This window comes from Carassius carassius, chromosome 41 (assembly GCF_963082965.1).
Source record: "Carassius carassius chromosome 41, fCarCar2.1, whole genome shotgun sequence".
In the NCBI taxonomy this organism is placed as follows: domain Eukaryota; kingdom Metazoa; phylum Chordata; class Actinopteri; order Cypriniformes; family Cyprinidae; genus Carassius; species Carassius carassius.
In genome coordinates this window covers 7347260-7582288 of record NC_081795.1, presented here as the reverse complement: position 1 = coordinate 7582288, position 235029 = coordinate 7347260, and the positions used below count along the sequence as shown (strand labels likewise).

General features: G+C 37.4%; 4 protein-coding genes and 2 pseudogenes across 13 annotated transcripts; 5 read left to right on the top strand and 1 right to left on the bottom strand.

The window, feature by feature from the left end:
- Positions 1-9116: 9116 nt before the first annotated feature.
- Positions 9117-21867, bottom strand: hsph1 (heat shock 105/110 protein 1). The gene is made up of 18 exons (XM_059534238.1): positions 21500-21867; positions 21174-21231; positions 20947-21087; positions 18127-18249; positions 17685-17784; positions 17466-17599; positions 17137-17381; positions 15757-15985; positions 13830-13936; positions 13551-13684; positions 13237-13436; positions 12280-12384; positions 11925-12062; positions 10876-11001; positions 10461-10568; positions 9988-10107; positions 9578-9739; positions 9117-9383 (listed from the first exon to the last, which is right to left on the bottom strand). Exons 1-18 carry the CDS (start codon positions 21604-21606, stop codon positions 9207-9209), a joined length of 2514 nt encoding a protein of 837 aa, XP_059390221.1. The 5' UTR covers positions 21607-21867; the 3' UTR covers positions 9117-9206.
- An 821-nt stretch (positions 21868-22688) lies between these two features.
- b3glcta (beta 3-glucosyltransferase a) lies at positions 22689-109673 on the top strand. 2 transcript variants are annotated; one of them, XM_059534236.1, is made up of 15 exons: positions 22692-22977; positions 36955-37001; positions 55717-55756; positions 73810-73919; positions 83652-83728; positions 84150-84261; positions 87506-87642; positions 87981-88044; positions 95018-95149; positions 101111-101180; positions 102477-102590; positions 105537-105636; positions 105778-105897; positions 107642-107786; positions 109168-109673. In XM_059534236.1, the coding sequence occupies exons 1-15, from the start codon at positions 22914-22916 to the stop codon at positions 109324-109326; spliced, it is 1491 nt and encodes a 496-aa protein (XP_059390219.1). In that variant the 5' UTR covers positions 22692-22913; the 3' UTR covers positions 109327-109673. The 2 variants fall into 2 exon arrangements, with proteins under 2 accessions (XP_059390220.1, XP_059390219.1); XM_059534237.1 differs by lacking the exon at positions 105778-105897 and having other exon boundaries at positions 22689-22977.
- A 1932-nt stretch (positions 109674-111605) lies between these two features.
- rxfp2b (relaxin family peptide receptor 2b) lies at positions 111606-127137 on the top strand. Of its 5 annotated transcripts, none has more exons than XM_059534231.1 (18): positions 111606-111831; positions 113531-113671; positions 114300-114377; positions 114736-114841; positions 115090-115161; positions 117329-117400; positions 119304-119375; positions 120061-120132; positions 120316-120390; positions 121408-121479; positions 122543-122611; positions 122724-122795; positions 122954-123025; positions 123387-123458; positions 123788-124017; positions 125227-125631; positions 126326-126544; positions 126637-127137. In XM_059534231.1, the coding sequence occupies exons 1-18, from the start codon at positions 111744-111746 to the stop codon at positions 126897-126899; spliced, it is 2250 nt and encodes a 749-aa protein (XP_059390214.1). In that variant the 5' UTR covers positions 111606-111743; the 3' UTR covers positions 126900-127137. The 5 variants fall into 5 exon arrangements, with proteins under 5 accessions (XP_059390214.1, XP_059390217.1, XP_059390213.1 ...); XM_059534234.1 differs by having other exon boundaries at positions 125221-125631; positions 126683-126823; XM_059534230.1 differs by having other exon boundaries at positions 111608-111831; positions 125221-125631.
- A 6537-nt stretch (positions 127138-133674) lies between these two features.
- On the top strand, positions 133675-190167 carry frya (furry homolog a (Drosophila)). 5 transcript variants are annotated; one of them, XM_059534225.1, is made up of 62 exons: positions 133675-133992; positions 146239-146429; positions 147954-148007; positions 149717-149856; positions 150470-150560; positions 150924-151003; positions 151115-151195; positions 151345-151513; positions 151725-151817; positions 152058-152156; positions 152244-152345; positions 152435-152538; positions 154166-154274; positions 154566-154652; positions 154735-154906; positions 155696-155828; positions 155988-156095; positions 157666-157921; positions 158139-158321; positions 158405-158491; positions 158854-159113; positions 161148-161337; positions 161437-161561; positions 162144-162201; positions 162495-162586; positions 162697-162869; positions 163450-163610; positions 164679-164789; positions 165266-165420; positions 165872-165971; positions 166082-166253; positions 166950-167206; positions 167300-167446; positions 167559-167727; positions 168100-168190; positions 168425-168507; positions 168960-169110; positions 170006-170109; positions 170637-170819; positions 171666-171867; positions 172917-173038; positions 173165-173352; positions 173429-173520; positions 173772-174373; positions 174504-174601; positions 174709-174879; positions 175023-175163; positions 176416-176595; positions 177438-177608; positions 177834-177908; positions 177988-178158; positions 179845-180048; positions 180195-180338; positions 183062-183225; positions 183379-183619; positions 186568-186717; positions 186862-186960; positions 187237-187320; positions 188217-188234; positions 188481-188591; positions 189186-189391; positions 189852-190167. In XM_059534225.1, the coding sequence occupies exons 1-62, from the start codon at positions 133827-133829 to the stop codon at positions 190108-190110; spliced, it is 9180 nt and encodes a 3059-aa protein (XP_059390208.1). In that variant the 5' UTR covers positions 133675-133826; the 3' UTR covers positions 190111-190167. The 5 variants fall into 5 exon arrangements, with proteins under 5 accessions (XP_059390208.1, XP_059390207.1, XP_059390211.1 ...); XM_059534224.1 differs by having other exon boundaries at positions 165848-165971; XM_059534226.1 differs by lacking the exon at positions 133675-133992 and adding an exon at positions 137387-137605.
- A 4853-nt stretch (positions 190168-195020) lies between these two features.
- LOC132123035 (uncharacterized) lies at positions 195021-196487 on the top strand (annotated as a pseudogene).
- Positions 196488-206570: 10083 nt separating this feature from the next.
- LOC132123034 (breast cancer type 2 susceptibility protein-like) lies at positions 206571-207437 on the top strand (annotated as a pseudogene).
- The last annotated feature ends 27592 nt before the right edge of the window (positions 207438-235029 follow it).

Sequence of the window (235029 nt, the reverse complement as noted above, 5' to 3'; positions counted from 1 at the left end):
TAATGTTATGACATAGACATTTTTACATATATGAACAATATTATTTCTTTTAAGAGGAATTGGCAGCCCACCTGCAATACCAGCGTGACCCACAGCCACTGTTATAGACAGTTTATCATGAAGCTATAATAAATATATCGACATTTGATAAAGATACACTACAGTTGAAAAGTTTGGGGTTTAATGGTTTTGAAAAAAGTCTCTCCTTCTCACAAAGCTGCATTTATTTGATCAAAAATACAGTATAAATAATAATATTTGTGAAATATTATTTAAATTTAAAGTAACTGTTTTCAATTAGAATATATTTTAAAAGGTAATTTATTCAGCAATCATAACTCCAGTTTTCAGTGTCGCATGATCTTTCAGAAATCATTTACCTTTTTTGATTTGGTGCTCAAGAAACATTTATTATTATTATCAATACTGAAATAGATTTAAGCAACAGTTGCTGCTTAGTATTTTTGAGGAAACTGTGATACATTTATTTTTTCAGTATTTTTTGATGAACATTTGTCCTTGCTGAATGAACATTTTATTATCTCTTTATAAAATCTTACTGCATTACAGACAGATAGATAGATAGATAGAGAGATAGATAGATAGATAGATAGATAGATAGATTTATTTTACTACTATTACATGTATTTATTTATTTATTTTAATTTCTGCAGGTTTGGTCCTCCATGGGCTAGGACAGAAACAGTCCCTCTTTTCTAAAAGTAGTGCTTTAACCACGGCTGCCTTAAGATGTGGATCTTCAACAATGGCCAGTGTGTGAAGATCCTCAGCAGAGGTCAATAATGCCTCATAGCTCTTAATGTGCATTTGATTGATTTTCTTTGCACTTGAGTATGACTGATTTTTCAGAGTACCGAAGATATTATCTCACTTTCCCTATAAAGCAGTTGTGAAGCAAAGCGCCTTGCATTATGTTTTCCCCAGATGCAAGATTTGCTGAGATTTGTGACTGCGCCTATATGACACTGCATAGGAATGCTTGAGTCTGTTCTGTCTGTGAGCGCCATAATCTTCATGGATATCATCCCCCTCATTTTTTGCCTAATTCCCTTTTTTATTTGTTTTGGCAGATTTGTAATTTTCTGTCGGTTGGGGCCGCAGGATTGAAATTTACTTGGTGAGTATAAAGTGACCAGCCTGCTCCTCTCGACCTTATCTTATATCAGCGTAATTCCCCAGATGGCTCTCATAAAATGGTTGACTGCCATGACCTGTTTCTTCCCCCGGTACTCTCGCCTTTATTGCTTCTCACTCCATTTCCATATTTCATTTACTTCAGTGTTCCTCCCTCCTCAAAATGCTGTTTGGTGTGGTTTATTTCTACATTCATTTCTGACAGTCCATTATTGGATATTTTACAAGAGCGTTTTTTCACTTTAGAAAAGAGAATCTGAGCTTTGTGGAAAAAGATACCCTAAATGCATAATTATGACACCACTGGAGAATACGTATCTAATTTTTATTCAGAATTACTCATCTCTTGTCAATTCTGTATAAAGTGTTCATGGTACCTTGATTTATTCCTTTTTTCAGTGGTAGAGGAAGATTTAATATAAAATATAAAACAGATCTCACTCTCTTCACTGTAGCTATATAAAATGTTACATTTAAGACTTATTCTACTAGTGAAAGGGCAAAGGTTTGTTTACAGCCTTCAGATAAGTACAAGGCAGTGTTTATATACAGTATATTTACGTGGATGCAAACTTCTACAAATAAAAAAATGAGATTAATAAAGTCAAGCGATGTGTGATTAGTTCTTTAGCATGTTGATCAGATGGCCCCTACATATGTGAAATGACCATTCTTGGACAGATTAAGATACAATATGCACCAAATTTAATCCCAGTTGTTTAATTGAATTCAAGAGGCTGTGAACCGAATAGTGTAGAATTGATTACTTTTAAAACTAAACACATGATGTTGATGATGACAAAAAAAGTAAAACTGCTCCACAACATACTGTACAAGACACTTGTGCCTGCATGCTTGTATTTTCATTCCTCTTCATATATTCAGTGGGACATTGGGTAATGTGTGGAATGTTTGACACAGAGAAATGGGCACAAAGAAGATGATGGGGAGATCACTGTTTGGAATGTGGTGTCTGGACACATACATTGTTGCTTCCAGACCCTTTGGTCTCAACAGATCAGCAGTACTCATGATACGCCAATATTTCTGTAAATTTTCAATGAATAATGATTACAGTTTTGCTAATTCTCAGTCATATCTATTGTATGAAAACTTGGAATATAGTGCATATGTAATATGGACATGTGAACCTACGTTTTTTACGTGAACTAACAATTTCAAGGAATACTTCACCCAAAAATGGAAATTTACTTGCCATTCAAGATGCAGATGATTTTGTTTCTTCATTAAAACAGATTAGGAACAGATTAGAAAAACAGATTAGCATCACTTGCACGGTGGGTCTTCTGCAGTGAATGGGTGCCGTCAGAATTAGAGTCCAAACAGCTGAAAAAAGCATCACAATAATCTATGAGTAATTAATACACCTCCAGTTAACGTCTTGTGAAGTCATTTTGTCTGAATCAGGAGATAAATATGCACAGATCAGACAACTGTTACAAGTGAAAACCATTGTAAACTGATGTGAGATGACAATAAGGGATGGACTTTTTTTACAGAAAGAAGTGTTATTATGATTTATGGATTCATATTTGAGCCAAAAACAATGGTTGAAAGTAAAAATACCTTTCTTACAAACAAGCAACTGTTCAATTCACAATATCTAAATTTATGGACAGTATTGCGTATTTCGGCACATAACCGTGCCTAGGTTTGAGTTTGACCCTTGAGTCATTGGGCCCAAACTCCAAGCATGACTGGCTCACCGAGAGCGCGTGCAAATCACCCACACGCTTCACAGAAGCGAGAGCCAACAAGAATACTGTCTTGAACGACAGATGCTGAAGGCTAACCGATTGGATAGGCTCAAAAGGGGGACCCTTCAAGGCCTCCAAAAACCGCCACGAGGTCCCACATAGGGACTGACGGAGGTCTGGGAGGATTCAGCCTCCTAGCTCCTCTGAGGAATTGGATGACTAAATCGTTCCTTCCTATTGACTGACCGGACGCCGTTTCAGAAAACGCCGTGAAGGCCGCCACATAAACTTTGAGCGTGGATGGGGCTCTGCCCTTATCCAACAGCTCCTGTAGGAAGGAGAGGACCTCCGTCACCTCACAACTAAGGGGTGAATAACCTCAAGCTGTGCACCAGCTGGAGAACACCGACCACTTCGAGGCATACAGACGTCGTGTCGACGGAGCTCTAGCCTGAGTGATGGTATTTAGCACTCCCACTGCGAGATCAGCGGGTAACCGTTGAGCGCCCACACATGGAGGGACCACAACTCCAGTTGAGGGTGCCAAATCGAGCCCCTGGCCTGCGAGAGGAGGTCCCTCCTCAACGGTACCGGCCACGGGGCGACATCTGCTAACTGCATCAAATCTGGGAACCATGGTTGGTTCTTCCAAAGAGGTGCTACAAGCAGTATTGAACATCTCGTTTCTCTCACCCGTTCTATCACCTGCGGAAGGAGGGAGACGGGAGGGAACGCATAAAGCGGGCAGCACGGCCATCTCCGTGACAGCGCGCTTTCGTTCTTGGAAAAGAACGCGGGGCAGTGAGCGTTTTCGTGGGACGCAAAGAGGTCCACCACCGCCATGCCAAATCTCTCCCACAACAGCCGGACTGTTTGCGGGTGTAGAGACCATTCGCCCGTAGGTACATTGCCTCTGGACAGCCTGTCTGGACCCAGATTCTGCACTCCAGGCACATGCACTGCTCTCAGCGAGCGCACGTTGCGCTGAGCCCAAACCAGGAGGCGTTCCGTCAGCCTGCACAGGTTGCAGGACCCGAGACCGCCCTGGCGATTTATGTAGGACACCACGGACATGTTGTCTGCACGGACTACGATGTGGTGATCCTTGATATGGGGACAAAAGCGTGTCAGCGCATTCTCCACTGCCAGCATTTCCAGGCAGTTGATATAATGGAGCTTTTCCCGTTCTGACCACAGGCCAAAGGACGGTCTGCCTTCGAGCAGCGCTCCCCATCCCGAAGTGGAGGCGTCCGTCGACACCATTTTCACACTCGGGGAAGTCCCCAGGCTTACACCTGATCGGTACCAGCCGTTCGCTGTCCAAGGTGCTAGAGCCGCAACACAGCTCTGATCGACCTTGAAATGCAGCCGGCCAGACGCCCACGCTCTGCGCGGCACCCGAGCCTTCAGCCAGAACTGCAGGGGGCGCATGCGGAGCAGCCCCAGCCGCAGAACCGGAGATGCTGAGGCCATGAGACCCAGCATCTTCTGACAGTGTTTGAGCGACACGGTCGCGCCGCAGCGGAAAGAACTCGCTGCGCGCTGAATGCCCATCGCGCGCTGTGGTGACAGCCGCGCCGTCATGGAACACGAGTTCAGGACTATACCCAGAAACAGGATCGTCTGACTGGGGTTCAGCGAACTCTTCGCCCAATTGACACTGAGGCCGAGCTTCTCGAGGTGATCGAGTAAAACGGCCCTGTGGTCCACGAGCTCCGCTCGTGATCGGGCCAGAACCAGCCAGTCGTCCAAATAATTCAGCACTCGTATGCCTCTGAGTCTGAGAGGAGTGAGCGCTGCATCCATGCACCTCGTAAACGTACGAGGAGCCACGGAGGACTGTAAACTGGTATGCCTGGCCCTCGAAGGTGAATCTCAAATATCGCCTGTGGTTTGACGCTATCTGTATTTGAAAATACGCGTCCCTCAGATCTATTGACATGAACCAGTCCCCTCTGCGAATCTGCGCGAGGAGTTTCCTGGTCGTAAGCATTTTGAAACTGCGTTTCATCAATGCCTTGTTCAGCTGTCTTAGATCCAGTATGGGCCTGAGACCCCCGTCTCTCTTCGGCACCAGAAAGTATCTGCTGTACAGCCCCCCCCTCGCTTTGAGCTTGAGACACAGGCTCTACAGCCCCTTTGCTCAACATTTTTGATATTTCGGCCCGAAGTATGTGTGCTACTTCTGTTTTGACCGTAGTAAACTGTAGCGAGTAGCCTCTCTTTATAATGCCTAGCACCCAATCCGAAACCCCTGGAAGCGCTGACCATGCATCTGCATGAATGGCTAAGGGCTGGATGCGAAGCGCGCTCTGTTGACCGGGCAACGGCGGCGCTCGGGTGTGCTGCGCTTTTGAGGCGGGGAGCGCGCTGATCACAGCGGGCAGATCGCTCCTCCTCGACCCCGTCCCAGGCGCTTAACCGACTGGGGGAAGGCTGAGCAGGTCCCGTGGGACTCGATATGTCTGCGAGTAACTGTGGGCTGCATATGTGCAGATTTACCACTTTCAACTTGCTGTCTGCCTGTGCAGAGCGTACTTTGCGGCGCGCTCGACCGATCTGTGTCGATCTTATGTGCGCGAGCCCTGTGTGCAGGAGATGTGGAGATGGGCACTGAGGAGTGGGCATCGTCACTGCATTTATAGCACCATCGGCCGTGGCCGGACGAGCGTGCACGGGTTTTTTTTTATTTTTCTTTACAGAAACCACATGTGTCCCGTGGCCGGGACACCAGAAATTACACCTTTTTCGGGAAATATCTGGGTAGCCGTGATAACGGTTTTCGTGTGCAGGCAAGCGGGCAACCGTACAGGCTTGCGCATTGCAAAAAACGCTGAAACAGTCACAATCTCTGGAACTGAAACAGCGGCGCGCTTAGGTGAGAGCCCAGCCACAGCAGAACTCGTACACCGGCGCTTCAATGAAGCAGGAATCGTGGTAGTGCCGACGCAGCGTCATGCAGCATGCATAGATGGCTTTCCTAGGATGGCTTTGGGGCTCCCGGCCTCACCGTAATCCTCTGCCGCGGTCCCCGCGGCGCGGGGCGACGGCCGGTAGAGCGAGAACGGGGGTCTTGAGCTGCGTTGCTGAAGCTGTTGTGATAACGGCTTTTGTGTGCAGGCAAGCAGGCAACTGTGCAGGCTTGCGCATTGCAGAAAACGCTGAGACAGTCACAATTCCTGGAACTGAAAACAGCGGCACGCTTGGGTGAGAGCTCACACAGCAGGATTTAGATGGCAACACCGCTTTTGCCGACGTCCAGCAGAGGGCAGACACAGGTGCGTCGCTATCGCCTGTTCCACCGGCGGAAGTGAGTGGTAGTTCCTGTTTTTAGCATCATCAGTGTGGAGAATGCTAGTGAGACAGACGAACGAGTTCGCGCTGAATATGGAGCGTTCCAAGCCTTCGCCACCTCTTCGTGAAGCTCAGGAAGAAATGAGGCGGGCTTTGAGAAGTACGCTCATCCGAAAGGGAAATACCATCCAGCTGGGAACGAGAGGGGGGGTGCTGGTGCAAACCACTCGCGGCCGAGACTCATCGCGGCCAACACGAGCATTCGCCCCGGCTCCTTCTCGATGTCAGCTCGTCTGCTGGGCTTCTGAGCAGAAGGCGCGAGATCCTCGGAGCTCGCCCAGCCCTCACTGCCCGAAGCTAGCAGAGAGCGCGTGTCCTCTTCCCCCTGAGATCGACTTCCTCGGACGACGCGCCGGCAAACACCGGGAGCTGCCCACCGGGAAGCGATGCAGGGGGGGCCGGTGAAGCAGGGCGAACCGGCGAGCTCGGTTGAGCTGAAGACGGTTCCGGAATCCGCTGGAAGCGATGCTTTTACGGCGCCTCAGCGCAGCGGAGAATGCAGGCTCAGAGAAAAAGGCCAGGCGAGTCCTCAGAGTCACCATGGCAACAGCTCGCAGTGGTAGCATCCGCCGTCAGCGAGCACGAGCGCTGCATGATCTTCACCCAGGCAGGAGACACAGATGACGTACCGGTCTCCCTCGCTGAGTGGGGCTCTGACGAGTCGCAGGAAGGCATCTTAAAAAAGACGCGAGCTCTTTTACGAGTGTGTGTCACAGGGCGAACACACACACACACACACATAAAGAACAGCTTGGATATAACAGAATTGAAAGGATATAGGCGCCGGATAGCGCAGCAGGAACGGCAGTGGAAGGCGGCGATGCCAGCAGCTTCAGAATGGCTCGTCCTGCTGATGTGCTTTCTCAGACAGCGCTTGCTTCCTCCGTGATCCAGCGATGCGTGAGCTTCGCTGAAGAGATGAAAATTCAGGTGAGTCAGCCTTTTCGAGCTCCTTTTATAGGTTGGGCCACACACGTTTCGGCGGGAAGTGGCAAGAAGGGCGCGAAGCGCCCTAATTGGTCTGATGTTGCATCAGCCCGCGCTCGATAGGCTGTGCAGTTAGCGCAGAACAAGCCAATGAGCGAACGAGCCGTCTCGCCTATGGCTGTGTACTGCTGCAAATGCGCTTTACAAAAATACAAAATTAAGGATAATTTTTTGCTTCAGTATTTCGTGAAAAGAGACTTTTCCCGTAGCGTCTTAGCTAAGACGCAGTACGAGAGAGCTCTCGTAAGAGAACATAAACAGTAAGGTAAATTTGGATGAAGCCTTCTGTGGTTGAACGATAAAGCTCTGTATGTCCCACTAATGGCTCAGGTGGTGTTTTCGAGATGAAAATCTGGCTTCTAAAACAGTCCCAATGTGCTCTAATAGCAGTTGGATGTCCACATTGATGAGATTGACCCTCCATGAATCCTCAATGATAAAGATGTCGAAGATGGAGTAAACGACTCCTGGTGTCTGTCTGAGCCTGGCAGGAGGTTATTATATAATTTAGTAAAAATTAAAAAACAGACTAAACACACAGCTAGATGTAGACGAGGTGTTCTAAATAAGAAATAACAAAATGGATATTCTCCATTCTTTTGGACTGCAGACAGCGCCATGCTATATTTAAACACGTTAACAGAACGGGTCTCAGAGTACAACACTTTGAAGGACTCGGATCTTATTGTTACCTCAGCAACATGTGAAAGACCAGATCTATACCTCAGAAAGACTGATTCATTCATATCCAACAATGCAGAAGAATATTCACTTCAAAGTAAATAAAGGGCGATAAGATGAGGACACTAGGACAAGGCCAAATAAATTCTATAGTAGTGATATCAAAGGAGTGGAGAGTTGTTTTTTTTCTTTAGATATGACCTCATGATTTAAAAACATGAACTTTAAATATTTTTTATTTTAAGGGTTTATTAAAAATTTTTATAGTTTACCCAAAAATGAAAATTGTTATTTACTTACCCTCATGTTAATAAAAAACTTGAAAATTGTCATTCTAATTTTGAAGAATGTTAAAACGGTTCATACAGTGGACATTGGTGGGGTCCAAAACATTTGATTTATCTTTTTTGTTCCACAGAAGATTGGAGTCTAAAGTCATAGAGGTTTAGAACAACATGAGAATGAGTAACTATCCTTTTTAGAGACTCTTTAAAAAGCGTGGCTTAGAAATTTGTAGAGATGTTTATTTTGTGATTTCAAACTTGCAGCAAAGGTTTTAGGCACAACACAAAGGAACAAACATCAATTCTGTGCATCAACAAATTTCACAAAGACAGCTGGAGCATCTCCAGCTGCACAGATATAGCTGTCAGTATGTGCTATAAATAAATTGTGAATTTAACATGACATATTCTATTGAATGCACAGCGAAAATAAAGCGGAACAGTCAAGGGTATAGCAGCAGCACTTGTACATCCCATTCTGATATTGCAAGCTTTCACTTTGTTTAAAGCCACAGTTTCAGTAGGAGTTTTCTTTTATTCAGTGCAGTAATACTAAGCAGTTCTCTCAGTATTGTTGACAGATATTACATCTACATCTATTAATTTCTTTATCTAAAACGGCTATTAAAGCATTTCATTTTATATATATATATATATATATATATATATTAATATATATATATATATATATATATATATATATATATATATATATATATATTAATTTCATGTTTTTTGACAACAGAACTGCGGTTCTATTTATTTTGACAGCTTTGAGACCAGACTGAAATTGTTGAGAAAAACAGTGTAGCTTTAAGTATTTAAAGATAGATGCTACATGAAGATGAACTAAAAGTGCACAAAAATTGTATCACTCTGAACATAAGAAACATTCTTTAAATGTGCCTCTTAACATCAAATACAAGAAACAAAATGCTTCATTTACTAATTTATATGACTGAATGATGCACCAGCAAACACATTAAATACAAATCCAGCCATATTGCATTACCAAAATGATAAGCTGCTAAATATTTATATGGCTGTTTTTGGCTTCATTTTGAACAAAATCTGTGTATTCCATTGTCACATCTTCTGGGCTTTTTTTGTTGTGTGGCTGCTCTGGTTGAATGTTGTCATCCATGGGAGAGTCAACTCTGGGCTTGGGTTTGGAAATTATCTCCTCACAAATGTGGTTGAGTACCTGGAGAAATATTGAAGAAAAATATGAAATACTATTGCAAATAAAGTTGAATTTATTATAAACTGGGTTTAATAAAATGCTCATTAGTTGAAGTTACTTTCAAAGTCCTGTTTTGTTATGACTTTTATATTAAATAAAAAAAAAGATATTTACATGTAATACAAATGTGATATTACTCTTTGGTCTTTCCTCACCTGTAATTTCTCCTTGATCTGAGTGCTGTGTATGGCAGGTTCCTGATCAGATGTGCGTTTATCCTGCAAATTCTTTGTGTTTGTCATCCACACTTTTGTATCTTCAACACACACTCTGACCTTGTCCATGTCCATGGCGTCAATATGACAGTAACTTACACTCTGAGAGACAAAGTTTGCAATATATTACAACACAATTAAAACACACATAGGGATAGTTCATTTTCAGTTGCTGGTCCCACCAGCAACTGAAGCTGAACCTTTAAACTGGTTTTAAAACTTACAGTATATTGAAGTGCATTACAAAAGTATACCATGGTTTTTTATAGGGATGTGCCTTGCCGAGCATTATTGGATTAAATAAGATGTGATATATGACAAAGAAAATGAGAGAGAAAACTAATTCTTACTCCATTCTTATACTCTTCCATAATAGTCATGTAGCTTTGTATTTTGGATGACAGCTCCTCAAACATTTTAGGTCTCCGTATAGACTCCTGGTATCGGTTTTGCACAGGCTTACCCAGTTTCTGTTGAATAAAACAAAAGGTTTTAATACATCACTGTTTGTTAGCATGACTGTATTTATGCAGTGCACAGCAACCAATTAGAGCTCTTCCTAAAGTGCAACAGAGGGCTTTTGAAAGCTACACAAACGACTCTTAGCCTTTAAGGGAAGCGCAGGCCATCCCAAATGCTGCAAGCTGTCAAGACAGCGCGAGTCAATTAAACCATAAAACTGTGGCCACACATCAAACGGAGCTTAATGTGAAACCTATCGCTGTGTACGAGTCCGGTTATCTCTTAGAGAACACAAAATCAATTTGTCGTGGCACACAAAGGCTAACCTATGATCAAATGGGTTTGAGAACGAATGACTCACATGTATTTCTTCCAGCTTGTTAATATACGTCTGCTTATCTTGGTCTGCTCCCTCTTCGTACAGCCAGTTCTCCGTGCCATTTAAAAGCTCGGAGAACGCCTGATGGTCCTGGAGAGAAGAAAATAAAGCATTTGTTTTATGCTGCATTTAGATATGTGGTCCATTCAGCTGCAGAGCTCATATGAACTACTAACTAATTTAAATGAATGAGAGTTAATTTCATTTATGCATGAACTGAAAATGGCCTTCAGAGATTCAGCAATCAGGACCAGGCTTCTGAAACATGAAAATATTAAAGAACGCTATGAATAAATTACTGTATGTGGATAACAGTCCCTGTGAGCTAAATAGATTACTTGTCACTCTACAGGTAATGCTGTGTTATCTGGAAAAAGCTGCATGGAAGATACATTACTTGAGCATTTATAAATGTCTGATAGGGGCCCTCCAGCTTGTGTTTGTAGTAATAAACATTCTCCTCAACTGCATTTTTAGCGTTGTTACGTTCTTTCTCCTGGCAGTCTTGCTGTATCATTTTGCTCTGTTAGGAAAGAAAAAGAGGAATTTAAGTGAGAATGACTGATGGCTTTTTTTTTAATAGCTTTGATATTCAAAAATCTACCAGAATGTCTTTATTCAGGTTTATGGCTTCATGTATTGTCAAGATACCAAAAATCACACTTCTAAGGCTAACAAAATATCTATCACAGCTTTTGAAACATTATTTGACATCAACATTTACAACAATCTCATACTAAAATAAAAATATTTATTTTGCTTTCATCAGTAAAACTGTTGTACATGTAGAGTGGGTTGTTAAAGTCTGAGACCACATCAAAAAGTGCTTAGATTGAGATTTTATTCAAATTTAATACAGCTTATTTAATTATGAATTTTATTATTGTCATAACAATGTGATAGTTGTTTAATTCATTAGAAATTTATAAAGGTTTTAGATTTTAGTCCTTTTTTTTAGTTTAAATACCTTTCAAAAGATTATTTATTTAAATTAGAAATCATATATTTTTTTACATTAAACAACAATTTGTATTTCAAATTGTATTTCAACTGTTCTTCAAACTTCCTGTTTATCAAAAAATCCTGAAATGCTGCAATTGTTAATAAAATCATTTTCTTTAGCATCAAATCCGAATATTAAAACGATTTATAAAGGATCATGTGATACTGAAGACTGGAGTAATGACTTGTATTCATATTAAGAACAGTTATTTTTAAAATAACTGTATTCTTTGGTCAAATAAATAGCCTAAAGGAGGGCATTAAGAGGCATATTTCATATATAAAAAACTCCTTTCACAAATTCGATTAGCAAGACATTTCTTTAATATTTCTTACTTTTTGTCCTGAAATTATTTAAGGTGTAATTTATATTTCAAATGCCAGATCTGTAGACTTTTTTTGATGCATACATATGATGTTAAGCATAAGTTTATTCAACAGTACCTCCTGCTCCATGTAATTGCTGAGGCGATCCTTTGGTAACTGCTGGATAAACGTCTCCTCAATGGGCAGAACAACATGCTTGACCTTCATCTTGGCTTTTTTAGCATCAGGGGGGTGATTGTTAACTTCTCCATTCATCTGTGAAGAACAGATGACATCTGTTAGGATAATGGTCTGGCAGTCAGACAAACTGACAAAAATACAGTACATTTTAAGATATTTCACAAGATGTGAAACAAATAACAATTTTTTTTACATAAACTAGATACACATCAACATGCCTATTTGATATGCACAGATAAAGCTAAATGTACTGAGAAAGCAGTAAGTGAGAGATGTACTATAGCTCACTTACATTTGCATCTGTTTGATTCTGCTCTTTTTCCATGGGGGGACACTGTGCTTTTGGCAGGTTTTCTTTGTCTACCGAGAGCTGAATATTTGCCTCCTGTATCTTGTCCTAGTAGAAATCACAGTCCCAGGGAGCTGATAGTTAGATTTCTACACAATTATATTAGTGCATTACAACAAGGAGCCAATCGCCCACTGTCACCCTCATAGAAACCCCGGTAGTCAATGTTATTTATCACATAAACCATAACGATGAAAAACGCATTTATTAGCCAAGCTATAGATTTTTTTTTATCCCCACCCTCATCACCTTTATTACTAAAAGCTTGAATATAGCTGTTCAGTAATGATGTCCATTTGTAGAGCACCCTGGAAAGCTAATTCACTTGCATTCCCTCTGGAATTTTTTTTTTTTATTCTGGTTTTTAGAATAACGGTTTTCGATTTTTAGGTAAATTAAAGTACGTGGCTGAATTACTTGAAGAGATTTTCCTGGTTCACAACATATGCAAATGCTCTTGTGTGTTACCATCCTTATATAGCAGTCCTTATTTTTTTATTATGTTTGAGGTATGGATGTGTGTTAAATTAAATGTGAACCTAAAGAAATCAACAAAAACAAAACCAGGGTTTTCAATAGGCAATATTACAGTCTTACCTAAAATTAATTTGAAACTGTTATGTGATAGTTATAGTCCCTGTGTAGCATTACTCAATGTTTGTGAATTTATTAATCTAAGCTCTATTGACAGTTTTTCTTGACATCTACATATACAACCATTTTACATTTAAAAAAAAAATCTATAGAATATATTATATTGCATCCCCTTGTTAATGACTGAATAACATCTGAGAAAGAAAATATCTAAAAAAAAAAAAGTTGACAAGATTTATGACACATTAATTAGCTTTTGCTGTTAGAACATTCACAATTATGAAACAAGCATAATGTGGTACTCACCTCTATGTTAATATCATCAGAGCCATCATGACTGTAAATCTCATTTATTTCTGTGGATTCAGATTCGTTTGCGCTGACCCTCAGAACCATAGTAGATGATCTCACGCTGAATATACCACTTGCGTTTACTTGAACTTTTACTTTCAACTTTGCTTTTTCTCCATTCTCCTGAGGTTGAATGTTCTGCACTTTATATTCAGCTGTGAAAGCATTTTACACAGAATTAATTAACATTCAAAATATGATATCAGTATCATCTGTATACCGCAATATAAATGCTTCTATAGCCTGAAGGAAAACCTCCTGATTCTCACCAATCTTCGCCTCAGGAAAGGGCAGAGATGTCAGATCCGAATAAAACGCTTCCAGAACAAAAGGCTTGCTCCTGTAAAACGTGATCATTTTGGCCGATGGACAGGGATGATTTCTGCCAAATATCTCATAACAGCTGGAAGGTGCAGACAAGTAAGAGGTGCATTAGTATAGTATGAGATGCAGAGTATAGCCTATGCAAGCAGATATGTGGTGTTAAACCAAAAAACATGTTTGCATGTGGTTGGTTCTGATATAAAGTAGCTAGCTGAGAGGCTTACGATATGCCTTCATCTGCTTCACTGGTCCAGGAAAGAGAAACAGGGAAAGGGATAGCATCGGTGATGGAGAAGTCTCGCACTCTGAATGCAGGAGAGAGCATGGCACACTATGGAAAAACCATTATACAACACATAAATTTTTCATGCAATCAACATTTTATTTTTGTATAGATTAACACCATTTTCACATTCTGCAATAGTATGCATATATAGTATGCAATGTGCCTCTGTAAGGATGAAAGAATCTGAGATACTTTGATCTCCTGAGAAATAGACAATACAAACAATCCCTTCACCCATTCTTCCTTCTACTCAGTCTGCTCAAAATGATTACATGAAAATGTCAATGCAAGTGAACTAACACTCATGTCTAGTATCATTGGAAATGTCTCAGTGCAACTGGTACAATGGTCTCAATCTTACAAAAGTAGATTAGAAGATAATACAGATCCGAAGAGTCAAGAGATATCTTGATTACTGTGATGGGAGTGCCCTTTCCTATTACCCCCTGTTCCCACTGAGTTGTAAAACCACCCCGGCTTGGGATCTGAGTTAATGCAAATTCCAATTGTTAGTTCGTGTCTCCATCTCGGGGGATGTTTGTCTTGGTCTGAGGTATTTAAATGATTGCAGCAAGAGGATCAGGGCGATTTCTGTAGCCAGAAAGCCCGTAGTGTGTTGTGTGTCTCTTCACTTCATACTATGTATTTTCTAAGGTCAGGTATGCATATTTTACTTTTAGATTCATCTTTGAGAATTTGATGTTTTGTATTGATATGATTTGATGCGTTTCAATTGGATATGTAATTGGCAGAATTCATATTTACCTGACTGATAATAAATTGTTACATTTGATTTTATTCTGTTTTACTCTGTAATTATTGACTCTAGTAGATTACGTTGAATCCTTGTTAGAGACATGAGCACCCGAATGAACAAGTTAATATAAACTAAAGAGTTTAACTAGAATAATCAAATTTCAGAAGAATAGGCCTACTAATTAGAAACAGACGTACAACCAATTTGCATTCCAAACTAAATTCGAGGTCATACTAAAATGGAGTCAGATTAGATAATAAAATGGAGTCAGATTTGAGTTTAACCTAAATTGAATAACTCTACGCGCTGAAAGACCGAACACGCAGGAAACCTTCATCCAGCACCGGATACCTTCCTTGGGCCGAGTGCCTGGACCTTACACCTCAAAACACACTACTATTCAGAAGTTTGGGGTCAGTTAGATTTTATTTTTCTTCAGCAAGAACATTAAATTGATCAAATGACAGAAAATTTTGAATTTACAAAAGATTTTATTTCAGATAAATATTGGTGTTGAAATTTCTATTCAAAGAATTCTGAAAAAACAAAAGGCAGCACAACTGTTTTCGACTGTGATAATATGTGTTTGACAAAAAATCTGCCTTTTTTTTTTTTACCAAATCTGCATTTTTAAATTATTTCTGAAGGATCATGTGACACTGAAGACTGGAGTAAATGCTACTAGTAACACAGCTTTACCATCAGAAGAATAAATTATATTTCAAATTATATTAAAATATTAAATCTTATTTCACAATCTTAATGTTTTACAGTTTTTTATCAATTATATATAACATTGATAAGTATAATCTTAAACTAAACCTTTTAAATGGAAGTGTACTGTACATATTATTACTCTTTATTGTTGCAGTTTTTCTAATTATATTCCTTATATTTCTCCTTCTTAAAGCTGAAGTGTGTAATTTCTATCTTACTATTATTACCAAATTATACATATACACATTTTATTTCTAATTTGTTTTTCTCATGTTACCCAGTCACACACCATCGGAAGAGTCAGTTTTGCTGTGTAGGGCTAGTTGGAATACTAAAACAATAAAAAAAAAATAATAATAATAAAAATATGCTGTTTGCTACATGCACTTACCTGTAATGCACAGCCTCTGGCCACTGCTTCATCGGCATTTAATGTAGTGCTCACATCCTTCTTGAAGAACTTACTGATCTGGGCCTTTACAGCAGGGATACGTGTGGCTCCCCCTACAATCTCCACAGCACTGATGTCCTGAAGTCGCACTTGAGCCTGTTCTACAGCCGTCATCAGAGGAACTATCACTCTCTCAATCAGGTCAGCACACAGCTCCTCAAATTTGGCCCTGTGTGGAAGAGGAAGCCATTAACTTATGACTTCTTAGTAGGGATGGGCGATATATTGCATGCGATTGTCACGCGCATTTCATCAGTAAAGCCGGTTCCCTGATTAGCAGTAAATCGCCATCACCTGCTTTCAAATGGAGCGGCATTTAATAGACAGAGCCGTAGATCACTGACAATCGCATGCGATGAATCGCCTATCCCTACTTCTTAGCTTGTTGATCAACTATGTTGAGTATCATAAATTAAGTAGCCCAATTGCAGTTCTGCAATGTCAACAATATAGACATGCATTTAGCTGCAAATAAATATGATAGGTGTAGACAGATATCCAATTAAGATGAGACATTAGGCATGTTACAAAACATAAGCAGGGGACTCTTAAATTTCATAATTTGTGGTTGGGAAAACCACAATGCCTGAAAAAAAAAAACCCATTAGAATACAAGCTTGTGTTTATGTGCATTACTTACGGTTTGTGGAAAAGGTGACTCCCAATATAAGATGAATATTACATTTATAAATATTTGATTATTTATAAAATAATAACAGCTTTATGAATGTACTATCAAAGTAGGGATGCACAGATACTATGAATTATACAAATAAGATGATAAATATTTTAATGTCTGGTAACCGATAAATAGCAGATATTAAAATTATATGCAGAAACTTTTCTCAAAATGTTACAAATTATTTTGAGCATGACAACATTATAATGTACAGTATGAACACAATGTTGTTCTTTGTGAAATTGCATTTACATCTAAAAATGAATTCTAATGATAAGCTTTAAGTTTTTTTTTTTTTTACAAATATTTAATTTAATATTTAAAATGATTCCTTTTCACACATGCATCTGCAAAAATTACAAAAAATGCAGTATTATTCATGCCGTCCTGGCATGCATAATACTGCATTTTTTGTCATTAGTAGTTGCTAATAGTTGCTAATGACACTTTGTAAAGTAACACTACATGTTTTCAAAGATTTGTATTTTCAGGCTCCTAAAATGCTGTTGTCGTGTAAATGAATGGCCAAAATTCTTAAGTTTTTGTTAAAAATGATCTTGACCAATAACTGATATGGTCGAGATAGATATATTGTGAATTAAAAATTCATAGCTCTAAATAACAGTCCAACACTTACATACCTGTTCATTTTCCCACATACATCTTTATCGTCCATAAAACACTCAATGTTGAGGAGAATGTCTGTGGAGTTGCTGCTCATCAGTTTCTTGAGTTTCTCACACTCTTGTGTCAGTCGCAACATGGCTCGAGCCTTGGACTTTACATCCATCTTATACTTGGACTTAAACTCAGCACAGAAGTATTCCACCAGCCTCTGATCAAAGTGTTTCCCTCCCAAATAAGGATCAAAGGCGGTTGACAGCACCTGAAAATTCAGAGCATTCACTGATGTGCGTGTAAATGCAAAGTTGGAGATCTACACAAGCATCTGACTTTGACTGAGACTCACCTTAAGTTTACCTTTGTTGAAAGCACAAACAGAGACCTGGAGAGCAGAGTGGCCCATGTCCACAAATGCCACAATCTTTGGATTCTCATCACAGCCTGGGAGACCTTCCTTGTATATGCCATAGTTTAACGCCACTGGAAATGATAAATGACACTGTCAACATTGCTTTGGATGTGGCAAAGGCACTGTTGTTGTGAGTTTGATTAATTAAAACGATACCTGCAGTGCTCTCATTCATTAGCTTCAGGCAGTTCAAGCCGGAAATCTTGGCAGCATCCAGCACAGACTTCCTTTCTGAATCAGTGAAGAATGAGGGGATCTATGCATGACAAAATCATTTGCATGGCCAAAGAAATGACAAACAAACAAACAAACCATCGGATTGGTGGCTTGTACATTTGTGATTTACGTGCAGATTAAAACAGCCCTGGTTAAAACAGATTGCTGTATGATAATGAAGCAAGGCCTTTTCTCTAAAATATCATCACGACAAGGCTAAAAATTACTATAATACATTATCATTACTATAAATAATTTTTGGGTAATTTCTAATGAACTAAAAGCCTCTATTTCTGGTACAGTACATGCCTCTGGTAACCATTAAATATCATGAAAATAAATGATTTCTTGTGATATTCACAGCTCGCGTGCAAAAACGTACAGAGATGACACACTCCACCACTTTCTTCTGCAGATTAGCTTCTGCAATGTCTTTCAGTTTGGTCAACAACATTGCTGTGACTTGCTCGATGCTGAAATGGTGCTCCTGGTCGAGGTACATGACCTAATCAAGAGATTGAAAAAGTCACAATTTTACTCCCAAAAATAACCACATGACACATATGTCCCAAATACTTATAAGTAGGCTTGCATGATTAATCGAAATGGAATAGAAATCGTGATTCGACAGAAGCTGTGATTGTCATGCATATCTTTCAGTGAATTATGGTTCTGTGATCAGCAGTAAATCTCCATCCAAAGACCAGAGGGTTACCAGAAGCTCTGTTCAACCAAATGAAACTCACAAATTTTGTCCAACAAGATAATCTTTTGATGAATTTTGAAGCCTAAATAAAATCGCCAGAGCTTAATTTAAACTTAGACTGTTACAGAACTACACCTCCATGGTCACTCGCCTTCTGAGTCACCAACACCACACTTTTCACAACTTTTTCAAATGTATTTTTAATGTGTTCAGTGAAAAGGATTTACTCTGTATACAAATTTTAATCTACCCTACATAAACCTTTTCATATAAACTGGAATAAATACAAAACTAGAGCCAAACTAAAACAGAAATGAGACATTGATAATAGTATAGTGAATAAATGAAATAATAATAACTAAAGTACATATGAAAGCACATATTTCCGTACATTTCGAAATAAGGTGCATTAAAAGTCAATAAATCCTTGTTATGAATATTTTAATGAAAAACGTGTCTCTTACTATTAAAATAAAATTCTAGGTCATTTAATCTATTAAATAACAGCAGAGTGAGCAAGATTTTGGATATGGTAAGATTACCGTAAACTTATTTTAGTAAATAAAGTACCACATTTCAGCTTTGTTAGGGTGGGTACACAATGTTATTTTATCATTGCTTCTAGGAAATCCTCATATGCTTTCTAACAGCTTCATGTGGCCAACTGTAAACATTAAAATTTAACGTGGCATTAAGCACTATGCATCGTTAAAGTTTCGCTTTAACCATGACTAAGCCGGTAAATGTAGGGTTTATGGAATAATCATAACAGTTTACCTTACGAACCCCGAGTCTCTGCATCAGTGATAAAACGAGTTTAAAATAAACTTTTGTTGGATTTCAGGGCATAACAAAAAACGAGTCATTATCTGGCTCGGCTCGGCGTTCATCTTCAGTTCTCTCTTCACAGCAGTTCAGTCAGTGTACTGTTTGAGTAAATGAATTACTCCAGGATATTGGTTTGTTTGAACTCAGAGGAAGCCACATTAAACAAGTTAACAGCTTAAGTCATTTGTGGATTAATGCGTATTGGAGACGTGAACCGTTTAAAACGATTCAGTTCGATTTGGTGAACTGGTTCAAAAGGATCCGGTTACATCGAATGATTCGTTCGCGAACTGGATATGACAAACTGCTTTGTTTTAAACTAACAACAAGACACGGAAGAGAAGACATTGCTGAATAAAGTCGTAGTTTTTGCTATTTTTGGACCAAAATGTGTTTTCGATGCTTCAAAAAATTATAACTGACCCTCTGATGTCACATGGACTACTTTGTTTGTCTTACCTTTATCTTACTGATGTTTTTCTTACCTTTCTGGACATGGACAGTATACCGTACACACAGCTTCAATGGAGGGACTGAGAGCTCTCGGACTAAATCTAAAATATCTTAAACTGTGTTCCGAAGATAAATGGAGGTCTTACCGGTTTGGAACGACATGAGGGTGAGATATTAATTACATAATTTTGATTTTTGGGTGAACTATCCCTTTAAGTAGTAATGTAGTACGACAGTGATCTTTAAAGGCCAAATTCAGTATATACCTTATTGATGATGCATAATCCGTACAGGCAAGCAGATGAACCCAGAATATAAATGCAATGCACAAAGTTTAATATTAACTGTTTTCCCATTTGAAACCATTATAAATAAGACACTCAACCATTTGTGTGCATATTCTTGGCTCATTTGCTTGCATGCATAAAGCACGAATCAGCAATAAGGTGTATGCTGAATTTGATCTTTTAATATGACCGTTTTAAAGGCACTTTAAATGTTTTCCCATTAAACATTTTAGAATGTCACGTTGTTTTTAGTGACTGAAATACTGCGGTGGGCGATTTATATGGATTGCTAATGGCCAGGCTTGCATTTTGTTCACATATCTATGTTTTAATCTTTTGAGAGATGATCTAAATATTTTTTGGACTGCAAACAGGCTTGTGCTGCAGTTCCATGGATGTTTTGATGGTCACATGACTGAAAACTATCAATTAATGCCTTATGAAATGAAAATCTGTGCGTTTGGAAGAAACAAATCCATTAAGGCATTTTAACTTTAAAACCTTTGCTTCTGAGTCCATCATTCACAATAATGCTTCCTCCAGTGAAAAAGTCCATCCCCTTGTTGTCCTCTTACATCAAAACCCACCATTTCAAACTGGTATTAGCGGTTTTCTTGATCTGTGCATATTTCTCTCCTGATTCAATCTGACATTTTCCCCTGGAGAAATCATCATTATGGAGCACTCATATATTTTGCTTAGTCATATTTGAAATCTTTTTACTTTACAAGATATTAATTGATGGACTGATGTAGTGTCAATTACTAGTGGATTATTGTAATATCTTTATCACCTGTTTGGACTCTCAATCTGACAACACCAATTCACTGCAGAGGAGATTTGTGAATCATGTAATGCTACAGTTCTCCAAATCGATGAAGAAACAAACCCATGATACATTAATGGAAATTATGAACACAGTGTTTACCTTGACTCCAACCTTCCCATCGTTTAGTGGTACCAGCTCATATGGTAAACTAGCCTTCTCTGCTTGCACAGAATGATCCTGAAACAATCTGCCATTTAGTCTCTTAAAATGAGAGACTGTGCTGGCAGTATTGATTATCATCTAGAACAGGTAAAAACATATGAATGGTAATATTGCACACTTTTGCTTCATTCATAATCATCACAGATGAGAATAGGAAAGCCTACCTGGTTTTTTGCAGCAATACCAATGGTCCTGTTCTTTGAATTAAATGATACAACAGCTCTAAAAGAAAATGTTCAGGCATATTAAGCTTCTGAGGGATTCGAATGACAGATTGTAGCTCACATGCACACGTTTCAGAATGACACTGGCAAGTGTATGAAAAGAGGAAACATGCAACTAGACTGTAATGATTCTTGTAACTTTACTTGACTTTCAGTTAAGATGTATTCACACGTAGAGTATCAATATATTCATCTGATACACTGAAGATACATTAAAATGAAAGCTTTATCTTTTTATTCAAATAGCAAACACATCATCCACTCACGGCGTGCATCTGTCCGTAAATTCATTGGACGCGGTCTCAATGCCTCCGCTTTTGACCACAGCAATACAGCAATTCTGATATCCCACATCAAAGCCCACGACGGCCATCCTGGACTCTCCTCCGGGCGCCGAGCGGTGCGTTCAGGTCCGGAAAACAAATAAACAAACCCGTCTGTCCGGTCACTGTCGGTTATCGAGAGCGCGCGCACAGTTTAGGTAACGTTAGGCTACTCGCGACCCATTTATATCTCTTTTCAGCGAATTTTCGAGAAACTTCCAACCGCAGCAGTGGCGGCCCTGCTCGGTCCAACCCGCGCGGTGTGATTGCGTAGACAGTTCCAGAGCTTTCGGCGCAGTTTACTCAGAGCTCGGAGCGTCGGGTGAAGTTGCTGTGGTAACCGTAACGTTACTAGATTACGCTATAAGGATTAAACTAAAAACACAAATGAATGATCTCCAGTAGTTTTTTAATGGCAGCTACAGAGCTGTATTATTTCGTCGCGACAAATGTTTACTTTTTTATTATTATTCTATAGCCTATATTTTCAAATTGACCACAGTTCAATTTCTTACGTTGAACGAATCTGATTTCGAGTCATTTTATCATTATCTAGACACGTTTATTAGTGGTGTGGTCATACAAATGTTTACTTTTTAAAATTCTACAGCACATTTGTTTTCAAATCGATCAGTTTAACATTTCAGTGTCAGTTCTCACAAATCTAACAACTGAATCGTTTCTTTGGCGAGAAGTTTAATGTAGTTCGGAGGGTCGAATGTTTACTTTTTTTCATCCTACATTATAACATTGTTCTTAGATGGACCAGTTACATATTTCCGTGTCAGGTCACATATTTCACGAGAAGAAAATACTTCATAAATGTAACGTTAGGCTAAAGGGTGATAGCCGCGACAGTTTGAAATGTAATTAATCTAAATATTATATAACAATATACCATTCAGTATTTCTATAAGATTGCGTTTTTTATGTAATATATTGGGCTTGTGATCGAGAGGGGGATTCAGGTTAACTTTTTAAAGTTTATTTCATGACTGAAGCCAAAGTATGATCGTTTACGCGTCCTGTAATTTTTGCCATATTTCATTTAAAGTGAATGCTGAAGCTGTCTGCTGTTACGTCTGACAGGATTATCATATTTTGTGAACTATCCCTAAAAAAACATTTTAATCACGCTTGTTTTGCAATAGCACAAAAGCACTGCCCCTTTTGTAGTAGTTAGCGATGTGGCCACTAGAGAGCGCAGCTGAGACTCGCTTTCAACAGGAAATGTCCTCGCAAAACAAAGCTGGGCAATGATCAGCTCGCACAGCAGTGTTGGATACAGCATCAGATTCAGTGCAAACCCTCTGCTACAGCAGTTACAGCGAGCTGGCAGCCCGCGCTTCTTCCTACTATGCTTTCCAAAAACTCTCAAAACGGATACAGTGTTGCCCGATATTTCTTGCTTTGGTCGCTCGGTGAGTATTTCTCTTAACAGTTAGTTCTCATTTACCAAAAGGAAGTTTTTCAGCTTAGGTTAATTTCTGTTGCTGTTTGTTTGATTGAGAAAAGCAGCGGTATGAAAAGGTTTTTACTTCTTTTACAGATGGAAAAGCACATGCTGAAAATAAACCGTTAGACTACTAGTGACAAGGGTATTGTCCTTTTTTAAATAAGCTGCCAAAAATGACACTTCCTTTTTTCTTGTAACCGCTTTGCTTTACTCCGTCAAGTTCTGCGGAGTGCTATTAAATGGGTGTTTACAACTTATTCTGACAGTTGCATGAATGAAATATCTAAATATGTGACGCATATTTAAACTTAATTGTCTAGTAGACAGGATGAATGGATTAACTTCCCACCTAGGCAAGATTTTGGGCATCATAGGTGATTGGTTGATTTTAAAAAAAGCTCCCTGTCTAGACAGCATTTTTGTGCATTGGAGGTTTGATTGATTATGTCTCGAAAACCTAGTGAGCTGCTTGTCTTGATGACAGTTTTTTGGGCATCATAAGTGTTTTACAGTGAATAAACTGCCACAGCCAGAGTTTATGGTCGTCACTGTAAATAATTAATTGAACTGAATGATGTGCAAGAGTGTGAATCTGGAGTAGATGTGTCAAAATCTGAAGTATTGTTGGAAGAATATGTAGCCCAGACAAATAAGATAGGTTACACATTTTATACAGAGCACCAGTGCAGATAGAACTGATATAATGTATTGATCAATGCTTATAGAGACAGTTTAATATGGACATTTGTTGATATTAAAGTCATTAATCAAACTTACAACCACCCGAATGTGTTGCATGAATTGTGTGTTTGCAGCTGATGTAATATTGTCTGTATGCCTTCATGCAAGTCACGCAAATGCAATTCAGGTTGTTGGACTGAGCACCTTATCTGTTTCTACAGTAAAAAGCCTGTGGATCCCACTAACCTAATGTGTCTAGCTAACACTTGAACCACAGGCAAATTGTGCTATGTGTCTGATAAGAAATATTATCAGTGGTCCTTATTTTGTCTCAGTGTCGCCACTGAGGCATTTGTTTAGATTTGCAGGGAAAAGGTGGATTCTTCCAAGTTCATGACATATTCTGAAGAATCTCAGACATAACTTTTCATGAAATTATTGATGTGCACAGAAAATGCACCTCGCTATTTTGAAGAGACGAATATTTTTTTTTTTTTAATTACTAATATCTTTGGGTACTGACCTAGTTTTAGTTGCACTAGCACCGGCAGAGTTCAACAGCAAGAAGAAACACGAGGGAGTTTCAGGTCCAAACCGCCCCCCTGCTCTATCGGGCCAGTTTTGCATTATTTTTACATCTTATATTTGTCAGTCTTGGCCATTTGTTTTTGTGCCTTGTTTTTGTGTGATGCATTGAACATTGTTGTTGTGAAATTGTCTAGCTGACTGACATGAGGTTTGGTTAAAATTGCAAAAAATTTTATTATAGTCTTCATTAAGAATTATCAGCCTAAGAATCTTATGGATAGTAAAAAAATACAATAAAAAGTATAAATATAGAATAATAATAATAAAATTAATTATTGCAAATTAAATTTATTTTTTGTAACAAAAATTTAACATTTAATAAAAAGAATTATCTCATTAAGATTCTTATAAAAATAAAAGAATACAAGAAAAATAATTTTATAAATAAAAATACAAGAAAAATAACTGATTGTTGCATATTAAGATCTAGTAATTTTTTCTGACAATGTAAACATATAATAAAAATAATAATTAATTTTTGCAGATTAAAACTAGTTCGTTTTTATGATGAAAATCTAAAATTTAATGAAAAATTGTTTTTGTAAGGTTTATATTAAAACATGATAAAAATCTACAAGAATGTTTTTTTAAACATTGTAGAATAAAAATAGAATAGAATAGATTGTCCTGCCAAATGAAAAAATCTGTTGAGCCAGGAGCCCTGATCATATCATTTAATTTTTTATATATATATAGTTTTGCCCCTGTAAGGAATTTCTTGTTTTAAGGCCTTATGAAGATGTAAATGGCAGGATATCAGCGCTGTCCTGCTATATTATTTATGAAATTTAGACAACATATATTTTGTGTGTACCTACATGTACAGGCAGAAGGAATGATCAGTCAAAGGCCACTGCAGTTTTGCTGCGAGGCACAGCTAAAAACATGGCCATTTAAAATGTGCATCAAATGATGAGATATACTGCAAAAGTTAAATAACCAGCAGGTGTTGTTAAAGGATTAGTTCACGTCCAGAATATGAATTTCTTGATAATTTACTCATCCGAGATTTTAATGTCTTTCTTTCTTTAGTTATAAACAAATTAAGGTTTTTGAAGAAAACATTCCATGATTTTTCTTCAAAGTGCTCTACACGATCCCATCCGAGGAATAAGGGTCTTATCTAGCAAACTGATTGGTAATATAAAAAAAAAAGAAAAATAAATAACAATTTATATACTTTTTAACCACAAATGCACGTCTTGCACTATGATGTACGTCATCCGCAAATTCACTTGCGATTATTACATAATCATGTTGGAAAGGTCACGTGCGTTTAGCTCTTCATCATTCTATTTTGGTTAAAAAAGGGTTAGCGAACCGATTGGTAATATTCGTAAAAAAAATTACAATTTATATTCTTTTTAACCACAAATGCATGTCTTGCACTAGCATTTTATCATGTCTATTTTGGTTAAAAAAGGGTAGGGCAAAAAAAAAATGTTCTCCTCCAACTTCAAAATAGTCATTTTTTGTAAAGGGCATTTGGCTTTTTTTTTTTTTTAAGAAAATTACTGATCATTTCGCTAGATAAGACCCTTGTTCCTCAGCTGGGATTGTGTAATCCCTTTGAAGCTGCATTGAAACTGCAATTTGGATTAAAAAATAAAGGTGACCGAGCTTTTTCAGTGGTGGCACCTAATTTGTGGAATAGTTTACCTGTACACATAAGAACTGCTCAGACTGTTGGAATTTTTAAGTCATTACTTAAGACACACCTGTATTCCTTGGCTTTTATTTCAAGCTGAGCTGAGACATTGTGATGTTTTTCCTGTACTGTACTGTTCTGGACAATGTGCCATATTAATAAATTGAACTGAACTGACCTTCAGCCTGTTAAGCACCATTGAAGTCCATTATATGGAGAAAAATCCAGAAATATATATGTAACGATATCAACCTTCATATTCATCCGGAAGAAGGAGGCGGGAACCGGCGGACAATCAAAAACATTTTAATAACAAAATAAACACAAAACAGCGCACCAGCCCCTCACGGACGACTGGTGCGCATAAAATAAAAACCAAAACACAACTAAAAGCCCAGGCCTGGTCCTCTCTCGTCCTTCACTGTCGTCGCTCCAGTTTTATATCCTTCCATCTCCTCCATGGGCCTCGAGACCGGTGGGACGAACAGGTGTAGTTCATCTCCAATCACTCCCCCGGCCTCGCTCCCATGTCCCTCGGCCCCGCCCCACTCGTCACATACCCCCATCGCCCCTCGCAGGCCGGGGGGTACTCCCGAGACTGCGCTCTACTCCCCCCCCCCCCTCCCTCCGGGGGGGCCGCTCCCGGGGACCTGCGGGAACCTGGGGGTAGGACAGGCGAGGCGAGAGAAAAGGAGATGGAAGGAGGAGCGACAGAGACGAGAGAGGGGAGAGAGGAAAAAAAAAAAAAAAAATTCCGGTTCCCAGACGCACCGCTGCTCGGCCCTCCACCAGCTGGGTGATCTCCTCCGCGGTGCCTGCCGGTGGCACTGGACGGCCCTCGGCGGACGGCACGACACTCCTCCGCCGCCCGGTGGACGGCGACGGCTCCTCCGGTTTTGGGCAGCCGGCAGGAGTCCCCCGTTCCCTGCTCCTCCCCGTTCCGGCGGATGGCAGCAGGCTCCGGCCACCTGGCGAACGGCGCCGACTCCTCCGCTCCCTCACGGACGGCAGCCGTCTCTCCACATCGTGGGCGGCCGGTAGCGAGCTCGCCCGTCCCCGGCAACTCGCTCCAGCCCACCGCCTCGAGCGTCCATGGCGGCACACTCCTCGCCAGCTCGTTGGCACCGCGGATTCACCACAGCGGCGAGGGATCTTCAGCAGCGCGTCCCTCCTTCTCCCGGGCTTCGGCACCACTGTAACGATATCAACCTTCATATTCATCCGGAAGAAGGAGGCGGGAACCGGCGGACAATCAAAAACATTTTAATAACAAAATAAACACAAACCACAACTAAAAGCCCAGGCCTGGTCCTCTCTCGTCCTTCACTGTCGTCGCTCCAGTTTTATATCCTTCCATCTCCTCCATGGGCCTCGAGACCGGTGGGACGAACAGGTGTAGTTCATCTCCAATCACTCCCCCGGCCTCGCTCCCATGTCCCTCGGCCCCGCCCCACTCGTCACAATATATATATAAAAAAAAAAAAAAAACTTAATTTCTTTGCAACTGAAAAAAGAAAGACATGAACAACTTGGATGTTGAGGGGTGAGTAAATTAGCAGGATTTTTTTATTCTAGAAGTAAACTAATCCTTTATGTCTTTCCCACAGATGTTGCTCTGTTCCCATAGAAGTTATTCCTTCGCTTGAGTCAGGAGACCGTTTAGGATAGCAGATTTGAAAGATAAAAGTTCTGTTTACACCTGACAGTTAAAAAGATAAACACACCAGTACTCACTGAAAAGTGATTGTCAAATGCATATCTAAAGTTATGCAGGGAGTGCAGGAATCCATGGATGGCAAGAAATCACCCTGGCGGTGTGAATGCTTGCGCTCTGTTCTGCTTATCAGTGAGAGGCAGTTTTAGGATTTGGCTTGGGATTGAAAGCCATGGGAGATGGAGACAAACTAGGCATTTATGATGAGCAAAGAAATGCCAATGCATGTTTTTCTCTCATTTTACTAACCTGCTCTAGAAAAAGTACAGTATAATCTACTTTAATACTTTGTTTTAAAGTTTTATGATTTGATATTTATTTAGCCTATTTCTTTTACTGGAGAAGCAGGAAAAAAATTTCACATAATCTGCACAGAAACCAAAATTAAGCAAAAATCAAATTTAGGCTAGCCCTCATGTTTTGTTTGGGGTCTGAGAGAACAAAGGTAATAATAATTTAATAGCTTTATAAATATATGTATGTAAGTTAATATTTAATGACTTTTCAAATAAAATAATTACTAAATTATGTAATTAATCAGATTAATAATTTACAGTTATGCTTTGATATAAATCAACCATGGTCCATGAAATGTAAAAAAAAAAAAAAATTGTTATCATTGATAATGAATATACTTAAAGGGATAGTTCACCCAAAAATGAAAATTTGATGTTTATCTGCTTATCCCCCTTGGTATCCAAGTTGTAGGTGACTTTGTTTCTTCAGTAGAACATAAACAAAGATTTTTTAACACAAACCGTTGCAATCTGTCAGTCTTATAATGGAGGTGAATGAGAATCACGGCTAAAACATACAATAAAACAAAAAACAATGTTTGAATAACACAGTTTTTGCAGTGCGTTCCACACCATCAGCACTAATTGGACCATGTTGACGGCTTTTTGCCAAATGTTCTAATTTTTGCCACTGTATACACAGTGTTGTCACTCACAAAAATCCAAATGCATTTTCCAAGATGTCACAAATTTAAATTCCCGAAGAAATGGGATAACTTGCACAGGTGAAAATGTGTTGTGTGTTTTTTTATGTATTAAATCAATATTACAGTTTTTTAAAACTATGGTAACTTTTTAAAGGGTTAGTTCAGCCAAAAATGAAAATGATGTCATTAATGACTCAACCTCATGTCGTTCCAAACCCGTAAGACCTCCGTTCATCTTCGGAACACAGTTTAAGATTTTAGATTTAGTCCGAGAGCTTTCTCTCCCTCCATTGAAAGTGTGTGTACAGTATACTGTCCATGTCCAAAAAAGGTAATAAAAACATCTTCAAAGTAGTCCATGTGACATCAGAGGGTCCGTTAGAATTTGTTGAAGCATCGAAAACACATTTTGGTCCAAAAATAACAAAAACGACGACTTTATTCAGCATTGTCTTCTCTTCCGGGTCTGTTGTGAGCACATTCACTGCAGTTTAGTGATATCCGGTTCGCGAACGAATCACTCGATGTAACCGGATCTTCTTGTACCAGTTCACCAAATCGAACTGAATCGTTTGAAATGGTTCGCGTCTCCAATAAGCATTAATCCACAAATGACCTAAGCTGTTAACTTTTTTAATGTGGCTGACACTTCCTCTGAGTTCAAACAAACCAATATCCCGGAGTAATTCATTTACTCAAACAGTACACTGACTGAACTGCTGTGAAGAGAGAACTGAAGATGACCGCCAAGCCAAGCCAGTGTAACGGATATGCAGTTCATCGATTCATTGGTTCTGAACTACTGAATCACGGTTTGTTGAATCTAAAACTATGCAAACCCAAAGCTTGTAGATTTTGAATTCAGGCATATAAACCCAACTCTCTCTAAACTAAATGCCTGGCCTGGCGCCAGCCTGGCTGGATTTAAATTATTTACGACACTCTGGACAAGAAATTCCACAGTCACGTGAGCAGCCTCAAAGGAGAAACGAAACACATTCCACAACACACACACACACACATAAGCACACACACACAATTTACGCTCTTTATGTAAGTCCTTAATAATATGTATTTTGAATAGGTTTGTGTGTTGCATAAAGTGGTTAATCCTGTTATGCGAGGATTATAAATTGCTGACTGTAAATTGGAAATGTTTCTCCTAATTTTAATGTTTTCAAATAGAATCATGAGTTGTAACCCTACCCCCCTGATCAGGTCGTAAAACTTTATGACCTAACAAACAGGACAGGAAAGCTAACTCTTAGAAAAGAGAATAGTAGTCACATGGACTACTTTGAAGATGTTTTTCTTACCTTTCTGGACATGGACAGTATACCATACACACACTTTCAATGGAGGGACAGAAAGCTCTCGGACTAAATCTAAAATATCTTAAATTGTTTTCCGAAGATGAAAGGAGGTCTCAGGGGTTTGGAACGACATGAGGGTGTCATTAATGGCATAATTTTAATTTTTGGTTGAACTAACCCTTTAATGTTGTGTAACACATATGTCTTGTTGTGTTAGTTTGCTAAAATCATCTGCTGAAGTCTATTGCAGATATTGATGTTCATACATAGATCTACGGCTGCAGACACACAGTCATCTTGCTGTCAAGTGCTTATGGAACAGCTCTGACCATTCCAATATGGCGGACAGCTTGCGTATAGTGGCGTGCCACTAATGAGGCATGTGTATTTATCTATGTTGCATTCAAGCTCAAATATTTAGCCCAAATGCAGAAGATGCGAGATGACTACAGTCAGCTTTGTTGCAGCTAGTTCTTTGTTGGCAGTTTGGTGTGTCACAGCTTTTGCGAGTTATGACATTTTGATTAAAAATGGGAAGTTCAATTTCATTTAAAGTAAAAAGTATGGAGGAAACAGTCACAATCAAATCCATAACATGCAATTGGAAATTATACATTTTCATTTCATTTTGACTTTTAATGGCATTTAGTTCAGTTCATTTCTGAAGGGTTCACAGCCTAAGCAGAGACATCTTCATGCTGTGTGATACCTTTTTCAATAATGAAATTCTAGGATGCTCACAACTTGTTGACTAGGAACTCCACTTTCATCCTGTTTCAATCTTTTGAGCGATCAATATTTTTCTATTTAGAGCACAGAAGACCTGTCATGCACATTTAACAACAAACTTTTGATATGATTATAAGGCCTGTCAGTCCATCTTGACAGCTACTTCTCTAAAGTTTACCTTTTTTCTTATATTGACAGGTCATCAAAAAAAAACTTTTCTTCATTTTAGCCACCCACTTCAAAAGTGAGATTGTGAAGTGATGTGAAAGATGAGCAGAGGTACTTTTATTTAAGAGATATGTCATGCTCCCTTCAGGTCATATTAACTTCATAGACCCATGAAATTTTGTGTGTTTTAAAAGCATACACTCATCCACTTCGAATTAAATGTCAAGAGAGTAGTATAGGCCTAATATCAGCTATAATTTAGCAGGCATCTGTGATTGACTTAAGTTTAAGATTACATTTTATGTAGTGTCCCTACTGTTTGTGGTCCTAATCATAAACACAACAGTGTCTATACTCAGCAAGAGGGAATTAATACACGCTGACTGAATGCAGAAGCAGCAACTAGTCTATAGCATTGATTTTTTTTTTCCTTTAAAGGGGTCATATGATGTGATTTCAATTTTTCCTTTATCTTTGGAGAGTTACAAGCTCTTAGTGCATAAAGAAGATCTGTAAAGTTGCAAAGACTAAAGTCTCAAATCCAAATTTAAAGGAGCATTGCGTAGATTCAGAAATTTCTAACCGTTACTGACACCAGTGGCCGTTAGAGGAACTGCAGCCAGTCTCATGCTCGTTCTCAGTGCGCACGCTCTTTTTTTTTTTTTTTTTACTTACGAGGAGTGTCCATGGGTGTCTGAACTGTGCTGGAGGCTGGTCGCTTCTTTCCATTCGCATTGTCCATTTGAAAACACTATTGCCGCTGCTTACTATAATGGCTGGCGTGCCGTACGGTTGTAAGCCCAAGTAGACGAGAACGTGCATGACGTCACATTTTGTGAATTTTCGCGCCAATTCGGGCCCGACTCCCCCACACACAATTGAGTCTACAGGCTGATAGAGGCAACCGTGGTGGACATTCGAGGTGTCATTCTTTTTTTTACATCATGGTTGGCTCATACATGTACAAATGAAAACTCTATCTTAAAGATTTTTTTTAAGTAAAAACCTCCACATAGCTCCTTTAAGATCAAGTGGGGCAAAAACAACTTTGCAAGGAGAGTCTGGTGTTCTGACTCACAGCCTGTAAGTATGTTTACATATTTAAAGAATTTGCCACTCACAATTCAAACGCCAGTTTTGAGGAGTGTAGAGTAGTGCTTGTTGTTTTTCATTTCTCCGATTACAAATGCAGACGTGGTTTTATGTTTATGCAGTGCGATACGCAACGCAACACATAAAAAGACAGTATAAGTCATTATAATCAGTAATTATGTCCCCACTGGATGCAGCAATCGCCGTTTATAATGAGTGCCCCGGGAACACAGCATCACGGTATGGTAAGGGGCGTAACATTTCCGTCACATGCTTGAGGTATTCTACCGGTCACAAGGCACTGAATAGCTAGCCAATCAGAGCACACCTCGCTTTTCAGAACGATGAGCTTTGTAAAAATCACTGTGTTTTAGAAAGGTGGGGCATAAAGGAGACAATAATGTACATTATATGGAAAATAATGTGTTTTTTGAATCTTAAACCACATAAACACATTGCATTACACAAAAAAACAAAATAATGTTCTGTTTAGCAACATCATATGACCCCTTTAATGTCAGGAACACCATTCAAGTGGCAGTGGTTTGCAAGTCTCTCCTAACTAATGCATGTAATTAATATAATTCTCTCAGAACCGCTTTGAGGGCTCCTCTGTAGGGATGGGACGATAACCGGTTTTATTGATAACCGTGATAAAATGTGCTGAAGGTTAGTAATATCGTTTAAAAATGAATTATCATTAAAACCGTGTTTGATTATCGCGGTTTTAATAACTCACTATTAAATCATGTCCAGCCAGCAACAGTCTGACGCAAGCGCAGCGCACAATGTTTTTTTTGTTTTTTTTCGAGAAGGAATGGCGAAAGTCAGTGACTTTTCTATGCTTTTCTATGCTTCTACACTTTTCATTGTAAGGAAGGAAATGCCACAGAATTTAATCTTTCTTTAAATTAAGTGCATAGAGTTGCTTGTTTTATTAGTTGTTTGTTGATTATTAAATATAAAACTTGCTGAAATGTTTTCAGTGTGAGCATCAACTATTTTTGAACACTTTCATCTCGTTTCAACAAAACCGTGATAATATTGATAATCGTGATAATTTTAGTCACTATAATCGTGATATTAAATTTTCATACCGTCCCATCCCTACTCCTCTGAATGCCTATTTGATAAATATCAGTGTGCATTTGTAATTTATGGAAGGAGTAATGACTAATAACTTGCTTTGTTTGCTTCACACTTGTGAATTGCTGACTCTCTTTATGCATTGCCTCTTTTGATTAACAGTTGTAGGGTCATTATCAGGTTGCAGAGTATATGGAGTACAACAAATGACTTCTTGTAATCTCTGAATGTGTAATAAATGAAACAAATATTAGTAATAATATCATGTAATTTGCACAGATCGCTATTTACTGAGGCAAAAAGCATGATGTGCTGGAAATGTTGTGAAGACCTGGCAACGAAAATACCAGTTCAGGCAGAAAACGACACGCATGCATGGGCAATAAATTTGGTTTCCAGAAGCAAACCAAAGTGACTTCTCTCATTGTGGCTCTGAGACTTCGGAATCCCATTTCCTCTATTTCCAAGCCAATACTCCAGACAATAGTTAGTTCAGTTTTAATTAAGTGCCAGTTACAATTCTGATTCAGGCAAACAGTTGCTGATTGTGAAATTGGAAATGTCTGGAGGAGTGGTTGAGGAAAGAAAGCTAATACATGCATTTATTGATAATTCAAGCATCCTTTCTGCCTTCCACAACTAAGTAATACAAATTCCTGTACTTTCAAAGTATGCATTGAGTTTGAAGAAGAACTTTCTTCTTGACTGTTGTATCATTTACATTTACATTTATTTTACATTGCTTCACTTAAAATTCACTTAAAATGTAGTTATTCTTTTAAAACACTGATAATTTAGTAATACTGTTAAATTTAGCAAAAATATATCCATTTGTCATACTGTACATTATAATGTTGTGCTGCCTAAATTCACTTTTAATTTTCATGTTTTATTTTGTTTTATTCTTAATTTATTTAAACACAGTATATAGAATTTTAAAATCTGTCCTTTATTATTAATGATGTATTATTAATACTATTATTACTAATACTGCTGCTCTTATTTATTTATTTATAATAAATAATTAAAAACTTTATAATAAATAAGTGTTTTTATAATTATCTTCAGAATCACAATGATGCAGCAATCCTTTAGTAATTTTTTGCTTTTTATGATGAACATTTAGGCATCCTTTTGATTTGACATGCTACTTTTTAGATATGTACCAAAGAAATGTGCATATTTGTTCACAGAAACAGTGCATCCATTCGTCCTAACAGACTTTGGAAACCCTTTCAGCCAAAGCTTCTAATTTTCCTCATTTTTCTTTTTCAGTTCAGGCAAATTATTTTCTCACTGCATTTTATCAGTGATGCAGTCTTAGGGGCCACATGTAAGTAGCACTTGGAGAGCTGGTATATGGCCCTCATGTGTGTCTCTCTCACCCTAACATCCTCAGGGGACCAGCATGAAAAGATTGAAAGTCTGCGACAGACATCAGAGAGTGAGGAGTAAACTTGGATGTGTTCCTGAAGGAAGCCAAATGTTGCATATTTAATCCACTCTGCCAGACTCAGAGTCCATGTGTGAATATAGCATGTCTTGCTGCTGAAAGAACCAATTTTTCTTTGTTGAAACCTTTTTTCTCACTCTAAAGTTTCTCTTATTTATGTGGAATTATTTATTTAGAATTCAAGATGAATCTGCCTAATGGATGTTTTTCTCTTTTAAGATGTTGGCTGAATGAAACGGAATGCTGGTGAATGTGCTCAGCTTTTTATATAAAACATATTTCTTGCATTTTACAATCGTCTTAATGGTACGCTTGGGGAGATGTAGTATTATGAGTGTCCCATATTGCTTTTCTTTCGTGATCCTGTCGGAGCACTAATACAGAATATTAGATTTGAGGTGAAATTGTGATCTAGCTTCTGCCGCTGTGAGGGCAGAGCACATTAGGGAAGCAGTCCTGATGATAGTCAGTACCAATGTGCATTCATCAGCTGTAAACAGCCTTGTGCTTGGGTGGAACTGTTGGGGGAATTATCTGACAGCAACAGCAGACCTATATATCGTCCCTGGCCTCGACTCATCCTGCCCACTGATATGCTGAAAATGCCATGGCCCTTTATGATTCAGCCACAGTGGAAAAAGAGCAGCAGTAATGTTCAGGGCAAAGCGAATTCATCCACCCATGGGTTATTTATTATTAATGGCTTACATTTTGTAAGAAAGAGAGAAAATGACTGCTTTAAGGGTTCTGGGAGATTTTAAATTCATTTAAAAACTTCTGGAAATGTGTCTTGGGAGTTTAACATATGAATGCAGTTGTGTGACAGTGGTGTTAAATCCACTCACCTGTACTTGAATCTTAGGTAGTTTAATAGACAGATAGATATATATCTTTATATGTATGCAACTATTCAAACGTTAGAGGTCGGATTTGAAGTCTCTTATGTTCACCAAGGCTGCATTCATTTGATCAGAAAATACAGTAATATTGTTACATATTATACCAATTTAAAATAACTGTATTTCATTTTTAATATTATATATAAGATGCAGAAATGGATCGATAGAGTTCTGAACATTAAAAAATGAGACCTAAAATGGTGCACAGGGACAATATTTTCATGCACTGTTCATGCACTTTAAGCATCCAAACAGACTGATTAACGAAATAAATTTGGCCTTTGCAATTAATAGTCTGTGAAAAGAAGAAAAGTTTAGGTGAGCATATTGGATTATTCCCTGAACTCGCTTGCCGGTAATGCTGTGTTCAAACAGTGTGACATTAATAATAAAAATATGCACCTATACATTGTTATTAATATCATTTGTTCAGCAACATTATTTTCAAGCCCACATGACTAATTAGATCCTCAGAGCCACACGTGCTCTTTAGGTCTAACAAGCTTACATAATAATCATGTTACATTTACACATGACCTTTTGATTCCCCTCGTTTTTGATATTGATCATGTTTCCTCATTTCAAAGTTAACTTGAAATTTTAATGCTGCCAAGTCTAGATTTCTTTCCACTTTTCTCTATGGCTATGTTTACCAGTCATCTTCTTTTAACAAGTGTTAGATATTAGTTGTCATCACTGTCCACATTAATGAATTTAAAGATGTTTTCGCTACATCTAGCAGACATTTTCAGCACGGAGCCATTCATTTATGCATATTAATTGTATTCTGCATAACACCAAGCCAAGAAACATTACTTTTTGCCTATTACTTTTGGATTTCGGCACCATTCGTATGTTTATATGAAAAACTCCTAATTCACAGTGCTGGAATTTTTCTACGGGCTTCTCTAGAGCTTTTTTTTTTTTTTTTTGGGCATCTACAGTGAACTGGACTCCATACATAATTTAGTTACACGCATACAGGGTCATGGGTAAAGAAGCAATATAAAATTCAAACCAACTATTGGCTCAGAAGTGTAAACCTCAGACTCAAAGAGTTATATAAAAGAAGATTACTTAGGTTGCAAATGGACTTGTGAAGTAGCGAGAAGCAAATGCCTTTTAACCTTCATAGGAGTTAATCTGGATATTTAATGCACACCTAGCTCTGCTCTGATAATGTCACCTGAGGAACGGATAAGTAAAAGGAGCAATTACAAACTGATCCAAGGACAGCCTAATGGCATTTATATTCTGATCAACAAAAGCTCACTCCCAATGATTTCACTGGTACCAAAAGTCATCTCTGCAACTGCACGTTTTGACGCTCGATATCGATTTCGAGGCTCCTTGCAAAACAGCTCTCTTTTCGGGATCAATGGAAATGTAATTTGAAAGAAGCTTCTTCTGCTCTAATGAAAAACTTTGCGAAATACATGTGGTGCAGACAGAAGTCCCTAATGGCTGGTACAGATTAAAGGAGAAGAGATTCTCCTCTAATCAGCTGTCTTTTAACTCCCACTACTTAAAGGAGCATGTAACATTTACATTAGGAAATCATGGGCTTGTCATCGTGTTATTGGAGCCCTTGTTGTGATCTGATGTTTTCTGTTTGATTTCTTCTCCAGTGCCCCTCATCACTGCAAAGGGAAATGACATGGAGAGTCCAACAAAGGTAAGATTTGACGTTTACTGTTGTGTATCTGAGTAAGACAGCAGTTCGATTTTAAATTGTAGATCTGTAACTGTTCTGTGTATCCTTCGCATGCATGCCTAAAGACCTATCATCCCTTGTTCAAGTTTAGTTTATGCAGCACTATAAATGCAAGCTTACCAATACACCCCAAATATAAATAGTGTGTGTGTGTGTGTGTGCATGTTTTTGTGACATATCAGGACACAACTCTGTATAATGACATGTGTATGACACAGGTATTACAAGGAGAGGGTGACTTATGAGTAGGGATGGGAACCGAAAACCTGTTCTTATTCAGAACCAGTTTGGTTCCGAAAATGGTTCTGGTGCAACACGTGACCAAGTGCTGTGAGCAGCCTTGCGCTGATGTTCTGAATATTCGGCGTTTCCCGTAAAGCAGCGGTTCTCAATTGCAGTCCTCGCGCCGCACTGCTCTGCACATTTTGAACGTTTCTCTTGGCGCTTCAGACATTTGTTCTATTCGAACATAAGTGCCCTGCGAAGTGGACATCACAGGATATTCAGCCATGATTCCAGTTCGAATCGAACGTAGCTATATGTTCCAATCAAAGTGCATTGAAGTGTGCAAGACATGAATTTAAATTGTATTGATTTACAGAGGTATATGATGTCACAGTTGTCCATGTTTAAAGACGCTGCACTGCACAAATCAGTGAATGAATGTTTCGATGTGAGGTAAACTTCAACAGATTTCCCCTGCTCAGGGAGTAGGGAGCAATGAACAATTGGAACACAGTTCATGCACGGAGTTCATTTCTAACGAGCTGATTATCTGAATCAGGTGTGTTGACAAAGAGAAACGTGCAAAATATGCAGAGCAGTGGGGAGCGAGGACTGGAATTGAGAACCGCTGCCGTAAAGGATGTCACGAACCGAATAACAGACACACCTCCCTGCCTCTTTAATTACTGAGCACATTGATTCCAATGACGCGCATCCACAGACTCGTTGCGTTGTCCCGTCTTTAATTGCCGAACACATTGTTTCTCACGACTGTATGTGCACTCGCGCCTTTGATAACTGTACACATCATTTTGTCTGACTGTAGCCTACATCTAACAGCAGCGCGCTGCACCTGCCGCCACTAAATGACATTGTATTTGTCCCATATTGTCATTAATATACAGACTGGCTTCAACTTGGACCACTAAATAAATACACTGCTATTGTTATTCAAGTATGAGGGTTAGATTATTTAGTGGGTCATTTCAAGAGTGATAAGCAAAGTGATAGAAAATATTTATTTTAATGCATTTTAAATGTTTAAAAATGTGGAAACCAATCATTGCATCACACCATCTCCTGACTGCATTATTATTTGTAAAATAGGGACTTTATGGAGAGTGTGTATATGTTTAACCGTTTCTATTTCATTAATTAAGGGAAATTAACAAGTGTCTCAGCCCTCAAGGGACTATTTGGCCAACAAGCTTATTCCTGCTTGAAAAGCAAAACGTTATTGATAGTGTAAAAAACATCAACTTTGAAACACATGCTGATTGATGGACTAGCATTACTCAACATTACTTACTACCTTCCAGCAACGCTACATTCAGTGAAGGTAAAATAGTAAAAAACATAGTTCATTTAAATGAAACCAGAAGCCGAACCAGAAAATTTCAAAAAGTACCCCACCCTACTTTTGAAGATCTGTACACTGTAATATATGTTGCATTTTGACATTGCCAACCTTTAAATTAAGTTGACAGTAAGTAATAAACAGTATTGAGCATTGAGTAGTTGAGTATTGTGCATTTTTTCCTTACCACTATATGGAAGCAAAATAATGACTTATGTCTTTGAAACAAAAAAGCATGCTGAATAGCACTAACTGAAAAATAATGCATTGAATTAACAGTACTTGCATTTTAATGCCTTGAATTTCCAGGGCTTGCATTGTTAGGTCCTGAAATTTTATATAGTTGTTCATTTAAGCTGTGAATATTTCAATTAAAAATATTTCACACACCTTTTCATAATTAAAAAATCAATAATTCATATTCACGTTCCAGAATTCACTTCCAAAATATTAAATCGGTTAAAAATACGATGTATAATATTCAACAGGCAAATTTCGGTCCATTTTATTTCACTTTCCAAATTCGCTTCCACAAATTCAGTGGTTAAAATTCGGAAGATAATTCGCCCTTTCACATCCGGGAGCTGCAGGAATAGCAGTAGAGCACAGAGGCATAATCTCCAACTGCTGTCAGTTGCTCACCAGCAGGTGGTGCAAGCAGCTGTTAAATAAGGCCAAAGCAACAGGTGGATTAAGTAATACAGTTACAAAAACTGATCTGCAGAAATTAAGCAAGCGCTAAGTAGAAGTTTTGATTATCGGGGCATGTGGAAAAGCTGATTGTGCGTATGTTTATTTCAACCTCTTTTCTGTTACCAAGTAAGCAGCATTCAAAGGAGATTATTATGGTGTTTTACCCAACGCTGAATTACAGAACTAACATTACATCTAAGGAAGACATATATTGCTTTCGGTTGTTTAGTTTGCCTAACTTTGTGTCATGGCTTGTGCGTCGCTGTGCTGTAATACTGGGGATCCCCTCACGTCACACTCCAGGACTCCCCAATGACGAGTAATGCGTCTCAGTCAAATAATACTGTGATATAAGACCTCAGATCTCAGAATAGATTTTATTGAGGATTATGCAAACTATATACAGGCAAGCAAATGGGATCAAAAAGAATCCAATGCGCTACATTTTCTTTATAATTGATTTCCATTACCACTGGTCTATAAAGTCGACAGTCACACAAAGATATCAATACCATGATTAGTTTTAACAATATGCAACCAATTTATATTAACATAAAAAAATGAGTTAAAAACAATCTAGGTATATTCTGAAAATGTAAACTGAAGAAATTATTGACGTGCTACCGCACCCAAGGGACCGTCTGACAATTCCACTGACTGGGTTAAAAGGTCCAATGTGTTTTAATTAAAATTTTAAATAACACAGTCAAATTCTTAATCTTGTATTTCTCATAGTGATTTTCTACAGGTGAGATTTTGCCAATACCTCCCTTCATATATTTACAGTATACAATCATTTACATATTAAAGATCCCTGGAAAGGGTTTTCATGTTCCAACAGTTGTAGTACATTGCTAGATACAAGACTGACTTACTAGGGATGGGCGTTTTCCACAAATATCACATTCGACTATTTGAGCTCACAAAAAAAAGAATATTCGAATATTCGTTTATTTAAATTAAGTTTAATGAGTCAGACATTTTTCAGCAACATTTGTTTTCGTCATTTTGAACAAGCTTACACACAATAAGCTTGAACATTACACATCGTGTTTTGTAGCTGAAAACCTTTTACAAATGCGTGCAAACAAATAAAAGTACAGATTAAAAGCAAAAAAATAATAATAAGTGAACAAAGAAAAAACGTAAAGCAGCCTGCAGCAATTAGGCTATTGTACACTTAACTTTTAAACTGTCAGCAAATCTTTTTTGCATTTTTTCTATTCTTTCAAATGTTCTTGTTAAGAAATACGGGCATGTAAACATGATTGGGGGAAAGTCGGCTCCTTAGTCTGTTAACAATAAGGCCAGCCGCGGAGAAAACGCGCTCTGACAGCACAGACGTTGTCGGGACTCACAAATAACGGTGTGCTAAGCGAATAAGTTTTGTGAATCGCTTCGTGTTTTCGTTTCACCACTGAATGGGATCCTCATCTGGAGGAATACATGGAATACATGGCTCCAGCAAGAACTGTTCCCACTCGTCTCGGCTGGACTCTCTGTAATCATCGCTGAAGTAGCCTACTGGCTCAGCCTTTTCCAGCCTTTTCCTACGAGTTGTTATTGCATCCTCTTCATCGTTGGTGACGGCGGCTGCATCCGCACCACTTGCATCAAGGAAAATGTTCTGATAAGGTTCAAATAAAGTTTTTTTTCTTAATTCTCTCATGTTTTCATCGAGAAACCTGAGATGTTTGTGCCGAGGGTCTAGGGCAGACGCGAGAAGAGGAGTTTCCACTGTATTCTCCAAGTTAGCTGTGTTTATTCGTTGCATGAGAGATGCTGCAACAATGTTCTTGAATTCGGTCACTTTCTGTGATTCTCCACGGCATATTTGAAGTACTGTAGAAGACCGCAGTTCTTAGGGGGCGTTCACTTATCGCGTCTTTTGCGCGCTCAAGTTCGTTATTTCCAATGTAGGCGCGCGGTATGCGCGCTCATAATGGAAGCGACGCGGTCGCGATGCGCACGCGATGCGCACGCGATGCGCACGCGGTGCGACGCGCCCGTTTTTTCCAGGCGCGTCCGAACAGCATCGAGTTAAAAAACATCTCAACTTTCAGAATGCCGCAAGCGCACCGCGGGTCATGTGACAAGAAGTAAACATTCAGCTTCATCCTTTCCCGTAACAACGTTGAAAGCTCAGCCAAGATGAAGGAACTGCTGATCGTAGCTGTATATGGATTGCCATTTTTAAATAAATTTAGTAGCAGAGCTACTGAAAGCGATTTTTTTTTGTGCTGCAAATCCATTTATCCTTTGCTGAAATTTCTGCGTCTTCATGGAGAGAGCGCGTCATTGTTGCTTAGCCTCAGGAGCGCTTCTGCCCGAGCACTTTGGAAAAAAGGAGAAAGCGGCGCACATAGCCTTTTCCACGCGTTATTAGGCGCGATATGTGAATGGCCCCTTATTCATTCATTAATTATTTTTAAAATAAATTATTTTATATATATATAACATGCACTTTTCCTTATTCCGTAACTTGCGTTCATATCCACATCTGTCTGTATATAGTTTGCATCATCAGTAAGATGTGAGTTTGTCTTTAAATCGCTGTCACTGTTGCGCTGAGCCACGTGTGTTCTTTTCTTTAACAGATTTCTGAGGGAAACCGCGTGAAACCTTGAGCGTTCGTTCATATTTTACATCTGCTTAACTGTCTATAGGCTATAGTTTGCATAATCATCAATAAAATGTATTCTGAGATCTGAGGTCTTATATCACAGTATTATTTGACTGAGACGCATTACTCGTCATTGGGGAGTCCTGGAGTGTGACGTGAGGGGATCCCCAGTATTACAGCACAGCGACTCACAAGCCATGACACAAAGTTAGGCAAACTAAACAACCGAAAGCAATATATGTCTTCCTTAGATGTAATGTTAGTTCTGTAATTCAGCGTTGGGTAAAACACCATAATAATCTCCTTTGAATGCTGCTTACTTGGTAACAGAAAAGAGGTTGAAATGAACATACGCACAATCAGCTTTTCCACATGCCCCGATAATCAAAACTTCTACTTAGCGCTTGCTTAATTTCTGCAGATCAGTTTTTGTAACTGTATTACTTAATCCACCTGTTGCTTTGGCCTTATTTAACAGCTGCTTGCACCACCTGCTGGGGAGCGACTGACAGCAGTTGGAGATTATGCCTCTGTGCTCTACTGCTATTCCTGCAGCTCCCGGATGTGAAAGGGCGAATTATCTGCCGAATTTTAACCACTGAATTTGTGGAAGCGAATTTGGAAAGTGAAATAAAATGGACCGAAATTTGCCTGTTGAATATTATACATCGTATTTTTTAACCGATTTAATATTTTGGAAGTAAATTCTGGAACGTGAATATGAATTATTGATTTTTTAATTATGTAAAAGTGTGTGAAATATTTTTAATTGAAATATTCACAGCTTAAACGAACAACTATATTACATTTCAGGACCTAAAGATGCAAGCCCTGGAAATACAAGGCATTAAAATGCAAGTACTGTTAATTCAATGCATTATTTTTTCAGATAGTGCTATTCGGCATGCTTTTTTGTTTCAAAGACATAAGTCATTATTTTACTTCCATACCACTATTTCTTAATAATTGTTTAATGATTTTAATGGAACCGGAATCAGAACCGGAACCGTTAGGTGGAACCGGAACCGGAATTGGAACCGGAAAATTTCTAACGATTCCCAACCCTACTTATGAGGACATAACCCATGTCCCCATTTTTCAAAACGCTTATAAACCATACAGAATGAGTTTTTTTTTGAGAAAGTAAAAATGCACAAAGTTTTCTGTGAGGGTTAGGGTTAGGTGTAGGGTTGGTGTAGGGCCATAGAATATACAGTTTGTACTAGAGAACGACCAATATAGGTTTTTCTATCACCAATGCCGATGTTTAGAGGTCAGGGTCAGCCGATGGCCGATATGTGCTGCTGATTTTTAGGGCTGATATCTCTAAGTTTTCCCCTTCATTTGCATGCTAAAATGTCACACTAATAATAAGTGGATGCACAATTTTTCTAAACTTATCATCTTTTATTGAGCACTGACTTGAACCATCTCTCAAATCTTAATTTTGTGCACTGCACGGTATTAAAATAAAAAAATTTATCCAAAGTTAACCAAACAAATCAATAAACTGACCAAGTATTAAATATATAAAACAGGTAATATATATATTGTATATATGTCATATACATATATATGTCAATCATTAACATAAAAGTTTTAAAGCATATATTAAGCAGAATTTTTCAAGTTTGTTGGAACATAAATGTAAATTAAATATACATTTAAATAAAATAAATACAGTTTTATAAATAAAAATCATTTAAACTGAAAAATATAAAAATATATAAAAATAAATAGTAGTGTTGCAAACACACTAGCAACCAGCAACATTTGTGTTTGGTATAAATGACACCAAACATCTAAAGTGCATTCTAATTTCAAACTTACATCGCAGTCTGTTCATTATTAAAATAAAGTCAACCATACATTTAAAAGGTTACACTGGTCAGTTTAAATAGACCATAGTATACCGGTCCACTCTGCTGTTATGCCAAGGACGTTTTTGCTCATGTGAAGAGGATGATCTTTTCAGTCTAGTTTACATAAAATATTATAGTTTAACAATCAGATACATTGCGAATATGGAAACATTTGGATATGTGCAGAACGAGACGTGACGTAAATACCTGATTTTTTTAAAAAACAAATAGTCCTATCGGAACGCAAAAATTCAAAATCTAATATTTTGCAGAACAGGATCAAACAAAAAAGTACTGGTCATAATACTTGTATAAAATGTTTGATGTGAAAAAAAGCGGTTCACTGACTGCACAGAACTGCCACAAAGCGCCACAGTTACGTTTGGGATAATTTTATTTTTAATACTAGTGTCATTTGAAAACATTGTGTTTTAAAATACAACAACGAGCACCACAAAACCATTTAAAGAGGCGCATTCAGCAGTCTCCTTGACTGGAAACAGTCAAAGTAAAATTATCTCAAATGTATGGCGCGCTCTCTTAATTTTATCAAATGATAATAATCACATCTATAAATTTTACAGTCCTGCTACTAGGCTTTTATTCAGACTAAAACCCCTTTAATTCGAGTGAGAAAGCTTTTTTTCCAAGTGGCTTTTGCACATAATAATAATACCGCTACATACGCATTTTGCAGCATTAAGGTTATTAATTGATCGTTGATTTAAACGACGATCGATCATGGAAATGATCTTGACATCCCTAAATGCAAATGAGTTGGATGGAAACCTGGCTATTATCTGCATCAAACCATGCTTCCGAACAAATGTCATTCACCATTCTGGGCAGCTCCAGGACAGCTGTCTCTCCGAGCACGGTGCTGTCTGTGAGCGGGGCGGAGAAACATAGCCCTCAATCACGCTGCAGCGTTTGTGAGAGCTGCCAACTTCTCCACCCCATTTACAGAGTGAAATTCTCTGACTACCTTTATCTCCCAGGACTGCTGTTGAATCTTCCAAAAGTTTTGGCTTGGGGTTCTTCACATGCGGCAGCAGCACTTTCCACCATACCAATAACATGGGGCTGCCTGTCGACGTGCCTGACTTTATATCAGCGCTACTAAACATGGATATCAGCCGATGCCGATATATAAAAAAAAAAAAGACAAATATCTGCCCGATATCGTCCGACCAATATATCGGTCGACCTTTAGTTTGTACAGTATAAAAACCATTACGCCTATGTGATGTCCCCACTTTTCACAAAAACAAACGTGTGTGTGTGTGTGTTTATTTATGTATGTATGTATTAGTGGTGTATTGATATATGTATGTATGTATACCTGTAATTCATGCTTCTATTTCCATTTTGCAAAAAGGATCGTCCTGATAGAAAGCAAGTCACAGACTTTACTGAAGGAGGGGTGGCATGCAAAATGCTATTTTTATTTGACGACAATAATTCTGAATAAAATATACAGGAATATATTTCATAAACTACTTTTATTTAATGCATTATATTATGTCCAGATTCTAGAGTTGAACCGGTTGCAAACTTCAGAAGGCAACCATTTAATTTATTATCAGTTATCATTAGTTGCCAATAAGTGCATCCCTAAATTAATTTAATCTCTGCATTTTAATCAATACTTATTTAATCAAATCTTATTTGGTAGATCATCCATCTCCAAATTGCCAGGCTGTGTCATTGTCCTGCAGTAGGCATTGCATTGAGTTTGTCTAACTATAAGGGATTTTGAAAGGGGCCTTCACAGCTGAAAGCAGAGAGAATGATCCTCGCCGCAAGTAATGTTCGTCTCTTTTATTGTGTCAGCCGTTTCTGCTTTCCCCGATAGGTTTCATGGATAATACATTCATTTTGTGGAGTAGCTTTTGTTGAGTTTTAAGCAGAAATGCCACTGACATTCTGGGTTAGGAGAGGGAATGAGGGACAGAGAGGAGGATAAAGAGAAGGTGAGTGCATTAGAATTAGTGGAAAGGAAGATGTGATATATTTGTGTTTAGACCTTGACCCCAGCTCAGACGTGTTTGTATGTCTTAAGTTTTTAGTGCTTTTTTTAATTCCTTTTCTTTTTTGATATTTCTTCTCTTTCCTTCAAGCAAGTGAAATTAAAAGGGAAAATAGTTTGTTACCCTGGTTCACACATTCATTTAGAAATAAAGGAACAACTCCTATACTTCGTATTAATACCAAGGTAGACATTTTAATGAAGAGTTCCCACTAGGTCCTTTCAAAAAGACGGAGACGAGGAGAAATAGACATGAAATGTTTGAGAAGCTTCTCTTGATTTGCACAGCAGTGGGATGACAGGATGGACAATTGTTCAGGCTCTCCTACTGTTAAATCAATGTTCTTCAAAGACACACATCCTCGAGCTCATGGGGTGAGAGGATTGACTGGTGGCAATCAAGGATCCAAATGAATGCTGCTACTGCTGCTGCTTTCGTTGAAGTTTCCCTTTTTCTGCCTTTCGCAGTGTGTGTTTAGTAGGGTTTAGTTTGAACATAAATGACATGATGTTGGAATTAATTAAATCACAATTTAATTCATGTATCAATATTTGCTTAGAAATAATTCAGTGACATAGAAAGAGAGACTTTAAAAAAAAGTATATTGCGATTTATTTCGGTTTAAAATAAGCCTATCATGAATGTTAGTTGAGCATTTGTTCTGTAGCATCTTAGCAAATATGTAGAATTTTTATGACTTTGTGTGAAGTTTAAAGTCGTTCATCTTTGTCGATTCTGTTTTATTCCATTGCAGACCTTCTGCTTGTTTCTGAATGCAAGAGACTGTTTTGTTTGTAACCGGCTCTGTCATCTCATTCTGTGATACCTGATCTCATTCAGGAGATCTGATTATATGGAGTAGTTAGTTTGAACACTTACTGTATAATATGACATACAAATAAAAAATTATTATTTGTGCTAAATTAACCTTAAATGGACAGCCCTAGTGTTTTTATATTTATAATTATTTAATTTTTTTTATGTTTGTAACGTTTGCCAAAACGAGCAACTTTTAGTACAATAAAGTATTAATTTATATATTGTTAAAATAATGAATATAATAAACATATGATTCATGCATATTTATTTTATTCCTCTTTTTTAACTACATAGTAGTTTTTTAGGCAGTATTTCTTGAAACAGAAAGTTGCATCTCTAGGTTTGTTGGAGTTCCTTCTTTATCTAATGACTTTCCCTGATGAATGATTGATGTGATCGCATTAGAGCAGTCTGAGATATTTTTAGGTTTGGCGTGTCATCACAGTGACACTGTTGCAAAGTTAATGTGTTAGAAAAGAAGTCAGGCTAAAAGTGAAATTGCTTTCTTATACAGATTCTTACGACTTACTTTCTTGTCTTAGGAGTCACTGCTATGTTAAAAAAAGAAGAGTTTAAAAAAATAGATATACTAGTGTTGGGTTATAGGTAAAGTGCATTTTTACTTTATAAAAAGATTTCTTTTGATGTTTTCTCTATAATACCTGCAGTTCATGTGACACCGTGTCTGTACAGGACCGTGGTTGCATGCAAATAAATTTGGGGGGTCGTACCCTTGTCCTTGCTCTTGGATGCAGGTCAGGGATTACAATTTGGTAGAAATATGGAGAAAAACCAACAACCTGCAAGTAATGTGATTTACAACACAACCAACCGCTCATAAAAGATATACCAAGGTGCAGTTTTCATTTTTACTTTTCAATCTTGCATGACCTTTGCTGTCAACCTTTTTCTCAATAACCGGCCGCATTGGTCATGCAGCTCGAGGAACGGCGCTGGACTCGGAATCTCAATGGCTCAGGGAACAGAGGGCAAATAAGACTCGACAGGCCACTGGTGTGTGCTGGAAATACTCTCCCATATATCACAAGAACCGAGAGAGCGAACCAACCTTGGCCTGCGTATGAAAAAAATGTAAGGTGGGTCCAATCAAGGATGTTTCAGAAGACTCTCTTGATTGAATTGCTCTTGGAAGGCGAGCACACATATTAAACCCTGACTCCTATTAAGCTTGGCCCTGTAATTTCAAGCAGCCTTGTCTATGTGAAACGAATGGTGATTCATTTATACCTCTTCAAACAGGTTCAGTCCTGTCAGTGCTGGTTTAGCTGAAGGATATCGAGAGCCAGCTGGCAAATGTCACTCAAGCTACTTGCTACTGCTTGCAATCTCAGCATGCACTGGAAGTTCTGGGCTTAGCCATCTGTGCCAAACTGCTATTTCTGTGGATCTCACAAAATCCTGCATGTTTTTAAAGTACTTGGAAGCAATGGGAATAGTAAAGGAATGATGATTTTCCAGTCGTACATAGTTCCTTTCCTGTAGAAGGATGATAAATGGCCATCATTAGGGATTAGCTTGAGACACACTCAGATCAGGCATCCATGGAAAGAAACTGGCTCCTCTGATGTGCTTTGTGACAACAAAAGTTAATTCTGATTCTGCTATTGGCCATTGAATAGTAGTTGGTTCATTGACGGCTGTATCAGCAGCAAAACCGGCTCCTGGTAGCCCTGAGATGCCACAGTTTGTTGAATTTATGATTTCCTTGTATGACCTTGTAAAGCAAGTTAAATGGTTTTATGAGTCCCACATGTGTCTTGTGCTTTTTATTTGATATTCTTAGAACTGCCCACATGCAGCTGTTCTCTTCTGGGTGCATTGTTTTTGTCCCTGGTATCCCACCAACATGGTATCACATGTTGGTGGGTAGAGTTTTTCCTTCATTTCCTTTAGATTATGTTTGTGGACTATAATTTTCTTTATTTTGTTTTTGGAGGTTTCCCCTGAAGAGTACAATTAAAAAAAAAACTAAATAATGTGGTTTTGTTCTGCTTCACTGTTATTTTAGCAATTTATGCAAAATATATGCTTATACGAACTACTATAGCATTTTATATACACATATTTCAATTGAATTTTAATTAACTTTCATTGTATTTCAGCTTTATTTCAGTTAACATAAAAAATATATTTTTAATAGTTTAATTTTACATAAGGTATAGCGTAGTAGTTCATATGTTTGTGATTTAAAAAAATAAAAAATAAATTAAAAGAAAAAACTTTGTATGAGGATGATAGTGGAATTTGGAGTTTTACCATTTTCCATCTCTGAACTAGCTTTGGGATAGAATAACATTCTGTTATACTGTGGTAAACTGAAAGCTGCTGTTGTTGGGTTTTAAAGATTGAGGTCGACAAACAGGTTGCGTAATTGCAAGGTTTTTTTTTTTTTTGCTGTAGACTATAGAACGTCAGGGTTGTGCAATCCACAAAGTAGCATGATCTCCACTCTGTTGTATGTAATCTGTTAATCATTAATATAATTAAAAACATCAGTGCACAATTTTCCACACCACAATCAGTCAAGCTCATATCACCAGCAAACATACACTCATTTACATCCTTCTCTTCACTCTCTGAGGCAGAAATCTCCAAGCTCATCCTTTTTAATCATCCTACTACTTGTCCGCTTGATCCTATTCCATCTCATCTTCTTCAAGACTACTTAAGAAACCCACCCTCAACCCATCTCTTTTAGAGAACTACAGACCAGTTTTTTTTCTTCCTTTCATTGCAAACACACTTGAACAAGCTGTGTTCAACCAAGTCTCTGAATTTCTCACATAGAACAACCTCCTTGACGGCAACCAATCTGGCTTCAGAAGTGGACATTCAACTGAGACTGCCTTGCTCTCAGTTGCTGAAGCCCTAAGACTGGCAAGAGCGGAATCCAAATCTTCAGTATTAATCCTGCTTGATCTGTACACTGCTTTTGACATGGTTAACCACCAGATCCTCCTATCAACCCTACTGGCAAAGGGCATCTCAGGAACCACACTTCAGTGGTTTTAGTCTTACCTGTCAGATAGGTCCTTCAAAGTATCTTGAAGAGGTGAGGTGTCCAAGTCACAACATCTAACTACTGAAATATATTTCAGATATGCTCACTGGATATAAGCCTAACAGACCACTCAGATCATTAGGATCGAGTCAGTTAGAAATACCAAGGGTTCACACAAAACAAGGGGAGTCCGCCTTTAGTTACTATGCTGCCCGCAGTTGGAATCAACTTCCAGAAGAGATCAGATGTGCTAAAACACTAGTCACATTTAAATCTAGACTTAAAACTCATCTGTTTAGCTGTGCATTTATTGAATGAGCACTGTGCAATGTCCGAACTGATTGCACTATATTTTCACAGTTTTTTTATTTTATTTTATGTAAAATCATTTTCTGTTTTAAATTCATTTTAAATAAGTACATTTTTTAATAATTTTAAAAGTTTTAAAATTGCTTGTTTTATTCTTATTATTTTTCTTCATTATTATTTTACTTTCTTTTATGTAAAGCACTTTGAATTACCATTGTGTACGAAATGTGCTATAAACTTGCCTTGCCTTGCCTTACTGGGGTGCCTCAGGGCTCATTTCTTGGACCACTTCTCTTCTCTGTCTACATGGCATCATTAGGTTCTGTCATTCAGAAACATGGCTTTTCATACCACTGCTATGCTGATGACACTCAACTCTACCTCTCATTCCATCCTGATGATCCGACGGTAGCTACTCGCATCTCAGCTTGTCTAACAAACATTTCTTGCTGGATAATGGACCATCACCTTCAACTCAACCTTGCCAAGACAGAACTGCTTGAGGTCCAGCAAACCCATTGTTTCATCACAGTTTCACCATCAAGTTCATTAACCATAACTCCTTCAAAAACAGCCAGAAGACTTGGAGTTATGATTGATGATCAGCTGACTTTCTCAGACCACATCGATCCTGCAGATTTGCTTTATTCAACATCAAGAAGATCAGGCCCTTTCTTTCGGAACATGCTGCACAACTCCTTGTTCAAGCTCTTGTTCTGTTCAGGCTGGACTATTGCAATGCCCTCTTGGCAGGTCTTCCAGCCAGCTCTATCAAACCTTTACAATTAATCCAGAATGCGGCAGCAAGATTAATTTTTAATGAACCAAAAAGAATACACGTCACACCTCTTAGCACTGGCTACCAATAGCTGCTCGCATAAAATTCAAGGCATTGATGTTTGCCTACAAAACTACCACTGGCTCTGCACCCATTTACCTAAATTTATTACTTCAGACTTATGTGCCCTCTAGAAGCTTGCATTCTGCAAGTGAACGTCGCTTGATTCTGCCATCCCAAAGAAGCACAAAGTCACTTTTACGGACTTTTAAATTAAATGTTCCCTCCTGGTGGAATCCCCAACTCAATCCAAGCAGCTGATTCCTTAGCCATCTTCAAGAATCGGCTTAAAACCCATCTCTTTCATCTTTATTTGACCTTCTAACTGTAGCACTCACTATTTTAATTCTATTAATAGAATTTTTATTCTATTCTTAAAAAAATCTAACTACCTTTCTAATCTTTTTGTATTCCATTTTCTTTTCATTTATTATGAAATTATGTATATATATTTATGTATATACACACACACACACAGTATATAAGACCTCTAACACTAGCTTGCTCTAAAAGCATCTGCTAAATGAATAAATGTAAATGTAATAGACGACAGCTGTTGCAACGGCCCATTTTCTTCTGTTTAGTCCGCTTCAGAAAGTTTGAGCAGAGATGAAGAGGTGAAACCCTTGAGCCTGACTTAAACTAATTAAGTCAGTGCCTTTTACCCACCCCTGGCACTGAATTAAATCAGTTCTGATGTGGTCCTTTCTGCCCATGCATAAATTTTCCTCTCATTGCAATCAGATCAAAAATCTGACAGCACAAGTAGTCCGTGAAGACGTTTTGCCTGGCATCCTGTTATCCACTTTCTTCAAACTGATTTATATTGCTCCCCTGTTGATTATATGAGGAAAATGAGTCCGCGAAAGAAAACATGCATATAAGTGAGAAATTTCTGTGCAGATGGGAGCTGTGTGGTACAGTGTTAGGTGATCTATGACATGGTTGGAGGGAGAAGATGTACACAGTTTGATCAGTGGTGACATGCCTCATTTCAAAAGAATATACAAAATAGAGAAAATGTATTTGAACCTAATTTTTTTTTTAGTGGCAGTTCACTACAGCGGTTGAATTTAGACACGCAACCTCTCATACTGTAAAGGCTTTTAACATGCCGACAGTCAATTAACCCTTTCTAAGAAGTTGCATGACTACATTCAGACCCATTAAAACAGTCATCAAAGCAGCGCTTTTGTAACAAATCCACTGGCCTCTCCAGTACATTTCAAGACAATTACTGTTGGATTACAAATCATTATTATGCATGGTCTGTTGCTAGTTTTTGTAAGGACTATGGTAGTTTTGTGCAATTAAAGGTTATGGTTGGTATTTTGCCTACTTATTTGTTCAATATCTGTCAGTTAACCTATTGAAAGTGTGCACTTAGTATCTATTTATCCACAGAAGCACATTTGATGGTCTTTGGTGGACATAAATCAGCCTAATTATAAAGGGCTTTTTGATGGAATAGTCTTTCAGACAGCCCACTGACTAGCTGATTTTGAAAAGATGTAATTTTAAAAGTCCTTTGTGTGGAAGGAAGCAGGTTTTTTTTTTTTGGCAAGAACCCACATAAAGAAAAAAACAAAGTCTCATTGGCATTTAAAGCTACAGTTTGTTTAGTTTTTATTTGTTGTTTAAGAACAGGTTTATGTTAAATAGATTAAACCTGCATGATTAATTCATTAAATAATGCTTCATTCTCTGCAATCAGTTTTAGACCAAAAAAAAGCATTAAAATGTGTTTAGACTTTGTGATCCGAATTTCTAGCCATTTATAAGTGATAATTACTGATCCACTTGCTAATTTGGTATGGTACTGTATAAACTATGAATATCTGTTACTAATCTATACCCACTAATATTCCACTGATTATTTTATCCAAAAAAGTGTTTGTTTCAGCTGGGTACCATTCTCAGGTTTGGAGTACAAAAATATTTGATATAATTGTATTATTGTGAAACATTATTTGTAATGTAATTTATTCCTGTGATGCACAGCTGAATTTTCATCATCCATTTCTGCAGTCTTCAGTGTCACATGATCCTTCAGAAATCATGATTTGCTGCTCAAGACACATTTCTAATTATAACCAATGTTGAGAACAATTATGCTGCTTAATATTTTAATATTTACATAATGTGTTTGTACGTATATAAAAAGACACACATAAATATAAGAATTTCATATTTATATATTTGTTATATATAATAATAAATATTCCATGTTTCTTAAATATATACATATGTATATATATATATATATGTATGTTTATGTGTGTATTTATATTTACATATATACACTACACGCGCACACATAAAGTATGTAAACACAAACGTTTATTTTGGATGTAATTAATCTTAATTAATAGTAATTAATTGATTTGACATATTAAATCTTATATTATTAAATGGTTTAGAGTTTGTCGAATCAAGGAAGTAGGGTCCAATTTGGACTGTAACCAGACTACACCACTTCTTTTAGCTACACACCTCCATTAGGAGCAAGGACGGTGATGGGAAACCTGGGGTGATGAGGATATGAGTGGAGGCGGCTCTTCCATCACAGTGAGCCTCTGTCTTTGCTTTTCCTTGTCCTTTGGGGCTTCAGAATCAATGGTTTTCTCCTCTTAAGGTTGCCGTGGATTGAACCCCTAACCATGCCATGATTCACAACGTCACCTTGATGATTCAGCCTCTCCCTCTCACTGTAATGATGTGCTACGCTTTGCCCTGTGTAAAGATATATGACTTGTTTAAACTGTGCTCTCCAAGGGCTGCTTGGAGCTCAGGACTAGAGTAATTGTTAGCAGAGTGGTAGCAATAAATCAAAAGCCATCTCCTTTTTTTTTCCTTGTTATCCTCTAATATACCACAGTATGACTAGGGAGAACATGGAATATTGCTAGAATTTGCTTGCTTCTATCCTTGTGTCCCTAAGGATGTGAACTTTGAGTTGAGTGGGGAAAGCTCGTTTCAAAGTTTGCAATAGGAAGTGTGATCGATTCGCTCTTTCCTCCACAGTCGGCTGGCAGCGCTGACAGCTCTGGTGGCAGAATGAGCCTGCTAATGTCCTAATTGAGCTGAGTGCTCAGGGTTAGAATAGCATCAGCTCCGGGCACCAAAACCACACAATTCACAGGAACTAATGACGTGGTGAATCATGATTTATTAGTTCAAGTAACCCAGAGGATCCTCTACACATTTTGTTTTTCTTTTAGAAATATAATTGAATGACAAATTTATGCATATGGGAGACTTGTGTCACAATGATCGTTTTTACGAAATAAGCTCAAAAGAACGACACCACAATGTCGTAATTACCATTGGGGAAACTTGAGATATTCTTTGATCTGTGGTTGATGGTACTTAATAAGTTGGCACTGGGTAAAGCAAGAATTACTATTGCTCATAGTGTTATTGATTTGATCTATGCATGCATTGTGTGTGTGTGTGTGTTTCTCCTTCATAATTGTATATGTATATATAATATATACGGTACATATTTATTCTTTTGTCAACCTGAATTAATTTTGAAATAATTATATGATTAAAGATTGTTTTATTTTTTATAATATAATTTAGTATTATATGATATTATGTAATAAACAGAAATAAGCAGAATATAAAAACAAAACTCTCTTTATCATATAAATTCAGAATTAATAAAAAAAATTTATGTTATTTGTTATATGTTATTTACATAATTACATATATTTTTCTTTTTTGACAGATTTCTGTTTTTATACTTTATAAAATAGAATAACAATATATAGTATACAAACACAATGGATTATATAAACCTGTAAGACCTTTGCTCATCTTCGGAACACAAATTAACATATTTTGATCAAATTTGAGAGCTTTTTGACCCTGCATAGAGACAAAAACCTACAAAGCCCAGAAATAGGAAAAATAGTCAATGCTAAAGCTCTTAGATATCATCAAAAATATCTTAATTTGTGTTCAGAAGATGAACGATAGAACAACATGAGGGTGAGTAAATAATGACGTAATTTTCATTTTTGGGTGAACTATCCATTTAAATTTGCCCGAGAAATAAATTTTTATTACTAAAATCCGAGCGGCAACCTCCAGCTCTCTCTCGTGAAGCCAACAAGCAAGTGACTAAAACTGTAATTCATTGACTGGCCACTTGAGGCTGGCTGCTGGCTGAAAAATGTTAAAATGGCCAACTTTACAGCAGAAAAAAAACATGTTTACAGACTGGTGCAAAAAATTATTTTTGTATATATAGCTAATTTTACCCTTCATGACAACTGTGAGGGGGATGAATTTTTTTATAACTCATTCGTTTGAATTATATTAAGACTTAAAGTTCTGTATAATTAAGGCCGTGGCCACTTGAGTGACAGGTGGTTTGCCGCTTCTGACACTGCAGTCGCGCTAGGTGGGTGTGGCTTCAGCAGCTAGCTCCCGCCTTTTTGCCCATTTTCGATTGTGGTGTCACGTGGTGACACGCTGCCAAGATGGCGACGGCCTGCTCTACACACTTTGAGCTTCAAAAACTCTCTTCAGGAGACTACGGGTGATGTTACGGACACTATCTGCATGTTTTTATACAGTCTATGCTAAAATCACTTAAATGAACATTAGATCTGATCTTGGCAGTAAGAACAGTAAGAACAATTGAATTGTCTGAGTGGGTGTGACCATAGACTGTATAAAAACATGGATGTAGTGTCCGTGACATCACCTGTAGTCTGCCGAATAGCGTGTTTGAAGCCTAAAGTTGGCTTTAATAGTCATGGATTGTCTTGTCAAAAGGAAAGATGTATTGAGTGCCTCCAGGCTGGACTATTATTTACTTCCTGGTCCATTTGTAAACACTCCTTCTACACCTCTAATGTCGTCTTTCTCTCAACTTCTCTCCTCAGATCCATAACCCTGACAAACCTCCCTCTGAGACTCAACTCGGTGAGTATCCAAGCGGCTTCTGTTTCCTTTCACATCCTGCAAAAGTCAACAGGACTGTGAGGAGCTTTCGAAAGGTACCAAAATCCCACTGAATTTTTTTTTTTTTTTTTTTTTTTTTATTTATTTTTTTTTTTTTGATAGGGACAATGCTCATTGATCAACAGACAAGTTACTTGCTGTAAACAAGCCAGAGTTAGCTACAAGTGCTAGTTTCCATCTGTTGTCCCTAGCCAGATCTTAACAGGCACCCTAAAATACAAAAGTCAATAAAGATACACTAAAATACAGTAGCAATGTAATAAATACAGCAGAAATTTTAAAACAATATGGGCATACTCTCAAACAGACAATATGTTGTTCACATCATCAACCCTCAACTTAATTACAGTATAAAGTAGATACAGTATATGAACAAATAATAAAAAAAAAAATATATATATATACATACATACATACATACATACATACACATATACACACACATATATATATACATATATATACATACACATACACATACATATATATATACACATACACACATACATATATGTTCATAAACTTAAACATTTGGTGTATGGTTACAATTATAATTATCCCTAATCCAAGATTTAAGCTGGTTTTTAAAAGAGGAGAGACTATTACACTCCCTTAACTCATTGGGTAGGCTATTCCAAAAAATTGTAGCTCTGACAGAAAAGGCTGTATTTCCAATCCTACTTTTTCTATATTGAACTATGCAGTCCCCTCTGGTGGTTGCTCTGGTTACTCTATTGACCCTATCTTTCTGTTTTATAAACTGGCACAGTGGTGGTGGAGCAAGCCCACGGAGTACCTTAAAGACAAGACATGCGTCAGCAAAGTGTCTGAAGTTTTCAAAGCTAAACATATTGTGTTTTTTGATTATGTGACAATGATGATAGCTATTAGCCTTACAGTCCAATGTCTTTAATGCCTGTTTATAGAGTGACTCCAATGGTTGCAATGTTGTTTTATTGGCTTGCGACCAGCTTGTTAAACAATAAGAAAAATGTGATAAGATCATCGCATGCAAGAAAAGCTTTGCAGCCTTCAATGGTAGATATGATCTTATATGCTTAAAATTTGCAAGATTAAATTTAACAATATTGGCAACCTTTTTTGTATGCTTTTTAAAGGAGAGTTGTGAGTCTAGGATGATTCCCAGATATTTAAAGTCAGATACCACTCTAACCTTATCTTGGTTAACAAATACCTCAGGGTCATAAGTCACAGTAGTTTGTTTTGTCAAATACATACATACTGTTTTACTTATGTTCAGATGTAAGCATGAATTAGTTAGCCATATGGATACCTTGCTCATGGCCTCAGTCAGTTGGTGTGCAGCTTGTTGTTTATTTTTAGCATGCACGTAGAGGACTGTGTCATCTGCATACATTTGTAAATGTACAGATGGACAAACAGTGGGCAGGTCATTTATATAGAGACTGAACAAAAGGGGGCCCAGTATAGATCCTTGAGGGACACCTATTCTAGAGTTTAGATATGTGGATTGAGTGTTGTTAATGCGTGTGCTTTGTTTTCTGTCAGTTAAATATGATTTCATCCATTTAATTGCATTCCCACAGAAATTAAAGTAGGATAATTTTGACAAAAGAACGTCATGATCGACGGTGTCAAATGCTTTTTTGAAATCTAAAAATATTGCACCCACCACGCCTCCTTTATCTAGATTCATTTTGATGTTCTCGATAAAAAAGCAGTTGGCTGTTTCCGTGGAGTGATTACTTCGAAAGCCAAACTGCATTGGGTGCAGTGGTGTATGGCCTTTACTAAGATGAGCAGTCAGCTGTTTCGCCACCCATTTCTCTACTACCTTGGATATTACAGGTAGTATACTGATGGGCCTATAGTTCTCTACTAGTGTTTTATCACCGGCCTTGAAAATGGGGGTTACCACGGCTGTTTTCCAGGAACTTGGGAAAATACCTTGTTTAATTGATAAATTAATTAAATGTGTAAGAGGTATAATTAAAGACTGTTTATGAGTTTTAAAAAATACAGAATCAAGACCAAAAGCATCTTTAGCTTTTGAGTTCCTTAGTGAATTTATGGTATTCTCTACCTCAAGTTCACTAATTTCCTCAATTCTAAAAACTGGTTTGTCATTATCAATAGGAATGCTCACTATATTACTAGTAATGCACTTCTGTGCCAGTTCCTCAACTGATTGGATAAAAAATTTGTTAAAAGTGCTTGCTATAATATCTTCTTCTCTGGTTATGATTCCATTTAATTTCAGTTCAAGTGCCGGTGCGCAGTGCTGAGTATCTTTACCAATTAATTTATTAAGATTGTTCCAGATTAATTTCCCATCTCCCTTTGCATCATCAATTACTTTTATATAGAAATCTGCTTTGGCTTTCCTTATGTTCCTTACTACTCTATTTCTGAGGGATGTATAGCTATACCAGTCACTTCTGAGTCCTGACTTAAGTGCAATCTTTAGTGAGGAGTCTCTGTCCCTCATCTGTTTCCAGAGAGCCTCATTGAGCCAAGGTTGAGAATTTTTCTGTCTTGGTCTGTGTGACATTCTTCTGTTATATAAGGATATTATAGTATTAATAGTGCTTGAAAACATATTGCAACTGTTCTCTATATCTTCAATAACCAGAAGATCAGTCCAGTCGATATCATTTAAGGCAGATTTGAATTTGTCCATATCATTTTTAGGAATACTCAATTGATGTTGTTTCACTATGATTGTTTTCTTAAAACGTTTTTTGGTGAGTTTAGTACCTGTCAGAGACTTTGTCTTATTTTAGTACCATTCCAGTCATGTAAGTCTGTGTTCTCATCATATTTCATTTTATGTTTCTTCTCGACCAACTGTAAATATCACTGATGCCTCATCTAAAGAGAAAATGATGAGGTTTATTTTAGATGGCTTTAGCCGGCGCCACTCTCCATGCAGCAGGATTAGATTTTAGGGCACAGCTAATTGATTTGGGTCAACGTTTGCAGTGCGCTGTACGTGTGTTTGATATTTCAGTGTAGCGAGGCGAATGAGGGCAATCCGGTATGATGTAGTCACGAATGAACAGATTGTAGGGGTTTATTACAATACTCATAATTCTGCCTAAAGTTGCTAAAGGTGCGAAACAATTTGAATGAAACGAATGACCTCTTTATCCCTAGTAACCATTACAGCTAAATTGATTCTGGTGTTTTGCTTTTCTTTTGTCTTTAACTGGACTAAGTGCTCTCAGCATACTAATTAATCTAAAGTGTGTAAAGGTCAATTATAATTTGCTGTCGCTGCATAACAAAGGAAATCTCATTGGATGAGGCGGGAGATGGAAGAGAGAAATGATCAGGACGTGTTAAAGATGAAAGTAGATCAACAGTTTGAGTATAAACTGATGCACAGATTTGATTTTATGATTTATAAAAAGCAGAATAGAGTTAAACTGTCTGTTTAAAATGATCCGTTGTTTGACTCAAAACCAGGCAAGTATGACAATCAGTCAAGTTCATGAAGTGGATTTGGAGTCTGTCAAAAAGTAATGACTTCTATACATCAGACATTTGAAGGAGGTCTGAAGTGCAAAGATGGTTTTATAATTTCACTGAAGTCTCATTTTCAAAAAGGTACTTTTTGAAAATCTTATGTCTCAGCCCGTAGTATGTTTAAGAAAACTCTGAGCTTCTTCTTGCACCAAGCATGTGACACAAAACAATAACCTTTATGGTTTTGAAGTTCTTTTCTTTTTCTCATTTGTCTCCCAGAAGTGGTTAGTTGCTTGAAGCGCTTTAGGCGTATATGTCAGGGAGGCATTCGTTTGAGCTTTGTGTTCTCATGTAATGCGCTCTACAAATATAGCGAAAAGTCAAGAGCACTAGCATAATCTGTAAAATTATTTCTGGATATTGTCTGCGCAGCTAAAAATATTGTAGACCAGAGTCAGCCTCATATCGGAATATTGAAAAGTAGCTTGAAATGCATCATTCCTCCAAGAAGAAGCTCATGTGGAATATTTGAGTGTGCTTGATCTCAGCTATTGTTTTTGAGAAGGGTTTGAAGGCCTGCATGAACTCACTCGCCATCGAAACGAGACCCAGCAAAGCAAGCCAATCATGCTTCCCGAGTCACCCAGCACTCCAGAGCTGTAGTGCCCAATGCCTCTTCATCCCTGTGCATAACAGTCACTTCACACAGTTACGGTTGCCATGGCAGTGACTTCATATCGGCCCTGTCTTATCTTTTAGAAAGTCAAGAGCCCTTTTTTAAATCTAATGAAGCGTGAAGAAGAGTTGGATGGAGTGGTTTGGAAATTATGGGTTATTTGAACATGTGGAAAGGGATAAAAGCATACTTTTTTTTTTTTTTTTTAGTAAAAGAACTGTAAAATTGAAAAGTGATGTTCTGAGGTGTCCTTGAGAATGTTTATGTATCTGATAGAATTTAAATTTTTGGTGAACACTTTTTTTTTTTCACACCATTGAAAGTCTTCTCAAAACTCTCATATGGTGCCTCGGGAAGGGTAAGATAACAGTTCCTCCGGGTTTTATTTTCAAAACGGAGATTTTTCAGGGGGGTTTTGAAATAAGGCTTTAATGATGTCGGTTTGACTGCAGTCCCTCTGAATCTGAAAAAAGAAAAGAATGTTCTCAAAATGACAGACCTATATCTAATGATGGATTAAAGGAATAGTCTACCCAGTCATGAATTATTTTTGTCATTATTTGCTCGCATTGCTTTATCTAAAACCTGTATGATATTATTTATTATATAGAATGGAAAACAATGTTTTCCAGAATGTCCAAGCTCAAAAAAATAAATAAAAAAAGATAAAAATCACCAGAAGATACAATTAAATAGTTTCCGCTTCCTTTCTTGCTTTGCCTTTTAACATTCAAAACCAACACAGCTTTAGCTTTCTAACATCTCTTTGGATCAAGATGGTGCAGCAGGGTGAGGATGCAGCAGGATGACCGAATTGTTTTTTGTGAACTATTCCTCTAATAAATTATTGGTTGACAAACACCAAGTTATGTTTCAAGTCTAGAATTAAATACTGTACCTAGGAGATTTTCAAAGGCCTTTGCAAACCTTTGCTCTTACTATCAGTGGCTCATTTTTCAATATTATTATATCAGATGTGTCTGATGTCTCTCTTCATCATGGTACCTCTCTGGAACATCTTCTGTTGGATGAATTGCATGAAAAATAGCTTTTGTAGATAAAGGCCAAACTGTAATGCTGAATTACCCCAGCTTTACTTATGCTTTATACAGTTTTGATGGCACTTTAGATGGTTTCATAACACAACACCGTGTTTGGGTTGGCATTTGTGATTTCTAATGTGATTAAGTCTATAATTATATTTAAGACCCGAGTCTTGTTCATACTACAGGGATCAGGGATGTCAGATTTATAACTTGCCTGTGTGCCAAATTATTAGGAGTCTTTGCAATTTGTGCCTTGGTTATGACCGATATTATGCTGTCTGAAGGCATGCAGAGCACTGCAAATTCTTTAGTTCAGTTGAATAATTGGTTTGCTATGATGTATGGGGAGATTGGGGTAAGATGTGTCAGTGGATGAGCTGTGTCGCCACTTTAATCTAGCAAAGTGCAGTTGTCCGTCTGTCCGTCCTTATCTCTCTCAATCTATCTTTCTCCAACTCTCTTTCTCTTACTGTCTTTCTCAAACTGTCTACCCATTCATCAGAGCTGCACAATTAATCATTAAGAGATCACAATCTTGATTCAAATCTAAAGGACAGCAATTCGTCTGTGTCTATTAAACCTTTGACAAAGTCATACCATAACATTCAAGTCTGGTTCGCACTGCCGCTGACACAGAGAGAGCAACTATCATGTTTAGCTGTGAAACAGTCTTTTCAACTACACAGTCTTACAATCATTTATATTATCACAGAAGTACTGCGATAAAGGTTTATAGTTTGGATATGAACACTGATGTCTATAGTAGTAATCAAAGTAGAGCAAGTCACGTTTTGAAAGTAATTGGCTTTTCAAATAACATTTCAGTGTCAGTTGCATTGTGACAGATTCATCCAGTAATGAAAAAATGACGTATTTATGAGTGAGTCATTCATTTAAATTAATTCAGCATTTTTAAATGGAGTGCAGAAATTAATATTTTGTCACTATAGCTTCTAGTAAATTACATTATTTTGTTTAGTTCAGAATCATGATCTCTATTTGAAACAAAACAAAGAAAACATAAAACATCTCAACCCTCTCTCTAAGTAACTCCCTCTTTCTCTTTCTAATTAACTATCTCTCTTTCTAACTAATTAACTGTCCCTCTCTCTATACTAATTAACTAACTTAATTAACTAATTAACTAACTATCTTACTAACTCTCTTAAATAATCACCAACTCTTACTTTATCTAACCCACTCTCAAATTATTACTAACTCAATTATCACTGAATAACTAACCAGATAACTCTAATCATCTAACTATATCTTGAAAATAGGGATGTGCACGGATAGTCGAACATTCGAATATTCGTTCTGCTCTAATTATTCGATAAATAAAAATTATATTCGAATTTCGCAAAAAAAAAAAAAAAAAAAAGTTCACAATAAAACCTAATTTGGTCAGTTTCTGTGATTCTCCACGGCATATTTGAAGGTGTATGCAAGCAAAAAATAATTAATGAATGATTAAGGGGCCATTCACATATCGCGCCTAATAAGGCGTGGAAAAGGCTATGCGCGCCACTTTCTCCTTCTTTCCAAAGCTCTCGGGCAGAAGCGCTCCTGACTCGTTCTCTCCATGAAGACGCGGAAATTTCAGCAAAGGATAAATGGATTTGCAGCACAAAAAAATCGCTTTCAGTAGCTCTGCTACTAAATTTATTTCAAAATGGCAATCCATATACAGCTATGATCAGCTGTTCCTTCATCTTGGCTGAGCTTTCAACGTTGTTACAGGAAAGGATGAAGCTGAATGTTTAGTTCTTGTCACATGACCTGCGGTGCGCTTGCGGCATTCAGAAAAGTAGAGATGTTTTTAACTCGATGCTGTGCGGACGCGCCTGGAAAAAACGGGACCGCGTCGCACCGCGTGCGCATCGCGACCGCGTCGCTTCCATTATGAGCGCGCATACCGCGCGCCTACATTGGAAATAACGAACTTGAGCATGCAAAAGACGCGATATGTGAACGCCCCCTAAAAGAACTGCGGTCTTCTACAGTACTTCAAATATGCCGTGGAGAATCACAGAAAGTGATCCAAGAACATTGTTGCAGCATCTCTCAAGCAACGAATAAACACCGCTAACTTGGAGAATGCAGTGAAAACTCCTCTTCTCGCGTCTGCCCTAGACCCTCGGCACAAACATCTCAGGTTTCTCGATGAAAACATGAGAGAAGTAAGAAAAAAAAAAGAACATTTTCCTTGATGCGAGTGGTGCGGATGCAGTCGCCACGATGAAGCGGATGCAATGCCCACTCGTCGGAAAAGGCTGAGCCAGTTCTCCAGCGATGATTACAGAGAGTCCAGCCGAGACGAGTGGGAACAGTTCTTGCTGGAGCCATGTATTCCACCAGATGAGGATCCCATTCAGTGGTGAAACGAAAACACGAAGCGCTTCACAAAACGTATTCGCTTAGCACACCGTTATTTGTGAGTCCCGCCAACGTCTGTGCCATCAGAGCGCGTTTTCTCCGCGGCCGGCCTTATTGTTAACAGACTAAGGAGCCGACTTTCCCCCAATCATGTTTACATGCCCGTATTTCTTAACAAGAACATTTGAAACAATAGAAAAAAAGCAAAAAAGATTGCTGACAGTTTAAAAGTTAAGTGTAAGCTACATTCTGTACAATAGCCTAATTGCTGCAGGCTGCTTTACGTTTTTTCTTTGTTCACCTTTTTTTTTTTTTTTTTTTTTGCTTTTAATCTCTACTTTTGCTTGTTTGCACGCATTGTTAAAGGTTTTCAGCTACAAAACACGATGTGTAATGTTCAAGCTTATTGTAAGCTTGTTCAAAATCACGAAAACAAATGTTTCTGAAAAATAACGTCTGACTCATTAAACTTAATTTAAATAAACGAATATTCGAATATTTGTTTTTTTTTAGCTCAAATATTCGAATGTGATATTTGTGGAAAACGCCCATCCCTACTTGAAAAATTATCTCTCTATGTCACTCTATAATTCTATAATTTTTCAAATTATCTCTTTCTCTCTCTGTAACTGTTGCATGTCACAGATTTAATCGTTCTGGTGACATCATGAGACAGAAAAAGAAGCTCAGCCACTTCACGTCTCCCTTCCTCCTCATCACACAGTTTTTCTTATGTCTCTCTGAACTCAAGTGACCTGCTTTCTTTTCTGGGATCTGTTCAGAAAAGCTGATGGTGTTGCCTCTCCTGAACAGCTCTCATCACTGCTTGTCGCCTAGTTATGCGAAAACTCAGATACGTTCTGAGCAATTAAAGTGCTTTTTAAAAAGTGGCGGAGATCATGTTTACTCAATCCACTTCCTTGGAGCGGTGCATAGTTTAAGACCTGATAATGAGGCTCACGGATTTGGAATCTTTTACAGTGGAGCTGCCTTCAGGCGCTGAATTATTGATGCAAAGTAGGAGGTTTAAAACTGCCTTCAACGTTCATTAGTCTTTGGATGAGATGTGTACAGGGGACGGAGGCTGCAGCTTTATAATGAGCATGATTAAACCAGCTCGAGCTCCCTTGCCTAAGTTCAGGTGTTTGAGTCCAGGAGGTTTTGTGATGTCCAACCCTTGCTGAGAATCATAATGAGTGTTATTCTTTTTCCTGTTCTGCCAAAAAAGTCTGCCTCTCTCTGCTTCCCACACACACACTTTTTGTCTCATTTTATAACTAACACGTTTCCTCGCTCTTTATAAAAAAGAAAAAAGGTTTTGTACATCACTAACCTTTCCATCAGTGAGTTAAAAATATATTGACCCATTGAAAAATGGAGAATTAAATAAAAAATTATTAGACCAATATATATATATATATATATATATATTATTATTTTTTTATTTTTTTTTATTTTTATTATTATTATTATTATTATTATTTTATTTATTTATTTATTTTTTTTGAATATATTATAAATACAAATATCAGTATTATATAGGAGTATTAATATAACATCATATAAACCGTCCTAGTAATCTCAAGACTCCTCTGTTTCCTGTATATAAGTGCACCTTTTATGTAAATGCATCAGATGGGCTCAGATGAACACATTTGGCTTAATTTTACAGTGCTTTCTTAAGATTGATTAGTTAAATAGTCGTTCAGGTAACCCACTGACCATTTGTTTTAAATTCGTATTTAATCATAATTCATATAATTCCACTGGAAAGCTTTTCATCTTAAATCTAAGATTGGTGTATATTCCGTTTTTGCATTGATGTCCTCCTGTAGCACCCGAGGGGGCCTTAAACCTGAAGGGTTATTTTATGCTCCAGCTGATATAGCTGGGCTTTTTTTGGAGTGAATACTCAAGTTAGCTTTTCTTAGCTTCCTCTTTCATTCCACCTCTCCCGTCTTATCTCTCTTTTTTAATCTTTTTCTTCCCTATCATCCTTTGATAGCTTTCATTCACTCCCTTTCCCTCTCTAGCTTTGACTCTTTTTCTTTGAACAACATATTACCCCGGTGAGTCGAAAGGGATTGGGCAGCTTTGCATACAAACTTGGATCACTCCAAATCATTCCATCTACAGCAGCACAATGATCTGAGTCACTGGAGCACAGCCAGTTCTACACTGAAACAATCAGCTCTGGGCCAGGATGCGGAACGCCACTGCTCGTGGAAATGAGCCATCGACAGCCTTTCTTGTCTCTCATCACCTGCCACTGAGCGGGCAAAATCCACTCTTGACATTCTCATTGTTCCTCTATACGGCTTAATGGCCTCTCTTGTGTGGCTCTGTCATTTAGAAAGATGATGTCTGTTATTGTTAAAGCAACACTGAAGTCAGGAGTAGGCGAAAAATTGTGCCATTATTCTTCACATTGTTTTTTTGCTTTCCATCTGGTAATCATTGTCATTCGTGATTGACTTGTTTGACGGAACAAACTCTCACTTCGGTTTTTTATTCTTTTGGGCTTTTTGCCCCCAGTTATTCCAGTTATCATTGTTGGTAGACTGCTGCTTATTTGTACATTTGCCAAGTCTCAGAGGAATAGTTCATTGAATGAACATTTTGGCATTACTCACCCTCATGTTGTTCCAAATCTACATGACTTTCTTTCTTCTGTGGAGGAAAAGAAATTAAAAAGACTCGCTGCTGGTTGCTCTTTTACATTTAATGACAAGACAGTTACAGAAAAGCTTCACAAAAATATGCAAATGCACTATAAATGTATAATACATTTAGTCGATATGACACATGCTATTCCAATTCTTCTGAAACCATGCATTAATTTAGTTAATTAAACTAAGTTAATTTAAGTTTTAATTTTACTGATAAAGGTTGTAGTTATATACAAATCTTTCTGAATGATTCAACTGAATAATTGAAATCTGACTTAAAAGAATGATTCATTCACAAACAGAACATTACTGCGACAAAGAGAACTAGGGAAGATGTCAAGATTTAAAATGAATAACGTTTAGGACTTTTGGAACACACATCTATTCAGTGGCTTCAACCCATTTTAATACTAATTTGGTGTGTTTTTATCCTTACCGAAGCGTAAAAGCTTCAGTATCCGTTCATTGTAAATACTTATAAAGAGTGACCGGCATATTTTCCTATTTCTTTTCCCCACAAAAGTCTGTCATACAGGTTTGGAACATCATGAGGTTGAGTAAATAATATGAGAATTTTTCTTTTTTGCTTGAACTATTTCTTTAAGGGTACTGGATCGGGTTTTCTGCACCCATTCTGCTGACGTTCAGAGATTTGACAAACCTCCAGCGGGGGCACAAGGTGACTGTCCTTTACGCTTCCAACCACCACCTCAGGCAGTGCAAACTGTCAGCAGGAGTTTGTGCCAGGTGGATGAAGAATTCCACCACACACACACACACACACACACACACACACCCTGAACGCACACATCAGTTTCTTTGCTTTCGATCAGGCATGAGCAGTGCTATGCTTTTATTGTTTAAATCTGTCTCCATAACCTTCTGACTGATTTAGGACTCATTGGGTCTGCATGACTCCAATTGATGTCATAAATGTTTTGTCTCTGGAGTGAAGTCCAGAAAGGAAGAGATAAACTTGAAATGGTGGCTACTGCCACTGGCTACAAGTTGCATGTTGTGCTCCCTACTGTTGCACCCTGAAACATCACCTCTAATTACTGTACTTCAGTGCTGAACATCTGCGGTGGACACTCTGATAGAACTTGTGAGCACACTTGGCACTGGAAAATGTATTATTTTTTATTTTTTTTCACTCTTCAGTGCCTGCCATATGTCTGATCTGTCCAGTCTTCCAGAATTTTGCTCTTCAGTTTGAGACTGTATGAATGCACAATAAAGATTTTAGCTTTTTTAGCTGATCCAAGTGTAGCAGGGTACCACCTGAGGGTACCCCACCTGACCACTTGCCACACAAGCACAGTGTGTGGTGTAAATATAAATTAAAAAAAATGACTTACATTTTTTACGTAGTTGCATTTTGTCAATCTGTTTTCAGTCTCACATTTTATTCACCGACTTGTGCTACCTGATTCACCAGCCTCTGGGGATAAATGTGCTATTTTCTCTTCAACTTTTTGTCTCATTCCCTTCTTCCTTTTCTGTCACCTCTATTTCCCTCTTTCTATTATAATACATAAGCAAACAAGATCATGTCTGACTTTGTTCTGGTTTGCTGTAGAAATAATTAGACTTTCTGCTGTCATGTGGTTCAATCTTGTTGTGTCGCTGGGGGAAAGAATCTGATTGGTTCCTGAGTGGATGCAATACCATCTATGGTGGTTCATTTTTAGTGGGCTGCCACACTCGCATTTATCAGAAGCCTCCACCTAGTTTTAAAATCTTGGCTTTTTGTTCATTAGCATACTGGAAAAGGTAAATCCTGTTGTGTTAGATAAATAGGTAAATAAATAAATAAAGATTGGCAGCTGTGGTTGTCAAATCCTTGCTGTAAAAACATGGTGACAGTATTTCCAGCAGGGTTTTTTTTTTGTATCCACAGTATATCAGTAAACCAAATATACAAACCTTTCTTGAACTACTCGCATCTATTTGCTTTAGTATTATTTATATAATATTGTATTATAATAATAATTATTATTATTAGTTTTTATTATTTATTATGTTTTCTTTTTTCTTTTAATCAGAGTTTTAGTAATTTTATGTGCTTTTAAAGTATTTATATTTTACTTTTAGTTTTAGTCATTTTAGTATTTCAACAAATTTATTTTCAGTTAGTTGCCAAGGCAACATTTCTAATTTTCGTTTATCAAGTTAAGAACTTTCATCTAATATTTTGTTCTGTTAAATATAATTTTCTGTGCATGTGGTGAGGTTGCTAGTTGTAGCATTTTTAATTATGATTTTTTATTAGTACCTTCTTATTAGGTACTTCTGTTTGTGTAAATTGAGACCCCCTGAAAGTGAACGGTGGCCCCTGGAGAATGTGATGGGGGGAAAAGAAAGCCAGTAGAGCGCACAGTTCTGAAGGTGATACTTTATATGGGAAAACAATTCAGGTGACTAAAGCTCAATTCTCCAGCGTCTCATTCATTACATCTCCCTTATCCAGAAGATTCAGTCCCTTTATCTTTGGAGTCACTCTTCCAGTAGAATACAGACTGAACAGTGAGAGAGAGAAACATGATGAAGGACATGCTTCGAAGCTCTGTAATCAAACAATACCTCACCAAATAAATCATTAAAACTAACGAAGTCCCCTACTAGATTTCCTTCACACCAGCCACATCTGTCTCCTCTCCAAGTCATAGTTTGATTGGCCTTCACATCCGAAAAGTATGCTTCACAAAGACTTCAAAGAACAATCTTTTGCATTTCCACCATCTGCGGTGAAAAAAAAAAGTGCAATAATTCAATACAATTCCTAATTACTTAATTCGCTCCACGGCACATTGTCCTCATCCACAAATTTGGTATGTGCAAAGTTGAATGTCCGAGCTTAGAGAGAGCAAGGCTGATGTAAGGTCAGAATGAAAGACAAAATGTCAAGACTTCTCCTTTTTCCGTCCCTCTGCAGTTCCGTTGTTTAATGATTAATCGAAACCCCATTAGTGTGGAGGCCTCACCAGTTAAATTCAGCTTTAATTAGTTTCTTTTTTTACACACTGCTCTGTGCTTTCATTCTGACATAACACAGGCATAGAGACACAATGGGAGATTGGCAAGTGCCTTATCATTGATGCTCGCCGGCACTGGATAACCGTTATTATTGGGCACCCCATAATGCCAGGAGAGGAAGATTGTGAAAATGTTCCTCTGGCTTTTAATACACTTGTGCAATGCCTGTCAGAAACATAGATTTGACACACATAATAACTCTGTTCCAAAACTTTGCAAGCTGCCTACCTTTTTGACCCCAGACCCTTTATTTTACCTGTCAGTCTTAAGTAATTATTTATTCACAAATATCATGTGCTTTGATTGATTTTTGACCATCATGTTATGAATGAAACCATGTGATCTCTTTTTGTTTTAAGTTGACTCTTGTACCTGACATTGTAATTAGGCAATTAATAGAGGGTCGGTTTGCCGTTCAGAAAAATGTGTTTTTTGTCCCGCATTTGCTTTTTTGTTGCTTGTTTTCACCCTAGTTGCCTATTTGGCGTATTGTGGCTTAAACACCTAGATGATTTGGAGGGGTTTTATAAGGCATGGTGAATTTTTGTGATTTTCAGTAACCGATATAACTTTTTTTATGTATTTCAATATTCTCTAGTGCTTACAGATGGCCTTTTTGGTCAAAATAAGTCAGTATTCAAAGTGAAGTGTATAATTAATTGCAACAAGATCAGTCAAAATTATTTTAGAGAAATATAAAATTTTAAATATATATTTTTGATTCCTTCAATTTTTATTTTAAAATACTTCTAAATAAAAAAAATGCAGTTTTACACTGTTTTTGCACGCCCAGTGTTTTTGTGTGTGTGTGTATGTTGGAGAATTGTATTGTTAGCATAGCAACATGCTAACAGTAAACTTTTACCAAAAAAAGCTGTGAATCGTGTGGAGATTTAGTTTTGTATAGAACATATGTAGAATGTTAAATTACTAATCATTTTTATACTAACGAGGTTCCATGACTGCATTCTGCCTCAAGGTGTCGTCACATGGGGAAGTCGTGGCCTAATGGTTAGAGAGTTGGACTGACAATCGAAAGGTTGTGAGTTCGAGTGTCTAGGCGGCAGGAATTGTGGGTGGGGGGAGTGCATGTACAGTGCTCTCTCCACCTTCAATACCACGACTTAGGTACCCTTGAGCAAGGCATCGAACCCCCAACTGCTCCCCGGGCTCCGCAGCATAAATGGCTGCCCACTGCTCCGGGTGTGTGCTCACAGTGTGTGTGTGTGTTCACTGCTCTGTGTGTGTGGGTTAAATGCAGAGCATAAATTCTGAGTATGGGTCACCATACTTGGCTGAATGTCACGTCACTTTCACATTAGCAACATTTTTGTGACAGTTTACTGGTAAGAGATAACAAAATTTTCAGTAGTGTATATCTACCTATTAAGCACTGCTCACAACGTTCACGGCTTCCAAATCAACCAGCTTTCTGTTTGTCAGCACATTGAGTCAATGTGACCTATTAAAAAGATATTGTGGATATTGGCAGAACAGTGATAAAATGTACTGCAAGGTCATACGATTTCTCTAACGTATGACCTTAGCGGCATATTACATACACTTTTGTTACTATTTGGATAAATCCAGTACACTAAAATGCACACATATATGTATGTTATAAATAAATCTCTGTAAAAGATCTAATCACACATCTGTATGCAGCCACAGACATGTACATAGATATAAACTTTAAAGCAGACTTAGCACTAAGGCTTTTAAAATGGGATTGTGCCGCTTAGCACTGAAGGATTCGAACAGGTAGCTTGAAGAGAGCTGGCAGATCAATAGCAGCTTTGAGGTGGTGAGGGACAGCAGAGATGGCAGGCAGCAACACTAAATTAAAGCAGCATGACATTACATAACAGATCCTGCCCGTTGCACTTGGCCATGTATATATATATATATATATATATATATATATATATATATATATATATATATATATATATATATATAAAACTATATATAGTTTACATTTCATTATATACAACCGTTCTAACCTTTTTTATTATTTATTAATAATTCTGAAATGTTCCGAACACACACACACACTGCACACATTATTTTATCAAAAATATAATTAACAGTTTTTTGATAAATAAAATAATTTAAATAAGTAAATTATTTGCATTAGTAATTAATAAATTAAATATGCTACATTTTAAATAAAAAAACATTATACGCTATATTTCTAGAGAGCAAACATTTCTGTACACTGGAACGTTTCAAGGACAATGGGAGAGCCCTAGAATCGGCTGACTCTGAAGACTGCTCACCACTTAACTAGCGAGCAGATTGAGGCACACAGATTGTTTGCTCACGTCAGCTGTTTTCCACATTCTCACTCTTGTAGGAAGATTACGCAGCTATCGCTTTCTTCATACACCTCGTCTTGTTTGTGTTGACAAATGAGCCTCATTTCTCAGAGCAGCTTAAGAAAATGTCATGAAGAAGAATATTTGATGTCTAATAACCATAATTCATGATGTGCAATATTCGCTGTATGGTCACATTTTTGTGCAAATGTTTTAAAGAAATCGAATGAATAGATCCAGAAAGCCGTGGCTGGCAGAAAGCCTTTTGAATGAGCTTGAGGTGATGAAGCGACTGCATGACTTATTTAAGAAGTGACACTTCTCATTGCCGAAAGAGTTTTATTACATGCCAGAGCTTTCCCACTTGGGAGAACGTATGAAAGCAAAGTTAATTCTCTTACGCAGCCTGCAGATTTAGAGTCTGTTTTCAGTGTGTGGGTGTTGTAGTGTAATGAAGTGGAATATGAGTGCATCATTTAAAAAAAAAAAAAACACCTGCATTTTGCTGATTCAACACACCTGCATCAAGTATTTTTAATACCTCCTATTATGTGTTTTAATGCTATAGGGTTTTATTTGATTAATGTATGTAAAGAGATGCCAAATCTCTTGTAACTATGCTTCTTAAAGGAATGTTTTATAACAAAAAAAGTAGAAATTGTGCAGAATGTTCATGTTTTTCCATACAATGAAAGATAGATAAAATGATATCTATCTATCTAAATGATTATTTATTTTTATTTAGTTGTAGTCCTAATTATTGTATTTATTTTTTATTTTTGTAATGTTTAGACATTCTGTGCTCAAATACAGTGGCGGCTCGTGTATTAAAGGGGTCATATGACAATGCTAAAAAAGAACATTATTTAGTGTGTTTTGTGTAATGTAATGCATTACATTATCAGAGCAACGCAAGACATTCAAGCTAATAGCACGTAGTTTATGTCTCTATGATGATTGGTTGATATATGAGGTTTCTTTTCTCAACACTCAGCGCTGAAAGTGAACACTTGATGGTGATTGGCTAATTTTTTTATTTTTTAACCAACGGAGGCACTCCCCCGTCCTCCCCCTCCCATTCTCTATCACTTAATAGTTGTAATTACATCAGCAGATTCGGCACATTTGCGATAGAAAAATGACGCTTCCCAACCTCAGTAATGTTGTGGTATTACAGCTGTGAAATTACAAACAGAAAATACACATTCTGAGACATAAATGAATTGTGAATTTTATTAACATTAAATCGCCCTCCTTTATTTTCACCTCAAAATTTTGGGGAAGCTGCTACCTCCCCTGAAGAGCCACTGCTCAAATATTAAGATGATGTTGCCTGGCTGGTTTGGTGGTAAATATGAAGTTCATGTAAAGGTTACAGTGACTGTGGTGACATTAGATAAATGTCACAGATTGTACTCAGTTACATCAACATCTCAGCATGTTAAATCAGTGTCTTAATTACAGCACTCAGAGGTCTTCAATCGAGTCATTTCCTTCGAATCCACCCTCATGACTCAATGGCTCTTTTGACACGTATCTTTGAGGTGGTTAGAGTTCATTCTCTGTTTTTAGAGCTCATTATAAATGGAGCTTTTGTGTATTATTCAAGAAAGCATGCTGTGTGGTTTTGAGTGTTTCATTGTGATATTGTAAGCAGCTATTGTAGATCAAAAAACGTACTTCATCTCAAATCCATTCATAACTGTTTGGTAACCATGGTGATTTCAGTTCCCATTTGGAGCATTGAACTTGAAAGATCTTAACATGGGACTTATGATAGGAAGTTTCTATAATCCGGCCTCAGAAGCAACTGTACTGACTTGACCTTGAGCCTAGAGAGTTCTGCTTTTTTGAAAACTCGATTTTTAGATTGACATCTTGTAATGTATTTGTAAAGGCACCACACTAAGCCCTTTCTCTTCCCAGGTCCAAAACCCTCCAAATGTTATCCGTTCAGATAAAAGGATGATTATCTTTAGGGCTTTTTGATTTATTAAAGAGAGATTGCAGATAGAGACAGGAAAACATTGGAGAGAGAGAGCAGGAATCAGAACATGTTGCAGATTGGACTCAGTTGGCACCAATGCTCAGTGTGCCTTAACCAAGAAACCACAATGCCTGTTTTTATTTCCTCTTGAAATATTGTGCCTTTGATTTCTTTACCTAATATTAAAAATCCTTTTTGCATTGCTAAACCATTTCATTTGGTGAATTTTGTGCACAAACATCTGAAATTTGTATTCATTAGATGAAAGGATTGCATGTCATTCCTGTTCTTAGATTTTAGAATGAGAACTTCCCGTAGATACACTTGCCATGCAACAAAATCATTCTGACCCAGTGTTACTGTCATGGTTCTCAATGGGAAAACATGTGTGCCCTTCAGTGAGCAAATTAATGGGATGACATGGTGAGTATGTGTTTTGCTCTGTGTTTGTTGTAGACTTGAGAGAAGTGGTGTTTGTCATCCAGAGCCAGAGGAACTCTTTCCATGTGCAGCAGGCGGAGAAACTCAGAAAAGACCTTCTGCTGCAGGCACAAGCTCTTCAAGAGGTATCAAATATATATATAATTTTTTTTCTTTTCTTTTCAGTTTTCACACTTTTTTTTCATGACCTTTTGACCATATATCTGGCATGAGTTCCAATAATTAAATCACTTCAACTCGAAAGAAAAATTATTTTCTGCAATTATGCTAAAATTTTGTACATGACTTTCTGGACCATTACAGCCATCTGTCATGAACCCTATGCCAAGCCAGATGTACATTACCAGTCCAGACTTTGAATACATCTACTTATGCTTTAATATTGCTAATTTACACATTTTAGATTTATAGTGTGGCAGGGATGTCACTAGGATTGGAAGACAGAGGGGGCTTAGCCCCCAGGGTATGTGTAACTTGCATTTGCAAAATCTTTGCACTCACATACAAGCATGTGTGTGTGTTTATATATATAAAATAATTATACACAGTGAGAGTACACATACATTTATTATGTAAATACAAACTTGGATGCGATTAATCACGATTATAATCATCTCAGCCCTAGTTAGAATATAGCTAGCATATATAATAAATATAATGAAATAATTTAGTTTAGGCTATGCATAGTGCCTAGAGCTGCCAACAAATGCTTATTGTTAGAAGAAAATAAAACAATCCTTAGACATAGACCATTACTGACCTAAGTCACACCGACTTCCTCTGAATCAACTGGCCTGCCAATCTCCTGCGGCTACTTCTCTTTCTCTCTGCTAAAATATCTTTGAATATCCATCTCATCTGCTCAATGAATTGAAGGATAAAACGCTAATAGTATTAACAGGGAACCTATGGCATTTAGTTTTCAGTGACAACAACATTCTATGGGGATTGATATTGTTTTAGAATATGCCTATTATAGAGAGAGGTTATATTATTGGCAAAGAATAAAGAGTTGTGTTTAGCTTGCTAAGTTAACCATTTTTTTTTAATTTTGCTTGTTCACTCTAGCTAGACTACAGTTTTCCATAGCAAACCAAAATATCTCCTTTCCTTTACCTCAAGAAAACGTAGCTAAAGGTAAGCAGGTAATAAAAAACAACGTACATTTTCACTCTGTATCACGACACTTTCCAATCTTTCTTTCACCATTAGCGTGTGTATCGGTGTGTGTGTGGGCGGGAGGGTGCATAGCGAGTTCAGACCAAACTAGAGTAACGACGAGATGAGATGAATCCTCCAGTTACTTGCAGCGCTCTGGTCTGCAACGCTCTGAAAGCTGCCAGTTCACACCAATTCAACGAGACAGTGCGGTGCATCATCTTGATAGCACAAAGACTCTTTGTACTTCTGTCCAACTTCCGACTTTTTGGCAATTCTTTGTCACTGTCGCTTTGTCATTTGTTGCGTCTAAATATTAATGAGGATACGGTTGTTGATAAATTGAACTGTTATTGTTGTTCTTATTATCATTTAGGGGGTCTTAGGAACATTTTGGGGTAGCTTCAGTCCCCCCAAAATAGGCCTTACGACGTCCCTGTAGTGTGGTCCTTAAACTATGAAATAAGATAAAAGGAAATATGAAAAATGAAGACATAAAAACAATTTATATTTTATTTCAGCAATGCCACCTTTCCTCACTCATAAGTTGAAGTTTATTTTTGTTTTTATATACTGAAATTATATATATGTGTGTGTGTGTATACCAGATTATATATATAAAAATATAATATATGTATGTGTGTGTGTGTGTGTGTGTGTGTGTATGTGTGTATACCAGATTATATATATAAAAATAGAATGAATAATATAATTTTTATAGCATTTTTGTTTTATACTTTGATTCATTCTGTTAAAAATGATGTACGTAATCTTACATTTGCATGGATAGGTTTGACTTTCATGAAAGCATTCTCTCAGTTAATCTGGCAGCATTTTCATAGCACGCTCTTATTGAATATTCTCATTTTAGAAAAGCCAAGGGCAGATGATAAAGTGACATTTTCAGAAAGTGTAGTAGTAGGATTGACATTCACATGTTAAAAGCTTTATTTCAATGAGGGAAACTGTTCGGTTCATCCTTAATATTTCACACTTGATAGTGCTGTGTTCCATTTATTTCCCAGCATGGAGACTATCATCGGATAGTGAAAAGGTAATGCAATCTTTTTTTTTCACCACCAACAACCCCACCTGGTAGTTTACCATTTTCGTAGACAAACTCTTTCAGACTGCTTGTTTTGAAAAGAGTGCCAAACCTAAATAACCTCAAAGCTCTGCACCAGTTCACTGAGCTGTCACCCTACGATCCAAACAAAGCCAGATTAAGAAGCCGCTCCACTATATCCTTTCTACTGCCTTTCTTTCATTCTCAGACTTCTTTTCCCCTGAACGTCTTAGCCTAATTTTTCAAAGGATGTATATTGGATTTCTATGGTTTCCTCATCAATTATGACCGAGTTGTATTGCAACAAACAAGCTGTTTTGATTTCTTTCATCTTTCCCATCCTTTTATCAGATTAAATGATTTTATCAACACTTTGTGAGTACAAATGAAGTGGAAAAAATACACTGTCATTTTCTTTCTTAGAATTTCTGTTGTTGTGACAGTTGAATTTTTAAAATCACTTGAAATCACAAGAAAACGGCAAATCCATGGATTATTTTAGAAGTCAAGTCAGATGTGGTGCTTGAATGCAATGTCCATCAGTGATGGTTCAGTTATACAAAACATTCACTGAAACACACTGCATTGTCTGTGGTTGAGGACACAAAACAATAATTAGTGATGTAACCAAATTCCAATTTAACTTTGAAGATCACATAAATAATGTACTTGGCCGCGCAAATGCTTTGATACGTTTGAGTCAGTTTTAGGGGAACAATAAAATTTTGTTTAAATCATATATCTTTTTATCTTAACCCACCAGTTCTCCTTCAGTGTTTATTTTAATTAAGTTAATGTAATGTCGTTTTCTAATAATAAGTAATAAAATCTATATATGTAATTATATTTATATTTTATGCTTTTATTTTAAATAAGAATACATTCAATTATTTATATCTTAACTCTACCAGTTCCTCTTTAGTGTATTATTTGTTTTATTAAATAACTAATTTGTAATTATAGTTGAATATATAACATTGTATATATACACACACACACACACACACACACACACACATATATATATATATATATATATATATATATATATATAGTAAACAGTACATATTTATATAATTACATATATAGTTATTATTATATGCTATACTTTATTTTAATGTCCATAGATTGAGCCTTTTTTATATATCTAGTTTTGTGTTCCAAAGAAACTCAACAAAAGCAGAATTGTCATTAAGCTGTTCTTTTAAATCATACACTATAGCTTCTATAGATGATTTTGGATGATATTAAATAATGTATAGAACTTCACTGTTCTTCAGGATAAAACTGAGGAACACAAATACAGTCTTGTATCTTCAGACCTTTGTAGGAAATGAAGGAACCATCTTCAAAACATGAACTCAACTTTCATGCCACAAGATGTCAGCACTAGTCTGAGACATAAGACAGTTTATTTGTAGAGCTGAGACATGATTCTAGTTTCAGTAGAGCAATTTGTATCTCTTTAGTTGGACTCATGATGCATAACATTTATTTGTTAAAGAGAAATGCTCATGCATCATGTTCTCTGTGGATGTGCACATCAGTTCTCTCCCTCTCTGAATCTTGACAGTTGCAGTGTTGTCAGTATGAATTAGACTTGAGCTTTATCACTCTTTCCCTGTGTGGCTGTACAGTGCTGCTGAACATTCCCTTACTTACTCATATTCACACCACAGTGTGCAGACAGCAGTGACTTTTATCTTTTAAAGATTGTAGGATGTTTGTTTCACCACTGGGGGGCCGAAGAAGCAGAACAGTGGGAATACATGCAGAACTGAACAAATTCAATAAGACCGACAGTGTAAACACTGAGATATTCATCTTTAAAGCCCTAAGAGGCACAGAAGTCTGTAGACTTAGCATGGCAGCAGCTGGTATGACTTAGACTGTTTCCTTCTGTTAATGTCAGTGTTGAGCGGGAAACATTCCCTGTGGACTTGTCTTCTTCATGATGTTTGTCATCTTTTTTTTTTGTCCTTGTTGTCAAACTTTCAACCTTTGTTTTATAGATTCCGCCTTAGTTTAGCCTTGTGCTGTATTGCATTTGTTATAATTTTTAAGAAATGCAAGATTATGACATTAAAAATTATGACATTGTTATACCAGAAAAAAAGTGTATTATATTATATAAATAATGTATTATATTAAATCAAGTTCAAGTTCAAGTTCATTTATTTATATAGCACATTTAAACAGCCGCTAGACAGACCAAAGTGCTTTACAGAACAAGCATATAAAAATAAAAGCAGCAAAACACACATAAGCACATAGAGAACAACTAAGCTAAGATTAATTATAAAATCAAGAAGCAAATGTAAAATAATAAGTACAGTCTAAGATAAGTAATCAGTATGCTGACGAGAATAGATAAGTTTTGACCAGAGACTTAAAAACAGAGAGGTTGGGAGCCGTTCTGATCTCTAGAGGCATGGTGTTCCACAGACGAGGCCCTGCCACCGCAAAAGCACGCTCCCCTCTACGCTTAAGTCTGACACGAGGGACTACCAGCAGCGCCTGGTCGTGGGATCTGAGACTTCTGGACTGGATGTACGGATGAATAAGTTCAGAGAGATAAACCGGTGCTAGGTTGTGTAAAGATTTGAAGACAAAGAGAAGAATTTTGAAATCTATTCTCTGCGGACTGGTAACCAATGTAAAGATCTGAGGATGGGAGAGATATGATCATATTTGCGACAATAATATACTATAACTAGTACCTACTATATATATATACATATATATATATATATATATATATATATATACATATATATATATATATATATATATATGTATATAATATATATGTGTGTGTGTGTGTGTGTATTATATGTATATGAAATATTGTAAAAGGTTTTTAAAAATACATTATATGTACTGTACCATATTAGTTGTGGCCAAAAGTTTTGAGAATTACATAAATATTGGAAATTGGAAAAGTTGCTGCTTAAGTTTTTATAATAGCAATTTGCATATACTCCAGAATGTTATGAAGAGTGATCAGATGAATTGCATAGTCCTTCTTTGCCATGAAAATGAACTTAATCCCCCAAAAAACCTTTCCACTGCATTTCATTGCTGTCATTAAAGGACCTGCTGAGATCATTTCAGTAATCGTCTTGTTAAGTCAGGTGAGAATGTTGACGAGCACAAGGCTGGAGATCATTATGTCAGGCTGATTGGGTTAGAATGGCAGACTTGACATGTTAAAAGGAGGGTGATGCTTGAAATCATTGTTCTTCCATTGTTAACCTGCAATGAAACGCGTGCAGCCATCATTGCGTTGCATAAAAATGGCTTCACAGGCAAGGATATTGTGGCTACTAAGATTGCACCTAAAACAACAATTTATAGGATCATCAAGAACTTCAAGGAAAGAGGTTCAATTCTTGTAAAGAAGGCTTCAGGGCATCCAAGAAAGTCCAGCAAGCGCCAGGATCGTCTCCTAAAGAGGATTCAGCTGCGGGATCGGAGTGCCACCAGTGCAGAGCTTGCTCAGGAATGGCAGCAGGCAGGTGTGAGCGCATCTGCACGCACAGTGAGGCGAAGACTTTTGGAAGATGGCCTGGTGTCAAGAAGGGCATCAAAGAAGCCACTTCTCTCCAAAAAAAAAAACATCAGGGACAGATTGATCTTCTGCAGAAAGTATAGTGAATGGACTGCTGAGGACTGGGGCAAAGTCATATTCTCCGATGAAGCCCCTTTCCGATTGTTTGGGGCATCTGGAAAAAGGCTTGTCCAGAGAAGAAAAGGGGAGCGCTACCATCAGTCTTGTGCATGCCAACAGTAAAGCATCCTGACACCATTCATGTGTGGGGTTGCTTCTCATCCAAGGGAGTGGGCTCACTCACAATTCTGCCCAAAAACACAGCCATGAATAAAGAATGGTACCAAAACACCCTCCAACAGCAACTTCTTCCAACAATCCAACAACAGTTTGGTGTAGAACAATGCATTTTCCAGCACGATGGAGCACCGTGCCATAAGGCAAAAGTGATAACTAAGTGGCTCGGGGACCAGAATGTTGAAATTTTGGGTCCATGGCCTGGAAACTCCCCAGATCTTAATCCCATTGAGAACTTGTGGTCAATCCTCAAGAGGCGGGTGGACAAACAAAAACCCACTAATTCTGACAAACTCCTGATACTCCTGATATAAGCACTGATATTTCTAGAAAATGCAGACATAAAGTTGAATTTTAGACCCTGGACGACAAAACCAGTCTTAAGTTAAATTTTGTATGATTTATATAAGCTTTCCATTGATGTATTGTTTATTAGGATCTGACAATATTTGGCAGAGATACAACTATTTGAAAATCTGGAATCTGAGAGTGCAAAAGAAATCTGAGAAATTTACAAAATACCTTTACTTAATATCCTAATGATTTTTGGCATAAAAGAAAAATGGATGATTTTGACCCATACAAGGTGTTTTTTTTTTTTTGGCTATTGCAAAAAATATACCCCAGTGACTTAAGATTGGTTTTGTGGTCCAGGGTTACATATAATGCTTTCTGGTTCATGTAATAAGTTGTGGAAGGAGTTCAGTAATTGCAAATGACTTGGAAAAGTCAACTGGGTAATTCATTGCAGATGATGAGGAGGCTGTAATTAGTTTCATCCATTAGCTCAAATTTGCCCTAATTATTTACTCCGATGCACAGACATGATTAAACCAAGCACCCGTTAGCAGGGCAGTGCAATGTGTTATGTTTGTCCCAGTCTCTCTGGTAATCAGACCGATGGGCATAGAACATTGGCTAAGTCAGTCTGACCTCACAACTGAAATGCATCCTTATAATGATTTGTATTGGTTTGACTTGACATTAGCCCTTTTAAAATGCTGCTGGCTTTGTGTTTTTTTATGACATTATACAATCATAAAATATTAGCTTAATGGTTATATTGACTATTCTCTGCTGTTAATTAGTTGTTGCTGGTCAAAAGCATGTTACCTAAAGCATGTTTGTACCCATTTTAGGTTAAAAGCATTTTCACAAAAAAAAAAAAAAACGTCAGCCTGAGAATAGCACAAAGGTTAATTACTGAACAGATAACTGAAAATAAATTTTGATGGTAGAACTATTTATTTTCCAATGAAGTTAACCTGATAGGACAAACTAGGTTCAGTGAACTTGCTATACGCAAGCTTATGTCTGTTTTTACACTTTCTCTTCCCATGACAGACAGATCAGTCACATCTAAGACTAGAGTGTTAATTTCGCGCCGTTCCGGTCTCTGGCCGCCATGTGACTGAACCAAGGCAACCATCTGAGGTAACATAAGGTAGCAAGGTTACACCGACCCCTATCTTCGTTGCCGCCTTGAGTCACAGCGTAATCAAAATCCCTTTTTGCTCTGTTCACATGCTGATGAGCTGAATGAAGACACAGTGGATGTCACAAAGTCCTCCGATCTATATTAAGTCATTCATGTGTCTCTTTAGAGATAAGAATAAAGTTTTGAGGGCACATTTGTAATATACTGTGGGTATAGAAAATAACCACCCCACCCCCACCCCACACACACTTAAAATAATCACATCTTTTTGCTTTGCAACCTGAAATGAAGACTGACACAGTTTCCTTTTATCTAGCTGTATTTAGCTGATATAACACCAACATGTCAGAAGAATAAAAAGAAATACAATGAAGAAACAGAATCACTGAGTTAGAAAAAGGGTCACCCCTCTCCTAAAAATGACTTGTAACCTCAATCAGGTGTAGCTAATCACCTTCTCAGTGGCACACAGAGCCATTTGACTTTCAGCTGTGGTCATTTTGATTAGCTCAGCATGAAAATAGCTTTTGCTGGAGCATTTCAGTCATTGGCAATGCAACTGAAGCAAACAATCAATTATGGGTGGCAAGGCACTGTCAAAAGATCTCCAGGATAAAGCTGCGGACAGGCACAAGTCGGGAGATGGATACAAAAAAATGCAAAGGCTTTATCATGGCCTAGAAGCACAGTGAAGGTGAGGGTATTTGGAACAACACATACCCTCCGTGATTGGGACATCGCTTCAAACTGGATAAAAGAGCCAGGAGGAAACTGATCAGAGAGGTGACCAAGAGGCCTACAGCAACTCTGAAACAGCTGCAGGAATTTATGACAAAGAGTGGTCATTGTATGCAACAATATCACAAATTCTCCACAAATGTGGCTTGTATGGGAGGGATGCAAGAGAAAAGCCAATTCCTCAAGAAAAGTCACATGCAGTCACCACTGAGCTTTGCCAAAATGCAATTTGAAGATTATGAGGCAGATGAGACTAAAATTTAATTATTTGGCCTCAACACCAGACAATAGGTCTTGAGGAAATCCAATACAGCTCACCATCCAAATAACAGCACGGTAAAGCATGTAGGTGGTAATATCATGTTCTGGGGGTGTTTCTCTGCAGCAGGGAATGGTGCACTTGTCAGGATAGAAATAAAAATGAATGTGGCAAAATACTGTAAAATTCCTGAGAAAAAACTGCTGTCCTCTGCCAGAAATTTATCAAATGGAAGAAGGTTAACCTTTGACATGGTGACATGGTTAACCTTTGACATAACCTTTAACATGACAACGAACCAAAGCACACAGCAAATCTGAGCACACATTGGTTGAAGGAGAAATGCTGAATGTCGTTGCATGACCTAGTCAGAGATGAGGACCTAGTCTGTGGAATGACTTGAAGACTGCAGTCCACAAATGGTCACCATCAAATTAAACTGAACTTGAGCAGATCAAAAAAAAAAAGAGTGAGCAAATATTGCCAAGTCTAGATGTGCAAAACTATTAGGGACATTTCCCAACAGACTAAAGGCTGTAATTAAAGCAAAACGTGGTTCAACAAAATACTGACACAAAGGTGATCCTTTTTCAAACTCCGCGATTCTGGATTTGTATGTTTGGTTTTTAAGGGTTTTTTTCTTGTATGTGTTTTTGTTTTTCGTAATGTTGGTGTTATATTGTTCACTTGGATGTTCAGAGTTACACTGAGTAAATACAGCTGGACAAAACAAAAGGGGGCTAATTCTTTTCTGTATCCGCTGTATTAAGAAGGAAGTTTTGAACATGAACACTCTCTCATCTGATTCATTATCACTCCTATTCAAATCACAGATGTAAATAGCCCTATGCTGAAAATGTTAGTGCTGAAGGGATTTTGAAATGCATCTTAAGAGTAAAAATGTCTCAAGTTGTAAGTTTGTAACTTTTATTTAGAAAACATGTCTTATTTTAATCAAAAGTGGCAGTAAACATTACAAAAAAGAGAGAAAGGTTATTTTAAATTATTTAAATTGTAAAAAATAAATACATTTCATATTACTGTTTTTCATGTATTTTTGATCAAATAAATGCAGCTTTGATGAACATAAGAGATATCTTTAAAAAAAAAAAAATACGAAAATAAGAAATAAAATAAAGAAATAATTCTTACCAAACCCAAAATTTAACATTATAGTAGTCCTTATTGGTGTGAATGGACTTTTGGATGACAAAAAGGGTCTTTCACTGGCTGTTACCCTGCGAGTAAACTACTGTCTCAAATCAAACAAACTGTCTTGATGTATGTTCTCACAGTATCTTCCCATTTTTCTTTATCTGCCAGTAGCTGTAATAGGGTTTGTCTCTTTCAGAGTCCCCCTGTCATCCTGCTTCTGCACACACTGACAGACAATGAGGGAGACTGGAGCATTCTCCCACTACTGCCTCAGTAAGTGCTGCACATATTGATATTACCAACATTCAGCTTGGTAAAATCTCAGTGTAAAAGTTTTAGTTTGTTTCATTTCGTATTACTGTTGTGTAGAACTCTTGTTCAAGATTCCTATGTTGTTGATGTTTTTGGAGTTTGAGTGAACGATTCAATGACTCATTTATAAAACAGACACATGTTTCCCTACTGAATGAATCAAGTGTTTATAAACAAATCATTTGAACAGTTTGGTGACTCATTTAGTAATCTCTTTTCATCACCTGCCGGTGTAAAAATGTAACTTGCAGCAATAATTTATTTAAAAAGAAATCCCACCACTAATGCACAGAGTAATTATGAATGATTATAGTCTGTTGGTATGTTTGTCTAAACTGGTATAAAGTTTCTTAATAATGCAGAATGTTTTTTTATCCTCTAGTTTATCATCACTGTTTGGCAAGAACTCGTCTTGGATCATGTTTCTAGAGGAGGACACCAGAGTGAATCTTCATAAACTCCATGAAGTCCTCCAAAAATTTGACTGCAGAAAAGTAAGAACTTTTCATATCGTGCCAAATAAATCATATTTCTTCATATTTAGCAAGATTAGAAATAGTATGTTACAGTGTTTTATTATACATGTTCCATCATGGTGTTCATGAACCTTTCTGTTCACCAATAATTTTTAGCTAAAGTGAGGTTATTAAAATGGGTTCCACACATTTCTAGTCATTAAAACACTATATGCACTAACAATCCCTTAAAATCTGACCAGTCTGCTACCTGTAGAATTACCATAGTCTTTAACAGATTTAGAATTGTGCTCCTCCTAGCTCCATTATCAATGAGATCCCAATGTGTTTTAGTATTTTTAGTATTATTATTAAATGATGACGGCATGAGTTATTTTCAATGTCATACCCAAGGGTGTAAGCATTTCATGCTGAAAGCTGTTCTGAGAAATGTATTTGCAGTCTGACATTGATCTTGTCATAGAAAAGTGAAAAGATGAATTATGTTTGCACTAAATGGCTCTATATAATGCTGCTTTATCACTGTTAAAACCCTCCTCTAACAGCAATTGCGACATAGCAAAGAAGTGATAACCTTTTAATTTGCAGTTGTTATTCTCTTAAAATTGATGGTAATTGATATCAAAAATACAACACAAAGCCCACAAACTCAACTAGTTCATCCTATTTGTTTTATTTAAATGTGTGAGCATAATAAATGTGATGAATTCCCTGACCGAATCTTTTTCACCTGAACATTTGACTGGTGACATTTGTCATAGGATGCACCTGCACATAGGATCTGTTTAAAATGTGTCACTTTCTCAGGTTTTAATTTACTGTATTTCTCATCGCAGTTTTGTTGTTGTCCTCATAATGGCATTTAAAACTGAATAAGTAATCCAGATTCACACACACATAAATTCTGATCATTACTTAGACTGTCCTTTAAAATTTCAGCTGTCTTTGCTGTCAACATATTAATGCAATTTGACAATGGAAAGCCATTTTCAGCTGCCTGTCATGTCAAATGTACTGTGCAAGTGACTCATCACAGATTTCCACTTGATTAAAATCAGTTTACCCTAGCCTTTTTTTTTTTTAAGTAGTACAATAATGGGAACTACATTATGATGTGTCAGATGCACAGTGCATTCAACACGACAGTAAGCTGTTTAGCACAGCACACAAGAATTTTTCTATGAATAAAATTAAGTTAACCCCCTGTGGAAGCTTATTTCCACCACAGAAAAAAAGGAAAATAATTTTAAATTTTTATCTCACAATTTATCCTTTCTTCTTGTTATTCTCAGAACTGTAAAATATAAACTCACAAAAAGAAGTGTTAAAAAGTCGCAATTACAGTACCTTTTTTATTTTTTTATTCTGTTACTGATGTAACCTTGCAGTTATGAGCCTATAACTTCAAATTGTGAGTTACAAAATAATTCTGAGGACAATAGTCAGAATTGTGAGATAACAATTTACAATTAATTTTATAATAATTATATTTTGTGTTGGAGATGCTTCCATAGCCGCTAAATTTGATTGCTGTTTTGACTGTGTTGTGGAAATAACCTCAAGAATTTTGTAAACAGAATAAAAAGCTAGTTAAAGGGTTAGTTCGCCCAATTTGCAAATTATGTCATTAATAACTCACCCTCATGTTGATCCAAACCCGTAAGACCTCCTTTTATTTTTGGAACAGAGTTTAAGATATTTTAGATTTAGTCCGAGAGCTCTCAGTCCCTCCATTGAAACTGTGTGTACGGTATACTGTCCATGTCCAGAAAGGTAAGAAAAACATCATCAAAGTAGTCCATGTGTCATCAGAGGGTCAGTTATAATTTTTTGAAGCATCGAAAATACATTTTGGTCCAAAAATAGCAAAAATACGACTTTATTCAGCATTGTCTTCTCTTCCGTGTCTGTTGTGAGAGAGTTCAAAACAAAGCAGTTTGTCATATCATATCATATGAATCATTCGATGTAACCGGATCTTTTTGAACCAGTTCACCAAATCGAACTGAATCGTTTTAAACGGTTCGCATCTCCAATACGCATTAATCCACAAATGACTTAAGCTGTTAATTTGTTTAATGTGGCTGACACTCCCTGAGTTAAAACAAACCAATATCCCGGAGTAATTCATTTACTCAAACAAACTGAACTGCTTTGAAGAGAGAGATGAACATCGAGCCAAGCTAGATAATGACTCGTTCACGAGTCTAGAACCATTTCTGTCAGACGTGTCCGATTCGAGAAACGAGGAGCTGATGATACTGCGCATGTGTGATTCAGCGTGAAGCAAACCGACACACAGAGCGTCTGAACCGAACTGATTCTTTTAGTGATTGATTCTGAACTGATTCTGTGCTAATGTTATGAGCGTGGGTAAACCGAAGGCTTGCAATCATCGGCAACGACACCTTTACGTCGAGCGCAAAAGAACTGGTGAACCGTTTTCTTCAACCGGTTTATTGAATCGAACTATCAGAAAGAACTACTGGTGATCCGAAAACCGATGCAACCGGTTCTTGACTCATGAACGAGTCATTATCTGGCTCGGCTCGGTGTTCATCTTCACTTCTCTCTTCACAGCAGTTCAGTCAATGTACTGTTTGAGTAAATGAATTACTCCGGGATATTGGTTTGTTTTAACTCAGAGGGAGTGTCAGCCACATTAAACAAATTAACAGCTTAAGTCATTTGTGGATTAATGCGTATTGGAGACGCGAACCGTTTCAAACGATTCAGTTCGATTTGGTGAACTGGTTCAAAAAGATCCGGTTACATCGAATGATTCATTCGCGAACCGGATATGACAAACTGCTTTGTTTTGAACTGTCTTACAACAGACACGGAAGAGAAGCTAGTTTTGGACCAAAATGTATTTTCGCTGCTTCAAAAAATTATAACTGACCCTCTGATGTCACATGGACTACTTTGATGATGTTTTTCTTACCTTTCTGGACATGGACAGTATACCGTACACACAGTTTCAATGGAGGGACTGAGAGCTCTCGGACTAAATCTAAAATATCTTAAACTCTGTTCCAAAAATAAACGGAGGTCTTACGGGTTTGGATTAACATGAGGGTGAGTTATTAATGACATAATTTTGCAAATTGGGTGAACTAACCCTTTAAAATCAAGCTGTAATATATTCATGTCTGAATGAATAGTCTGAGACCACCAGACCTGAATGAGTGGCAGCTGCTACGCTGTGATTTAGCCTGAGATGACCATCGCAGTCTGATTGATCTTCACATTTGTTTCTCAGGAGTGGTTTCTTGGCAAGCCTCTGCATGATCAAGAGTCCACCATCATCCATCATTATGCTTTCTCTGAAAACCCTGCGGCTTTCGAGTACCCAGACTTCTCTGCAGGATGGGCTCTTAGCATCTCTCTGATCAACAGGTTAGAAAGATGGCCTCAGTTGAACTAGTGGGTTCCTGAGTTCAGAATAACATGTTTTTATAGATACGTATTAATACTATTTCATTTTGTTACTCGTACAAGTTTTCTGAACAGTTTTTCAAAGCTGGAATCTTTGCATTGTGAAAGTGATTATATCTGATGCCATGGTAGTTTGATATACAGTATACCATGGTACTGAAAAATGGTGTTCACGTGGTATTTCATGTTTTTTTTTTACCTACAAATTCCTATGTATAAACAGGTCCTGTGTTTTTCATTTATTAAATATGTTGGATCTTCCCTTGTAGTACACTAATTTTAGTTATTGCACATTTTAGTTTGACAAGCAAAATAGAAGAGGAGCCATTAAAATCGGACTTCACCATAGATCTGAAACATGAGGTGAGAATCTTTAAGGTATATATTTTGGAATGATGATTGACTGACTGTATATTGTTATTTGAAATTAGTTTCATGATCTTTTAACTGTAGATCAAAGTGTCCACTAGTGGTCGACCGATATATCGCCAAGGCCGATATTTGGCATTTTTCAAATATCGGCATCGGCCGATATGTTTTTCTGCTTGGTCGATGTGTTCGAATCGATAACATAACATTACAAACACTGAAATACACAAAAATATTACAATATTAATTTATAGAGAACATTATGCATAGACTATACTGCTCTAAAGTTTTGGGTTTATATGTTTTAAAAGAAGTGTCTTATGCTCACCTAGGCTGCATTTATGTAATCAAAAATATAATGAAACCTTGATAAAGTGAAATATTATGAAGTCAGCATAACTGTTTTATCTTTTAATATATTTAGGGGCCAAGCAACAAAGATTTTTAGGCACATGTTGTATCTGCTAGTCGTCTTCTTCTTCTTCTTCTACTACTACTACTACTTCTTCTACTACTACTACTACTACTTCTCCTCCTTCTTCTGCTTCTTCTGCTGCTGCTTATGAAATTTTGAAGTTATGAAATTTAGCACACTGATAGAGGACAGTCACAATATAAGCCAGAGCAAATTTGCATTCTTTATTTCAAACTCTTAGGCACCCCCAATAGGCCAAATTTGCACTCTTGTTTCTGCTAATAACTTTTGAAAATTATTTTTCTTCTGATTCCCTGGCTCATGCCGAGTTGAATACATACTAAAATGTAAATTTCTTTGAATTTGGTGAAAAATAAAAAAAAATCCAAGCTCGTCCTAGACAATATTCACCAAAATTGTCTCAGAGCATCTTCATACAATGCTGGCAACAAGTTATCAAAAGCTTTAACAAACCATTTTTGTCAAGCACTGTAACAAATTTGACGAAGTTTGTGCAAAAATGGACCTGAGGCTACAGTATGTCTCCGCAAAGCTTCAGTGGTTTCTGACCAAACTTGGTATGTGTTTTAACAAGCATGACCTGAGGGCACAAGAGTAGTTTCGGCACAACTTATAACATTTCTGCTTTTAAGTTCTAAGCAGGTTGTCCAAAAAACACAGGATTGCTCTCGTTAGATTCGGTATGGCATACCAAATCAAACAACACCTAATTTTCCTATGTCTGCCTTTTTGGGAATCAGCCATTTTTAGTTTTGTAATAAAATACTCCAAAATATCAACAAATGTCTTTAACATGGGTTTAACACCCTGCTCCTGTAGAGCTAACATACTGCAGAGTTCAGCTGCAACCCTAATTAAGCACAACTGAACCAGCTAATCAAGGTGTTCAGGGCTATTCGGTTGTTAAGTGATGACGTAAGAAGCGCTGTTTCCGGGTCCAAGCCTCAACTCGCTTCACTTGAGAATACGACCTCAGCAGCCGTTTATGAGCACTGTTTATTTATATTAATACTTTAAGCTAAACGCTTTCAAACTTACGGTATACACTACAGTCTCTGTGCTCACAGCATCCCAAACACAAATAATTTTTATATATTTTTTTTATATTTATATTTTCATTGTCTGGCTATCTGAAACTTCTGTATGGAGTTAAAGGTTAAGATTATAACTTTTTCGCTAGTATTCTATCACATTGTGAGTTTATATTAGCACCTTTTGTTGTTTTCCCGTGGTAACTGATAGAGCGTTTGGACTTGAAAGCGCTGCTACGCGACGTCAGACTTAACAGTCCCATTTAATTACAGACAGGAGCAGGTTTGGAGAACCCTGAGCCCATATTCATGGAAATTATAAGTAGATTCTAAGAGTTGCTCCTAGTGACAAAATTCTAAGGAAATTCTTAGAAATGTGGGCATTTCCTCTTAAAATTAATGAAAAGTAGGGCTGCAACTAACGATTATTTTGATAATCGATTAATCTGTCGATTATTTTTACGATTAATCGATTAATCTGTTTATGTACTTATATTTTAGTTTTGCCCATTTTTCCCCCAAGTAAATTATTAATAAAGGGTCTTTATCATTCAGCATAGATTTTTAAGAGATTTTAACCATTTTGCATTGTCATATCCTCATCAAAAATATACCTGGAGTTGTTTTATTATGTGTTAGTGATCCCTTGTCGAACTCTTCTGCAATCAAAACACTGACCCATACTCTAGTAAATTTCACAAGGAATTTCAAATAATGTTTTCACCATGGCAGTCCTTAGAGCTCCTAAAGTAGTTTAACATCCCAAACAAAGCTTAAGGAATCTTTCAGAACATATTTTCACGAAGAAGAAGGATGAAACAGAATAAAATTGCAGTACATTGCATTTTATTATTTACTGGGAAACAGCTTTATAGCTTATGCTGTGAAATTCTATACAATCCTTCGAATAAAGTGCCAATGGCATGAAACCTGAATGGAACTCACAATTTAAAGTAAAATCCATCAGAAGGTTGTCCAGATAAAAAAAATTGGACACACAAAAAACTGCTGTGTGAAAAAGAGAAGTGCATTTCAAATATCTTTAAACATTTACCCCTCTCATTCAGTCATAATTAGGCTGCAAGACTGAATTATGAACTGGTAAACGACAAACTGATCACAGAACGTGTTTGTAAAGCTTCAAATGTTAACTGTTAAAATGACGACTCGTTTGTTACGACTAAACATTTGCAAACAACATTGTACTGGAGAATCTGCACAAATAAAAGTCTTAGGGGCCGTTCACATATCGCGCCTAAAAACGCGTGGAAAACGCTAGGCGCACCGCTTTCTCCTTCTTTCCAAAGCGCTCGGGCAGAAGCGCATCTGCCTTTGCTAAGCAACCATGACGTGCTCTCTCCATGAAGAGGCAGTCTTTTCAGCAAAGGATAAGCTCTAAAAATCGCACCTGCGTTGCGCTTGCGGCTCTCTGAAAAGTTGAGATGTTTTTAACTCGATGCAGTGCGGACGCGCCTGGAAAAACGGTCGCTTCCATTATGAGCGTGCATATCGCGCGCCTACATTGGAAATAACGAACTTGAGCATGAAAAAGACGCGATATGTGAACGGCCCCTTAAACAGTTCAGTAGTGCAGAGTTTACAGGTTAATGCTCTTTTTTGATGGCTCAAAGTAAAGTACTTCCTCAACCCGCTGAACTTTGACTGTCTATTCTCGAGGTCGGACATCTGGGACTTTTACTCCCATAATGCACTGCACGCGCATAGCAACCGCGGCGAAGGGTAAAACAAACAAGCGCTCGCCATTAAGCAACACGAAGCGGAAGACAAACGAGCGCAGAGCTGTCGAGAAAACTGCCGAGAATTATGCCTAAAAACTGTTGTGTTGTTAGTTGCACAAACAACAGCGTAAAGAGGAGTGACCTCTCATTTTATATGATACCTAGCAAGGCAACTGAGCCAGAAAGGAGAGAGAAATGGCTCCAGCTGTGCCACTGACAGACTGAGCTCATTACAGCCATTGTGTAACACAGTGCTTTTGAATAAACATCTTTCTTTTTTCTAAATGAACATAGTTAATGTAATCGATGCTTGATGGGTATTTAAACATGACTGCAAGTGTAGGACACATGGTGTTCATACCAGGGGATTTGATGAGGTAATTGTATATGTCTGGATACTTGAGCCTGGGCCATGCCTTTGGGTTGTTCTCCCAGGACTCAGCTGGATGTCGATAGGGACAAGATTGTAACGTTAAACCTACAAGCGACAGCTTTCTGTGGTACCTGGTCAATGCAGGCGCAAGTAGACTTTCTATATATTGAAAAGACATTCTGTAATAGAAGAAAGAAGATCTGTATTTGTATAGCTGCTAGCGCCTTTCACATACATGTAACGTTAGCTAACGTTAGTCACAAAGCGCTTTACATGAGTGTTTTATTACATTCACTTCTCTTCTCACCACCGACATACATTCGCATACACAGATATCATTCATCATTAATACAAAGTAGTCCGTTAGTATCCATAACTGACATAATCCACAACAAAACTTATGTGAATAGATACCTTTTTGATTTTCCTCGGGCTTTGCCTTGATTGCCTTCGGTTTGTTTTACCCTTCAAACACGGCGGCGGCTTGTTGCTATGCAGGTCACATGATTTGTGACGTAACGCCGACTAAGAGAATGGCAGAGACGCTGTTCGGGAAGCACGTGACATAAAACGAGGCCAGCTATTGGCTATTCGCTACTTCTCCTGCTGTACTGGCTGAGTAAAACCTCCGGTGGCTCATTACTGCCACACTTTGGTCACCGCAGATTTGAAATATGCACGAAATGAGCCGCTTACGGCAAATAAAAGTTATTTAGCAACTAATCGATGACTAAATTAGTTGACAACTATTTTAATAATCGATTTTAATCGATTAAATCGATTAGTTGTTTCAGCTCTAATGAAAAGATCCTAGTAATGAAAAAAAGTCATTCAGAAAGCATATTAACCCTTAAAAGGGTTAAAAATTGTTACAAGTACCGATGAGGACTTTTAATAGGCTTAAGAGTTTCTTTAGCATAAATGGGCGCCACAGCATAAATGGCAACCCACTGCTCCGAGTGTGTGTTCACAGTGTGTTCACTGCTGTGTGTGTGTGCACTTTGGATGGGTTAAATGCAGAGCACGTATTGTGAGTATGGGTCACCATACTTTGCTGTATGTCATGTCGCTTTCACTTTCACTTTTCTGCATTTCGCGCATGACGCTGCATTTGAGTCACGCACAGAAAACAAAACTGAAGGAAACCTCTTCAGTAGAAAACTGACTGGATCAAAGCCTACAGATGACGCACTGCTCATTTATCCAGCGCTGTAACTTTGAAAGCCAGTTTGAAAGCACACATTAGCAGCTCTCTCGCAGTGTACTACAACTAGTTGTCCAGTTCCTACAGCACATGTTTTCTGAGAATGCGGTTGTGAGTCCTGAAAATAGATGGTCAAGTCTAAAGACTGTGCCATAGGTACAAACGAGTCAGCCATGACTCCTCACTAAGATGAAAGTTTTAGTTTTTTCTTTGCTTTAGTTGCTCTCAGATTGGAGCTAAATTGCTCTTTAGCTAAGACTCCTACATATACATTTTTAAGCCTTATTAGCAGCTCTCTGAGAGGATTCTTTAAGAATACAGGCCCTGGTTTTTACTGAGTAATTAAAGACAGCTCCTTAGCTCTTCACCTATGTTGACCTATGTTGTGCTTGGCTCCTTTTATTAAAATATAATTTACTCCTGTGATGACAAAGCTGAATTTTCTTCAGCCTTTAATCCAGTCTTCAGTGTCACATGATCCTTCAGAAATCATTCTAATATGCTTTTTAACATGCTATTTGGTGCTCAAAAATAATTTCTTATGTTGAAAACAGTTGTGCTGCTAAATAATTGTGTATAAAAATACATTTCAGCATTCTTTGATGAATAGAAAGATCAAAAGAACAGCATATATTTGAAATATATATTTTTTGGAGCATTACACATTTCTTTACTTTCTCTTTTGGTTAATTAAATGCATCTTTGCTGCATGAAAACATTAATTTCAAAAAAAAAAAAAAAACACCTTCTTACTGACCTCAAACTTTTCAACATCAACATGACCGTTCATTGGCACAGTTGACTGGTTAAATACAAGTGTTCCAGAAAGCTGACATATTTGAAATGTCATAAACTTGGCATACACCATGTTTGTACTGTGAGTGCCTTGTCGTTGTTGTGGAAAAAGAAGCTCTGTAATCATTCCCTCATTTCACCTTTTAACTGGAATAGCTCTGGCAGTAGAGGGACATTTTGTTATCTCCACCTTCTCGTTCCCTATTTCCCTCTCCCTCAGTCTCTCTAGCTCTCTTTCCACAAAATTAATCTAAAAAAATGGATTCTTCTCATCTAGTCCCTATAGTCCCAAAAAAAAACACCTTCACTGTACCTTCTGTTTTAGTGTGTTTGTTCTTCTGCAACTCTTTCCCTGCAGAGCTGATGACAGACTCAGATAATTTATTGGATACAACCTTGAGAATCTCATTTTCATGTGTGGGAGATCTATCTTTATATACAGAAACAATAACAACTTTTTTTAAAGTACTGTTACTGTATGTTCCATTCTTCTTAACATATCATGGTGCTCATTGAATGCTGCAGGTTTAAATTAGGCTTGCAACGTTTTAGATCAATATGGTTTTATTTCATTGTCAGTCACTCTAAAGTGACAATTCTGTAATTTACTCATCCTCATTACATTGCAAATTAAAAAATTTCTATAGACATCAAAAGATATTTTACAAAAAGTTTCAATGGGAAACCATCCCTTTGTCTTTTATTGTATAAACTAAAACAGTTGAAAAGTTCTCCAAAATATCTTATTTTGTTGTCCACAGAAGAAAAAAAAAGTCATGAAGGTTTGGAGCAAAATGAGGATGAGTACATTTGCTGAAAACTCACCCTTATGTCACCTAACATGTAAATGAGTTTGTTCCTCCTTCAGAACAGATATGGAAATTTAGCTTGCTCACAGAATGAGAGTCCAAACAACTGATAAAACATCATATAATCTACAAGCAATCCACTCTAAACACACAGCTAAAATATGAGTTCTTTAATCCATAATAAATATCCACTTTTCTTGAGTTAAAAAGTGATCTGATCTGAATCAGGAGTGAGATATGCACAGATCAAGCCCTATTTACAAGCTAAAACTGTTCTAAACAAATATATCGGGGGAATATTATTTTTTACTGTAGAAACTGGGGAACTGGATTATTGTGATGTGAATTTATCAGTTGTTTGGACTCTCATACTGACGGCACCCATTCACTGCAGAGAATCCATTGGTTTGTAATTGATGTAAAATTAAATTTCTCCAAATCTGTTCTGATGAAGAAACAAACTCATTTTTATCTTATATACAGTAAGGTGAGAAAATGATCAGCACATTTTCATTTTAGGTAGAACAGTTCCTTTAAAAGTATTGCGTTTTATTAAATTCTCCTTTATTTTCTTCTGCAGGTTGCACTGTACATTTGGGAGGACGGAAAGGGACCTCGACTGACAGGGGTTCCAGAACTTTGCACGCTACCAGAGCACAATCCAAGAGCTCAATACTGTGCCACCACTGTCAGCAACCATTCACCAGTGTGTGTAGGTAACCTCCACACCAGGCACTTAACACACCTGGCACACACACCTAATCAGTATGTGGAGAAGGTTGACAAGGGAGAAAGGGCAAACCTTGGGTAGAAGCGATGAATGTGATTTGTAATGAAAATAAGGATAAAAGCATTTGCTAAAGGAATAAATGAAATGGAGTGTCAGGGTTTGCACCTGTGTGAAAGAATATCATATTACTTTTAGTTAAAAAATATTTTTTTGTGTGTGTGTGTTCCACAGAAAAAGTCTTTAAGATAATGCTATCCATTTAAGATAAAAGCAGTGCAGTAATTTATTTGGTACATAATGTTTTCCTTTAAGCAACAGCGCTTCTAATCTTGTGTGCACGCAATATTTGGAATATTGATTGAGCACATCAGTACATGATAATGATAAAGAGGATGTTTTGGCAGGTCGCTTATTATACCTCTATATTTCGAATTAAAATAAATTAAGATTCATTTATTCTAATCCTATGCTTGTCATGAGGCTTTTCATCCTGTTTAAGTCTGAAGACTGCACCCATGTGTTCACTGCATAATTGTTATGCTTTAAACTTTACTCAAGAGACTATGAATATGTGAAGTTGGGTTGTTCACATACATCACCATCAAGCACATTAAAGTGTCAGTCGCCTGTTTCCATTATGGATCAATACAATCTCATTGATTTTAAGTGCCACTTTGTGGTTTCTTTTGAAAACATTATATTACATAATTCATAAACTGCTGGGACTGAAGCTCTGAATTGAGTGAACTACCGTGTCTTATTTCACAAGCTTTTATACCTCGAGTTACATCAAGGATTTAGCCTCCTAATTTCCATTTTGGTCACCTTCTTTCACACATGCAGACAATTGTGAGTGCTACACTGAGAAGATCAAATTTAATAAAAAAAATTTTTTAAAGGAAAAACAAACAAAAAAATGCATTAACACTAAAATAAAAGTATGTATTTATTTTTTTTATAATTTTTAACATTTATAAATAAAACAAAATAATAATAATAATAATATATAATAAAACAATAATATATACTGTATGTTCACATAGTATATCACCATCAATTGCATCTATTAATTGTTTCCATTATAAACATTAAATTCTAATTGATTTTAAGGGTCACTTTGAGGTTTTAATTGCAAATATTATACTGAATTTTAAAGATTTAATAAAATCTAAATAAACAGTAAATAAAAACAAAAGAAAATATTTATATTTTAATGCTGTATTTTAAGTCAGCTTTGTGAATATAGTTAATTATAAAATACAGATCATTTTAAAGCAGCTTTATAGTGTCAAACAGGAAAATAGTTTGTCAATAATGCAAGAGAACAATAACAAACATTTGTCAATTTTTCAGTTAAGGTCAGTTCATTGATAATTTAGTGATATCATCATCCAGTTCAGCTCTGTTCTAATAGTGACTGTGCAATCAAGCTGACAATATGGGCAGAAGACTTGTCTGGTTCCCATGGTCATGTCCCAATGGCCGTCTAGTTGATGAGGTCTTCATGGGGGATCTGTCTCTGGGGCTCATCTAGTTGATATGGTGCTGCATTCAGGCCTGTAGAGGTCGTCTCTAGGTTCTGGTTGACCTAATGCTGCCTAACAATCCTTTAATGAATGATTTTGATATTCTACGTATTATCAAATGGCAAGAGTTTTGAGATTGCATGTGAATGTGATTTGTGCTCACTCAATTACTGAGGAAATTCAAGAAATTAAACAATTAGCAAGATTGCATTTGACATTGAGAAAATAGGTTGTAATTCAGATATATTTTTAAGATGGAAAACTGTGGTTTTACAAATGCTAGAAACGTTTTTCAAAGGAAAGATTTCTATCAAATAGCACACCTAGGTTCCTAACTGATCAGAATCAGAATCAGAATGAGCTTTATTGCCAGGTATGTTCACACATACGAGGAATTTGTTTTCGTGACAGAGCTCCGCAGTGCAACATAACAGCGACAGAACAAAAAACACAATAAGGAATAAAAAATACAAAAAAATACAAATAGGTGGGTAAGGATTGACAATATACAAATTGACAATGTATGGCAGGTATATTAAAAAGAGCATTTATGTATGTACATGTATATTATGTGGAAAAATTGTAACTGTACGCTAAGTATGTGTGTTTGGATAAATAAGTGTATGTGTATATAAATATAAATATAAGTAGTATAGTGTGTTCCATGTATGTACATGTATATTATGTGCAAAAGATTTACGTGTACGCTAAGTATGTGTGTTGGATAAAAAGTGTAGTGTATATAAATATAAATAGTGTAGTGTGTCCCACAGTTATTATCAGCTGTTCATAAGATGGATTGCCTGAGGGAAGAAACTGTTCCTGTGTCTGGTCGTTCTGGTGCTCAGTGCTCTGTAGCGTCGACCAGATGGCAACAGTTCAAAGAGGGAGTGTGCTGGATGTGAGGGGTCCAGAGTGATTTTAACAGCCCTTTTGCTCACTCTGGATAAGTACAGTTCTTGAATAGATGGGAGGGTTGTACCGATAATTCGCTCAGCAGTCCGGACTACCCTCTGTAGTCTTCTGAGGTCCGATTTAGAAGCTGAGCTGAACCAGACAGTTACTGAAGTGCAGAGGATGGATTCGATGATGGTGGAGTAGAACTGTTTCAGCAGATCCTGTGGCAGGTTAAACTTCCTCAGCTGGCGAAGGAAGTACAACCTCTGCTGGGCCTTTTTCACAATGGAGTCAATGTGAATGTCCCACTTCAGGTCCTGAGAGATAGTGGTGCCCAGGAACCTGAATGACTCCACTGCAGTCACAGTGCTGTTCATGATGGTGAGTGGGGGGAGTGCAGGGGGGTTTCTCCTGAAGTCCACGATCATCTCCACTGTTTTGAGCGTGTTAAGCTCCAGGTTGTTGAGACTGCACCAGACAGCCAGCTCTTTAACCTCCTGTCTGTAAGCAGACTCGTCACCGTCCTGAATGAGGCCGATGAGTGTGGTGTCATCTGCAAACTTCAGGAGCTTGACAGAGGGGTCCTTAGATGTGCAGTCATTAGTGTACAGGGAGAAGAGCAGTGGGGAGAGAACACAGCCCTGGGGAGCTCCGGTGCTGATTGTACGGGTGCTGGATGTGTATTTTCCCAGCCTCACTAGCTGCTGCCTGTCTGTCAGGAAGCTGTTGATCCACTGACAGACGGAGGTGGGCACGGAGAGCTGAGTTAGTTTGGGCAGGAGGAGGTTTGGGATGATCGTGTTGAAGGCAGAGCTGAAGTCCACAAACAGGATCCTCACATAGGTCCCCGGTCTGTCTAGGTGTTGCAGAACATAATGCAGTCCGATGTTTACTGCATCGTCCACAGACCTGTTTGCTCTGTAGGCAAACTGAAGAGGATCCAGCAAGGGTCCAGTGATGTCCTTCAGGTGGGCCAGCACCAGTTTTTCAAATGACTTCATGACTACAGACGTTAGAGCCACAGGCCTGTAGTCATTTAGTCCTGTAATTTTGGATTTCTTTGGGATGGGGATGATGGTGGACCGTTTGAAGCATGAAGGGACTTCGCACAGCTCCAGCGATCTGTTGAAGATCTTTGTGAAGATGGGGGCCAGCTGGTCAGCACAGGATTTCAGACAGGCTGGTGTAACACAATCTGGGCCTGGTGCTTTTTTCCTTTTCTGCTTCCTGAAGACCTGGCGCACCGCATCCTCGCTGATCTGTATTGCAGGTGTGGGGGAGAGGGGGGATGCAGGAGGTGTGAATGGTGAGAGCGCTTGATTGGAGAGGTGTTCAGGGTGGGTTGCAGGAGTTGTGAGTGGTGTGAACAGTGAACAGATGACGAAGAATTGACAGAGCAGCCAAGTGTTAGACAGTGTTCTAGGTCATTAAATGTGGAGGATTTTGGTCCAATAACATCTGTTTCAGTTTTGCTGATTGGTATGTATCGTTGGGCACATGGTGATATACATTATGGAGCTGAGTATCATCAGCATAACAGTGAACGCTAACACCATGTTTCCTGATGATATCTCCCAAACTGTGTGTAGCAATGGTCCTAGTACTGAGCCTTGTGGTACTCCACACTGTACTTGTGATCGATATGATACCTATTTATTCTCTGCTATTAAATAATAAAACAATATATCTTCTATTGTATGTAATGTTTTATATCCTACAAAAAGATTAAGGGACACCAGATATTTTAAATAACCATGCCTGTTTTCAACAGCCGTCTTCACTGCAGGCTATTCTAAAGGGCACCAGAATTATCAGGTTGTTTCAGTCAGGACTAGCTGTCCTCTCCTGCCCCAATGTGTCATCTCTTCTAAAAACAACATCCAGATTCTCTAGGAATTTAATATTCACAGTGGGATCAGATCAAAGCAATATCTCCCTGAAGCAGTGCTGGGCACTTTTACCTAAGTTACGGTTATCAGGCCTTGGCATGCTCTCCTTAAATCCAGAACCAAAACCTCAACCAGAAATACACAGAAACACACACTGGCATAATACTAAAAGAAGTTGGACTGCATTGTCTGTTGGGTGGTGAAAATCACAAGTTTGATTTGGAAGGGCAGATGTTTCCTGAGAATAAACAACCTCCATTACAGTTTGTGACTCTTAAAGCTTGCATCTATGCAAGTAAAAATGACTTGTGAGGTAATGAACTTGGTCGGTAATCTTGCATTGCAAGTATAACCCTGACATTTGCTGATGGTCTGGAAACACCTGTTGTGATTCACAGTGGCAAATTAGAATGGTTTATGACTAACACACTAATGTGGAATATTCCTCACATTAATGAGACACCTCCAAAATGGAAATTGTGACTGATGTGACTTCACAGGTGCAGTTTCAACAACAGAGACTGAATCATCACTTATATGATGCTTAACAAATTGTCACAAATAAACAATTAACAAACAGATAAATAATTACTTTGTCAAAGTAATGAGAATATATTTCTAAAATAAAAATAATTAGTTTCATGGCCTGTAAGAAATAATTCACTCCCAAATTTAGTATTATATTATTCTCTATTTTAAGTGTAGTGCAGCTAATTTAATTTGTTTATTGCACAGTTATCTGCATCCTTTCCATTTTTAGATAGTTTTAATCCTACTCATAACAGAGAATATTAAATAACTGATAGCTTATATAATATTAAATAAAGCCTCAGTTTTTTTTTTTAGTGTCTCAGGAATTTTTGTTGAATCTTAGCATTAGTTCTATTTTACTATTAATTATATACTATATTCAATTATATACTATTATTCAATTTTATTTTTTTATGTTCAGTTTTACATTTTCATTTTAGTTTAATTTTTAGTAATTGTATTAATAATTAATAATACATTTTTATAATTTAAATTTATTTAATTTTATTGTTTTTATATTTATTTTTAGCTTTAATTTATTTTATTTCAGTTTAATAATTTTAGTATTTCAGCTTAAATTTATTTCAGTTAGTTACCAAGGCAACATTTAAAATTTTCTATTATTTCTATTTTATTTTATTTCAGCTTTGTTCCAATTATTTTTAATAGTTTTACTTATATTTCAATGATTCTGATCAGACCTAATCCAGGTTACTGAGGTCTTTATAAGGTGTGGCCTTCTATAATTATTAAACTAATATGATTCTAATTTTAGACCCTTGATATATTGGTAAATATAAAGGTTCACTAACCATCTGTTCCTAAAATATGGTTATATGGTGTACAGTTGTACACTCCAATTGTCATTTATTAAATTATATTTTATATTAAATTATGATTTTATGATTATTTGTTCAGTTAATACCAATTCAGTATCTGTGTGTCCAAAAGTACGTTGTAGAAAAAAAAAAGTTGTTTACAAAGCTCTGCACAGTAAATAAGTATTTAAATTGTCAGAATAATTGCACAGGGATGACTATGTAACATTATTTAGCATTATTTAATCATTCAAAACCTTCTCTTCACCTGTGTGTCCCCAGGACCAGCCTGTTAAGAGCGACAACATCTTTGTAGCAGTGAAAACTTGTAAGAAGTTCCATTCCGACAGAGGTGAGTGGTATGTTCCTGTTAATCAGTGCCCCTAACATATACATTACCATAGCTGTTGATCCTGTGGGTGCTTGTGGGATATTCTCTTTTCACTATCATATTGGCGAAACAGATCTGGCAAACTATCCAATTTATATTTGTGTTATATTTGCTCTGGAGAGTCTCAAAAGTCTTCTATTTACATTGTGTTTTTTGCAGCGTTGAATAATGTAGCCAATCGCAGACATATCTGTTGATTTCTTGAAACGCATTTAGAAATTTTTTTTAGAAAAAACTCATCGCTCAAAACACCAGAGTTTTTGTCCAGTGCTGAGTTTTTCAAGCTCACGAATCCTCTCATAATAACAAAACTTCACGAGATTGCGACTAAGATGATGGACAGCTTTTTAGTGCTTATATAGCGAGAGTTCTTTGCTTGCTTAGTATGCTATCTCTATACAGTTACAGTAAACGTTAATGCACACAGGTTTCACTGAATAGGCCTACTCCTTGCATCTGTTGATTTCTTCTTATGTGTGAATTAGTTGGTGTTATACGTGTAAGTTATGTGTGGTGCCTCGAACGCTGCACGTCACTGCTGATGAAGTCTGATGTCTTCTAGCTTTAACAGTTCAGCAAGCATCACTGTTTGACCTCCGAAGTGACTCCTTATTGAGAGATCTTTGGCTGAGTGCCACGGTGACATCACTCCAGTCTTCTCTCCACTAGTATAGCCCTTCACAGCAACTCTGGGCAGTCGCTAAGCACCAGGCATCAATTCAAACTTAATGAGACAGATAAAGTGTTGAAGTTTGAATTCAGAGAACCATCTGGGAAAGAGAAAAAATCTCTCAACGCCGAACCAACTGACTCATCAGTTGCATCTAATTGCGCCGATTATCATAATTATCTCTCGCTAGTCACTTTGAGGAGTTTTAAGGATGGTATTAAAAGGATGATATTTCCCCTTCAATTATTTTTAGATGAAACTGCTGCATCCACAAGTCTTGTTATAAATGGAGGTGTCAGTATTACAGTTGGAACAGTTTGTTACAAATCTGATGCTCTCTTATCTGCAAAATGCTGTTCTACTACTGCAGATACATAATGGCATTAGAATGGATTGGGTTTGCATCATGTGTTTGTTTCCATAGGTCAAATTTAATTTAGACTCCAGCATTAAAAAAACAATATCCAAGATCATTGACATTAGACGTTGATCGCTGTCAGCCATAGAAGATAAAACAGTGGTCTGAGGATTGTGGGACTTTCCTGTTATGTGTTGAAGTATTGATTGGTTCTTTTCCCATACAACAGTTCCTGTGGTGAAGAAAACATGGGCTAAACAAGCATCTCTGCTGGAGTATTACAGTGATTATGCCGATCCTTCTATACCCACCATTAATCTGGGAGTGCCAAACACAGAAAGGGGTGAGTGGTCATTTATGTTTTTATACTTGATCCTCACATCATACAGAAAGTGAGATTTATTCTTAAATCACCAAATAGAATGGCTAACAGGTGATTTAAGTTCTTGGGTGTCATAATTTTACGATATTTTTAATGGCATGTAATGCATCGAAATGTGAGACGTGGCTCACTAGAAAAAAATGTTAACCATTGCCAGTCATTACAGTTTTTATTAATATAGTTTACTACAGATTTCAACAGATGATTTCACAAATATGATACTGTTATACGTTTTTAATTGTAAGTAAATAAAATAAAATCAAGATCTCTGATGTGTACATAAAATGTCTAGCACTTCATGCTGGATCCAGTGGTGGCTTTTCGGAACTTTATGATTCTGAGGACAGATTAAATGGAGGTATATTATGGATGTGAATGCAAATGTCTTTTGTCCTGGAGACTCATGTGTTTGTTGTAGATCTCAGACATTGTGATGCACTAGCTGGTAGAGTTTAAAATGTGATCAGTTTCTTTTTTTGTGAAATTCTGATTTGATTGAAATTCAAATTCAAAATTCAAGTTTTGGCTGTTTTTTTTTTTTTGCTGATTAGAATTAATTTAACGTGTTAATACAAGAAGCAGTCAGTAAATGCGGTGTGCTGTAGGGTCAGCTTTCAGTATTGCTTTCTAATCCTACCAAGCCAAGCCACAGGCTGATAAGCTGCACTTCCATGGCAGTTTGTCACTGATATGATGACCTATGCAAATATGATCATCATGTTGAATTGAAGTCTGATGCTGAAGTGTTTCATTTCTGATTAGAGCAGGAAGTCCAATCAGAGCCACACACTGGGATGGACATCTTCATTTTCTGTACTGGAGTCTTTCATTTTGCTATTTTGTCCATTTAAGTAATGACAAATACTTTAATAGAAACCCCTCCAGCACTCCTGCACTCATTATGTTTCTCTTTCCTGTGGGGTTTTTCTAACACTTATTTAAAAGGAAAACTTTATTTCAGGTAGCTTCTGATGGGTCAGTCCTTCGTTTGATCACCTTCTCCCTTTTGTTTGATACTCTACAAAGCTCTTGGCACATTCTGTTCCCCCTGTTCTGCCTACTTGTTTATTCATAAGAGTGTTAATTCGACATGATGTTTGTGACTAAGAACCCTCTTCAATGGATTCACCAAATCTTCTGTCTTATTCTCACCTGATGTCAAAGCAATCATAGCAGGATTTTTGCTTTTAATCATCGACAGAAAGCGAGGAAAACGAGGCTGTATATCACTGTTTGAAGTTCAGAGGGATCAAAGACACTAGTTTACCTATTTATATTTTTTTAATCTATCTATTATTGTTCTGACTATCATTCAGTCGTTAGATGTTCTGACTATCATTCTATCTATTGTTCAATCCACCGTTCTATCCATCTATCCATCCATCTGGGGTTGTGTTGGCGCAGTGTATAAGACACCTTTGGTGTCAGAGACCCAGGTTGGAATCCACTGTGAGACACCAATGTGTCCCTGAGCAAGACACTTAACCCCTAGTTGCTCCAGAGGCGTGCGACCTCTGACATATATAGCAATTGTAGTCACTTTGGATAAAAGTGTCAGCTAAATTAATAAATGTAATCTGTTCTATCTATTTGAATTATGTAACCGTTCTACCTATCTTTCTCTTCTTCTGTCTGTCTGTTATTCTAATGCTATTAGAATCTGTCTATACGTCATCCTCATATTTAGATATAGATTTATACACACAGAGAAATAACCAAATAATATTAAACAATATGAATCAAGGTAATTGTCATTTAATATTTTTTTTTATATATATTTAATAAAATGTATCTATACACAGTTACACACATGAGAGAGAGATGTTCCAATTCTTTATGAAATGTATATTTTATACACACACACACACACACACACAGACACACACATGTATATACAGTATTTGTGTTTATGTAGGTATATGTGGATTTCACACTCACAGGCAAATAACCAACAGTAATTTTCGTAAAAATGAAGAAGTTATTAATTGTTTATTAATTTATTTGCTTTTATGGTTATATAAATAATTTAACAATTATATAATATTTGCTCTAACTCATATTTGTATTTTTCTTATGAATATATAATAAAATCACTTTTGTGGACCTTGGTGGAAGTAAAGTGTTGATTTTCTTAGATATGCAGTTCAGTAAATAATTCTTTCTGTCATTCCAGTTGAAATTAAATTCAAATTCACACTCATGAACTGAGAGCGGGCACTCTGAATTATGGCCAGTCCTGATGTACACACTGTCACACCTCAGGATGGCTGCTTGTTCCCCTCATCACTGTCTTGAGGGTGGATATAACTGGTGGCTGCAGGCTATCCGACAGGCTGGCACACTACAGGGACCTGTGATATTTGTTGTGGAGAGGGTCCTGTTCTCCCTGTGAAGTCTGACAGAAGCACATCCTGTTCTGCTCTCTTCCTAAGGCCTTCATTGTCACTGATGCATTCGTGCTTTTCTCACATTACTTTCACCAGTGCAGTTTCTTTTTTCTACTATGCGTATAGTTCCTTCAGGGTCTTCCCTGCTCTTTTATTGTCCTCTGACGGTGCACATGGTCTATTCAATACCACAATCTGATTGTTTGCTTAGGAAACATCGTGATATCACATCATGTTTGCAGTACTTATCAGAAGAGTACATAATAGATATATAGTGTCCTGTTCTCATTCCATTTCTCATTCAGGCTGTGGACGGACAGTGTGTTAATTTGCAGTTTCTTCGGACAGCTGAATGTGAAGATCTCAGCAAAGTCAGACAAAGTCATCTCACCTTTGGGTATTAAAAAAACATGAGGTGGCTGGATTTGGAGGACATTGTTTAGTAGAGGATATGACAGGTGCTTGCTGAATTTTCTTGTACTTTGTTTCCAACATATTATGTAATTTTTTCTGCTTGTAGGTCACTGTGGGAAAACATTCGCTATCTTGAGGAGATATTTGAGCAGTCATGTGCCCAAGACCGATTGGCTTTTGATTGTGGATGATGATACTCTTATAAGGTAAGGCAATTCGGGTGTCACTTTGTGTACATGTAGACAATATGCCTGTTTTCTGGAAAATGGCATGATTTTATAAGAAATCTGTGGTGTTTGCACCAATTTACACTTAAGTGGGTGGCATTATGTGTTTGGTTCTCACAGCTTGCCCAGACTGCAGGCCTTGCTGAGCTGCTATGACTCCAGTGAGCCGGTGTGTCTGGGAGAGCGTTATGGGTATGGACTGGGACAGGGAGGATACAGTTACATCACTGGTGGTGGGGGGTGAGTGCCTGCTACACACTGAAAACAGCCTTTTGACATTAGTTGATGTGTTCTGGACACTTTTTAAGGATACATTTTTTACAAATGTTATAATTTAAAGACACTGGATATTTTATTTTGCATGCTTATTTCTTCAATTTTTACATTTAGATTACCTTTGGCATACTCGTCGAACAGTCTTCTGCAAATCTGTTATACATCTATGAATGTTTATTTTTCATGCTGTATTTTGCAATATTGTGATGCATACACTTACTTATAGCTTTTAAGAGCATTGGTTTGAATTTTTTATGTGTACTGTATTTAAACTAAATGGTATAGAATTTGAATTGGCATTTTTTTTCCTTTTAAGTAATTATTGCTCACAGATTTAATATTGATCTATCCCTAATTTGAACTCCAAGACCACTGCAATTTGAAAATAAATAAATACATAGAGCATTAATTTTCATTTAATTTTCATTTAATTAATCATTTAATTTTATTGCATTAATTATAGTTTGTAAAAAAAAAAAACTAATAATAATTGAGGATATTGCACACTTTTTCATTCCATGTGACATGATTACAAGTTACAAATTCTTCCAAAAGAGTAAAAACTTAATTTTTGCAATTCATTTGCTGCATATTCAAAAAAGAAAGTGAATAACAGTAATCATTTAATAATAAAAGAAAATTGAGTGTCTCAGCGTGTAATCCTGTTTTAGATTGGCAGCAAATTGCATTATTTTATAACCATTTAATTATATAAAAAACAAATCAAGGTGTAAACGAAAATCATGCAAAAACATGCAAAATATGATTCTTGAATTACATGTAATCACAAACTGCATCATGTTTAAATAAATCTATGAATGTTCCCAGTTTATTTTAATAAAAAATTATGAAGACAGGCATCAGGCATCACAATTGCAGCAGAAATACCAGAGAAACTATGCAGCTTGGGGGGCCTTAAAATAGTTTTTGAATTATCTAGTTTACTTTATTTATATATATAGTATATAAAATCTCCCTGTGACGTCTTCACATGCCTAATGGTGTACTATAAATAGATAATTGGGTGCAAACCTTTATTGGTAATGTACGTGTACTGCCATTACGACTGAGGAACATTACAGTTTACAGAAGTGACGACAAAGTGCGCTAACCACAATTGGCACCTGAGCTCTCTAATATGGCCCCCTACAGATAAATGCCCACATGCTGTGCAATTTGCTAGAATATTTGGAAACAACTCCAGCAGAAATGAGCTTACCGTAAGTGACTGTGTTGTTAGTGCACATGCAACAATCTCTTGTGTGAGGTTCACAAACCCTGCAATGACAAATCAGTATTTCCTATCACAGTGCTCAACAAAAAACTATTCAAATTGTACATGACACATGTTTTTGGACATCCTGCATTGGAGACATCAAGTGTTGCTGTGTTGTGACTCATACATTGTGGGGAAGTCATGGCCTAGTGGTTAGAGAGTTTGACTCCTAACCCTAGGGTTGTGGGTTCGAGTCTCGAGCCGTCAATACCACGACTTAGGTGCCCTTGAGCAAGGCACCGAACCCCAAACTGCTCCCCGGATGCCGCAGCATAAATGGCTGCCCACTGCTCCGGGTGTGTGTTCACGGTGTGTGTGTTCACTGCTGTGTGTGTGCACTTTGGATGGGTTAAATGCAGAGCACGAATTCTGAGTATGGGTCACCATACTTGGCTGAATGTCACGTCACTTTCCCTTTTTTTTTTTATAAAGGATGGTGTTCAGTCGAGAGGCTGTGGTCCAGCTGTTGGCGAGCGGCTGTGAGTGCTACAGTAATGATGCTCCTGATGACATGGTTTTGGGAATGTGTCTCAATTCTCTACGAGTTCCTGTCACACACAGTCCCCTCTTCCATCAGGTACATACACACACACACACACACACACACTTTTTGCCTAATCTAAATGAGGATGTATCATGGACCTTTCTTTTATATTTAGCGAACTATAATTGCTATAGGCTAAACCTGACCATAGAACCACTAAAATAAAACTTTTTTTAACAAAACTTGAATTCAATATTATTATTATTATTATTATTATAAGTTGTTGTAGTAGTACAAGTATTTTTCCAAGCTTCTTAGAATTTATTTTTCAGGGTTTTTAGCCCTGTGTAGTGTAAGTGTAACTATTTTAAATCATTAATTTTCCTAGCGACGCACTGTTGGCTATTATTATTATTATGGCTTGAAAAAGCCAACTTGTTAATCTTCTTCTCCTTCTTCTAGCTACAACCACTGAACTTTTTTTTAAATTAGCTATCTTTCAGCTGCTTTTTGTCCGTTTTACTTAATCAGCTGGTTTTGACCGTTATATTAGCTGTTTTTCAGCTGTGTATTCTTTTACTGAATTAGCTGGTTTTAACTATCTATCTGTGGGTCTGTCATTTTAACTTTTAAAAACTATTAACTAGGCTTAAAGCCATCTTAAAGTTTGTCTACAAACTGTACTCGTCTAGTTTTTATTTTATATTTATTTTTAATTATATTTAATTTTCAGTTACCCAACGTCTTAGGATGCATTTCAATATATGCATATATATATATATTTCAGATTTACCCAACTTCTCATGGTATTGTCAAACATTTTTGTCTTCAGAAGTTTATCTAGGTTAAAGCACATACAGCACATGCACTGACTCCTTCAGTACTTGTCCTGTCCTACTGCCAGCACACATTGTTGTTCCATGGTGTTTCGTCTACTAATCAAATGGGACAAAATGTGTAGGCAGCACAGCAAGTATCCCAACACCTGAGCCATTTGTTTTCCCATCAGTCTTCATTTTTCAGTGGACTGGATGTCTCAGATAGGGTTCGAAAAGTTCAGTTGGATTTGGTGATACCATGTCTGCTTTTCAAACTACACATTTATGTGATTGTGAGCAATGATTGTTAATTGTAATCGATTGTAGTACAGATGACACAGGTCTATAGATATTTCCTAAACTCTATTAATAATTAAAAGTGCTGACCTTTGCAGATGTTAGGAAAGTTGTCCAGTTCCTTCTGAGGTATTTCTTGAAAAGAAAAAGAAAAGAAAAAAATAATTTAACATCGACTTCCACTACTTTTATAAGACCCATTTGAGTTCAATCAAACCTCACATCATTTTGCCAGTGTGTGGAGAGATGTTCTTTTTTCAGAGATATTATCTTATAATGTACTAGATAACAGGAAGTTAGTTTCATTAGATAACAATAATCATATCTCCTCCTGTGTTTAATTTTGTATTCTGCCTCAGGCTCGTCCAGAAGATTACTCAAAGGAGTTTTTGGCCCACCAGACCCCCATTTCCTTTCACAAACATTGGAACATAGACCCTGTTGCGGTTTATAACAAGTGGTTGCTGAACGACAGACACACAGAAGGACTACAGAAAAGCACTAAGGAGGAATTATAGTGTCTGCGTTTGTGTGTGTGTGCATGTGTGAGAGTAGTAATGTGTGTATGTCTGATCTGTGTCATTCATTCTTGTATGTTTTCTATATTGTGAATCTTGCACAAACATGACTGAAAGGGTGCCTTCTGGTCTGTATGAATGTCCCTAACTGTGTTTTCTTGGGAGTTGCATGTCTTAAATGTATGTTGGAGAAACATTTCTGAAGTATTTATATTACACGATTATCATGACCTATTCAAGGTTATTTGTAGGCTTATTTTTAAACACTTTTGTTTTCTAAAAGATTTGAATTATGTGTGAATTATAATATTGGAATTTATGATAAACTTTAAATCCTGTTGCCTTAATTCTGTCTTTGTAGTGAACTTATTGTCCCAGTGTCCCACCTATATATATATATATATATATATATATATATATGTATGTATATATATATATATATATATATATATATATATATATATATATATATATATATATATATATATACAACTACAGCCATTCTTAATAGAATATTCACTGGGATAAAACTTTTAACTTTAAATTTAATGGTCAAATGTGTCATTTAAATGCCTAATGATGACTTCCAGTTATGCTCATTTGGATTTCAGGTTATCATAAGTAGCTATCAAAACTTACTCAATGAAATGCTGATTACAAATTTTGCTCCTTCAAAAAGCTTTTTTAAGAAAATTTAATTTTTTTCCACCACTGATGTAAAACAGCACAGTGTTCTAATCTACTAAATGTAAATTAAAACTAAGCGCAGGAATGTCTTAATTGAAATGAATAAATAATTCACTTTGTTTATGAGTAATAAAACATCATAAACATCCTGTTCCGGCTTGTCTGCTCGGCAATGTATCTGAGCTGTGTACTCCTCAAAATGAGTCTACTGAATTGAAATCCACAACAATGATCTATTGATCTATTACCGTTCGCTTCAAGGAAAAACAGCTAATCGGATATTTAGAAGAAAATTTTGAGTTCTTTGTCCGATAACGTGACTTTGTGTCAGTTTGAGTTCTGTTTGGTTGGACAGGTGGATGGATGGATGGATGGATGGATGGATAGATAGATAGATAGATGATAGATAGAGTTTGAATGGCCATAGACTCAAAGGATCACAGCAGGAGAACTGCAGAAAATAGTTGAGTCTTAGGGTCAGAAAGCCTTGTTTTGGAGGGTTTCAAGAAAAAAACTAAAAAAGTAAATTCTTGCTTTCAAAAGCAAACTCCAGCATACTTGCTAGACATGACTGGAACTTTAAACGGGACTGGGTTCAATGATGAGATGAAACTAAAACTTTTTTTTTTAGCAGCAAACACTCAAGATGGGTTTGGTGCACACAGGGATTAAAAAAAAGTACCCCATGACGTGTGTACAATGAAATATACTGCTGGATCTTTAATGTTCTGGGCCTATTTTTCTGCTGGAGATCCTGGATATCTTGTTCAGATAGATGGCATAAAGGATTCTATAAAATACCAATGGATAATAAAAGAATAACTGACTGTTCATGCAAGATATCTTATAATGGGCCATGGTTGGATCTTCCAACAGGCCAATGATCCACAAACAAACATCAAAATGGGTCACTGAGAACAAAAGCAAGCTCCTGCCCTTGCCAACCCAGTTCCCTGAGCTGAACTCTAGAAAGTGACTGTGTTAACTGAAGAGGAGCAGCATCAACATACAGCTGGAAACCTGAACGGTCTCTGATCTCCTGTCAGATGTTCTCTAAACTCTTCAGGCACTATACAGTAGATGAAGACTCAGAGCTGTTCTCTTGGCAAATGGAGGTATTGGATAAAAAGGTACGATTCATTGTGACCGATGTGTATTAGAGAGAAAAAAAATAAGATTTCTCTCCCATTTTAAATTCTTTTTCTCCAAATAAATATATTTTAATAAATGTTTTAAATAAAATATCAAAGGATTGATGATACAGATTCATTTCCACAGCCTTCTTTGATCATATTTACCAAGGGTATGAATAAATTGGAGCACAACTGTAGATAGATAGATAGAGGTTCCATAGCAACCACAAAAGACGAGGATGAGTCTGACGCACATCTCTCTCTCTCTCTCTCTCTCTCTCTCTCTCTCTCTCTCTCTCTCTCTCTCTCTCTCTCTCTCTCTCTCTCTCTCTCTCTCTCTCTCTTTGTGTGTGTGTGTGAGTCTCGGACTAGACAAACTTTTGTTGCGCTAAACTCACTCCACGATGCGAAACAGACGCTGTTGTCCTCTTGAATTGCGCGGGAGCCTCGTGGTTGAGCTTTCCTCCACAATAAAACGCGCTCTAGTTTTTCTTCTTACTGATAACAGTTAACTGGTACAGATAACGGGTTTCTTTCCTGGCTTATAATGTTTGGATAAAATGTAATTACGCTCACTCGGGCTGGCACGACTCCACAATGAGATCGGTTCAGTCTGCTACTGTTTTTACATCGGATTTATATTTGATATGGATTTTATTCACTACATCGATAACAACAATCAAAGGTAAGAAATGATCAGTTTCAGTAAAGCAAAGCTGGGTTATCTTCAAAAATCGTATTTTCTGTAGTAACAATAGATTTTCATGAAAAGAAATTTCAAAAAAAAAAAAATGATAATGTAAAATAATAATAATTAACCTACTACAATGTGTATTTGATATTATGCTTTCATTATATTAGTCTACTTTTCATATTATCGGATCATTCATGACTATTCTTGATCCCTTTAACCTATATGTGATATATGACCTAATCAATTCCATATTCATGTGACATGCAGTGATGTTACTAACAGTAATGAGATCATTGTACATTTTAAGTCACTTTATATTTCATTACTGGTGAGTATAATCAAGTTAAAATAATGGGAAAATTATTATATAATGATGAATGATTTTTTTTTGCAGTGCAGTTAAGTGTTCCTTCATTACTAAAGGAAACACTGTCAGTTACAATAAAACACCTTGTATCACCTGAAGTGTGTTGGACACTGAAATCCCAAATTTAGGTCTGATTTGAGAGGTTTGATGAGGTCATGTTTTAGAAACCTTGGTTTTAATAACCAAATATGTTTGATGGTGTTTAAATATATCTACAATGAGGATTTAAGTAGTCTACACTACTTTTATTGATTCTTGGGCTCAGTATAGTGAAAGATCCCTAAATATGAGAGCGCCATCCGTTGTCCTTTTCCTGTGATTCGCTTCTTTCACAGATGGCATTGTATCTCGAACACTCAGTTCTTGTACTGGACAGACAGTTACTTCAAGACATGTTACATAGGTCAAAGAAAATTCACCCTCATTAAATTCATTATCTATTGGGTATCATTCCTTAAAATTCACTTTTGCCTTTAAGAATCATAAAGAAAGATGAATCCTATAAGATAACAGATCTATTTATGGTATTTCTCTCCTCCGCTGTTTTTTTTTTTCTTCTTCCTTATCATGATGCACCTCATTGCTGTATCAAAGTCATTTGCATTACAAATTTGAACTGATTTGTTATTTGCTCATATGAATATTTCAGCCTAATGTTCTTTTCTCTGAAGCATGTGCCACCACATAAGGAGGAGTAAGTGTATTTTATTATCTAAATCTCAAAGAAAATGGGTTTATTTTTGATATAATCTGCACAGATGGTCCCTTTTCTCAAGGCATTTGGAAATATTTGTTCGTAGATTAGCACTGTCTGTTACTAAACAAAGGCTTATCACTTCTTAGGACAACTCATAATTGTTACAGAGTGCTTATTCATGTTTTTACTAAAGCCTTAAAAGCCTCGGTATCGTAATGTTATTATAGTTCAGTAATGTTTTGTGAAGGTGGATATATAAGGTCTTTGGAGGAAAAAGCAAAGAGACAAGCTTTGCTCTATACTCTTTTTAGCTATATTCTTTTATACCTGCATTTTTACCCCCAACAAGGTATTTAAATCTGAAAAGACACCTTGATTGTTTATTACCTTAAGTTATGAGAGAATAGATGATTCGGGAGGAAGTTGTGGCCTAATGGTTAGACATCAGTGTGTGTTTATGGTGTATGTGTGTGTGTGTGTGTTTGTGTTCACTGCTGTGTGTGTGCACTTTGGATGGGTTAAATGCAGAGCTGAGTATAGGTCACCATACTTGGCTGTATGTCATGTCACTTTCATTCATTAGGAAGCATGTGATTTCTTAAGCGTGCTCTTGTATATCGTCCCAGCAGCAGGTCTGGAGCGCAGGCCTTCAGAAGACTGTCCACTGGGTCACTTTCCATGTGGCAATATGAGCATCTGTCTGCCACAGGTACTGCACTGCAACGGCCGAAACGACTGTCCCAACGGAGCTGATGAGGACAACTGTGGTCAGAACTGTTTATTAATACAGACATCTTAAATATAGCTCATCTATATTTATTGCATCATTTCTGATTGATATGTAACATGCTGAATATGTATAGAGGCTAGTTGTCACGCAGAGATGTCACAAGGTCTATATAAAAATTATCATTCAAATGTTCTCTCTGACAGTTTCAAACTCTTAAATTACTAGTTCAAATTCTTACATTTCTCCTAAATGTTTTAAAAATGACATTTTTTGTGAATTTTATCTTCCAAATTGAAAAATTAAATTAAATAAATAAAATAGACAGACAGACAGACAGACAGACAGACAGACAGACAGACAGACAGACAGACAGACAGACAGACAGACAGACAGACAGACAGATAGATAGATAGATAGATAGATAGATAGATAGATAGATAGATAGATAGATAGATAGATAGATAGATAGATAGATAGATAGATAGATAGATAGATGGATGGATGGATAGATAGATCATTTTCAGATGTCAGGTCAGGACAAATGTGTCACACAATTTTAGAAGTATAACATTTATATAAAGACAAAACAATGGTTTGATCATTTGTGTGTGTGTGTTTTGTGTGAATGTGTGTGTGCTTCTTGTCTCATGTCCATCTCTCTGAAGGAGATAACAGTGGCTGGGCAGATCTCTTCGACCGGACTTTTAAAAGGGTTCATCCACAAGATCTTGCTACAGACTGCCGTAAAAATTACACCTTATTCTGTCATTATCTCTTGTTTGCTGTCTCAGAAACACAGTTTAGACAGTCCATGTCTAGACACTACAGACTGTATATCAAATGTATAGTGCAATATTTAATGTCACTTGCAATACAAGTTTATATTTAAGTTACAAGAACAACTCATTTATTATATGAAATGTTACATTTATTTAAAATGTATTTTAACACACTTGCAACAAAGTTCACTTTTAGTTCACTTTTAACGATATTTTGGTTGTCACTCTGCACAAACCTCCAACACATAGTTTTGGCAGTTTGCGTCGCCAGAACTATAGAATCTGAATGTGTGTGTGTGTGTGTGTCTGTCCTGTCTTGCAGAAGTGGAGCAGTTCCCTGATCGCTGCCGGTGCATTAACACTGAGATCCACTGTGTGCATGTCAGCTTGAGATCCATTCCACAGGTGTCATCGAATGTTACCTCCCTGTACGCAGCCTTCTAATGCAAATCTGTGTTGTCAACATGCAGTTTACAAATGATAAATGTCTAATTGTTCAGATTCTGGGCTGAAGGATTAATTCAAATCAAAAGTGACCATGTAAAAAAAACCTGGGGCAGGTTTAGCACTGCTTTTTTGGTGCAATCTAAATTATAATGTAACAGGATTATTATTATTTTATTTTTTCATTTCACTTTGGAGTGTTTAATTGGCTGTTTGTGTTGCTTTTGGGCAGGTCATTGAAGAGCAACAAGATTCGTGTCTTACCCGATGAGGCTTTTATCAAATACATAAAACTACAGAGGCTGTAAGTATGAATAAGCATTTCTTGAGCCTTTCTTTTAAACCAGGCAAGCTCCTCTTTATAATTTCTGTCACGTATATTATAATTGATTTCATAAAACCTGCCCAAGATAGATTGTGCAACTTTATTATGCACTGACCTAAAGATATGTTTTATTTAAGCCACAAATCAACTCGGGGGCTTGTATACCGGAGCTGTAAACCTGTACAGCCAATGGCACATTTATGTGGCACAAAAACAATTGGTTCCTGCATGGAGCTGATTAACATTTATGATCTGCTTTCTGCTGAATCCATTGAAGCGTTTATGATCAGGCAATGCTCACCTTCATTTAAATTGAGTTTGAGCAGCTTGTTAATCTCAGTATTGGGAGGTTTCTTTATAGCTTGCCATTAAACCTTGGATTCTATGTGATTCCGTCTGGTGATTAACGAGCCAGTTAAAGAGCTAGCAGATCTGCTTTCTAGTACAAACCGATATGGACATGAGTAAGGCAACAAACACTTACAGTGTGTCATTTATTTTAGCAAAAAAGTGTTACAGCAATGGAGAGTAATGCTAATTGACATAACAGTGTATCCTTTTTTCCAAATTATTTTCTTGAACGAATAAACAAGTCATTTTAAAAATATCTGTCCAATCATTCCTTTCGAATGTTTGAATGGAATGTACTGTACACTTCCATTCAAAAGTTTGTAGTCTGTAAGATTTTTTAATGTTTCTAAAGGAAGCAGCTCACAAGGCTGCAATTATTTGATGAAAATTAAATTATTCATTAGTTTTTTTTTTATAAAAAAAATTATTTATTCAGCAGCCATTACATCATAACCATGGTAATCAGATTTTTTAAATTTTACTGACCTCAGTTTTATAAATGGTAGTATAATATAAAATCATTTTGTTTAACTTTTTTGTTTGTTTGTTTGTTTGTTTGTTTATTCAAGTATCAGAAAGGAAGTGGATATGCAATACCAGGTGCAATGAGTCATTAACATTTTCAGAAATATACCAAACTGAAAGTCAACACTCAAAAAACAAACAAACAAAACGTATTTTTGATAAATAAATATGCAAATTATTTTTAAAGCCAACAAAGTTATGCAAGCTATGATAGTACTAGTCTTCCATCCCAGCTGAGAACTGGGAACACCACTGTGTGATATTAAGATTCATTTTCAAGTAATTTCAAGCTGTTGTCTGATTGTTAAACTGAGACATGCTGGGAAGCTGAAAGGGAGTTTCAATGCATTCAAAACTTGAGATGACTTGGCACTAAATCAGACAGGAGAAGTCAGTCATTGTGGTGTTTTTTCCATGTGTTATTTGAAAGAATTTGCCGTTGTATTTCTGTGTCAAAGAGAACGTTTATCGCATTTATTTCATGGTGTGTCTCGGCAAAGCCACTGCGAATAGAATTTTACCATTAAAGAAGCTTATACTGTAGCCCCACTTCAATGTTAGCAAAAATTCAAATAGCTTAATTAATCCTACATATGTAAATCAATTTTATGAATAATTATCAATGACCCACTCATAATGTTTTCATAATTTAAAGTTGTTATTAAATATTTAATGTTGTAACCCAGAAATCATTTTATTTTCTGTATGGAGCCACGGCAGAAACACTCTCAGAGTGAAAAACAAAGTACTGTTGCAGTTACAAGGATGCCCACATACCACATCCTGAGGCATTCGTTTTAGCTGATTAAGCACCTCTTGTATTCAAATATTTATTCATTCTTAGATGAATGTTTGGTTGAGTACATTTAGGTTTGGTACTTCAGACACTCAAAGGATGGCATGATAGAATCGTAGACAAAATAGTTCATGTGAGGTTCATGTGGTCTGTTAAGCTCCAGGCCATCATTCTTCTGACATTAAGTTTTCTGTTACATGCCTGTGCAAAAGTTTTCAACCTGATGCCAGAGGATATTGTAAGTGGTTACAGAGCTTAAAGGGTTCTGAAAAGCATGTTGTTTGGTGGTTTCTTGATAGTTGCAAGGGTGTTCTGTGTGGTTACTGGCCCGAGTCAAAAGGTCTAATATAGTGATAATGATGATATTTTAGTCTGTAGATATGGCTCGGGTCCTGATATTTTGTCAGCTTTGTAAACCTGTTAAACACATCCATCTGTTGACCAAACTAATGATTGTTTTCTTTTCTTCCTCAGGTTTCTTCAGGATAACTGCATTAGTACTGTTTCCATTCATGCTTTTAGTGGTCTATATAAGCTGCAAAAACTGTAAGTGCATATTTTATATAATACAATTTTTAAATTAAGCATGAATACATTAACTTTTTTTTTTAGCACTGTTAGAACATCACATAAATATATTCTGAAAAAATCTTAATGCACACTGATAGTGTGATGCCTTGGCTTTAAAGGGATACCGTATTTTCCGGACTATAAGTCGCACTTTTTTTCATAGTTTGGCTGGTCCTGCGACTTATAGCTCCATGCTGCTCAGTGCTCCTATAGTCTACACTGAATACATAGAGCGCCCTCTCTGATGCTACTTATACTCAGGTGCAACTTATAGTCTGAAAAATACTGTAGTTCACTTTGAAATTAAATTTTGGTATGTTTTAGCTTACCTCAAGGGCATCCAAGATGTAGGTGTCTTTGTTTCCCAAGTAGTTTCAATTTTGATATTTTTAGGTCAAACCGTTCTTGTCTGTCACTCATATAATGCAGGTCTATGTTCACCACCTCAAAGAGCATACACAGAGAAGTCCAAATTAAACAATTCCCCATCTTAAGTACACATTGATGGCCTAAGACACGAAACGAGCGGTTTGTGTAAGAAAACGAACAGTATTTATATTGTTTTTACCTCTTGTACACAACCACGTCCAACTGATCTGAGGGCGTGCGTGCTTTCTGGTGTGTGACGTGTGCGCGTGCTCTGGCATAGTCTGCGCAAGCGCGGAAAGCGCCGGAAGCGATCTCTCGCGCGTGTACATCACTCATTGTTTACACAGATTTCAGAAGTGTTACCTTTTACTGTGAAGCTCTAAACATATTTAGACATACAAGAAATCACAATGGAAGACGATTTCGATATATCAACAGACAACGTTGAATTTTTTTCACAACCATATTTATTTGAACCAGAATACACAGATCAAGAACTCAGAGCGATGGAGGAAGCATCCGCATCCGCAGCAGCAGCACGTCTTCAAGCTTCAGAGAGACAGAGATCTCTTCAAAATTGGTGGTGTTTTAGTAGCAAGTGTTGTGAGATGCCAACAGAAGTGGAGAGCATATGTTGTCACGAATGGAACATAGCAATGCCACAACTAGCTACAAGACGACGACAAGGACATTGACAGTATCACATCAAACACCTGCCTGACTGAAGATCCTGAGTTTTCTCCGCTGTTGAGCCGCAGTGTTTTGCACATTGTGTTTAGTTTGCCACGTATAAACTGGAGGCGACGTCCAAGGCCAGAGGGACCCAATGGCACGCTGTCAATAGAGAGAGTAATGTGTTGTATTTTTATTATTATCGCAATCGATTATAGGTGCATTATAAACCAATTAATTAATTAAAATGACTGCATTATATTTCAGACATTGCAGATTGGTGGCGTATCATGTGGTAAACAGTAAACAATGAGTGACGTGCATGCGCAAGAGATCACTTCCGGTTCTTTCGGCGCTTGCGCAGACTATGCCAGAGCACGCGCACACGTCACACCGGGAAGCACTCGCGCACTCAGATCAGTTGGACATGGTTGTGTACAAGAGGTAAAAACGATATAAATACTGTTCGTTTTCTTACACAAACCGCTCGTTTCGTGTCTTAGGCCATCAATGTGTACTTACGATGGGGAATTGTTTAATTTGGACTTCTCTGTGCATGCTCTTTGAGGTGGTGACCATAGACCTGCATTATATGAGTGACAGACAAGAACGGTTTGACCTAAAAATATCAAAATTTAAACTACTGCGGAAACAAAGACACCTACATCTTGGATGCCCTTGAGGTAAGCTAAAACATACTAAAATTTAATTTCAAAGTGAACTATCCCTTTAAATGCCAAACACTGGATTTGAAATGAGTTCAGACAATGTTCCCTTATCTAATACAGTATATGGGAAGACATGGGAAAATAAACATTTGCTTGATCTTGTGTTGTAGATCTTTGAGCCAGAATTGCATCTCCTTGCTGTCTCCTGGAGTGTTCAGTGATCTTCATAAACTCAAGTGGTTGTGAGTACAGCCATCAGTACATCAACAAGCTGTAAATGCTGTTCTTATGTGAAAAATTATCTTAAAATTACCATCATCCAAAGTCAAGATTATAACATCATTCATATAGATTACATCTATAATATGTTGAAACAGCAGTAGATGTAAAATCTGTATTAAAATATTATATTTAAAAGTAACAGTAAAAACAGAAATATTGTGAAATAATATTTCAATTTAAAATAACTGTTTTCTATTTTTATATATTTTAAAATGTATTTTATTCCTGTGATGACAAAGCTGAGTTTGTAGTTTTTGTTGCCTCATGATCCTTCAGAAATATTTTCAGTATGTTAATTTTGGGCTCAAATCAGCATATTATTAATGTTGAAAATAATTGCATAATGTTTTATGTGATCAATTTTTCCCAGAAAGTAAAAAAAAAAAAAAAGGATTTTGAAATCATTTGTAATATTATAAATATCTTTACTGTAACTTTTGATCATGTTTTACATCCTTGCTGAATAAAATAAAAGTATTTATTTTTTTAAAAAACTTGAACCAAACTTTTAAACAGTAGTGTAGCGTTTCTGAATCCATGGGTTGTCAATGTGAATTAAGGAGCGACAGCAAAACTAGTCCATTATTTTGGCTGGAGTTTTAGGGACATTTTGCATGTTTTTAAATGTTATTTCATCCTATTCAGGATTTTGGATGACAATCCCATAACAACAATTACAGCCAACACATTTGCTGGCCTGAGTTCCCTCTTCTTCCTGTGAGTCTTCACCAATCTTCAATTAGGAAGTTTTGGACTTGTTCCAAAAAATATTGCTTGGAGAAATAAAATATTTGCATTTTAACTGATTTAAGTCTGTGCACTGTAGTTGTAAATGTCTACATGAGGTGTCTGCTGACAGGTTATGATGTTCCAGCTCACCTCATCTAATCGTCTGTACAGGTCAATGGTGAACACCTGTCTAGAGCAGCTTCCACCCGCCAGACTCTGCACCCATATGCCCTTTCTCAGCTGGCTGTAAGTACAGTATTTGCTTCTTTTCTACTAAATATAAATGTCACAACTTGCTTAATTTTGAAATCAGTCAGGTTAGGAAGATGCTGGCAGTAGGCAACAGGGAAGCTCAGGTTTTGGAAAAGAGCTACAATATGTGCACTCAGAAACTGCCTGCTATTCTGTACTCATCAAAAATTCATATCTCATAAGACATTAGAGTTGCCCACTGTCTTTAAGCCTGATTAAACAACTGAGCTCCCTGTGGGGCACTTGTACCCTTATTGTAATCTTATGTCACAAGTACTGTTTTTGCACAAAGTGCATGGGTCTGATATTCACACAAAATAAATCCAGACTGAGATTATAGTGACATATTTAAAATATCTCTTGAACTTTTTGCTGTAATTTGTTTTCACCCAGGCAGCAAGCGTTTGAGAGTGAAACTGAAGCAACTGGAGAAACATTTAGGAGTTACTAAAGGATTTTGTCCCAGTAATGAACTATATTACATAATTCAGAGGGTGTGTGTTTTGTAACCTCTTAAGATCTCCTATATAATATTATTTAACAGCCCTTGCTTAGGTATACTTAGGTAGAAGTCAAGTTTAATATGTATTAAACATGTTTTTTTCTTTTAGTGATTAGTTTATTTTTTTTTTTTTACTTGGCTCTTTTCAGATTGCAGACAGGTTTGAATGCTACTAGAGGCTCATCTTTCTTTACAGCATCTCTGCAGTACAAGAACAGTATGTTCTCAGTTGCTAATGCACTGTTATTTTCTCTTTGGCCATGGCATCCATCACTGACAGCCAAGAGCAACAGAATATGAGTTGCATTTCACTGATAAGCTGAAGCGTTTCTATTAATGAAACCAAATTGTCTTAGACCTTCAGCTGTCATTTTAACTTTTAATTTCATGTATATATTAAAACAGGCCCGTTTGCCTGTATTATATTTACTGAAATGTTGTATGTCCAGCATTTTTGTTTGCATTGTGAATGTTTATTCATCAATACACTTTAACATGCTCTTTTAAAGGGATTTCGAGGGAAACTGTATTCAAACTTTGGGCTTGTCAACTTTACTCGGTTGTGAACATCTGACTGTGCTGTGAGTATTAGCATTATTAGTATACATTTTTTTATTTACTTTTTTTTTGAGCTGAAGCTAATTATACCGTCTGTATGATAGGCTTTAAAATTAGAAGTCAACATTTCACTAGAATGTAATTTAAATGTATATATAGATCGTTTAAATGATTCTATTTTGCATTCTTTTCAAATGTAACACAATTTATCTGTACAAATTATATTATCAGCATAATTTGAATATTTTATTTTAGACTTTTGGTTTACAATTAGTTTTAACCTATATTTTCTCTGATCCTAATAAATGTAAAATTAAAAAATTTTTTTAATATCATTAAGATAAAACTGTTGTTTTTATTAACATTTTTAATATTTTTATATTGTCCATATTCATGTTAAATTATAGTTAAAGTTTTACCATTTTGTTGTGTAAATGTTTTCTTTTTTTAAGTCTATATATATATATATATATATTTTTTTTTTATTTTTTTTTTTTTCCAGTTTTAGCTATAGTACTTAAAGAATTTTTTTAAAAGTTTGGGAATCCCTGTATTACATGTAAATAAAAAAAAATTATGTGAATTTGTGCATTTTTTATGTGTTTGTAAGACAAAGGCTTTCCAAGGACAAAGTAATACGTGATTAATTAGCCTTCTGAGTGATAATTCAAATAAAAATTAACATTCATCAGTAGTTGATGTAATGTTGAAACTCTAAGAAAACATTTCTTAAAACTTAAATGTTTTTGTAAATCCAGTGGTCAAATGCTTTGTCTCAACTGAAAAAAAAAATGCTGTGCCACAGAAGCACTCTCAAACTTGCTCATATTTAGGCATTTTCAGCAGAGCGCCTGGTATTTTCACCTGGTTAAAAATGCTTTGGTGGACACACGGCTGAATTTTTGCATGTAAGAAAAAATAAAACAAATTCCTCTCTTTACCTTGAAAGTCAGTTTCTGTACTTTTAAACTCCAGCTGATAATGGACAGTTTTAAAATGGAAACAGTTACAGGGAGCAGATTGACAAGTTCCAAATCAGGACCCTTTCGATGTGGTTTGTGTCTTCTCACCCTTGTTGACTTCTAGGTCACTGAGAGCCAACCTCATCAACAGTCTGCCAGAAAACACCTTGTCTCTGCATACGATGGAAGACCTGTAAGTGAAAATGAAGGACTGCTGTGCATGGAATGTGCATGGAAAAAAGGTGTTCGTAAGTTATTAGTGAGTTTAATTTGACATGTCCTTTTTTTTTTTTTTGCTTTTTCAGGGATCTGTCCAGTAACTTGATAAAGGAACTTCCAGTCAGTATATTCAAAGATTTACCCTCACTGCAGATTCTGTGAGTAACAGTATAATATAATTTGTATTTCATTAAAAAAAAAAATGAAATAAAAAAAAATATATAATTGTACTGCTGTCTGTAAGTAGACTTCATTATTAAGTGTTACAGTTGTGTTGAATTTCACCATAAAATAGTCTGTGTTTTTTCATGTGTAGGAATCTGTCCCAAAACCCACTGGACCTTATCCACCCTGGCCAGTTTAAGCAACTAATTCAGCTCCAGTCTCTGTAAGTAACAGCATTACCTAAAGTTTTAATAACATTTTCAACAATAAATGTTAAAAAAATGTAATATTCTGTAGTGACCACACAACAAAGGTAATTTTTCAAATGAAATGTGGCTCACATGGAGTTGGGTTAGTGTTTGTGGGCTTGTTTCAGGCTGGAGCACAGATTTACCCACACACACACACACACACACACAAAACAAGCAAACAAACAGTAGACCAGGCTGTGTGCCAGAATCTGAAATTCTAGTTTTCATTGAGGCTCAGAGCTTGTAGATGCTGAGCGGATGGGGGTCAGCGGAATAACCGAAGTCTCTTGGTAAAGGATTTAATAATAAAGCTTGAATACTCTGTTTCTGCAGGGGCCTGGAGGGAGTGGAGATCCCAAATATCCAGACAAGCATGTTCCGCCCCATGTATAATCTCTCCTACATGTGAATATCTCATTCTGCTTTTATTTAGTTTGAAATATAATTAGTCCTCTATTGTGTAGTGATATGTTCATGTGCTATTATTTGCTAGTTTTTGCAACAAAAAAAAATAATTATATACACCACATATCCTTAAAAGTGCTCATTTTTAAGTCTGTGAAATTTGACAAAATATAAAAATGTAATATCATATTTTAAAATTATAATATATATTATAATATAATATAGAAAATTAAATATATACTTTTTTTGCCTGCAGAATGGTACTTTACCATTAAATAATTTAAGTATTAATTAAATATAAATTTTAAACAATTACTTTTTTTTCGCAGATATTTCAAGAAGTTCCAGTACTGCTCTTATGCCCCACATGTCCGGAAGTGTAAACCGAATTCAGACGGACTCTCGTCTTTTGAAGATCTGCTTGCTAATGTGGTTCTTCGCGTGTCTGTATGGGTCATGGCTTTTATCACCTGCTTTGGAAACCTCTTTGTCATCGGGATGCGGACAGTCCTGCGGGCTGAGAACAACCTGCATGCTCTCTGCATCAAGGTTTTGTGCTGTGAGTACCAGAGGTATCCATTTTACCTACGCCTACATTATATTAAATGCTAAATATTTTTTATGAGTTAAAAGCACACATACATAGAACATTTTTAGGGTTTATTTCTACTATAACTGGGTGACTGTTATGAAACCAATGTGACGCAAGCAGAAGCAGCTGGGCGGTCCTGGAAACAAGCCGTTTTCTAGGGCACCAAGTGCTCAAATTATAAGTGTTCTAGCACTCATAATGTTCTCTCAATTATGTCGAGGATATAGCATAACATATAGCAAGCTATATCTCAATTATCCATATACTTTAAAGTTGACATTGGATCCCAATTTTCCACAAGGTATGATTCTTTATATACTTTGGTTAAAATTTCTCAATGGTCGTGTAAAACACTTTTTAACTTGTCAAAAACAGCTCTGTTCACAGTGACCCGTTTCGATGCATGTCTCTTTAAATGATAATGAGCTACCACACAGTCCACCCCTCTCTCACTGGCTGAGGGTGGAATATGCTAATAAGGGACATTCCGTCAGTGGTTGTGGGTGGGGCCTGAGCGGTATGACGTCATACTGCTCAGAAAATCAAACCGGCTTAATAATTGAGACTGTTTTTTGGGAATTCAAAAAATAGATTTTTATCATTGTAGGCTGATTGTGTCCACACACTGCTAAGACACATTTATATGCAAACACCTTGTTAAAAGATGATGAAAGACTGAGGTGGGTTCCGTCGAAGAACTCTCCCTCCTCTTATGCTTTCACCAAACAAAGACGTGCAACAGCAGTTGACAATATTGACAATATATTGAAAGGCTGTCATGGTTGGACGGGAAATCTATAACCTAGTAACAATTCTATTGGCACAGGATTTGTTCTCTATTACAAGCAGCTTCATTAATCAATTCTAACTCTTGCTGGAGTTCTTGAGCTGGTTCCATTAATCCCTGTTTGTCATGGAAAACACTTCCATTTTAGCCTGCAATGTCAGTACCATATATGCTGCGGTCACAAACCTGTGCTATGCCTCGTTAAATTGATATCTGGCCTGCTGGTGTTGTGATTTGTCTTTTAAAAATAACAGTTTGTATATGCAAGAAAAGCACCAAATTATAAATCATGGGTTTTAGGAAGCTACTTATTCATTAATGAGTTCTACTCCTGGCATCCAGTGAGTAATAGCTATTTACTACAATGTTTCATTTGTCCCTAGGTGCAGATTGCCTGATGGGGGTCTATCTTTTTTTTGTGGGGGTCTTTGATATGAAGTTCCGTGGCGAGTACAACAAGAATGCTAAGCTGTGGATGGACAGCCTGGAGTGTCGCATCATCGGCTTCCTGGCTATGCTTTCCTCTGAGGTTTCCGTCATGATGCTCACTTATTTGACCATGGAGAAGTTCCTTGTCATCGTTTTTCCTTTCAGCCACCTGCGACCGAGCAAATGCCAAACATTCACCATTTTAACCTCTATATGGCTGCTGGGTATCTCTATAGCTGCAGTGCCTCTGCTTAATGAGGAGATGTTTGGGAATTATTACGGACACAATGGAGTGTGTTTCCCTCTTCACTCTGAAGGTCTGGAAAAGCCCATCGCAAAGGGATATTCCACTGGAATTTTTCTTGGTGAGTTCTGCCACTGGTGGAAAACATATGATGTATAACAGATATTTTTGTAATACTCCAGTCCAAATCTCCAATCCCTTACCCAGTACACAAAGACCACAAAGATGCCACATCCTCAAGCTTATTAACATATGACCGCCACATCTATTGGACTGACTAATTTTTAAAAAAGAATTTGCTGCTGTATAATTACTCATTATGTATGCATAGAAATGAGCTAATCATAACAAATGTCATTTACATATTCTTAATGATATAGTATGCAAAAACCACCTGTTTTTTATCTAAGGGTAAGAAAGGGTGGTGTATGTCAAGTAAAACTAAATGATGACTAATATAAAACTAAAATATTATTGTTTTTGATGCTGTAAGCTAACAAATGTGGAGAAAACTAAATTATCAAAAACTATTGAATAAGGCCACTTTAAAACTGAGAAATGCTCTCAACCTCAATATTCTGAAGAATATCTGTCTTGTGTTTGTGCCACATATTGTTAATTGCTACTAATGACACTCGATTATTCACGACACCAACCATACTGAACTGATGAAAGCTATTTTCCAGCACATTAAGCCATATGCTTAGTGGTACACTTAAGAACCCTATTAGTCACAGACTACAGAGATGGCCTTGACCTGTTGTCATTATGTTTTGTGCTGTTGTTCAATCAGAGTTTTATGTTTATACTTGTAGGACTTAACCTGGTTGCCTTCCTCATCATTGTCGTGTCCTACTCCAGCATGTTTTACTCCATCTATAAGACTGGCATCAATGCCACTGAGCTGCGTGGACGGCTGCACAGGGATGTGGCAATGGCACACCGCTTTTTCTTCATCGTGTTCTCTGATGCCCTCTGCTGGATTCCCATTTTCCTGGTCAAAATCCTCTCCCTGCTGGAAGTTAAGATACCAGGTTAGTTGGTCCTAAATACTTCAAATTAAAAATCTAATGCACTATATATTTTACTTAAGAAATATCTCTTTTATATTTTATGTCTCTCTCAGGAACAATAACGTCATGGGTAGTGATTTTTGTGCTCCCCATCAACAGTGCCTTGAATCCCATCCTGTACACTCTGACCACCAGTTTCTTCAGAGAGCAGGTGGAGCTTTTATGGTGTCATTGGCATAGACGGCCAAGACTCAGACAGGACCGCAAGAGCCTCACCAACTCTGTTATCCACACTGACCCCTCGAGGTCTTCTTTCTACCATCACAGCTACAACCCACAGACATCTATCTTAGACATAGATGACAGGTATAGGTGAAGATGTTCTATATTATGGAAATTGCATTTGTATTTAGTGGATCTACAGGTTTTTTGGAGCGCTTGAGCACAATGACAATATCTTGGTAGAGCCTCTCCACTGATGAATAATCGTGGATTGTGATCAGATGCTATAATGAAGGCCTACATTAGATATCTAAAGATATTATGGATGGACGATAATAAAAAAACATTAAGGTTAAACATAAAGTGCAAGAGATCCTGACACAGTGCTCTCACATTACCGTATTTTCCGGACTTTAAGTCGCACTTTTTTTTCATAGTTTGGCTGGTCCTGCGACTTATAGTCAGGTGCGACTTATTTATCAAAATTAATTTGACATGAACCAAGAAAAATGAACCAAGAGAAAACATTACCGTCTACAGCCGCGAGAGGGCGCTCTATGCTGCTCAGTTCTCATGTAGCGCCCTCTCGCGGCTCTAGATGGTAATGTTTTCTCTTGGTTCTTGGTTCTAAATGAATGCGACTTATAGTCCAGCGCGACTTATTTGTGTTTTTTTCCTCGTCATGAAGTAGTTTTGGACTGATGCGACTTATACTTAGGTGCGACTTATAGTCCGGAAAATACGGCGTTTAAAATGACTGAATCCGTTATGAACTTGCTAGTCCATTTCAGATCTGTTTTATGATATGTGTCTTAAGACACAATTGTCAATTGACAGAGGTTTGGTTGACTTTTAAACTGCAACAGCCAACAGTGGGCATATATTTGTATTTTGCATATGTATATATTGAGTTGTTCCTTTTTTATACTGTAAATGTATATCAAGTAAAAAGAAGGAGACAAATCCAAACAAATGTTGCATGTTGTTTTCTCTGGAAAAAATAAAATACAATTTTGTTCAAATTTGGGGTTTTTATTCTTGCCTGAATGCATGATCAATAATATTGTATCCTGAATTTGTCAGTGTACTTTAAGCCACATTAAACATTTTTTTTTTATCTCCAAATGTCCTGCAAGAAGCGGTGTGGGATGCTGAAGCATAGATATGTATCTTCATAAAATGTGTGTGATTTTTGTCAAAATATATTTTTCTATATCGTTTCTCATTATTACGAGGTATTAAGTCATTATTATGAGAAAGTTTCTCATTATTACGAGAAACTAAGTCAATATTACGAGAAATTTTCTCATTACAAAAAAGTTTCTAAATATAATGAGATACTAAGTCATTATTTTTTAGAAAGTTTCTCATTATAATGAGAAACTAAGTCATAATAATGAGAAACTAAGTCATCATGAGAAACTTAGTCATTATTATGAGAAACAAAGTCAATATTATGAGAAAGTTTCTTAATATAAAGAGATAATTTTTCTATATCTTTCTTTTTTATTTCTGTATTTTTTGTTTTTGTGGATTCAGTCATTATTACGAGAAAGTTTCTCATTATTATGACTTACAGAATCATATTTTTCTCAATTGTGGCGGAAACGGGCTTCCATAAGGTAAAGACACACTGACTGACGAGCTTTTGCTTAAACAGTTGTAACCACAGTCTATGGTTGTAACACGTTAGTTTGAGGGCACCGATGGGAGTGGCTTAACGAATAGGAGGGGCTTACGTCTTCTCTCTATTTGTTTGATTGACAGCCGTAACGAGGCAGAGGCTCTGCATACCTCGAGGCAAGTGCGAGAATTTACCTCAGCCGCAGCAACTTTAGGATGGCGCAGTAGTCGAGGAAACTCTTCTCCTCACAGGTACGTGAGGAGGCTTGCTACATGTTAAGCATCGGTTTATTTTGGGGTAAATTGAGTCGCATCGAACACTGACGTATTTCTCAGTTAATACGTTTAAGAAATAATGCAACTATTAACGTTTTATCAGAATAATATACTAGTAATATTCATTCTGTAATGGAACAAACCGTTATTCTCAGGTTTCTGAAGTAATTTGTTTGTTTGTTTGTTTGTTTTAATCTGCTTCTTGTTAGGGAATAGATTAGAATGAAGAATATAGACGGACTCTGATGCTTTTTTTTTTTAATATGTGCACTAATTCCAGTTAAATAAATATATAAATAAATACAAAGCAACCATACAGTAGGCTATAGGTGTATATGTAAATTAGCCTGTAATGGGAATGCCTAACCTTATTAAGTTAATTTAAAAAAAGAAGTAACAAGCAAAAATAAGTTAAGTTTACTGTGCATGAACCGTAAAATGGTTCATTTGTACATTGTATATATAAATAGAAAAGTGGTGATTTGTTTGAAATATGTTTAAAGTGCAATCATAGGCCTATGGGAACCATTACAATACGCTCCAGTATTTTGTAAAGTTTAGAGATGAAAATAAAAGACAGCAGTGAAATATTACTAATTTAGCGTATGACCTAGAATAATCTAGAAAGCGTGTATGCGAATACATTTCAGGTGTCTTGGTAGCATGTTGCTGGCACCAGTTTTCGCAACAATAATAGTGATTCTTGATTACCTTTATAACAAAATATAAGTGATTTGTTGTAACTCATTCTCTTTAGCTGTTATTCCAGAATGTATCAAATCATTCTGACAGAACATTCTCAGACATCTCTTTGAAGAACATCCTACAGAAGCTTGTTTCTCTGGCAACCGTGCTACACTACTATAAATGTGCCAGTAGGTGGACAGGAGCTTTATGATCCGGTATAATTTACATAGTCATATTCCTTTCCTATTTCTTTAACGTTCTTCATGTTCATCCGCCAACACATATTTGCCTTGTGTTTTATCAGAAGGTGCATGTAAATGTCATCGACTTGGCATGAACGTTGCCATACAGACAATGGTCGAGGCTCAGGGACATTCAAACACCAACGTCTTTATGTGTCACTTGAGACAGAGGGTGTCTTTTGTGAGTGTCAAATGCTTAATTGTTGAACCTGAGCCAATGGCTGATTTCCTTTCCCCATCTTGAAGGTTGAACAATGAACGTTTGCGTGAGTGTCGATGCTGGTCATAGAAAGGAACAGAATCACCTGGCTGTAACCAGATATGAGCCGTGTCAATGGCACCGGTTCTTTGCGATGCATAGGGTGATGAGATGTAAGCTCCGCCCATTAGGAGTATTTGATCTGTCTTATTGGATGTAAGGCATTACCTTTGCCTCTGTTTGCTAACAGGCAAGCAGTTAGAGGGACAGGTGCAAGGTGAGGACCCAGATGCCCTGAAAGACCCCATTATCAGTGGAGCAGAAAGAACCACTGGCCTCAACCCAGAGAATACTGCATTAGGCATCAGTTTTGCTTTATATTGTTTTTGGGTTATTTATTATTAAGAATCTGAATATCAGAAACATAGGAGTTGTTATAGAATATAGAAAGATAGAAATTGTTATAGACTATAGAAATTGTTTTGTTAATTGAAATAAAGCTTGAATAAAATCTAAATATTAGATGAAAAACTTAAACTTAAAAACCCTAAATGAAAATTAGAAATGACAACTAGCTGAAATAAAATAAGGTTGAGCTTAAGTACCATAATTACTAAAAAAAAAAAAAAAAAAAAAAAAAAAATCAAGCTAAATAGATATGTAAGTTTTTTTTTGTAAAATGTAAAATCAAAAACATGAAATTAATCAAATTTAAACTCATAATAATATAAGCTAATTCAAAATATTAATAAATACTGTGAGTATATAAATAATACTAAAAAGCAATCAGCTACAATTAATCGGAAAATATGACTAGCTCTGTAGCAATATATATAACCAAGCAAATACACCAGTCTAATAAAAAAATTTTTTTTTACATTACATTACATTTTTTTTTTCATTCATTTTCAGTATGGATTTCTAAACCATCTAAATGGCATCCTAAAACACCCAAGACATGCTCAAAGCAAGGTGACTAAGCATCGCAGCATGAGTTAGATTGAGCTTGATTTGGGTTGGTCAGGGTTTGTGTGTTGTGATGAGGAGCATGTATATGTCTCTTAGTATGGTCGGAGTCTCTGAGCTCCAGATGGCAGCTGAAGCACTTTGAATTAGATGAGATCAGGTTGAAAGAGCTGCTGTGATGAGTCACATGATATGTTCTCACCATCTCCAGACATTAAACTACTGGGGCCAGTTGCATAAACAGACCGATCTACCTTTTCATAACTGAATTAAAACAGTTATGACCAGTCTTGAAGAAAAACAATTAATTGACTAACTTTTTAAGACTAGTCTAAACAGTTTATGCAACCGGCCGCTGCTTCAAAACTATTTGAAATGTTTTCTGTGCTTCCCTCTTAACGGATAGTTGCTGCCGCTTTTCCCAAAAATAATCTGAGGAATTGATTTCTAAAGGTCATGTTGAATTAAAGCACTGTAAACTCAATATGCACAGGTGTTCCAAAGTGTTTGCACTTGTGCAAATGATTGAGAAATAACGTTAATTGGGTCAACAGAGACAAAGTACGCAGTCGCACTCATCTAGCTGAGCATTTCGGGTCGATTATTTTTTAGTGCGGCAGATGTTTGTCGCTGTTGCTTACAGTTGCTCTCGTGTTTTCTCTAGAATTTACAGATAAAGGCTCACCCAGGTGCAATTAACTTTAAATGAGTTTATTCTAATAATAGGCCTTCATCAATTATTTACCAGGGCCCTTCTCTGCTTATGCAAATTCAGATGGCCCTCGCCATGGCAACAGCTTGCTGAATTCGGCTTCCTTCGCCAAACCCTTGCCTACTTCTCTCAGCCCACAGAGACCTGCTCTGCATTTCAGGAGCTTGTGAAACTATTTTGGCCATTAAATGGAGTCTGAAAACTTTCTTTGAAAGTATGTTTTGTGATCAGTGTAGAGTAATATGTATGTTTTGTGATCATTGTACATTATTTATCACTAGTGTAACATTATCTTCCTTAGCTTTTGAAATGATATACTAAATTTTTAGAAATATTTATGACGTTATCAGCTGTCTATATACTTTCTTATTGATTTTAATAGTATTCTTTGAACATGGAAGCTAAGGGCTGGTGTGGCAGTCCTGCATATGATTGTTTACACGTTTAACTCTAGAGGGCGCAGTTGCACCATTTTTTGTTCTAGATTGCACAGTAGACCTTTTAAACTATTACTGATTGATTTGCATGTATGCAACTTATGTTACGATTTATGTTAAAAGTTGCAATGCCATTGCTTTGTATCAAATCTGAAATTAAAACCATAGATTTGAAATAAATAAAAAAATGATGGCACAAAGCTGACATTTAACAAAAAAAGCATATATACACTACTGTACAAAAGTTTGGAGTTGGTAAAATTGTTATTTATTCATTCATCATAGAGACATTCAATTAAACCAAACTGACAGTGTAGACATTTATAATGTCTATTTCAAATACATTCTTTTCTTTTGAACGTTCTATTCATCATAGAATAAAGAAAAAATGTGTTGCAGTTTCCAACAAAAATTTAAGTAACAAGGGTTTAATATTCATAATTATAAATAAAAGTTAATAAAATAAAATTAATTAATAATAATAATAATAAATAAATGAAAATATTTTCTTGAGCACGAATCAGCATATTAGAATGAAGGATCATGTGACACTAAAGACTGGAGTGATCATATGGTTACTGAAAATTTAGCATCACAGGAATAAATTATATTTTAAATTATATTAAATATAAAAAACAGCTATTTATATAACTGTTTTCAAAAATCTAACCCAAACAAATGGTAGTGTAAAATTTCTCTGTATCTTCATGCAACATTGGACATACAAAAAAAAAATAATGCATACAGGAAGACCTTTGGATCTGTCCTAAAACAAAATCCATAAAGTTCACATCATGTTCTCAAAAGTGCTTTACTATTCACCAAAAATACCAACCTGTAATTTGATTACTATGTTGTGTGGTTATTTTCCTCCTAATTCAATCATGGTTTTCCATGAGGTACACATGTTGAACCTTTTCCCTTTTTCTATTCGCTTTAAATTGTTATAGTAGAAATTTTATTAAAGTATATTATGCAACATTACAGGGTGTAACTAGGCTAGATCAAGAGAAAAAACACTAAATGTATTTTTGATGTTGTTGCACACAGTATATCTATTCTTCAGGGCACTACCTGGCTTAAAAGGCGTACTTTTAAAAACAGAAAACGCCTATAAGTGCACACAAAGTGGGTTTGTATTTTTCATGTAGGGTAACAGTGGAAAAATCCATTCATTTAGGTGTGGGCTGTTTCTGGTGCTATTTCTAAGTAGAAATGAGCGTTACAAGGTAAGAGAGTGTTTTTTTTTTTTTTTTTTTTTTTTTTTTTTTTATACAGGGATTTCTCTTTAAGTCTCTGAGGGTTTACACCCATGATGTAACAATTTCCATAACATAGTCTGTGTTGAGATTTTCTCTTAGTGATTGAATAAGGACAGCCCACATCAGAGCCTTCTTATTAAAATAACGGACACAAGTGATTCCTCCATCCCAGCGGAGTTTGCGGATGTGTTATCTTTGGGGAATCCCACCCTCTGCACTATCACAGGATGAGGACTAAATGACTCAAACTGGCGGAAGCAGCTTGTTTGGGATAACTACTCAAAGATGGAGAGCTGCCCACTGCAGGATTTTATTGTATGTCTCTTTCTCTGTCTTGCTTTTCCTCTTGTATTTTGTCACTGGGCGGCACGGTAATCCTACACCTGTCTGTTCTCATACGTTGTACTGTAACTGGCTGAACTGCTTTGACAAGTGCGAGAGGGTTAGAACACACTTGCAGTGCAGAGCTGGGCTCCTATCCGGCTGCATCTCTCCACAGCACGCAAACACACCCTTGCACACACTAGTATAAGAAACAGCCCAGGATCAAGACTCAGTCCTCTATTAGAAGGAAAAAAAAGAGAAAAAGAGAGGCAGAAGGAGAGCAAACAAACTGAAAAGTTCAATGCTACCGCTGTGGAAATCCTGACAGGGAGCAGGCTGCTCACCAACTGGAGATGTCGTACAGTGAGTGTGGCTGCAAGGAGCTGCCGGTGCATCAGGAGAACGATGGGACTGAATTGGAGAGCATGGCCAGCTTACCTGAAGACCTGATGCTGAGCGGCGACTTTCGCGGGAAGTTCAAGAAGATCCGGACCAGGAAAAGACCCACCATTCTGACATGTAGGTGCTGATTGCACAAACCTGTGTGTTTATTTGTTGTCGCTGTCTGCTATGAAATTAGAGGTTGGAGCAAAACTGAGAAGCCGCTTTGCTAGGGTGGGCATAACTAAATAAGTCTTTCCATCAGCCATGTGTGACATGCCTCAATATCTATAGATATTTATTGGTTAGCTCACTGTTTGTTTTAAGGTTATCAAAGTTGTGCATGAGTCAACTGAAAGCGTGAAAACTTCCATAGTGGTGTGCTGATATGTGAGGAAATTCAGATCAAAGTAGAAAAAAAGCAAAAAAACTCCTTTTGTTTTTGCAAAAATCACTCTAATTCTTAGTTGAATTAAAAATAGATTTGCTAGGGAAGATTTGGGATGGTAACATATTTATTTATTTATTTTTTAAATGTTTTTGAGAGAAGTCTCATGTTCTCACTATGGCAGCATTTATCTGATCAACAATACAGTCATATTGTGAGATATTATTACAAATAAAAACAACTGTATTCTATTTCAATATATTATAAATTTAATTTATCCCTGCGATGATAAAGCTGAATTTTTAGCAGATGTTACTCCAGTTTTTAGTGTCACATGATCCTGCCAAAATCATTCTAGTATACTGTCATATTGTCTCCAAACTTCTGAATGGTAGTATACATTGACATACAATTCTCCACTATTAAGTCATAAGGAAAATGTGAAAATGATCAAGTGAACTTTGTGCATATGCTCAGAAGATTTTCTTCACTGAACCAGAAGATGCTCTTTAGATCTGTCATTACAGCAGAACAGAAGCATTTTCTCTAATGGTGTCAGACTTCTTGGACCCACAGTGTCTTTCCAGTACAGTACAGTAGACACAGAGGCAGCTTAGATTGAGAAGAGACACTGCAAATGTTACTTGAGCCATGTGTGTGTGTGTGTGTCGTTGTTTTAGTTTCCTTGAAAGTGTCTGAAAAGGAGGATAAGGTAAGAGTGTAAGAGGGGCCAGAGGGAAAATCAGCACAGCAGGGGGAAAGTACAGTAGATGGAGAAGAGTGCAGAGCGAGTACTGATATCCGCAGTGACGCCTGCATCAGTGAGACATGCTTCACATTCCATCACTTCATCAGAGCATGGAAATGCTTTTAATAGGCTCTTAATGGGACTCAACCTGTTGAACAACCTGCTCCCACTCCCACAGTTGGCTTAAGACTAAATATTTACATTATCTCAAATAGAAGACGTGCCGTTGAATGCCTGTGATAGGAAAACTGATTTTGTTTGTAAGGTTGTGAAATATTGTAGAGGTCCCAGAATCGTAATATCCATTTTATTTTATTTCATTTTATTTTATTCACTTGAGTTCTATCTGAGTGATTGACTTGAGCCATTTTTCAATACAGTGTTTTCAGCTGTGAGTTGTAATGGCTTGTGACCTTTAGCTAAAATCAGGAAGATTTTAGATATTTCTAGCCATCAAGACGTCCATTTGCAGTGTGTGGTGATAAAGTTCTGGTTGAAAGGTTGAGGGATGGTTCAGCCAGGACATTATGTAATAATCTGACTGAGAGCCCCTTGCTGTGCCATGTCCAATCTCATAACATCACCGGGTCCGATCTGTGTGTGTTATGTTACTGGGATATGCCATCTTTATAACCACTGTAGCAATATTTTAATTTTGGAAAGATAAACAAACACAGGGAAACAGAGGATCCGTTGTCCCCTGTAGGCAAATTTTAGTTGTTAAATGGTCACACGAAAAACATATGGTACCGCTGACATGCATTACTGTCTGGACTGTCTGGGGTATATCGAATATAAAAATATAAAAAAGCTATGCTAAAACTGTTTACTTATATTAAAATAAAATTTAAGGACTAAAAAAATCTGTATCTTAGATTATCTTTAGTTGTTTGAAAAGAAAACACCACTGTTGTTAAATTTAGTGGATTTGTGTTGTAATTTGTGATTTGTATAGTAAGAACAAATGGACTATTGAAGAACAAATTTCCACCAGAACACAAGTGGGCAGCTTTAAACTGGCCTGATTTATAGAGTGTGAGCGTCATGTAATTAAGGGTAAGTTCTTGACATCAGAGAGATAGAGAGGGGCATGATGGGATTATGGAGTGACTCAGGATGTGTAGTGCTTGCCAGCGAATCAGCAGTGTGTAACATCCAAAGCTCAATGCAGAATCTGATAAGAGTCTGTGTTTATGTTTGTATTTGAGATGGAATGAATATCTGACCAGTCCCAGTAATTATACATAATGGCCATGCTTGTCCACCAGCTGGACCGCACCAAATCGATAATGTACACATTTCACTAAGTGCCTTTGTGACAAAGACTTTTGCATATTAGAAATGTCACACATGATCTTGTTTACAGCTGCATTGATTGGACTAGGGTTTGTGCTTTGCTGACCTTTGCTGACTTCTTCTGAGCTTTGGACTTTGTAGAAATTCTTATTCATTCTCTCAGCAAAAAAATTATGAAAATAGCATGTGAGAATACGCTTGTGCTGACATTACTGTTAAAACCGTTTTGCATTTGCAAAACCAACACTGAGTGTGAAAGTGGAGAGTCACGGAAGGTCATTGGTGCCACACAAAAAGTGGGCATAGGGTTTGTAATTTACAGTAGCCCCTAAAAAAGTGTGTTTATTTGCAAGTGAATATTTTTGCATTATATTACAAAATTGACAAACCAAGTGGGATTTAATTTGAAAGAAATATAGCACAAACACACTTCTTATGAAAACATTTAACAAAAAACACATTTGTTGGGTTTAAAATTTTTTTAAATTAAATTAAAGAAATAGTAAAATTACAGATAATGAGGCCAACTGAATTCATATATCCATTAAAATCAGCTTGAGACCAGTTTGTTAAAAGTAATTATATATAAGTGATGTGAAGATCTGTCATGAACTGTTTGCAGATACTAATGCAAGGCCATTTTTAAATGTGATTTAAGTGTCCAACATGTCCAATATTTTTGGGGTCACTGTGTTATAATGTTATCTGGGAAATAAATTAGATTTGCCTTAGAATTTCTCCTTGATTTCCTACCACCGTTTGGAATATCTGCAGGTGCATACACTATAATAGCAGAACAAACATTGTCTGGGACTTCATCTTTACCTGGACGTCAGGATACTAACCTACCAGATGCCTCTTTCCTGGATATTCTCACATGCACAAGCAAAGCAGGACAGTCTGAAGAGTCTCTCTCACTTGGGATGCAAGCAAACAGAGGTTATAATTAACCACACGGGGCTAAGAGGATTTCTTCCTGCTCTCCCTGCTGCCTCTGTCTCTGGGTTATTTAAAGTGAACCTGCCGAGAGAGGAGGGGGGAGGGGGGTGGACACTCACAGAGGAGGGGGGAAAGCTTAGCGGGTCTGTGACGCTCTGTTCTGTCTCAGTCTGTGGTGGAAACATCTCTGTTTAGCATCACTCTCCCATAGCAGCTGAATCCACCTGGCTGCTCCGGCCGCTGCTGCAGGCAGGGAGTGGAAACGTATGGGACCTCAGCATCCACTGACTGACTTCACTGATCTGCAGATATGGCCAGCCAGCAGGACTCGGGTTTCTTTGAGATCAGCATCAAGTCCCTGTTGAAATCCTGGAGCAGCAGTGAGTATATTGGCGCTAAGAGCCGTGGGATTGCAGCCAGGGCTGGCGGGATGGATCCAGAATTAGTTTGCATGCGAGAGGGCGAGTTTGTTGTTCTGGTGTTGTTGTCCTCTTTTCTTTATTTAATATTCTGGGATTTTATTAGGTCAGCTTAATATGGCATGCATTGCTATCTCTATTTTACTTTTTTGTGTTGTCAACTGATGCACTTGAATCAGGCTTTCATGCAAAAATAACAATTATGACATTGTTTATTCATCTTTATGTCATTCCAAACTAACTAATAATACACAACAACAGCTAGTCCTGTTACGTTATGTTATGTCAACACTGCTTCTGTAAGATCTTGTTGTATGGAACGGAGTGTTTGTTACAGGTTTTGTCATTTGTCAGCAGACATTTTTGTTTATTTTGCCTTGTAATCCCCGTCCTTGTGTTCTGGTACACAGTATGCTTCCTAGAGCAGTGTGCATAAGGTGCCTGTTCTCACCAGCCTAACTGACCAATCAGTTTTGAGGGATGGTCAGCCCTCAGCCAATCAGCTTGCAGCAAGAGTGGCAATGAGAATTCTGTGCTGATTTGTGATACTCTAGACCTAAGTGTTTCCTTAAGTAATCAATTTCAGTTCACTTTTGTTATCTTTTTAATACATGTTCTTAAATAAATTAATGTTTATTAAACAAGGATGCATTAAATTGACAGTAAAGACATTTAATATATATATATACCTTTCACTTTTTTCACTTTCACTATATATTTCTAAATGCTGTTCTTTGAACTTTCTATTAATCAAAGAATTCTGAGAAAATGGTGTATATGTAGATTATTTTATCTAAGTATTTTTTATGATTTATACATTGCAAGTAGTTTTATACTGTCTGCTGTTTGTATGTGTAATTGGGAAGCTAATCCTTTTTGTGTGTGTGAATTATGAAATAGGTTTTTTTCAAGCCATAGTGATATCAAATATTAATAAAAACAATAAATTGTAAATATGTCAGCCTGACAATTTAATCCTCAGTTTTTAGACCAAATCTCTCTCTCTCTCTCTCTGCCTCAGAGTAATTGGGTGAAACGTTCTTATCACTAAATCAAATGTGCTTCGCACAGTGTACCCAATATATTTTTAGCACTGGCTCAGAGGTTTAGAGCTGCTAGTGGCCTAATGGCTAAATCCATGAAAAATGTCCTTGTTTTTTTAGCTGTCATAATCAGCATGTCTCAAATACATGCAGATGTATCTCATCTGTCATCTTTCAGTTTTTTTTTTTGTCTTCCTGACCTTTCTGTGTGACACAAGCATTGCCAGCTCTCTTCAAATGGTACAATGTGTTGGGGCAGTTACACAACCTGATCCTGTTACTCCAGGTTATAGTATATTATAGGTGTGGATGCCCATGGCCGTCCGATATTTGACCTCTGGACGCCTTTTATTCTTTGGAGGCCCTGCATGTGTAAAACATTTTCTGTAATTGCACATCTTCGGTTTCTTGCTTAGGGGTACAAAGTAAGTCAAGACACCCTTGGACTTTGGTGTGAAATATCAACAGTTCAGAATCAGAATCAGAATGAGCTTTATTGCCAGGTATGTTCACACATACGAGGAATTTGTTTTCGTGACAGAGCTCCGCAGTGCAACATAACAGCGACAGAACAAAAAACACAATAAGGAACAAAAAAATACAAATAGGTGGGTAAGGATTGACAATATACAAATTGACAATGTATGGCAGGTATATTAAAAAGAGCATTTATGTATTTACATGTATATTATGTGGAAAAATTGTAACTGTACGCTAAGTATGTGTGTTTGGATAAATAAGTGTATGTGTATATAAATATAAATATAAGTAGTATAGTGTGTTCCATGTATGTACATGTATATTATGTGCAAAAGATTTACGTGAACGCTAAGTATGTGTGTTGGATAAAAAGTGTAGTGTATATAAATATAAATAGTGTAGTGAGTCCCACAGTTATTATCAGCTGTTCATAAGATGGTTTGGGAGTTTGGGATTGTACATCAGTACGATGCTATTGAGTTTCAGCTGCAGATTCCACATCTATTCTCACTGTGAACTAAGATTTCTTTCTGTTTGTTGATGAAAGTAACCAGTGGGATATGAGTGGGCTTTGTATGCTAACAGTCTGATAACCATCTGAAAATGGATGGGCCTTTATAGGTCCCATTTATTTAGAGTTATGGCAGATGTCCCCAGGGGCTTTTTGTATGAATGTAAAAAGCCCATCTTTTTTGCATCAGAGGGAGATTTTGTTAGATGTATGTTTTTCCCGTGCTTGTTGTCTACTCTCTGAACAAGAAGAATGTTGGGAGGATACAACAGGATTTGTTTTAGAAAGAAAAAGTGGTGTAATATATTTCAGCGTCTGTGTTTATGTGTGTGTCTCATGTCAGTGTGTGTGTGTGTGTGTGTGTGTGTGTGTGTGTGTGTGTGTGAAATAGAGAGGCGTTGTTCTGTGTCTTGTATTGTCCCTGTTGGGAGCAGCTCAATGCTCAGAGGATCCTCTGCAGAGCACTGATGTAATGCTCTGTCTGAGCCCATCTCTTGTTTGCAGAGTCACATGTAATGCATCAGGGTGCCGTCCTGACCGGCACTGGAATGCAGACTGTTTGCCATCACTGTTAAAAATATATTTTTTTCTGAAGAAAATGAGAGTGGTGCTTGCATATGCAAAATCCATGATGCTAGTGTGTTAGCTAGAATGATGCTGTCCAGTTGCTAGGGTGTTCTGAGTGCTGACAGGGTGCTGGCAGGTGGTTGTAAATGTATTCTCTTGCTAGTTGGTTATACTTATTATGACAGTCACCTTACAGCAACATGAAATGTGAAATCACATTCATTTACTAGAAACTGATTACTAGAAACTTAACAATTCTAAGTTAATCTTTAGTTTAAAGATAGACTTAATCAGTCAGAGTAATTAAAAAAACAAATTCAGTTAAATTTTTTCAGTTCAATTCAAATTTTAATTTAATTTAATGTAAATATTTTTTTCATAAATTTTTAATATATATATATATATATATATATATATATATATATATATATATATATATATATATTAGTGGTGGGCATAGATTAATTTTTTAAATCTAGAATAAACTCACTGTAAACATGGAATCTAGATTAAAATGTCTTATTTGAATTCTACCGAAGGCATTCAGAATATGTGTGCTACCCAAATAAAATAATGACTAAAAGTAAGTCTTTTAAAATGGGTTTCTCAAGCCAGGTGGTGCTTTAGACCAGGGGCTCATCTCCTGTTTACAAAATGCATCACAAACTGCTTGAGAAAGCTGTAAACGAATTCCACATTGCACAAGGTGCAAACAACCTTATGCCTGTTTCACACATAATCCGTCTGCAGTGCGTATGTGTTGCATATTTTTGACGCACCCATGTTAACGGATTCCAGCGTTCACGCGGTTGCGGTCTGTCAGAGCGTTGCGTCTGCAGCAGTGCAGCGATCGTTCACGTACCGAGTAGCGGACTGCAAACGCGATATTTTTTTTATCGCCCGATAAGAGTCTCCCGTTAACGCAGCACGTTAATGCCCCACCATATATATATATATATATATATGTATATATTAGGGCTGGGACAACGCGTCGAGGTCATCGATGACGTCGACGCAAAATATGCGCATCGATTCGTCAACCTGTTTTTATTTCTCGAAAAAACATTTGCAAAACGTTTACTTTATGTGCGCTGAATATACGTGATGGCCGGATCAACATTCTGTCCAACGTTATATAACCAATCCAGGGGTTTTTCTGCATTGATCTTTTTTTTTGGCGGCAGTCAAAGCCTTATTTGATCGGTGAGTGACAGTGACGATAGAAAAAGGGCGGAACGCCAAAGTTTCACGTGGAGCATTCAGAGATTTTTTTTCTCCATGACAGGCTGCTGGCTCCCACTGTTAATTATTATTATTATTTTTTTTGTAAAAGCACTCTCTGTATTAGCTTAAAGCCCTCAAGTTTACATTTACATACTGTATTCTTTCAATTGCTCTAAACAAGTATTTTGGGTGACCTTTTTTATTGAATACTAGACATCAAGTTGTTGTTATTTGAAAGAATAACAACAACTACATCTGAAAGAACTTCTTTTTTCATTAAGCTAGGCCCTATGTGTTCAGTAAGCTTGTTTCAGTAAGCTATGTGTTTTCAAGGTTTCAAGGTTTTATTGAATGCTATCTCTATACAAATGCAAAGTAATGCATTCTTAGTCAGTCTTTTATTTTGTAATTTTAAGAGCAATAAACATATATTGCAATGTTAAGGAATTGATGTTTTTTTCATTCAGATATGTAAATCAACATGTATAAATTGTTAGTAGTCAATTAATGGGGAGATAATCGAAATCAAATCGGTCTGAAAAATTAATCGTTAGATTAATCGATGCACCGAAAAAATAATCGCTAGATTAATCGTTTAAAAAATAATCGTTTATCCCAGCCCTAGTATATATATATATATATGTATATGTTAATTCTGATGTTTTATTTAATACTACGTATTCACTACCATTCAAAACTTTTTTTTTTTAAATAAAATAATACTTTTATTTGGCAAGGATGCATTAAACTGGTCGAAAGTCACAGATATTTATAATGTTTCAAAAGCTTTTGATTCAATTACAGTACAGAGTACATTTTCGATTTTTCGAGTAAATTACATAAAAAAATGTATAATAGAAAATTATTATAAACATTTCCTAATATAACAGTTTGTACAATATTTTTGTTCAAATAAATGCAGCATTGCCGAGGAAATAATATTTATTTATAAACATTAAAAAACAACAACTCTCCAACCACAAACTTTTGAATGGTAATTCGTATATAGTGTTAATTTCGTCAGACGAGACGAGACGAGACGAAATATGTTCGTCCACAACCTTTTTTTTCATGACTAAGACGAGACGATGACAAGACTGCACCACTGTCCAAAAACGCTGACTAAGACTAAATTAACATGCATTATTGTTGATGAAAAAAGACGAGACGAAAATGTTTTGCATAAAATAAAAACTAAGATAAAATCTCTCTTCATTTTCGTCTACAATCGTCTCTGCTTTTTCATCAACTGTTACGCCTTTAAAAATTCAAAACGAGATTGCGGCTTCCCACTGTTGCTCAAGTTACAGGTCTCACCCCTGTTTCACACCGCAAGCGTGAGCGGTATTTTTTTCGCCGTCCGTGTTAATCAATAAGTGCATTCACACCGGGACCAGGAGCAGCGCGTGAGCGTCAAGCAGGAGCGTCGCGTGAACAGCAGTGAAGCGGGGGTTTCGGCGTCCGGTCTATTTTTGCTGTGCTGCTCACGCTCAATTAAAGTGAAAGCAAACTTTTGATCGAAAAATAAATATGATTTTACACAAAACTTGTTCAAAATGCACAGAATAAGCATGTCAAGAGTTTTAACAACAACGACAATGTCTAGTGTTTTAACAATTATGCCAGAAAAGAAAATTAAGTATAACAAATATGTATTTACCCATTTAAACTTTTTAATTAATCGTTTTGGGTAAAAGTATGGTGTATTGTTATAGAAACAAATGTTGAAAGAATTATACACATTGTTTGAAATGGTTATATTTTCTGCCGAACACGCTTTGCAGTCGCTGCTGTGATGCTGTACTTATACGCTTCCAGTGTGAATACTCGCGAGAGTCTCCTGCTGCAGTGACGATGTAGTTGCGCGGACGCGCTGCTCGCGCACCGCTCACGCATGCGGTGTGAAACAGGCGTCATACTCCTGTTGCTGCCAGCCTGTGGCTGCAACACAAAACTGCTGAACGCACAACACCCAAAGCGAACACGAGTGAAGAGCGAGCGACGACGACATGCTAGGTCGAAGGAAGAGGCTCGATATTTGTGTGTTATAGTTAGCAGCGGTCTGTTATCAAGAAATAAAATAGTGTGTGCGTAAAAAGAATTTGTCCACACGCCGCTCAAAAAATACAAAACAAAAAAAAATTCCTGAGCGCAAGTCCACCGTCTAGGCAGGCTTTTTGTGTTAAATTATATTTCCTGTTGCTGCGCAGGCTCTTTTATTGTATATGACAGCTTATGTCCCGATGACCGGTCTTTGCATTACGATTAAAAGCAGTATCAATAAAGTAAAAAAATGTGATCAGGTTAATCATTTGTGAATGTGTCTCCTAAATCAGAATTTGAAAACCAGACACATTTAACATTTGCATCCAACAAAAATCATTCAACAAGTGTATTTTGTCAGGTAATTATGACATTTAACCAATGTTTGAGATATGTGAAACACTTTTTTTACTGAAATGTTTATCGGTAATAATGTGTTATTTAAAAAAAACTAAAATTTTTTGACTAAAATTAAGACTTTTAGTCGACTAAGATACCTTGAGTTTTCTTTTGACTAAAACTAGACTAAAATGACGAGACTTTTAGTCGACTAAAACTTGACTGACAAAAAAAGATATGTGAATGACTAAATATGACTAAAACTAACAAGGACATTTGGCACAAGACTAAGACTAAGACTAAATTAAAAATAGGTGACGAAATTAACACTATTCGTATACATACTTAATATTAATATTTTGGAATATATTTAAAATATAAAAAATGTATAGTTTTAAATTGAAGTGACATTTTTTTATTTATATTTGATTTTTATTTTTTGATTATGTTTTATAAATTTTTTGTTTATTGTTTATCTTCATTAATTGACATTTTGCTGCTTGAAGTTCAGTTTATGCATTTTGTTTATGCAGTATTTTTTTTAGTTTAGCAAGTCATCTCATTTCCTGTTCATGGTGGTTTTCCCAAGGGAAGATTGTGTAATAGAGTCGGTTGGTGGAATTCAGAAGCTAGATAGTTTATCTTACTTTACACCATCTGTGTTTCTACATATGTGCAAACAAGGGCGTGTGAGTGAGTCTGTGCCCAATCGAATGATGTTTACACTGTTGGTTAGTGGCAGAGGGGAGATCAGGACGTATAGTGTGTACTCAGGGATAAATATAGCTCTGCAGCTATGCCACTGTAGCATGTCACACATGCCCAGGCATCAGCTAAAAATTCCAGCCTGACCTTCAGTCTCGAGAGACTGTGGACGTTTACAGTGCAACAGAGAGCCTTCAGAAGAGACGACCACATGTGCGGATTTGGTATCACCTAATTTTTCGACTTTTGTTTTGACTCGCACTGTTACAGTATTGGGCAAGTGGCGTTTGGTAAAAAGTATTGCCATCACTGAAGTGACTGATAAGGACGTTTGAGGTTTGGAAAACTGGATCCCATATACTGCTCCCGTACTATGGACAGCACAGTCATGTGCTGGAATAAAACCAGCATGGTGAACTTCATGAAAGGTCTGGGTAGGTGCTACAAAAGAGCGAGAGAGAGCAGAGCAGTGAGTGAGATTCTTTCAGTGAATGACAATGAAACTTAACATGAACAGTAAATGAACAGTGTTTAAATAACAGAATTGGTCAAATGTGACATTAAATGAATGCAAGGCAAGCCTCAAACTTACACATGAGCTTTATTGCTGTTTAGATAATGGCAACCAAGCAAAAGAAAAAACAGTTTATTTTGCTGAAGAATTATATTGGCCTAAGATGGTTTGATGAAGTTAAGATTTCATCAACAATAAATGTTTGTTGCTGACTTTTAGAGCTGCAGTGTATGTTAATGAAAGATTGTGCAGTTAGGTAGAATGCTATAAAATGAAATAAATATTAATGCAATTATTAATTATTAATTATATTAATAATTAACCATATATTATTTATAAATTCACCCATCTATTAAAAAATATATTATTTAACACATTTTAATTTTACTATTTGGGCTGCTCTTTACATTAAGGATATACATGTAGTGGTGAGTTTTTGCACTTTAAAAAATTATTAATGATGACCTTATTAAATATATTAAAATACATTACACTTCAGATTGAAAAGTAAACTTGAGTAAAAAGTAGAAATGAACTTTCATATTTGTTGAATGTTTTTCGAGGTGAAATACTGTAGGAAAGCAAAAAACAGTTTAAGCCATGTGGAACGAAGTCTGTTTTTGTCAACATATGATAAGGCTGTGTCTGAAACAAGTTCAAAATTTGTTGTCAGAATTAACACTGCTGTGACTGTCACATGCCCCTCTGCAGTTCTACCACCGTTACTCACAATACAGTCCAGTAGAGTGTGTGTGTGTGTTTGTGAGCTCTGTGAAAGAAATGCTTGATATGAAATTGCACCTTCTGCTTTCTAGGGTGTTATTTTAGTTTGTGTTGAGAAAGGCTGGGCATTACTTTGTGTTCACAGGTTGCAGTCACTTACAAGCTGCAGAATGAGAAGGGTTGTTAAAATTCTGAAATGGATTTCAATGTCTGGTCATTGTCTGAAATACAATAATTGATAAACTAGAACACTAGAAAATCTATATGATTTCATACAAAATACATTCAATATTTGAACACCTCATTTACAAAAGACCTCATTATTACAACCCCTCTCAATTTGCTTGCCTTTTAGATTAATAACATTTATTATGTGTACTATTATTATTATTATTGTTAAATATTTATACAATAATGCAATTTTTTTTATTATTATTATACAAAGCTTCACCAGGGTACAGCAAGCCTCCTGTCCCGTCGGTTTGCTGCTCACAGGGTGAAAAGGGGCCGCCCGCCATGATGCCCATCAGCGTGGACCCAGAGAGCCGGCCAGGTGAATACGTGCTCAAGAGCCTCTTCGCCAACTTCACTACCATCTCTGAGCGCAAAATACGCATCATCATGGCCGAACCTTTGGTGAGTGACAGTTCTGATCTATTGAAGGTAATGATCTTAAGGCCTGCAACCATTCCAGTACAAATTCTCATCTGTGTATTGTTCTTGACAATAGAAATGAAATTTATATCTGACAGAAATGGAAAATACAGATGAAATGTTTTTTTTTTTTCAAAAGGAGACTAGGCTAGTGCTAGTGTTAATTAACCTTTCCCAGGACAGATATAGTGTGTCCCCCTAAAACAGCTGCCACTAGAATGAGCTCATCCTCTGTCTTCTAATTTTTACTGGAAAAAAAAATCAGATTACCTGATCAGTTCAGCCACAGTTGTTTGATAACTGGTATGTATTTAGTATGAACTTGTTTATCTACAGTTTATTTGTACAGCAACATACCTATGACTGACCATATTTGAACAGTTAATAGAGATTCATAGCTGCAGTATCTTTTTTGTTTCTGGATATAATTTACTTTACTTTCTCTTCGGACACAACTAGAATGTTTTTATGGGTCGGTTATATCTTGAAATACCCATCTTTTGATTCAGAAGTCCTGCTAGAGCACAAGGCACTCCATTAACCTCTTATAAAAGCCTTGAGGGATATTGCCCTGTCCTTGTCTGCCCTCTCATCTGTTTCCCCCTTAAATGACTTCAGAAACTGAAATATTTATTAGTCTAAGATGAAAGAGGTGCTCTAGTGGGTTGAATGAGCTCAAATTAAATTTAACACAGTCTGAAAGTGTTATGTCTGACAAGCCCAGCAGGGTCAGAGAAGATATATACAGATATACAACCAAATAACAAAATCATAAGACTATTTGAATTTCTTAATCACTTATTAACTTTGCCGTCACCTGAAAAGAAGCTACACAAAATTTCAGGGCTTAGTTGAAACATATTATGTAGGTCAGTTTTTTTTCTTACTTAACCTGTGTTGTCTAATCAGCAGGTTTGATCTGTGATAGTTGCTAAGATCAGCTTTTTCACATTGTAAGATTTTGAAGGTTGCCCTGTTTTTATATAAACACTGATGTACAAAGGTATGGGGTCAGTAAAGAGTTTTTCCAAAAAAATAAAAAGAATACTTTTATACTGCAAGATCAATTACATTGATCAGAAGTGACAGTAAAGTTATTTTATAATATTACAAAAGATTTATACTTCAAATAGTACTGTTTACACAAAAATAGTAAGTAGCACAACTGTTTTTAACATTGAAAATACATTAGAATGATTTCTGAAGGATCATGTGACACTAAAGACTAGTATTGGTTGCTGAAAATTCAGCTTTCATTTTGATATTTCACAATATTACTGTTTCTACTGTATTTTTGATCGAATAAATGAAGACTTTGTAAGCATAAGAGACAAAAACCTTAAAAAATGCTGACCAACCCTAACCTTTTATAATTTACAGTAGCTGCTAGAATTCTTGATGTTGAAACAGAGCTGCATTTAATCAAGGAAACCATAATGAATCACTTTCAGCTATAATTGTCTGAATCATATTTCCTCTAGAAAACCCTTTCTGTTGATTTTACAGGAAAAACCTCTGGCAAAGTCTCTTCAGAGGAGTGAAGATCCACAGTTTGATCAGGTAAGTACTGTTTGCTTTCTGCCCCCCTGAACTTATGTGCACATCCCCACATCCAGTCTGTGGACAGATGTCCAAGCGGATGTCCAAGAGACAAGAGAGAGCCTTTTAGCTGCCCGGCTGTGCCAAAAATCGATCTGACTTTTTGAATTATTAAAATAGATTCATGGATCTGTCTGGCCTTTAAAGCATTCAAAGTGTCCTCAGTAAAAGCCTGATGTGGTTTTTTGGCATGTCTGGCTGTCTGAGAGTGAGCATGTCCATTTGCATCTCTGATAGATTATATGAGAGATTTTTATGCCTTAAATTCATGATAGATAGGAGACACTGCATGCATTTGTACAGTGTTCAAGACATTATTTCTTTATAACTTACACATAATTGCTTCTGATTGTTTTATACAGGCCTCAACAATATAGACTGCATATCATTTTCATTGCAGATTTCCAGTTTTTCTCTTAAACAAATGTGTGAGAACATAAAATAAAATAAATACATAAATTCATATATATATGTATTATGTATATATATATACATAATTAATATATACACACACATATATACAGTATACATTTGTGTGTGTATATATATATATATATATATAGAGAGAGAGAGAGAGAGAGAGAGAGAGAGAATTTGAATTTGTAAAATTCTAAATGTAAATATGGAATAACATTTAAATTAATTTATTATAATTTTGCTTTGGGGCTAGAATGAGCAAGCAAAATATCTTTATTGTTGAGCTTTGTTATATGATTATAATTCTCAAGCTCTGTTTTTATAGTTAACTCATTTTTACTGTAAATTAATAAAGTATCTGCAAAATGAATAAATGTATAAAATATCCCATTTTTATTCCAAAGTTTCTTTTCAATTTGAATAAAAGTGTAAAACTTAAATATTTTATAAAATTAATACTTATATAAAATATAAATAAAAATAAAATTATACATATATTTAAAAAAAATTATAAATGTAAATATCAGATTTTTAATTCGTAACAAGTATATAACATTTTAAGCTTGTATCCAGTCAGGACAAGTAAAAAATCGAAAGCAATGTGTAAAAACAACTGAAAAAAGTATCTGCAAAATTAATAAATGTACAAAATGTCTACAAACAAGAATTACATTTCAGATAACCTTGAGTAAATGAATTGAAAGCCCAGAATGAAAGGTCTTTTTATTGCTGGCTTTGGTGGAGTGTGTGTTCCCTGCCCTGAGTTTGTAAGTTTGTTTCTGTATGCATGTATCTAGGTGTGTGTGTGTGTGTGTGTGTGTGTGTCGAAGGCAGGTGAATAGCAGCCTCATTCAGAACTCACAGGGCTGCATCTGTACCCATGATCCCCTGGGCTTTTCAGCAGCCTCACTGAGAGGGGATTCTTCTCCCTGGTTTCATCAGGGAATGAAGGGCTCACTGTGTTCACCCTCAGCCCCTGATCCCCACCCTTTCTCCCTCCCTTTTCTGTGTGTCCAGTCCTCACCAGGGACCGCCTTTCCTTCCTGCACTCATTACCCAACTCCCTCCTCTTTCCTCGCTTTCTTTGCATCTTGGATACACATTTAAGACACATGCTCGCACAATGTCCCTGTTTTCACCAAGACCACCTCCACACTCAGAATAACTTTCTCCTGAATATGCACCGTGAAATACATGGCCTACATTAAAGTACTATGCACTAGCTGTATTAATACATGTTCTCCTTTTTTCAGTTGATCAGCACAATGAGTTCTCTGGCCGAGTATTGCCTACCATCTATCTTGCGCACCCTGTTTGACTGGTACAAAAGACAGAATGGAGTTGACGATGAATCCCATGAGTACAGACCACGTTCAGATACAAAATCCAAAAAGTGAGTCCTGTTTGTATCTCTTAGATAAGGCTGATCATTTAAGCTTAATACAGTATGATATACAGTAGTTAATTATGCATGGTAGAGTTAATTAATACAAATCTGCCTCATGTTCATAATAAAGACCCGTGAATTCCGAATTGGAGTTAATTTGTGGGTTTTGTTAAGGTCTATTAGCTTTTGAGTCATATATGTAATATTCTTGTGTAGGTGTTTATTTGAAATAGATATCTTTTGTAACATTATAAATGTCTTAACTGTTAATTTTGATCACTTCAGTGCATCCTTGCTGAATAAAAATATTGATTTCTTTCAAAACTATTCTTAGAAACAGTTTTCTGTGAGACTGGAATGCAATATTGACACTTGACCTGATAACTTCTATCTTAACTGGAGGATTTGACACAATAGTGCCAGAATAGCCCAGTGAGATCAGAATAGCCAACTGGGTGTTGAGTGACTCAAATGATTCTGTGACTTCTGCTTCCTGTAGCTGGAGTGCAAAACTCCATTTCATCATGGAGAAATGATAATTTAGTCTGTGAATGTGTGAGAGGGTGGGAGCAAAATTGGCTTACATAATCTGTTTACATTCTCTGTCTCTTTTTCCCAGTGATGAGCAGCAGAAAGATTATCTGCTGGAGAGAAGAGACCTAGCCATCGACTTCATCTTCTCTCTTGTGCTCATAGAGGTTCTCAAACAGGTAAAACACACTGTGATTTGCATCTAAATAAGTTAAGTTGCAAATATATCTAACAGACTTTAAATATGTAATCAAATATCTCAGAATGAGGAAACTAAATGTACAAATGTATCTATGGATTATAACCAAGAATCTATGGTGGTGGTTACTGCTGCTTCAAATTTATAGCAAATTGTGTTTCCTCAGCCAACAAAATGGCAAATGTAGCCATAGATTAAGGTTTAGAAGAGATTGTTGATGTGCAATTTTGTGGTTATTAAACAACAGTGTTTGAGATCACAGAAAGCCGTAATTGGCCAATCAAAACCAAATATTCAAGAGAACCATGTTATAAAATCTGATACTGTTTGTGTTTTTGGCCAGATGCCTCTCCACCCAGTTGAGGATGGTTTGGTCCATGAAGTCATTAATTTGGCTTTTAAGCACTTTAAATATAAAGAGGGGTAAGAGACTTTTTCCTTGTTGGAATTCTCTATTGGATGCATTTAGTAAGATGTATAAATGCACATAAATTCTTTATTCATTTATATTTACATGGGTTTTATTATGACCAGGTATCATGGTCCCAACACTGCCAACATGCATATTGTAGCTGACCTCTATGCAGAAGTAATTGGAGTCTTAGCACAAGCAAAGTAAGTACATATAAGTCTAAAGATTGTTTTCCTACCTTACATTATATCTAACATATAATCGACTCGATTTCTCTTTGTAATTGCTTGTCAAGAATAAAGCTTGCCCTCAAGCCAGTGATTCATCTGTCAATCATAATTTCTTTTTGTAGGTTTCCTGCTGTTAAAAAGAGGTTTATTAGTGAGCTGAAGGAGCTCCGTCAAAAGGAGCAGAGTCCATACGTGGTCCAAAGCACCATCAGCCTCATCATGGGCGTGAAGTTCTTCCGAGTGAAAATGTATCCTGTAGAGGAGTTTGAAGCCTCCTTTCAGTTTATGCAGGTAAATGTAGAATATAAAGACATTTGGATAATCTTCCTTTCACAAAGCACAACACTCCTACTGTATTTAATTTAATTTATAAATATTTATACATGATCTATACTGAAAAAAGAGACTTAGATAAGGCTAAAACAATAAGCTCAATGATATTAGCTCTCAAGAATGTAAAAGTGGATAATTTTTCTCAATGCTTTGCTCCATTCTGTTATAGGAATGTGCGCAGTATTTCCTGGAAGTGAAGGATAAAGACATCAGACATGCTTTGGCTGGACTCTTTGTGGAAATTCTAGTTCCTGTTGCAGCGGTTAGAGACATGTTATAAAGATCTGTCAATACTTTGCAAATTGGATGTTATTTACATATATTTTGAACATTACAAACCACTCGCACATCATTGTGCGACCTGGTCCAATTACTGGACCTGTTGGTCCAGTAATTGTTTTAATAGCATATATAGCCATATGTCACATTAAACCCTTATTCTGGTAGAGAAGCGTAAAAGCATTTTGATCCTCATTACTATTGTCTTTCTGTTCTTTAATAGGCTGTCAAGAATGAGGTGAATGTTCCTTGTTTAAGGAACTTTGTGGAGAGCTTGTATGATACCACCTTGGACCTTTCAACTAGAAAGAAACATTCTCTGGTCAGTCTGGTTTTCATAAGGTATAGTGTTTCATACTGTTTGAGGGCACTTTTAACACCATGTACCCTTGTCTCTGGTTTTTTATAGGCTCTGTACCCACTAGTGACATGTCTACTGTGTGTCAGCCAAAAGCAGTTCTTCCTCAACAGATGGCATGTCTTCCTCAACAACTGCCTCTCCAATCTGAAGGTATGTAGTTTTTATATTTGCTCTTGATTTATTAATTTAACTCAAAAGTGCAAACTGGATTTCTCACTACATTCACTTCATCATTACAGAGCAAGGACCCTAAAATGGCACGGGTAGCACTAGAGTCCCTCTACCGACTACTGTGGGTCTACATGATTCGCATCAAATGCGAGAGCAACACTGCAACGCAGGGGTAAGCACATCGGTGGTCTGCTGTTTGTTGTATTGAACCATGGATTTAAAGCCACTACTAAAACTCTAACCTGAGACCCCCAGAGACAAGCTGTTGGTAGGGTCGCAGGAAACTGATTTTGCATAATATGGTCCATCTCATGAATGCCAGCTTTCTTGGTGGAGTTCTAGAGGGCTGAAAAAAAAAAAAAAAAAAAAAAATCTGTACCCTACCCCACCCATGGCCGTCAGTCTAATGATCCTGGGTTGTGACCGCAGCCCTCAGCCCTTCTCATTGGCAGTGAGTAAACAAGCAATACATTACAGTCATCGTGCCTCAGGCGGAGGGGTAATTACTGACAGTGCTGCCAGAAATGGGTGGAGTGAGGAGAGAACCAGAAGGGAGGCTGGTGGTCATGGGTGATGGATGTTGGAAGTTTAGTGGAGTCCACTGGGAATCGAAAGCATGGCAAATGAAACCATATACACACCCATGTTTGATCTTCAGGGCAGGAAATGAACATTGAACAACTGTAGATGTTTTATGCAGCTAATCCATAATAGATCACTTGGGATTAATATATTAATATATGGCTGACGTTGTTTGGGAAAGGATGTACATGCCCTTAGAGGATTTCAACACCAGAAGGGGAAGTTGTGGTGATAGTTTTTGAACTGTGGGGTATGTATACAGCATACAGTAGTATAAACTGAACACTGTGTACATACTAAATAACGTACTATACATGAAACAGTATGCTTTATGCAACAGAACAGATTTCAAATAGTAGTATGCTACCTAAAAAGTAATATAAAATGGCATTTGGCCAGTAAAAATGTAGTATTTGATTCCAAACAAACCTTGAGTTTGCTCAGTTTGGTGCCAGTGTTTTTTAATTATTATTATTTTATTCAACAAGGATGAATTAAATGGATCAAAGTGACAACAAATACTTTTACAATGTTTTGTAATGCATTTGTTTTTTTAATTTTTATTCATCAAAGAACCCTTAAAAAATATATCAGTTTCTTAAAAAATATGAATCTGCGCAACTGTTTCCAACATTGATAATAATTTATTTTTTTAAACACCAAATCAGCATATTTTACTATGATTTCTGAAGGATCGTGTAATAATGTTTCACAATGTTACTGTTTTACTATATTTTGTATCTCGTAAATGCAGCAATTTTTAACATAAGAGGCTTCTTTCAAAAACATTAAACAACTTCCAGATCCCAAATATACTTAAGAAGGCATTTTAAATATCTAAGGCTTGGGAGGGGAGGATAGTTCTGGAATCGCAAGGATCATAAAAAGCTCAAATTAGGCAGAGAAACTGGTGTGGGGTCAGTTCGCTGTACTGTAGATTTATTTAAAGAGATGTATTGCATTATAGCAGATCATAAATATCAGAAACCTTGGATTTGCATACCACATACCAAGCTGTGACTTAGGGGTTTACAACCACCATGAATAAGGCCAAAGAGGAAAAACCTCACTTAAAAATAGAATTTCACAAATAGGCCACTGTAATGGAATGCCAATTATAGCAAGCTATCTATTTTACTATGCTTTGGCCTTCTTTTTTTGTATGTCAGTGCCTTTTCTAAACTTGTTATCGGTAATCTGTGATCTCATCCCCACAGCCGCCTCAACTCTATTGTGATGACCCTGTTCCCTAAAGGATCCCGCAGCGTAGTTCCTAAAGACATGCCTCTCAATATATTTGTTAAGATTATCCAGTTTATTGCACAGGTAAGTCTGTGATTAAATGACAGACAGGTCTACAACTAAGACCTCAATGCTAATCTGTTGTCAGCAAGACCTAATTCTCGTTTGTTGTGAAAACAAAGCATGTGTCTAAGAACAAAGGATTTAGTGTTGTTGCTGAAACAAATGTGCAGTGACAGCTAGATTCCCATCATAATTTGCAAGACTACACATATTTACTGTTCTTGATGCAGCAAGTGTTAAAATATTAACATTTTACATACTGCATCATTGCAGATGTAAGTTGCATTTCCTGATTCTTCTTTTATCTTACAGGAAAGGCTTGACTTTGCGATGAAAGAAGTAATTTTTGACCTACTGTGTGTTGGGAAACCTGCAAAAGCCTTTAGTCTTAATCCAGAGGTAAAGTATTGTCAAATTACAATAGATGTAGAACCTTTATTTTAGTGTAATGGCACTCATATATTGATTTCTTGCTTTGTAGAGAATGAATATAGGTCTCAGAGCATTCCTGGTCATTGCTGACAAGCTACAGCAGAAAGATGGTGATCCCCCCATGCCGAACACAGGGGCCACGCTCCCTTCTGGAAACACACTACGAGTCAAAAAGACATTCCTGAGCAAGCCTCTGACTGAAGATGAGGCCAAAGTCATAGGTGATGTCATGTGTTGTACTTTAGAGGAATCATTTCTATTTAAAAAAATGTCTGTTCATGATTTGTTTTGTTTGTTTTGTTAAATGAACAGCACAGGCATTCATTTAGCAAACTTTTCAAGCAAAACATTTTGCAAAAAAATGTAAATTGTAAAACAATAGATATACTATTTAAAATGTAGAAAAAAGTATTTTAAACTTTTATAATGTATTAATAATATTATTGAAAGAAAGATCACATGGAAACTTTTCAATCATTTAATTTAAATAATATTTCTGCTGATTTTGTTTTCCAATGCAATGAAATCCATAGACTTTTTGTTTATTTCTGGATAATTCTGGCAAAACTGAGGTGCATAAGCTCAGACAGATAAGGCCTATGATCTGTCAGTTCCAAAAAGGCATATACAATCTAGAAAAGAAATCAAGTTGTTATAAAGATTGAATCTAAGATTTGATAATAATATAGCATGAGAAGAAATGTACAAGCAATTTTTTTTGCAGACTGGTGCAAAAAATCCCCCAAAAATATAAAAATAAAAATAAAAAGAGAAAGTGTAAAGAGTAAAGTCAGTAAGTTTTAGTCCAATCCAATAACATTAACCAGCATTTGTGGGAAAAATAAAATCCTCTTCGGATCAAAATGACTGGAACACAACAAGGTTTGACCAAAAACATACAGAAAAGAAATTGTCTTCTTGATCACATTGATTGACATTTTCTCATTAAACTCTGTTACTATTTAAAAACATACCAGTCTTTTAGAGTTTTGCATGATTTCGACCACCAGGAATGTCCATCTATTACCCCCAAGTGCGGAAAGCTTTAGACAACATCCTCAGACACTTGGATAAGGAGGTTGGCCGCTGTATGATGCTGAGTAACGCACAGATGCTAAATAAGGAACCCGAGGATATGATTACGTATGTCATACACAACACTCTGTCAAATAATCTTTCATCTGGTGTATCTGATACTCTACACACACCTGTCTGACACATCAGTCCAAATCCAGCCAAGCTTGAACATGTCAGTGCACTTAGCTCTGTTTGACCTTATGTGACTTCTCTTTATACTGACAGGGGTGAGAGGAAACCCAAGATTGACCTCTTTAGGACATGCATGGCCGCCATTCCACGCATCCTTCCCGATGGCATGTCCAAGTCAGAGCTCATAGACCTTTTGGCTCGGTGAGTGTGTGTATAAGTTCAATGCATGAATGGCCATTTAAGCAGGAAGCATTTGCTTCAAGGAACTGCCCAAAGGTCAGGTTTCCCGAAAGCTTCAGTAGTGTGATCCCTCCCAGCCGCCAGCTTGAATGGGATGTCCCAGTGCAATATGAGTCAGGGCTGGTCTAATCAGACTTAATTCTTCATGTTCAATCCATTAGGTAAGCAAACTAGTTTAGTGTAAAGTTGATCTCTCTCTGAACTTCCTTCAAAGGAGCAGGAGGGACTTCTGCTCTGTAATGGAAGATCTTGGAAAGTACGCAGATTATTTATGAGGACTGTGCATTATTTATGAGGACAAAGCATCATTTATCATTTTCTTTCAGTTTAACTTGAAGTACTAAAATAACTATAAAGCCCCTTTCACAATGCGATTCTGGGAAATACACGGGTAATGTGTCCTGGCAATTGTTCCCGGGTCGCTAGATTTTTCCCCTTTCACACTGCCAGTGATTGCCGGGAATATGTGTGTGCGTTCACACACAACCCGTAAAGGTCCCATAAAGACACGTGACATCAGGATTACGTGTAATGAGTCGAAAATGATAGGCACGTTATCTTTCACTGAAGCTAGCGAATGATCTCAGCTTCAGCGTGGAAAGTGAGGAACTGACTGATCTCTGCTTCGTTACAGTTTGCACATATTTTTTTTGTCGCGAACGTTGATCTGCCTTCAAAACACCCGGTAAAAGAGTCACGCGATAACGTGCTTCATCACTACGACACACCCTTTACGGCATTAGTTCTGGCTTTTGTTCACACAGCGCTCATTCTGGGACTGAACCCGGCAATGTTACTAGGTCCCCGACCCGGGACCAATCCCGGAATCAAACCCGGGACGTGTTTGCTTTCACACAGAAGGCGACCCGGCAATGTTCCGACAATTTTCCGGGTCCGACGTGCAGTGTGAAAGGGGCTTAACTGAAATAAAAAAATTCAAAATTCAGTGATACTATAATCAGACTTTTATAAACATAGAAAACATTTATGCAAGTAAAGTGTCTACTTTTATGTACCAAATAACTGTCGTGAAAATAAAATGTCAAAATATGGGTATAATAATGTTCCTTCATTCAGCGTAGCACATTGACTTGTACTTTTGAAATATATGAAAGAATATGTGATCAAACTATATTTTATTATATTGTTAAAAACTGTTGAAAAATTGTTAAGATATTATATGATTAAAAACTTTTATTGCTAACAAATGGGTAAAACCTAGTGGTTTGGAGGATAGTGGCAAAGATTGGTAAAAATTTCACATTAAAATAGCTTTTTGGGGGCTGCACTGTGTGTTTTAATATCGACCAAAGGATTCTTGTTCTAAGTATGCCTGACAAGATTTTATTAGTATGTAAATCCCTTTTGGTCTTATAGATATTTATATATACTTCTCAAAAAAATAAAGGGAACACTTAACAACACAATGTAACCCACAAGTGTTCCCTTTATTTTTTTGAGCAGTATATTTTAAATATACATATGTATTTTTTACCACTGTATTCATGTTTTCCTGTCTTTTAACTGCCAGGTTAACCATCCATATGGATGATGAACTGCGTCTGATAGCCCAGAATTCCCTGCAGAGTCTGCTGATGGACTTCTCAGATTGGCGAGAGGAAGTGCTTCTGGGCTATTGCAGCTTCCTGCTCCGAGAGGTTCAGGACACACACCAAACCCTGCTGGACTCCTCAGTTAAACTACTGCTTCAGTTGCTCACACAGTGGAAACTAGCCCTTCTCAGCACCAGCAAGAGTCTGGACACATCAAACATCTGCTCCACTGAAGTATGTGAAAAACAAAAAAAAACAAAACACTTTTTAGTGTTTTTTTTTGCCCATAATAGGGAATAAAAGAAAATCACAAAAGATCTCTGAAATATAATATAATATAATATAATATAATATAATATAATATAATATAATATAATATAATATAATATAATATAATATAATATAATATAATATAATATAATATAATATAATATAATTTTGTTCACTTTAGTTGTTACAGAGTAGCTCTGACCCCAGGCTGCCTGCTGAACGGACCCCTCACTCCACAGTCTTGCATGCTGTTGAGGGTCTCGCTTTAGTGCTTCTGTGCTCCTGCCAGACAGGCACACGCAAACTAGCTGTGTCCATCCTTCGAGAGGTCCGCCAAATCTTCCTCACCATTGGGCAGACGGAGGTAAGAGCCCAAATTGATCAGATATAGGCCTTTAAGTATACATCCGCTCAGTTATGGTTGAATATGGTCTTTTTTCTACTCAGGAAGATGAAAGGCCCATGATAGATGTACTGGACCAGCTGAGCCCAGTGGTGCTCGAGAGCTTTGCCCACGTGGTGGTGGCTGACTCGGTGAGTGCCTCTCTGTTCAGTCCTTTGCGGTTTCGCTCAACATCTACAAAGTGTCTTCTGTTCTGAGTTTATAAGAAACTCTATTTTACTTCTCTGACTTTGGAGCTAAGCGTATTAGGTTATGACTTACACAAACAATGATCTAAGTAAGTTTAGAATCACATAGATACTGGATATCAATGCTAAATTGGCAAATTCAAGTGCTAAATGTAGCATAAATCCATTTTGTGTTTTAGTCTATAATGACCTCATTCTACAAAATTCCGCCGAAATGTTGGTTTTAAACCAACTTTCTGTCATTACACTGCTGAGTTCTCTACATAGGTGGCTACTATGATCTCTTCCCTTCCACTTCCCTGCAGGCATCTCTCCCCGCTGGGCAGCACGCGGATCTGCAGTGGCTGGTGGAGTGGAACGGATCTCTTGTCGGCAGCCACTATGACGTGCGGAGCCCGTCTCGTGTGTGGATTTTGGCACAGTCTCTGAAGGAACCCTGGGCTCTGTGCCTCTTCAGCCTTCTGAGACAGGAGTACCTGCCCAAGCACTGTCCCACAGCGCTCAGCTACGCCTGGCCCTACGCCTTCACCCGCCTGCAGCTCCTCATGCCTTTACTTGAGCCCAGGTGAGGGATGGATAAAGCATTTACTGTACGAGTGTATTTGACCTTTCAAACATTCTCCTACATCTGTATGTCACTGAGAAGTCAGTGGTTTGATTGGACTTCATTGTATGTAGTTTAAATTATTGTGGCAGCCTATTAGGTTATGTAAGCATTTCAATCTAGTTGACCAGGCTTAAACCTTAGTAGGTGCAGTGCAGTAGGAGTTTCTAAAGCATGTACTCTATCTCTGTCTGTAAGTCTAAGTAGGGGTGGGCGATATCTCGATATTTAAAATATATCAATATATTTTTTAAACACGATATGGATTTTGACATATCGTATATATCGATATATTGTTTATATTTAATTCTGATTCCGCCACTTTGCTTGTTTGCCTTCTCTGTGCTGTGCTCGCCCCCGCTCGCTCGCCCCCCACCTCCTTGATTTTGTCCCCCCTCCCCTCGCGTGTGGTCTCATTGAACATGGTGACGTCCTCAACCACACCGGAGGCTACAGAACTAGTATCAAAAAGGACAACTGGCTCCATTATATGGAGATACTTTGCTTTTAAGGCGTCGGGCAAACAGCAGGCAGATGTAGGGCCCTATGATTTCTGTGATGCTGAAAAGGCGGACGAAATCGCGGAATCCAGTCATAAAAATAGAATTTACAGTTTAACGTGGAATGTCACAGAATTTGTCACATTTTGAATGAATTAATCAAAAGTAGGTCATTGCACTCACATCAAATCGCGATATGGACTAATATCTGTAAATATTAAGCCGGAAAAGTCTATTTGAATATGAATCCTGCATGTTCTGCTGTCTGTGTTAATGAATGGCGCAGAAGCGCGTCTTCATTCATTAAACACACGGAAGAGCGCGTGACGCTCGCTGTGATTTCAGCGTCTTTCCTCTCACTTAATAGAGACGTGAACACATGAGGAACATCTCCAGAACTGCACTGAGAGTCACTTCATGAGCATCTGACCGTTCGATTTGAGTAAAACTAGCGTCGTATATCACATCATAGACTGTAGTATCAAATAATCTATTACTATTGTTCAGCAGAATGTACATAGCCTACTACTACTACTACTATTAAAATGAAACAAACATAATTTTTAAGGAATAATCACACAACATTTCTTCCATGTTTTTTTTAATAGTAAACCCCCTTTGTTTACAAAAAAATAAAGTTTACTTAATTTTCAATAATTAAAAGATAAATTAAATGAATGTTTTATGCCTTCATTTGATAACCAGAAAAATTTAAATACACAGAACTTCAGAGGGGGAAAAAACATTTCATAAGGCTATTTTAAGAATTTTTTTTTTTTTTCAAATTAAGTTGTTTTTATGCATTTAAATAATTACGCATGCTAAAACACAGAATTAGGTAACAATTAAACATATGGTGAAGAAAAAATAAAACATTTCATAGGGCCCTAAACGTAATATTTGGCATTTTCTTTTTTTTGTAGTAGTAGTTTTTGGGGGGTTATTTTTCCTGTAAAGATATTGAGATATACAGTATATCGTATATCGAGATATAGCAAAATATAATTAATGGTTTACCCTAGCCACTTTTTAAAATGTTTTTGCTCTTGTTTAACTGGTTTTGCATCTGGTAGCAGACTCTGTGCAGTTCTATTTTGGTTACTCTTCTTTTTATATACAGTACATTCATAGTACATTTTAACTCAACTTAAAGTCAAATTGATATAATACACAACCGTAAAAAGTTTAAGGTATGTATTAAGAAATAAAAATTGAAACAATAATAATACTTTTATTCAGAAAAGATGCATAAAATTGATCAAAATTGAAAGTTAAGACGTTTATAATATTACAAAATTCAATTAAATGGTGTTCTTTCAAAATTTCTATTCTGAATCCTGAAAAACAAATCATGTTTTCCACAAAAACATTAATCAGCACCTGTTTAAAACAGTTAAACTTTAGAATGTTTTCAGAAGGATGTGACATGTGACATTGAAGAAGAATTTAATTTATTCAGTTTTCAATAATTCATTCAAATGTTTTAATCTCTTAGCAACCCAGTAAACGCCAAGAAGACAAGCTCTGCCGGTTCTGCGGACACTTATGTTTCTCTCTGGAGAAACTATTTGATTCTGTGTTTTGGCGTGGCCAAACCCAGCATCATGAGCCCGGGTCATCTTCGAGCTTCCACCCCTGAGATCATCACTCCCAGTACAGACAGCAACAGTAGCTATGACAACAAGGTGGGCGGGGCTTCTTTAGCGTGACGCACCAGTCATGTCTACAGTCATGCACCCCATTCATTTATTGATGGAATCACTGATTAACATCTTATTCATTAGATCCCGGGCACTCCGTCTGTTGGCTGGCTTCTGAAGCAGTTGGTCCCTCTAATGCGTTCAGAAAGCATTGAGATCACAGAGTCTTTGGTGCTCGGATTTGGCCGCACAAACTCACTTGTTTTCAGGTACTATGAAACATATACATCAACATTTAAGATCTCTAATGATGTAACTGGTAGACTTTTAGATGGGTCAAGTTCCTACAAGATGCTATATTCTCATAGTGCCATGAAATTATGCAACCAGCTCAACTTTGTTTATCACACATCACATCATACTGTGTTTTATTGTTTTTAATGTGCCATGTAAGTTCAGCAAGTTTTTTTCAGATAAGATGTGAGCAGCACCTGATGTTCACATACTAGTCATACCTCTGTTTTGCACTTGTCGGGGTTTTTAAATTCCTTGACTTTGATAAGGCGATGCACAAACACTACATTATATTTAGACTCTGCATGAGGGCCATTTTCAATCGACTTCAACTCTATGATATAATTATAATTTTGACATCATTTCTAAATCTGAACAAACTTCCAAAGAAGTGATCAGTTGTCATATTATATTAGTTATGTGTGCTCATTTTAGTTCTTGGAATCATAAAAAAAGTATTTACGGGAATAGAGCAATTATTGCTCTACAAACCCTGGCAGCACAGTATTGATTCTTCTTTCGCCTTATTGATTTCATTTTTGTTGTGTCTCATACAGAGAGCTGGTTGAGGAACTGCATCCTTTGATGAAGGAAGCTTTGGAAAGACGACCAGAGGTCAGTTACATACAGTTAAACTTTAATAGACTTTTTAAAGTCAGATCAGCTGCTATGTGGCATAATTCTTGTACTGTAAATGGCCAAGTCAAGTAATGCATACATGACTTATCTTGCACTTAAAAAAAAGTGCAAAAAAGTCTCACAGTACAAGGTTCCTACAAACATAAAAAAAACCTCTAAAATGTCAGGGATTTTAAAAAGGTGATTTTCCAGATTTGTAAATTAATCAAGAAATTTGTTTTCAATATTGTAAGTGTCTATATTAATTTGTTTCATAATGTGTCCTCTAGAATAAAAAACGGCGAGAGAGAAGAGATCTACTGAGACTCCAGCTCCTCAGGATCTTTGAGCTGCTGGCGGATGCCGGTGTCATCAGTGACAGGTGAGAAGGATGTTATTATTATGGTTTCTGTTCTCTGGCCACCTCCATTTCGTCTCATTATGAACTTGCAGGCTAGAAAACATGAAATTATCCCTGTCTCTGTCTCTCAGCACTAATGGAGCGCTGGAACGTGATACACTGGCCCTAGGCGCTCTCTTTCTCGAGTATGTGGACCTGACCCAGATGCTTCTGGAAGCTGAGAATGACAAAGACATGGAGATTCTCAAAGACATCCGAGCTCACTTCAGCGCCATGGTGGCCAACCTCATACAGTGTATCCCAGGTGAAGAAGCAAAAGACATCTCACAAACTCAGTATACAATTAATGTCAAAATTGTAAAATCAAAATTCTTGTTTGTGTTCTGTTTGTGCACAACACATCTAACTGGCATTAAAATTCACATTAAATAGACATACTTTTGTTCTTTCCACTTGAAATATTTATTCCTCATACTGATGGTCATGAAGTTATATATTGCTCTGGGAAGCGCTCCACATTTTCTTTGTTTAGGAAATGGAATTCATTGCCAGGTTACAGTGTATTCAGTCACAGGACTCCTGACGTTAGCCTTGATTTAGACTCCCAAGTGGAGACACTGCCCAAAATAGCAGTAGATTAGATGAAGAACCACATCATGGGCAAATGATGAGTTGCAAAATGGCCAGTCATTTTGCCTTTTCTTTCCTATAAGAAAATTTAACCAAAAGCATTAAGTTTTTAAATGAATTAAAATATTTTTTTCATGAAGGTGTTCCTGGACCCCAACTTGCATTGATAAAATATGTAGTTTGAATGTAAATTATAAAAATTTTTTTTAACCTAATAACTCTTTTCTCCTCTCCTTGTTTTATTTGTATCATAGTGCATCATCGCCGTTTCCTCTTCCCTCAGCAAAGCCTTCGGCATCATCTCTTCATCCTTTTTAGCCAATGGGCTGGACCCTTCAGTATCATGTTCACGCCCCTGGATCGCTATAGTGACCGGAACCATCAGATCACTCGATACCAGTATTGTGCTCTTAAGGTAGTGAACGACTAAATTTATATAATGTATACATTTATATCATTTTGATATATTCATATTGTGCAGTTTCCATTACACAGTACATTTTTTTATGGGTTTTTATTTCAAATAAAAAAGATGTATATTATTCATCATTATTCATATTATTCATAACTACACACTACCGTTCAAGAGGTTGGGGTTGGAGCCTTTCACAAAAGTTGCATGTACTTGATAAAAAAACAGTAAAAACATTAATATAAAAAAATATTTTAGCAAATAATATTAATACATAATATTACAATTTAAAATAACTGTCACAATCCTTCAGGAGTTTTTTTTTTTTTTTGTAACCATGAAAAAGTCTTTACTGGCAATTTAAATTAATGAATTATCCTTGCTGAATAAAATTCTTATTGACCCCAAACTTAAAACAGTAAATGAATGTCATAAAGAAAATATTAGTATTAATATCAAAGTGACCATTAAAGACCACAGACATATACTCCACTAATTTTATCTCGAGAGGTCTACTTATAGCCCAGGAAACATTATAGTCATTTATAGTGCAGGACACACATGCCAAAGAGACAAAAGTGGGTCCATTAAGTGACGAATGATTCCATTTGTGATGACAGAACATATGTGCTCTGTTTGTCTGTGGGAACTCGATACTCCTAATATTGGCTCTCTGCAGATTGACAACATGTAAATAGTTCACATTGGGTTTGTTCAGGTTAGGATTTCTGGGAAAACTACACCCGCCTCTAAGGCTATATTGTTTGTGTGTGTGTGTACATGTAGCTTCTTGCATTGCTGTGAACCCCTTCCCCATAATGGAAAGGCGGGTGTTGTAACACGACCATATACAATGTTGTAGCATTTGTAAAAGGTGTGTAATTTCAAGACCCTGGCGTCATTAAAACAAAAAAAATTCCAGAACATGATATGAGTCCATAGAGTCTCTTCTCTGTTTCCTTTAAGTTTTTGTTGTTGTTGTTGTTGCTGAACAGGATAGGACGTGATTTTCGCAAAACAGGAAATTCCATGTTTTGCATGAAAGAATGTTGTTTTTTCTTCTTTTCATAGGCCATGTCGACTGTGCTTTGTTGTGGTCCCGTTTTTGACAACGTAGGGCTCTCTCCTGATGGCTACCTCTATAAGTGGCTGGATAACATCCTTGGCTGTCAGGATCTGCGGGTATACAGCCAAACACTCTGAAACAACATGACCCACATCGCTCCTTTGGTGTTGATAGCACTAAACCAACACAACCATCTTTAAAATGAATCTCAATGTGTGCCTTTTGACCCAGTGCAAATTTGCTCGGTTGCTTTTCATAAGACAAGCCACTTTTCTTAGATGTCTCTCTCGCTCTCCCTTTCTCAGCTTGTGAATGAGCGATGTTTTCATTGTTCTGCAAATGTTGATTCTTGAAGTGAAAGTCTGGCTTTGTGCCCTGAAATATTTTTGTGGAGTTAGAACAAGACAGTACCGTTTAAAAGTATGGGATCAGTATGATTTTTGATGAATAGAATGTTCAAAAGAACATTCTTTCTTTGAAATACAAATATTATGTAACATTATAAAAGATTATCTAATTAAAATGACCTTGTTTCTCCACCAGTTTCTTCACCATTCACATCGATGGATAACATTTATCTGATTCTCATCAGGTGCATCAGCTGGGGTGTGAGGTGGTGGTTCTTCTGCTGGAACAGAACCCAGATCAGGTGAATCTGTTTAACTGGGCCGTGGACCGATGTTACACCGGCTCCTGCCAGCTGGCCTCTGGTTGCTTCAAAGCCATTGCCACTGTCTGTGGTAGCAGGTACGCTGGGGCCTGAAAAGCCTGAGCAAATATTGAATTTTCCAGTTCAATGCATTTTTTTTTTCAGGTTTATTTGATAAATAGAAAGTTCAAAAGAACAAAACTGATTTGAAATATAAATCTTTTGTAACATTCATATAAATACATTTATATGTCACTTTTGATTCATTTAATGAATCCTCCTTGAATAAAAATGTTCAATATTAAAAAATAAATCTCACTGACCCAGAACTTTTGAATGGTATTTTGCCAGATTTCCCACAGCAGATAAAACCCTATTCAGTAGAGCTTTGGCAGCGCTCGCCTGCTTTCTTTCTCATGATAATTTGCTTACATATATAGTGGCAAGACTAGATGTGTCTTTGGACTGAAGCCTCTCATTACGTATTTAGTAAAACTAATCTATGTGTAACTTGTTTTTATGTAGGAAATCTTTTGTTTTCTGTCACAGAAACTACTCCAGTGATATTGTGACTCTGCTGAACCTTGTTCTCTTCAAAGCATCTGACACAAACAGGGAGATCTACGAGATTGCTATGCAATTAATGCAGGTCAGAGAGAGAACATTCTCTGCCAAAGAAGTGTTGCAATAATAGAAAGTATACTTGATTAAATGGTGTGTTTGTGTGCTAATTTGTGTGTGTGTTTTCTGTTTGGACAGATTCTAGAGGCCAAGCTGTCTGTGTATTCTAAGAGGATTGTGGAACAGAAAAGTGGTGCTATCCTGTATGGGACACACGGGGCTCTTCCACCCCTCTACAGCCTTTCTGTAGCCCAGCTTTCAAAGCAACTTGCCAGAATGTACCCTGAACTCACCCTGCCCCTTTTCTCAGGTATGAAATGAAAGGATAGAGATGGACACAGACTCTTATAGATGAAACCCGCTAAAACTTTAAACTTCTAATAGAAAAATGTGATTTTGATCTTTTTTCTCAACTTATATTCTACTGGCAGCATTTGTGGCACAATGTTATTTGAATATTATTTAGTATTTCATCATTTTAATGATCTTTTATTGTAAATGAACTTTTTAGGTTTAGTTTTCATTTTAAATCGAGATTTAAGTTTTAGTAACTTTTTTTGTTTTGTTTTAGTAGTAATTTTTTTATATTTCATTTTTATCTTTAATTTATTTTTTATTTACGTTTTAGTAATTTTAGTACTTCAAATTAAACATTTTATTTCAGTTAGTTGTCAAGGCAAGATTTGTTTTTTCAATAAAGTTTTTTTTTAGCCATTGACTTCCACTTTTTCCATACAATGGAAATCAGTGGCTACCAGCATCTGTTTGGTCATGAGCATTCTTAAGAACATCTTCGTTTGTGTTCAAGAGAAGAAAAAATCTCATACAGGTTTGAGAATTTGATGACAACATTTTCATTTTTGGGTGAACTATCCCTTTAACTTGGAATGTTCATTTAACCACCAGCAAATTTACCAAAGCAGCATGTAGAAACAACATTCATATCTCTGAATGTACTGAACTGTATATTTATGAAGATCTATCTTTTTGTATCTCTAATCTCTAGAGGTGAGTCAGAGGTTTTCCACCACTCATCCAAACGGGCGTCAGGTCATGCTGACCTACCTGCTCCCTTGGCTCAGTAACATTGAGCTGGTAAATGGAGGCCTGCTGCCAACGGTCCTGAGTCCGAGCAGCTCTGGGGTCAACAGGAGGGGATACACTTACAACACCTCAGCACCTCACCTGCTTCGAGGCACAGGCTGGGGGTCACTTCAGGCCTCCTCTCTGGTCCTAAACAACCTCATGTTCATGACTGCAAAGGTATGATGATGAACCACTGTTACTTTAGACTCTGCTAGACTATAAATCTATGGCTTTTAAATAAATTCATTTGTGTATCTCTCTGTGTGCTAGTACGGTGATGATGTCCCAGGTGCAGAAATGGAAAATGCTTGGAATGCTCTGGTCAGTAATGAGCGATGGACTAATAACCTGCGGATCACACTGCAGTTCCTCATCAGTTTATGCGGAGTCAGCAGCGACACATCTCTTCTGCCTCATGTAAGTTGCACATTATATTTTGGTTTGCTGTAAAGACTTTATTGGTAAAGCATGCCATTTGGTAAAAGAACGCTAAGTTGTCAAGTTATGTCCATCCTCTATTTATGCTCAGATTAAGAAGGTTGTGATCTACCTTTGTCGCAACAACACCATTCAAACCATGGAGGAGCTCCTGTATGAACTTCAGCAGACGGATCCTGTGAACCCCGTTGTGGTGCACTGTGACAATCCTCCATTCTACCGCTTTTCAGCCACAAGCAAAATTACCACCACCACTTCTGGTATGCATGCTAGAGAATTTGTCTGCAGATGTAGCACTGTTCAAAAGTGTGGGGTCATTAAGGTCTTTTTTTTCCATTTTATTCAGCAAGGTCACATTAAAGTCAAACAGCACAGTAAAGACATTTATAATGTAACAAAATATTTCTCTTTCAAATAAATGCTGGTCTCTTGAACTTTCTATTCATCAAAGACTCCTGAAAATTTGTATCACATTTTTCATTTCACAGAGACTTCTTTCAAAAACGTTTAAAAAATCATATCAACCCCAAAATGTCATAAATACATAAAGGCAACAAAATGGCTGAAATAGCATTCATATGTTGCATGTATAGAACAGGGTACATGCCAAATTAATAAATATGTCTTTAAAGGTCCACCTTCCTGTAGCAAAACATTGGTGTGTGGCCAGGAAAACATCCCTGACACAGATGACTCACCAGTCACAAAGGAGTGTGATGAAAGGTATGTGCCACAAACCATACAATTTACATGAGCGTTTGAGGTTACACCCTCCATAAGCATTACTTACCTCATTATAATTCACCATAAAGCAGACACCTTTATCCAAAGCGACTTGTTGCATACTTCCCCTAGAGCATCCTAAGATTAACTTCCTTGTTTGAGGCCAAAATAATTTTCCATGTTTGTATTTGATACACACATTGACAAAAATATATTTGTTTCTGTCCACCAAAGGCTAAGCAACATCTTACGAGCACATAACCGCTTGGAGTCTCGGTACAGCAGCAGTTCTGGAGGTTCCTACGATGAGGAAAAGAGTGAGTCAAGTTTATAACTTCAATAAAGGGGGCAAAACAGGAGTGATTGATATTTACTATATGCAGTGGAGTGGATTCTCAGCAAAGTCAAGTTCAACAGCTGAAAGTCTAAAATGCTCCCCCCTTTGGCCATGGATGTCGAGACAGTTCAGGCTCAAAGATGTTAAATATTACTGAGCACTTTAAAGCAGCAAATTAGTTTAGACCTTTCTTGAATTTGAGATATTTCTGATAGCTGGCTCTGTTAATGCATTTCAGCTTAAAATAGCTTAAGCTTAATTGTTTTTGAGCATGATTGCATTAGAAATGAGGTATGGCCGTAATAGAGTTTGTATGTCTGCATACCATTCATTCTAAGAAGGTAAATTCCAGTTTTATTGCAAGTCTCACGAATGAAAAGCATACCTGTCATGAATGGCATGTTGTTTTGACACTTTTTGCTTTGCCTGCAGGTGAGCCACTCCCACCGTATGCCATGTGGCTTATCAGCGTGCTGGAAACCAATCAGCCGCTTCCTCTTCCCATGCCAGTTAACGGAGGCTGCTGGGCACCGCTGGTCGACTATTTACCTGAAACAGTCACCCCACAAGGACCCCTCCACAGGTCAAACTTCTGGAGTTTTCTTAAAGTTTCATGTTTTGCTTTATATTATTTTATTTTAATTTAATTTTTCATATTTCCCAAAAGTGTAACCATTACTCTTAAACATAATTTTTAATGGAGGAGAATGGAGGAAAAGTGTTTGTGTGATCTTTATAGCGGATCTTTCAGTTCATGCTGTGATCATGTAAACCTGCACAAACATACCAGGAAATGGCATGACTTATAAAAACTCTTTAACAAAAATATGATTGTCATATATCTGTACTTCTAAATCTCCAGTACAATTGTGCTATAGACTTCCATTATAAGTAAACTATTGCATTTTTATTTGTTTTTACAAAAAAGTACATTATTTCATTTCAATTATTTATTTTATTACAATAAAACAGCCATTAAGCAACAAAATTAATTCTATATTTTATATTATGTTCCAACCTTTTATTCAGATTTAGATTGAATGTGGAAGTCTGCTGGGCCACCCAGACTAGAATTGCATACTAGCTTTTAAAGCACTAGTACTTGACTTGTTAAATTTAATCTCTCATCATAAAACTTGATTCTTATGTAATCCTGAAACCTTAAAGCATGTCACTCTGCAATTATCAGACAGATGGAAAACAGATGATCAGAAACTGCAGTGCTGTCGTCAGAGTCCCTCTGACCCGAAAAACCATGATAACATGTTACCAATGTTCTTTTGAACGTCTACTCAGGAACTATGATATCAATGGCCATCATCAATGTAATGACAAAACCAACAAACATACTCCCTTTAAAAAAATGGCTTTGTCATTCAGTCACAGCTTTGAATGTGTTCTGTTCTTTTTGAAAGGTCATTGCTGGTATGTGTTTTTTGTTCATGTACTGAAAGACCGGTGTGTTTTGTATGGTGCAGGTGTAACATAGCAGTGATCTTCATGACGGAGCTGGTGGTGGATCACAGCGTGAAGGAGGACTGGGCCCTGCACCTCCCTCTACTGCTCCATGCCTGCTTCCTGGGTCAGTAGAGCCCGTGTTCTGTTCTCATCACAATTTTGGGCATTTTATCAGGGATTACACCCTCCAGATTAAGGCTGCAGTGCTTGAGTCAAGTGTGAACTGATGAAATGTACTGCTTTTACTGAAGTACATGGCATTTTTATCCAAAATGAATTAGCTTTTGTCATTTTTTTGGCAAAAAAAATCTAATCTCATCTGAATCATTGCATCCCTCAATGTGTCTTATGACTAAAACTATTTGGATTGCTATGAGAACAATGTTGTCAGTGAAAGCAGTAGCTGTTATCTCCTGAACATGTAGGATTTTAGAAATATGTGAAATACTTGTATCCTGGTGGGTAGGGCACATTATTCAGTTGAAATCAAAACAGCATTTGGGTGTTGGAAAACTTAAAAAAAAAACAAAGGCTAGAAGCATATATTCCCACTTATCCCTTCCATATTTCCCCCAAATGAACCTAAACAATAATGAATGAGTGTAAGTACAAATATGAACCTTTAACTTTGAGAACCTGGCTCTTTTTTAGGCATGGACCACTACCGCCCGGAGGTGTTTGAACACTGTAAGAGGCTCCTCTTGCACCTTCTCATCACGTTATCTTGCAACAACAGTTTCAGCCTCATTGCCTCTGTTCTGCTAAACACCAGAGATGCCAACAGCAACAAGAGCCTGACTTTCAAACCCATCGACCAGCCTGAGTTCTACACAGGTACGAGACGTAACATTTAAACATGTTAACATTTAAATACATCAGAAATGTATTTAATAAAATGTTATATTGTTTTAACAAAATCTATTATCATTTATTTACTTATATATGATGTAGAGGTCTACAAAAATCATGTATCAAATATGATACATGTAACTTTATAAGGTTCATATAAGTACTTTGAAACTATGCTGCAGGCTGCATTCATTTTTGCAACTATGTTTTTATGTAACTGTTAGACCTGGAAATGAACGGCAAATTCAATGATGAATGCTTTGAGACTTTGTGAAGCTCTATATTTTATTAAATGTGGTGAAATTCTGCCTTCGATAAGACAAATTTTGTTTTTGTTTATCACGACCTCATTACAAGAACACTTACTCATTGGCTTTGGCATTTCACACATAGCTTTGGAGAGTGCAGTCATGTTGAAACCCTGTGGAGGGGTGAAGGGTGAGAATTCTTATCTGTGCAACTTTTGGAGGTGCAGCCAAAAACAATTATGTATACCGGTACACAGATCATCTAAAGGTCTGATTAGAGCATTCCTATGGACTATTTTTATCTTCTTGCTCCAAAGGGACCATCTGTTGGACCCAGAACTGGTTTGCACAAGACGGTGGTCTCCAGCATGTTTAGGCAAAGTCAAAATGATGCCGATAAGATTCGCCAACCCCTGTCATAACAGCATAGTGATCGAAATATTGTTCTTTAATGTTCTTTGATTTGGCTCATTTAGGAATCTTATCACCCTATATGTTTGTCTTGCTCAAATATTTCAGTTGAGTAAGCTTAAATGAGGGTTCCTTCCCAAACATTTGTACTTACTCTACATGTGTTGTTTAGGTGGTATGGACTTCCTGCGGAATGGCCAGGCATCTCCAGTTCCAGATTCTGGCCTCAGTTCCTCCTCTGCCTCATCCAGCCTGAGCCTTGGAGGCAGCAGCTCCAACCTGCCTCACCTGGCCCAGGAAGAGGCGGAGCAAATGGAGAGCAGCACTGAGGATGACGAGAAGAGCAGCAAACTCATTGAGTTTCTCACTACCAGGTATATTTGTTTTTGTTTGCTATTTTGTTTTTTAAGAAATTAATACTTTTATATTAAAAATAACTTCCTATATTTAAAGTGTTTAACTATTAAAAACATTGTAATATGGCCCAGATAGCCTCTAAGTGTGAAATTTGCAATGTTACTTTTCTTTTGCTTGTTCTATAAATAAATGAAAGGTAATTTGGTGTTAATATTCCAGAGCTGTTCAGGAACTGATACAGGAAATGACACATCTGATACGTCTTACATCTGACATCACTCGAGATGTAACAGACTTGTATGTTGCATTTCATCAGTCTACTGTACATCAGAGCAGTTCTCACTGGGGTGTTGTTTAAAAGGGCGTCCGTCTGATGTTGGTGCTGGTGTTGGTTCTTTCAGACTATGTTCACACTGCAGACAATTCCAGACTGGTTGTCAAATCCCATCTTTAAAACTGGAAGCACTGTTATTTGCTCATGATCAGGTGGATCTGTATGGTATTCGGAGTATAGTTACTTTCTGCCGTGATCTTTGGTTTTCATAGCAATGATGAAGGCTTTTGCACACTACCAAGCAATGTTATTTTACAGTAAATGGAAGTAATGAAGCAATTACTAGAAATATCGATGACTGAAAGTAATAAAATGATTATTATGGTACTAAGCGCTACAGTATGGTAAGATCTTTTGAATTTTAGATTGGATTGGATAAAGCTGGATTTGAGGTACCAGTGTGAACAGGTTTATACAGTATGTACAGGATGGAAAAACAATTATTTCAAATCTAATATCTTTTCACTTAAACATTGATTCAAACTATGTCTAAAACTAAGGTTTTATGCATGTTTAAAATTAAGATTGAAGAAAGATCAACTGTTAAGAAACTGGTTTGCAGGTAAAATTGCATGTTTTGGCCTATTCTGCCATCTAGTGGCAGTTTTTGCCATAAACAAGTCATACTCAAACAAATAACACTGCTGTCAAGGTGAAAGGAGCTCTTCCTGTTATTTACAATTTATGCTGCATATGTAAGAGATTATATAAAAATCTGTGTGGTTTCTTTAGGCCTTTTGGACCATTATGGAGCCATGAAGACATCACTCCTAAGAATCAACACTCAAAGAGTACAGAGCAGCTTACCAACTTCCTGCGACATGTAGTTTCTGTGTTCAAAGAGTCCAAATCAGGTAAGTCACATTTGTCTTTAGTCATTCCAGCCATTCCACCTTAACAAGGTGCAGCTTATGAATTCTTATTGCTGTTTTTAATTTTTGTCCTTGTGTTTGCCCCCCACGTGTTCTGTCTGCATGTAGACATTAGGCTTGAGGAGCAGTTGAGTGAAGTGGCGTTGCAGATGGCTCTGTGCAGCTCCTCTAGACATTACGCTGGACGTTCCTTCCAGGTGTTCAGAGCTCTACGGCAGCCCCTCTCAGCGTTGGCTGTGTCGGACCTGCTTTCACGCTTGGTGGAGGTAGTCGGGGAGCCCGCGGAGGAGGTTCAGGTGAGCTTCTGGTTCCTTAATGACAGCTCTGACTGATTCAGTGAGCGAGGAAACTAAGAATGCATCTTCTCCACAGGGTTATGTAATGGAGCTTCTCCTCACTCTTGAGTCAGTGGTGGATAATCTAGCCGAGTGCCTGAAGAACAATGACTTCTTTGTCATACTACGGTAAGTTCCCAATCATACTAGTTTTCTTAATGGAACAGTTTTTGAACCTTTAGACAAATTTTTTTTTAAACCTAAAAGATTTGCATGCAGTTTTCAATGTTTTGATAATAGTTGTTGATTATACGGAAGCCTTAGAAATTTGCATATGAAATATGATAGAGTAGGCTTTATAGGTTTAAAGTCTCCTAACATCAACATCAGATGTCCAAGAGGCGTCTTTGTCTGTTTGTAATCAGTCTGTGTTCCTGCAGGGCATCTTCACCAGATCTTCCATCCAGCAGCAAGTTAACACTAAACCGTAAAAGTAACAGTCAGCTAGACCTGATCCCAGGGTCAGGAACTCCTTCTGAACAAATACGCCACCAGCGTAGTTACTCCGTACCCAAGCGCTTTGGCGAGGTTGCACGTTCCTCCGAGGTTCCCCGGAGTGCCACCTTGGACCGCATCCACCTTCATCAGAGCAATATCTCCAAGCTCCGGTCCCTGTCCTCATCATCCTCCAGAGACAACGTGGTCTCCACCGACCCAACCAATGCCAACCATCCTCGCAACCTACTTGCCAGCATTTTTTGGGCAGTGGTGTCACTCATGGAGTCAGACTTTGAGTTTGAGTACCAGATGTCCCTCAGGTTGTTAGGGAAGATGCTAGGCCACATTTCATTGGATAAGCAGGAATACAGAGACAAGCTGGAGAAGATCCAGATCCAGTTAAAATGGAAGGAGTTCTCTGGGCTTCAGCAGCTGCTTCTGAAGGGCTTCACTTCTGCAAACACTACAGAACTCACTTTGGAGATTTTCAGCCAGCTCACACCCGTCTCACGCCTACCTGTGGTGGACACCTCACAAGTCATAGGTAAACCTTTTTGTTTCTACTACCAGCTAAATGTATCTTTCTAACATAATTCTCCATTAATCCACCAAACCCTTGCCCATCCCTCATTTTAAGTGGAATTATGAATGCAAAAAATGCTATTATCTTGCAGGTTTCCCATTGAATGTGCTCTGTCTCATCCCCCATCTTGTGTTAAACTTTGACTCACCCACTCAATTCTGTAAGGACGTGGCTGAGAGAATTTCCCAGGTCTGTTTCTGTCACTCTGTCCTTCAACTGCACTATAAATGCACTATAGCTAATCAGAGAATCAGCATCACATGTGTTTGCTGAAAATCACTCAATTTGATTGACAGGTTTGCCTTGAAGAAAAGAACTCCAAGTTGTCCAACCTTGCCCATGTGATGACATTGTACAAAATGCACTCCTATACCCGTGACTGCTTCTCTTGGGTCAATGTGGTGTGCCGCTACCTACATGAAGCGTTCAGCGATAGCACTCTCAGCATGGTTACTTACATGGCAGAGGTAGGAAGAGCATAAAAAAAAAGTTACTCTTAAGACTTTTGAAATTTTAGGGAAAAGCGTTTCATAAACAAGACTGGAATGTGAAAATACACATACACTGTGTTCAGGAAAACTTTCTAATACTTTTCATGTTTTGTTAACAGTTGCTGGAGAAAGGATTACCCAGCATGCAACAAACTCTTCTGCAAATCATCTACAGTCTACTGAGTCACATGGACCTGAGTGCTATTCAAGCCAAACTGTTCAACATGGAGGTTCTAACAACCATAGAAAAGTTTATTCAGGTGTGACTCCTTTAACTTATCACATACAGAATTTTTTCCACAGCTTTTATTAAAATGTAGTCATTTATAGATGCTTTTGACCATAAAAACCTACATTACAATGTTATTTTATATGCTATTATGAATAAATACTGGTATTTTATATACTATTGTAGTATCTTTTAATATTTTGAATGAGCATAAATAAGCATGTTCAGTCATCTTTTAAATTCAGTTTTTAATTTTGTAACATGCTTTGAAAATTTTTATTGTTATTACTCTTTTTTTTTTACATTTTCTATTTTACAATTTTGACCTTTTTCAGTTTTTGTACTATTCATATTTTAAATTCAACTTATATAATTTTATTTCTTTTTTAAGCATATGTTTTTCATCTGATATTTCCATTTATATATATATTTCTATACTATATATAGTGTTCCTGTAGCTCAAGTGGTAGAGCATTGCGTTAACAAGGTTGGGGGTTTAGCCTGAATGCACTGTAAGTCGCTTTGGATAAAAGCGTCTGCTAAATGCATAAAATTAATTTAATTTTTAATTTAATATATACGAAAACTGTTTTTAATAGTTCAAGTTTTAGTTAACAATGCCAACACTGCTCCAGTGCATTCAAAAGTAGTAAGTTATAATTGTAAATGTGAATTTTGCAGTGTGTATTGAATTTGATGCAATAAAAAGATTATATTGCAGGATAATGGTAAGAATATGTAAACAAAATTTTCAAATTTTACACTCTGAAGCTTTTCACAAAATACTTATTTTTGGAGCTTCTAAAATTATCCGCACTGATCGCATTTAACTGGCTCGTATCATTCAGCCTAAATTTACTCATGACATAATAGTGTTTTATACACGGTAAAACTTCAAGCTGTCTTACATCCTTGGTAATACTGTAGGTTTTCCATCTCTCAACCCTCCCTTGGAAGGGAGAAAAAAAGAGAATAAAAAAAACAGGACCTTATGCCAGGGCTATAATTCCAAAGGCACACCCAGCAGCAGTCTATAAACGGTCAGTCCTATTGGCTGCTGTCCACATTACTGAGGCCTTCAGTGTGGCCTCACAGCAAAGAAGCTCCTCTGAAATACTGCTTCTCTCGCTGGGCTCGTGTGTTTATCTCAGCAGAGGAAGAGACAGCTACTGCTCGTGAAGATGGATTGACTGTATGGAATGCTTTGGGAGGTGAGCGAGATTCTGAATGTGTCCTTTGAGAATAACTTAGTTCTGTTTTTTTTTTTTTTTTTTTTACTTTAGACTGCACATTGGAAGGAAGCCTTGAACATATTAAAGCTGGTGGTCTCCCGCTCAGCTAGTCTGGTCTCGCCGTTGTCTCCGCAGAGTAACGCATCCACTGTGGATGTCAGGTGTGTCTGGGACACACCCTCCAAAGCCCTGCCTGGAAAGACCCTTGACTTTCACTTTGACATTTCAGAGGTATGACATGCCTTTCTGGCCTTTTGTGTCTGTTTTACTTTCTTTATTGTCATTAAACAGTACAAAAGTCAAAATTTGGACACTGAATTTATGTTTTCCATGATCTATAAAACCCTAAGGCTTATCTATAGATACCTGAAATCAGATTTGTAGCAAACAAAAACTATCCAGCATGCATGTAAACTCCTTCAGTGCTGTTTAAAAACCATCCCAGGATGCACCTCATAAAGTTGGTTAAGAGGATGAGTGTGCAGCTGGAATGTATGGAAAGGGCGGTGACTTTGAAGGTGTTAAAAATGGTTTTAAACATTTTTGTTACCATTTTTGTTACCTTCCATTTGCGTTATTTTATCATTTGATTTAAAATGTATATTATATTATATTATATTATATTATATTATATTATATTATATTATATTATATTTTATTATATTATATTATATTATATTATATTATATTATATTATATTATATTATATTATATAGTACTTTTAAGTGCACAATACAAGAAAAAATAAGTGAAAAAGCACTAAATATTTTTTTGTTGTATGTTGTAACATTTGTTTTAAGCAAACTCTGAAGGTTAGGTTTTCTGTTTTAAACTTGATGGAACAACCTGGCCCCGTTAAAGTGTGGGAACCAAACAGGGAGCTATTTGTGTAGTGCATGAATTCCAGGAAAGTCCTGTTGTGGCACTTTGCATCAGCCCTTCTAGAGTCTCAAAGCAGACTCCTCTGCTCTTTGTCAGATATCTCTGAGGGCCACAAGCTCATGATATGAAAAGAAAAGGCCAGGCGTGAAATCCCTGGGTTTAAATGGTGCATGCCATTGTGTGTGTTTTAGACACCGGTGATTGGCCAGCGATATGACGAGCTTCACGGTTCTCCAAGGCAAGATGGGAAGAATGGAGGATGGGTTACCGTGACGCGCAGTACCTCCTCTACATCCTCGGGCTCTTACCAAAACAACCACGTGCTGGTGCCTGTCAGCTGGAAACGACCACAGTCCTCACAGGTGAGCACTCACAAATACACTCTTGAAGTTCTGACATTTGCTGAAGAACAGTGCATTTTTAAGATATGTATTTATTTATTTTAATGTTCTTATTGATCATTTTGTTTAACTGAATCTTTTATTAATTGAATTCAATTATTTTCAATGTAATTTTATTTTACATATTTTTATATATAACTTTTTTATTCGTGTTCTTTCTCTCCAATTTATTTCTCTCCAATTTAGAAAAGAACTCGTGAGAAGTTGGTGAATGTATTAACCTTGTGTGGCCAAGAAGTTGGACTCACCAAAAACCCATCTGTAAGTGACATATATGTTATCCATCCAGTATTAAATATTTTAAAATATGTCAGAAATCATTCTTAAACCCTTCCTACAGGTGATTTTCTCATCCTGTGGGGAACTGGACCTGATTGAGCACCAGCCCAGTCTGGTGTCCTCTGAGGACGGCACACGGGACACCGAAAACATGGATGACACCACTTCAGAACAGCAGTTCCGTGTATTCAGGGACTTTGACTTCCTGGATGTGGAACTGGAAGAGGGAGAGGTGAGCAGATATTTAAAAAACGAAACCAAAATGATCAGTTCCCTCTTGCTTGTGAAATGTTTTGACTTCCAAATTACTTGGGTGAACTTTGTTTTGACTGCAGTATAGTGGACCCTTGGGGAAAGCAGAGCTGAGCATTAAACTTTTGCAAAGTTTGCTCAATACCACTGTAACTTTCTTTAACTCTTTGAAATATGTTCTCCTCTCCTTGTTTATGTCTGTACCATCAAGGAGATGCAGGTAAGCCCAGGAATCCTCTAATGTTGTGCTGTGTGCAGTAGGACAAGATGATATTGTGTTTATTCACATTCTGTGCATTGTGATGCATGTGCATAACTCTACCTAGAAACATAATTCTGTTTCAGTCATGTTCAGAACACAGTGGCACATGCACATTTAGAGTCGGACAGATACAATCAGACAGATACAGATCAGACATACTCATCCTCTTTGATGAAATGTGCAAAATTTACCACAGAATTTTTAATAAACCTTTTATGTATATATTTTTTCTAATTATTTATTTTAAAATCACACTATTGTTTTGTTCTTTTCACTGTTTGAAAGAGACAGTAAAGGCATGTTACAAAATATTTTCTTCTCAAATAAATGCTTTTGAAAAAAATTATTTCAGTTTACACAAGAATATTGGTTCAATAATGACAATAATAAGACATTCTTGATCACCAAAACAGCATATTTGAATGATTTCTGAAGTATCATGTGACAAATGTGGAATGTGGAAAATTCAGCTTTGCCAAAGCAATCATTTTAAAATATATTAAATTAGAACACTTGTTTTGAATTGTAGTACTATTTTACAGTTTTGCTGTTTTACTGTATTTTTGGTCACAGCAATGCAGCTTTGGAGAGCATAAAATAATTATTTCAAAAATCTTACTGAGCCCAAACTTTTTAACTCTATTGTATCTTAAAAAATGTAAGAATTAATTGGAAGGTAGCATTTATAAATTTGTTTTTTATTATATTTCAATGAGTCTGCATTTTAATAGCTTGGCCATCTCTAGTCTGCACTCTCTTATGAAATCATTAGTCGGTTCATTGAGGTCACTGTAGCAATTTGCTGAAGCTGCGATGCCACAGAGACACTTACTGTAAAAGGGCAGATTCAGCCTTTCAAGTAAATTCTCCCTTCTGAATAAATTTCACTAGTGTTTTTATAAAACCCTCATATTTCAGTACCAATCTTCAGTGCAACAGTATCAAAGACTTCTTCCTGCTTCTTTACCATTTTATTTTGGTCAAGTTGAAAGAAAGTAATTAAAGTAGTGTAGTAAAAGTAACTTTTTGAGTTCAGTGTTTAAGCGCCCTGTTAGAGGAAAGCTTAGACACGGAACTGAACTGGGTCTGTGAAGGAATGTGGATGTTGACTCTTGACTCTGATGTTAAGGCATGTGGCTGCAGTGATAACTTGAGACTCTTCCAAAGCAAATGGCCTTCAGGCACTTTTTTACTTACTTTCTAAGAGCAAGAATGTTTTCGAAATGTGTCCTGCATTGCTGTTTCGCTACTGTGTTAATCCTTTTATTTGGAGAGATATCCTTATATAACAAACTCACAGACTGAGCACCTTCACATATAGAGCTTGCTGTAGCCTATGAAAGTGGTTGTGTGCTATATACCAATTCAGAGGACTCTGTATTTCTCTCACTCTTTCGCTGACAGGGTGAGACAGCTGACAGCTTTAACTGGGGTGCGTGGAGGCGTTCCATTGACAGCCTGGACCAGGCTGAAGCCCAACCAATGGAGGAAGACAGCCAGCTCTCAGGAAGTTCACCAAGCCTGTGTCCAATCGTCCATGATGATTCTGACGAGTCTTCTGAGGAAGAGTCCCTCACAGCCAGCCAGATTCTCTCAGCTTCACAACTAGTAATGCTGAATTTGCTCTTTTTTCTGCTTTATAAAAAATAAAAACTTTTATTTTACAGTATGTTTCTATAAAATCTATTTTATAGAAACATTTAAAAACTATTTTATATCTATAATGTTGAAGGAAACTCTATTTCTTGTTTCAGAATGTCAGCCTGTCTCCTACTGATGAACTAAACCCCATGGACTCCCCTCCCGTCTCCTTTGACAGCAGTCAAGCTGGCCAAATTCCTCTTCCCAGCCCAACTCCTAGCTTTGAGATCTCAGCACCCGAGGGCTCGAACCATCGGGTGAATAAGAGCTTTAAAATGGCTGATCTTTGGGGGCAGACACATTCCTACTCATACCGCACTTCTGTTCTGGAGTTTTTCCATTAACACGGTTGAAAAAGAAATCTCTTTCTGTGCTTGCTTTTTATGTCTTGCTCTGCTTTTAGCATGGGTAGATCTTCGGTGGTAGTTTGCTGATAATATTTTTCTATAGCATGCTTTTTTTAGGGTGGGGGCAGAGGTGGAAAGTAACGAATTACATTTACTCGCGTTACTGTAATTGAGTAGCTTTTTTGTGTACTAATACTTTTTAAAGTAATTTTTTAAATCTGTAATTTTACTTTTACTTAAGTATATTTTGTTTGAAGTATTGTACTTCGCTACATTTTAAAACACATTAATTACTGAGTAAAAAAAAAAAAAAAAAAAAAAAAATCGCTCCCTGGAAACTACGTCAGTAAATTATGGGGAGGGCAAACTGGCGCTAAAATCACAAGAAAGATGCAGACGGACAAAACAGGCGTTAGTGGTGCAGACACCGCTGAAAACGAAACCCCGTCATATTCTGAAGTTGAACTCGAAGGAAATGAAGTGAACCCCTGGCCATATGTATGCTCTATTATGCAGTGTAAGCTGTACTTGCCTAGGAAGACCAAACTAGCAGCTTATAAAATCTCGACGAGACATCAACCCTTCGCAAGAATGTAGAGGTAAGCTAAATAATTGCACCGTTGCATTGGTGGTTAAAATGAAGCTTTGACATTTTAGCAAGAGGTTTTGCACAAATTAGCTAAAAAGACCGTGGTGAGGAGTGTGCTATTTTTGTTTGAATGATGTGCGCGCGCATTTATAGTGCGTTCTTTCACTGTGTGATTCAGTCTCCTAAAATGCATTTAGAATGATCACAAAATTGAAGAGACTTCAACAGTTCAGTAAACAAGAAACAGTTCAGTAAACAAGTTAATTAAGAGACTTGCGTTTTAGACACCATATTGCCTTTTTTAGCTCTATTTCTACAACAGAAAATAATTCCAAACACAGCCACCAAAGCACAGTTTTGCGTCTCTGAGCAACGTGACAGTGTTTCGTTCCTGAATGAATCAACCGTTTAAATGATTCGGTTCAATCGCAATGACTCACTTATTAACAGTGACTTGCTGACACATACTGGCCATGTTAATTTCACATTTAAAGTATCTTTTGATTTTTTTTAATAATTAATTTCTTATCATTTCAAATGAGTATTCAACATTTTATGTCTTGTATATCAAAACATTATTCATGCATTTGTAACTGCAGGTTAAATGCATTCTTGTCCTGCACTAAACAGTGTAATACATCTAAATGCCACTTCCAATGAATCTTCTTAATTTCCTCTGCATTAAAAGATGAGTTTGTTGATACTGATTTGCCTGGTAACAGCCCAAATGTTTTATTATTCTAAATAACTGATTCCTTTAATTAAAAACAACTATTTTGAGATTAATAGACCTATCCCAGGGGTGTCAAACTCAGTTCCTGGAGGGCCGTAGCCCTGCAGAGTTTAGTTCTAACCCTGCTCCAGCACACATATCATGTAGTTTTCAAATAAACCTAAATGATTAGATTAGCTGGATCAGGTGTGTTTAATTAGGGTTATATCTAAACTGTGCAGGACTGTGGCCCTCCAGGAAGTGAGTTTGACACTCTTGGCCTGTCCCATTTTGTCTCCCTCCCACTGTTAAAATGTAACTAAGTAATTTTTACTCTGAGTAAAGTTTAAATTAGCTACTTTTTACTTTTACTTGAGTAGATTTTTAGACTGGTACTTTTACTTGTACTTAAGTAAAATTTCATTAATGTAATGGTACTTTTACTTGAGTAGAATATTTTTGTACTCTTTCCACCTCTGGGTGGGGGCATTAGATTAATGTGCAAAGCGGCATGGAATTGCAAGTAATCTTGCTCTTCAAAAGCTCCCCATTTCTATCTGCTAACCATTTCTATGCTAACCGCTTTTTGTCTTTGAGGCCTACCACAGTCTCAGAAAGAGGCTCTGGATGAGCCACTAGGGCAATGTGTATGGCTTCTCTGTGGGTGGCAAAGCTGTAACATCACTCACATGCTAAATGCTAGGGGTGCAAATAAAGAGAGTGTACCCATTGCCTGTGGCCGTAAACACGAGACCAGACCAATCAGATTTTGGTGCTCTAATTGTTTTTTTAAAGGCCTGTTAATATATCTGAATTTGACATTATTGAATAATAAAAAAATGTAAATGATAAAAAAGCAAGAGAAAAGATTCTCAGGATGAAGAGTTGTAATTTTGAAAGGTTAGTGAATATTTATTTATAAATATATATTATAAAATTCGTATTAAATAAATTACAGAGTTGGTTTACCAATATATTTATTTTGTATTTTTTCATTAGACACCCTGTCCTCTGTCTAAATATATGTAAAATATATTTTAATTTATAATAAATGCAATAATTAAATCAGTGTATAAATTGAAATGTTAGATACAATTTAAAAATGGAGAAAAATTATTTGACTGGAAATGTTTAGCAGTTAGTAAATTATGGAACTGACATTTGGGGCAATCACTTCTGTATTTTCCAAAAATTTCAAAAAAAGTAATCTGATCTTTTCTTAATAATCTTTTTCCATAATACATTTTTGTCGTAGCCACAGCTGTTTCCATTCTATGACTAACGTATAATGCTTAACAAGCTTTTCTTCTTGTAAATCCTGTCCAAAACTAGGCTGAGGATTCGGCTGAAGAAGAAGAAGCCATTGTTAATGAGAACGATATTTCACTCTGCATTTGTGAGTCGCCACTTGCCTTCAGTAGTTCTGACATCCTAACAGTGGACACATCCCAGAGAGAAAACAACTTCTTTACTGACGAGACATGTTGTGTACCCAGGTACTGCATGTGTGCTTCACACTCCCGACATACATGATTCTGTTTCAGTTTTAGTAGAAAAGTCTGGAAAAGTCAGACTTTCCTCAAGTTTCTCATAGCTGATTTTGAAACTTTTTTTCCTCACCACATAATTCTATCCCTCACGTCCTCCAGTGGGTTTGGAGACCAGCAGAGCTCTGTGGCACAGGCAGAGGAGGAAAAGGACGAGCTGTTGCAAGAGTCCCGTTCCTCCCCTCCGCCCTCTCCCTTTTTCTCCGCCATCCTGGCTGCTTTCCAGCCGACTGTGTGCGATGATGCTGAGGAGGCTTGGCGCAATCATCTCAGCCAGTTGGTGGCTGACTCAGATGGTTCCTGTGCAGTTTACACCTTCCAAGTCTTCTCCTCACTCTTTCAGGTAACTAATAGAGGTACAGTAGGTTGTCACAGGTCCTTATTATGTTGATTTTTGCCAAGCAGCTTCAATAAAGATCCATCTTATCTATCTTAATGACAAAAAAGAAATGAAATTAATCAACTGACATTTTTCTAATATTCTAATTGTTTCAGGCTGTGTTGTTAATGTCAAATGATGCAAATTTTTTTCATTATCTTAGATTTTCTTTGGTTCATCACACAAAGCTGACAACTCAGTTGTGCCAAAGTTGTAGAAGTCATGCCAAGTTCCTCTTCAGGAACTCGAGCTGCGTTGAGAACGAATGGGGAACGCGTCCAGCGTGACGTCTCTGAATAACGTGTATAATCAGTCCAATGGAAGGGCGAAACGTCATAGGCGGGTGACGTCAGATTCCAGGAAGCATAAAAGCCTTGTGTCTTCAGCAAGCGCTCTATGTGTGTGTCAGTCGCTATCTGTTTGTGAGTCTTATTTAGTGTCGTTTGTCCACTGATAAACTCCATTGTCAAAGCTTCAATCAAGAAAAGTTTTGGGCGAGAGCAGGCAGCGTTCAGGCTGTGTGTTTTCCCTGCCAGTGCTGCGGTTTCTTCGCCCTCTGAGACAGCTCGCTGCTGCTGCTGCATGCTCTCTCGCTGGGCACGCTCCGAGGAGTGTGTCCGTGCATGAGATCTTGCAGTTGCGGTCGCCCTGTTGCTGAGGCATGGCGGCGACCGCGATAGCGGGAATCGTACATGATCTGGCGAACGGGTTGGAGACGGCTCGTCCTATCTCCACCCATGTTCACTAGATCTAGAGCTCGTTCTCGAGGCTTGGAAACCAGCGCTGCGGTTTCTTCGCCCTCTGAGACAGACGCTGTACTCCGCAGACGCTAGAGTCAAAGTGGCGCTCCCAGGCCAAAGGCTTCTAGTGGAAAGCAGTTCTACGGACCGTTGTTTTCGCTGGATAGCCTTCATCATAACATCCTGACGCCTAGGCCTAGGACGTTTTGAGGGCCAGCTCCCTCTGGGGAAGAGTGGTGTACACCGCATTACACGGTGCCCGTCTCTCCTCAGTGCCCTCAGGAGATCGTTCTGCCAACACTGCCGGTGTTCCAGGGCGCAGCGATCTCCAGCGAGTGCTTCTCTCAGTTACCGCCCGGAAACGTAGCGGTGCTGAGAGGCTCGCTACCTCTACAGAGGTCTCTAGAGCAGCTAGTACGGTCGTCCCCTGCCGGTCCACCACTTCACGGCACCGAGCTAGTGGCTCTAGGCGCACCAGAGGCCAGTCTCACGAGACTGGTTCCCTTAGGAGGTCACATGGCGGTGTGGGAGCCCCTGCCAAGTGTACTTCACGGGGTCCTGCCCCGAGCAGGCTCTGGTCTAGTCTTCCTAGCAGACGATGTAGGTCTGAGGATCGTCGTTTTTAGGAGACTTCAGCTACGAGAGTCCTGATGCTGCGGCTCAGGACCTCGGAGGGCAGGCCCCTCTGGGGAAGAGCGGTGTACACCGCATTACACGGTGCCCGTCTCTCCTTAGTGCCCTCAGGAGATCGATCTGCCAACCCTGCCATCGTTCCAGGGCGCAGCGGTCTCCAGCGAGCACTTCTCTCAGTTACCGCCTGGAAACGTAGCGGTGCTAAGAGGCTCGCGACCTCCTGGGAGGTTTCCAGAGCAGCTAGTTCAGCCGTCTCCTGCCGGTGCGCCGCTTCAGGGCACCAAGCTAATTGCTCTGATGCAACCAGAGATCAGTCTTGTGAGGCTGACTCCCTTAGTAGACTATTTTGCAGCGTGACAGGCGTGAACATTCCTGGGCATCTTAATATGGGAGCAGACATCCTGTTGAGGCAGGGGCCGAGGCCCGGGGAATGGCGGCTTCACACTGAGGTGATGAAGCAGAGTTGGAGATGTTGGCCAGGCTCGGGTGGATCTGTTGCAACTCGAGAGACATCGCACTGTCCCCTCTGGCTTCCCCTGACTCATCCAGCTCTACTGGGGCTGGACGCCATGGTACAGAGATGGCCGAGGCTTCATCTGTACATTTTTCCCCCGATTGCTCTGCTCTCAGGAGTTCTGGAGAGAGTGCGCTGAGACGGAGTCCGGCTGCTGTTAGTAGCCCCGTTCTGGACTGGCCGGGTATGGTTCCTGGGCCTGATTTCTCTTTTTGACGGCACTCCATGGGAGGTTCCCGTCAGGAGAGATCTCCTCTCGCAGGCGGAGGGTGCGCCCCCGCATGGAGCTTAGAGGCTGTAGGTGTTGTCTCTGAGGAGGCACAACTCTTAGCTTCCGGTCTCTCAACCGAGGTTGTAAGACCGTTCACCAATCCAGAGCTCCCTCAGTGAGGAAACTGTATGCCTTGAAGTGGAAGTTTTTCACTTCTTGGTGCGGAGACCGCCAGCTCGACCCAGTTAACTGCCCGGATGGTACAGTGCTGGAGTTCCTGCAGGCTCTCCGCAGGGTTGACCCACTCCACCCTGAAGGTCTACGTGGTGGCCATGGTGGCCTACCGCGCCCCTCTCGGTGGCCAGTCAGTGGGCAGAAACCCTCTGGTTAAATGTTTCCTCCATGGTGCGCTGAGGCTGAGGCCTCCGGCCAGAAGAAGCTTATGCTAAGCGGTGATCAGGATGTTATCCTAAGCCTTGAGTCCTCTGATCTCCCCTGCCACACTTCTGGCATCTCTGGCCGGCGCTTGCTTCATCCTTTGAGGCTGATTACCGGCTTCGCCGCTCATGCTTTTATGCTTCCTGGTCTCTGACGTCACCCACCTATGACATCTCGCCCTTCCATTGGACTGATTATACACGTTATTCAGAGACGTCCCGCTGGACGCGTTCCCCATTCATTCTCGACGCAGCGTCTCGTTCCTTCGAGGAACCAGGGTTACATACGTAACCTTAGATGTTTTTAATTATATTCTATTGGCACTGACAACATGCTGGTCTGGGACAGATTAAATAGGATATGTTGTTACCTTCAGAGTATACAGGCCAAGTTCTGCACCTTGACTTGTGATGCTGCTGGTTACCTTGGGGACGGCCTTCGTGGAATTGGAGTGAAGTTTGTAAAGTCATCCCAGATGCTGACATCCTGCTCCGAATGTCCCACGTTGTTTGTCGATGCAGACACTGTGAGTTTCTTGTTTGAATATGAGTGATATCAATGCTGTATCCAGAACTCAAATCAGTACCAGCCTTAGTGTTCTGTTCAAATCTCCCTCACTGTGTATGTGTGAAAGCCATTATAAAATGTATCTCTTAAATATGCGTTTCAGATTGTGTCTTACGGGCTCTTGGAGAAGATGAAGTTTAGTGTGTTAGAGCTGCAGGAGTATCTAGAGACTTACAACAACAAAAAGGAGGCAGTAATATCAGTATGTTCAATAACGCATTATTTTACAAAACAGTAAATGTGTCATTTTCTTTTTTTATTATTATTATTTTATTTAGAAAAGTGTGTATATGTGGAAATTAAATGAAATAACATTAATTTTCTGACTCCAAACTTCTGAACAGTAGGGAATCTATATATATAACTGAAGAATAAAGAATAAATGCAGTTTACTGTTTATATACAATTTCACCAAGCTATAAGTTACAAGCACTACAGCTTGTTCTATATAACTTACTGCTGCCTGTGACTGTTTCAGTGGCTACGCAACTGCAAGACAAGTTTCCCCAAATGCACTGGAGATGGAGTGATCACCTATCAGCCTGCTGAAACAGAAGAAAAGGTATCACACCCCTGCTTTTTAACATAGCAGTTAGATAGGCAGCAATTCCAAAGAAAACTAATAAAGGAATGTCATTATTATTTAAGTACATGATCTACTATAGATCTCAACATTTTACAAACTGGAGCTTTAACAATTAGGCTATCTAATACTAATTGGCACAACCCTAAAACTACAGTGTGGTGGTGTACCACAAATAGTGCATGAGTTTCTCTTTTTTTATATATAAATAATGTGAATGTTTCAGTATGGCTGCATTGTCCACTGATTGATGCCACTGTAATGTCCGTTGCGTCCTGAGATATGAGAATAATTGACCAAGATGTGTTTCGGATTCCATTTCAATGTACTTCTTTATATTTTCTGCATTTCAATTGTTCTGTGATAGCCCTGTGAGTGACATCTCTTTTCTATCTGTCTGCTCTATAACTTTAAGCCTGTTTCAAACACAAGCTGTGTTACTTAACAACAGCGCCCCCTATTCTTATGTTTGGTATGAGGGCTCTTTCTCTGCTGGGCTTTGATAAAGTCCTGAAAGAAACCCTGAAAAAGTTTCTTTCCTGACTCTAAAATGAAATCTAACATATACCTGCTTTCAACCCTTCAAGATCCCTTCAAGTTGTAACCAGTTAAAGCAATAAAAAAGGTATATGAGTAGTGATTGCCTCCTTTTTTACCCAGCACAGTCCCCATACAAAAATAAAAATAAGAGGGCATATTTGTGACCATTTTTCTTTCTCTGCTTGTCTACTTACCTTTTCTGCTCATGCATGATGGAGCCATTGCTAATGCTTTATATTGCCTGTGCCACTGTTGGCTGCATGTTTTCACACTACAGTATTTTCAAAACTTCCTTCTCACTTCTCACCTTTTGTCTTGCAATGCCTGCTTTATAGCAAATGGAATCTCTTGCAGTAAGTTTTATAAACATCTTTTTGGCCTCAGGTCTTCTTTTCCTTTGTTCTAAATGCAGTTGTTGTACATTTTTTTTCACAGGCCTCTACTTTTTTAAAACGAAAACACTATTTTGTTAACACGCTTGTATCTTTGTTTGGTTTGCTATAATTCTTGTGTAGTAACTTCTTTCATATATATTAAGAAGATTTAAATAACTTTTAAATGAGAATGGGGTGTTAATTTGATTTCTGTTTTGTTTACAGCAACTGGAGCTTTGTCAAAAACTCTACAAACTCCACTTTCATCTGCTGCTGCTTTTTCAATCTTACTGTAAACTGATTGGCCAAGTTCACGCTATAAATTCTGTACCAGAGGTATGTTGACATCAGTGTCTCATCATATGATTTTGATTAAGACATTTTTTACCCGAATATAAAAAGCCTAGCTTGCAGATCTTAATTATTTAGTATAGAGGCCTGAACATGACATGCACAGACAAAATGATCTTTTGGCCACAAATTAAGAATTTGTTCCCACAACTTATTAATTAATTTGCTTGTTTTAGTTAAATTATGGCCACATTGTGTTAATTCATTCCTTTGTTTTAAGGTGTGTTCACATTAACGCTATTTTAGTTACATTGCATAATTTTTAATAATGTAGCGATGGACATTATGAAGCTCTGCTCACACAGAAGTCACTTTCAAACCAACCAGCTTACTGTTGGTCATCATAGTGACTCTGCCTGGCCAACTTAAACATGAATGAAATCTTGGTGGGCAACTTTTTCGCACTCACCCAAAACTGCTGAATGAGCAGATTCCAACTCCTGGACTTATGGTACCGCCGAATCTTTTTGGAAGGAAAATATGATAAAGTGAAAAAAGTGACTTGACATACAGCCAAGTATGGTGACCCATACTCAGAATGATGCATGTATGTTCACATATAAATGTTTTCCCTTTAAGCTGCAGAACATATCCAGAGAGTTGAATGAGTTGAGAAGTAACCTGAGGGCAGCAGCAGCCTCGGTGACCAATGAGTCAGCAGCTGAGCCGACAGAACCCACCACTGAATCCCCCTTCAGCTCCTCTGAGGTTGCTGTGCAGGCCATTCTAGAGAGCCTGAAAACCAACGAGTTCTCCAGAGCCATCCGTTACATACAGGAATGCAGGTAACCTTCCTACTGAGAGAAATGACTGCAGCTTATTGTTTTATAATGGAATTTAAAGGGATAGTCCACACAAAATTTTTTACTTCTGTTCTTATTTACTCAAAAAATGTATTTATATCTTTTTGTGGAGCACAAAAGAAGATATTTTGAAGAATGTTAGTAAACAAACAGTTTTGGTTCCCATTGACTTTCATTGTATGGGAAAAAAATCAAAGTCAACGGGAAACTAAACTGTTTGGTTCTTCCAGAATATCTTCTTTTGTGTTCTGTAGTAGAAAGAGGTTTGAAACGTCATTATTGAGTAAATAATGACAGAATTTAAATTTTTAGGTGGACTTGACATTTATTGCTAACCTCTTCAGGAATACAAAATGAATGAGTAATATCAAATGCAATAACAGTTGAGTAATATGCTGTTTTTAAATTTATTTATGTGAAATAATTACAATCACTGTTTCAGGAAAATGTGGCCAAGTGACATCTTCGGCAGCAGCTCCGAGAATGAGATTCAGACTCTACTCAACATCTATTTCCGGCACCAAACTCTGGGTCAGACAGGAACCTTTGCCTTGGTCGGTTCAAAACAAGACCTATCTGAGATATGCAACCGACTCACTGAGCTCAACTGCGAGATCCGAGACATGATTCGACGGGCACAGGGCTACAGGGCCATCACTGCCTTCCTTCCTGACCCCAGCGTGACCGGCATCAGCCTTTGAGTTGAACTTTAAAGGATCAGGCCGGCATTGGATTTCTTTCCACCACTCCTGTCTGAAGTTGCACTCATTACTGTCCTGCCTCTGCTCACCTTCAGAGCTTCAAGGATGCACAGCTAATATAGTTTTGAAAAATGCAACAGGGGACTGAAAAAGAAGTAGAATCCTTGGCTTTTTTGCACTACTATGTATGCCTCTGAAATGGGGCCTCTATCACTGCAGGCATCAAAGGTATACCAAAGCTCCATGAATGGCTCCTCCTGCCCACGTCTACCATTATACATGTAACGGGAAAATGTGCAATGCCTCACACTAAGCGAAACTTTTCATCTTCAAGAGAATGTTTTGAAACTTCAGCGCTCTCAGCTATTTGATGATACAGATGTTCTGTTCTTGCTTTTTATTTCAAATAAAAGCTGAAAGCTGTGTTAATGTGGCTTTTTTAAAGATGCTCAAAAAGGTCTGACTTTTCACAGTGCGCACCCTTGCCTCAGCTTTTATCCGTACAGACAGAATGTCTCTATCACAATGCAATGATAAAGTCAGAGAGACCTGGATGCATAAAGGGGTCATCCAGCACTTATTTATGTATGGTGGTGTGACTAATGTATTTCTACTGTTTAGTTGCTCCTAGAAGGTTTATTTATATTGTTAAAAGGAATATCATCATGTTTTGACCATCGTTAAAAGTATACTTTTTTATAGATGGAATTCTGTTTATTCTGTCTATTGAAATGGCCAAGCATTCAAAGGTATGTACAATAAGACGAAATAGAGATATTTATGGAATAAAAAATTATTTTAAATGAAAGATTTGTACATAGCAGTGGGAGTGTAGCCCAGACTTGTAAGATTTTATTTTTATGGTTTTATTTTTCTGTCTGCTGTATAAAAAGTGTGCATGCAATAAATGGATCAATAAATATTAATGAAAAAAATACTGCTTAGTGAGTGATTCTTTTTGATATATGGATACTTATGTCTATGTGATTAAGTAGGTTTAGATATGTAATGAGAATTATTGATATATTGTGTATGATTTGAGGATGCACGCTTGTTTGTTTTTGTTTGTTGTTATTTATATCATTTATATTAGTTTTCCTAAAGGAAATCCGAATCAGAACCGAATTCAAGCAATGCATTGTAGAATTTTTTTGGCAGTGCGCCCTCTGGTGCACGCCAATGGAAATAATAAACATCAGTGCTTGTTGACGGTGAAAGTCATAGAAATAGCAAAATCCTTAACCCTTTCACGCATATTGGTCACTACAGTGGACAGCTATTAAAAAAGCATTTTCTTGATTTTGCACGGGTTTTTATGGCAAAGTTGCACATCAGCCTCTTCATTGGACCCTGGTGCATCATCCTATAAATTGCAACCAAGTGGCAAGCCGATTTTTTTCCCCCTCCAAACCAAGATGGCCAAGGGTCAGTCAGACATGCCAAGTTGCTCTGGAATATCCACCCATTCCTTCTAACCTAGGAGATTCTTGTAGGTAAAAAAAAATATTGCAGCATGAATCAATATCTAATGAGTCATATCATATCAAATTTTCCAAGTTTTGATTTTAGATTGAGAGAAAACTCTGATTAATCACATGTCCATTGTAGTGGACGCCATGCATCAATTGCTATATTTCAGCTACAATTCATAATTATAATGTGAATATTGCTTTTTAAACTTAACACTTAAAAACTTAATCTGTAGTGACTGTAGTTTTACTGTAAATAAATGTATTTGTATTATTAGAATGTAATTTTCATTAACATCGAAAAAAGTCATGTGATTACATAATGTATGACACTTGTAATGCATTACTTGTTAGATCAAAAAGTAATCTGATTACGTAATGCACATTATTGTAATGCGTTTCCTTACTCATAACATAAAAAAGTAACCTGATTATGTAATGCATGCTACTTTCAACGTGTTTATTTACTTGTTACATTTAAAAAAGTAATCTGATTAGGTAATGCACATTACTTGTAGTTAATTACTTGTTAGATCAAAAAGTAATCTGATTAGGTAATGCATGTTACTTGTAATACATTACTTTACTTGTAACATCAAAAAAGTAATCAAAGTAATAAAAAATAATATGCATGTTACTTGTAATGCATTACCCCCAACAACACTGATCATTTCAGATGAGATTGAAAAAACGTACCGCTAAGTTTTCTCAGAATAGGGCTATGATAGAAATGTGCATGTCCATCTTGAACATAATCAGAATTATCAGCTAATAAGGGTAAATATCCATACTCTGGTTCACTGGAGGGAGCATCTGAGTGGTTTCCACAGTTGTACCTTGACAGGCTGTAAAAAATTCTGATGGAATCATGTTCTAATATCAAAGATACGTGAAGTGCAACTTGTATGAAGTTGTATGAAGCCTTTGCAATATTTCGCATTTATATATTTTTTTATATATTTTATAGTTTTCACATGATTTGCTATAATTGTATTGATTAATTTGTTAAATTCACATACTTTATCTGTTTGATTATTGTCTTATATTTAGTATAGTATATCTTCAGTTTAAACCATAACCGCATGCTGTCCACTCAAGTGGACATCTGAAGATCTATTTGAAAAATGTGTAAAAAAAACTTAAATAAAAATCAGTTCTTGTTTTTCATGCCATAAGAGCAATAAAAACACATAGGAAAAAAATCCTGACTGAGGTTATCATAATTCATTCATGAAAGGGTTAAATATGTATATTTCTATATATAGAATGTATATATATATATATATAATCCACGTTTTGAACCATTTGGGTGAACTATCCTGGACCAGCTCCTTTAACACACCATCCTCTTTGACTCCCACTGTGATATTGCTTATGTATGAAATGAATTGCCTATGTATGAAAATGAAAGTTTTGTCTTGAATTTAGTAGAGGAGAGTGTAAAATAATATCTGATGGGGGGGGGGGGGGGGGGGGCAATTCAATCGTTGAATGTCAAATACAAGTCAGAGTGTTCATACCCCCCCCCCCCCAAAAAAAAATAAAAAATATATATATATTATATACAGTGTTGGGAAGGTTACTTTGGAAATGTAATAGGTTACAGATTACAAGTTACCCTGTTTAAAATGTAATAGTAGTGTAACTTTTTCAATTACTTTATTAAAGTAATGTAACTAATTACTTTTGAGTACTTTTTGATTACTTTTCTAAATTTGTGAAAATTAAAGAATAATAAATAAAAGCATATACATCAACTTAAATACAGTTATCTAATAAGCATGTGTCGTATTCTGTGTAATAAACTCCTGAAACATTGGTGTTTTTTTTAAACTGCTGTCTCTTTGTATATGATATGATGATAGTTTTCTCAAAATAAGTAAACTGCACATGAAGTGACACAGAGCAGTTCTAGAAATTATGTTTATGTGCTCGTGTACTCCTACAGTATATTGAGATGGCAGAGGTTGAAAACACTGCGAGCTTCAGTAGGCCTATGTGTAGTAAATAAAACCATGTCTTTGCCATTAATTTACAGGAGGGGCGGACTGGGAAAAAAAATCAGACTGGAAAATTCAAACTCATACAAACAAATTCATGGACAAAACTATTTTTGGTATGGACCTGAGATAAAAAAAGGTTTAAATCTTTAATTTGGGGACATGCAAAATAATTAAAAGTTCTCTCCTGAACTGCACCTTCACTTTCATTTTTCTTTTCAGTCTCTTTATTTTGCCCTATTATCCATCTCTCTCATGACTTAAATACTCAAGATTGAACAAAACTATACTTTACAAAATCCTAATACTGTACACGAGTCATGTTTTTCCCTTACAAAAATTGACCATGCTTTTTTTAGCCTATACAATAACCTTGTTTTGTTTTGTTTTTTGCAAATGGATTTGTATTTATTTTTAAATAACTCAATTTGTAAAATCATTTTAAATTTTTGGTTACCACAGTTAAACAATAGTAACTATTTTCTCTGGATTTATAGTAATATATTAAAACGTTAATTTTCGTAAGGGTTGTGTTGTTGTCTGTCCGTAGCTCCCCCTAAACCTATAAAAAAATCTGATTGTTTTTCAGCTAAATTACTACTGTAACATTACAACAGATAATAATGATGTCCTTTATATAGTAGCCTATTTTGAGTGATGACTGATGAGCAACGTGCTGCTGCTTGATTAAATAAATAAAAAAACAAAGACAAAAAAGCATCTTTACAGATGAAACTGACCTGAAACCCTGAACAGTAGTTCTGCTTCTCTGCTCCAGCTGAGCAGGTTCTCCCGGTGTCCAGTCCGCGCCTGATTTCCACAGACATGCAGAACGTGCAGGATTCGTATATTGCATTTTTGGGGCTTAATATTCACAGACACTAGTCCATGTCATGTTTTGATTCAAGTGTACTGACCTACTTTTGATTTAGTCATCCAAAATGTGGCATATTCCGTCCGCGTTAGGCATTCCGTTTTTATGACTGGATTCTACGAACCAGACTGTATTTCCGCATCCCGGAAATTATTAGGGCGGTATGTCTCAGAATAGTCAGTGCAATTTGGGAAAGAAATCAGTTAAATCTGTATGTGGATGTGTGTAAATATTCAAATGTAATCCACTTTGTAATCGTTCAAAATTTCATAAGTAACTGTAATTTAATTACTCATTTTTTCTTAGTAACTGTAACTAATTACAGTTACAATAATTTTGTAATTAAATTACGTAATGCCGTTACATGTAACTAGTTACTCCCCAACACTGATTATATATATATAATTAATACATTGCATGTGTTGCAATTCCACTGGTCTCCTGATCAGATACGAGTTATTCAGCATGAGTTATTCTTACTTGCCTTTAGTTGAAACATCAGCAAGTGGCCTCAAAGACAAGGAAGCAATTGTAAGTTGTAAGCAAATCTAAGTTTTTGGACATATAATGGAAATAATTTTAGATTATGGTGCCTGAAATGCTGAGAACCTGTTTTTACCAACATTTCATTAATGGGGATGGCTTGTTCTCACTCTTATAAAAACTAGTTTGTACTCTTTCCATCTCTCTCGAAGAAGAACGAATTGGTAATCACGATGACAACTCTAATTTAGCAGAAATATCTGTGAACTCTCCAAACAAGTCAACAGTTTAAAACTTTTGAAATCAGTCCTGACAGTGGTTGCCCCACCACCTTTTCAGATTTTGATGGTACAACAACCTTGTGTGCAGATAACAAAGAGTTTTTTCCTTCTTTTAAAATGGCAAACAACAAGCCCATTTCCATACTGAATAAGGCTATAATGAAGGCCAGAGCATCATTACATGAAGCTGCAGGGGATGTTTTGATCAGCACCTTAAATGGAACTACCCTGAAACATCAAACAATAGAAACATTGTGCAAATCAGTTTCAGGAAGCACTTATGCAAACAAATCGCCCATAGAACAATCCATCTTCCCTAACCATGCGTCAAGACTGCGTGTTAGTAATCCTCCAAAGAGTGACAGTCCAAAGAGCTTTAAAATTAATATTTCAAGCTGCTCTTCACCACAGTCAAATGAATCTGATTATAAAACTGGTTCAAAGAGGATTTTTACAGTTTCAAATGTTGGCTTTCAAACAGAGACTCTTTTGAAAGAGGAATTGAGGAGAGGTTCAGTCTCATCAAAGTGCACTCATCAAAAATTGGATTTCAAAAGAAGTACTGAAATACAGACTATGTTCAACATTAGCAGAGCACACAGTCCCACCACAGTGGACTCCAGCCGTGAAGATGATGAGGAGAATGGCACTTTGACAGCATCTCAAAAGGCTGATTTTACAGAATTGTGCAATCTTTTGGAGGAAGCAAATAGTCAACATGAATTTACCCAGTTTAAACCAACAAATCATGGCTCAGACAACCACAATACAGAGAAAGAGTGGGATCCTGATATACTCTACGGCATTGACTTTGATGATAGTTCTAACTGTGATGTGAAAGGAAAGCATCCTGTCAAGACGGACTCTTCTTCAGTAAACACTTCTGATCATATTCAAATTGTAGATGCTGCCAAATTACCATGCACCATGTCAAAGGAAACACAAAATGCCATCGTGCCTTTGTCAGTGGCTGAAGACAGTTCTCAAGTTGGAATAAAATTAAAACTGCTAAAGGGGAAGCTATAAGCATATCAGAAAGTGTTTAAACAATGCAAGGCACTTTTTTGAAGAGGAAGATCAAAAAACCATATATAATAAAGAAGTCAAGGTGGATATCAGAGTAATAAAGCCAGAGCATGTTGAAACAAAGCCTACATTCAATACTTTTGACAGTATGAGCACAGAAAATAAAACCTACCTTCAGATTAAACAAGATGTAAATTTCAGCTCCGGAAATGTAAATGCAGCTTGTAAAGAAATAAGCAAGTGACAGAAAATGAAAGAACAGAGCAGAATTGTTTAGGTGAAAAAACAGATGTTTTTTGTTTTGACGCCAATAGTCATTTTGGTTTTAGTACAGCCAGCGGAGCAAAGCTGCTAGTGCCTAAAAAGGCGTAAGACTTCTTAATGATGTTGACCACTTAGAAGAGTCACAAACATGCAAACTCACTCTCCATGGTTCTGGAAACCATCATGCCTCTGTCAACAACTTGTGACGATCGTGTACCCAGAGAGAAACAGGGAGAGAGAGAGAGAGATACAATCGCAGATGTCTTTATTGATGGGTAATCCAAATCGTAGTCAAAAACAATCCAAAGGTCAAAACCAAACAATCAGTCCAAAACAAACCAACAAATAAACAAAGGAGGGAACTGGAAAAGGAAAGGAACGGGAACTCGTAGGACGAGAAGACAATGAAGAAACTCAGAATACGAGAAGGCTGGATACACGAAGGGTAAGGACTCCATACAAACAACAGGAAAAGACTGGTATTATAGGGAGGCTAATGACAATAAAGTGACTGCACCTGGTGCAGTTAACAGGAGTGCAATTACTGTGATGACAGGACAAGACTTGAGGAATTCTAGTGCCTACGGTGAAGTGCCTAAGGGGAAGTGAGCCCACTAGTGGACACCCAGGGAAACAGAGACTAGGCAGCGTGACATTACCCCCTCCTCCACGGAGCAGCTGCCAGATGCTCTACCCGAACCCAAGGGAAGACCAAAAACACAAAGAGACCAGGAGGGAGGTGGAGCGGCGGAGGACCAGGGGGAGGGATGGAGGGCCAGGTAAAATGGGGAAAACAGAGACGAGAGGACCAGGTAGAATGGGGAAACAGAGACAAGACGACCAGGTAAAATGGGAAAAAAGAGACAAGAGAAGTGCAACAGAAAACAAGGAGTCCAGGAGGGTGTTGGACCGGTGGAGGATCAGGGGGAGGGACGGAGGGCCAGGTCCATAGGAGGAAAACAGACAGAAGAACAAAAAAATAAATAAATAAACACAAAAACACAAGTCCAAGAAGGACATCACGTGACGCCCACCAGGGCGGAGCAAAAGACCACCACATCCGTGCGGCCAAAGCAGACGCCCCCCCAGGGCGGAGCAGAAGACCACCACATCCGTGCGGCCGAACCAGACGCCCCCCAGGGCGGAGCAGAAGACCACCACATCCGAGCGTGCGAACCAGACTCCCCCCAGGGCGGAGCAGAAGACCACCACATCCGTGCGGCCGAACCAGACGCCCCCCGGGGCGGAGCAGAAGACCACCACATCCGAGCGTCCGAACCAGACGCCCCCCAGTGCGGAGCAGAAGACCACCACATCCGTGCGGCCAAACCAGACGCCCTCCAGGGCGGAGCAGAAGACCACCACATCCATGTGGTCGAATGAACAGGAGGACAAGTCTGATTGGGCAAGTCTGAAACAAAGAACATGAACAAGTTAAGGGTAGCCTCTGTGGCCACAACAGGATCAGTCGGGTGCTCAGAGAGTTCGACTGAGACATGACCAGGCTCTGGAAGTTCCGCAGAGGCGAGGAGAGACTCTGGTAGATCAGCAGATACGTGGAGAGGCTCTGGTAGTTCAGCAGAAACGTGTAACGGCTCTGGTAGTTCAGCAGAGACGTGGAGAGGCTCCGATAGTTCAACAGAGAAATGACGAGACTCTGGTTCTCCCATGGTGTTTCTACTGGGTTCCAGAAGATCACTGCTGACTTGACTCTGCTCATAAAGATTATTGGTGACTTGCATTTGTTCATGAAGATCATTGGTGACTTGTATTTGTTCATGAAGATCCCCGGTGACTGGACTTGGTCCTTGAAGATCACCGGTGATTTGACTCTGTCCTTGAAGATCACCGGTTACATGACTCTGTCCTTGAAGATCACCAGTGACTTGACTCTGTCCTTGAAGATCACCAGTGACTTGACTCTGTCCTTGAAGATCACCAGTGACTTGACTCTGTCCTTGAAGATCACCAGTGACTTGACTTGACTCTGGAAGGTCAACGGTGACTAGCCTGGACTCTGGAAGGTCCACTGTGACTAGCCCTGACTCTGGAAGGTCAATGGTGACTAGTCCTGACTCTGGAAGGTCAAAGGTGACTAACCCTGACTCTGGAAGGTCAACGGTGACTAACCCTGACTTTGGAGGGTCCACGAGCACCTGACTCGGCTCTGGAGGGTCCACGAGCACCTGACTCGACTCTGGAAGGTCAACAGGAACTAACCCTGACTCTGGAAGGTCAACAGTGACTGACCCTGACTCTGGAAAGTCGATGGTGACTAGCCCTGACTCTAGAAGGTTAATGGTGACTAACCCTGACTCTGGAGGGTCCACGAGCATCTGACTTGACTTTGGAGGGTCAACCGGAAACTGACTCAACTCTGGAAATTCAACGGGCACCTGACTCGACTCTGGAAGGTCAACAGGAACTAGCCCTGACTCTGGAAGGTCAACGGTGACTAACCCTGACTCTGGAAGGTCAACGGTGACTAACCCTGACTTTGGAGGGTCCACGAGCACCTGACTCGGCTCTGGAGGGTCCACGAGCACCTGACTCGACTCTGGAAGGTCAACAGGAACTAACCCTGACTCTGGAAGGTCAACAGTGACTGACCCTGACTCTGGAAAGTCGATGGTGACTAGCCCTGACTCTAGAAGGTTAATGGTGACTAACCCTGACTCTGGAGGGTCCACGAGCATCTGACTTGACTTTGGAGGGTCAACCGGAAACTGACTCAACTCTGGAAATTCAACGGGCACCTGACTCGACTCTGGAAGGTCAACAGGAACTAGCCCTGACTCTGGAAGGTCAACGGTGACTAACCCTGACTCTGGAAGGTCAACGGTGACTAACCCTGACTTTGGAGGGTCCACGAGCACCTGACTCGGCTCTGGAGGGTCCACGAGCACCTGACTCGACTTTAGAGGGTCAACCGGAACCTGACTCAACTCTGGAAAGTCAACGGGCACCTGACTCGACTCTGGAAGGTCAACAGGAATCTGACTTGATTCTGGAGGATCAACTGGAACGTGACTCGACTCTGGATGGTCAACAGGAACCTGACTCGACTCTGGATAGTCAACTGGAACCTGACTCAACTCTGGAGGGTCAACAGGAACCTGACTCAACTCTGGAGGGTCAACGGGAATATGACTCGACTCTGGAAGGTCAACCGGAACCTCACTCAACTTTGGAGAGTCAACGGGAACCTGACTCAACTCAGGAAAGCCCACTGTAGCTGCCATCCTCTGCAGTGGCTCCGGGCTGGCGGCCACCTTGTGCAGTGGCGCTGGGTTGGTGGCCATCTTGTACTGTGGTGCTGGCTCAGCAGATGTGACGTGAACAGTCTCTGGATCAGCAGACGTGATGTGAACACTCCTGGGAATCTCTAGGATCTTTGACAGCATGGAGAAATAATCCAAAAACGTCTCAGTGGCCATCTTGGGCATTGGCGCTGAGCTGGCGGCCATCTTGCACCGTGGCGCTGGGCTGGTGACCACTTTGTGCTGTGGCGGTGTGCTGGCGTCCATCTTGCCTCGTGGTGCTGGGCTGATGGCCATCTTGTGCAGTGTCGCTGGACCTGCGGCCATCATGGGAAGTGGCGCTGGGCCGGCGGTCATTCTGCGCAGTGGCTCTGGGCTGGCGGCCATCTTGTGCTGTGGCGCAGGGCTGGCGTCCATCTTGCCTCGTGACGCTGAGCTGGCAGCCATCTTGTGCTGTGGTGTTGGGCTGGCTTCCATCTTGCCTCGTGGTGCTGGATTGGCGGCCATCCTGTGCAATGGCGCTGGGTCGGCGGCCATTCTGCGCAGCGGCGCTGGGTTGGCGGCCATCTTGTGCTGCGGCACTGGGCTGGCGGCCATCTTGTGTGGCGGCACTGGGCTGGCGGCCATCTTGTGCAGCGGCGCTGACTCGGCAGACTTGCGCCTACTTTCCCCTCTCCGTCCACAATGGTGAGACGGCGGCTCCCATCCGTTCCTCCCGAACCCAGGGTCGATGGGGGGCCATAGTGGAGAGTGATGCCAGACCTCCTCTCGACCACTCACTCCTGAGCGACCTCCCCCTGGTCCCACAAAACACGACCAGGCGGGTACCCTTGAAACCATTCCTCTCCCACTCGGTGACTGGGGAGAACATATGAACAGACATACCGCTGGATCTCTTAGGATGGAGTCCTTCTGTGATGATCGTGTACCCAGAGAGACACAGGGAGAGAGAGAGAGAGATCCAATCGCAGATGTCTTTATTGATGGGTAATCCAAATCGTAGTCAAAAACAATCCAAAGGTCAAAACCAAACAATCAGTCCAAAACAAACCAACAAATAAACAAAGGAGGGAACTGGAAAAGGAAAGGAATGGTAACTCGGAAGACGAGAAGACAATGAAGAAACTTGGAATACGAGAAGGCTGGATACACGAAGGGTAAAGACTCCATACAAACAACAGGAAAAGACTGGTATTATAGGGAGGCTAATGACAATAAAGTGACTGCACCTGGTGCAATTAACAGGAGTGCAATTACTGTGATGACAGGACATGACTAGAGGAATTCTAGTGCCTACGGTGAAGTGCCTAAGGGGAAGTGAGCCCACTAGTGGACACCCAGGGAAACAGAGACTAGGCAGCGTGACACAACTAGCCTTAAGAATACAAAAGCTGTTTCTTGGAGTAAAAATAAGTCAGCCGTACTTAGTAACCAAAATAACTGATGGTGTGGACAGTCTTTCCTTCAACAGTGAGAAGTTCTTTCAAGAACAGAAATCTAGCAGTGATACTAAAGACGTTTTTGAAGATTTTTCCCTCAGAAATTTTTACTATGGCTTTTATACCGCCAGTGGCAAAGTTAAGATAAAAAAAAATTATATTTAAAGACAGTGATGAAAATATTGTCTTGAAAATGTAGGGAATCCATGACAAACTGGATGCTGAAATCAAACAAGTAAATGCATTTACTCCAAACTGTATACGTGTGACATTTTCAAACGTGTCATTCATGGAGGCCAACACGGTTCTCAAAGACTCTGACCTGACCGATGACTTCTTTTTACGGCCCTCTTCAGTCCATCAACCCCCTCAGGAAGAAGTATGTGAGGAGAAAGGCCTTCAAAGTGAATTTTCTAAGCATCCTCATGAGTTGCTTCCTCCTAACGGCAACCGTGGTTTTAGTACTGCCAGTGGTAAGAAGGTGTCCATCTCAGCTGGAGTACTACAGAGTGGTAAGGATCTGGTGTCTGAGTTTGATGCATCTGCATCATTTGCCATTTAAAACAACTCCGAATGAACCTGCAAAACTAGACTTGCACTCTTTGGATTTTAACAGTTGCACAGAAACCCAGCAGAAGTACTTTGAGCAGGAAGCAATGGCTTGCACTAAAGCTTTACTGGCAGATGATGACCTGAATGTATCAGGCAGTTTTATCCATCTGTTAATGATCTACAGGCACAGGGATCTTTTGGCCATAAGAGAATGAAGCGTTCGTTTGATGCCAGAAATATAACAGCTATAGGCAACATAATGTTCCATGTTTTGAGTCAATACATTTTATTCTTTAACCTCTCATTTTATACAATACTTTGTTCTGTTTAGATTCAGATGAGCCTCCTTTGAAAAGACAACTTCTCTCAGAGTTGGACCGGACGTTAGATACAAAGAACTCAGGCTTCACACCACATAAAAGCTGTCCAAACGGTTAGATCTTTTATTCATAAAGAGATGAAAAATAAATAAATGCTTCTTCATTTTATTTTATTATGAGGTGCTGTATTTAACTTTTTTTTATCTTTTACATATACATGTTGTAGAACATTTGTCACGGTTGGTAAACCGGGAGGCCATGGAGAAATACATTTCTGATTCCTAGGCATCGAGGTTCATCCGCCCTTCCTCTTCTCCGGCGGGGGCGGGATTCTTTTTTGTGGGTAAGAAGGATGGTTCTCTGCGACCTTGTATTGACTACCGAGAGCTGAACAACATCACCATAAAGAACACCTATCCATTACCGTTGATGTCTTCAGCTTTCGAGAGGTTACAGGGAGCATCCGCATTCACAAAATTGGATATACGTAACGCTTATCATTTGGTCTGCATCACGAAGGGGGCTGAATGGAAAACTGCCTTTAACACCCCTAGAGGGCACTTTGAATATTTGGTGATTCCGTTCGGGCTATCCAACTCGCCAGGTTTTTTCCAAGCACTCGTTAATGACGTGTTGAAAGACATGGTAGATCAGTTTATATATGTTTACCTGGATGACATACTGATTTTTTCTTCATCTCTCCAGGAACATGTGCAACACGTCATACGAGTGCTCCAGAGATTACTCGAGAAAGGGGATTTTTTTTTACCAAGGCGGAGAAATGCGTATTTCAGTCTGTTCCCTTGCTAGGGTATATCATCTCGTCTGAGGGAATACGTATGGATCCTGACAAGGTTAAGGCTGTGATAGATTGGCCATCTCCAGATTCCCGTAAGGCCCTACAGCGGTTTCTGGGGTTCGCCAATTTTTATCGATGTTTTATTCGTAATTTCAGCCAACTAGTCTCACCTCTGACGGCCTTGACCTCCCCCAGTACTCCGTTCAGGTGGTCGGATACAGACGAAACTGCATTTACCAACCTCAAGAGCCGCTTTGTTTCGGCTCCCATCCTTGTAGCCCCTGATCCCACATGGCAGTTCGTGGTGGAGGTCGACGCATTAGAGGTGGGAGTAGGAGCAGTTCTTTCCCAACGTGCTGCCTCGGACGATAAGATGCATCCATGCGTGTTTTTCTCACATCGTTTATCTCCTGCTGAACACAATTATGACATTGGTAACAGAGAATTGTTGGCTGTCAAAGTAACTTTAGAGGAGTGGCGTCACTGGTTGGAGGGGTCAGGGGTACCTTTCATTGTTGTTTCATTGATTTAGAGTACATTAGAACTGCCAAAAGACTCAATTCCAGGCAGGCTCGGTGGGCACTTTTTTTCGGTCGTTTTGATTTTACTCTGTCGTACCACCCGGGTTCCAAAAATGTAAAACCCAATTCTTTGTCACATCTTTTTGATCCTTCCGCCCGCCTGGTGACTCCCGAGTGTATTTTACCTCAGAAAATAGTCGTCTCTGCACTCGTATGGGAGGTCAAATAGAAGGTCAAGACGGCCTTAGAAGGGACTCCGCCTGGTTGCCCACCGAATCATTTATTTTTGCCGGAGGAGTTACGGTCCGAAGTTATTTAGTGGGGTCACTGCTCTAATGTTGCTTGTCATCCAGGGATAAGCCGAACCAAGGGTTTAGTTAAACAACGATTCTGGTGGCCACTTATGGCTCGCGACATCCACGATTTTGTTTTGGCTTGCTCAGTTAGCGCCAGTAGTAAGTCGTCTAACCGGCCTCCAGATGGGCTTCTTCAACCGCTGTCTGTCACTTGGAGACCCTGGTCACATATCGCGCTAGATTTTGTTACCACCCTCCCGCCCTCTAATAGCACGACGGTCGTTTTGACCGTAGTGGACCGGTTCTCGTAGGCGGCACATTTCATTCCCTTGCCCAAATTACCTACAGCCAAGGAGACAGCGGTCACTGTCCTAGATCACGTCTTTCAGTTACATGGCCTCCCGGTAGACGTGGTTTCTGACAGGGGATCCCAATTCATATCCAAATTTTGGAAAGAATTTTGTAAGTTGTTAGGAGCGACGGTTAGCCTGTCTTCGGGTTATCATCCCCAGAGTAACGGGCAGTCTGAGCGAGCCAACCAAGATTTAGAGAGAACGTTGCGATGTTTAGCCTCCAAAAATCCTTCTTCCTGGAGCCAACAACTCTCTATGGTGGAGTACGCTCACAATTCGTTACCAGTGTCAGCCACGGGCCTCTCTCCGTTTCAGTGCAGCTTAGGTTACCAGCCACCAGTTTTTCCTAGTCTGGAATCTGAAGTCGCGGTCCCCTCCGCTCACGCTTTTGTCCAGAGGTGCCACCGCACCTGGACCAGAGCCCGCGAGACTCTGCTCCGGATGAGGGAGCGCACTAAGGCCAAGGCTGATCGCCATCGGTCAAAGCCTCCTGTTTACGTCGTGGGTCAAAAGTGTGGCTTTCTACTAACAATATTCCTCTCCATTCCGTTTCTAACAAATTAGCCCCCAGATTTATTGGCCCGTTTACTGTCACCAAAATCATTAGTCCAGTGACAGTCCGCCTCAAATTACCTCCAGCGTACAGGAGAATACATCCCGCCTTCCATGTGTCCAAAATTAAACCCGTGTTTTATTCACGTATTAAACCGCCTACCCCGGTTCTCCCGCCGCCGCGTCTCGTAGATGGGGAACCGACTTATTCGGTGAATCGTATTCTGGACTCGAGACGGAGGGGAAGAGGATTCAAGTACTTGGTGGACTGGGAAGGTTACGGTCCGTGACCGTGATCTCAGGGTTTTGCACTTTGTGGGTGAAGTCTGTGTGTTACGCGTCAGCACTGATTAGTTTGTGGGCATCTCCGTTAATTGTCATCAGCAACAGCTGTCACTCATTACTCATCCCTATATATTGGCTTGTCTAGCGTCTTGTGTTTGTGAGAGCGTTGTTTCATGTTTGTGACCTATGCTTTGCTTTCTTGTGTGTTTCTGCATTGAATGTCCGTGTCTCCCTGGAACCCCGTCCACTCTACGCAACCCACCACCAAGCAACACCACTTACCTTCCCCGCAGTTCCTGTGTCACCCTCTCCTGCTGCCAACTCACCTCCGCCTTCCGGATTCGTCACTCATTGCCACCATCCTGGACTGTGCATTCCTCCCAGCGTCATTTGTGTTTCAGTATTGTCTTGTATCATTGTCTTCATTAAATTGTATTAACCTCGCACTTGCTTCCTGCCACTCCTTCACCCAGTCGTTACAACATTTAAGAGACAGGTGTGTCTTCAGTTACAGTGTCCACCTCAAGCCAAATGTCACTGGTCCAGATTGTTTTACTGTTTTAATAGTTAACTTTTTAATATTTAATATGACAAGACATCTTAAATTCTTACAAGTTCTCTTAAATATGCAGGCGTCCTGTGGGCCAAAAGTCAGATGACCTCGAACAACCATGTTCAACTGTATCTTTCAAAAACAGAAGCAGCTTGATGGGACATCAAACTGTCAAGATGTCTCTAAAGTGTCCACAGGTTTTATCCCACCTTTCAAGAAGGAAAGCAAAGAAACAACTGAACATAGAAATCAAATAGACCAAAGTATGACAATTTCACATAATCACATAATGTCAGTGTTGCACAATATTGTAATTTTTATAGGGTTCTGACCCTAAACCAACCACTTCAGTGAAAAGCATACCTTTGAAAATCATGGACTCTGAAGAGAAAGGTAGCCATTTATTCTTCTAACTAATAGTAATTTTACTACTCATTTTGTATTTTAAATATATATTGATACATAGTATTGGGGGTGTATTGATTTGTATGTCTGTGTCCAAAAAAGATATAGAGATAGATATGAATGATTCTGTGAATGCAGCAATAAATCCTCATGTTTTCTCTTGAGATGTTAATATACACAGACACATGCTGGGAGACCTTGAACCTAGCTAGGGATATGCAAGACATGAGACTCAGAAAGAAGAAAAGGCAGATCCGTCCACTATCTGGCAGCCTTTACCTTGCAAAGACTTCTGGTGCTCCCAGAATAGGTCTGAGAGATGCTGTGGAACGCAAATGTCCCGGTCAATACACACAGGAGGAGGTACATTTTGATAACTTTTTTGATACTTAATTATTCCACTGTTATAAGTCACTGCAAAACCATACTTTGGAGGCGGTATATTACAGTTGCTATAATTGTTTTTATATCTCTCTCCATATCAGCTGTATCAGCATGGTGTACATCAAAAGGTCTCACTAATAACAAGTGAAAATGCTGAATCATTCAGATTTGACTGTAATGACTCAATGTGACAAATGTGAGCTCCTCATGGAGTCTGGTGCTGTCCAGCTGGCAGATAGAGGCTAGTTGGTTCCATCTGCCATCTCATAGTTTTTCACGCAAAGCATTTGAAATGTATTGTGTCACTTTGATATTTGCTATTAGATATGATGAGAATCTTAGAGATGGACAACACTCCAGCTAAGACATTAGTGCTCTGTTTATGTGGTGTTTCTCAAATTGGTCAAAATCCAGAAAAGCCAGTGAAAGATGACAAAACTCCTAATGCAAAGATGGAGTCCTGTGTGGTCTGGCTCACAGATGGCTGGTTTTCTATCAAAGGCCAGTTAGACATTCTGCTCTCTGCCATGCTGAACAATGGCCATCTTTAAATCGGTGATAAGATTGTGACCAGTGCAGCTGAGTTGGTTGATTTCCAAGAAGCCTGTCCTCCTCTGGAAGCTCCTGGATCTCTGATGCTAAAGGTGAAGTTGGTGTCGATGATCCATTACTGCTAAATCCTGCCAGACTCTATATGATTTGTCATTTTTGTATTTCAGATTTCAGCAAACAGCACTAGACGAGTTCGGTGGGAGACTAAGTTGGGTTACTATCGTGACTCTCGGCCTATCACTGCTCACTGCTGGAGGTGTTGTAAGCTGTGTGGATATTGTGGTGTTGAGAAGTTACCCCACTCAGGTCTGCCTCACCACAGCAGATCTGAATGAGATATCTTGATCTTTAAAAGAATATTTTTTATGTGCATAAATTTGCTTTTGTACCAAACAAATGACTGACTTTATCATCAAACAGTGGATGGAGAAGAAGCCCAAGGGTGCCTTCATATTTCGCAATGATCGCGCAGATGATCGAGAGGCCAGAAAACACAGCAAAGTATAAATCCATGAATGATCTTATTTCCAAAATACAGACCGAAAAAGAAGTCGAAAAAGAAGTGGAAGGTAGGGTTTTTACTTAATTTTTATTTTTTCCCCTTTACCTTAAGCTTTATCAGGGGTTTGTATGCAAGCATATGAGGATGACAAGGATTGATGAGTATTTTTCCTCCATGTATAAGGTAAAAAGGAAAGTCGAGGCCAAAGGAGGACATCTAGTCAACATGAGATTGAAGTTCTGCAGGATGGGGAAGAGTTATATGAGGCAATGGAGAGGGATCCTGCTGTTGAGGACAACACTTTAATGCATTTTTTAGATATTTTTTCTAATGGGTAGTGAACTCAAATAAACTAGTGGTCAATAAATCAGCACTGGGTCAATAGAACCTTTAATATATATATATATATATATATTATAATATTATATATATATATATATATATATATATATATATATATATATATATATATATATATATATATATATAATATTTCTAATTCATTTTTGTGATGAATTCATTTCTAATTAATTTTTTTCTAATTCATTTTTGTGATGAATGACTAAAAAAACAGACAGATAAAAAAAAATAGACTTGCAAACATGGAAGGACTTGGGTCATGAATAATAATGATTTGATAGTGTGCTCTTTTGACTTAGATTAGTAAGTAACCAACTATAATTCCCTAGCATCATTGTGCAATGAATTTTGCACCTGCCCTAACTTTATTTATTTTAATGAATGTACAAATCTAAAACAAAAATTTATCTCACAATATGTTGTTTTGATATATTTCTATTAATGTACAGCAGGTGGCGCCTTAACACTTGCCTTTGACTTGCAGCGAACGGTTCAACTCTGTAGGAAGATTGTGAAATCCTATCTGCCATTTCCATATTAATTCTAAAGCAATGTGAATGGAACAAGTAATATGAATGTACTGCTTAATAACCACCAGATATTGACAGCATAGAAAGCAATGGGAATGACAAACACAAGCCTGACATACTTCTCTTGATCTGGCTGGCAAACTTACTGTCATGCTTCGACCGCAAAGACAGACAAAGGGATTTCTTCTCTTCGATCCAAACAGAACATTGTCATATTTAATTATCTTTGAAAATATTACGATTTCAGGCATTTACTCTAGAGAAAATATAGAATGTGGCTGTTTGCTTTTCAGATCAGTTTTAAGGATTTTGGAAATTTAGAAGCAACCCCATAATCTGTTCACTCGTCAAGGAATGCTTCAGAAAACCACAGACGTGCCAGATTTGCAGTTAGCTGCCACCAGTGGCTTTCCTCCACAGTGTTCAGTTTTACATCTATCATCTATCATTGAGAATGTGCTGACTCAGCACACAGCCAGCACTATTTTAAGATCTCTCGCCCACAATGATAAAGATAGTTGACACCACTGTTGTGTAGTGAAGAGGCACTGAAGATGATATCTGTTAGTGGTTGACAGATTTTGGCCAAAAATGGTTCCATGGGCCCAGTTCTGAAAATACTATATATACATAAATATACAATGATTCTAAAGTCTAGAGGATAAAAAAATTAATTAAAAATTAAAGTACTGAACAACAGGCCTAATATACACTACCATTCAAATGTTTGGGGTCGCAAAAATTTTTTTATAAATATATTATTTTCGAAAGAAGTAAGTGATAAGGCTGCATTTATTCGATAAAAATCTATAATAAAACGAACCATTGCAAAATGTTACTGTTGAAAACTATATTTGAAAACTTTTTTAACTTATATATATATATATATATATATATATATATATATATATATATATATATAATTATTAATCATTGCCCAAGTCCTTACATTTTTGAAAGTCTATTTTTTTATCTGTCTGTTTTTGTTTTATCAGAATCAGAAAAAAACATACCTCTTCTCACTAAATTGCACAATTTGAGCTTTTCCTCTCTCTCTTTATCTCTCTCTCTCTCTCTCTCTCTCTCTCTCTCTCTCTCTCTCTATATATATATATATATATATATCTATATATATATATAATACTATTATGGCAATGCTTAATTTTTTGGCAGCAATTCCTCAGTTTTTCAGGTGCAGTTGTGCTGCTTAATATTTTTGTTAAACTCACTTTTAAACAAACATTTGTTACAACATTTTTTTTTTAAATTAAATACTGTAATTTTTTTCTGAAATTAATGAATCCTTTCAAAACAAAGGCAAAAAAATAAATAAATAAAACAGGGGGATTTTGGTGTGTTTTGTTTTTTATTTTGTGCTGCATGAAATGACGTGGTTAAAATCTGTTTAACATTTGTCATGTTTTCCCACATTTAGGTCTGTCTCCATGTGAGAGTCGTTATTTTTGTGTATTGCCTCTAGAGGCCTGATGGGCTGCTTTCAGGCAGCTGCTAAAAATTTCGTAATTATTGCATATATGTCTGTATTTCCTGGCACTTCTGAATATTTTTCTGTTGTATGTTTTATCTGTATCTTCAAGTGCTTGCTAAGGTGAAAATTACTAATATTTTACAGGTTTTTATCGCTCTATATCTTAACAATCTTCAGAAAATAAAACAAACGTAGATTATCTTTCCGAGTAATGCATCACCCAGCCATTTGTTCAACCCAGGATCAAACCTGCAATCTTTGCATTTGTAATCTTGATCTTAACCCCATTATGCTATCAGGGCCTCATGATCTTTGTCCATCAGTACATTTGTACTTTCCGAGAGTACAGAGTACATAAAGTAGGGCTTGATTACCATTCTTAAAACATAAAACTTAAGGCTGTCTTCATCCTCTCTGAGCTGCCCTAATCCAACCTCTTAGGCTGATTCTGGCTTCCCTCTCCCTTGACTCTGCTGAATGAGTTCTGATGGAGAGGTGGAAAGAGATGAATAAAAGGTGAAGGGGTGTTGACATTTGATAGTCCCATATATTCTCTTTGCAACCCCACCAGACTGAATTAATTAAGGGTCCCATTTAACTGTACCATTGGAAAGCCAGATACCATACCAGAGCTGTGATTAAGACTAGACTGTATGTAAATAACAACTTGTTCAAGATCTGGGCAGAATTTTAGCAGCAGCTGTAAAACACTAAGAACAAAAAAATTAGCCCCAAGAACACAGAGAAGGACATTAAAATTAATTTTTTAGTGGTATAATGGCAAATACTTGGACAAATAAGTGAAGCTGTAGTTGAAGAGTCACAGGGTTGTTTATATCCACAATTATTCCACACAGAGAAAATGAATGGATTTATTTATTATTATTATTACTTTTTTGCAGCCGGTACAGAATTACAACTTTACGAAGTTGAATAGTTAAGTGTCATGGTTTAGGTTATTTTATTTTTTTTACCATTTAATGGTTCTATCCCATGCAGCCATACAAAAAAAAAAATCAGTTTCTTGGACTATTTATTCAGTGGCATGGCAGCAATACTGCTGAATTTACAGAGTAAATGACTCCTTTGAGCAGGCTCCTTTTAGTAAATCAGAAATGTACATTTCAACCAGTGTAGTCCAGTTCTCGAATGAATAACTCTTAGAAGCCATTTCTTTTTATTGAAAAAAAAAAAACCCCACGCAATTAATTGTGATTTCATCCTAAACTCTTAAATAAATAAATAGGTGGGGGTGTGTATGTGTGTGTGTTTTGGGCAGGGGTGGGGGGGGGTGGGGGGGGGTCCACAGCGATGCCCTAAAAAGTTTTGGTTCCTCAGCACTACTAAATCTACAGCACAAATAACTCCTTTGAGCACTCCTTTTTAGCAAATCAAAAACAAACATGATTTGTTCAGTTCTCGAATGATTGACTCTTATGAACCAGTTCTTTTAGCGAATCAAAAACACAATAATCTGTAATGCCTAACTCACTATTCAGACGAACTGTTTGATCATATGACAATATATAATTAAAGATACACATACTGTACGTTTTGTCAGTAGTATATTTATAAATATTAATTAAATACTTTTTTTGTTCATCCAGTATTGTTGATTAAATGCAATAATTATTTTAAATATTGCTTATTTATTATAACATAATTATCATAATTTGGCTTTGGAATTTTATATACTTTTTCAAAATAGTATTTTTTTTAAAACATTGTTTCATAAATCCAGTTCATTTTCTTTCTATTCATTGGGATTCCTTTTCTTCAGATTGCTTTAATTAAGCCCTGTGATTGGCATTTGGTCAAGCACTTTAAAATCTTTGTGTTCTGTACCTTTGACTCTTTGAACTTTCGCTCTCAAATCATCTTTTCAATCCTCCTCTTTTTATTTAATTTCCATCTTTTCCTCCATCACCCTCCGTTGCACCTCTTCCAGCAGATCTGCAGTGGAAATGAGTTTCACAGACTGTTGACCTCGTAGACCCACCACCTGAGGTCTGGACCAGCATAGCGACCCTCGACTTCACCCTGCTGTAAATCTTTTTCCACTCACTTTTTTCCCCCCAAATTTAATCTCATGAACATGCACGGAGAGAGGAGGATGTGCAATTTTGTTCAGGATTAGAAGTTAGGGATTTTGTGGCTGGATTAGTTTAATGATCACGGTTTATTTTCCATCCCGAATGAGAGTCCCATTTGATTTGCTTACAAGGAAGCAGAATATCGGTGGCCCATGCAGCTAGTAGAGAAAATGATCTGGAGATGCTGAAAGTCATAAAAAGCTTGTGTGAAGAACATTTTAAATATCTAAAAAAAACTATAAAACACTATAAATAACTTTTTTGTGGAATGGAAAGATTCCATTGATGTTAAAGGTTCTTCATGAAACCTTCAATGCCAATAAAGAACCTTCACACGAGTGTTGGTTGCAAAGAACACTGGCTTTTAAAGATCACTTGAAATTGTTTGTAGTCACAATAACAAATGTTTAAAATATTTGGAAAAACATCGGTGGAAGAACTTTTGGCTCATCCTTACGTCATTTCGCTGACAATTTCTTGCTTTAATCCTTCCCATACATTTTCTGTCAATATATATCAGCTTAAGCATTTGTTGTGATTCTTATGTGGCCTTGTTATGTAGAGCTAAGGAAGTCATTGAGATGTACAATCAGAGTTTAATCAGTTCGAGGCTTCTCAGGATTAAAAAAATGTGGCGGAGAGGTTGAAGGGATTGTGGGATGATGTCTCAGCTGCTTAGAAACCGCATGAGATCTCATGACGTACATCAGCATGACACATTTGCTTCAGCAGGGTGGAAGATAGGGTGAAATATCATACTGGAAGAGAAACTCAGAGACTAAACTAACAGATCTGGCCTCAAGCTGTTTATTCCATTCAGCGCTAATTGTGTTACTTCTCATACACCTCAAGATCTTCTGCTTTTCATAAATAAAAAGAATCCTATAGGAAATCCTAAACGCTTTCATATATGAAAATACATTTTGCCCCACATTTTAAAATCACTTCTGTGGTTTATGGTTTCTGTGTAACAGATGGCGATTTGCTTGTATTGTTTTACCCTCTCCGGTCAGTGTCTTGGATGCCCACACACCTTTCTTGTGGTGGGTGATCTCATATCTTCCACAGTAAATACTCAAGCTATGAGTAACTCTGCCAAGCATCATTATGTCTTGCTCCTTGCCTGTGTGCCTCATTAGAAAGTGTTACCAGAGTACTCAGGCCTCCCAAAGGGCCCTGGTGTTTTCTTAAGCCCTACACCAGAGGAAACTGCTTGGCCTGTGCTGCTTTTTCCGGCCTGTAAATGCTACATTTATTTTCAAAACTCTTCTGAAAATATCTTCTTTCTAAAAGAAGATGCCATGCTCTGAACGACTGCCAAGCACTAACCATATTACAGAAAGATGTAGAGAGAGATGGAATAAAATGAAAAAAGAGTATAAAATTAAGAGATTGTGTATTGTTAGGAAATGTTGGGAGTGGGGTTGGAAAAGCAGTGTCCAGCATTGTTTGTTAAAAGATGCAATGCAACTACTGAATTTTCACCATGACCACTGTTGTTCGATTCTCATTTAAATGATTCTTTTGAGTTGATTCATTTAGTGACTCAGGAAGCGGTTCTTTTTAGGGAATCAAAAAAACAGCTCACAACTAATTTAAAGATGCACACTGTGCAGTGTATTTTTACTATATTGGATTGCATTTATGTTTATTTTAAAATGACCATGAAACATTATTTAATAGCTTTTAAATCTTTTATTGTTAAAACCATCTCATCATTTGGCAATATAATTGCATTTCATTTTCCAAATATTTATTCCTTTTGAGTATTAAAACATTTATTATTGATACCATTAAGAAACCTGAATCATTCAATTTTTCATGATTTCCATTTTGGATATTTTCCAGACAAACTAGATATTGGCTGTTGGCTTAAAGCATAATAACTAGCAAAATCCCCTAATGTTTTGCATTTGAAATGACAAATTTGTCATTTATTTACATAATAGAACCATACCAACTCCATTTTTCTAAGCATTATCATTCTCATTTTGTTGGTCCTTTTTCAGAAGGAAGTGCTTTCTTGAAATGGAATGCATTTACTACTTTTTGCTTACAGAGAGTCTTCCGCCTAAACTGTCACCACAGCAGCAGCTGTCCAGATCACAGCGCACCACAAGTTTTGCCTCGGCTGTGTGTGGCTGGTTTCCTGTCATGATAACAGCCAAATCTGCATAAGGGATCAAAGATGAGTTTCCTTCTACAAACAGCCCAACACAATGCAATTTCAAACATCTAGCGTCAGCTGGGTACAGATCTCAGGCCATGCCCACACCCCAAAACCATGGTCCAGATGTGAAGAGGACCATCTCACGTAAGATACAGATGCTGTTTCTCAGACCACCTCAAAGAAAACTGCTTTTGTCTGAAGCACGTTTTAAATTTAGCTTGTTTTGCTGCACCCAGTTTGCATGTGAAGCTGTGGGACTGGCTACAGACAGACACTGAGAATGTGATTCAGTTAGAGTTGATATTGTTTAGCAAATCAACACTGAGATTCTGCAGTTTTATCGTCAGTCTGTTGGCTTTGCTTCAGTCTGAAGTAGAGCAACAACAAAGTAAAAACATCAATATTGTGAATTATTATTTAAATGTCAAAACAACTTTTTTCTATTTAAATGTTTTGTTAAAAAGTAATTTATTCCTGATGCAAAACTGAATTTTCAGCAGCCATTACTCCAGTTTTCAGTGTCACATGATCCTTCAGAAACCATTCTAATATGATGATTTCTTAATATTATCCATGGTTAAAAACTGTTGTGCTGCATAATATTTTAATGTGTATATATATTAGTGGTGGGCATAGATAATTTTTTTTAATCTAGATTAATCTCACTGTGATCTTGAAATTAATCTAGATTAATCTAGATTAAAATGGCTCATTCGAATTCTGCCAAAGGCATTCAGAATATGTGTGTAACCCAAATAAAATTGACAAACAGTAAGTCTTTGAGAAGGGGTTTATCAAACTAGTATACGCACTGCAGGCGGAGTATGTGTGAAACAGGCGTGAGCTGGGCCATAGCTGGGGTCAGCGGGGCCCCGGTGAAGGTTGTACCAGTGGGCCCTGTTTGAAATTGTTTAATTTGTATGTACGTTTATTTTTATTTATTTGTGCTATTTACACAATGTTTAAGTTTTTTTCAAGTTTGTAGATGTCAAGGTACAGAAACCAAATAATTAAATGTAAAATAGCACTGGATAGTCTTCAATGTAAAAATGAAATATATAATCAAACCTACATTTAATCAGACACCTTTAACATTTCTCACATTATTACAGTTTTGCTATATATATCAAAAATTATATCTGGTGTCTGAATAATTTTTGGTTTGACTGTTAAAATTACAAAGTAATTCAGTCAAGAGCAGTGAGTGATTTTCATTTTCATTTTCTTGGATTAACATTACAGCAGCCAGTAGCTAAATTAGGCGCGGTCACTTTAAGAGACGATGAACACATCCGGTTTTTGTCCTTAACTGTTTACTTTTAATTAAGAAATAACTGACAGTTTTTTCGAGCATAATTTTCAAGGTGAATATTTTGACAAGGTGAATATTTGACATCTTTTTGTTTGTTCAAACTGCGATTTGTATTTGTTCGTTCAGGTGCAGAAGGGGAATTCGAGGAGAACTTCGCAGAAGAGAGCTCGTTTCAGTGTCGCTGTCCGTGATACGCGGCTCTCGATCTCGTGCGCACCGAACACAGCGCGCGAGTAACCAGCTAACTTTACTCTGTTCAGCTTTTCCGCGTCTTGTTTTTGGATGCTTTAATGTTCAAATCGACAAGCGGTAAGGCTTAAAAACACGTGAAAAAGATAAGCTTTCTTGACGATGCACAGCAGTGGCCCGTCAACTGTCCTGAGCATCTTTTTAGGCTGGCCTCAGCCAGCCGGTTACATAAAATATCAAGGTGAAAGTCATCATAGCTTGCTTAGTATAGACCCAGCTCCCAACCCAACTTTGAGAATAGATTAACAGCTATATTTTTTTATCGCCCGATAAGAGACTCACGTTAACGCAGCACGTCAACGCCAATAATGGCCCACCACTAATATATATATATATATATATATATATATATATATATATATATATATATGAATATAAAGTTACTTTTGTAGCATTAAATGTAAACGTTTTTGTAAAAAAAACAACCCTTAGTGCATTGTAAACCCTAATGTTGTCTTGACTTAAAAAATCAAGTAATGTTGACTAAACATTACTTAAAATTTTGCGTTTGGGCCCTGTCACTTAAAAATATGAGTTAATTTAACTAATTTACCTTCAAAATGCATAAACTTAAGATTTCAAGTGTTGTGAGCTCAAAATCATGAGTAATCCTTTGAAAAAACTCAACGTCACTCTGTTTTTCCTTTAATGTGATTGGCCATGGGAGGAATTCTGCCTAGCAACAAGAGAACAAAAGCACTGATTGGTGGATTACAAAATTCGTCCTTTTGGTCTGTTTGGTTTGCTGAACTACATTTCAAGAGGATTTTTTTTAGTGAATTATGTTAGGTGAGTAAAGTTATGTAGATATAAAGTTGTTTTGCATGATTTCTACTAGTGAAATATGTTATCCTTGTGGTACGTGATTTTGATATGGCATGATTATTGAAACGACAACTTATAGTATTTGATGAAGTGGCCCAATCGTTTTGAACTAAATTGATTGAGTAAACTCGTTGCCTCAATTTAATTGAGTAATGGAGTCTCCCAAAACTTACATATTTAAGTTTATTTAACTTGACGGTTTTGTAGATTGCACTTAAATCACTCAGTTCACCAAACTTGGTGCTTATTTAATGTACTTAAACGATTATGTTCCCTTAACTTGGTATTAAAGTGTACTTATATATTTAAGTTAACTCAACGTGTAAATTTAACTTAAAATTATGTTCTTATTTTTGACTGCACACTTTTTGCACACTGAAGTAAAACAAATAACAGCATATTTAAACTTTGACCTTTTGACAAAATGTCACAATATTTATGAAAATACAGTAAACCCTATACTGCACTGTAAAAAAAAAAAAAGTTGTGTCAACTTAGAAAAATAAGGCAACTTATCGCAAGCGCTTTTTTGAGTAAAACTTAACAAAAAATTACTATGTTTGCGTATTTTAACATCAACCTAATCCATTGGGCAAAGTTACGTCCAGTGGACGTCTTTTTATGTCTTTGCAGACGTTGAAAACACGTCCACTGAGGAGACAGAATGTTTTTATGACGTCTTTTTTTAAATGTTTTTTATGTCTTCTGTACGTCCGATATAGACGTTCACAGATCCTCCTTACAAGGTTCTGTGACTTTATTTCTGTCAGACATCTAGAGAAGCTCTTACTGAGAATTAACAGAGGTTTAAATGTTGATACTTGATTCATTTGAAGTCACCATTGTGGTGGAAAGTGTTTGGTTTAGTTGGGATCTTGGTCCAGTTACTTCTTGTGTAAGCTTGTCTTTTGCTGCTGTAACGGTGTATTTTAAAACACTGTTTTTCTGGTGAAGGAAAAAAGACAAACTTAAATGAGCTCAGGTGTTATCAGCTTTTTGTTGGTGTTGGCTTGTCTCTTGCTGCTGTAACTTGTGTGTTGTAAAACACTGTTATTGTGGCAATGAGAGTTGAGATCAAACATGCACATCTTGCTTGTAATGGTGACAAGTTAAAATAAAATGTATTGCTGCAACTGTGGATTCACTTTTATGGATAGAAACCTAGTAGATAATGTACTTTTTGAAAACATCGTCACAAACAGACATCAAGATTTTGGATATGCATCACATCAATGGTGACAATCAGAACAAAAAAGGCTGGAAAATAAGGATGAGTTTGTGCTATGGAGCTCTTTTGTGAAGTGAAGTGAGTGAGTGAGTGAAAAAGTGAAAAAGTAATTGTTTGTCACCATTATTGTGATGCATATGCTAAATCTAGAAGTCTGTGTGTGTGAGTACGTTAAACTTTTACTCAAATTATTTCAAATGCATTCATTTTGTCCATCTTCAAAATAAGTATTTTGCTCTTGGTGCCTGTTACAAATATCAAACAAAACGTATTTTATGATCTCAAATACGTGATGACTTTCTCATCAACAAAAAAACATCTGATAACAACTGAGCTCATTTAAATTGGTCTTTTTTCACCACAAAAACAGCGTTTAATACACCAATACAGCAGCAAGAGACAAACTTACACAAGAAGTAACTGGACCAAGATCCAAACTAAACCAAACACTTTCCACCACAATGGTGACTTCAAATGAATCAAGTATCAACATTTAAACCTCTGAGTGATTTAGGTATACAGTCTACAAAACCGTTAAGTTAAATCAACTTAAATATGTAAGTTTTGGGAGACTCCATTACTCAATTAAATTGAGGCAACAAGTTTACTCAATCAATTTAGTTCAGTCAACTTATTAGGGTTTTCAGTGTGTCACTTTTGATTAATTCAATATTGAATCATGTTGTTTATTGTTATGTTCATGCTCTAAATGGGCTATTTATTTTAATAGAAATACAGTTTTTAATGCATTCAGCAGACGCTCCTATCCACTTCATGGAGAATTCAAGTGCATTCATGCCATGTATTTTATCAATGTTTCTGTGCCTTGAGAACTGAACTTAGGACTGTGGTCTTGGTCGAGCAAATTTCATTGACCTTAATATTTTCTCATTATGTCACTCTATTCGAAATTGCTCAGTGCTTCCCATGCAAGATTAGACATCTTCTAAATTGGATTAATGCAAAATCTCACAGGCACAAGCGGTAATCTAATGAAGGTGCAGGTGCAAATGAAATCATTCCTGAATTCTCCTAGGATGTTTCAATCAGTCCACATGTTACTGTCAGTTCCTGAAATTGAGTCTCAAAGGACATAAATAGACGCCAAAGCAGTATTCCCTGTGTCTGCTGTGACCGAGCTGACTTCCTGTTTCAGATGTTTATCTGATTATAGGTTTATATCATTTTATGCAACCTTCCTGCTGTACAGGAAAGAACATTGGACATTTATATTTCTCAATAATTTACATGCTAGATTACACATAAGATGTACTGTAGACGAACACCTGTGGACTGATTTGAATTCATACTCTCTTCTGTGTGGGAAATCTTCAAGTCTGTAAGATTTTTGTTTTTGTTTTATCCTTTTAAATTAAAATGAATCATTTTATTCAGCAATGATGTATTAAATTGGTCAAGGTGGAATTAAAGACATTTACAATATTACAAATAAAATAAAATAAGTATAATAAAATAGTAAAAAAAGTCAAATAAAATAAAATAATTTTTTTAGCTTTCTATTCATTATAAATACAGGTTTACACACACACACACACACACACACACAAAAAGCAGTCCAACTGTTTTCAACATGCATAATAAGAATTGTAATGTAATAGGATTTGTTTGTGTTTATTGAAAGTGAATGTTGTGGTCGGGATGAGTGGAGACACAATGAAATACATTACAGCTCATTGAAGAGTTTGCACCTTAATGTGCTGTGCATGAGTGATGTTAGCACCAGATCCGGTCCAGACTGATCCTGCTCTTCCGTTTCTGGAAGTTCCCTGTAGGGATTGGAAAAACACTTTGGTGGATATTACACCCTGTTATTCTTTCTCTCCATAGTCCCTCCAGCAGCTTTCTGTCTTTAGGACATTAGAATAATATTTCAGTGTCTGGATCACAAGTGTGTTTCTGAAGCCTCTCCAGCAGGACTAGTGTTAGTGGGTAAAGCTGTTTAAAGCATTATTTTTTGTATTTTTATTAAATTAATTTTGTATATTATTCATATATTCAGGATGGGCCCATATACAGCTGAAGTACATTTTCATGCTAAATGTATTTTATTTTATTAGTCTATAGTAACAATTGTCTCCAAATTTTTTAAAAACATTGAAAACTGTTGCTACATTCAGATTTTCTGAATACTAAATCTTTTTGTGCATGGCTGATTTATGAAAATGCTCCGATGACAACACTCTTCGGGCTCTTCCAGCTCATATCTCTTAATATCAAACATTACTCAAAGTCTGCACTCTAAAATCCTCTTTTTTTTACTGCAGGAGATATAAAAGCAGATTTAATCAGTGTGACAAGTTTTCAGTAAATCAATGATTATATTAGGACCAATAAAGATTAACACGTTCTAGTAATAAGATTTCTAAATTCACAGACTCCAGATCATCTCCATCTACAGCAGCAAAAAATTCAACAATATTCAACAAAATTCATACACATTGCCCCCCCCCCCCCCCCCCCCCCCCAAAAGTTCACAGACACATGGAAGGTCAAAGTCTTCATTTAAACCCAAACGTGACATGGTCTTTAAATAAAACATCCAAAACGAATTTCTTTGTAATAGGTCTTTATCAATATATCAACCCCGTACACAAATCACCCATTCGTAGATGTGATTTTACTTCTCCAGATGCCAGACACTTTATTGAAAATACATTTTTAAATAAAATTACTACCACCTGTTAGTCTTTATTGGTCCTAATATAATTGAGTTACAGTAAGCCGAAATGTTTGTTATCTGCTTTTATATCTCCTAAAATAAAAAAAGAGGATTTTAGAGTGCAGACCTTGCAAACCAAGAAGCTTTCTGTTGGTCGACATGGCCAATTCACACGACGAGCCAGTTACGAAATCTGCGTGGGAAAAACTTTTGCCCTCTCCAAAATTCCCAATCATGTGAATTCTGACTGAGACTGGATTTCGCACAGGAAAACGCGTCATACAATGATAAATGTGACCATTAAAGGCAAAAATGGCACCACTTACACGTCCCCTAAATATTTGTTCATCCTCTAGAATTCCTTTCTGAAATGAACATTTTTAAATTAATGGCAGTACTTCTCTCCACTATCATCATCATCATCATCAGTGTTCATTACGTCCACCTAAATTCCCTCTTTCCTTGTACCCCTTTTGTAAGTATCATTGCGAACAAGGTTCATGTGGTGACTCCACATGTAAGCTTCAGGTATGGCTGATCTCCAGGCTGTGATTCTTTGTCTTGATTGGTCTGGGTCTGCAGAGCCTTCACATGACAGATTGCAGGGTCAAGTAGAAGATGAAGTTAACTTGTAAATGATGCCTTTCTCAGCTGTGTTGATTAATGATGTTGTTCTGACATGGATGTATTGCTTTTAAAGGAGATGTTGCCAAAGATCTCAATTGTAATGCTATTACATTATCTTTTTAATTCTTAAGGGGTATTTTGAAGTTTTGTTTGGCAGTTTGCAGAATTATGTTGTGCATGTTGTATCAGTTAGTGTAAACGGGATTTAAGAATTTTAGGATGTGTGTCATTTATCCCAACCCATTTGATTTTAGCATTAAAAGAACCCAACACTATCAGAAGAGATGCCTACATGTAGAAATTTCAATGCGAAGTGGGAAATTTATATTTGACCTCAGAACCCCCCCCCCCCCCAAATTTAAATTTAAAAACAGGTGACGTTCAAATTTATAGCTTAAGAAGGAACAAACTACGTCTTTCAAGCGGCTTTGACTCGATGTGTACTATAATGTGGCAGTTAATCAAATGTCCCTCAATGACCCCTGATACACATCTCTGATCTTTGGCCCATTTGATCTCCTTCATGGCCGAAACCCTCATTTGTTTACGGCTTGGCCCGCCAGATATGATGTTTTTCCAAAGCAGTGAGTCATGGCTCCCGTCTCCTTGTGTTTTGCAGCGCTGTCCAAAACCTTGAAGGACTGGTGAGGGAAAATAGACATCCTGACATCAATGCTCCAAGAGATTCTCTGATTTGCGTCCACGTCTACATCGGCAACTTCTTTCATCTTGTGTTTACAGGACTATAGGTAAACCTCTGATGAATGACACAGGAGATGTATTTTAAGGGACAGCCTGGTCAGCAGACCTAATTGACTGCTACTGATTATAGTATTTATGTAAACCAACCTGCCCTCAGCCTTAACTCTGCTGCTCATAAAAACATCTGTGCATGACTAATGTTGTTACGTGACGTGACTGAGTAGACTTCCCATGGGCTGTCTATTAGATTTACTCCAACCCCACCCTGGATTCGGATCCAACATGCTAAGCTTACAGGTTTGTTTGGTTCTGAAGTTGAAATGAAACCTAAAAAATGAATTAAAATTGAAGGGATAGTTCATCCAAAAATGTTTATCTGCTCACCCCCAGTGCATCCAAGATGTAGAACACAAACTGAGATTTTTAAGTCAAACCATTGCAGTCTTTCTCTCTTAACTAAAACATAGAAATAAAAAAACAAAACAAACAAACAAAAAAACATACACAAACAAAACCAAATTAAACTCTGCGGCTCGTGACAATACATTGATGTGTAAAGACACAAAACATTTGGTCTGTGCCAGAAACTGAACATATTTATATTGTTTTTTTTTTACCTCTGATTTATGCAATGTCCAAACTGCTAGAACTCTCCGGAGCATGTCCTGTTGTGTGCGTTCTCAAGCAGGCGCGTGTGGCGTCGTCTTCTTCTTCTTGCTTTATGGCGATCACAGACTTATAAGTGCATTACCATCACCTATCTCTCAAGTGGACCATTGACACTCCTAATTGAAATTGTAGATAGAGTGTCAATGGTCTATTTGAAAGACAGGTGGCGATAATGCACTCATAAATCTGAAATCCGCAAGAAGGCAAGAACAAGTGGAAGACGCATCACGCGCCTGCTGCTTAGAGGTGAGAACTCACATAGGACGCGCTTAGGAGAGTTCTAACAGTTTATTGACAGACATTGCGAGAATCAGAGGTAAATAACAAAATAAATACTGTTTTACACATCAGTGTATCATCACGAGCTTGTCAGTGAGGTTGCCCTCTCCCGTCCCCTCTTTTTTCCAATGCACCACTGAACTCTGAATTTTTTTTTACAGGTGTCGGTTTAATGCTTTATCAAAAGATTGCTTCGTATTACCTTCTGAAGTCCATTTCGTTATACTACGACTTTTGCACTCATACAAGTCAGTGAATGAGCAACCCCTGCTGGCCAGACTAAAACTAGTTCCAGCAGCAAGCTAGTTGTTCACAACGGCCTACCAGCCAACAGAATGTGCTACCAGCTTCAAAAAGAAAACAAAGTCAACTTCGTAATTGAGGTGGGGAATTCAAGAAAACAGACTGTCAGGAGGCCAGTTTTAACAATAGCTAACCTTAAATTATACCTTTAATGAACAGAAGGTTACATGGTGATCCAAAGATTTGGTGATTATGAATTTTCATGGACATCCACCATTTGAGCACATGGGAGGAAAGCATTTCATGTGCTCACTAATGCTATCCTGCAAGTACTTCCCATTGCTTACAATGTTTGGCTGGATGTTAAATGCTAAATTGGATTTAGTAAAGGACATAAAAGCTTTCACTGTGATTTATTGGGATATGTGGCTCTGGCTCTGCAGGGGATGGAACACAATAACAAATAGTGTATGATCCATGGACTGCTACAGGAGTGATTTTCTCTGCTCTTCTCCAGTGGTGTCACTGATGCTGCACTTCACTGACGTAATGCTCTCGACACGAAGCGTCTAACAGTGAACTGGCTCAGAAGACTGCAAAACTTTGTGACCAGTTCAGATGATGTAGCTGTTAAATGTGATGTGGGAATCATTTGAACTACATACTGTAGTCTCTTCCCATTTCTTAATTCTACTGATGTGAATGGAAAAAGTCAGGTTTGTATAAAAATGGATAGGCTGAATAAAATAAGTGAAATTTGAGCACCACTAGTAGCAATATATGTATTTATGAACATTGTTTTGCCCGTAATGCATTGCTAAATTCTTTAATAATAGGTATTCCACTGCATTAGGAATTCCCTTAAAAAACAAACAAACATGTATTTATTTATTTTTTAAATACATTTAATCAGTTATAATTAGGTTGAATATATATATATATAAATATATAAAATGCATTTGCCCAAAATGTATTTTAAGATTAGAAATACTTTTTTTGGCCACTTAAAGTACATTTTGATATTTAACATTTTAAATGAAATGTAAAAAAAAAATACAAAATATATTTCTTTAAACCATGCAATTTACATACTATACATATTTTTTTTTTCAGAAAATTTTCTGAATGCCTAAATTTGTGATATAAGTCACTGTCTACATGGACAGACTACATGGCACTAATCAGAGTAAGGCATTTTTATGTGTCAAGTAAATACAATTATTAATGGATTTTTATGTGGCATTTTTATGTGCAACCCTGTTCTATCGAATTTATTACTTGCCTGATTCAAATGCATAATGTTCTTCCCTACCTCCCTCATTTTGTTGTATACAGTTCCCATTCAAAAATTGGTACCTGCATAGACAAAAACTTGCAGTATTTTATGCATGTCACACTACTCTTCTAGTACACAAATTGTACGTGTACAAATTGGTGGTGTCTTCCGGTATCTAAACAAATGCATTTATACGAAAAATATGGAGATGTACACATTGATACCAAACAGTTTATCATTCCAGATAAGAATTTGGATTAAGGAATAAATTTGGTTTAATTTCAGGAAGGCCTCCAGCCTCTGTCAGTACACTGTCAGTACACTGGAGTTCTTCAGCACCCCACTCACATCTGTCTCCTCACCTTCCTCTCCGGGAGTCAGCCAAAAACACACCACTGGTCCCTGCAGACCAAATGGCCCAAGACAGCTGTGAGTGCTGGAGCATCCGTCTGAGATACAATTACACAGAGGTCGTTGTCTCATTGCGTTTATTCAAATATGTCTTGTACTGTAAGTAGCAAAATGAGGATGTCAGTTATGCCATGCTGCTTCCTGTTTTCCTTTTGGTAATTTATGTCAGGGTGTCAAAACAAAAAAATTTACAGGGATTCTGCGGTTCTTGAAAAGTCTTAATTTGCACTTCCACAAATTAAGGCCTTAAAAATTTAAGTCACGGAAGTCTATGGAAGCCAATGGCTAGCATCAACTGTTTAGTTACCACCATTCTTCAAAATATCTCATTTTATGTTCAACAGAAGAAAGAAACTCAAACAGGTATGAAACATGATGACAGTATTTTATCTTTTAGGTTAAGTTATGGTTATTTCCATATTCCAGTGGTCCTGTATTTGATTATTCAAGCCTTTTTATTAAATGATTCAAGTGTTGCTAATAAAACTCATTGCATGCTCTCGAGACATTTACATTTTGAGAACATATTGATGTGTTGTGTTATTACTTATATTTACTTTACCTGGTTTTATAAAGTTCTTAAGTTTACTATCATAAATCCTGCTTGTTTTAATGCCTGAATGCTCTCAGGAAAGATTGACCATAGAAGCATAAACAAGTAGAAAGCAGGTCAAATTATCTGCACTAAATTTGCAGATACTCAAGCTTTATTTCTCTTTGGGGTATTTTTATTTAATAGAGTGCAATAAAATCATTGTTCCCAAGTAGTGAATTTAATTAACTCCAAGATCCTCTTGTACCCTGAATTTCAGACCAATTTTGAAAATCAGTTTTCCGTCATAGCCTATAGCACTATTACTCGAGTGGAAAATGATGTGTTTGAGTATGTTAATGTCCTGTGACATTTGCACAGGAAAATCGAATCACCCGTTTCAGCAAGAGCAAATGTGACATATTAAAAGTAAATTGCAAAAACACTGGAAGTGCAGAAGTTGTTGTGGAACATGTTTAACGCCACATTGTGGTTTGTTGTATTTGTGGAAGGTGGTTTTGTGTTACAGTTTGCTTTGTCAATCAGAAGACTTTTGGCAATCGTGATGGAAAAATACATTTCAACTTGATGTAGATTGGAAGTTGATTGTTCCTCTTTTTGCCAGCTATGTGTTTTTTTACTACCAGTCCAAATGTTTTGAGGAGGCATTGTTACCCATACATTCTTACTTTTGGTAAGAATATATGTTTCCTGCGAGACTTTCCGTAAATCCACTGAGAAGGTTCAATTCACATGCCAGCTAGAGTATATATATTACAACACTCACGCAATAGTACTTAAAATGTATTTACTTTGTCTCTTCCTGCTTGCTCTGAGCGTGATGTTATGTTTAGAGAAGTTTTTAACATTTTTCCCTGTCTCTCTTCACCGTTCTGTTTAGTTAACACTAAATTCCCTTTTCATTCATTAATCTTCTGTTTGGAGAATTAATCACACCTTTAAAGTCGTAAAACATCAGGGAAGTCCACATCTGTAATTTTCTGTTAGTTTCTAGTGGGAGGAAAAAAAGCAGTTTTGAGCTTTTGGTTTATTGCCAGTTTATGAAATGCGATATAAAGGGCTTTTTAGATTATTATTTACTCCCCAGCAACAAACGTCAACATCAAATTAATCAAATAAATTAATTTAATTCATTCATTTATTTATAAAACATCATATATAAGAAAGCATTATTAATTAATACTGTTGTTATTTTCTCCTAAAACACTGAAAGCAACAGACAATATAAGCAATATTTGTTTAATAACATATTTGTTTAATAATGTCTTTATTGATTTAAAATTGTATTATTTAATTTTTCTTATAACTATTTATAAATGCATATCTATGTACTGAAAGGAGTTGAATAGTTTTAATGTAATAGTTTTATTTATTATTATTTATTTTCATATACAGTACTGTAGAAACAAAGCATACAGAATTTTCTCCTAAAACAGTGAAAAGCAACAGATTCCAGCATCCAATTTGTGTATAAATTTACAAATATATGTATATAAATCTAAATAAAATGTATAACAAATGTATTAAATGTATTTTTTTATATATATTTCAGGTATTATAAATCAAATGTAATAATTTTATGCAACACCATTATCAATTTCACTGTAAAGTATCGTGGTTTAAAAAACTTGGCATCTGTGGTTGGTTGGGGATGGTTCTACTTTTGTTGTACTGAACATCAAAGTGGGACATGATCTCAAAAGTGAGCTATTAACAAAATGACAATTTGCTGTCAGTAAATTTTTGGAAAAGCTGTAATATTTAGTTAGGTCGGTTTGTTCAGTTACTCATTACCCATAGAACAAAAAAGCACAGATGACAATTTATGTCTCATTGGTTTCTTTTAAACAGTAGTAGCGAGCAAATGGAGACTGCTTCTCAACATATTTTCCCTTGGATTATGAGCTCGAAAATTTATTTTTCTAAAATAATTCTTCCAATGACAATGTCAAGCATTAATGTAGAGCACTTCATCTACATTTATGTTATAGCGCTATATTATTACTGTATATAAACAGTAGTATTTTCTTTTACATTCATAATAATCGCATAATTGTGACGAGTGTAGTCTGAATCACCAAGAAAATGACTCTTATGAGCCGGCTCTTTTAAGTGAATCAAAAACATACATAGTGACTAGTGCAGTCAAATTACTCTATGAGCCAGCTCAAAAATCTGCATCACGACAAGTATAGTCTGATTGCTGAACAAATGACTCTTATGAGCCAGTTCTTTTCAATAAAACAAAAAATATACAGCATGACCAGTATAGTCTGATTTTCTAACGAATTACTCCTTTGAGCTGTTTCATTTTAGTCAAGCGGAAACATGCAGCACGACCAGTAAAGTGATTACCGAATGATTAATTCTTATGAATTAGTTCTTTTTAATGAATGGTTCACAAAGAGGAGTCAAGTGTTTAAATCAGTCTTACAAATAATTTTTGTCAAGCTGCATTATTTTAAATGATATCCGTATCGAAATGAAGTTTGGTGTCAGTATTATTATTGACTGATAGAAGGGTCAGAAAACAGTTTCTATGCTAACGTTGTGTTGGTGCAATCCTGGAATACAAAGAGGCTCACAATCTGATCTGTGAAATCAGCCAGTAAGGACTCTTAGATACTCAATACAAAGCAAAGCCATATGGGCAATATTTTCACTCTGTTCACAGGATTGTTGTTTACATTTCAGGAGTAAAATAAAACTCCAGTACTCTTTATGGTAGGGTAATAACTTGGCGAAAGTAAGTTCATCTTAATGATGGCTTTGTTCATGCGGTAATCAAGTGCATATAACTGCACTGAATCAACCCAGCCATCTGGATGATGTATCTTGCTGATTCTGAAACGCTCCTCTTCCCTTGTCAGATATTGTGAGGGTTGTTTGTCTGGCCAACAGAACACTTGAGAAGACAGTGACTAAAATGGTAGGGAATTATATGAGCCAACAGCGGGAAAGATCAGTCAAAGTCCTTCCATGATCATCCAACACGGATAATAGGCATCCATTTTTAATGCCAATTCTGCAATCCATTTAGTCACAAACAGATGGGAGGCCTGCAAAGAATCCTAACTAACCCAAAGAGAGATGTCTGTTCAAAATAAATATTAAGTGAAGGCACAAAACAGGAACAAATGCAGTCTAATCAACATGTACTTGAGGATCGTGTCTCTATTTGGATTCTTAGGTTTTTATTGGGTTTTAGAACCAGCACAATTTACCTGTTTACATCAGAGAATCAATTCAATTCAAGTTTATTTCTATATCACTTTTTAACGATACAAATCATTGCAAAGCAGCTTTAAAATGTTTAAATTAAGCTACTAAAATGTACACTGAACAAAATTCTAAACGCAACACTTTTGTTTTTGACCCCATTTTTCATGAGCTGAACTCAAAGATCTAAGACTTTTTCTGTGTATACAAGAGGCCTGTTTCTCTCAAATACTGTTCACAAATCTGTCTAAATCTGTGTTGGGGAGCACTTCTCCTTTGCCGAGATAATCCATTCACCTCACAGGTGTGGCATATAAGGATGCTAATTAGACAGCATGATTATTGCACAGGTGTGCCTTAGGCTGGCCACAATAAAAGGCCACTCTAAAATGTGCAGTTTTATCACACAGCACAATGCCACAGATGTCGCAAGTTTTGAGGGAGTGTGCATTTGGCATGCTGACTGCAGGAATGTCCACCAATTCTGTTGCCTGTGAATTGAATGTTCATTTCACTACCAAAGGTGTTTCAGAGAATTTGAACCAGTCTCACAACCGCAGACCACATGTAACCACACCAGCCCAGGACCTCCACATCCAGCATCTTCACCTCCGAGATCGTCTGAGACCAGCCACCCAGACAGCTGCTGCAACAATCAGTTTGCATAACCAAAGAAGTTCATTACAAACTGTCAGAAACTGTCTCAGGGAAGCTCATCTGCATGCTCGTCGTCCTCATCGGGGTCTCGACCTGAATGCAGTTCATTATTGTATCCGATTTTAGTGGGCAAATGCTCACATTTGATAGCCTCTGGCACTTTGGAGAGGTGTTCTCTTCACAGATGAATCCCAGTTTTCACTGTACAGGGCAGATGGCAGACAGTGTGTATGGTGTCGTATGGGTGAGCTGTTTGCTCATGTCAATGTTGTTGATCGAGTGGTCCATGTGGGGTTATGGTATGGGCAGGCGTACGTTATGGACAACGAACACAGGTAAATTTTATTGATGTCATTTTGAATGCACAGTGATACCGTGATGAGATACTAAGGCCCATTGTTGTGCCATTCATCCATGACATTACCTCATGTTGCAGCGTGATTATGCATGGCCCCATGTTGCAAGGATTTATACACAATTCCTAGAAGCTGAAAACATCGTAGTTCTTGCATGGCCAGCATACTCACTGGAAATGTCACCCATTGAGCATTGCAATAATAAATAAAATTGCAATAATATTTCACAATATTACTGTTTTCAACCATTGTTGTTGTTTTTATGCAACCTTGGTGGGATTAAGACTGCTTTTTAAAATATTACATTATTTTTTATTCATAAAACTTGACATTTTCTAATATAGTAGTATATGTAGAAATTAACCTATAAATGCTGAAAATGTGAAATCTTGTAGTACTGTTTTATTGAAAATCTAGACTGCTTTTGTCTAAAAGAAAACATTCAGAAAAAACTGAACGTATCTGTATAATACATTGAAATCAGCAGGCTTCAGTATTTGTTTATGTGTTCTGCATTAATCAAGTGTATGTTTTTACAAAACAAGGAAGGGTCATTCAATTCATACACTTGATAAGCCTTGCACTTTGAAGTGATTCAAAAGCCCTCGTGGGTTTGTAAAAAAGTTGATCTCTCCATCTCCATCCAAATGTAACTGAACACTAACCTGGCCCTTGCTGAGGAAACAATAATTCTCTCTTGTTTCAGCAACAAAAGATAACTGGGAATAAAATAATGAAGTTACTTGTTTTGCAGGAATAACCAGAAGGGTGCCGAGATCAGGCCTATATTTCCACAGGTTTGTGAAACCAGGGAAGACGAGCCCTTCTGTACATGACTTTGATTATCCTTCATGTAAGCTGGAACTTTTTTGGTTTGACAGGCAAAATGTAAAATGGCTTTGGGTTCACCCTGCTCATAAGGTTAGCAAAACATTTAGCCTTGATTAAAGTGGACAAACTAATCTCACTTTAGGCTGGGACATTTTAAGCACTGCTTCACCATGTGCATTGAAAGCAAGCCGCATTAATTTTATACCCTTTCTTCTCTTACTTTAATCCTGCTAAGAATCAAATCCATACCTAAATATTCCATGCAGCACTTGCAAAACGATGGCAAATTATCAGGCCTTCAAGTCAGAATGGTTTGCTTTAATCATGAACTGCATCTGGAAATAACAGAATTCAAGTGCAATATTCAGGGCTATAAAAGGCTTTTAAGCAACCCCACCCCTTTTCATCCAAGGCAGTCTTTGTCTATTCATGATTACTTGTCATTTGTCATTCATTATATGTATTTACCCCAGTAATGGCTTTAGAAAATTCAGCTGCTCAATTTTAGTGCCTCAGTTTCTTGAGCCAAAGCAAAGCAACACTAAACGGGGAGTATGTAAAAGTGCTCTCGTCTAAAGACGGAAAACAAAAAGATGACATGGAGACTGGTATACGGTTCCCCTTGATTTGATTTGAGCCCATGTGCCGTTTGGGGTCTTTCTAAGGTGTTGTCCTCTGCTTAAATTTACTTTGTCACCACGTATGCACACACAATTACATGGTAATTTGGCAGAAAATGTAATGGCTTTGCTTATGGTTAATCTGGAATCTACCATTTGAGTTCAATCAGTGGATTAATGCAGAATTGTGTTTTTAGATCCCTTTTAAGACAAAGATAAAAGGGCAGGTGTTGCCTTGTTTTATCTACAAAGGCCACCTTTCTGATGTTTAATTATGTGCTTCCTGGTTTTAAAGTGTAGTAATAATGGACCCAAGCTTTCCTTGTCATAAATAATGTTAAAGGTACAAACTATGGCTGGCTTGTAAAAAATAAAACTGTATGCTTGACCATGCACTAATACATATTTCTGATGCCAGTTTCTACAGTAGCACCAGGGATATTTGTTGCATATTAAATTCACCTCGAGGTTCTGAGACAAGAGTACAAATAAACAAGTGTCTTGTCTTGTCTTGTCTTGTCTTGTCTTGTCTTGTTTTGTCTTGTCTTGTCTTGTCTAGTTTAGTTAAGTTTTGGCTTGGTTTGTTTGCTGTTGTTGTTGTTTTTGTATGCAATTATTGCTGCAATGTATATATATGCAATAGGCAATTATTGCTGCAATATATATATATACTACTATATATATATACTACTAAATAGGTGCTTGGCAAGCCTTTATTACTTTACGTTATTGTATAGTTAGTATTGTATAGTTATCCATTAAATCAATTAACATTTTTGGGATATATTATCTCTTTTATATATGCGAATGATTACTGATCATTTACAAACAGGTACAATTCCAATATCAAATGAATACAGCATAAATTACCCTAATATTTAAACCTAGCAAAAGACCCATTAGAGTGTTCCAACCATCGACCATTATCTCTTATAAATACATATTTAAAGATTATAAGTAAAGCTGGATCAAACTGGATTTAACAAAGTGCAAAGGAGTATATGCGTAGACTATTTAATATAATACAACTGTCAAATGATACAACCTCTATATAGTGATATATCTTTCTTGCATTAATGCCTCAAAAGAAACAAAAACATTTACTTTTACTTCATCTATAATAGCTAAAAAAGTTATACTATTAAGCTTGAAGAATAGAACAAAAGTGTCTATTACCCAATGGTTCAGTCTATGAATAGACACATTAACACTTGAAAAAATGACTCTCTCACTTAGGAACAAAATGACTACTTTTAACCTTGACAAATGAATCTGAAACATGAATGAATGCATATAATCAAGGTGTGGATGAATTAATAACTTAGATGTTTGGTGACCAGGATTTAAGATTTTTCTCTCTCTCTCTTTCCTCTTTCTCTTGTTTTTATCTGTTTGTTTGTCCTGTCGTTGTATTCTGCAGTGTTTGTATAGCTATGTGTATGTGTATCTTATAGTCATATATGCATGTTTCCTTATGTGCATGGTTTGACTTGTATGTGTACCCCTAAGTCTATTTGCATTAAAAAAGTCCCCCCCCCCCAAAAAAAAAATTACAAATAAATAATATAATAAATAACTTAAGCTAAGGTAGTTTGACAGAGTTATAAATCAATGCAGACAAAGCAGTTGCAACCCATTCTCACTCCAACGGCGTCAAAAACCGAAGCATGGTCAAGCGCCTCTAGCGTCACTTTTATGAAGCCAAATGTGCCTCTCGGCGTCGATGGGTTGGCAGTTGAGATTGCCAGGGATGTGTCTCTCTGATATGACAGGGATTGTGCAAACAGACTGAGGAGCCGTCAAACAAGGGCCTCAAGCAACATGTAGATGTAAGGACCCTTTTCTCAGAGGTAATTTTAAAAAGAATACAACTGAATTGTTTGCTAAAAGTCTGATATGTTTAATCATTAACTCATTACCTTTTCTGTTAATGTTCAGAGGTAACATCTAAATCTACTTCTTGTTATTTCACAGCAAGATGGGAAGGTTTCACTTTCTCATGAAAAGTCGCCTCAAACACACCCGGCAGTGCAGGGAAACTGGCCAGGAGAAGAGAAAAACAGATACAGGGAGCCAATGTGAATGAGGTAAGTGACAGTTTGATGTTATGTGAAGGGATCCGGCTAGCAGGTGCTTTGGAGGCTTTTTTTTAAACAAACATTTGAACTTTTGTGATTTGTACTTTTTGTTTTTCACGAGCCAGGAACAGCGAGGTAACAAGAGTCAAATAATGACTCAATGAATTAGTGAAATTACTTTTCATGTCACCTCGCTATAAATCTCTCAACATATCACAAATCAACAAGCAAGACCACCGATCACTACTGACCCTTGCATGAGTACACCAGAATAATTGAGATCACGGTCACTGAAATATCCATGGAGCGATTTCAAAGTCTGTGATTGTGTGATGCATCCAAAAAACTAACCACAAAGTACTGCAGCAGATCCCTCAAAACATTACCTGGCTTTTCCACATGAGTGGTTTATAAGCTAAAATGGGCAATATCCCTCAGTAAACAAACAATTGTGTTTTGCACGTCTTGATGTTCGGGTGATAGATCCGTGAGAACATTTGAAATAAGCAACAGAGTTTGTTTGGATTCCTTGCATAAAAAAAAAAACGCAGATGGCAATGGAAAAATGCTGTTGACAGCTGGTAAGAGATGTGAATCGGGCCAATATAAACACATTTCAACAGATTTTTTTTCTTACTGAATATGAGTTGGTTTTATATGTTTAATAAGGGATTTGCTTAGAATTGTGTTTGACCTTTCGTTGAAAGTCATTTGAATGTTTTCTCCAATAATGACAGGGACATTGCAATATATCTCGAGCATCTTAACTCTGTTTTTCTATGGTTTACACAAAAGCTTTGAGACAGTTACACAGATCCTCGAAAGCTCAGCCCAGCCTGGCCGTCTCCATTACGTCTCTGACATGTTGGCTACATATGCTCCCCTGATAGATCATTCTAATCAACGTTAGCATTGTGCAGACGGTAAACATTTCCAACGTGAGATTAATCTTTCAGTGTGTTTTGTATCTTGCTGTAGTTTGCTGGCGGCAACGTTAGACTGATGAATCTTTTCGGTTTTTCATAGTATCCTGTTTATGATGGTTGTGCTTTGAAATCAAAATTGGTGTGACAATCGGTCTAAAAATCTATATTAAGTCTATATTATTTATTTATTTCTCCTGTCAGCAGAAGGCCTTGGTTGAATTCTTCTGATTAAAGCTGTTTGTGCAGCGCTGGTGGGGTTTTTTGTGATATTAGTCCAGAAACTAAGACTTTTATTACCCCAAACTGCTTCAGAGGATCTGTGTTTGCAAATGACTCACAATAAATTGCTTAGGATAAATGTCTGCTAAATTATACATTTTAATTTCCGCTTTATTTTATTCAGCCTAATCAAAAATGTTGTACTGAAAGTACTTTGCCCTGCACCCATTGCCTCCATACATCAAGCTAACATGAAATAAATTTTGTAAACATGACCTCATTGTGCAAAATGTAGTGTGCGAACTGCTATTAAAGTCATAATCCGAATCAGATACCGAATAGTAAAAGAATGACTCCGCCCTGATGTATTTTATGTTGTTTTAACACATTCACCGCAAACAGATAAATATAACAGAATGACAGTTTTGAATTTGACAGGAAATAACTGTGGTCGCTCAGACATCATCAATCAACCATATGCTGAAAATGAGTTTATGGGTTTGCTTTGTCTGTTTGCATGAGGGGTTCGGCTCCACCCAGATACAAATGTTCTGGTTTCTATGCTGATCCCAAAAACATTTAGTCGTCATGGTTGTAAACATTTAATTGAGTGTTTATCAAATTGAGGACATATTTTTACTAGCTTAGATACATTGGTAGCTGTTTTGAAGGCCATTTTTAGGCTGTTTAGGTCAGGTGCACATAGAGCTTTTCAGTGATGACATCAGTATGAAGGCCAACTTGGTACAGTACAGTAGGTTGACGTACTTGAAGAAGCGAAAAACTGTTGTAGATCTTATGTAGCAACTTATTAGCATGCTATTCCAAATTATTTCAAGCATGCCATTTCTAAATTTTTTCAAACTTTGCATTTGAGGCACATGACTAACCAAAAGTTTGAGGTCAATAAGATTATTTCTTTATTTATTGGAAAGAAACGAATACTTTTATTCAGCAAGAGTTGATCAAAATTGACAGTAAAAACATTCTAAGTGTATAATGTGATTTCTATTTCAATGCTGCATTTCAAACTGTCTATTAAAAAAGTCCCACAGGTTCCACAAAAAAAACAAAAAAACTTCTAAGCATCACATCTGTTTACAGTATTGATCACAATAACAAATGTTTCTTGCACATCAAATCTGCA

Excerpts from the sequence above, each read along its gene's own strand:
- hsph1 (XM_059534238.1), bottom strand. The coding sequence starts at position 21,606 with ATGGCCGTCGTGGGCTTTGATGTGGGATATCAGAATTGCTGTATTGCT. Across the intron at positions 17,785-18,126 it reads TGGTGGAGTGTGTCATCTCT|ATCCCCTCATTCTTCACTGA; the intron begins GTACGTTTTTGC and ends TGTCATGCATAG. Across the intron at positions 13,437-13,550 it reads CTTTCCTGAGGCGAAGATTG|CTGAATATAAAGTGCAGAAC; the intron begins GTGAGAATCAGG and ends ATGCTTTCACAG.
- b3glcta (XM_059534236.1), top strand. The coding sequence starts at position 22,914 with ATGCTTTCCAAAAACTCTCAAAACGGATACAGTGTTGCCCGATATTTC. Across the intron at positions 73,920-83,651 it reads AGGCACAAGCTCTTCAAGAG|AGTCCCCCTGTCATCCTGCT; the intron begins GTATCAAATATA and ends TGTCTCTTTCAG. Across the intron at positions 84,262-87,505 it reads AAAAATTTGACTGCAGAAAA|GAGTGGTTTCTTGGCAAGCC; the intron begins GTAAGAACTTTT and ends TTTGTTTCTCAG.
- rxfp2b (XM_059534230.1), top strand. The coding sequence starts at position 111,744 with ATGAGATCGGTTCAGTCTGCTACTGTTTTTACATCGGATTTATATTTG. Across the intron at positions 113,672-114,299 it reads AGCTGATGAGGACAACTGTG|GAGATAACAGTGGCTGGGCA; the intron begins GTCAGAACTGTT and ends ATCTCTCTGAAG. Across the intron at positions 120,133-120,315 it reads CTGAGTTCCCTCTTCTTCCT|GTCAATGGTGAACACCTGTC; the intron begins GTGAGTCTTCAC and ends TCGTCTGTACAG.
- frya (XM_059534224.1), top strand. The coding sequence starts at position 133,827 with ATGTCGTACAGTGAGTGTGGCTGCAAGGAGCTGCCGGTGCATCAGGAG. Across the intron at positions 173,353-173,428 it reads AGCCCGCGGAGGAGGTTCAG|GGTTATGTAATGGAGCTTCT; the intron begins GTGAGCTTCTGG and ends TCTTCTCCACAG. Across the intron at positions 188,592-189,185 it reads CTATAAATTCTGTACCAGAG|CTGCAGAACATATCCAGAGA; the intron begins GTATGTTGACAT and ends TTTCCCTTTAAG.